At 42.3% G+C, this 288,358-nt stretch overlaps 2 protein-coding genes across 3 annotated transcripts; one reads left to right on the top strand and one right to left on the bottom strand.

The window, feature by feature from the left end:
- The first annotated feature begins 59,671 nt into the window (after positions 1-59,671).
- Positions 59,672-71,388, top strand: odc1 (ornithine decarboxylase 1). Its single transcript, XM_003215423.4, has 11 exons — positions 59,672-59,981; positions 64,032-64,167; positions 64,310-64,483; positions 64,626-64,798; positions 65,042-65,176; positions 65,273-65,354; positions 65,873-65,956; positions 67,341-67,503; positions 68,980-69,092; positions 69,386-69,600; positions 70,912-71,388. The coding sequence occupies exons 2-11, from the start codon at positions 64,066-64,068 to the stop codon at positions 71,051-71,053; spliced, it is 1,383 nt and encodes a 460-aa protein (XP_003215471.1). The 5' UTR covers positions 59,672-59,981; positions 64,032-64,065; the 3' UTR covers positions 71,054-71,388.
- Positions 71,389-108,210: 36,822 nt separating this feature from the next.
- Positions 108,211-241,644, bottom strand: hpcal1 (hippocalcin like 1). 2 transcript variants are annotated; one of them, XM_062983671.1, is made up of 5 exons: positions 241,504-241,644; positions 241,018-241,075; positions 126,646-127,049; positions 125,389-125,494; positions 108,211-109,361 (listed from the first exon to the last, which is right to left on the bottom strand). In XM_062983671.1, the coding sequence occupies exons 3-5, from the start codon at positions 127,021-127,023 to the stop codon at positions 109,264-109,266; spliced, it is 582 nt and encodes a 193-aa protein (XP_062839741.1). In that variant the 5' UTR covers positions 127,024-127,049; positions 241,018-241,075; positions 241,504-241,644; the 3' UTR covers positions 108,211-109,263. The 2 variants fall into 2 exon arrangements, with proteins under 2 accessions (XP_062839741.1, XP_008115747.1); XM_008117540.3 differs by lacking the exon at positions 241,504-241,644 and having other exon boundaries at positions 241,018-241,249.
- Between the last annotated feature and the right edge of the window lie 46,714 nt (positions 241,645-288,358).

The raw sequence follows: 288,358 nt of genomic DNA, 5'->3' as shown, positions 1-288,358 counted from the left end.
AACAACAAAAGTACAGGCCCCCCAACCTCAAAATTTGACAACACAACCCATCATCCACGCCTCAAGGTTGATACAACAAAAAGAAAAGAAAAATAAAGTCCTAATTAGAGAGAGAGGAATAATTTTTTTTATCCAATTGCTGCCAGTTTAGAGGGCTAATCTCTGCCCACTGGGTTGCCTAGCAACCAAGGAACAGCCAGGTTTCAGTTAGGGGACAGGCGGATGTAGGCCTCACTTAGACTTCTTCCACAGATTATCTAATTTGCACTGGATTATATGGCAGTGTAGACTCAAGGCCCTTCCACACAGCTATATAACCCATTTATAATCTTATATCATCTGCTTTGCACTGGATTATCTTGACTCCACACTGCCATATAATCCACTTCAGTGGGCATTTTATACAGCTGTGAAGAAGGGGCCTCATATAATCCAGTTCTGAGCAGATAATATAAGATTATCAATATACAGTAGAGTCTCACTTATCCAACATAAACAGGCCGGCAGGATAAGTGAATATGTTGGATAATAAGAAGGGATTCAGGAAAAGCCGATTAAACATCAAATTAGGTAATCGTTACACAAATTAAGCACCAAACCATCATATTATACAACAAATTTGACAGAAAAAGTAGTTCAATGCGCAGTAATGCTATGTAGTATTTACAGTAGAGTCTCACTTATCCAACACTCGCTTATCCAACGTTCTGGATTATCCAATGCATTTTTGTAGTCAATGCTTTCAATATATCGTGATATTTTGGTGCTAAATTCATAAATACAGTAATTACTATATAGCATTACTGTGTACTGAACTACTTTTTCTGACAAATTTGTTGTCTAACATGATGTTTTGGTGCTTAATTTGTAAAATCATAACTTAATTTGATGTTTAATAGGGTTATCCTTAATTCCTCATCATCCAACATATTCGCTTATCCAATGTTCTGCCGGCCCGTTTATGTTGGATAAGTGAGACTCTACTGTACTGTAGTTACAAATTTACCACTAAAATATCACAATGAATTTAAAACACTGACTACAAAAACATTGATTATGAAAAGGCAGACTGCGTTGGATAATCCAGAACATTGTATAAGCGAATGTTGGATAAGTGAGATTCTTCTTTAATATGAAATAATTACTGGGATAGAATAATGCAGAACAATATAATCTCTAAAACCAGGACAGTAAATAAACAGGGGAATTCCACACAGGAAACAATCAGGGCCAGCTAACACCTCCCAACAAAGTATTCCCATCATCAAAGTCTGGCAAATCCTCTGTTTTCTCAGGGCCACAGACAGTAGAAGCACATAAAATATCGCAAACAACACCACTCTGAAAACAAGGGAATTCCACACAGGAAACAATCAGGGCCAGCTAACACCTCCCAACAAAGTATTCCCATCATCAAAGTCTGGCAAATCCTGTTTTCTCAGGGCCACAGACAGTAGAAGCACATAAAATATCGCAAACAACACCACTCTGAAAACAAGGGAATTCCAGACAGGAAACAATCAGGGCCAGCTAACACCTCCCAACAAAAAATTCACTCAGGGAGGAAACAGCCAGGCTTTAACGCTGCAAGGCCATTGCATCCTAATCATTTTTCCTAATTGCAGCATTCATACTTGCCTCCAACAAACAAAAACAAAAAACCAATCAGAAATATTGTATATTCACAACCTTTAGGAAATAATAACCCCTGATGGCGCAGCGTGTTAAAGTGCTGAGCTGCTGAACTTCTGGACCAAAAGGCCACAGGTTTGAATTGGGGGAGCGGAGAGAGCCCCCACTGTTAGCCCCAGCTTCTGCCAACCCAGAAGTTCGAAAACATGCAAATGTGAGTGGATCAATAGGTACTGCTCCGGCGGGAAGGTAACACCGCTCCATGTAGTCATCCCACATGACCTTGGAGGAGTCTACAGACGACGCCGGCTCTTCGGCTTAGAAATGGAGATGAGCACCAACCTCCAGAGTCAGACACGACTGGACTTAATGTCTGGGGAAAACCTTTACCCTTGACCTTAACTACCACCAATTCCTCAATACTTTATTTCCCATACCACCAGACTTTGCCACAGCAACGCGTGGCCAGGCACAGCTAGTTTTTATATAAAAAGATTCAATTGAAATAATAGATGGTCATAGTAAAACAACAACTTTGTTGATATCTGATTTTATATTAGTAGAGATTGAGTATCTTCTCACTGAAAATACTTGGGACAAGAAGTATTCAGGATTGTGGAGTTTGGGGGATTTTGGAATACCTATATTTGCAAATATATACCTAATGAAATATCTTGGAGATATGATGCAAGTTTTAAAAAGTAAATAATTTATATTTCATATTCACCTTATACACACAGCCTGAAGGTAATTTTATACAATAGGCTTGTGCACGGATTTGGAGTGGTTGGTTCCCTTCGGCCAAACCAACTTGTTCAGCTTGGCTGGATGGCTGTAACAGAAAGGGCCCAGCCATTCAGTTTTTCGTCCATTATGGGACCATGTGGCGGCCAATCGCAGCTCCTCCTCCCCTATTCGGCATCACACAGCATGCAAAGAGGTTACCATGTTCATGGGGTTTCCTTGTGAGCCCTGTCTGTTGGGCCAGTCTGAATAGAAGAACGTGGTAACATGTCTTACACACTGCTTCCTTAAACCCATTGCTCAAACCCAGACTGCCTTGAAAGGAAGAAAGGAAAGGATCCCAGGAATGGAAAGGGGAGCCTTGTAAGCTCCCCATCACCGCCAATTGGCCGGATCTTCCTGGATTTTTTGGCTGCCTGGCCAAAAACAGATATTTCCATTAGCCCATTTTTGGGAGGCTCCCAAAAAATGGTTCTGGGTGCCCAACGAAATTTGGATGCCAAAACCAGATCACTTTCCAGCTGAATTGTACAAGCTTATTGTACAATATTTTTAATAACGTTGTGCATGTCACAAAGTCTGTGAAACAAAGTTTGTGAACGACCAGAAAGCAAAAGTTTCACTATCCCATCCACTCAAGTAGTATTTCAGATTTTTGAATTCTTAGTAAGGGATGCTTAATTTGTATCAGTAGTAACACAACTCCTTTTCCAAGTAGGAAACCAACAAAGTAAAAAGTCATTTAAAACTGCATCAATAATGAGTAACAATCATTTTTTTAAAATGCCTCTGTATCAGTTAGAAATTGTATTTGTGTCTATGTTTGCTGTGCCTGTTGAATGAAACCCTACTCCAGGTAGAGGAGAGAAATTATTTTAAGGATGTCAGTCACTTTAAGGCTAACTAGTGTCCCACTGGCTTCAATTCTGATCTGGGAACTAAACCTTGCCCTGTATTTTCTGAGGATTTAGTAAAATACTACACAGTGTGACCCTGATCTCTCCAAGCTTATCTAATCTGTATGCAAATAGATTTCTCCTTAAGTGGCACAAACAGGCTTACATTGTGCTGGAGTCTGCTCTTTCTAGAAAAGCAAGCTGGATCTGAAGGGACAGAAAGAGGCTGGTCTGCTCACAATAAGGGGGGATTTTCAGGAAGAAGACTCATCACTTGTAGACACACCTAAGGCAAGTTGCAAGAGTGAAGTGATTAAATTGTATTGTCTTTCACAGTGGTATCTCCAAGGAACTTACGCAATGTATTGTTAATAATTTAAGCAGGGAGAAATCTAATTGAGGTCTGCATAAATCCATTTTGGGGTCTTTGCAGAAGTTTAAATTTACTACCAACTTTATGCAATGAGCAAATGCCTTACCTGAACTCACATTTCACATGCTGCAGCTTCTTCAGTATGACCACTTCATCCAGTCTTGCCACCTCATCACACGGGGGGGGGGGGGGGGCTTATTCCTCTTTGCCCATGGATCCTGCTGAATGCCATCATATGATGCAGACCGTGGACCGCCCCATTGATGGCCGAAGTAGCAAGAAAGCGTTGCTAGTCACTTCCTTGCCAACCTGCTGTTTTTGGCCTTTCTCCCCGACTGATGAGGGAAACAGCAATGTGACAACATGCATTGCCACACCTTCCGCTGTCTGATGGGGGAAGGGACAGGGTGAATTGCCTCAATGCCCCCATGGGATGGAGGAAAAAGGGAGGGTGCTCAGGTCACCACAAGGCACCATGTGCACCTTCTCTTTTGCTGGTGATTGCCAGTGAAATGGAACAAGGGGGGCATCAGTATGAGGTCGATGGTTCCTATAGCTGAATACATGGCATTGATATCATTTTCCAGCCTCCAAAGGACCATTAGGGTAAGCAAATTGTGTGTCTCCGACCAGAGCTTTACATGTGTTACATGTACAGTTTGCTCTCCATATCCACTGATTCAATCACTCATGGATTGAAAACATTCCAAAACAATTCCCAGAAGAAAACCTTGATTTTGCCATTTTACATAGAAGACACAGTTTATTATGCTATTGGTTCTAATATCCACATATCTTGGAATTAAAACCCCAACAGATACCAAGAGCCCACTATAATGTAATTAGCATTAACTAGGTATTCTTGACACTTTGAACCCTTGACGAAATATATTGAATTGAATTTCAATTTTTGTGATTGTTTTTAATAGAATTGTTTGTTTTTGTTTTATGATGATGTTTACTATGTTAATTATGTTTAACCTCATTGTACGGTGTCTTTTTGACAATTGAATGTTTTTTGTTTATGTTGGAAACCGCCTTGAGTCTTCTCAAGGAGATGGAGCGGTATATAAATAAAGTTTTATTATTATTGAGAAACAATACAAGGTAGATTTCAAAAGCAAAATAACGGACATGAGTAATGTTATTTTATTACAGTGAGGAGTGGTAATTTTTAACATTACTTTGAAATGGCATTTTTGAAGAATATTTATATGTTTTTTTCAAGTTTATGCTATTCTTTACTTTTTTTGTTTTATAAAAGTAAAGAAAAAGCCATTAGCATGTGCAACAAGGAATGCAACCTACCTGTTCAACATTGTCATGGGTGAAAGCAGTAAATCACTTCTCAAACACTATTAAACAATAGATATTAACTTCTTTAAAAAAAAACAAATTTTCTAAGCTCTTTCTCAGACATTTTTGAATCACAACTTTGATCAGCTGTAGCCGGGCTAGCCAATGATAAATAATGCTGGGAGTTGCAATTTGACAGCAGGTGAGAGCAACGCAATGCCTACCTTTGCTTGGAGGGCTGCAATTTGCAAGGGCTTTGTATATACAGTATCATATAACTGGCACATTTTGGCATTTTAATAGTTCTTAAATAAGTCAGTCCCCTAATCTGTACTGCCCAATTACTCAAATCACAACCCCAATGTGTTACGCAACCTGACATTTAAAACTAGCAATGTGACTTATTTCTCTTCCATTAAACTAGGGTTTCCCCCCCTCTTGTTTAGCTTATCTATGGTTACAATTAAGCTTGAATTCTCAAAGAATTCCAGGCCTATATAACTTGCACTGCAGACTGGAAAAGAAATACTGTATAGGTTGGGTATTCCTTAATAGAGCTCCATGCAGCCACATGACCTAGGAGGTGTCTATGGACGATGCCAGCTTTTTGGCTTAGCAGTGGAAGTGAGAACCAACTCCCAGAGTTGGACACGACTGGACTTAATGTCAGGGGAAAACCTTTACCTTTACCTTTTATTCCTTAACTGAAACCCTTGGTGCTGGAAATGTTTGGATTTCCATTTGGGGGGATTTTGGGATACCTGAATTTGCATAAACATGTACAATGTCATACCTTAGAAATGGGACCCAATGCAATATTTTAAAAATAAGTTTGTGAATGAAGCTATGCAAATAGAACCATCCGAAAACAAAGGTGTCACTATCTTGGCCACCCATGCGGACAATGTTGAAGTAGGTTGGATTTTGAAATTTCAGATATGGAATGCTCACCCCTATACATCAGTGATTCCCAAAGTGGGTGCTACCGCCCCCTGGTGGGCACTGCAACAATCCAGGGGGGTGGTGATGGCACCTGTTAGGACATGGGGGAGGGGCGTGGCTTCTTCCCAAGAGCCCGATACAGGGCTGAGAATCTATACCTCTCCTAAGGCACTTGTTGGGACACAGAGGGCGGAGCTAGGGAAGGGGAAGGGGCCTCCTTCCAGAAGCCTGAGACAGGCCTGAGCCTCTATACCTCTCCTGAGAGGCCTTTTAGGACTAAAGGGCAGGGCCTCTTCCCAAGAGTGCGAGACAGGGCTGAGCCTCTGTATACCTCCCCTGAGGCATTTCTTAGAACACGCGGGCGGGGTATAGAGGTTCAGCCCTGTCAGGCACTTGGGAAGAGGCCCCGCCTCCTCCTCTAGCCCCATCCCCTCATCTAGCCCCACCCGCTGTGTCCTGGCAGGCGCTGCAGGGCAGAGATAGATGCTCCACTCATCCTAGTCCTGGCCGCACATTTGTGGCCCTGCCCACCTCCCCCTCCCCCTCCCCCTCCCCCTCCCTGCATCTTGGACTAGGGGAGAGGCTCAGCCCCATCCTCTTGAGCAGGAGCCACGCCCACCCCTCTAAGCTACGCCCCCTTTCCAGGGGGCAATAAGTAATATTTTTTCTGGAAAGGGGACGTTTGGGAACGACTGCTTTACATGAATAAGCAAGAAGAAGCAAAGGAGCAGGGAGACATGTAACAAGGATCCTTGCTTATATTTTGCCATACTTCTGACTTTTTTCCCCTCTTTCCTATTTCCTACCTACCTTATCACCTGCAGTAAAAACACAGGTAAGATGACAATTTTTTAAACAAGAGTTTTCACAAATTTTAAAAAATGCCACCCCCAGAGCAGTGCAAGGAGAAAGCAATACTTTCCATAAAGTGTGATTTAGTCCATCAGATTATCAGTGCTGATCATTAGTTTAAAATGGCCTCTTGATTTTTCCATCAAGTGTCTCCCAGTCTAAAGAAAGGGATAGGCAGGCACTGTGTTAGGGAATCTGGAAAAACTCATTAGACACTTAGTGTCAGTTTAATTGAGTGAGTCATTTATTGTGTCTCCTTCTCTAAACAAATCAGGTTGCACCATATCTTTACAAGGCCGAAGACTGATTCATTGTACAATTGCAAGTGGCAAACTATAAAATATTTAAATGTAAGTATTATTACGATTACCATCTAATTATAAAGGTGAGTCAGGTTAGTTTCCTATCTAGGCTTGTCCTCCTCATTTAAGCAAGAACTCAAATACATCATGATCATGCTTTGTATTGTAATCAAAATACAATCATATATTTCTATGGGCCCAGGGGCCACAAATTTGCAGGCAATAAAATGTTATGGTCGATAGTATTATCTCTGTCTATTTTCATTATGAGCCACATTTTTAAATTAGTGGACACCATGTAACGATAGTGAGAGTTATCTAGAGTGACTGTTGAAAAACGTTGGTGGGCGTGCACCATTAAGAGCCTGCTGCTAAGTATGTGAGTCCTTTCTTATTCCAGCATTGAATTGTTTTATAGTTTTAGCATTTATATTCCTATTGCTTAAAGTCTATTGTTTTATTGTATAAGGCTTACAGTCAACAATCTATAACTTAAGTTAGCTGATATGTGTGCCTGCAACAACTTCACAACTATGGCCTCTTCTACACCGCCATATGAAATTCAGATTCTCTGCATTGAACTGGAGTATATGGCCGATAATTCAGCTCAAAGCAGATAATGTGGATTATCTGCCTTGATAGTCTGTATTATATGGCAGTGTAGAAGGGGCCTAGGTCTCTAAGAAGGAAGAGACCAATTTCCCCCCAAATGATGAACCTACGTCACTCTAAACAGCCCAAACTAGATGACTTTATTGTGCAGCAGCCCCTCCTTGCAGTGAAAATATGGAACCTACAACTTTAATCAGGTAGGGATCATCTACGGGGGAAGGAGAGCTTGCAGTTGAGGGCAGGAAGCCCTCCTCTAGAGTTGCCAGTAATTTCCCAGCCTCCATCCTTACGGGAACTATATCAGTAGAAAAGTTGAACTATTTTAATAAAACAAATAGTTTTAGTTGAACTATTATCTGAACATGGCTTGTTAATTGCACGTACCTTGCAGCTGATTAGCTCTAAAATAGACATGCTATTGAATTGCTTATCTAAATTGGAGCCCCAGACCTCACAGAAGCCTTCTGATCAACTGCTATTTTCCCCTGGAGCTACTCCAAGTGGATCATTTTCTGCAGACAACACAAATCCTATCATCCATCTCAATTCAGTGGTGCCTGAGAAAAAAGCCTCTGGTCTGACTTTGCAACCATTCAAAACTGTGATGGTTGTTTACCCTCTGAATGGTCAAATTCTCTATTGGGGATCAATACCAAGAGTCAACCTGAACCTCAAACAGCTACTCCCCTGTGGCCTCTGTGAAACTTCTCCTGTTTTGGTTATAAACGGTTTAAACTATGTTTCACCAGCCCAAGCACCCCCAACTTGATAATGAAGGGGAAAAAAATCTGCAAGCTTATGGGGTCTTTCCATTCCAGGTTTTTTAAGACCCTTGAATCAGACTATTAATTCCAATAAGGAGTCTTACAGTTCCTTTTGCCCAGCTGCCGAACCACACCACGGGAAAACCAGTATTACTAAGCCCAAGCCCAATTTACCAATAGCAGAAAAGGCTTCAGCAGTAGCACATTTGCATGAGAGTTCCTCCAAGCTGTTTTCACCAACTCAAAACGGCCAGCTGGTGAGATCTCATCTGCTCCAGCAAAAATCTTTTGAGCTGTGTAATTCTAAATCTAAACCCGCGCCAATACTTGAAATCCATGATCCTTGGCTGAACCTACATCACACCCACAGTCATTCTAAGGATGATAGGTCAAACTACACCCCAGAATCATCAGACCTAATCACCTTTGATCATGACATCCAAGGGATACTCTTCAAGTTTCTAATTATGGCTGATGTCCATAGCATGAACAATGCAAAATCTGACATGATAACGTTGTCCTTACCTGTGATTAGAATGGTAAATCCTAAAAATGGCTGTATCCAGCAAAACCTAACTGACATTGTGCCCATAGGTGAGGACAAGTAATAAAAATAATAATAACTTTATTTTTATATGCCGCCACTCCCCACGGGGACAAGCCCGATCAAATCACATTACATCATAAGATCAACAGTTAAAAACAATAAGCATCATACTAAAAACAAGTTCAACAAACCATAATATAAAATAACATAATTTTAAAAGCACAAAATATTAACAATCATCTACAAGCCTTTAAAAGGTCCAATATAGGACATGAGTGGGCAATTATAAATCAAAGTAGAACATACATGAAATAGGCAACACAGGTAGGGAAGATGATCTTGGGATGGAAACCAACTGTAAAGTGGCAGGGCAGATTTCAATGTAAGAAAGGACTTGCCTAATGGAATGCATGACAGAACATGCCTGTTTTTAACTGCTTACGGAAGACAGCGGGAGTCGGTGCTAACTTAATCTCCCTGGGGAGGGAATTCCAGAGCCGGGGAGCCACCACAGAGAAGGCTCTCTCCCGCGTCCCCACCTAACGTATCTGCGAAGGAGGAGGAAGCGAGAGAAGAGCCTCCCCAAAAGATCTTAGAGATCACACAGGTTCGTAGGGAAAGATGTGGTCACGAAGACAGGCCAGTCCCCAACCGTTTAGGGCTTTATAGGTAAGAACCTATACCTTGAATTGGGGCCGGAAACTTAATGGCAGCCAGTGGAGCTGTTTAAACAGGGGGGTAGATTTCTCCCTGTAACTAGCTCCAGTTAACAATCTAGCTGCTGATCTTTGAACTAGTTGTAGTTTCCGAGCCGTCTTCAAAGGCAGTCCCACGTAGAGTGCATTGTAGTAATCCATTCTAGAGGTAACTAGGGCGTGGACCACCTTGGCCAAGTCAGACTTCTCGAGATACGGTCGCAGCTGGCGCACAAGCTTTAATTGTGCAAAGGCCCTCCCAGCCATCGCCGACACCTGAGCATCAAGCGTCAGCGCTGATTCCAGGAGGACCCCCAGACTGCGGACCTGTGCCTTCAGGGGGAGTGTGACCCCATCAAGCACAGGTTGCCACCCTATACCCCGATCAGTTGAGCAACTGACCAAGAGGACCTCTGTCTTGTCAGGATTAAGTTTCAGCCTATTAGCCCTCATCCAGTCAATTACAGCGGCCAGGCACTAGTCCAGGACCCAAGGGGCTTCCTTGGAGTTTGGTGGAAAAGAGTAGTAGAGTTGGGTGTCATCTGTGTAGAGATGGCACTGCACTCCTAAACTCCGGATGACCTTGCCCAGAGTTTTCATCTAGATGTTGAATAGCATAGGAGATAAAATAGAACCTTGAGGGACCCCACAGGTCAAAGGCCAGGGATCCGAGCAGGTATCTCCCAGCTTCACCAACTGGATCCAACCCTCCAGGAAGGAGCGGAGCCACTGCAAAGCAATGCCCCAAATACCCATTCTACAGAGTCGACCCAGAAGGATACCATGGTCGATGGTATCGAAAGCCGCTGAGATGTCCAAGAGAACCAACAGGGTCACACTCCCCCTGTCAAGTTCTCTGCGGAGGTCATCCACCAAGGTGATGAAAGCCGTCTTGGTACTGTGACCAGGCCTGAAACTGGGCTGCGATTGATCCAGGTAGTTGGTTTCGTCAAGGAAACCCTGGAGCTGCGTGGCAACCACCCACTCTAGAACCTTGCCCAGGAAAGGGAGATTGGAGATCAGGTGGTAGTTGTTTAAAACCATAGGATCAAGAGACATCTTCTTCAGGCAAGGCCGTACTATTGCCTGTTTAAGGCTTGATGGCATATGTCCCTGATCAAATGAAGCATTTATGATTCTTACAAACCAAGCTACCAGTCCCGCAGTGGCAAGTTTAATAAGCCAGGAAGGGCAAGGGCCCAGAGCGCAAGTGGTCACCCCAAGGTCGACATCCTCAGGCTGAAACGGCTGAAACAAATCCATGAAAACTAGACAAGCAGATGCCTCGGTTACCTCTTCTGGTATTGCAGGCAACCTAGCTTCTAAGTCGGAGCATATCTGAGCGACTTTGTCTGCAAAATGATGTGCGAAATTGCAACATCGAGTTTCTGGGTGGTCAAGGACTATCTCCCCCTCATGAGGATGGAGAAGCTCCCCGACCACCCAAAACAACTCAGCAGGCCTATTTGTTGCAGACGCGATGCACGCAGTCAAGAAAGCTTTTCTGGCTGTCTTCAACATCGCGAAGTAGGCCTTAAGTGAGGCTCTAGCCCGTGTTCGGTCAGGTACGCCATAAGTGATTTAAAAACACTCATGGTCATAGAATCATAGAATAGTAGAGTTGGAAGAGACCTCATGGGCCATCCAGTCCAACCCCCTGCCAAGAAGCAGGAAATCGCATTCAAAGCACCCCCGACAGATGGCCATCCAGCCTCTGCTTAAAAGCCTCCAAAGAAGGAGCCTCCACCACAGCCCGGGGGAGAAAGTTCCACTGTCGAACAGCTCTCACAGTGAGGAAGTTCTTCCTGATGTTCAGGTGGAATCTCCTTTCCTGTAGTTTGAAGCCATTGTTCCGTGTCCTAGTCTGCAGGGCAGCAGAAAACAAGCTTGCTCCCTCCTCCCTATGACTTCCCTTCACGTATTTGTACATGGCTATCATATCTCTTCTCAGCCTTCTCTTCTGCAGGCTAAACATGCCAAGCTCTTTAAGCCGCTCCTCATAGGGCTTGTTCTCCAGACCCTTAATCATTTTAGTCGCCCTCCTCTGGACGCTTTCCAGCTTGTCAACATCTCCCTTCAACTGCGGTGCCCAGAATTGGACGCAGTATTCCAGGTGTGGTCTGACCAAGGCAGAATAGAGGGGGAGCATGACTTCCCTGGATCTAGACGCTATTCCCCTATTGATGCAGGCCAGAATCCCATTGGCTTTTTTAGCTGCTGCATCACATTGTTGGCTCATGTTTAACTTGTTGTCCACGAGGACTCTAAGGTCTTTTTCGCACACACTGCTGTCAAGCCAGGAGTCCCCCATTCTGTATCTTTGATTTCCATTTTTTCTGCCGAAATGAAGTATCTTGCATTTGTCCCTGTTGAACTTCATTTTGTTAGTTTCGGCCCATCTCTCTAGTCTGTCAAGATCGTTTTGAATTCTGCTCCTGTCTTCTGGAGTGTTGGCTATCCCTCCCAGTTTTGTGTTGTCTGCAAACTTGATGATCGTGCCTTCTAACCCTTCGTCTAAGTCGTTAATAAAGATGTTGAACAGAACCGGGCCCAGGACGGAGCCCTGCGGCACTCCACTTGTCACTTCTTTCCATGATGAAGATGACGCATTGGTGAGCACCCTTTGGGTTCGTTCGCTTAGCCAATTGCAGATCCACCTAACCGTAGTTTTGTCTAGCCCACATTTTACTAGTTTATTTGCCAGAAGGTCGTGGGGGACTTTGTCGAAGGCCTTACTGAAATCCAGGTACGCTACATCCACAGCATTCCCTGTATCGACCCAACTCGTAACTCTATCAAAAAAAGAGATCAGATTAGTCTGGCATGACTTGTTTTTGGTAAATCCGTGTTGACTATTAGCAATGACCGCATTTGTTTCTAAGTGTTCGCAGACCACTTCCTTGATGATCTTTTCCAGAATCTTGCCTGGAATCGATGTGAGGCTGACCGGACGGTAATTGTTTGGGTCGTTCTTTTTTCCCTTCTTGAAGATAGGGACCACATTCGCCCTCCTCCAATCTGCTGGGACTTCTCCCGTTCTCCAAGAACTCTCGAAGATAATTGCCAGTGGTTCTGAAATAACTTCCGCTAGTTCCTTCAGTACTCTTGGGTGTAGCTGATCTGGCCCTGGGGACTTGAATTCGTTTAGAGAGTCCAGGTATTCCTGGACAGCTTGTTTCCCTATTTGGGGTTGGATTTCCGCCAATCCTTCGTCCATTCCATGTTGCTGAGGTTGAAGATGGCTTTCTTTTTGTGAGAAGACCGAGGCAAAGAAGGCATTGAGCAGTTCTGCCTTTTCCCTGTCCCCTGTCGCCATCACCCCATCTTCTCCTTGCAGAGGCCCTATTGCCTCCTTTTTCTTCCTTTTTCTACCAACGTAAGCAAAAAAGCCTTTTTTGTTGTTTTTTATGTCCCTGGCAAGCCTGAGCTCATTTTGTGCTTTAGCCTTGTGAACCTTTTCCCTACAGGTGTTGGCTATACGTTTGAATTCTTCTTTGGTGATTTCTCCCCTTTTCCACTTCTTGTGCATGTCACTTTTGAGCTTTAGCTCAGTTAGAAGTTCTTTGGACATCCATTCTGGCTTCTTTGCACTTGTCTTATTTTTCTTCTTTGTTGGCACTGTTTGCATTTGCGCCTTGAGTATTTCACTTTTGAAAAACTCCCATCCATCCTTAACTCCCTTGTCTTTTAATACTGGCGTCCATGGAATGCCGCTCAGTAATTCCTTCATTTTTTGGAAGTCAGCTCTCTTAAAGTCGAGAATGCGTGTTTGACTTGTCTTAGTTTCAGCATTCCTTTGTATTGCAAACTCCAGGAGCACATGGTCACTTGCCCCTAAGGATCCAACCACTTCAACTGTGTTGATCAGGTCTTCCACATTTGTTAAGATTAGATCAAGAGTTGCTGATCCTCTTGTTGCCACTTCTACCTTCTGGACCATAAAATTGTCTGCAAGGCAAGTGAGGAATTTGTTGGACTTTGCACTCTTGGCTGAGTTTGTTTTCCAGCAGATATCGGAATAATTGAAATCGCCCATGACTACTATATCTCTTCTTTGTGCCTGTTTGGTCAGCTGTTGACAGAAGGCTTCATCAAGTCCTTCATCCTGACTCGGAGGTCTGTAGTAGACACCCACGACAAGATCTTTTTGAGTCCCGGTTCCCTTGATTCTTATCCAGATGCTTTCAAGCTGGTTTCCCGGATTACAGTCTTGCATTTCTTCTGCAACGTAACTGTTTTTGACATATAAAGCTACTCCCCCTCCTCTCTCTTTTGTTCTATTTCTGTGAAAGAGGTTATAGCCCTCAATGGCTACATTCCAGTGATGGGAGTCATCCCACCAGGTTTCAGTGATGCCTATGACATCGTATGTGTGGTGCTGTGCTAAGAGTTGGAGTTCGTCTTGCTTATTTCCCATGCTCTGAGCGTTGGTGTAAAGACATGTAAGCCCCTGTGACCTCCCCTTGAGCTGTTTATTTGGGATTATTGTGCTCTCTGTGCTTCTGGTATCAGAATCCTTTCTTGGAATGTTGCTGGATGGAGCAGAAGGAAAACCAAGTCTGGATTTATTTCTTATCTGAGGAATTTTGACATCATCTTACTATAGGAAACATGTGTATCTGTTTCCTATACATCTTAATGACAATGAGAGTGAGTGTGGCAGTATATGCAATTGTTTTGGGTCACTACAGCCACTAGTTTTTATTGGAGCCATCTAGAAGTATCTGTAAGTATCAAGCCTTCCAGAAGTTGTTGAACTACAACTTTCATTTTTCTCACTTCTGGCCATGATGGCTGAGGCTGCTGGGATTTGCAGTCAATCAACATTTGGACTCATGATTGTCAACCCTGATCTATGCTAAAGCCATAGGCTCTGATGCTGATCCTCTGGCAAAACCTGAATAAAATCACAAATAAGAAGTTACTTGTAATTAAATTCTTCTTTCGGGAACTAGGCTGCAATGAGTCATAATAAAATTATAGTATAATGAAGGATAATGCCATTCTTTTTCTGATGTAATTTTAACACCTACAATTATTTTTTATACTTTTGTGGGTGCTTGACCTCCTGGCTTAAATGTGTTGCGAATGCGTAGCACAGCCTAGTAACTAAAGACTATTTCAGATACTTTTGAACACAGAAAAAAAAATATTGTTGTTTTTCTAAAACTGTAACCATAGTGGCTATTAACACTGTTTAAAGCAGTGGTTCCCAATCTGTGGTGCGTGGACCACCAGTGGTCCCCAAGAACTAAAATACGGTCCGCAGCTTCACCATTACTACACTGTTGCAATGAGAGTGACTTGTCTTGTGAAATCCTGTTATAATGCTGGGCCAACAGGGGATATCAGGAGGGGAAAAACTGACTACCCATGAAAGGCACAACAACAAGCCCCCTGACTGCTGCTTCTCCTCCTCCTCCCTCCCCTTGAGCGGAGCTATTCCATGTGGCATCTGGAAGCTGAGGCATCTTGGTGTCTTCGTTTTAGGCCTGCTCCTGGGGTTATTTGGGGAGCTGATTCGGAAAATTGCACTGGATAGACCACATCAGATCTAGATTATTAAATATGGCTTTTGTGGACGAACAGATGGCGACTACTGGATGGCTTATTTTCTATATCAGACACTAGAACTGATGTGGTCTATCCAATGCAATTTTCTAAATCAGCACCCCAAATAACCAACCCAAAACTAAAGTTGATCAAAAACTGATTTGTAACCCTTTTGGTACTAATGTTGGAGAGTGGTCCCTGGCCAAGTGCTTCCTGGTCAAAAAAAGGTTGGGAACCACTGGTTTAAAGCAACCTTCTTGGAATTTTTCCAACGGTTAGACTGACTGGAGGATTCTGGAAGTTGCAGTCCTCAAGAGTAACTTCTGTCTTAAAAGCTTTACTGTGCTAAGTCTCATTAAGTGGAAAAAAACTTAATCCAATTTAAATTTCTCTCAATTGCATCCATCCCTTTTAATGTGGCATCTATTTCTCTCTCATCTTTTTTTGCTTGACAATAAATGACCTGATCCTGAACATAATGAATAATGTTATCATATTGGCAATGTTTTTTCAGTATCTTATTACTGTTGTATCTTAGCATTCAAGAGTTCCTGAATAGCCAGTTGCTAATGCCAGTTATAAGGCAGCAAAAATATGGCTCCCACACATACAAACATGTTTTTTGTTATTCAAAATGTGAAAATGTTGACCAAAGAGGCTGGCAGGTAAACTAGGAGGGAGTGACAGCTTTTTGTTCTGTTTAATTCTGTTGTTATAATGATCTCCTTGCCCAAAATCAAATGACATTGTGTTTTATACTTTTAAATTTACTCTGAAACATGCTCTGCACAACATGTGAAACTAAACATTTCTTTTTGGCAGTTTGGGAAATGGTAAGAATTTGTCCTTAATTCTTGGAACCTTAGCCTAGGCTCCATAACACCCATTCTGAACAAAGAAACCAGACAATTAATTTATAGGAGAGAGGCAGATCGTGATATACAAATGGCAAAGTGCCCATTTGTGCAAGGCATGAACTTTTCCACCCCACCTGGTGGGAAAAATAGTTTTTTCAAAAAGGTAAATTTCCATTCCCATGAATGGAATTTTCCTATAAAACAAGGCACGGGGCCATGTTTTAAAGTAGGGATGGGAAGAATGTGTCCCTCCAGATTTTGTTGTACTACAATTCCTTTTAGCCCCGGGGAGAATACTGAATAGGGTTCAATGCTGGTAGAAGCAGTCCAACAATATTTCCAGGGCTGCATGATTCTCAACTCTGATCAAGTATGAATGTGAGACCTCTTGCAAGTATATGTCTGGTTTGGGGAGCAAATGAAACAACTACATTTTTAAAGGGGTACAGACCACAGCAAATTTCAGCAGGAGAGGAATTAGTCCCTAGACCAGGCCTGTATAATATTTTTTAAAATAGTTTTTTATTGAGTCTTTTATGAACATCGTATTTTCTGTATTTTTTCTCGTATATCCTTCCAATATTTTTAGCGTGTTTACAATTCCACCACATGTGGTGGAATGTTCCCACTTGTTCTCCTCATTTTCAGCTCCTCCCACAATTTCCCCTCCCACAAATTGGGGAAACAATTTATTTTAAACCTGGGAGCAACAAATGCCATCACATTAGAGAACTGGCAATTCATCCGGATCATTCCCCCAAATTCCACTTCCCCACCCCCTCCTGAAATGTTTTAAAAGAATGTTGGCGCCCATGCTTAAAATACACAAATAATGCTCTATCCTACATTTGAAGCCAAACTAATGTGATGGGAACAGTGGCTTCCTGGATTTTAAGTGTAGCACTCAGTGGAATTTAGTAAATGTGATGAATTTAGTTTAAATCTTAAAGAAGCTATCCAAGGTGAAGAACTGAAGCTGGGGTAGATTCAGCATATCCTGTAAAGTTTCATTTAAAACATGGAGTGGATACCCTGGCCCACTGGTGGCACCAGCTGGTTTCTCAGCAGCTGGACTACGGTTTCATAAATGAAAGTCCATTATTATAGCTTAGAGCTCATTGTGGCTTCAGAATGAATATGCTGGGTGCTTTTCCTGGGCTAATAGCACAAAGATTTGAAAACAGGTAACCGCTGGGATAATGGGTGGATAGGTCTGCATCATTAGATTGAGGGACAAGCAGCATCCATGGGAGAATCAGCTCTGTACTAAATGACTTTGGGCATTTTCTTAGTGTGCATCTTGCTGTTATCAACAAATGTCTAAGTCAAGGGTTAAAAGCCCTTCATTGCCCAGCTGATGTGGCTGTTTCATGTACCTTGGTGGCACTTGTGCTGAATAGACATTATCTAACAGCCCTAACAGCCGAGTACAATCTTTCAGGGAGTTATGTAATGTGTGATGGTTAAGAGTGAGTCACTGTCAAAAGAATGGAGACACTGCTGTTGATTACCAGGAGTTTAAAAGTAGGTCGCAGCAATGATTCACTTCCTTTCACCCTTTGAAAGAAAGAGAGAGAGAAAGAGTGAGAGACAACTGTACATAATTGCTAGTATATTCTCAATGTATATTCTTTTTTCCATCAAACAGAGCAGTCAAAGCAAATCAAATCCCTTCCCATGTCTAATGCTCTACCCACACTGCAGAAGTATAGCAGTTTGATCACTTTTACTGCTATGGCACAGTGTCATGAAATTCTGGATTTTGTTTTGTCAGAGAGCTCTGGTGCCACAACAAGCTACACGTCTCATGATTTTATGGGATGATATTACAGCAATTAAAGTAGTGTCAAAGTGTACAATTCTGCAGTGTGCATTGCTTTTTGCCCAAACCAAAACTATTTTCTTGTTTGATTTAGTAGCAGTGAAAAGAACAGGTGGCAGCTAGTGGTTCATTTTTGTTTTGCTCGTGTTAAAAATTTCTGTCTTGATTTGAGGCTCAAGATGATGCTCGTATAAGAAAGAACACAAAAAAGCAACAACCAGGGTGGTGCAACTGACAAGCAGCAGAAGTAAAGCCAATCCAAAATTACATTAACACAACAAAGAACAAAATGCAGGAAAAAAGATTTAATGATTAGTTAACTGTGGGTATGTCTACACTGAAGACATAATGCTGTTTGACATCGCTTTGACTCCTTAGTTTTTTGTGTGTGTATTAGGAGCGACTTGAAAAACTGCAAGTCACTTCTGGTGTGAGATAATTGTCCGTCTGCAAAGACATTGCTCACGTGGCGCCTGGATGTTTTACCATCCTGTGGGAGGCTTCTCTTTTGTCCCTGCATGGGAAGCTGGAGGTGACAGACAGGAGCTCACCCCGTTCCTTGGATTCGAATCACCAACAAGGGTGTAACCCATTGCGTCACCAGTGGCTCCTTAACTTCTTGGTAGAGAAGGCTAAAGACCTTGTGAAATTACAATTCCCATGATAGTAATAAATGTGGTGTCAAACTGCATCCATTCTACCTGTGAATGTACCCGTTAATGGATTTTTATTAAGACCATTATTGACCTCCTTCCCAGTTAAACTGTTCAAACATTTTCAGTTAACTTCCTAACTAAAGCTTGGGAAATTTTGTCTGGGTGTTTCCATTTGTTGGTTTGTTTTAATATACCCCCCACCCCACCCCAGAATCCACTTTATCAACATGAATACTAGCCTGGCTGGCAGAGGATTTTGCGACTTGGAGTCTAAAAAGGTTACCTTTCCCAGTTTTGGAGTCATGCAAATTACTCCTTCCATGCACCCTGAAATTAGAATGCAACATACTCCTTTGTACATAGGCTAATTCCACGCAGCGTGGAGACAAGGGAAAAACTAATGCTTTGAGCCCAGGTTCAGATTTCACCAGGATTTCAGTCCTTCTATTATTTATGAGTTCATTTGGATTTAATGACAGGCCTTTCATTTTTATACGGTCTTTTATTTTATGACTATTTGCTAGAATGAATTAATAGCCTATTAATGTCTTATATTTTCAAAGGTTATTTGCTCCATTAAAGAAGTTAATAAACTGGATTGGATAATCCTAGGATGTGTCATTCAGCCTTGGGTGTGTTAAGTTCCAGACACATGAACGCTGGAGGGCATTTTTGCTGACAAGATGTATTTTTTTTCCTTCTTGTGCCAGGTGAGGTCCTTTTGGAACAGTGTTTCTCAACCTTCCTAATTGCCATGACCCCTTAATACAATTCTTCATGTTGTAGTGACTCCCAGCCTTAAAATTATTTTCGTTGCAACTTCATAACTGCAATTTTGCTACTGTTATGAATCGTAATGTAATCTGATATGCAAGATGTATTTTCATTTGGCACAAATACCCAATACTCCCAAATTTGAATACCGGTGAGGTTGGGGGGGGGGATTGATTTTGCCATTTGGGAGTTGTAGTTGCTGGGATTTATAGTTCACTTACAATCAAAGAGCATTCTGAACTCCACCAACGATGGAATTGAACCAAACTTGGCACACAGAACTCCCATGACCAACAGAAAATACTGGAAGAGTTTGGTGGGAATTGACCTTGAGTTTCGAAGTTGTAGTTCACCTACATCCAGAGATCACTGTGGACTCAAACAATGATGGATTTGGACCAAACTTGACACGCGTACGGAATATGCTCAAATGTGAACACTGGTGGAGTTTGGGTAAAATAGACCTTGACATTTGGGAGTTGTAGTTGCTGGGATTTATAGTTCACCTACAATCAAAGAGCACTCTGAACCCAGTCCAAACATGACACTTTCATGCCCTTAAACATATGGACAACAGCCTTGGACTTCCTCATTTTCTTCCATGTTAAGTGCAGCTCTAGGTACTGAAAACAAACAAGTGTACAGCTTAAGCATGAGACATACCTGTGCAGGGGAAATGAGAAAAGGCACCTAAAGAGAAGCTAATTGTAAATATCTTTATAAATTAAAGTCATATATATGTACCTGTGTATCTATGTATGTATTTTTGAGAATGGCTACCACATCCAATGAGCTGTATCATGGCCACTGATGATGGGTCTGGACCAAAATTGGCACACAAACCCATCATGACCAGGCTGGATCTACACTGCCATATAATGCAGTTTCAGAATGCAGATTAACTTCATTTAACCGGATTATATGAGTCTACACCAAGCATAGGCAAACTTCGGCCCTCCGGGCATTTTGGACTTCAACTCCCACAATTCCTAACAGCCAGTAGGCTGTAAGGATTTGTGGGAGTTGAAGTCCAAAACACCCGGAGGGCCGAAGTTTGACCATGCCTGGTGTACATTAATCTGGTGCAGTTAATCTGCATTTTGAAACTGCATTATATGGCAGAGTAGCTCCAGCCTTAAACTAGTAGCAGAATTCACGTGGATGGGGGGAGGAAATTGACCTGGGATGTTGGGAATTATAGTTCACTTACAACCAGAGAGCTCTGTGACTATGGCCACCAATCATTGATCTGGACCAAACCCAGCACACACATCTAACATGATCAACTTTGAATGCTGGTGATGTTTGGTGGGGGATTGACCCACAATGTTGGTAGTTATAGTTCACCCACATTGTTATGTATTTTCACATGGGAGCATTCATAAAAAACAAAAGCAAACAATTTTGCCATTTAATAAAACAGACACCATTTTACTACACCATTGTATATAATGGGACATGAGTATTCGTGGATGTTGGTATTCACGGGAGTTCTTGGAATCAAACCCTGGCAAATATCAATGGTTCACTATGCTAAGGTCATTCATGTTATAATGTTTCAAGGGCATAAAGAAATTTTATAGGTCTGCCATATTGTTCGTATATGCATTCAAGTTTCCTGGAAATTCATAGCAACTCCATGAACTTCTTATGTTTTTCTTAGGTAAGGAATATTGAGAAATGGTTTGTAGGCATGTGCAATCAGTTACAAATGGTTCAAAAGTACTTACAAAACTCGGGGTGCTGGCGCTTCATTTCTAAAGTGTTTCTAATGTGTGCCTAGAGAAAATTTTGTTACTATAACTAGACTAACAAAATTTCATTAATAGTAATTGTGCATGCACATTCATGAAATAATTACTATCATTTGGGGAACTTCAGGGGTTTCTCTCTCCCTCATTTTTAGAGTTATCATGATGAAACTTGCTAGTGGTAGAACACATTCACCACTCTTAGCCCACCAAATTTCAGAACATTTTGCTTATCTACTGAATTTTAGGGAATTTTCAGTTTTTATAAATAACTTTAAAAAATACAAAAGTGATCTCCTTGAATTTTCTGTACAATGACACAAGGTAACGGGATAATTCACTCCAACTTTCAGAAATATTCATACATCTACTGATTTATGAGAATTTTTTTAAAAAGTTTTGACTTTGAGACCAGCTAATCTGCAATATTGTTAACAATAGTCAAAAACTTTTTGGTTTGTCAATGGCTTGCTTGATTTTGAGACCAGCTAATCTGCAATATTATTATTTATAATAATGAATAACTTTTTGGTTTGTCAATGGCTTGTTTGAACTTTGAAACTGGCTAATCTGCAAGAGTATTATTAACAACAGTCAAGAATTCTTTGGTTTGTCAATGACTTGCTTGAACTTTGAGACTAGCCAATTTGCAATATATTATTAACAATAATCAATAACTTCTTGGTTTGGCCATGGCTTTCTTGACTTTGAGACCAGCTAATCTGCAATATAATTATTTATAATAATCAAAAACATTTTGGCTTGGCTTGCTGCTGGAATACTGAGTTCAAGATTCAACAAATTAAATTCAAATTTAAAATAATTTCAAAGTGCTGGTAGCCCCTTTTCGCTAGAGCCAGCCACAGCCAACCAACAGCCAGAACTCAAACCCCAGCCAACCAGCACATGTCACACTGCCTCCTGAGCTCAGTGCACAGATCAATCAATCAATCAATCAATCAATCAATCAGCAATTGTCTTTCTTTGTCCTTCTTCCAAGCCTAGTGACTGCCTTCTTTCTTTCTCCCTTCCTTTGATGTCTGTCTTATAATGTCTTCTTCTGTCTGCCTGCCTTCCTGCCCGAGCTCACAACCCTCCACCTTCGATCCCTTCCCTTCCAGAGTGTGAGCGTGAATGGCGTCTTTGGCGTGTGCTCTGCAATTGAAAGGCAACATGGTGGCCACTCCACGTCTTCCTCCCTCCACCGTCAGATCTGATTGGCTGAGAGGCATGGCAACAGGTTTGATTTCGCCTCTCAGAAGGGCTTGGTTGCCCTGTAAATTTTAACTGCGCCACAGGGACTTCTGAAAGAATCAAGAATCGAAGACATCAAAAGCTTCAATGTTTTAATGTTTAATGCACACTGTGCAGGCACGTCGGAATACGCATCGTATATACAAATCATACAAAAAGTATCCAAGTTACGATGACTTCTGATTATTTATTTTTTTGCACACCTCTAATGGTTTGCTATTGCTTTCTTTCAAAATTCAGCCTGCATCACCTGTTAGGCAAAGTCTTGGGAAACCTATTATTTTCTGAGAGATTTGCAGATTCCTTCTTCTTCCAGGAGATGTAAATAATTATATTGTCCAGGATTCTTTATTTTTGTTTTCAGTATTTATTTCAACATCCATTTCAGTGGTATATGCCTCTTATACACTCACTTTGGAGAGGAACAATACCAATATCATATATTTCTATAGGTATAGTTTTAGCATACGTGTAAGGGATTATTTAGACTACACAGTAATTTATGGAGGAAATAATCACAGCAGACATTTATTGTTTAGGCAGTCCCTAAGTAAGAACCATATAGGTTCTGTAGGTTTGTTCTTAAGTCAAATTTCCATGTACGTCAAAACAGGTAAATTTTTAAAGTCTAACTCCAATAAAAAAGTTTGTTTAGCTTTGGATAACATAGGGAAGGGGTAAAACCCCTGTGGTGTTTGTTTTGCTGCCCCTGTTCAGAAGATTTCACTTCATTTCCTATGATCATTGGATTTTGAAAAAATTGGCTTGTTGTGGAAAGAAGGATTGGTGAGAAAGCTTTAGTGGAGATGCCTTTTTCCTCATGATAACTCTTCCAGGAGTGAATTTTTTCCTACATAGGGTAGATTTCCCTCACTTCCTGACTGTTATCTCACCCCTGTTCTTAACAGGAGTCATTTGTCAAATGTTTGTTACTTGGGGACTGCCTGTACATTGTTGACATGCAGCTCTATCTATCTATCTATCTATCTATCTATCTATCTATCTATCTATCTATCTATCTATCTATCATCTATCTAGGTATGTGTTGAGGAACACTACATCCTTAATCAGGCATTCATGGAGAAAATTTACATTTTAATACATTGCCATCTAAGCGCAAACAACGCAAATAGCATGTGGTTTCTCAACTTTTCAGCATCCTGTCTTTAATTTGATTGCAAGGACCAGCCACTTACTTTGATAACTTCATATATAGATCTTACCTCCTAGTTGTTTATACTTTTCAGCCAATGGGATTACTGCCAAGGTACCTAGAGACCTGAGATGACCACTGATCTAATAAAATGTCAACTGGTTGCCTGTGCTCAGCCGATTAGAAAAGACTTACAATAGTCTGTTAAAAGCCATGAATCACTCAATTGGAAATGGGATTTTACTCATGCGACATGCCACCAATCAAAAACACATCTTTAATTAACCCTGTCATTCTATCTAACTTCTCAGCTGACTGAATTATATATGACTCACCTAAATTAAGGATTACTATATCAATTGATCACACCTTTTTGTTTTTTTCCAGTTCTTTTCTTATCTCTCAGCTAGAATGACTTATACGGTATGTATGTTACTTTGTCGTCATCATTATTGTCATTGTCGTCATATTATTATTATTACTATTATCATCATTGTCATTATTATTATTATTATTATTATTATTATTGTCTTACAATCTAAGGATGTCAGAGAGGATTTAGTCATGCTTTCATTCGCTTCTGCCATGGCATGATGATGTTATATTTATGCTTAGGCTGGCTGAATGCCCAGAACTGGCTTCATTATATGCTGTTAACTCTACGGTGAAGTTTGCCAGAGAGTATACTTATTGTCATACTTCCTTCTGACATGCAGATTTTAAGGTCTTACATTTTTGGAAATACACAAATAAAATCACATAAAACTTATAACTAAGTTATCTAGCCCAGCACACTTTTTCTCTCGCCTTAGTTATTTTTTAAGTTTCTTAAGGAAATATTGCATGGATAGAAATGTTGCTGTTTTTAGTAACTCCATATTTCAAGGCTAGTCACTTCGGCCCTACCTACACTGCCATATACTGTAGCTTCGGAGTGCAATTTAACTGCATTGAACTGCATTAAATGGCAGTGTAGATGGAACCCCAATGGAAAATAGAAGATGAGATCTGGAGTCAGACAGGAAATAAAAATGTGTTCTTAAAGGAAGGAAATAAAAATGTATTGGTTAAGAAATTGTTAGATAGATTTGAGAGGAAAAATGAAAAGAAAAAAGATTGTTCAATGGGTTTCTTACTTTCAATGGCCTTGTGTTTGCACACCATGCCTACAAACAAGAAACTGCCATGCAGTTTTGTATTCCCTCTGAGTAGAAGCATTCAGCGATGAGATAGCAAACTTTTAGCAACTAAAGGAGAAGGGGGATTATTCACCACGACACCCACAGCAAGCTGTTATCAAACAAATGAATGAAAATCAAAACATAGGTTAAAAACTCAGAACATTCTGTTGCACAATCTCCATCTATCCATCTGTCTGAATGCTAAAACTACCACTGTCACATGAGGAACAAAAGTAGTGTAGTGGATATATTTAAAAAGGTAAAGGTCTAGTCATGTCCGATTCTGGGGGGTGGTGCTCATCTCCATTTCTAAGCCGAAGAGTTGGCGTTTTTCATAGATAACTCCAAGGTTGTGTGACTGGCATGACTGAATGGAGAGCTGTTACCTTCCCGCCGAAAAGGTACCTATTGATCTACTCACATTTGCATGTTTTCGAACTGCTAGGTTGGCAGAAGCTGGAGTAACAGCGGGAGCTCATCCCACTTCTTGGTCAGCAAGTTCAGCATCTCAGCAGTTTAACCTGCTGCGCCAACGGGGGCTCCAGGATATATAGACAAATAACTTGTCCCCATGTGAATCGCTCTGAGTCCCCTCGGGAAGATGGAAGCAGGTTATAAATAAATTATTATTATTATTATTATTATTATTATTATTATTATTATTATTATTATTATTATTACCATCATTGTGATATTCAGAGAATACAAAATAAAAATACTTTGGGATGATCCGCTTAAATTAGTTTGTTACCTGTGGGCAAGATGGCTAGGACTTCTTGGAGTTAATGTCTAAAACATTGAAGTTTCCCCTCCCCAGACTTAAAGCTAGAGTTACTATAAATTTATGGAAGCCTGAATAGCTCTTTTGCATTGGCTACATTTCAAACTCAGAGTTTGTGTGAAAGGTGGATTTCTGTTCTTGTGGCTCAATTCCTTCCAAAAAAACAAGTTCTATTGAAAATAAGGATATTTGCTGTAACAAAAAGGGCCCTATTTGAGCAGTGTCACTTGTGCAGACAAAATAATACCATGTGCTAATTTGCTGCTTTCCCTTTACTTTTCACCTCAGTTGCTCCATGACTGAACCGCTGACCTGCTTTTTAAAGGAAGGTAATTTGATGTGTCAGCACTGGGAAATATGGTAAGGAAATTAGGAAGAAATATTTGGTGTGCACACGTGTATGGGCATGTGACACCTGCAGGAAAGGGCTTATGGATAAAAATTTTATAGATGTACCCAAAAGAACTTCAGAAGCCAATTCAAGCTTTTATTTGGTATATTTTATAGTAAGACAGGAAATAGAGTGAAGACATACATACTGCATGCCCTCTAATGTTTCACAAGGAAACATTTTCAATGACTGCTTGAATAAAAGCCAAGACATTAATAGTTCTTTCCCAACCATGTCAAGAAAATTTTGCTTCATATGTGTTGCGAATTGTATAAAATTCTAGCACTTTAAGTCAGAATATGAAGATTCAAAACAAAATCTAGTTCCTAATTGTTGTGCTCACAATTAAAATTCCCTTCCAGATTGAGACACATATCTCTTTAGAGCAGTGTTCCTCAAATTTCTCCTCCAAGTGTTTCGGACTACAACTCCCAGAAATCTCAGCCAGTTTACCAGCTGTTAGGAATTGTAGGATCTGAAGTCAAACACATCTGGAAGAGCACAGTTTGGGGAACACTGCTTTAGAGGGCTTCTGAATAAAAATGTACACAATATATCCCGATAATGCTTTTCAGCATAAAGGAAAGAAACAGTGAACTTCCAGATGAGGCATTTATTGTGCAATTGCTTTGCTCACACCACCAAATATTTACAGATATTTTAATCTTCCTTGTCATCTCCTTGTATTTCTCCACTGCTTTTTGTATCTTTTTCTTTTCTTTTTATAACCAAATCTGCAAAAGAAAAAAAAAACAGAATAGCTGTTGCTAGAAACAGCTGAGATGCAAAAATACTTGTGATTCATTAAGAAAGAAAGAAAAACAAAAACTATGCTGGTCTATTGGGGTGGGGTGGCAGGAATCCTAAGACATATTTATTTATTTGGCATATTTATACCCAGTCCTTCTCACCCCGAAGGGGACTCAGAGTGCAATATAGCTACAGAATAGCTTAATAATAATACAGCTACGCAATAGCTTTATTAAGACCAACCAAAAGACTAAAATGTATGCAAGTTTTGCAGAACTCTTTATCAATTTAGTGTAGGTACAGTAAAACCCCGCTCGTTCGAGCCCCGCTCGTCCGAGCCTCCGTGCAATCCGAGCAGGTGAACGGGGAGGGCCGCTTTTGCCGTTCACCCACCTACCGAACTAAGGGGCTTTCTCTCTTTGGCTCTCCAAGCCTCCGCCAAAGGGAGGGAGAGCCCCTTCGTTCCGCGGGTGCTCCCAACCGCGATCTAGCCTTCGTCCCCACGGAGAGGCCTCCCCGCGGTTGGGACGAGGGCTGGATCGGGAGGTGCTTGCAGCTCCTCCCGATCCAGCCTGCGTCCCAACGGAGAAGAAGCCTGGAAATCCGAGTTATCCGGTTGACCGAGTTGAGGTCCGCCGGTTTAACTCAGACTACCGGGGTTCTACTGTATTAATATACAGGGAGCCACCGGTGGCACAGTGTGTTAAACTGCTGAGCTGCTGAACTTGCTAACCGAATGGTCGGCAGTTCGAATTCAGGGAGCAGTGTGAGCTCCTGCTGTCAGCACCAGCTTCTGCCAACCTAGCAGATTGAAAATATGCAAATGTGAGTAGATCAATAGGTACTACTCCGGTGGGAAAGTAACTCCATGCAGTCATGCCAGCCACATGACCTTGGAGGTGTCTATGTACAACGCTGGTTCTTCGGTTTAGAAATTGAGATGAGCACCACCCCCCAGAATCGGACACGACTAGACTTAATGTCAGGGGAAAACTTTTATCTATACCTATTAATGAACAGGTAGTCCCTGAGCTACAAGTATCCGACTTACAATATATAAGTATTTATTTTTGGCTGGAGAAACACTTAAAAATGTACCTATTCCAACTTCAACTTACTTACTTACTTACTTACTTTTGTTTTTATTTTTCTTGGAAGATGCCTGTGCGTGATTTTTTTTAATGTGTGGAGGTCGGTGCATGGCCGGTCAACACACAGTCTTCACAGAGTGAGGTCCCAGCAGTGGTGTGGTTAACACAACAAGGGTGGCTTCTCAGTCTGTTGCAGCCTTCTTCTGCCTTCACAGCCGTTGTGACATGTACCATGTTATCCTCCGCCTGCTCCGCCGTTGAGGTCTTTGGGTCTTCGGATTGTGCTTGGTCTGGAACCTCCCCTGTGGCCACACCTGGGAGTGCGTGACTCCAGTGGTTGTGCCCACAGGTTCATTGGAACACGCAAGCCCCCTCACCGCGACAAGGTGACAATCCATCGAGGGGGACTTCAACTTAATACAAATTCAACTTAATACAAATTCAACTTAAGAACAAACCTACAGAACCTATCTTGTTCGTAACTTAGGGACTGCCTGTATATGTCAACGTCACGTAAATCCAGTCTTCTCTCTGTTTTAACATGCTGGCAATACCTATTCCCACAAAAAGCCACCAGGAGTGGCCATGTGTCATGGGATGGCCTCTGTGAGACTCTGTTTTACCAAGTAGGATGAAGTCATAAGTTTTCTCTTGTCCAAACTAAACAACTCCCTAAGTCGTTCCTCATAAAGCTTTGTTTCCAGACCATTAATCATTTCAGTTGTCCTTTCCTGGAAACATGTGGTGTGTAAGTGGCCATCCTACCCCAGTGGGCATTGCAGACCCCCCAAAATTGGCTTCCCATGGGCTAGGTGACAAAACTGTACAGTGTGATGGAGGAACAGAAATATTCACAAATATAGTTTCTGCCAGAGCCTGATCCCAGAAGGGCAGTTGGTTCTCGCAGAAGCAGAGGCAGCAGGACGACATTTTTGCTCCCTGGCTTCAGGTAGGATTTGGCTAAGATTTTAAACTGAGTGTGGGCTTGGCTCCTGTGGTCAAAGTCTAACTGTTGTGTGACTGTGTGACTGTTGTGTTGAAAGAGAGCCAGGTACTTAAGTTGATTGACAGCAGGCATTGTCCCCTGTTAATTGAGTTTCTGGGAAAGCTTTATTTGCCAGTGTCGCGCGCGCCTGACGGCGTGCACAAAAAAGGCACCTTTACTAACTATCCTTAGCAGTACATACAGGAAACAAAGCAACATAAACAAATACACAAAGAGGTGGTTTGTTGCAGTTTGCACATAAAGTGCGTGCATATTACTTAACTGTACAAAGATCCCACTTGGCCACCACGCTCACCAAGAGATGCAACAAAAGCAAAACATTCCCATCACATGCACCAGCTGTGGCATGTTCCGCTTTTTCACACAAAAACTAGACAACTACATCTGCTCCAAATGCAAACAGATGACTCTGATGGAGCAGAGGATCCAACAGCTCGAGCACCGTATTAAGACCCTTAAGGACATTCAGGCACTCGAGCTCTTCTTGGACACTGCACAACACACTGCTGTAGATCAGCAGCCTGCATCACACCAACACCACCAAGACCATGATCAGGAACCTTATGGGGAGATCAACTCAAAGGTAGACAACCCTCAGGCTTGGAAGGAGGTCACCCATAGAAGGAGACGCAGGACCAGGCAGCCTCCGCAGAACTCCTCTGCTCAGCTGCATTTACACAACAGATTTGAAATTCTTACATCATTAACATACAATCAGGAAACACATCTTGTGGAGGACCACAGTTTCTTAGATACCACTCAGTGGACCACCCTGGATCAATGCGCAGGGGATAGCCCTGACGGGGACAGTGCATCACCACAGTCACACTTATGTAATCATGCAAATGCTCCATCCCCAATCATAGACCAGGAGCAACAGGAACATCCTTGGGAGAGTAATGGGCTCTCGGATGTATCTCAATGGATTGTCATTGATGAATGCACTGGGGATGTTGAGGAGGAGGACAACACTTTACACCTACATGATTCACTTCAACAGGAACACTCTTCAGGGGACATACACACTGTCTTGCACAAAAGGGACCCTGTCAATCCTCAAAGGAAACAGGTCTTGGTAGTAGGTGACTCCCTCCTTAGAGGAACGGATGGGATGGCTCGAGAAACATGCTGCCTCCCGGGGGCAAAAATACACCATATCACTCAGAGGCTCAGCAGGCTCCTAAAGCCCCATCACCCTCCCCACCTTATGTTGATTCATGTAGGTACCAATGACACCGCTAGGCATACTTTTCAAAAGATCACAAATGATTTTCGAGCTCTGGGAACAAAGCTAAAACTGTATAATGTACATGTGATCTTTTCATCCCTCCTCCCTGTTGTGGGACACGGCTCTACAAGGGCCGGAAAAATAGTACAGGTCAATAACTGGCTCAGAAAATGGTGTCAAGAGGAGCATTTTGGCTTCCTTGACCATGGTCTACTCTTCCAAGAGGATGGACTACTGGCAAGCGATGGGGTGCATCTCACACAAGTAGGAAAACATCTTTTTGCACACAGACTCACAAACCTCATCAGGCGCACTTTAAACTAGATCCACTGGGGGAGGGGAACAACAGCCTGGCGAACACTATATTACCCACGACCACAGGGAACCGCCGAAAGGCTAAATGGAGGGCTGCACAAACACAGCAAGGACCAAGTACAGAGAGCACAATAATCCCAAATAAACAGTTCGAGGGGAGGTCACAGGGGCTTACATGTCTTTACACTAATGCTCAGAGCATGGGAAATAAGCAAGACGAACTCCAACTCCTAGCACAGCACCACACATACGATGTCATAGCATCACTCAAACCTGGTGGGATGACTCCCATCACTGGAATTTAACCATTGAGGGCTATAACCTCTTTCACAGAAATAGAACAAAGGGGAGAGGAGGGGGAGTAGCTTTATATGTCAAAAACAGTTACGTTGCAGAAGAAATGCAAGACTGTAATCCGGGAAACCAGCTTGAAAGCATCTGGATAAGAATCAAGGGATCTTGTCGTGGGTGTCTACTACAGACCTCCAAGTCAGGATGAAGGACTTGATAAAGCCTTCTGTCAACAGCTGACCAAACAGGCACAAAGAAGAGATATAGTAGTCATGGGCGATTTCAATTATCCCGATATCTGCTGGAAAACAAACTCAGCCAAGAGTACAAAGTCCAACAAATTCCTCACTTGCCTTGCAGATAATTTTATGGTCCAGAAGGTAGAAGAGGCAACAAGGGGATCAGCAACTCTTGATCTAATCTTAACAAATGTAGAAGACCTGATCAATACAGTTGAAGTGGTTGGATCCTTAGGGGCAAGTGACCATGTGCTCCTGCAGTTTGCAATACAAAGGAATGCTGAAACTAACACAAGTCAAACACGCATTCTGGACTTTAAGAGAGCTGACTTCCAAAAAATGAAGGAATTACTGAGCGGCATTCCATGGACGCCGATATTAAAAAACAAGGGAGTTAAGGATGGATGGGAGTTTTTCAAAAGTGAAATACTCAAGGCGCAAATGCAAACAGTGCCAACAAAGAAGAAAAATAAGACAAGTGCAAAGAAGCCAGAATGGATGTCCAAAGAACTTCTAACTGAGCTAAAGCTCAAAAGTGACATGCACAAGAAGTGGAAAAGGGGAGAAATCACCAAAGAAGAATTCAAACGTATAGCCAACACCTGTAGGGAAAAGGTTTGCAAGGCTAAAGCGCAAAATGAGCTCAGGCTTGCCAGGGACATAAAAAACAACAAAAAAGGCTTTTTTGCTTACGTTGGTAGAAAAAGGAAGAAAAAGGAGGCGATAGGGCCATTGCAAGGAGAAGATGGGGTGATGGCGACAGGGGACAGGGAAAAGGCAGAACTACTTAATGCCTTCTTTGCCTCGGTCTTCTCAGAAAAAGAAAGCCATCTTCAACCTCAGCAACACGGAATGGACGAAGGATTGGGGGAAATCCAACCCCAAATAGGGAAACAAGTTGTCCAGGAACACTTGGCCTCTCTAAACGAATTCAAGTCCCCAGGGCCAGATCAGCTACACCCAAGAGTACTGAAGGAACTAGCGGAAGTTATTTCAGAACCACTGGCAATTATCTTCGAGAGTTCTTGGAGAACGGGAGAAGTCCCAGCAGATTGGAGGAGGGCGAATGTGGTCCCTATCTTCAAGAAGGGAAAAAAGAACGACCCAAACAATTACCGTCCGGTCAGCCTCACATCAATACCAGGCAAAATTCTGGAAAAGATCATTAAGGAAGTGGTCTGCGAACACTTAGAAACAAATGTGGTCATTGCTAATAGTCAACACGGATTTACCAAAAACAAGTCATGCCAGACTAATCTGATCTCTTTTTTCGATAGAGTTACGAGTTGGGTCGATACAGGGAATGCTGTGGATGTAGCGTACCTGGATTTCAGTAAGGCCTTCGACAAAGTCCCCCACGACCTTCTGGCAAACAAACTAGTAAAATGTGGGCTAGACAAAACTACGGTTAGGTGGATCTGTAATTGGCTAAGCGAACGAACCCAAAGGGTGCTCACCAATGCGTCGTCTTCATCATGGAAAGAAGTGACAAGTGGAGTGCCGCAGGGCTCCGTCCTGGGCCCGGTTCTGTTCAACATCTTTATTAACGACTTAGACGAAGGGTTAGAAGGCACGATCATCAAGTTTGCAGACGACACAAAACTGGGAGGGATAGCTAACACTCCAGAAGACAGGAGCAGAATTCAAAACGATCTTGACAGACTAGAGAGATGGGCCGAAACTAACAAAATGAAGTTCAACAGGGACAAATGCAAGATACTTCACTTCGGCAGAAAAAATGGAAATCAAAGATACAGAATGGGGGACGCCTGGCTTGACAGCAGTGTGTGCGAAAAAGACCTTGGAGTCCTCGTGGACAACAAGTTAAACATGAGCCAACAATGTGATGCGGCTGCTAAAAAAGCCAATGGGATTCTGGCCTGCATCAATAGGGGAATAGTGTCTAGATCCAGGGAAGTTATGCTCCCCCTCTATTCTGCCTTGGCCAGACCACACCTGGAATACTGTGTCCAATTTTGGGCACCACAGTTGAAGGGAGATGTTGACAAGCTGGAAAGCGTCCAGAGGAGGGCGACTAAAATGATTAAGGGTCTGGAGAACAAGCCCTATGAGGAGCGGCTTAAAGAGCTGGGCATGTTTAGCCTGCAGAAGAGAAGGCTGAGAGGAGACATGATCACCATGTACAAATATGTGAGGGGAAGTCATAGGGAGGAGGGAGCAAGCTTGTTTTCTGCTGCCCTGCAGACTAGGACACGGAACAATGGCTTCAAACTACAGGAAAGGAGATTCCACTTGAACATCAGGAAGAACTTCCTCACTGTGAGAGCTGTTCGACAGTGGAACTCTCTCCCCGGGGCCGTGGTGGAGGCTCCTTCCTTGGAGGCTTTTAAGCAGAGGCTGGATGGCCATCTGTCGGGGGTGCTTTGAATGTGATTTCCTGCTTCTTAGCAGGGGGTTGGACTAGATGGCCCATGTGGTCTCTTCCAACTCTACTATTCTATGATTCTATAGATGCGCTGTCATTTAAAAAGAGCTTGGGTGTTACATTCAGCCCTCGAGGTTTTGATTGACTCGTTCTCATCAGTTTTGATGAAAGAGAAATTCTATAAGAGATACAGTTGCATCATTTGGCATAGCAGTTGCCATAGCAAAAGCTTTGTGCCATGACATGCCCTTTGGGATTACGGGAAATGATGTCAGCAGCAGGCCAGCTCAGAGCCTCTTCATCGTCTGTGGGTGGGTGGGAGGCCATTTGCCTATTTGGTTAAGCTGAAAGCAAACTAACTCTTTTGACTTGGCTTTCATGTTAGACTTTGTTTTAACATTAATTGGAAGATTCTACTTTTCGATAGGATGATATCTGAAATCCGAAGAGCTGAATAAATCTTGGCAAACAATAGACATGGAAAAGCGAAGAAAGGGAGCTTCAAGCGTCACTCTGCAATAGTACATCTGTTCTTTCTTTTTTGGTAATAGTAGAGGTGTGGGGGAGTTTAATCAATCAGGTGTACCATCTAACCTGAAAAAGTGGGACAACAAAGTAATGCTATCATATGATGAAATGTCTCTTTATCTTCCCGGGTGACACATAAATCTGAATGAGAACAGAAGCTTTTTCAGAAAAGCTAGTTCAAGATAAAAGTGCAGCCTCAGCTGCTGCTGCTGCAGTCTCCTAAGTAGAGGTTTCACTTACCTTCAGTTATTTGATCTCTAGCAGGCTTCCAGTCAGCCACTGACAGCTCTTCCGTTTTACTCTCAGGCAGGCACCCAAAATGGTTTCACAGTGAATTTTTCACAGTGAAAAAAATAGTTGTCAAGAATAGATATTGGTATATAGAAAGCAAATAATGATAATGGAAGATATGAGTATTTTAAAAACTGACAATCCTGTCCAGAAGCAAGTCCCACTATTTTGGGTGGGACCTGCATCACAGTCAATGTGTTAGGACTGTAGTCCAATTTTTTTCATTACAATGGAAAGATTCAAGTATTCAGTAGAGAAATACTCTACCAAAAATTAAAAAGGTAGTCACGAGAAACAGGGCATTGTTCAAAGCAATTTTATATGTTGTTCCAGTAATCCCCATGATAATTCTGTAAAGAATAGTCTAAGGATGTAGAGCAAAGATGGTCTACTCCAAACCAATAGAACTGTTCAGCCAAATTCAAGTTTAGTGAAATTCTCAGGGTTTGCATTCCAATGGTGGGTGAAGCCAAAGATTGAAATACAAGTTTATTTTAGCTTATTTAGCTTATTTAGTTTATTTAAGTAGGTATTATTGGTAAGATAAAGGTAAAGGATTTCCCCTGACATTAAATCGAGTCGTGTCCAACTCTGGGGGTTGGTGCTCATCTCAATTTCTAAGCCGAAGAGCTGACATTGTCTGTAGACACCTCCAAGGTCATGTGGCTGGCATGACTGCATGGAGTGCTGTTACCTTCCCACCTGAGTGGTACTTATTGATCTACTCACATTTGCATGTTTTCGAGCTGCTAGGTTGGCAGAAGCTGGGGCTAACAGCGGGAGCTCACCCTGCTCCCTGAATTCGAACCGCCAACCTTTCAGTCTGCAATTTCAGCAGCTCAGCAGTTAACCCTTTATTATTGGTAGCTATATTATAAGAGAGGCATTTTTGCCTTTTACAATTGAGGGGAAAAACAAAAAAAAACAGAATTGCCAATCAATGATGTCATGGAAAAGGGGAAATGGTCCCCTGGGAAGATCCAGAGCAGGGCTGGCCCTAGGTAATTTTCAAGTGTAAGAGGACAGAATTTTGGCACCCCCCCCCCAAAACCAATCACTGAAAAATAAAAGCATTTGATAAGCGAAATGTTGGATAATAAAGAGGGATTAAGGAAAAGCTTATTAAACATCAAATTACATTATGATTTTACAAATTAAGCACCAAAACATCATGTTTTACAACAAATCAACAGAAAAAGCAGTTCAATACATGGTAATGTTATGTAAGAATTACTATATTTGCGAATTTAGCACCAAACATTGAACTGGGATATAGGGCAGTGTGGACTCAGATAACCCAGTTCAAAGCAGATATTGTGGGTTATTCTGCTTTGATATTCGGGGGGTATATGGCTGTGTGGAAGAGCCCTGAGGGTCCTTCCACACAGCCATATAACCCAAAATATCAAGGCAGATAATCCACATTATCTGCTTTGAAATGGAATATATTGAAGTGTGGACTCAGATAACCCAGATCAAGGCAAATATTGTGGGTTATTCTGCTTTGATATGCCCAGATGTGTTACCATCCTGCTGGGAGGCTTTTCTTATGTCCCCACATGGGAAGCTGGGGCTGACAGATGGGAGCTCACCTTCAACCTTCAGGTCAACAGTTCAGCAAGCACAAAGGTTTAACCCATTGCACCACCATGGCTGCATCCATTATTGTGTAGTACAAAAACAGTAATACTTCAATACACATTTCCTATACTAAGGTACACCTAACCATTCCATTTGAGTGGTGTCTTCCTTAAATGCTTCACTCTTAACAGAAGGACTGAAATGGGGAGATTCCTTTGTCATGTTACTCCCCATATAAAGGCTAAGGGTGGGACTCCATTGGTGACAATACAGCATCATGCCATTTTTAATCCTTACATTAAGAGTGAATGTAGGAAGGGACATGACTTAGGGGGAGAAGCTAAAATCTCTTCTAAATGTTGTTTTCAATCTGAGTCAGGTCCCCGTAAACATACCATGGAGTAAAGATGTCCTGAACTTAAGCAACTCTTGCACCCAAATGTCTGTGTATAGGCAGGGCTGGCCCTAGGTAATTTTCTACTGTAAGCAAGCAGTATTTTTGGCGCCCCCCCCCCCAAACCGATCACTGAAAAATAAATGGTAGGTCTCCCAGTCAAAACAAAAGCCTCCATGTAGTAATAATAATAATTTTAAAGCCTCCCCAACACATTCTGATTCCAGCCTCACTGCTATACTTCACTTCTGTACCTTAGATTTCCAGCGTTCAAGGCCGCGGATAGCTGCTCCTCCTCTCTTGGCCCTCTCCTGGCTTTGGAAAGGCCGTGGGAGGGGGGGGGGGGGAGCTGAAGATGCTCTTTAGGTTTCTTGTTTGGCCAAGTCCCTCAAAGAGAGAGAGAGAGAGACAGAGAGAAGAGGCTCGTCGTCATTGTCTTCCGTCAGCGGTGGGAAACCACTCACTGTCTCTGAGTGATGCAAGAGAGAAAGGAGAAGGCCTCACTCCTCTCCCGCCCACCTGCCTTGGAGGCAGGGCATTCCACAAACTCTGTCCTGCTTCCTCTCCCTCCCTCCCTCCCTCTCATCCCATCTCCTGCTCCATGTCAGCCTCGCCTCCCGTCCCTCCGCAGCCGCTTCTGTTGTTTCCCCATGCTGTGGCCTTGCAGCGCAGGGATGATTGCTCCTTTGCTCTTCCCCCTCTCCTGGCTTTGGAAGGGTGGTGAGGAGATGAGAAGGCGAGAAGGGGCTCCCCGGGGGTCAGCGCCTGCATCCATCATCCTGCTGCTGTGAAAGGATGGGAGGTGAGGTCGACATGGAGCAGGAGATGGGCCAAGACTGAGGGAGGAGAGGGAGGGAGGGAGGGAGGGAGGGAGGGAGAGGAGGTGGGAAAGAGCTTGCGGAAGGGCCCAGCCTCCAAAGCAGGCAGGCAGGAGAGGAGCGAGGCCTTCTCCTTTTTCTCTTACGTTGCTCAGAGACAGTGAGTGGTTTCCCGTCACTTATGGAAGACAACAATGGCAAGCCTCCTCTTGCTCTCCCTCTCGCTCTCACTCTCTCTGAGGGAAGCTTCACAGAGACGCTTCTGCAGCATCGCCCACCCGCGCTGTGATTGGCCGCGCACATCTGTCACTCTCGCAGCAGAAAGCCCCTCCAAAGGGGCTTTGGAGGGGCTTTCTGCTGCGAGAGTGACAGATGCGCGCGGCCAATCACAGCACGGGTGGGCGGTGCTGCAGAAGCGTCCCCACGCGAGCAAACCTGGGAGGAGGAGGTGGAGGGTGCGCGCGGGAGCTCCGCAACGGCGCCCTAAAAAAAGAAAATGGCGCCACAGGCAACTGCGTGGTTTGCCTTATGGGTGAATCGCCCATGTGTATAGGCCTTTTAATAGAGAGGGGCACGCTTCACTGAGGAAGCAACTTTGGCAAACAAAATCAAACAAATGGATGGAGATACTTCATTGATACTATGGAGCAGCCCTGAGAGGGGTGAAATGAAGTCTTCCAAGGCCCCTGCTGGGCCACTGTAAGGGCCTTGCGGCCTGGCGCTGCACACTCCCAGCTGCTCCCACCCCTTCCTCCTCCTCCTCATGCTGGCCACGTCCCTACCTTGCCATTGTCCACACTCAAGGCCTCGAAGTTGATGGTCTTGTTCTTGTTCTGTCTTGTTCCTCCTCCGAGCACGCCTCCCTCCTCACCTGCCTGCCTTCGGCTGTGAGTCTGGGAGGAGGAATCGGGGGTGCGCGCATGCGTGCGCGTGGGAAGGTGAGGAGTGCCCCCTCCCAGCGGGGAGGGGAAAAGAAGAAAAAAATGACAAAAAAGAAGCTGCTCATTAGTCTTAGGGCACTTGGAGGTGCCTCAACTGTGCCCCTCAGAGGATGGCATCTTCAACAACCACGTAGTTTGCCTACCGGTTGAACCGCCCCTGATCCAGAGTGCCATAATATGATCCTAGATTGGCTGGATTCAGCATCCAGAATTTGTCCCAAAATTCTCCATCTCTGCTATAGACATCATTTTTTAGAATAATTGTGATGACTCATGGGCCATGTAGTCCCGTTCCTGGCACTGTTGCGACAGATGAAGAGGAAAACTTAGGTTTCCCACCGTTTCAGCCTGAATTGGAGCTTTTCCAGCCAGAATTGGAGCCCTTGCACCTGCAGGAGATTTGCCTTCCAGAAGTCTGCCAAACAAGCCTTGAGCCGAAATCTCCCCCATTTTCTCGCCGTGATTATTATAAACAACAGAAAGGCGCTCAAGAGGCGTCTCGCAGGAGCGCTAGAATTGCTGCCAGGCATTCAGCTGATTAAGCCTGCTTCCCATGGGAAACTTTAGGGAGTCATGCATCTGGACACAGAGAATGGCTTTCGGTTCTGGTTCCCCAGAGAATTGTTCTTTGGCGGGAAAACGAGACCCTATTTAGGTGTTTTGCCCACGTAGGAATCTTGCGGAGTCAATTCGTCAGCTTCGGGAGTAGGTTGTGTGTGGACTACGCTACTCCCACGTCCAAGCCCTTTGTTCCCGTTTCCAGCCTTGCCTTGCTTCCCAGGACCTTGTCTTGCTCCACGGACCTTGCCTTGCTTCCCGGACCTCGCCACGAATTTACCACGGATCCTGTTCTTGCTCCTCGTTTCTTGTTGCCTTGAATTAAGCCTAGTGTTCCAAGAATCAAGTTTACTTCCTAGCCTTGCTTAAGTTTCATGGACTAAAGGACCTTGTCATCTCCCCTCACTTTGCTTGGCAAAGTGAGTGTTTCAGTTACTGGATTACAACTTTGGACCTTAATATTTCATATTGGACATTGTTTCTTTGGACTAATTTTGACCTTTCCTGAAAGGTCTACTTCTGGACTATTTTCTACACTTGTTTTTATTAACTTTATATACTCCTACAATAAAGATATTAGATAGATTCTGGCCTCTGTGTATGGTTATTGGTGCTCTGCAGCCTGGGTCCTGACAGTTTGACTCCGCCGCCTTAAGCACCAATCAACCTAGGCCAGAATGTCTACCGGAGCCGGACCGGGAGATCAGCCACTCAGCTACACCATCGCCAAGGATGAAGTGGACAGAATCCGTGATATGATCCATGCGCAGGAGGGAGAAATACGGGGCTTGAAGGAACGCGGAATCCGTCTCCCTGCCCTGGCATTGCCAACCAAGTTTTCTGGAGAAGCTTCCAAGGTTCACGTTTTCCGTCGTCAATGCCAGGCATACCTAGAAGCCCGTCATGCCGAGTTTCCCCAAGAAGACATTAAGGTGGCATGGATTTACAGTCTCCTGGACGGCCCCGGGGCCAATTGGGCCACGGCGCTGTACGATGAAGCCTCTCCACACCTAAGTTCCGCGCAGAACTTCCTAAACCACCTTAAGGCGACTTGGGGGATCGAGGACAATTTAGAGGCGGCCGGCCACAAACTCCGGCGCCTTTCTCAAGGGGACAGGCCCTTGTCCCAGTACATAGCCGAGTTCCGAGTGCTGGCTCAAAGCACCGGTTGGAATGACATAGCTGTGATGAGTCATGGGCCATGTAGTCCCGTTCATGGCACTGTAGTCCCAGATGAAGAGGAGAACTTGGGTTTTTCACCGTCTCAGTCAGAATTGGAACCTTCCCAGCCAGATTTGGGAACCTTGCACCTGCAAGAGATTTGTCTTCCAGAAATCTGTCAAACAAGCCCTGAGTCTAAATCTCCTGTGTTTTCTCGCCACGAGTTTTGTAAACAACAGAGAGGAGTTCAAGCGGCCTCTCGTAGGAGTGCTAGGATAGCTGCTAAGAATTCAGCTGATTAAGCCTGCTTTCCATGGGAAACCTTAAGGAGTCATGCATCTGGACTCAGAGATTAGCTTTCGTTTCTGGTTCCCCAGAGAACTGCTCTTTGGTGGGAAAACTAGACCCTATTTAGGTGTTTTACCCACAAAGGGATTTTGCGGAGTCAATTCGTCAGCTACTGGAGTAAGTTGTGTGTGGACAACGCGCTCCGTTTCCAAGCCTCGTTCCTGTTTCAAGCCTTGTTCCTGATTCCAAGCCTTCGCTCCGTTTCCAAGCCTTCGTTCCCGTTTCCAGCCTTGTTTACCTCCACGGACCTTGCCTTGTTTTCCGGATTTTGCCAAGTAATTCCACGGATCTTGTTCTCGCTCCTCGTTCCTTGTTGCCTTGTATTAAGCCTTGTTTCAAGTTATTTCCTAGCCTTGCTCAAGTTCATGGACTAAAGGACCTTGTCATCTCCCCTCACTTTGCCTGGCAAAGTGAGTGTTTCGGTTATTGGATTACAACTTTGGACCTTAATATTTTATATTGGACATTGTTTCTTTGGACTAATTTTGACCTTTCCTGAAAGGTCTACTTCTGAACTATTTCATACACTTGCTTTTATTAACTTTATATATTTCCTTAATAAAGATATTAGATAGATTCTGGCCTTTGTGTATGGTTATTGGTGCTCTGCAGCCTGGGTCGTGACAGTTTGACTCCGCCACCCTAAGCACCAATTAACCTAGGCCAGAATGTCTACCGGAGCCGGACCGGGAGGCCAGCCGCTCAGCTACACCATCGACAAGGAGGAAGTGGACCGCATCCGTGATAAGCTCAATGCGCAGGAGGGAGAAATAAAGGGATTGAAGGAACGCGGAATCCGACTCCCGGCCCTGGCATTGCCAACCAAGTTTTCTGGAGAAGCTTCTAAGGTTCATGTTTTCCGTCGCCAATGCCAAGCTTATCTAGAGGCCCGCAATGCCGAGTTTCCCCAAGAAGACATCAAAGTGGCGTGGATCTACAGCCTTTTAGACGGGCCAGCGGCCAACTGGGCGACGGCACTGTTCGACCAAGTTTCCCCACACCTAAGATCAGCGCAACACTTCTTGGATCACATTAAGGCAACTTGGGGGATCGAAGACAATTTGGAGGCAGCCGGCCATAAACTCCGGCGCCTCTCTCAGGGGGACAGACCCTTGTCCCAGTACATAGCCGAGTTCCGAGTGCTGGCCCACAGCACCGGATGGAATGATATAGCCCTCAGAGGACAATTTCGGGAGGGTCTCAACATCGAGATGTTGGAAGAAATCTCCAAAGTGGATCCCCCCCACTCTCTTGAAGCACTCATTGATCAATGTTTACGAGCTGAAGTCATGCTTGCCAACAGAAAACAATGGGTCCGAGGCCAGAGCGGTAGAGCTGGGGTGAAACCTCCCGCTCCCACCAGCGTCCAGCCGCGTCCAGTATGGAGACCCCCGCCACCAGCCCCATACCCCAGGGGGAGCGAGGAGGTGCCGATGCAGTTGGGCAATGTGCGTCCCAGGTTAGATGCCGCCGAGAAGGCCCGCCGCCAACGCCTAAATCTCTGTTGGTACTGCGGAAACGGGGGCCACTTCGCCAGAGAGTGCCCAGCCAAAGGGAAGCCCCCCGCCCGTCTGGCGGCGGCGTCCTCCACGGAGACGAAGACGTCTGAGGCGGCTGGCGCACAGCCGGCGGGGGAAGCCAGCGACCGGGCGTAGAGAGGCTCGCCAACCCGGTCAAAAAACCCACTCAAGAGCCGCCAACCGGGGTCCTATTTCTTCTAGTGGTCACCTTGTGGTCAGCAAAAAAGGGGCCAGTCATGGTCCATGCCATGATAGACTCAGGAGCTACAAACAATTTCATTGATAGAGAGTATGCCGACTCTCTGGGATTACAATACCATGACTTCAAGAATGCCCGTGTGGTGCAAGCCATCGATGGCCGCCCCCTCAAGACGGGTCCCGTAAGCCAGTGGTCGGAACCCACCAGAATGTGGATAAGGGAACATATGGAAGAGATTTCCTTCTTTGTTACCGAGGTTCCCCATTTCCCTGTGATTTTGGGAATTCCATGGCTGACACTTCACGACCCAAGCATCTCCTGGTCCAACAGAGAACTGCAGTTTGCTTCAAAATATTGCCAAAACCATTGCCTTGTAGCCAAGGTCTGCCATGCCACAGACACTGAACCCATTATCACCTTGCCCAAGAAGTACTCAGAATATTGGGATGTATTCAATGAAAAAGAAGCTGAGAGATTACCCCCACATAGACCTTATGACTGTGCCATTGACTTGGTGGAGGGGGCCCCGATCCCGCGAGGACATCTCTACTCCCTGACTGAACCGGAGCAAGAAGCTCTCAGGGAGTTCATAGAGTCAAACCTTCGCAAGGGATTCATCAGACCCTCTCAATCCCCAGCCGCTTCCCCAGTGATGTTTGTGAAAAAGAAATCAGGGGACTTACGCTTGGTGGTGGACTATAGAGCATTGAACAATATCACTAAGCGGAACAGCTATCCCCTGCCCTTGATCTCGGACCTACTAGACCGACTTCGAGGAGCCAAGGTCTACACCAAGCTGGATCTTCGGGGGGCTTATAATCTAGTTCGCATCAGGGAAGGGGACGAGTGGAAGACCGCCTTCCAGACTAAATTCGGATTATTCGAGTCCCGAGTTATGAATTATGGATTATGTGGAGCTCCCGCAACGTTCCAGCATTTTGTCAATGACATCTTTCAGGATTATCTAGATCGGTTCTTGATCATCTACCTGGACGATTTTTTGGTGTTTTCTAGATCACAATCAGAGCATGAGAACCACGTCAGAATGGTGTTACAACGATTGCGGGATCATGGACTTTATGCCAAGCTGGAAAAATGCGCTTTTGATCTACAAGAGGTAGATTTCCTGGGGTACCGCGTCTCACCACTAGGGCTCTCCATGGACCCGGCTAAGGTTTCAGCAGTATTGGAATGGCGGGCGCCAACCAACAAGAAAGAGGTGCAACGATTCTTGGGGTTCGCGAACTACTACCGCAAGTTCATTCCAGACTTTGCCCGCTGGTCTGACCCAATCACCAGCTGCATCCGTGGGAAACAGCCTTTCCGCTGGACAGATCAAGCAGAGAAAGGGTTCCAGCAACTAAAGAAATTATTCACGTCCCAGCCATTCCTTCAGCATCCAGATCCTGAAACCCCTTTTGTTGTGCAGGCGGACGCCTCCGATGTGGCAGTTGGGGCTGTACTCCTACAACCAGTGGGAGACCATCTTCATCCTTGTGCCTTTTATTCCCGTCAATTGACCGCGCCAGAGAGAAATTACACCATTTGGGAAAAGGAACTATTGGCCATAAAGGCAGCCTTTGAAACTTGGAGACATTGGCTAGAAGGGGCCAAATTTCCCATTGAAGTCCATACTGATCATCGAAATCTAGAGCATCTAAGAACTGCCCGCAAGCTAAATCAAAGGCAACAACGCTGGGCTTTATTCTTTGAACGTTTTAACTTTCAAATTCATTATGTAACCCCAGCCCAGACCAAGCAAGCAGATGCTCTGTCACGGAAACCGGAATACGCTGCAGGGCGCAAGGAGACCTTTGAGTCCCAGCTGCTACAACCCGAGAACTTTGCCACGCTCACAGTGGGAAACACCAAATCCACTCCCATTGAATCAACTTCCCCTACTCCAGGACCCCTTTGTGCTCAGGAAATCAGGGCTAGTCAGCAAGCAGACGCCTGGGCACAGGACCAACTTCGCCAAGGACTACGTTTTCCCTTTTCGCTTAAGGATGGGCTACTTTGCTATAGAAATCATGTTTACATCCCCCCAGGACCGGGCAGGGAAAAAACACTTCGTCTGTGTCATGACTGCAAGCCAGCAGGGCATTTCGGGCTATTTAAAACCATGCATTTGATCCTAAGAGATTTCTGGTGGCCCAAGATCTGCAAGGATGTGGAAAAATATGTCAACACCTGCCCAGTATGCCAGCGCTCCAAGACAAGAAGAGAAAAGCCCTCAGGGCTTCTGCATCCCCTCCCTACCCCATCCCGCCCATGGGAAATAATCTCTGCGGATTTTATCACTGATCTACCACCTTCCTGTGGATTCACCACGATCCTAGTGGTGGTGGACCTTTTCACCAAGTTAGCCCATTTCATTCCCTGTGATGGCCTTCCCACGGCCAAAGAAACTGCAGATCTATTCCTCCAACATGTTTTCAGATTGCATGGATTGCCCAAGAGTTTGGTCACAGACCGTGGGTCCCAATTCACCTCTCGTTTCTGGAAAGCACTACAAAAACTATTGGGCATAGACTCTCGTTTATCTTCGGCTCATCATCCCCAAACAGATGGGCAAACTGAGCGCACCAATGCCACTTTGGAACAATACCTTCGCTGTTATGTGAACTACCAGCAAGACAATTGGGCTTCCCTGTTATCGCTGTCAGAGTTTGCCTACAACAATGGGGTCCAGGCTTCTACTAAAGAAACGCCGTTCTTTGCAAACTACGGCTTCCATCCACGTTTCTTTCCCCCTGTCATTGAAACCTCAAAAGTTCCCGCAGCAGAGGACTGGCAGCAGGAACTCACAGCAGTGCAACAACTCTTGCTCCAGCAATTAAACCAAGCCAAGGAGGACTATAAACGTCACGCGGACAAACATCGCCAGCCGGGCCCCGAAATCAAGGTAGGAGACCGAGTTCTTCTGTCCACTCGCTTTTTGCCCTCCCATCGCCCTTGCCGGAAGTTAGATGCCCGTTTCATTGGCCCCTATCCAGTGGTGGCGCAACTTAACCCCGTGACTTTCAAACTCCAACTTCCGCGTTCAATGCGCATTCATCCAGTGTTCCACCGCTCCCTGCTCCTTCCGGCGGATGGTGTGCGCCCTGATACAGACCGACCGGCCCCCCCTCCTGTTTTGATGAATGGGGAGGAGGAGTTCGAGGTTGAGGACATTTTGGATTCTCGCTTTCACCGCCGCCGCCTACAATATCTCATTGACTGGGTGGGTTTTGGCCCCGAGGAACGCTCTTGGGAAGACGCTTCCACAGTCCATGCTCCTGATCTAACCCGCCGCTTCCATCAGACCTATCCCGCCAAGCCGCGGCCTCGCGCCTCGGGGAGAGAGTCCCGGTTTGAGAGGGGGCTTGAGGAGGGGGATAGTGTGATGAGTCATGGGCCATGTAGTCCCGTTCATGGCACTGTAGTCCCAGATGAAGAGGAGAACTTGGGTTTTTCACCGTCTCAGTCAGAATTGGAACCTTCCCAGCCAGATTTGGGAACCTTGCACCTGCAAGAGATTTGTCTTCCAGAAATCTGTCAAACAAGCCCTGAGTCTAAATCTCCTGTGTTTTCTCGCCACGAGTTTTGTAAACGACAGAGAGGAGTTCAAGCGGCCTCTCATAGGAGTGCTAGGATAGCTGCTAAGAATTCAGCTGATTAAGCCTGCTTTCCATGGGAAACCTTAAGGAGTCATGCATCTGGACTCAGAGATTAGCTTTCGTTTCTGGTTCCCCAGAGAACTGCTCTTTGGTGGGAAAACTAGACCCTATTTAGGTGTTTTACCCACAAAGGGATTTTGCGGAGTCAATTCGTCAGCTACTGGAGTAAGTTGTGTGTGGACAACGCGCTCCGTTTCCAAGCCTCGTTCCTGTTTCAAGCCTTGTTCCTGATTCCAAGCCTTCGCTCCGTTTCCAAGCCTTCGTTCCCGTTTCCAGCCTTGTTTACCTCCACGGACCTTGCCTTGTTTTCCGGATTTTGCCAAGTAATTCCACGGATCTTGTTCTCGCTCCTCGTTCCTTGTTGCCTTGTATTAAGCCTTGTTTCAAGTTATTTCCTAGCCTTGCTCAAGTTCATGGACTAAAGGACCTTGTCATCTCCCCTCACTTTGCCTGGCAAAGTGAGTGTTTCGGTTATTGGATTACAACTTTGGACCTTAATATTTTATATTGGACATTGTTTCTTTGGACTAATTTTGACCTTTCCTGAAAGGTCTACTTCTGAACTATTTCATACACTTGCTTTTATTAACTTTATATATTTCCTTAATAAAGATATTAGATAGATTCTGGCCTCTGTGTATGGTTATTGGTGCTCTGCAGCCTGGGTCGTGACAATAGCCCTCAGAGGACAGTTTCGGGAGGGTCTCAATATCGAGATGTTGGAAGAAATCTCCAAGGTGGATCCTCCGAACTCTCTTGAAAGACTTATTGACCAATGTTTACGAGCCGAAGTCATGCTTGCCAACAGGAAACAATGGCTCTGAGGCCAGAGTGGGAGAGCTGGGGCAAAACCTCCCGCTCCCGCCGGCGTTCAACCACGTCCAGTGTGGAGACCCCCGCCACCAGCCCCATACCCCAGAGAAAGCGGGGAGGTGCCAATGCAATTGGGCAATGTGCGCCCCAGGTTAGACGTTGCCGAGAAGGCCCGCCGCCAACATTTAAACCTCTGTTGGTACTGCGGAGACGGGGGCCACTTTGCCAGAGAGTGCCCAGCCAAAAGAAAGCCCGCCGCTCGTTTGGCGGCGGCGTCCTCCGTGGAGTCGGAGACGGCCGGGGCGGCTGGCGCGAAGCCGGCGGGGGAAGCCAACGACTGGGCGTAGAGAGGCTCGCCAACCCGGTCAAAAACCCCACTCAAGAGCCGCCAACCGGGATCCTATTTCTCCTAGTGGTCACCTTGTGGTCAGCGAAAAAAGGACCCGTCATGATCCATGCCATGATAGACTCAGGAGCAACAAACAATTTCATTGATAGAGAGTATGCCGACTCTCTGGGATTACAATATCACGATTTCAAGAACGCCCGGGTGGTGCAAGCCATAGATGGCCGCCCCCTAAAGACAGGTCCAGTAAGCCAATGGTCTGAACCCACCAGAATGTGGATAAGGGAACATATGGAAGAGATTTCCTTCTTTGTTACCGAGGTTCCTCATTTCCCTGTGATTCTAGGGATCCCATGGCTGACACTCCACGATCCCAGCATCTCTTGGACCAACAGAGAACTGCAGTTTGCTTCTAAATATTGCCAAAACCATTGTCTTGTAGCCAAGGTCTGCCATGCCACAGACGCTGAATCCATCATCACCTTGCCCAAGAAATACTCAGACTTTTGGGATGTTTTCAATGAGAAGGAAGCCGAGAAACTGCCCCTGCATAGATCTTATGATTGTGCCATCGACTTGGTGGAGGGGGCCCCGATCTCGCGAGGACACCTCTACTCCCTGACTGAACCAGAGCAAGAAGCTCTCAGGGAGTTCATAGAGTCAAACGTCCGCAAGGGGTTCATCAGACCCTCTCAATCCCCAGCCGCTTCCCCAGTGATGTTTGTGAAAAAGAAGTCGGGGGACCTACGCTTGGTGGTGGACTATAGAGCATTGAACAATATCACGAAGCGGAACCGCTACCCCCTGCCTTTGATCTCGGACCTATTAGACTGGCTTCGAGGGGCCAAGGTTTACACCAAGCTGGATCTTCGGGGGGCTTATAATCTAGTTCGCATCAGGGAGGGGGACGAGTGGAAAACCGCCTTCCAGACTAAATTTGGATTATTCGAGTCCCTGGTCATGAATTTCGGTTTATGTGGAGCTCCCGCAACGTTTCAGCATTTTGTCAATGATATCTTTCAGGATTATCTAGATCGGTTCTTGATAATCTACTTGGACGATTTTTTGGTGTTTTCTAGATCACAATCAGAACATGAGAACCACGTCAGAATGGTGTTACAACGATTGCGGGATCATGGACTTTATGCCAAGCTGGAAAAATGCGCTTTTGATCTACAAGAGGTAGATTTCCTGGGATACCGTGTCTCGTCACTAGGGCTCTCCATGGACCCGGCAAAGGTTTCAGTAGTATTGGAATGGCGGGCGCCAACCAACAAGAAAGAGGTGCAGCGTTTCTTGGAGTTCGCGAACTATTACCGCAAGTTCATTCCAGACTTTGCCCGCTGGTCTGATCCAATCACCAGCTGCATCCGTGGGAAACAGCCTTTCCGCTGGACGGAGCAAGCAGAGAAAGGGTTCCAGCAACTAAAGAAATTATTCACGTCCCAGCCAATCCTTCAGCACCCAGATCCTAAAACCCCTTTTGTTGTGCAGGCTGACGCCTCTGATGTGGCAATTGGGGCTGTACTCTTGCAACCAGTGGGAGATCACCTTCACCCTTGTGCCTTTTACTCCCGTCAACTAACAGCCCCAGAGAGAAATTACACCATTTGGGAAAAAGAACTTTTGGCCATAAAGGCAGCCTTTGAAACTTGGAGACATTGGTTAGAAGGGGCCAAATTTCCCATTGAGGTCCATACTGATCATCGGAATCTAGAACATCTAAGAACTGCCCGCAAGTTAAATCAGAGGCAGCAGCGCTGGGCTTTATTCTTTGAGCGTTTTGACTTCCAGATCCATTATGTAACCCCAGCTCAGACCAAGCAAGCAGATGCTCTATCACGGAAACCAGAATATGCTGCAGGGCGCAGAGAGACCTTTGAATCCCAATTGCTGCAGCCCGAGAACTTTGCCACGCTCACAGTGGGGAACACCAAATCCACTCCAATTGAATCTACTTCCTCTACTCCAGGGCCCCTTTGTGCTCAGGAAATCAGGGCCAGTCAACAGGCGGATGCCTGGGCTCAGGACCAACTTCGCCAAGGACTACATTTTCCCTTCTCGCTTAAGGATGGGTTGCTTTGCTATAGAAATCACGTCTACATCCCTCCAGGACCGGGCAGGGAAAAGGCACTTCGTCTGTGTCATGACTGCAAGCCAGCAGGGCATTTCGGATTATTTAAAACCATGCATTTGATCCTAAGAGATTTCTGGTGGCCCAAGATCCGCAAGGATGTGGAAAAATATGTCAATACCTGCCCGGTATGCCAGCGTTCCAAGACAAGAAGGGAGAAGCCCTCAGGGCTACTGCATCCCCTTCCTACTCCATCTCGTCCATGGGAAATAATTTCTGCGGATTTTATCACTGACCTACCACCTTCCCTTGGATTCACCACGATCCTAGTGGTGGTGGACCTTTTTACCAAGTTAGCCCATTTCATTCCCTGCGATGGCCTCCCCACGGCCAAAGAGACTGCAGATTTATTCCTTCAGCATGTTTTCAGATTACATGGGTTGCCCAAGAGTTTGGTCACAGACCGTGGGTCTCAATTCACCTCTCGTTTCTGGAGAGCACTACAAAAACTATTGGGCATAGACTCTCGTTTATCTTCGGCTCACCATCCCCAAACGGATGGGCAAACTGAGCGCACCAATGCCACTTTGGAACAATACCTTCGCTGTTATGTAAACTATCAGCAGGACAATTGGGCTCCCCTGTTGCCGCTGTCGGAGTTTGCCTACAACAATGGTGTCCAGGCTTCAACTAAAGAAACCCCGTTCTTTGCAAACTACGGCTTCCATCCACGTTTCTTTCCTTCTGTCATTGAAACCTCAGAAGTTCCCGCATCAGAGGACTGGCTGCAAGAACTCACAGCGGTGCAACAACTTTTGCTCCAGCAACTAGACCAAGCCAAGGAGGACTATAAACGCCACGCTGACAAACATCGCCAGCCGGGCCCCGAAATCAAGGTAGGAGACCAGGTTCTTCTGTCCACTCGCTTTTTGCCCTCCCACCGCCCTTGCCGGAAGCTAGATGCCCGTTTCATTGGTCCCTATCCAGTGGTGGCGCAACTTAACCCCGTGACTTTCAAACTCCAACTTCCGCGCTCTATGCGCATTCATCCAGTGTTTCATCGCTCCCTGCTCCTTCCGGCGGATGGTGTGCGCCCTGATGCAGACCGACCGGCCCCCACTCCTGTTTTGGTGGATGGGGAGGAGGAATTCGAGGTTCAGGACATTTTGGATTCTCGCTTTAATCGCCGCCGCCTTCAGTATCTCATTGACTGGGTATGTTTTGGCCCCGAAGAACGCTCTTGGGAAGACGCTTCCACAGTCCATGCCCCCGATTTAGCCCGCCGCTTCCACCAGGCCTACCCCGCCAAGCCGCGGCCCCGCACCTCGTGAAGAGAGCCCATTTTTGAGGGGGGCCTTGAGGAGGGGGATAGTGTGATGACTCATGGGCCATGTAGTCCCGTTCCTGGCACTGTTGCGACAGATGAAGAGGAAAACTTAGGTTTCCCACCGTTTCAGCCTGAATTGGAGCTTTTCCAGCCAGAATTGGAGCCCTTGCACCTGCAGGAGATTTGCCTTCCAGAAGTCTGCCAAACAAGCCTTGAGCCGAAATCTCCCCCATTTTCTCGCCGTGATTATTATAAACAACAGAAAGGCGCTCAAGAGGCGTCTCGCAGGAGCGCTAGAATTGCTGCCAGGCATTCAGCTGATTAAGCCTGCTTCCCATGGGAAACTTTAGGGAGTCATGTATCTGGACACAGAGAATGGCTTTCGGTTCTGGTTCCCCAGAGAATTGTTCTTTGGCGGGAAAACGAGACCCTATTTAGGTGTTTTGCCCACGTAGGAATCTTGCGGAGTCAATTCGTCAGCTTCGGGAGTAGGTTGTGTGTGGACTACGCTACTCCCGCGTCCAAGCCCTTTGTTCCCGTTTCCAGCCTTGCCTTGCTTCCCAGGACCTTGTCTTGCTCCACGGACCTTGCCTTGCTTCCCGGACCTCGCCACGAATTTACCACGGATCCTGTTCTTGCTCCTCGTTTCTTGTTGCCTTGAATTAAGCCTAGTGTTCCAAGAATCAAGTTTACTTCCTAGCCTTGCTTAAGTTTCATGGACTAAAGGACCTTGTCATCTCCCCTCACTTTGCTTGGCAAAGTGAGTGTTTCGGTTACTGGATTACAACTTTGGACCTTAATATTTCATATTGGACATTGTTTCTTTGGACTAATTTTGACCTTTCCTGAAAGGTCTACTTCTGGACTATTTTCTACACTTGTTTTTATTAACTTTATATACTCCTACAATAAAGATATTAGATAGATTCTGGCCTCTGTGTATGGTTATTGGTGCTCTGCAGCCTGGGTCCTGACAATAATTGTTCAGAATCTTTGGGCTTCCAGAGGCTTTGTACAACACTTCTCATAACTCTTTACTATGGGATTGCTTCCTGAGATTGATGGGAAAGGCAAAATGTTTCCCCAGCATGCTGGGTATGAATGTTTAACTTCTGCTGCCACTTCACCTGACATCTTGGTGAAGACAGAGAAGGCTGGCAAAAGAGCTCCAACTATGTTTGACTGGAAGGCAGGACTTCCAATCGTACAGAAGTATGCAACTCTGTTCAGCCAAAAGTGCTTTCCATTCTTTTGCCAGACTTTCTCTATCAACTCAGTCCAGAGTAGAAGAGTTAGCACTGAGGCACAGGTCCCTGCCTCCTCCTACATACTCAGGAACTGAAGTATTGCTGATCTTGGGAAGGAATCAAGTTAAGAAACATTTCCTTAGGACACTGACGGTGCATCTACAATGCAGAATTAATGCAGTTTGATACCTCTCTAATTGCCATGGTTCAATATTATAGAATCATGGAAGTCATAGGACTCTGGCAGAGAAAGATAAACACCTTGCAAAACTACAGCTCCCACAATTCCATGACGTCAAGCCATGTCAGTTAAAGTGATGTCAAATTGCATTAATTTTACAGTGTACCCCAGATATACTTCTATTAACAAGGTAAAGTAAATGCTCAATTAAAGCCTCATGTCTAGAATCAATAAGCCTTAACCTCCCATTAGTTGTGGGGTGGATGCAAGAAGAATGATTTGTCCCATAGTTTTCTGAAAAAGAAGGATAGGATAAACATGGAATAAATGACTAAAATGGCAAGAATGTGATATGAAATGATCTTTAGGCCTACTGAATTGTTTTTCTGATGTGGAGACATTTGACACAGTTCTCTGCTGAGAATCGGCTCAGTTATAATATGTCACCTTGCCTCCCGCGTTATCTCTCTTCTGACAAAGAGGCAGTCTGTGCGCTGAAGCACCTGAACAGTGAAGGGAGGATCAGATAGCAGTGGAAAGGCAGACAAAGGGCAAGTGAGAGCCAGGGCTCTGCGTACACTGAACCGCCCTCCCTGTTCCCATTGAATTCTCCGTCAGGGAAATCCACATACTCCAAAAGGCATAATAGTATGGAAATGCAGCATGTTGTAGTGCATCTATGTGTTTTTAAATTATGGAGTCTACTAAGGAGAGCCAGGAATTGAAAATAAAAGACAATGCCAGAGTAAGCAGGACGAGAAGGCTGAGCCCTGCCTTCCCTTGCTATGCTCTTAATTCTGGAGCATGGACTGATAGGAAAGATTGTGGTAGCTTCTCACTTGTGTCTTCTACACTCTACTGTGCCCCCCTTACCTATTGCTCAATTTATAAGAAATTGGTGGCAAACCTAGTTGTGTAAATAGGTTTGTGGCCATCTAGAATATTTTCATATATATTCATGTATAAATTGACCTCAAGTATAACTCAAGGAGAGATTTGGGGCCAAAATTATGGGTTTTGATATGACCTGTGGATTAAGAACTAGTTTAGGTACCCAGCAATGCCCAGTTTAGGTACTTTGAAGTCATTGCTTTCCACTCTACACCAGTATTTTAATATGATCATGATGGGTATGTGTGTCAAGTTTAGTAAAGATCCATCATCGGTGGGGTTCACAATGTTCCCTGGATTTGGATAAACTACAACTCCCATCATCCTCTGCCATCATTCTGGATCAATACACCAGCATTTAAAGTTGGTCATGATGAGTATGTATGCCATGTTTGGTCCAGAACCATTGTCAATGGGGTTCACAGAGCTCTCTGGGTGTGAATTACAACCCCCATCATCCTGGATCAATTCCCACTAAGCCCCACCAGTATCTGAAGATGGTCAGGATGGGTATGTGTGCCAAGTCCAGTACAGATCAAACGCCGGTGGGGCTGATATGGCTTTCTGGATGTGGACGTCAACCTGGAAAACAGATAGATAGCTAGATACATGCATACATACACATTTTGACTTTTATGATATAGATAAAAGCACAGTGCTTACATTGAACCATGGATAGGTTGGCCCAGGTTTTGAGGGCTAATTTATGACTAAAATTTATAGATTTGTATGTGAGCATATACAGTAATTTGAAACATAAGGCACTGAGGGTGACTCACAACTGACAAAACAACCACTTAAAAATATTAACATAGTTGATGGCGGACTGGTTCCCAGTTGGGTACCTACAACGTGGAATAATAGTTTTAGTTCCTTGCTAGTTGCAGTTGCATAACCTTCACGCAGCTATGCTATTTGCAGCTTAATTGGTCCACCCTTTTGCTACTGAGAAGTATCCAGCTCCAGAGTGTGATGAAGCCAAACCTATTGACAACATATGATACCATGCCTCACCTCTATTGCCTGAAGAATGAAGAAAGTAGTTCAGAGCTGCAGTTTACTGGCGTTTTGGGAATTGAAATGAACATGGGAAGCCCTTAGCACTATTCACAGTTTAAACCTCTCTCCTATAGTTTGCAGAATGACTAACTTCTTCCCTGTGTCCCTTAAAGTAGGCGATGGTGAATCACAATTGTGGCAATACTGTCCAAATCATGGTTGAGTAGCGATTGTCAATACAAAGCGGTGACCTTAACACAGAAATGTATTGAACAACCCAATCAGTTAAAACAGTACATATAGGCTACATTTGATAAAATGTCACATAGATGCTTTATTAGGCTCCAAAGGATTTAATAAAAAAAGTATCTCTTGGCCAGTGCTGAAAAGAGCAATGTTGGCATCACTTAAGGTTTCAAGGGGAGAGAGTATTTTATACAAGAAGACCCTCCCACATGTCCCCCCCCCCCCATTTGCTCTCTCCACTCACCTGCAGAGGTGCGTGTACACTGTAGAATGAATGCAGTGTGACACCACTTAAATTACCATGGCTCCATTCTATGGAATCCTGGAGTTTGCCAGCAAAGGCTAAAGACTTTATAAAACTGCAACTTTTAGGATTCCACAGCACTGAGCCATGGCAGTCAAAGTGGTGTCAAACTGCATTACTTCCACAGTGTAGATAATGATGCACCCTGAGTGTACAATGATCAGCGCTTCCAGTCTTCCAGCGGGCATATATAGTGTGATACTTCTAGGGAAAGGCATTTTCTTTTGCGTAAAATTTCAAGCAACAGTTGGATCTTGTTCTGCCGGTTAGAAAAAATGAAAAAATCGAAGTGCCTGGTAGATGTTTTACATTTCTGCCCCTGGAGTCATAAGAAATCTTCCCTGCCCTTGGGGTGCACTAAGCATAACCTTGATCATTTTGTACAACCAAAACTCTTGTACTGAAGCCTAACACATTTATTATACTGGGAACTTTAACTATACCCATGAAAAATCAGGATATAGTATGCTTTTAAGGATCACAAAGCTTTTTGTTATTGTTACTGCTAACTTTTCTTTTTGGAAGAGTATATAAACTAATTTGCTGTCCGTAGAGTGAATCTACACCATAGAATTAATGCCGTTTGACACCTCCTTTAACTGCTATGGCTCAATGCTATGGGATCCTGGGATTTGTCATTTGGTGAGGCAACAGCAGAGAAGGCTAAATGTATTGTAAAACTACAAGTCCCATGATTCAGTAGCATTTAACCTGAGCAGTAGTGTTAAACTGTATTATTTCTACAGTGCTGATGAACCCTAGGTGTATAAAGCTTCAGAATTTGCACCTTCTGCTTTTGATATGTACCCATTGAAAACTGTGATTTCCCCCATTGCAGGGTGAAGCAATGCAGTCACACATGTGATCTTCTGAAGCATTTAAATGGGTTTTTAAAGGAGGCCCAGAGAGAAACCCCTGTGCCATTGATTCCAAAAGGAAAACAACAAAAGGAAGTGCTGGTTTTGACCTATAAAGCCCTAAACGGTTCTGGCCCAATCTACTTGTCCGAACGCATTTCCTCCTATGAGCCAGCCTCCTATGAGCCTCATCTGGTGAGGCCCTGCTCTCGGTCCCGCCTGCCTCACAAGCGCGGCTGGTGGGAACGAGGGACAGGACCTTCTCGGTGGTGGCTCCCCGGCTATGGAACACCCTCCCCAGAGATATACGGCAAGCCCCAACCCTTTTGAGTTTTAGAAAAGCCTTAAAAACATGGCTATGTACCCAGGCTTTTAACGAATAAATGATAAAGACGACCCAGACTGTTATATGGATAAAGTAGGAGGATATTGGATGAACGGATTTTAAGCATATGTTTTATGTTTTATATTTTATACAGTATTTAACTGGTTGTAATACATTTTTATATGTTGTTGTTTTAATGATGTGTCGGCATCGAATTGTTGCCAATTGTACGCCGCCCTGAGTCCCTTTGGGTGAGAAGGGCGGGATAGAAATATTGGAAATAAATAAATAAATAAACTCCAAGGGTTAAAAAAACCCCTGTATTGAACACTCTGCACCTAAAAGCCCTACATCAGTTGGCACAGTGTTTATTTCTAAAATGAGATACAGTGACATTATCAAATCTATCTCCCATCTTTACCTACCAACTCCTTTGGCAGCAAGCTGTGTTTTGAGATATCATTTAATGTTGCCTTAAGAGCTTTTAGTTTTGCCCCGAGTCGAAGGAAGCATTAGCGGGAAGCCATTGCCAGTGGGAAAGTGCAAGACAGTTAAGATGGTTGGCAAGCCCCTGCTTCAGAAACAAAAAGTGTCTGGTTATGTAGGCAAGACAGCCCTAAGCCATATAACTGATTTAGCCGCACCAAAATGAGTGTCCCATGATGATCAAGCAAGAGGCATAAACAACTCCAGCCCCATATTTACATGCCCTCAAAGCATTCTCTCTTGACTGAATTAACTTAGAAGTCCACTATATGGAGGCAATTTTCACCCACAATTAAGGAGTGCATCTACACTGTAGAATTAATGCAGTTTGACACCACTTGAACTGCCATGGTTCAATGCTATAGAATAATGGGAGCTGGAGTGTGGTGAGGTGCCAGCCGTCTTCGGTAGAGAAAGATAAAGAATGTGTAAAACTACAACTCCCATGACTCCCATAGTATCAGGCTTTGCCAGTTAATTCTGCATTCATTCTACAGCATAGATACACGCAAGATTCTTTCTCTGCTTTCTTTTGTTTGCTTTAAGATTGGCATCTTTCCTGAAGAAGTTGCTCCATTCATCTCTCCTTTGTTCAAAAACGTCTTCACAGCCTCAGGGGCTAGGATGTTATTACTATTTTGCATTGTTGTTTGCGGACTTCTTTGCTTAAACACCCACGCAGTTTGCCAAGGACCTAGCCATAGTACACATCTAGCCATTGTACACATTGGCCACACCTCATGGAGAATGTAAACGTAATACGTCCATGAGATTAAGTCAATTTTCCATAGTAAGAGATTATGCCCTGGCTGGGAAAAGGGCACCATTTCCTCCTCGTAGACAGATTCACTATGTAACACATTTTTTTTTGTTCCTGGGTTATAAATGTCAGTTCTATCATAAATTAGTAATTAGTTCTATCATAAAAAATGGAAAAAATTTATTAAACTGAAAAAACTTTTTTTTTGTGGAACATCCTGCAGCACTTTTTGCCATAGTTTTTCAATGAATATCTCATCAATCAACTAATTCAACGTAGTTTGTGGCAGCCACAAAAACAAACTTTCTGGAGTAGAACAACTACTTTCAAAGTAGGTACCACACAATTAAAAAGGAAATGACACTTTCAAACCAGGAAGGAAAAAAGTTTTCAAATTGAATTACATAGTGTTATATGTACATTGCCCATGAACCCTATTGAATGTACACAATGACTAGTTGCTGTGCACATTAACCAAACAACTGGCCATCCCCCTGATATGTATAAGGCAACATCCAGAGAGCCTTAGGATTTGGATGGAGAAATCCCTATGTGTAGTTACGAAAATTGTGGATCCATCTGCTACAGTGGTTCTCATCCTGTGGGTCCCCAGATGTTTTGGCCTTCAACTCCCAGAAATCCTAACAGCTGGTAAACTGGCTGGGATTTCTGGGAGTTGTGCCTTTGGATGCATCTACACTGTAGAATTGATTGATTTTCTTAGTTTTAATGAGATTTAAACTAAACTGTTTTAAGAACTGTAACATTTAACTCTATTTTAATATTTCTACTGGGTAGGTTTTTAAACGTCTAGAGTTTAAGGTAGTCAGTTGCTTTGGATCTTCGTCCTGAGAGAAAAGCAGGACACAAGTCAATATATCGGTACATTTCTTAAATGTAACTCCAACCATATATATATATATATATATATATATATATATATATATAGAGAGAGAGAGAGAGAGAGAGAGAGAGAGAGAGTTTGGAATAGCATAGGGAAGGGTTAACACCCTTGTGGGGTTTGTTTTGCTGTCTGTGCCCCTGTTCAGAAGATTTCACCTCACTTTCTGTCCATGTGATAATTGGATTTTGAAAAAAACTGACTTGTTGTGGAAACAGGGATTGGTGAGAAAGCTTTGGTGGAGACTACTTTTCCCCATGATAACTTTCAGGAGTGAATTTCCCTTCTGAGGGGTAATTTCTCTAACTTCCTGTTGTTTCACCCACGATCTTAACTAGGAGTTGTTTGCAAAGTCGGATGTTTATAACTCGAGGTCTGCCTGCATAATAATAGAATCAATGCACTTTAACTGCTATGGCTCAATGCTATAGGATCATGGGAGTTGTAGCTTTCTCTGCCACAGAGTATTGATGCCTTGCTGAACCGCATTTCCATTTATTCTATGGCATTGAGTTAAAGTGATGTGAAATGGCATTGATCCTACAGTGTTTTTCTTTCTTATCTGAACGAAGTGTTCATTGGACTTTCTCCGCAGCCTTGTTGGGCGTGATGGCAAAATTTCCTTTTCACGCAGAAAGCTTTGGCGTGGACCCAATGGGCGGAAAACACTACTGTGGCTGGAAAGTTTACAAAGCAATGCAGAACACAAGGGGCAGGTGTTTTGCAAAATGCTTGGGATTCCTCTCTTCTTCTTACTCAAAGCACAGCCTTAGGCTAAGGCTGTGTAAACAATTTTCTGAAAGTGAACAAGCGAATTCTTCAAGGCTGAGGCCTGGTTTGTGCCACCTTCAGCTGGGTTAATATTTTGGAAAAAAGGGTCCTGTTTTTGATCTCACAGAATGACTCCCACATTGCAGAATCACATCCGTTTGACACCCGCTTGGACTGCCACGGCTCGATGATAGGGAATCCTGGGATTTGTAGTTTCACAAGACACTGGCAATATTTGGCAGAGAAGACTAAAGGCCTTGTATCATCACTATCATTGAGCCCCCGGTGGCGCAATGGGTTAAACACTGACTGCTGACCGACATTCGAATTTGGGGAGAGCGGGTGAGCTCCGTCTGTCAGCTCCAGCTTCTCATGCAGGGACATGAGGGAAGCCTCCCAAAGGATAGTAAAACATGAAACATCCGGGCGTCCCCTGGGCAATGTCCTTGTAGACGGCCAAGTCTCTCACACCAGAAGCGACTTGCAGTTTCTCAAGTCCCTTCTGACATGAAAAAAAAACCACTACAACTCCTGTGATCCTATAGCATTGGTAGTTGAGGTGGTGCCAACATCTGTTGTGCAATTATGTAAAGGTGCATCTATACTGTAGAATTATTGCAGTTTCACACCACTTTAACTGGTATAACTCAATGCAATGGAATTCTGGGAGTGTTGTTCTACAAGATTAGCCTTCTCTGCCAAAACGTGCCTGGGCCTCACTAAACTACAAATCCCAGGATCTCATAACATTGAGCCACAGCAGTTAAAATGGGATCAAACTGCATTAATTCTATGGCGTAGATGTACCCATAGACAGGCTTTTCTATCCATATGTTCACATTTTTCGTGGCAGCTACCAAGGGCCCACTGTCAAAACTACACTGAATTATTATTATTATTATTATTATTATTATTATTATTATTATTATTATTATTAAGCTTAAACTCCTCTTTCCATAGTCTACTTTCACTCTGGGAAGAGACAGGGGAAAGTCCAGCAATTTGAAACACTACAACAGAACGGGTTGCTGTGAGTTTTCTGGGCTGTATGGCCATGTTCCAGAAGCATTCTCTCCCGACGCTTCACCACATCTATGGCAGGCATCCTCAGAGGTTGTGAGGGCTGTTGGAAACTAGTCAAGTGAGGTTTATATATCTGTGGAATGTCCAGGGTGGGAAAAAGAACTCTTGTCTGTTTGAGGCAAGTGTGAATGTTGCAACTGGCCACCTTGATTAGCACTGAATAGCCTTGCAGCTTCAAAGCCTGTCTGCTTCCTGTCTGGAGGAATCCTTTGTTCGGAGGTGTTAACTGGTTTTGATTGTTTCTTGTCTGGAATTCCCCTGTTTTTGAGTGTTGTTCTTTATTTACTGTCCTGATTTTAGAGTTTTTAAAAATACTGGCAGCCAGATTGTGTTCATTTTCATGGTTTCCTCCTTTTGATGCCGAACGACATCACTTTCTGTTGAAATGGTCCACATATTCGTGGACTTCAATGGCTTCCCTGTGTAGTCTGAGATGGTGGTTGTTAGAGTGGTCAAGCATTTCTGTGTTCTCCAATAATACGCTGTGTCCAGGTTGGTTCACCAAGTGCTCTGCTATGGCTGGGTGGGAGTATCAATGGGAGTTTAGCAAGCCAAAGAGGCACAGTCACAGCTTTTCTATGGCGATTTCCGGTTCTCTATTGCAGCGGAGCAGCCTCCATTTGCGGGGCGAAGGTGGTAGGAATGAATGAGACTGAACCAGGCAGGCTCCCGGCTTCCCTTTTGGCTGCGAGTCCAGTCAAACCTTTTGGATCCCTGCCTTCGGTTTCCATAAGAAGCGGGATGCTGACTAGTATAGGCGAGGTTTCCAAAGCCTTGCTCCCACTGGGAAGGGCTTTCGTAAGCGAACCGGAAAGCGAGGGCTGCCAGCAGGGCGCCTCGCTGCCTTCTTCCTCTTCAAAGCCTGGGCCACCTCAGCCCTGACGTCATAATAGCGGTTGGCGAAGGGAGGCTGCGGCCCGGTCGCAGCCGATCAGGGCTGGTTCGAGCTGGTGCGTTGCCATGGCGACGCGGGCGGGCCTATAAATACGGCCTCCCCGGCGCCGGCAAGGCATTGTCGGCGCGGACGCTGGAGGAGCCACAGCAGCAGCAGCTGCCATTCACCTGCGCGGCGGCGGCAGCGGCGGCAGAGGGCGGTTCACCACCGGCTCTTTTCCCGGTTGTAGCCGAGGCCTTCGCCCCGTCCGCCCTTTTCTTTTCATCCAGCTGCCGCGCAGGGTAGAAGGGGCTGCTGCTGCTGTCGAAGAAGGAGAAGCCGAAGCCGAGGCCACGCCGCCAAGGTAAGGCCACGTGGATCCGAGGGAGAAGGAAGTGGGCGAGGGAGAAGGAAGGGGAAACCTCGGAGAGCCCTCTAGACCAGGCTTGGGCAAGGTTGAGCCCTCCAAGTGTTTTGGACTTCAACTCCCACCATTCCTCACAGCTTCAGGCCCCTTCCTTTCCCCCCTCAGCTGCTTACTTTGCCCAGGCCTGCTCTTTAGCCTTCTCTGCTCTCCGGCAGGCAACTCCAATGGAAATCTTTGGCAGCGAAGGCCCAATGTTAGGGGATCCTGGGAGTTGTCCTTTGCTGATGAATATTTCCTTCCACACAGCCATATAACTCAAGGCAGGAAATTCCACAATATCTGCTTTGAACTGGGTTATGTGAGTCCACACTGCCATATGTTCCATTTCAAAGCAGATATTGTGGGATTTCCCGCCTTGATATTCTGGGTTATAGGGCTGTTTGGAAGGGCCCCCAGGCCCCTTCCACACAGCTGAACAAAATCCCACATCTGCTTTGAACTGGGATATATGGCAGTGTGGACTCAGACGTCCCAGTTCAAAGCACATATTTGTGGGATTTTCAGCTTTGATATTCTGGGTGATCTGGCTGTATGGAAGGGCCCCCAAGAAAGCCAAAGGTCCTGTAAAACCACAGCCTGGATGGCTTCCTAGCCTTGATGGCTTCCTAGCTTTGAGCCATGGCAGTGAAAGTGGAGCCAAATGGGCGTTGATTGCGCAGTGTTGCAGTCAAAGTGCATCTCCCATTTTGAAATTCACTTCATTTTGTTGCTGTTCCACAGCTGGCCCTCTGTATCCACAGTTTTCAGCATCAAACATTTTCAAAGTCCCGAAAGCAAACTTTGGTTTTTGACATTTTAGATGTGGGACAATATTTAGAATTATAGAATTGGAAGGGACCTCGTGGGCCATCCAGTCCAACCCTCACCCAAGAAGCAGGAAAATCGCATTCCTAGCACCCCCAACAGATGGCCATCCGGGGCCCTTCCACACAGCACTATATCCCAGACTATCAAGGCAGAAAATCCCACAATGGCTACTTTGAACTGAGTTATCTGAGTCCACACTGCCATATATCCCAGTTCAAAGCAGATAATGTGGGATTTTATTCAGCCGTGTGGAAGGGCTACTGCTACAGATACTTCCCGGCAGGAAAACCAAGGGTGGGAGGGCAGATGAGTTGATATTCTTATAGTAACAATTATGGTAGGTTATTCTTATTCAATAATAAAAATGACATTTTGGGGTCATCTATCCCTTGCTTTTATTGACTGACAGCATTTGCAGCAGTAAAAACCAAAGGCGGGTGGCAAGATAAGGTGTCCCACAAATTACTATTCTTATTACAGTAATAATAATTAACCACCATGAAGGGACATCTGGCAGTCAGGTGAGTCAGAGAGAGAGAATGACATGTCAGCTAATTAAGGATCAAATTTTATTTTTGCTTTGAAGAATGACTTACCAAGACCCTGAGGTGGCCTGCCCATTTCTCTGCTTCTCTTTTGCATCCTTTATTTTCAGCAGATGCTTCTCCATTCTTGATCTGTCAGCCCCACCCCTTCTCTCTGTTGGAGATGAGGTGCTATAGCCCAGCACAGCGCTCTGTGTCATTGTAGGGAGGAAGGGGTAGCAATGGGTGGCGGTGGGTGATTTGCAAAAGAAAGGACACTTGAGCTTCTTCAGTAGCCTTTACTTGTTTGATCTGCTAAATGGTCATGCATAAGACAGGGAAGAGTAAGAGATTCCATGATGGGATGCAGCCAGTACTCTTTATTTGCTTCTGCTTGAAGAAGGAGATGGCTGCTGTGCCTGATATTTAGTAGTAAGTGCCATTTATTTGTGTGTAAGTGGCCTAAATGGATAATGCTGACACTTCCTAGTAACTATCAATTGATTTACTATGCAGGAGCTGCTATTGCTTTAGAAAAAATGGTTTTGATTATTTTAAGGAATGTTTCTTACCGCAAGTATTTGCTTGGAATAGTTTAAGGGAGTTGGTTTTATCAGTACTTGGAGAAACCAGGTGTACAATAATATTGGTTAGTGTAGTATCTGTGGCAGACATACATAAATTAAGAGATAGATTTATATATAAGAACTTAGGATTCTACAATAAATAATGGTGTGCATAGTTTGCTTTGGGTTTTCCTGCACAGATATATAGCACTGTGACAGTCGATAGCGGTAAAGAGAATGATAAGGACTTCTAAATATCAAAGCCATTATGCTCTTTGTGCTCCTTAAAATATAAAGAAGCCTCAAATTGCTGCTTTAGGAGAGGTTCATCCTGTTGATACAAATGTAATGGCAAAAATGGAGTCAGCACACAATTACAACAGCACAGACACAACCTCTCCCTGAACCTTAAAGCAGGCTTTATTTTGCTTTGGGTTTTCCCATACTGTAATTTTATCTGACTGCAGCACTGTATCTGAAACATTGCTGATAGTAGAGAACACGCTTTCAAGTAGTAGGGATTGCACCCTTATTAGCAGAGCTTAAGAATAAGACTCTGAAGAAGCTTTGCCATTAATGCAAAGACAGCTTTGGGGGGGGGGGGGGGGAGATTAGGCCAATGATTTGTCCTACTTCCCTTTTTCTTGGCAAAATTACTGCTTTTTGTCATTCTTTGGTTGCAAGAAATTGTTTTCAAAATATTATTATTATTATTATTATTATTAAACTTTATTTGTACCCTGCTAGCATCTCCCGAAGGACTCGATGTGGCTTACAAAGGCCAAGGCCTCAACACAATATAACAATACAAAACAAAAGGCAAATTAAAACAATTAAAACAGTATAAACAACAAGCAATAAACAATACGCTAAAACACAATAAAACTGGGCCGGGCCAGAGTAATGGGTACAAGATTAAAAGTGCTGAAGTGAAAATATGGAGCAAACATTGGGAAAGCCATGTGCATTTCAGAATTTTAGTACTTCACTGTGGTCCAAAGGAGACAGAAAATGAGATCTAAAATCCTTTGCAGCTGTTGACAGAGTTATTCATGCCAGATTGTGGTACTTCTCATCTCCTTCTCAGACATTCTCTCATCTCTTCCACTCATATTCTGGTAATGATTTCAGATGTTGAATTCTTGAGCTGAGAAGTAAGCTGAACAACATGAAAATCCTCATAAACACAATCCTCATTTAATAACAACCAGTTTAGTATTCTTTGATAATCAATAAAAATTTAAGATATTTTATTTTGGGGGTGTATTCTTGCCAGACTCTTTGAAATCTTTTTCTTGTATTTATTTGCTGTCACCATAATTCATGTGGTAGGTTTTTTATAACTTGCTTTTTAGTCCATTTTGAATTGCATAGAGTTGCAGGAGTGTACTCAGGGCTAATGCTGGCGTACAAATGAAGACTGTGTTTTTACCTTGCATTTATTTCTTTGTCCTCATCTGAGGTGTGCATTTCAATAGCATCTCTATAGCATCTTGTACATAGGAAAATCCTTTCCCACTAAGTTGATCTATCAGACATTTTGCTTTTTATTAATAACCTGTTTGAATATGTGTGGTGCTATTCACATAAAATAACAATGGGCTTGGCATATTGTGCAGTTTACTTGTAGGCAGTAATTGGTTATGTGCCCTCAAATCACCTGTCAACTCTGTACTTACTAAAAGATTAATCCCACAATGGGTCTTAGTCTAAGAATATATCAGATTGTAGTGTCTGGTGATCTGTCACCTCTAGTGGTGCGCAAATGTAGCACATATGGTCTCTGCTTTCTGAGTTGGTCAGTCTGTGTAATCGCTAACAGTACCTGTTCTTCCAGACAGTGTTTTCCCATCTCGGGTATGTTTCAACTTTTTTGGAGTGATCATATTAGCAAACTAGGTAGTTGGCAATTGTATTCCCAGAGTTTTAACTATACTTAAGATTTTTTTTCTGTTTTAACGTTTTGTTAAGTCAAACCATATTTTAATTAAACTGTTAGTGATGCTCTGTTATGCATCTGCATTTTCCATTTTGGTTTCCTGTCATAATGGAAAGAAGAACTACAATCTTTTTTTGCTATGTTCCCACAGTTTGTTACATCTGAGAAACATCACACCAAGCAAGATGAACGGCTTCAGTGGTGAAGAATTCAGCTTTACTTTCCTCGATGAAGGCTTTACTGCAAAGGATATAGTAGACCAAAAAATAAATGAAGTTTCTTCCTCGGTACGTTATTGATTATTGCAAAGGCTGTTACTACCATAACAAAAACAAATTCAACCCACACTTTATAAAAAATATAGTGCTGTTGTGAATTAGAACAGCAGGCAACTTTGTATTGGCTGATGAATGTTTTGTTTGTCCTCAGGATGATAAAGATGCCTTCTATGTTGCTGACCTTGGAGATGTTCTAAAGAAACACTTGCGGTGGTACAAAGCCCTCCCCAGAGTTTCTCCTTTCTATGCTGTCAAATGCAATGACAGCATAGCTGTAGTGAAGATCCTTGCTGCTCTTGGGGCCGGATTTGACTGTGCTAGTAAAGTAAGTGACTTCCTGTGAATGCTTTGGTTAAACACTGCTTTATAAATCAGTGTTGTATTTTTCATCCCAAGTGTGGTGTTCTGAATATAAGGAATCGCTAGTGAATAGAACAAAGTAATACATTGATGGCTTTTTTCCACAGACTGAAATACAGTTGGTCCAGAGTGTTGGTGTGCCTCCAGAGCGTATAATATATGCGAACCCTTGCAAGCAAGTTTCTCAAATTAAACATGCTGCAAATAATGGAGTGCAGATGATGACTTTTGATAGCGAAGTTGAACTGATGAAAGTTGCAAGAGCTCATCCGAAGGCAAAGTAAGTAACTTCTGTAATGAAACAGTTGTGTTTCTATTTCTGTGTGCATGGGGATAAAAATGCTTGTTTAGGAAATAAGTTAAAATTCCTACAGGCTTCTTGCATTTTTTTTACTTTGTAATTTATGCAGCTTGATGAGAGGAAAAAATCTATTTGGCTTAGAGCAAGATTAGAATATTTTTCAAGTAACAAAAGTTTTCTGAAAAGCAACCATTCTCAAGATAGATTTGAAATGTTTTCCAGGTTGGTCTTGCGCATTGCAACAGATGATTCAAAGGCAGTTTGTCGCTTGAGCGTTAAATTTGGAGCCACACTGAAAACTAGCAGGTTGCTGCTTGAGAGAGCAAAAGAACTTGATCTGGATATTATTGGAGTCAGGTAAGTTGCAAAACTATATAAAATAGTGTGTTTTTTCTACGTATCAATTTGCCAAAGGTTGAGAAAAACATGTACTAAATTAGACATCTTTTTCAGTTTTCATGTTGGAAGTGGCTGTACAGACCCTGAGACGTTTGTGCAAGCAATTTCTGATGCCCGTTGTGTCTTTGATATGGGAGTAAGTACATTTTAAGCCTTTTTTCTGCAGTGCTAGTGCTTCATAGAATGAGATTGATAAACTGTTCCTTTTTGTAATAAGAATTTAGAGTACAGAATGGAGGACACAGTCATCTTTGGACTAGGATACTAATACTGTTTAATCAAAAGCATTATTTTTTTCTAGAGCCTTGGGGGTGGGGAAAATAATTAGTGTATTTCAATTAGGGGTCCCCAAATTTTCAAAGAGGAGTCCCAATTCAAGGTCCGTTATGCTGTTGAGGACCCTGGACTTTGTGTGTGTGTGTACACCCTCTGTATGCACTTGCTGCCACCACTGCATACATGTGTCAGCTGTGTGTGCATGTGTGGAGGTAGCAGTGGGGGCTAGGAAAAAGATTGTGGCTGACCGGATTTGGCCCATGGGCCTTAGTTTGGGGACCTCTGACTTTAATCTTCATAGCCCCCACTGCATTGAAAAGGAAAATTATTTGGTGTTACCAATAAAAGGATTAATGTATCAATATTTGTGTGTTTTAGGCAGAGCTTGGTTTTAGTATGTATTTACTGGACATTGGTGGTGGTTTTCCTGGCTCTGAAGATGTGAAGCTGAAGTTTGAAGAGGTAAGGATCGGAATGTATTCATCTAAACTCTGTTGTCTGCACATGATCCTTCTGGACTTTCAGTTGGCATGAAAAGGCTTCCACAGTTTTGTTAGCATGCCTTCAAATATGCCTTTGGATAAGTTGACACGTGATTAGTGAGATCATAAATGCAATGAATTCTTGCATGCCTTGTGTAGAAGGTTTGAAAGGAATGATAGTTTAATTTTTATTATGGATGAAAAGTTAACTTTGTTTTTTTGATGTACTTAAAAAACAAACATACCACATAATCTTCAGATTGAAAGAATTACCTTATAATAAACACAGTACTGTGCACTTCTGTAGAATACAGTCAACAGCATGATATATATTATACTGATTATATTGTATTACAGTAGAGTCTCATTTATACAATATAACGGGCTGGCAGAACATTGGATAAGTGAATATCTTGGATAATAAGGAGAGATTAAGGAGAAGCCTATTAAACATCAAATTAGGTTATGATTTTACAAATTAAGCACCAAAACATCATGTTATACAACAAATTTGACAGAAAAAGTAGTCCAATATGCAGTAATGCTTCATAGTAATTACTGTATTTACAAATTTAGCACCAAAATATCACGATGTATTGAAAACATTGACTATAAAAATGCGTTGGATAACCCAGAACATTGAATACGTGAATGTTGGATAAGTGAGACTCTACTGCATATTGTATTGCATCTTGAAGAAGGTTTAGAAATGCTTGAACTGATGTTTGTTTTCCCGCACACTTTTGAGTGTCATGTTACATAGGCCCTTTCCACACAGCTGTACAAAATTCCACATTATCTGCTTTGAACTGGGTTGTATGACAGTGTGAAATCAGATAACCCAGTTCAAAGCAGATATTGTGGATTATCTGCTTTGATATTCTGGGTGTTTTATGGCTGTATGGAAGGGACCATAGTAAGTGAAAGGTTATCTTGGACAAATCTCATTAAAGAAATGTGGATAGCGCTACCCAAACAAAAATGATTTCTTGGTTTTTAGGTGTGTTTCTAGGGTTATTTGAAGTGCTGCTTTAGAAAATTACATTAGATTAGTGCAGTGGTTCTCAACTTGTGGATCCCCAGGTGTTTTGGCCTAAAACTCCTAGCTAGCTTACCAGCTATTAGGCTTTCTGGGAGTTGAAGGCCAAAACATCTAGGGATCTGAAGATTGAGAACCACTGGATTAGTGGATTAGAGCTGATAGGAGAAAACTGGTGCCTTTTTTTAATCAACAGGGCTGATGTTTGAGACTCCAAAATCTGTGTGGCCAGTGTTAATTGAATGTTTTTGATAGGTTGGATTAAGTTAGTAGTTCGTAGTGTATGTTTCTTTTAATGGCAACCTATCTCCTTTTTATTTAAAAGATAACAAATGTAATCAATCCTGCCTTGGACAAGTATTTTCCATCCGATTCTGGAGTGAAAATTATTGCAGAGCCTGGCAGATACTATGTTGCATCAGCGTTCACACTAGCTGTTAACATAATTGCAAAGAAAGTTGTAATAAAGGAGCAAACTGGATCTGATGGTATGTATCCTAGAGTTCTTTATGTTAATAGCAACATGGTTTTTATGTATGTATTTATGTATATGGAAATGCAGTGACATACTCACATGCAGGTCTCATATTGATGTAAAAGTTAGAGAACAGATAGCACTTTGCGCTTTCTCCACTACAATGTGAACAGTTGTTACCCTTTTGTATAAATTATACATACTCAAGTAATCATAGTTTCCAGAAATACCAATTATAAGGAATCATACCTATTATTGCAGAATCCCCACAAAATAATGCTAATACCTATCTCTGAAAGTATTATCTGGACTTGTGGCTTAAGGATGGATGTGAAAATGAGAGAACCAGCCCATGTTTTAATTTGGATATACTTTGTGTGAAAAATGTATTTTAATACCAATGAGACCACAGTGTTCAACTAAGGCCCGCCCTGTCTACATTGTTATTGCAGTGCAATTTGAATTGCATTATATGGTCATATAATCCAGTTCAATGCAGTTGAACTGCATTATACGAATCCACACTGATCATATAATGTTTGTCAATCTGAATTATAATGGCAGTTTAAATGGGGTCTCAGTTTTCTTTCAGGCTGAGGTAGAAATCTTAGAAGTACCACCATGTCGACTACATTACAGCAGTGCTGTGTTTTGCAGCTGCCTTTCAGCACAGCTTTCCTAACCTGTATTAAGAATATAACAAGGAGGGACATCATCTAGTTGTTTTATTCTATTAATCTCTCAGACAGAAATCTAAAATTTTATTATTGCCCAGAGACAAGCTTATGTTGCATGGTTTTTCTAAGTCACCATTTCTTCCAGTCACATCTCCTTCCAACTGGCAGTTTGGCATTTGATTTTGGAATTTGCCTTAACAAGGCTATTAAATGATTCGTATTGTATAAGAACATATTAGAAAGGACCAGGAACCTCTGGCTACAACTTCTGCGTGTGCTGGGGAAGAAGGGTGAACATACTGAGTATCTAGTCTTTGATTTCACAATTGATTGTTGAGGACAGATAGCCATTTTCATTTATGGAGAAATGTTATTTCAATGTGACTACATTCAACTATCCACACAATGGCTCTTAGTCTTTACAGCTATACTGATCTTCAGACTATGAGGGTTTCCCCCCTTTGATTTGGTATCATTAGATTTTTTAATATAGATTCTTCAGTATTTTATGGAACTTAAGATTGCTGCTGATAAAATGTATCAGACATAGACAAACTTGGGCCCTCCAGGTGTTTTGGACTTCAACTCCCAGAAATCTCAGGCATCTTACCAGCTATTAGGAATTGTGGGAGTTGAAGTCCAAAACACCTGGAGGGCCCAAGTTTGCCCATGCCTGCTCTAGATGGTGTTATTTTTGTTTGAATATAATGACAAAAAAAATCCTACTTCTTACTGTATTAAAATCAGTTAAGACTGTTGCTCCCAATTTAGAAATCAATCAGCGTTAACTGTTTTTCCGCTTTTTCAAACAGATGAAGAAGAACAGAATGACAAAACACTTATGTATTATGTAAATGATGGAGTATATGGATCTTTTAACTGCATCCTGTATGATCATGCGCATGTGAAGCCAGTTCTGCAAAAGGTACACTCATCTTTGTCCGCATATGTGTTTTATATAATGTATTTTATTTTATTATGTAAAAACACAGGTTGAAACTCAATCCCATTTTTGCCATGAGTTCCTAGTCACTTTTCAGTACAAGCACTCACTCACTAAAAGAAATTGGTGAGTGAATTGTGCATTGTTTATTTTGCTAGTTCTAAAACTGATTTCAGTAACTGAAGAAAGTCCAGAACCACCTCATGTGCAGTTGGATTAATACTAGATATGTGGATCCTCGCACTAATTGTGTGTATACTTTGAACGGTTTTCAGAGGCCTAAGCCCGATGAGAGATACTATTCCTGCAGCATATGGGGGCCGACCTGTGATGGCCTGGATCGCATCGTGGAGCTTTGTGCCATGCCAGAGTTGCAGGTCGGAGATTGGATGCTGTTTGAAAACATGGGGGCCTACACTGTGGCTGCGGCATCGACCTTCAATGGATTCCAGAGGCCAACAATCTACTATGTGATGTCAAGGCCAGCATGGTTAGTTGCTCTTCATTTTCTGTGTATTTTAATGGTCAAGGTCAAGGAGGGCTTGGGAAAAATGGTTCTCATTCATTGTGGGGGGTTTTTTTTTCCTATGAAAAACAAAAGTATGTTGTAAGAGGATAGTCAGATTTCAGCTCCTAACAGTACAACTGGTAATCTGGTTCTTGCACAATTTTTTTCTTGGGATTCTTTGATGCACGTTTTTGTAAACTGGCGTTTTCTTTAAGTTCAAAAAGATAGTGCTATGGTCTCCAAAAGGAAGTACGTTCTCCCCAGGACTCTGTCACATGTCAGTTCAAATAGAGAAATGCACAGTGTGTCGAGCAGTGGTTCTCAACCCGTGGGTCTCCAGATATTTTGGCTTTAAATTCCCAGAAATCCTAACAGCTGGTAAACTGGCTGGGATTTCTGGAAGCTGAGAACCACGGGTGTAGAGGATGCAATCAAGTTTCTTACAACAAATTTGACAGAAAAAGCAGTTCAGTACACAGCAATGTTCTGTAGTAATTACTGTATTTACGAATTTAGCACCCAAACATCACAATGCATTGAAACAATTGACTACTAAAAGGCAGACCTTCATTGGATAATCTAGAACACTGGATAAGCGAATGTTGGATAAATGAGACTCTACTGTATTTCATATACCTGGATTCACATAAGAATTTGGAGCTAGAAGGGGTTGCAAATTGAAAAAGTTTAAGAACCCCTGATTTAGAAGGTATCCTATGGTGATGTTGCAGATCAGAAAATTAGAAAATAAAATTTCTAGTAACTGAAGAGCCTTCCACTCTACTGTCTCATACCTAAGAAGGGTGATTTCTGCAGATTGAGGCTGGATTTATATAGATTACAATGCAGAGTCTCTAGAGATATTACAGTAGAGTCTCACTTATCCAAGCCTCTGGATAATCCAAGCCATTTTTGTAGTCAATGTTTTCAATATATCGTGATATTTTGGTACTAAATTCGTAAATACAGTAATTACAACATAACATTACTGCGTATTGAACTACTTTTTCTGTCAAATTTGTTGTATAACATGAAGTTTTGGTGCTTAATTTGTAAAATCATAACCTAATTTGATGTTTAATAGGCTTTTCCTTAATCCCTCATTATCCAAGTTATTCACTTATCCAAGCTTCTGCCGGCCCGTTTAGCTTGGATAAGTGAGACTCTACTGTAGTAGAAGAATACACCCAACCTTGTTCCATAACCATTCCAAATACGAAGCTGGTGTATATACTGCAAGATGACTGACTGCCTTTGGAATACTACTTACTCATTTGTTTTTCCCCTTACCAGGCAATTGATGGAGCAGATAAAGGAGCAGGGCTTTCAAGCCGAAGTGGAAGAGCAGGAAGTCACTTTGCCGCTGTCTTGTGCCTGGGAAAGTGGGATTGAACACTATCCAGCAGCTTGTGCTTCGGCTAGCATTAATGTATAGATATGGGTTTAGCTAACCTGTAAGTGTAGGAATGGATTTTTTTAGGGCTTTTGGGACCATTAACTTAATTCTTGCTAGAGTTTTTAAACGTTTTGGAAAAACTAGGGTGTGTGTAAATGTAACAGGATAGGCGACTAGATGGGGAGGTCACATTTATCTGTGTTCCTATGGAAACTTTGAATATTGTTTTATATGGATTTTTATTCACTTTTCAAGTATGCTACTAAAACTGATCCTTGACTGTCAAGCAAGCGTTTGTAGCTTGTATATTTGGCAGAATGGGCTGGATGTAGTATTGTGACCTGACTGTTTTACAATAAAGTATGTTAAAATAATTGGTTAGCAGTTCTGTTATATGTCGGCCAAAACTGGGATGGCAAGATCTGATTTGTCACTTCTTTTGGATATTTATAGACATTTGCTATTTCTACATACTACAGATTCTTGCAGGTTGAATTCATTTTTCTCATGCTGGGTTTTTCCTTAAATATTTATAAGGGATTCTATGAGATAAGAAAAGTAAGGACATCTCACAGTAAGGTTTGCATGTTGTAGTAATAAAATAACACATGTCATCCTTCTTCAAATAAACCTGATGTGTTCTTTGCTTTCTAAACTGAATCCAATACAAGTTTACTTCACTCAAATTTTACAGAAATGTCAGTGAATGATGCCACAGAACTTGATGTACATGGTTCAGGGATATAATCTTGTATGAATGAGTTTGGTTTTGCTTGTTAAACAATAAAAAATGATCTCTGCAAAGCCTTTGTGTGGAGAAGTGGCCAGTATGTAACATTTAGATAATCTAATAATTATTTTTTAATATGCTGAGCTGCTTTTTTTCAGGGTTGCCAAAAATACAAGATCATAGATTACATCTTTGAATTCAATTGCATTGTTTCTTTTTGAATTTAAATACACGTTTAATTGCCTTTCAGTTTACAACAGTCTTTGTGGCAATGCATAAAAGAACAGCCAAAAACATTCATTTAAAAAAAAAAAACGCACAACAAAAACAATTTCTCACTCAGCTTTGATTTTGTGATCAAATGCCATATAAAATAATGCAGTCTTGGCTAATCGCTAGAAATACAAACGAGTTAAGGCAGCCTTCTTTTGGAAGAAGATCTTGGCTTCCTGTGGCTTTTCTCAAATACCATTCATTGAAAATGTCACACAAGGATTTAACTAGGCTGCACTGTAAAGCTCATTTCAATCTCATCTCAGGCTGGATCTACACTACCATATAATCCAGTTTCGGAATGCAGATTAACCACATTGAACTGGATTATAGGAGTCTACACTGCCATACAATCCAGTTCAATGCAGTTAATCTGCATTCTGAAATTGGATTATATGGCAGTATATATCCAGCCTCTATGTTAACCAATTTACTTTATTGGTCCTTCAGTTTGATACTGGAACTGTGTTTACTTTCAGCAAGTATAATCACAGTTATGTGGAAACCATCAATATACCTTTCTGAACAGCAGTTCGAACCATGTTTAAGTAGGTATTGCCACTTGATAAACTTTTGCAGATACCTCACCACCTCTTAGGATGCCTGCCATAGATTTGGGCGAAATGTCAGGAGAGAATACTTTTGGAACATGGCCATACAGCCCAGAAAACACACAGCAACCCTATTGATACATCCATTCAATTAACAAACTTTTGCTGTGCAAGTATTATCTTGATATACATTATTCCAGAAGTCACTTTACCTTATATGATGCTTTATACATTCCTTAGATGTGTGCTTCCCATTACCCATACCCTTCCCCCCATTTCCCCCCTCCCTCCTGGAACAGCAATTCCAAATTATGTCATTGCATCAATTTAACCGTGTGGAAAGCCTGATTCAAAGTACTAATAGATGGAGATGATAGATATATAGCACTTTGAAGTTTTGCAGAATTACATTCCATTATATATATAGGAATCCTGCATGGATGTAGTGGTTTAAGGGTTGGACTAAGATCTGGAAGAGTAAAGTTTAAGTCCCCATTTGGATATAGCAACCTATTGAAAAACTTTAGCCTTGTCACACTCGCCTGCGAAGAAGGCAATGACAACAAACCTTGTCCAAGCAAATCTTGTAATAGGTTCACTTTAGGACTTGGCGGGAAGTTGGAAATGACTTGAAGGCACACAATAAATAAGCATTGATGGAGAAAATCAAAACATCTTATATCTATAGTTAGCCCTTAATACACGCTCTTCACAGTTGAAAGTTAACTTAGAAGCATAGGAATGTGAAGCCCTTTAAAGAAAGGGATTTACATGTTCAATTACTTTTTTAAGTCTGTAAAAAAACAATAATTCACCTTTTTATTAGGATAGATATGCCGCTCTTTCTCTTTTATCTCATTTCTCTTTTATCTCAAGCTCTGTATAAGCTTGAGTGAATACACTTTTTTATATGAAGATTACTATCACATGAGCCAAATCCTAAAAAAAAATTCCTAGGAGTGGCCCAGTCTTTCAGGCTATTTTCAATAATCAAAATGCAAAATCCAGAGGAAGTAAGGGCAGCAAAAAATAGTCTATTAACATACCTGGCAATAAATAAAAAAAATTACCTGGCAGACTTGGGTCTTGCATAACATTTAAGGAAATGTTTTTGCCTCGGATCTCATTTCCAGAAAAGCTTTGTAGTATGGGCCAACTTTAGCCATGTTTGATTCATAATTTTGTTTCACCTTCAGTAGTCTGGGTAATTTAATGACATACTATTATTTTAGTGTAAGACACTAACTATGATTAATTTAAAATGAATCAGACGTAAGGATACTTCCTGGGTTTGTAGTCTACTGAGAGCTTATTTGCAACTGAGCATAAACTGAAGACTTAGTTTTGCTTTGGTTACAGTTTCTGTGGCTGTAGAATCTGGCTTTTCTTGTATATCTTTCGCCACAGGAAATGGGAAAAGCCATAATGTTCCTGAGTTGCCAACAAGAGGAGGAAAATCTTGATAGGAGAATTTAATCCATGTGCGTCAGGAACCTTAAAGGCACAAGTCATGGAATTAAGTCTTAAAACTCACCATTGTTTCGGGTGCCGGATAATGTTCATGTTGTATGAAAGTTCTGAAAGTGAAATTACAAAATTTGTTACAACTAGTGATGTTGTTTCATTTAGAATTAAAAGGCCTGAACTGGTACACAACTACACATCTATGCCAGGAACGTAAATGACTGAAGGGTAGCAGGCACAGTAACCCTTTTTGAGATCTTGGAGAGTCACATTGCACCCACTTTTGAAAATAAAAATTGTACTCCATATTGCTGCGAAACACCCTGGTCCCTTCTACACTCCCATATAAAATCCAGATTATCCACTATGAACTGGATTACATGGCAGCTTAGGCTCATATAATACAGTTCAAAGCAGATAATGTGGACTATCTGCTTTGATAATATGGCAGTGTAGAAGGGGGGCCCTTTCACACTCCTAGGTTGTTTGAAAAATCAAAACAGATTTAAGAGATTAAACTATGCTGAAAACCCTGTGCATAGCATTTGAAGTAATTCAGTGAAGCCCAACTGTGTTGATAAATAAACATGATTTTTTTTGTTTATTTGTTCAGTTGCTTCCTTCTCTTCGTGACCTCATGGACAGAGCTCCCTGTGGGTCCCTCTTGCCACCCTCAGCTCCTTCAAGGTCAAACCAGTCACTTTAAGAATACCACCCATCCTTCTTGCCCTTGGTCAGCTCCTCTTCTTTTTTCCTTCCATTTCCCCCAACATCATTATCTTCTCAAAACATGATTTTACTTGGCACCAAAATGAAACCAGAATCGGTGCCAACTGAGCCTCCAAGGGGAAGACACCCACAAATGGGGTGCCAGAGCCAAGAAAGCCTGCTCTCTCATCATGACCGTATATAGACCTTATATATACCCTAGGAAGGTCACCAGAAAACCACAGTCCTCAAGTAGGAACTAACATAAGGAGAGGCATTATTGATGGATCTATATACTTCCTTATATCCCAGGATCTGATTCCAGATTATCTGCTTTAAACTGGATTATATGAGTCTACACTGCCAGATAATCTGGGATAAGAAAATAATATGGGATCAGATTCTGGGATATAAGGCAGTGTGGAAGGAGCCTATACCTATATGTTCTAATATTCAGGTATTCTTGGTTATTTCCTTGGGCAGGGTTCCCCAAACTAAGGCCTGTGGGCCAGATACAGCCTGCCAAGACTATTTCCCAGGCCGCTGCCCTAAACACTACATTTAGGGTTGCCCTAAAGCTATATCTACACTGCCCTATAATCCAGATTATCAAAGTATTATTTCCAATATTTCTACCCTGCCCTTCTCCCCGAGGGGACTCAGGGTGGCTTACACAACTGGCAGGATCACTACCAGTATATCATAATACAATAAAATATACAAAGTAGGTAATACACATTAACTGCTTTGATCTGGATTATCTGAATCTACACTGCGATGTAATCCAGTTCAAAAAAGATAATCCTGATTTTATATGGCAGTATAGAAGGGGCCTTAGTCTGAAACGACTTGAAGACACACAATAACCACAATCCTGATTAACTTGATTCTCTCATCAGCCCATTGCAGGTAAATTTATGCTGGTTAAAATTGTTCTTCATTTTAAATATTGTATTGTTCTTTCATTTTTTTATTTTTGCACTACAAATGTCAGGACCCTGGCTGCAGAGCACCAATAACCTTACACAGAGGCCAGTCTCTATCTAATATCTTTATTAAAGAAATATATAAAATCAATAAAAACAAGTGAAGAATATAGTTCAGAAGCAGACCTTTCAGATGAGGTCAAATATAGTCCAGAAATGTATTGTCCAATATAAGATATTAGAGTTCAAAGTTTTAATCCACTTGACCGAAACACACACTTTGCCAAGCAATAGTGTGGGGAAATAACAGAGTCTTAGAGTCCAATGAAGCTTGACAACAAGGCTGGAAATAAACTTGATTCTTGACTAGATCCGTGACTGGAGGCAAGACGAACATGAAGCATGAACAGAGTCCGTGGTAAAACCGTGAGACAGGGCAAGGCTTGAAGCTTGATCCGGGAAGCAAGGAACTGGGATTACGAAGTCCACACACGATCTCTCTCCTCAAGCTGATCAATTGACTCCGCAAAGAATCCCTCGCGCCAAACACCTATATTGGGTCTCGTTTTCCCGCCAACAGAACTCTTTCCCTAGAGAACGAGAAGCGAAACCCAACTCTGTCCAGATGCATGACTCCTTAGAATTTCCCAAGGGAAGCAGACCTAATCAGCCATTTGTTTGGCAGCGATTCTCAGGCTTCTCCGATTAGCCTCCCTGACTCCCCTATCTTTAGAATAATTTTCTCTCCTGGAAAACGGAGGGGAGTTCTGCCCAAGGCCTGTTTGGCTGAATTCTTGAGGGCAAACATCAACATCCTGCAGGTGAAGAGACTCCGGCTCTTGCTGAACCGGCGAAAACCCCATGTTTTCCTCTTCGTCTGCCACAATAGTACTAGGAACAGGACTACAAGGCCCATGAGTCATCACAACAAATAAGATGTGCATAGGGATTCATTCGTTGTTGTTTTTCCCAAGCTATAGTCCACCCCCCTCCACCCTCCAACAGTCTGAGGGACCCTGAACTGGCCCTCGGTTTATAAAGTTTGAGGATCCCTGCCTTAGGGCTTGTTGTGTGCCTTCAACTCATTCCCAATTGATGGTGATTTTAAGGCAAAGTTTTGAGTTTTTGCTCTTTTGGAGTCACAAGGCGGAGGGCAGAGTTTGCAGATGGTATGTGCAGTGTACATAAATCACTGAGCTGTGGATCTTGCTGATTGAAAGGTTGGCGGTTCGAATCCACAGACCGGGGTGAGCTCCAGTCATTAGCCCCAGCTTCTTCCAAACTTGCAGTTCGAAAACGTGGAAAAATGAGTACCACTCTGGCAGGCCACATGACCTAGGAGGCGTCTATGGACAACGCCAGCTCTTCATCTTAGAAATGGAGATGAGCGCCATCCCCCAAAGTTGGACTCGACTAGACTTAATGTCAAGGGGGAAACCTTTATCTTTTATGTGCCGTGTGCTTGTCACCCAGATCAGCGTGCTCAATATCCTCAGAAACTTGAATGCCTAAAAGGGACTTCTATGTCTCTTCACACTTTAAATTACCAGAGCTAATTATACAGAATGGAACTGACACAGCCCAAAAGGTTGTGTTGCAGCTAGGAGGCATTTTGAGCTTTAGATAGGCCCTTCACAGGTGAGGAATCTGTTTAGTTTACACGCACCTTGGCTTGACTTTCAAACTGCTAAGTGATCTCTGATGTGAGAGCAGAAGCCTGCTGTTGCCCCCTCCACGGTTTTCTTTAAATAGGTCCCTCAATATTCTCTCCAAGCTGTCCTTACTTTCTAAAATCTATGACTCTGCCTTTTTCTGTTTCTCCCAGTGATTCTCCCCAGAAGCTCTTCCAAAGAATCCTTAGAAAGAAAATTGTGCCAGTTCCTAGTGGCCTAATAACAGGCACTAAAGAACAACTGTGAATACAAAACAGTTGCAGAGGAGTTACTGGCAGTGACGGATGAGTGTTTTTTTGACTGTTCATACTTAATACTGTTAACATTTAATTCTATTTTAATGTTTGTATATTTTTAGGTTTCACATTGTGTTGTATGGGTTTTACTGTAAGCCATTTTGAGTCTTTTTAGAGAGAAAGAGTGTGATGATGATGATGATGATGATGATGATAATAATAATAATAATAATAATAATAATAATAATAATAATAATAAATCTAGGTGACACTCCCACACCAGAAAACCAAAGCTGTGCCCTCATCTATTTTGGTGCTATAGAAACACAATGCACAACCCTTTTAATTGCGAAAGTGCTTATTTGATGGGTTGCTGTGAGTTTTCAGGGCTGTGTGGCCATGTTCCAGAAGCATTTTCTTGTGATGTTTCACCCACATCTATGGCAGGCATCCTCAGAGGTTGTGAGGTTTGTTGGAAACTATGCCAGTGGGGTTTATATATCTGTGGAAGGTCCAGGGTGGGAGAAAGAACTCTTGTCTGTTTGAGGCCAGTATGAAAGTTGCAATTGGCCACCTCCCAACAAAGGATTCCCCCAGGCAGGAAGCAGCCAAGCTTTGAAGCTGCAAGGCTATTCAGTTCTAATCAAACTGGCCAAACGCCTGGTGAGCTATTGAAGCCAATGAAGATTTCCCTTTTCCCAAATAAATCTCACCAGGATGAAGCAAGGCCACCAAAGTTTATTTCTGTTCCAGCTGGAAAGGATGACGGCTGCAGTAATACCCAGATACAACAAAACATGTCTTATATACAGTTTTCTCATTTGAAATTCCCGCACCCGCCTCCCTGAGCCAGCTTTGCTGTGATTGGTCAGGGGAATCCCTGACGTCAGCGAGCTGGGAGGAGCAGCTGGGGGCTGGTGCATCTCAGCCAATGAGGGCTCGAGCCTCACTTCTGACGCAGCCTCCCTCCCAGCCAATGGTAACAGTGGAGGTGCGGCAATGGTACAAACAAAGAAAATATTTGTCTAAATGATAGGATTATGACTGGCCCTTCCTGGGCCTTATTGACAAACACATCTGGGTGATAACTGGGAGCCATCCAGCCTGTCCTGATGATCGAAGTGAAGACTTGAAATAACAAATTCCTTTGAGCAGGTCTGGCAAGTCAGTGCCAGTTCCATTGTCCTAAAAGCAATATTTGTATCTTGATCCTATTTCCTGGGAAGGGGGAAATGTCATTGTTCAGGAAGGCTGCAACATTCCCTTCTCTCTGCAGAGAGGAAATCTCCTTGGTGAGAAGTCATTAGCATGACCAAAGGTTTCCCGATTCTCAAGTGGCTTAAGGGGGTGAAGAGGGGTTTCGGGGTCCCAGTCGGCTCCTTGCAGGCAAGGAGATTGGGGAATCCCTGACACTAGAGGAAAGAGGCGAAAGGGTATTTGGGGTTCATGCAGGGTGGGGAAAGGGAGTCCCTGTCACCTGAAAATTCATAAGAGGTAACACAGGGTTCAGAAAGGCACCAATAAGTCAATTATAGTACAGGAGTCAAAGGAGACACATTGTTGCAAGCAGAAAGATAGGAAGGGGATACATTCTTATTAAGGGATCCTGTTACAAGGTGGCAAGGGGGGGGGGAAGAGTTTCTGCTGGGGCTGCAGCTGGTGCAAGTGCCTTTTGCAGAGATTCTGAGCAGATATCTGCAAGTGCCTTTTGCAGAGATTCTGTACGCAGATGATGTCCAGCTCTGTCACTCCTTCCCACCTGTCACTAAGGAGGCTGTCCAGGTCCTGAACCGGTGCTTGGCCGCTGTGTCGGACTGGATGAGGGCCAACAAATTGAAATTGAATCCAGACAAGACAGAGGTCCTCCTGGTCAGTCAGAAGGCCGAACAGGGTACTGGGTTACAGCCTGTGCTGGATGGGGTCACACTCCCCCTGAAGGCGCAGGTGCGCAGTCTGGGGGTGATCCTGGACTCATCGTTGAGCCTGGAGCCCCAGGTCTCAGCGGTGGCTAGGGGAGCCTTCGCACAATTAAAACTTGTGCGCCAGCTGCGACCGTACCTTGGGAAGCCGGACTTGGCCACGGTGGTACACGCCCTTGTTACATCTCGTTTAGACTACTGCAACGCACTCTACGTGGGGCTGCCTTTGAAGACTGTTCGGAAGCTTCAATTAGTCCAACGGGAGGCTGCCAGGTTAATAACTGGGGCGGCGTACAGGGAGCGTACTACTCCTCTGTTACGCCAGCTCCACTGGCTGCCAATTAGCTACCGAGCACAATTCAAGGTGCTGGCTTTAGCCTATAAAGCTCTAAACGGTTCCGGCCCAGCTTATCTGTCCGAACGTGTCTCCCGCTACGACCCACCTCGAAGCTTAAGATCGTCAGATGAGGCCCTGCTCGCGGTCCCGTCAGCCTCACAGGTGCGGCTGGCGGGGACGAGAGACAGGGCCTTTTCAGTGGTGGCTCCCCGCCTATGGAACGCCCTCCCCATTGAAGTCAGGCAGGCTCCCTCCCTCCTGTCTTTCCGAAAGAGGACAAAAACGTGGTTATGGGACCAGGCATTTGAGCATGAGTAGCAGCAAAAATGAGATAAGAATATATGACCTACTGACAGACCCCACATGAACATGGAAAGCGCCTTAAATGTATATTTAAATGAATAATTATGTATATTTTAATGGATATTCTTAATTTTATTGTAATTTTTAATCTTGATGGATTTTTAAATTTGATGACAACTGTTTTTAATGTGTATGGTTATACTGTAAGCCGCCCTGAGTCCCCTGATGGGTGAGAAGGGTGGGGTAGAAGTGATGTAATAAATAAACAAATAAATAAATAAATATCATGTTGTTGCTGACTCCTGTGCCTTTAGAAGCAGGGGTTCTGTGTACATACATACACGCACCAATATTTAATCTGCAGCATTTTATGTTTTTCCCATTTTCCTGTAAGGATTTGATGGAACAGTACCTATTGATCTACTCACATTTGCATGTTTTCGAAATGCTAGGTTGGCAGAATATGGGGCTGACAGCAGGAGCTCACTAAGCTCTGCAGATTCGAACTGCCGACCTTTTGGTCAAGTTCAAGTAGCTCAGCGGTTCAACCAATGCCTGAAGTTAAAGCAATTCACACGATTAAGGGAGCTGTTCCCCGTTTTGCCACTAGATGGCAGCAATGCCACAAACAAATTTCTTGTTCCCTTCGAAACTAGCAGCAAAGTATCTGAGGCTCGCTCATTCGCCCTGTATAGAGTTATAGTGCTATCATTCCACTTTAACTGCCATGGACGCATCTTATGGAATGGTGGGAATTTTAGTGCAGGGAGTGGCATATACAATTCTCAGCCAGAGAGCTCCTTTTAGTATTTCTGACCAAACTACACATTCTAGGATTCCTTAGGATGCAGCCATGGCAGTTCAAGTGGAATAGTTAATGCCCTGGTTGTGTGGTATAAATGCCCCCTTCCCTCGGTTGATAATTGGGACAAAAATGATGGTTTATTGGTAATTGAGATGATCACTGTTGACAAAATTTAGCTTTTCATTTTGTCATTCCTAACAGGGCTGATGTGTCCTTTGTGGATGTAATCCCCTCTGCATGGAAATGTGAAGATTGTCATTTGTCATGCTCACTTAATGGGCTGAGCTGTAATACACTTTACATGAGATTTCTAATCTGTCAGTAATTTTGTATCACAATCTTAAGAATAGCATTTGATATGAGAGTCAGTGAAGTATCTCCAGGTGTATGTTTTGTTATTATTTTTATTTTTGTGGTATAGATATACCACTCCTATGTTGCTGCCCAGTATTACAGGTCATCTGGGACCAACTGTAATGGAGCCAATATGCTATTATTAATTATACAGCTATTATTGTTGTTGTTATCTGTGGTGGCACAGTGTGTTAAAGTGCTGAGCTGCTGAACTTGCGGACCAAAAGGTCGGCGGTTCAAATCCCAGGAGCAGAATGAGTGCCCGCTGTTAGCCCCAACTCCTGCCAACCTAGCAGTTCGAAAACATGCCAATGTGAGTAGATCTATAGGTACCACTCTGGCGGGAAGGTAATGGTGCTCCATGCAGTTATGCTGGCCACATGACCTTGGAGGTGTCTATGGACAATGCCGGCTCTTCGGCTTAGAAATGGGGAGGAGTACCAAACCCCCAGAGTCGGTCAAGACTGGACTTAACATCAGGGGAAAACCTTTACCTTACCTATCTGTGTATATCTTGCACTTTTTCATTATTGGGATTTAGGGCAGTTTGCAGAATATTAAAGCCAGAGCCAATAAAGAACACACAAAATCACCAGTAAACATATATACAGTAGAGTCTCGCTAATCCAACCTTTGCTTATCCAATGTTTTGCATTATCCAACGTAGTCTGCCTTTTGGTAGTCAGTGTTTTTGCAGTCAATGTTTTCAATACATTGTGATGTTTTAGTGCTAAACCCCTTAAATAATTACTACATAATGTTACAGTGTATTGAACTGCTCTTTCTGTCGATTTGTTGTAAAACATGATTTTTGGTGCATAATTTGTAAAATCATAATGTAATTTGACATTTAATAGGTTTTTCCTCAATCCCTCCTTATTATCGAACATTTTTGCTTATCCAACATTCTGCCGGCTCGTTTATGTTGGATAAGCAATACTCTATTAGTAATTAAAAAAAAACATTTAAGCAATCCATGAAGTTTATTTATTTATCATGTCAGCAGCAAACTGAGGGGACAGTTGTAATGTATTTAAAAACAAAAAAAGAGTTAAAAAACTTGGCAAATGTCCTTTGACCAGTAGCTGGCCACTTGGTGTTGCTATAAGAAGATTGTCCATTGTGCATGTGGCAGGGCTCAGTCTGCATTGTAGTAGGTGGTCTGTGGTTTGCTCTTCTCCAGACTCGCATGTCATGGACTCCACTATGTGGCCCCATTTCTTAAGGTTAGCTCTGCATCTCATGGTGCCAGAGCGCAGTTGGTTCAGCACCTTCCAAGTTGCCAGTCTTCTGTGTGTCCAGGAGGGAGCCTCTCATTTGGTATCAGCCATGGCTTGAGGTTCCGGGTTTTAGCCTGCCACTATTGGACTCCAGCTTGCTGAGGTGTTTCCTGTAAAAGCATTTAAAATTCTTTAGAGGCAGAGCATTAAAAATACAATATTAAACGCCCATTGAGGCCACTTTTATAAAGCATGTTGAAATTGCATTACTTTTCACTTTTCCAATGGAAAGATCTTCTTGTGGAGAGAAAAAGCAGAGTATAAATACTACTACTACTACTATTACTAATAATAATAATAATAATAGCAGAAGGGAGGGAACTGTCCTAGTTTTTTTAAAGAAAGGAGTTCCAAAATTTGGGAACAAACACCGAGAAAGCTCTCTCCCTTGTTCCCCCAACTCTGGATGCATCAACAATGTAGAATTGATACAGTTTGACACCACTTTGTAACAGCCATGGCTCAATGCTATGGAACCCTGGGATTTGTAGCTTGATGAAGTACTAGCTCTCTGGCAGAGAAGGCTAAAGATTGGGTTGCTGTGAGCTTTCCCGGCTGTACAGCCATGTTCCAGAAGCATTCTCTCCTGATGTTTTGCCCACATTTATGGCAGGCATCTTTAGAGGTTGTGTGGTCTGTTGGTAACTAGGCAAGTGAGGTTTATATATCTGTGGAAAGTCCAGGGTTGGAGAAAGAAATCTTGTCTGTTTGAGGCAAGTGTGAATGTTGCAATCGGCCACCTTGATCAGCCTGGATTTCCATACCTGCCCCACCGACCTTTTCCTGGTCTTCTTCTCCCGGTTCTGCTCTGGAGGAAGACAGGCTCGGTGAGGGGTGACCAGGCCATGGAATCCAAATGGTGACTCTGGCCCTGATGGGGTTTGCTTCGTGCTGAGCTGCAGCTGGGCAAGATGGTGCCGGTCCGGGGGGGGGGGGGGATCTCTTCTCTTGTAAGAAGGGAGGCCGGCAAGACAGGTATCTTGGACCCGGAGGCAGGGCCAGGGTGGAGGGAACCAGGGATGGAGGCCGCAAGGAGAAGAGCCAAGCCCCGGGCACGGATGGCTTTCAGGAGAGCCAAGCGCCGAGCACAGGAGATTTACGTTTTAGAACATTAACAGATATATGTAGTATAGCATGTGTTGCTTGGACGTCCAACAGATGGTGCTGCTTGTGAAGCAAAGCATGTTTTTGCCTGTCAAAGGTGTGACAGCTGTATAATAGTAGGTATGTTTGAATGCTGTGTTGTGTCAAAATTTTTGAAGCAATCAGTGAAATAGTTTGGGAGATATGAGCTCATGAACAAACGGACATTTACATTTTTATTTATATAGATGAGAGACTATGCCCCCCCCCAAACTTCTTCTCAAATTTGTTTTGGAAAAATATAAAAAATAGTTAAGGTCATGCGTTTTAAGAAATCAAGTCGCACAATTGGAATAACACATAAATTATACTTATAGTATAGCAGGGAAAGCTGATTAGCTAAAGGACACACAGGTCTGGCTCTAATGGAGAAACAGAGTCAGCTATAAAAAGGACTTTCAAAGAGGAATAACAGAGAAAACTTTCTTATAGTAAGTCAACTAATTTATTGACAGTGCTTCAAAGTTGTATTCTTGTCTGGCAAAGGGGTTGGACTGCATGGCCCTCACAGTCTCTTCCAGCTCTATGATTCTTACAACTGTAAGTGATGTACCTTGGACATGTAGCCCTCAAAGCACATACCCTACTGGTAAGGTCAAGTTTTTCCCTAAATTACAGTGAAACATATATTTTACGAACATATATAGACATATCAGTGTTACTTTCCAACCTATGCCTGGATATTTAGACTGGTACTACATCCAGCTGTAGAAATAATGCACTTCAATTGCCTTGGCTCAATGGTATGGGTGGAATCATGGGAGCTGCAGTCTTACATGGTCTTTAGCCTTCTCTGCCAAAGAGTGCTGCTGCCTCATCAAACTATAACTCCTATGATTCCATAGCATTGAGCCATGGCAGTAAAAGTGGGGTCAACCTGCATTAATTGTACAATGTAGATATGCCCTTAAAATAGTTCTACTTTATAGTGTTCTTAAAGGCATTGTCCACAGAATTTAGGAATGAAAGTAAATCAAAAATCCAGTTTAACTCCTAAGCCAGGAACTGCATGGAGCAACAGAGGACACAAACACATTTTAGGGCACAAACAAATCTCTGATTTAGATAAACTCAATGGGCCATATTTCTTTAAAACAACACCAGATCATTAAAATCCCCCGATAATCTGTAGAATGAATGCAGCCTCTATTTAGGGTGCAGCTGTTTAATCTGGAAACCAAATATTAAGCAAAATTGTTGTCAGTTCGGAGCGAGAGATTGGCTCTAAAACTCTTCAAGCCAGTGATTCAAATCTAACCCCCAATTCTGATGGCTTATTAAATATGTTGTGACAAATGGCTTCAAACCCCTGCATGGGATGAAGGTTATATACGGAAACTCGAAGATTGCTGCTTAGATCTAGTGCATGGAAAATTATGCATGTTTTGTTTGCCAACTGCTTGTCTAGGGATTACTTCATCCATCTGTATAAGTGTGATTTTGGGGGAAAGAAAGAAAATCAGATTCATGAAGAACCCACTAGACCCCCAACCATAAAATTATTTTAGTTGCTACTTCATAACTGATTTTGCGACTGTTACGAATTGTAGTGTAAATATCTGAAATGCAGGATGTATTTTTATTCACTAGACCAAATTTGGCACAAATACCTGATATGCCCTGATTTGAATACTGGTGGGGTTGTGGGGGAATTATTTTGCCATTTGGGAGTTGTAGTTGCTGGGATTTATAGTTCACCTACAATCAAAGAGCATTCTGTACTCCACCAACAATGGAATTGAACCAAACTTGCCACACAGAACTCCCATGACCAACAGAAAATACTGGAAGGGTTTGGTGAGCATTGACCTTGAGTTTGGGAGTTGTAGTTCACCTACATCCAGAGAGCACTATGGACTCAAACAATGATGGATCTGGACAAAACTTGGCATGAATACTCAAATGTGAACGCTGGTGGAGTTTGGGGAAAATTGACTTTGACATTTGGGAGTTGTAGTTGCTGGGATTTATAGTTCACCTACAATCAAAGAGTCCCTTGAACTCCACCAATGATAGAATTCTGTTCTGGATTTTATGAATTAGTCTCCTGTTTTAATAATGTATGTTTTTTGTATGCTTCTTGTCAGGGGATGATGGTGTGCAGAGTGGATTCCAAAAATCATCATCTCATCTCACCTCCTTCTCCAGACTGTATTCCCATGCTGAGAAACAGCACTGGTCAAACAAACACTCCAGCAGACGAAGTCCAACTGTTGATTAACTTTATTTACATGTCTATTTACAGTTTGCATTTCTCGGCTTCAGAGCATAGCATTCATAGTCCATCTTCAGCGAAAGCTCAAGCCGAACACCACAGATAAGATAAAACAACATTCCTCAGTCCGGAGGAAGTTCTAACCCTCAAAGGCAGGAAAATCAAGCCTGATAGGCATAGCAATCACAACAGGCTGTCAGTCAAAACTAGCCTGCTGTTAACTATTTCATTACTGAAAAATACACACTCTTGCTCATCAGCAGTAAACACTTGATTTACATTTCATACAAATACAACCATACTCCATCACTTCTTGCTGATTTTAATGATTGTTTTATTGCTATTGATGTTTTACTGGTATAATTGTTTTATAGTCGTGTTACTGATATTGATTGTTTTATCGGGCTAGGCCCCATGTAAGCCGCCCCGAGTCCCTTCGGGGAGATGGGGCGGGGTATAAAAAATAAAGTTGTTATTATTATTATTATTATTATTATTATTATTATTATTATTATTATTATTATTATAGAATTGAGCCAAAGGACAGGCAGAGACATAATCAGCCTTCAGAATATGTGTGTTTTCTAATGGTCTTCGATGACACCCCTGGCACTCCCTTGTGACCCCCCCAGGGGTCCCGACCCCCAGGTTGAGAAATGCTTATCCAGATTATCTGCTTTGAACTGGATTATATGAGTCTACCCTGCCATATAATCCAGTTCAAAGCAGACGGTCTGGATTTTATATGACAGTGTAGAAAGTCTACAAGAAATAGGCATTTGAACATCATGGGATGTGCCTCTTGTTTGTTGGTTTGTTTGGTGGAATCCATTTAATGCTCCACATTTTTCTAGTCAACCAGGGGCCCATGCTGCTATGTATGTATGTATGTTTACATGCACTGACCTTTTGTGCATTTAAAACTCTGACCCAGCACTATACAGGTCACTCATAGGCAGAGGCGGTCCAACCATAAGGCGAAATAGGCATTTGCCTGTGGCGCCATCGTCCCGGGGGCACCATCGTCCTGGGAGGAGGGCACCACTCTCCACCTCCTTCTCTTTCGGGCCTTCCAGCTGGGCCTTCCGGCCGGCGCAGACCCACCTTTGCACCACGCAAGCCCACCTTTGGGGCCTTCAGAGATTGTGAGGTCTGTAGGAACTTGGAAGCTAGGTATGTGGGGTTTATATATCTGTAGAAGGTCCAGGGTGGGAGAAAGAACTTTTCTTTGAAGCAGGTGTGAATGTTGTAATTAATCACCTTGATTAGCATTTAATGGCCCTGTGGCTTCAAGGCCTGGCTTCTTCTTGCCTGGGAGAATCTTTTTTTGGGAGGAGTTAGCTGTCCCTGATTGTTTACTGTCTGGATTTCTTCTGTTTTCAGAGTGTTGTTCTTTATTTATTGTCCTGATTTTAGAGGTTTTTTTTTAATACTGAGGGCTATCTGGGTTATCTAAGTCCACACTGCCCTATATCCCTGTTCAATGTTTAGTGCTAAATTTGCAAATATAGTAATTCCTACATAACATTACCATGTATTGAACTGCTTTTTCTATTGATTTGTTGTAAAACATGATGTTTTGGTGCTTAATTTTTAAAATCATAATGTAATTTGATGTTTTATAGGCTTTTCCTTTATACTTCCTTATTATCCAACATTTTCGCTTATCCAACGCTTTTATTTTTCAGTGATTGGTTTGGGGGGGGCGCCAAAATTCTGTTCGCCTACACTTGAAAAATACCTAGGGCCGGCTCTGCTCATAGGTGAAATGCAATCAGCACTGCAGTGAAAAGCATTCATTATTTAACATTGTCTGATAACACTATGCAGTTGTATTGCAACAAGGAATTAAGATTACCTTCTCAAGTATTTGAGTAGGACATTTGAAAGAAGTACAGTAGAGTCTCACTTATCCAACACTCGCTTATCCAATGTTCTGATTATCCAACGCATTTTTGTAGTCAATGTTTACAATATATCATGATATTTTGGTGCTAAATTCATAAATACAGTAATTACTACATAGCATTACTGCGTATAGAACTACTTTTTCTGCCAAATTTGTTGTCTAACATGATGTTTTGGTGCTTCATTTGTAAAATCACAACCTGATTTGATGTTTGATAGGCTTTTCCTTAATGCCTCCTTATTATCCAACATATTCACTTATCCAACATTCTGCTGGCCCGTTTATGTTAAGTGAGACTCTACTGTATATGTAAAAAATCCACAGTTCAACCAAATGGAGTATATCTTATCCATTTAAAATAGTAGTTGGCTATTTTGCCTTATAGTTCACTAGCATGCTGGCCCACCTCAGTTGGAAACATATATTACCCTAGATGCCCAGTACAACAGAGCTCTTTTTATGTTCTGAAAAAAATTGCAAAGCTATAGTGGACTCAGTGTGTGTTACGTTTTTTCTGTCTCACTTGTATCTGGCCTCAAGCCAAAGATCCGCTGTAGATAATAAAGCAAAATGACCACTTAACAACCTTCTGGCTTGGAAGGATCCAGAGAAACTATCTAAATGATATATTATGCATTGTTTATTTTATAGGTGTGTCATGAATATTTTAAACTTCATATTTCTCCGATGTGTGGGAACGGATTAAAGGACATGAGGCTCCACTGATGAATCATTCCTGCAGCTCTTGGCATCTGTGACCTATAAGCTACCCTTGTGCTCTGGTTTGCAATGCCGCCTGCACACTTCACCACCCCACTGATGGGCAAAAGAACGTGGTTGGGGTTTTCAGCTACAGGGCTCTTAAAGGCACAAGATCTGGTATCTACTCCAATTAAATATTATTTTGTTCTAAAGATTTTCCAAACAGGATGCGGAACTGAAACAATTTGGTGGAATTGCCAAATTTCTGGTTTTCATGTGTCGTCCTTAGGTGGGAGACAAGGGAGTTTTGGTGGATTTAGTTTTGGTGGATTCCACTCCCAGTAGGAGGAAAGGGCCCCTGTGCATATCTCCAGCTCAGCTAGTAGAGCAGAAGTTTGCTACAGTTTACAAGACTTGATTTCTTGATGATCAGTAGAAATGAGATTAAGAGAATAAATGGAATAATGTGGTTCAACAGTGGGTTAAACCGCCAGCTACTGAAAATCTTGTTGACTGGAAGGTCTGCAGTTTGGGGTGAACTCCTGCTATAAGCCCTGGCTTCTGTGTACCTAGCAGTTTGAAAACAGCAATATAAGTAGATAAATAGGTACCGCTTTGGCGGGGAGGTAAAAGGTGCCCCTGAAAAACATGCCAGCTAATTCAATCAGCAAGGTGTTCATGGACATCAGCTTTCTCGGCATGGAAAATGGAACAACAGCACCTCCCCATGGCCGAGTTGAACACAGCCTCCAGATGGTGGAGATGAAAAAGCAGGAAGCCTTGTCTCTATGTATTGTCTGTCTGTGTTATTAATTCTGATGGCATTGAATGTTTGTCTTGTATGCATTCTGTAATCCGCTCTGGGTCCCCTTGGGGAGATAGAGCTGAATATAAATAATAGATTGAGGGAAATCATTGTTCCATTCTACTCTACTTTATCTGGAATGATGCTGTGTTCAGTTCTGGGCATCACAATTCAAGAAGGGCATCAAAAAGCTGAAATGTATTCAAGGGAGGGAAACCAACATGGTAAAAGATACAAAAGCCAGGCCATATGAGGAGCAGCTTGGGTTGCTGCATATTTAGCTTGGAGAAGAGAAGGCTGAGAGGGGACATGATAGTCATGTTTAAATATTTGAAAGGATGTCACAAATTTTGGGGCAAATGTATTTCTCCTGCTCTAGTGATTAGGACATGGAGTGATTGTTTGAAACTGCAGGAAAAGAATCTCCACCTAAAGTGTTTGACATCAGAATATGTTGCCTTTGTGGGAACATGTAAGAAATCAGTTAAAGTGTGTGTGTCAACTATAAAATAAAATGCATGAAGCTGATTGGCTGGGCCATGGCCAGGGAGTTGAATGATCCTGGGACTTTTTGGATACTGTTAAATATTTCAGGCCCAAGCTATGTAGGTGGTTATAGAGAAAAGAAGAAAGGAGGAGAATGAGAGAGAGGGGGGGAGAGAGAGAGGGAGATGGAGAGGGAGAGAGAGAAGTGTGCTCTTGCTTCATGAGCTGCTGGAGGGAGATTCTCCACATGGACAGAGAAAGACCATTTGAAATCTCTCAGAAAAAGGACATTGAGTGAGTCGATGCCTGTTCCGTCCCCCAGGACGATGGTTTGCCTTACCTATTGGTCGTTTGTTTGTTTTCCCTCCTTTACATTTTGTTTGAGCCTCTGGCTGCAAAAGCCTAGGAAAAATGGCTTGGAATCTGCAAGAGCTGGCTGCAGTTTTCTTTGCAGTGATTGGTCAAAGAATGCAACATCTTAGGACCGCCCTTTTTACCAGGGTCTAGTCTCCATTTTGGAGCTTCATTCTGGCTATAGTCTTCCAACGTGCTGGAGCTGTGCAAGGCTAACTGGGACAAATCATCCTCAAAACCAGGCCAATCTAAGCCTATCCAAATTAGATAAGTATTGAATTATACTGATCTGGAATAGGAAATCTAGTTAGAGGAGCAGGTTTATTCCATCGCTTCTAGAACTAATCTTTGCTGTAAAGATAGGGAAGGAAAGAGTTTCTCCTTCTAATATAGACAGCGTGATTAGGGTATAGTGGTTTTATAATCACCTTTGCCTTCTGGAACCAGGGATAATTCTGCAACTAAAACCTATGGAAATTTGTTTCATTTTCTGCAACTTTAAGATCTGTGCCAGGTTTACAACCTTGTATGAATAAACATCCTTTTTTGAAGTTCTCCAGACTCAGTCGTTCAATATTTTAGGACAGCTTATAGGGATTTGCAGTTCGCCCGGATAAAGGACGGCACGTTTCAGCTTTATAGTTTTTTTTATTGTCTGGCGGACGGCACAGTTTTGAGGTAGATCAGCGGTTTTTCCGCTTGAGCTAGCTTGCACGGCTTATAGTTTTTTATAGTTTAGGAAGTTTAGTTTAGGCCGCGGCTTTTCCGCCTGAGCTCAGTCTGCATACCTAAAGACTCTACCAGCGTCTGAGGCAGTGGAGCCCGCTCTCAGACCTGAAGGAGTCAAATAGTGGGGCTCTATTTCCTTGCTATTTGGCTCGCGTGTGCGCACGTGGCCCAGTGGCTTTCTGGGTTTGCACAGGCTGTGCAGTTCCCAGCAACGTCCAGGGCTCCCTCGGCGGTAGACCTCGAGCCACGGAGCACCAGCGACAGTTCTTTGGCTGGCTCTGAGGCGTGAAGCCCACCAGAACCAGGCTAGAACCTGGACAGGCCTGGCAACGCTGCTGCGAGTTCGGCCGGAGCACTCGGCCGGCTTCGACCTACCTCATCGTCCTGCGGTGGTGACCTGCCTCATCGTCCTGCGGTGGTGACCTGCCTCATCGCCTGGCGGTGGTGACCTGCCTCATCGTCCTGCGGTGGTGACCTGCCTCATCATCCTGCGGTGGTGACCTGCCTCATCGTCCTGCGGTGGTGACCTGCTTCATCGTCCTGCGGTGGTGACCTCCCTTCACAGCGGGGAGGAGGCGTCTTTTCTCTCCTCCTTTCCAAAGCCAGCCTCGGTGCTCCTTCGGCGGCAGGCCTCGAGCCGCAGAGCACGAGGTGCTTGAAAATTTGGCGAAGTCGCCATTTTGGCAGTTTACGTCACTCGGGCAAGGGAGGTATCAAGTGGCAAGTTGCTGTCAGTTGGCATTTTGCAGCTTGCCCACTAAAATCTGGCGCCAAAGGTCACAATCTTTGTAAAGTATAGTTACTTAGTGATATATATTGCTATGGTTAAGTGTTGTGCATTGTATTATATATTGCATTTGCTTTTATTGTAAATTTACTTGCTGGTATGTTGTATTTGCTTTTGTTGTAAATTTACTTGCTATTAAGAATACATAATGTCTATGCAATTTCAAGATGATACAGATGGTATACCTCCTTCTGAGGCTGAAAGTAGGAATGAAAGGCCCCAAAGGATAAAGCACCCTTCAGCCAAGATGCTAGCCCATCTAATAGGTGAAAAGGAGCTCCTCCATGTGAGGTTAGGTTCGGCATGGGAGCGAATTGTAACATTGATGGACAGAATTGAGAGCTTGGGTATTACAAGGGTGCCATCCATATTACAGACCGACCTTGAAGAGACCTTCGGTCTCTGGAGGGGTTTGGTGTCTAAGATAGTCCAGGTCCTCGAGCGCATTAACGCCAAGGATTCAGAGTTAGAAATAGTGAGTGTCTTAGCTGACACTAATGAGAAAGAAAATAAGGTGAGGGCAATTCTAGATGCCTTGGAATTTAGTTCTCCACCTGTTAATCTAAGGTCTGAGCCAAAAGGAAATCAGTCTTCCTTATGCAGCCATGAGACCAATCTTTTAAAATCACCTGCTGTGGCACTTAGTCTTAAGTCCAACCGCTCTAGCCAGGTATCTAAGCTAAGGGAGTGTGCATCATCTAAACATAGCCACTCTAGCAAGTCTTCTGCTGCTGGGAGTGCCATCTCTTCCCTAGCTGCCTTGCACATTAAGGAGGCTGCACGTCTAGAGCTAAAGAGCAAGGTAGCGGGGGCGGAGGCTGATGCTAAGGCAGCTGATCTCACCCTTCCCTTTAAAGAAGAAGAGCAACGACTGCAAATAGAACAGGCCCGTAGACAAAGCGAAATGCAAATAGAACAGGCCCAAAGGCAAGGTGAAATAGAAATGCTTAGAATAAGGATGGATGCTACTGCCAAAAAGGTAAGGGCTGAGACTTTGGCCAAGGCCCTAATTGAGCCACTCACAGAAGAAAATGTAAGTCAGTTGCCGAAGCAGGACCCTTCTTCCAAGGTGCTTGTGCATCTTAATAGCTTAAACAGCCAGTTTTCGGATGAGGAACAGGAAGACTTCTCTCCTTACCCAGAGCAGGGCCCCAAAGTCACTTTTGAGTTTCCTGCAGAGCAGAGCGTCATAGCGGGGAGCTCACCCTTGCCCGAGCTACCTGTGCCTCCTGCTAAATCCCTAGGTCAGTCAATCAGGGCCTCAAGGCCAAGTGCTAGTTGGCCCTTACAGACAGCTGCACAGGGAGCCACCGATTCGTCAGTGGTCGATGTCATCCCTCCAAGAGGCCAAAGGTTGACGCAAGGTGCACGGTGGGAGTCCACTCCACAACAGCAAACTCCTCAATTGTTCCCTTCGGCGCCAGAGTCCCAGCTTGTCTCCATCATCGGAAGCCCCAGAAGAGATCTTAAGGACAAGGGTGTCGAAAAGTTTTCGGACAAGCCTGAGGAATTTCTTCTCTGGAAGGCCACCTTCCAGAGAGCAATCAGAGACTTAAAGTTATTGCCTGAGGAAGAACTGACTCTTCTGGCTGCATGGTTGGGCCCAGCCTCATCCTCACAAGTTAAGAAGATCTACGCAGCCCACGTAGCTGATCCCGACAAAGCCCTGGAAAAGGCCTGGGCCAGGTTGCAGCAGAGGTATGGGGCCAGCACAGAGATTGAAGCATCTCTTATGGACAAGCTCCAAAGGTTCCCAGCTTTGAAACTCAAAGACTTCAAACTCTTGTGGGACCTCAGCGATCTCCTTACGGAATTAGAGTCGGCCAAGGAGAATCCAGAACTGCCCGGTTTGAAGTGCCTCGATCAGCACCTGTCCCAGAGGCAGATCTTGACCAAGCTGCCCTTCACTTTGCAAGAACGCTGGGGACAGGAGGTCTTCAACTACAAGGAGGCCCACTCCCAGGCATACCCTCCATTTTCTCATTTGGTCCAGTTCATCACCAGGGCGGCCAGAGAAAGGAATGATCCGCAGACGGGCCTCCCCACCTTATACCAAGGGACCCAGCCAGAGAAGGCACCTAAAGTGGAGAAAAAACCATCCAGAGAGGCCAAAAGACCGGTTAGTGTTAAGGCTGTTGAAACTCAGCACAGGGCCAACGAATCCAAGTCAGAGGTGAAGGAGGTGCTCTGCCCCATTCACCAAAAGCCTCACAGTTTGGCCAACTGCCGGGAATTTGGCAAGAAGCCTTATAAAGAAAGACAACAGATTGTACAGAAGCTGGGCATATGTTTTAGGTGCTGTGGAGCAACTCCTCACTTTGCATCCAACTGCAAAGAGGACGTCAAATGCGCAAGGTGTAACAGCCTTAAGCATTGCACCGCGATGCACAACTCTGACGCTGTCTCCCGCGCCAAAGGGGACACGTCTTCCAAAGAAGGGTCATCTACTGAAGCCACCAACATGCAGACCGCGTCACGGATGCAGGAGGATGCTCCATCGGTCGCCTGTACTGAACTATGCTCTGACGTGCACCAGTTCAGAGTCTGCCATCCCATCTGCCTAGCAGATGTATATCCAGCCAGAAGACCTTGGCTTAAAAAGAGACTTTACGTGGCTTTGGATTCACAAAGCGACGCCTCCCTGGCGACTCCAGAGTTTTTCCAACTGTTTGACATAAAAACCCAGACGGTCGACTACACCATGTCCACCTGTGTAGGGAAGAAGAAGTTGCAGGGTCGCATAGCATCCGGCTTTGTTGTCTCCTCTTGTGACCAGAAGAGACTGTTCGAGTTACCAGACCTCATTGAGTGTTCCTCTATTCCCCGGAACAAAAGGCAGATTGTCACCAGAGAAGTCGTGGAAGCCCATCCTCACTTGCGAAAGCTGAAGAACGCCTTACCTGCTTTCCGTCCAGATGTGGACATTGCCCTTCTGCTTGGTGCGGACTGTCCGAACTTGTTCTATGTGAACGACCAAGTTAAGGGACCTCCAGGGGCGCCCATTGCTCAGCTGCTACCACTAGGCTGGACAGTTACAGGCCCAGTGTGCATAAATAGGATGCACCCTCCATCGTCGGTGGGCACTCGTCAAGCGCACGTGCTTCAAGGCAGTCGCCCCACACTAATGCATAGCTGTTTGAGTCATATCTCGGTCTATTGTCAGGGGATAACACCAGAGTATTCTTCCATCTTTGAAGTCTCCGAAAGGGATGAAACTACAGCGCTTTCCAAAGATGAACAGAGGTTTTTAGAGATCATGAACTCTCAAGTTTCCCGGAGTCCCGAGGGAAATTGGATAGCCCCTCTGCCTTTTAAAGCAGAAAAACCCACTTTGCCAAACAACAGGCATGTGGCAGAAAATAGACTCTGGTCACTGAAGAAGAAGATGCAGAAAGACCCCAAGGTGTATGTGGCTAATAGAATCAACAACATTCTATCCAGTTCTACGCTTAGCCAGTGGCACCACGTCGCCACCAGCAACAACCCAGCTGACATCGCTTCCAGAGGAGCTTCAACTCAACGAGTGTTAAGTTCAAGTTGGCTGACAGGCCCCAGATGCTTGACCGAAGTCAATTTTCCATCAGCCTTTTCTCCCACCGATAATACAGAATTGCCCGAGTCCGTTCCAGAGGTGAAAGTTTGCAAGATGACCACAGAAATCAAGATGGGCCAAAGATCTTGCCTGGAACCACACCGTTTTGAATGTTTTTCGGAGTGGCACAGTCTTCTTAGAGCAGTTGCTAGGCTTATACATCGTTTAGCTTGCAAAGATAGTGAGCCTTTACAGGTCCAGGATATGATAAAGGCTAAGAGCATCATATTCAAGTCAGTGCAGAGATCTGTTTTCAAGCAGGAAATAGCTAGGCTAGAGCAAGGGCTCAACATCCCTAATCAAAGTCTTCTAAATGAGTTAAACCCATTTCTAGACAAGGAGGGTATTTTGAGAGTTGGAGGAAGGTTAGCCAAAGCTAAACTCAAGGCGTGCATAAAAAACCCCATCATCATACCCCCTAATAGTCACACTGCATTGCTGCTCGTTCGGCATCACCATGAAAGGATCCATCATCAGGGTAGAACTCTAACTGAGGCAGCCCTTAGAAATGAAGGTCTGTGGGTAGTTAATGCCAAAAGGTTGGTCAACAGTTGTATTTTCAAATGTGTTAAATGCAGGCGCCTTAGGCGAAACTGTCAAAGTCAGTTGATGGCAGAACTACCTCAGGATAGGACTTTGACAGACCCACCCTTTTCCCATGTGGGAATCGATGTGTTTGGTCCTTGGGAGGTTGTCACTAGGAAAACCAGGGGTGGTGTTGTAAATAACAAGAGGTGGGCAGTTTTGTTTACTTGTTTAGTAATACGAGCTGTCCATATAGAAGTCATAGAAGGGATGGACACTTCCTCATTCCTAAATGCCTTGAAAAGGTTCATAGCCCTCAGAGGGCCAATTAAGTCAATTTGGTCGGACTGTGGCACCAATTTTGCATGTGCAGACCTTAGCCAACCACTTCTGGAAGAGGTGGAAGGCCGAATACTTAAGCCAGCTTCCAACCAGAAGACTCTGGCAAACCCCAAAGGACAATGTCAAGGTGGAAAGCTGAGTACTTAAGCCAGCTTCAAGCTAGAAGAATCTGGCAAAGCCCACAGGACAACATTGAGGTTAACAACGTTGTGTTGTTAAAGGACAAAGACTTGCCCCGCCATGCATGGCCCATGGGCATTGTATTAAAGACCTTTCCTTGCCCGGATGGTAAGGTCAGGAAAGTTCAATTAAAGACTTGCAACAGAGACAAAGTGTCCATTTTGGACAGACCAATTAGTGACCTCGTGTTGCTTATTGGAGATGTTTAAAGTTCTAGTGTTTGTATTGTTGTGTATACAAAGGTGTTTGTATGTTTTTGATTGGTAAATTCCCATATCCTGGGAATTTAGCGGGGAGTGTTCCGTCCCCCAGGACGATGGTTTGCCTTACCTATTGGTCGTTTGTTTGTTTTCCCTCCTTTACATTTTGTTTGAGCCTCTGGCTGCAAAAGCCTAGGAAAAATGGCTTGGAATCTGCAAGAGCTGGCTGCAGTTTTCTTTGCAGTGATTGGTCAAAGAATGCAACATCTTAGGACCGCCCTTTTTACCAGGGTCTAGTCTCCATTTTGGAGCTTCATTCTGGCTATAGTCTTCCAACGTGCTGGAGCTGTGCAAGGCTAACTGGGACAAATCATCCTCAAAACCAGGCCAATCTAAGCCTATCCAAATTAGATAAGTATTGAATTATACTGATCTGGAATAGGAAATCTAGTTAGAGGAGCAGGTTTATTCCATCGCTTCTAGAACTAATCTTTGCTGTAAAGATAGGGAAGGAAAGAGTTTCTCCTTCTAATATAGACAGCGTGATTAGGGTATAGTGGTTTTATAATCACCTTTGCCTTCTGGAACCAGGGATAATTCTGCAACTAAAACCTATGGAAATTTGTTTCATTTTCTGCAACTTTAAGATCTGTGCCAGGTTTACAACCTTGTATGAATAAACATCCTTTTTTGAAGTTCTCCAGACTCAGTCGTTCAATATTTTAGGACAGCTTATAGGGATTTGCAGTTCGCCCGGATAAAGGACGGCACGTTTCAGCTTTATAGTTTTTTTTATTGTCTGGCGGACGGCACAATGCCACTGACCACATGATTGTAAATATGTTGTTCTGAACTACGAAGAGTAAACTACTTGTTCTTTATTGTTCATTTGCGTGGAATATTTTCTTTCTCTGCTAAGGCAGCGTGTGGGCTGATCAAATGTGGATTACACATGATTTTTCATTTCATCACAGTCTTGGAGTGTGGTGAAGTCTCCTCTAGAGGTTTTAAAACAGTGGTTGGATGGCTAATTGGTAATCTGTCAGCAGGGGTGGCCCTAGGTAATTTCACCTTGTAAGTGAACCTAGTGGCCACACCGCACCCCGAAATTGCGCCCCCCACCCCCAAAGCCTTAAACATACCTCCTTCGGCGGGGGCAGGGACGGCGGGGAGGACCATCACCTCCCTCCCAGGCAAAGGCCTCAACTGAGGCCGAGCTATTCTCACAAGGCCTTCCGCCTTGCAAGAAAAGCTGGGCCTCAGATGAGGCCTTCCGCGTTCGCCGAGGAGGGAGGCGGCGGCAGGGACCATCGCCTCTCTCCTCGGCAAAGGCCTCATCTGAGGCCTAGCTCTTCTCACAAGGTCTTCCGCCTTCGCCGAGGAGGGAGGCGATGGTCCCTGCCGCCGCCTCTGCCCTCGGCGAATGTGGAAGGCCTATCTGAGGCCTAGCTTTTCTCGTGAGGCCTCGCGAGTCCTCGCGAGATCTCGCGAGAAGAGCTAGGCCTCAGATAGGTCTTCTGCATTCGCCGAGGGCGGAGGCGGTGGTGGGGACCATTGCCTCTCTCCTCAGCGAAAGTTGAGGCCTTCGCTGAGGAGGGAGGCGATGGTCCCCACGCTGCCGCCACATTCACCAATGGCCTAGTTCTTCTCGCGAGGACTCACGAGGTCTCGCAAGGACTCACGAGACCTCGCAAGAAAAGCTGGGTCTCGGATGAGGCCTTCTGCATTCGCCGAGGAGGGAGGTGGAGGCGGCGGCAGGGACCATTGCCTCCCTCCTCAGCAAAGGCCTCATCAGAGCCCTAGCTCTTCGCCGAGGAGGGAGGTGATGGTCCCCGCCGCCGCCTCCCTCTTCGGTAAATTCACACGGGGGCCTATCTTGGCCTCGACAGCGCCCCCCCTTGACATGCGCCCAACGCGGCCGCTTCAACGGCCTCCACATTGGACCGGGCCTGTCTGTCAGGAATGCTTTGATTATAAATCAGTTGTAATTCAGATTTTTCAAACCTAGAGCTACCTTGAATTCATCTCATTTAACACCATATTGCATTTCTCCATAACATACTGTGCTGAAATGGCTCTGGCAGGCTCTGGTGACAGTGCTGTACTTGTCTCCTCTACCTCCAGGATGACTGGCTGGCACTTAGGCTGTACTAGAACTGCTGATGCTCCTGTTCCCACTGTCATGGGATGAGCCTGCCACTGCCAGCCTCCAGCAGCCATGGCCATTCTCACTTGGGAGAGGAGGACAGAGTGGCTGTGGCTGTAGCCAGGTCAGTGGCTTAAGCAGGATCTAGACTAGTGGTTCTCAACCCGGGGTCCCTAGATGTTTTGGTCTTCAACTCTCAGAAATCCTAACCGCTGGTAAACTGGCTTGGATTTCTGGGAGTTGTAGGCCCAAAACATCTGGGGACCCCTGTTTGAGAACCACTGGTCTAGACAAAGAGAGGAGGAGGAAGAAGGATCCTCCCTCCGTTTTCTCATGAGTAAACCATTCCTTCCCTGTCCTGAGCAGATTGTGGTATCCACAAAAATCAAAAGAGATCTGTAGTCCTGGACATAAAAACAAAAATGGAGAAGTTTGCCATCCCAGCAATCTGTCCCATCCCTTTCCCCAAAGCCACCGTGATTTAGATTGTACAAACGGATCAAAACACTGCAACAGACTGGATTTTCCTGGGATATTTGGCACCTCACATTGAAGACTAAAATAAGTGTTTTCACTGCTAAAGGGGTCGTGTGAATCAAGATCAAGGCAGCTACAAGGTGGGTACGATTTATTTGCTCATATAGACAGGCCTTTAGTGAGTCTGCAAGACCTTTCCCATGCCTACACTCAGTGGTGTCAAACCTGTGGCCCTCTAGATATTCTGGACTTCAGCTCCCAGAATTCCTGGCCATTGCAAAAGCTAGTTAGGGCTTCTGGGAGTTGGAGGCACAAACATCTGGAGAGTCACAAGTTTGACACCTCTGCTTTAAGGTGAAATGGGTATCGCCCTTTCTGCTTTGTGGGTCCCTCCTGCCTATTCTTCTGAGTTGGTCCCTGGATTCCTGCTTCCAAATTCTGGTTTGAGAGGCATTCAATCCATTCATTGCTGCAAAGTCAGGTTGTGTCATCAGAAAAGACGTTGCAGATGTTCTCCTTTGCCATTTCCAGCCCAATTGTCCCAAGTGAATTCATGCTTGTGCAAACACATCAAGCAAGAGAGTGCAAGGTTGTCAGCGGATTTTATTAGAAGAGGCCAGGGGTGGCTGCAGGCGAACACTATTTTAATTGGCAAAGCGTTGTCAGTTTTAATTGCCCTCTTCCCTTATGAAATTGAGACCCTCTGTGCTAAAAGCCAGTGCATTGGTGGCAATCCATGGCATTGTACAGGCTGTCCTAATTACTTAGTAGGTTCTGGTTGTTCTCAAACATAATGTGCCTTCTGGACTATTTATTATATAGCAGGCTTATCTATTTATCTGTGTCTGTGGCTTGACTTACACTTGATGCCTCACAGCTGTGCAACCCGATTCAGTCGCAAAGGGAAATGAAGGTTCTATTTATTTATTATTTATTTACAGTATTTATATTCTGCCCTTCTCACCCTGAAGGGGACTTAGGGTGGATCACAATGTACATATATATGACAAACATTTAATGGCATTAGACAAACAACACACAGATAGACAGACACAGAGGCTATTTAACTTCCCAGCTTCTGGCTTCATGAAGATATGCTCGATTCTGGCCACAGGAGGAGCTGCTGCTTCATCATCCACTGTGAAGACGAGTCCTTTTTTGGGAGTACTTCCTCATCCGGTGTTTTAAATTAGCCTCCCTGCATAAGCAGTCCCTAAATTTTCCTACTTGACAGATGCAACTGTCTTTCGGGTTGCTTAGGTCAACAATGAGCAGGGCTAATTTTTATTTTAATTGTCAGGTGCTCACTCCGACATGGGATGGCCTCGAACCCATGACCTCTTGGTCATAGTGATTTATTGCAGCTAGCTACTAACCAGCCTGCGCTACATGTAATGTTTGCTCCAGGTTGGTTCACTGATACATACAGGGCACCACAATGATGCGGTCATTGAGAGCATACATGGGGGAAAAGCTAGGCTCTGTAGAAGGTGGCCCATTGGAGTCTACCGTTTTTCAGATGCTTTTCAAACTTTGATTCTATGTAGTTTAGTATTAAGAGAAAATTCAGATATTCACAGTGTGGTCATAACTGGGCATCAGGAAGGGTGGGTTGGGGTGGGGGAACCCATTGTTGTTAAAGTATACCTATATTTATTTATTGTTTATTTATGTAATTTCTATTCCGCCTTTCTCACCCGGAGGGACTCAAGGCGGCTTACAGATCTGACAAAAATTCAATGCCAATAAAAACAATAATACAATAAAAACATAAATCAGTTAAGAAACAATTTAAATTAAGCATTAATATACATGGAACAATATATAAAACTTTGGTGCACTATATTCACTTTAGTTTGCAAGGAAAATAATGAAATACAGAAGACTTCCAGGCTCCTTCTGCACAGCCAAATAATGCAGGTTATCAAAACAGAAAATCCATATTATCTTATTTGATCTGTATTATATTAGTCCACACTGCCATACAACTCAGTTCAAAACAGATAATCTGGATTCTATGGCAGTGTAGATGTGGCCTCAGTTAACCAGCACCCATGGGTAGATGCCAGATAAATGTAGTTTATGATTGCTTACAATTAAAATTAAGCCTAATTAATGCTCTACCCCATACCATACCATATGTGCATCCTTTTTATGTTCAGCCTTGAGACAGGGAGTGCTTATATTTTAATCTTGTAGGATGTGCTTGAGCTGTAAAAGCAAGTAAAAGCAAGCTGGTTCTTGTTTAAAGAAGAAACTTTTTAGAGTTTTTTTCAAGTTCAAATGTTTTTTGTGACAATATGTAAATACAATTCTAATTCAGGGCAGTAGGCTAGATCTACTACAATGGCTCCTGAAGATAGAAGGATGACTCCTCTTTGCAGAATGTTTTCCTTGTTTCCCTACATGCATACTTTCCCCCCAAATTATATATTTTTCCAGTACGCCATAATTTTTCAGACTTGTCCAAAGTAAGATAGCCTCAGTTTAATCATTTTGGATTCTATTGAGCGTACATGTTTGATCTGTTCTAAGACCCATTCTTCTGTATTTTAGGGTAGTCCATGGTATCTGCAAAAATATGGACTCTGCAAAAATTCCTCCAACTCATCGTTTGGATAAGTTAATTCCACCAACCTTGATCAGCCTTCTTCACTGTCTGGCTTCAACATCCATGCAAAGAAAGTGGAAATAGTAAGTAAGTAAGTAAGTAAAAGTTTATTTGTATACCGCCCTCTCTCCCAAAAGGGACTCAGGGCGGTTTCCAATATAAAATCAGCATAAAACATTGTACAATAAAACACTGAAAACACTATAAAACGCTATAAGAATTAAAACACTGAAAACACTATAAAACGCTATAAGAACAAAAACAAAACATAACAATTGACTAAAACAATCAATCACATAAGCAGAAGGAATATAATCACTCAAATAACATGAATCCGCAAAGAAAGAGGGAAAAAAAGACCACTGGGATGGAGGAGAGGATGGCCTGGAGGGACCACTAGAACTAAAATGCAATGTGATATTCTAAGATGCTTTGGGGCAGAGGAATAAAGTGCAGTGTTTCAAGTCAGAGAGATGGCCTGTGCAACTACTATAGCTATGGGCTCGGTTATCCAAAGGCGCAGCGGAAGAGCCAGGTTTTAAGCAGCTTTTTAAAGGAAGCCAGGGTGGGTGCTTGCCGGATCTCCTCCGGAAGGGAATTCCAGATCCGGGGAGCAACAATAGAAAAGGCCTGCTCCCTCGTCCCCGCCAACCGAGCCTGGGATGGTGGCGGGAGCGAAAGAAGTGCCCTACCGGATGAACGAAGAGGACGAGTGGGTTCATAGCGGGAGATGCGGTCACAAAGGTAGGCGGGTCCCAAACCGTTTAGGGTTTTATAGGTAAGAACCTGCACCTTGAATTGGGACCGGAAAATAATCGGTAGCCAGTGGAGCTCCTTGAACAGGGGAGTAGATCTCTCCCTGTAGTTTGCTCCAGTTAACAACCTGGCAGCCGCACGTTGGACTAACTGAAGTTTCCGGGCCGTCTTCAGGGGCAACCCCACGTAGAGTGCATTGCAATAATCCAGTCTAGAGGTGACTAAGGCGTGGACCACCGTGGCCAAGTCAGACTTCACGAGGTATGGTCGCAGCTGGCGCACAAGCTTTAATTGTGCAAAGGCCCTCCCGGCCACCGCCGACACCTGAGCCTCAAGTGTCAGTGATGAGTCCAGGAGGACCCCCAAGCTGCGGACCTGCGCCTTCAGGGGGAGTGCGACCCCATCGAGCACAGGTTGCCACCCAATACCCCGATCAGACTTGCGACTGACCTCGAGGACCTCTGTCTTGTCAGGATTGAGCTTCAGCTTGTTCGCCCTCATCCAGGCCATTACAGCGACCAGGCACTGGTTCAGTATCTGAGGAGCTTCCTTGGAATTAGGTGGAAATGAGTAGTAGAGTTGAGTGTCATCTGCGTAGAGATGGCACCCAACTCCAAAACTCCGGATGACCTCGCCCAGCGGTTTCATGTAGATGTTAAAGAGCATGGGGGATAAAATGGAACCTTGCGGGACCCCACAGGTCAAAGGCCAGGGGTCCGAGCAGGTATCACCCAGCTTCACCAACTGGGAACGGCCCTCCAGGAAGGACTGGAGCCACTGGAGCGCAGTACCCCCAAGGCCCATCCCAGCGAGCCGTCCCAGAAGGATACCATGGTCGATGGTATCGAAAGCCGCTGAGATGTCCAGGAGAACCAGAAGGGACACACTCCCCCTGTCTAGCTCTCTGCGGAGGTCATCCACCAAGGCGACCAAAGCCGTCTCAGTACTGTGACCAGGCCTGAAGCCGGACTGTGAATGGTCCAGAAAATCAGTGTCGTCTAAGAATCCCTGGAGCTGAGAAGCAACCACCCTCTCCAGTACCTTGCCCAAGAAAGGGAGATTGGAAATTGGTCTATAGTTGTTAAGAGTAGACGGATCCAGGGATGCCTTTTTTAGAAAAGGCCTAATTACTGCCTGTTTTAGGCTAGATGGAAAAACCCCTTGTTCCAGAGATGAGTTGATAATTTTCTCAAGCCAAATTAACAAATCTCCCCTGGTCAGTTTGATTAACCAGGAGGGGCAAGGATCTAGGGAACAAGTGGTCGCTCTCGTAGCTCCAAGGAACTTGTCCACGTCATCAGGGCGAACAAGCCGAAATGAATCCATCAAGATCGGACAGACAGATGCCTCAGGCACCTCACCTGGCATTGCACTAACCCCAGTGTCTAACTCAGAGCGTATCCGAGCGACTTTATCTGCAAAAAAGTGCGCGAAATCGCTGCACTGGGTTGCTGGGTTGTCAGGGGTCTCCTCCCCCTGGGGAGGATGGAGGAGCTCCTCAACAACCCGAAACAACTCCGTTGGTCTATTGATTGCAGATGCTATGCGGGCAGCCGAGAAAGCCTTTCTGGCTGCCCGCAAGGCCGCAGAATAGGCCCTAATAGCGGCTCTAGCCCGTGTTCGGTCGGATACCCTACGAGTTCTCCGCCAGGAGCACTCTAGACCCCTTCTCGACCGCTTCATCACGGCCAGCTCCCTTGTGAACCAGGGAGCCCTGGTGCGTCGGCGGGTTGAGAGGGGACGTTCAGGGGCAATCGTGTCTATCGCCCTGGCCATCTCGCTGTTGTAGCGATCGACCAAGACATCAACAGGATCGTCAGCCTCAATGACAGGAAGATCCCCAAGAGACCTCAAGAAGCCGTCTGGATCCATTAGTCTCCTGGGGCGGACCATCTTAATGGGTCCACCACCCCTGCAGAGGTTAGTGGTCACGGTAAGTCTTAAAGTGACCAGGTGATGGTCGGACCATGACAATGGAAGAATAGTTTGCTCTTCCACTCCAACCAATCCACTGTCGGCAATAAATACTAGGTCAAGGGTGTGTCCTGCCTGATGGGTGGGTCCAGAGATGACCTGGGACAGTCCCATGGTTGTCATGGCAGCCATGAAGTCCTGAGCTGCACCAGTTAAAGGGGCCTCCGCGTGAATGTTGAAGTCACCCAGCACCACCAGGCGCTGGGAGGCCAGCACCACGCCAGAGACCACTTCTGCAAGCTCAGGGAGGGAGACTGCTGTGTCGCGGGGTGGACGGTACACCAGCAGAATCCCCAAACTGTCCCGGACACCTACCCTCAGGTGGACACACTCAAAACCTGAGGCTTGCGGAACAGCGCACCTGGCCACGGCGATGGATTGCCGAAAGACCACCGCAACCCCTCCTCCCCGCCCCCCGAGCCTGGCCTGCTGATGCACCCCGAAACCAGGAGGACACAACTGAGTGAGGTTAACCCCACCCAGCTCATCCAACCAGGTCTCGGTGATGCAGGCCAGGTCTGCCCTCTCATCCAGGAGTAAATCCTGGATGACGGAGGTCTTACCATTAACAGACCTGGCATTCAACAGCAGGACTTTAAGCCCGAAGGGACTGTCATGAGGACTACCACGCCTTTCCTTCTCCAGGGTCGCAAGTGTTCTATTGCGCTTCTCCCTGGGATTTTGGTGACCGCTTCTCCTCCTCCCCCACATGACCTCAATCTTTCCCCCCTGGGGACCACCTGCCCCCTCAGTAGGGTTAGGCAAGATGAAACTGCCTTTTAACGGGCCTAGTCAGCTCTCTAGAGCAGGAGAGCCATGTTGGGACCTATCGTGCGTAGTGGCTAGAGATGTATCTTGTGAGAACAGTAGAAGAGAGTCCTCTAGGGTGTTAGGTGGACTAATAGATGGACTATAACAAGGAAGCGTTTGTAGGGGGAGTTGAGAACATGTATGGGCAGAGAGATGGGGAACTAGGGGGGTCCGTGGACACATGGCTGAGATAGGGGGGGTCCAGTATAAAGGATTTGGGAGAGTATGGTTACTAATAGATGTTAGCTCTAGGGGATGAGATTGTAGGTCAGGGATCAGGGGGCGAATCCAGGGGTCGAAGAAGACCCTCCTAATGCGGATGCCCCATGCTTCAAGACGATCTCTAGAGCTTAGTAACTCCTTAATGATGGACATGTCTTTAAGTGTAATTAAAAGATGCGTAGAGCGGTTGAGAGATTGAAAGTCTCTATGCAGCCAATTGAGAGATTGAATGTTAATATCTACAGGGTTCATAAATAGGATTTGGGCAAGAGACCTTAAAACCGCTATCCTTGATCCCCATTTACCCCTATTCTGCATCGAGTCTGCTACTTCAAACGCCAGTTGGTTTGGAGATAACAGGCGGTGTGTGGTGGTAGGTGGTAAAGATGGTGCAGACTCGGATGGTATCAATGGATGGACCTTTGATTGACCTAGAACCTTATTTTCATGCCCAGGCTTCACTAGTCCTTGTACTTCTCTAGACAACTCTTCTTCTCTATTGTTCTCCCTAATTTCTAATGGGGTCACTATAGGGAGTAACTTTAGTTTCTCCTCTTCCTCGCCATCTATATCTAATGTGCACGCCTCTGCAGTGTGGTTAGAAGACCCAGTGGATTCTTTCTCAAGGGGTGCATAATGTGTTGGATGTTTCAGACTAAGAGATATTCCTTTAAAAACAAGGTCCATCTTCTCATTGAGTGTTTTCAGTTGTGATAGCACCAGATTGAAAGATTTCTCCAATAATTTGCACAGCTGTAGGAGGTCATTTACATTTTCATTTTTCCCGTGGGTGTCCATCAAACCCCTCATTGTCCGGCCTATAAGAATCTATTTATTTGTACCACACTGATCCTTCTGCAACCCTACAGGCCCAGACTGTATCAATATCTCTCAATTTTACAGCCTCAGTACAATCTTTACTATAGAGATTAATATTCTTTAGATCATATAGGCAATCCACGTGAAACTATAGCAGCTGCACTTACTAAAACCAAATTATTCAATCTTTAACCAGAAACAAAAGAGAGGAGAACCTGGCCTTCTCCACCAATACTCAGTTGGATGTCATTTTGCCCTGGAGATGGCTAGAAATACTATGGAATAAGGTATCTTGATTGATATTCAATGATCCCAAGTCTCTCATCAACTGCTACATGTTTTGCCTTAAGAGACTATGGGTTGTTGTGCATTTTCCGGGCTGTATGGCCATGTTTCAAAAGCATTCTCTCCTGACATTTCACCCACATCTATGGTAGGTATCTTCAGAGGTTGTGAGATATATTGGAAAATTAAGCAAGAGACCCACTAAGAAAATCCAACAAATGCTACATTCAGTGAAAGACAAGAGGGATCCTTTTACCTCTGCAGGACACCATGCAGCTGTGGACAAGTCTACAGAGAGACCACCAAACTCAACATTGCCTAAATATGAATTAAGGAACATGAAGGGCACTGGAGAGTAACTCAACTAGAAAAGTCAGCCATAGCAGAGTACTTGATGAACCAACCGGACACAGCATATTATTTGAGAACACAGAAATGCTGGACCACTCTAACAACCACCATGCCAGGCTACACAGAGAAGCCATTGAATCCACAAGCATGTGGACAATTTCAACAGAAAGGAGGAAACCATGAAAATGAACACAGTCTGGCTATCAGTATTAAAAAAACTCTAAAATCAGGATAGTAAATAAAGAACAACATGCAGAAAACAGGAATTTCAGACATAAATCAATCGGGGCCAGCTAACATCTCCCAACAAAGGATCCCCCCAGGTAGGAGGAAGCCAGACCTTGAAGCTGCAAGGCATTCAATGCTAATCAAGGTGGCCAGGTGCAACATTCACACTTGCCTCAAACAGACAAGAGTTATTTCTCCCATTCTGGACTTTCCAGATATATAAGCCCCATTTGCCTCGTTTCCAACAGACCTCACAACTTAAAATGGACAATTTCAAGAGAAAGGAGGAAACCATGAAAATGAACAAAATCTGGCTACCAGTATTAAAAAGCTCTAAAATCAGAACAGTAAATAAAGAACAACACTCTGAAAACATGGGAATTCCAGACATGAATCAATCAGCGGTAGCCAACACTTCTGAACAAAATATTCCCCCAGGCAGGAATGAAGCTTGCAAGGCCATTAATGCTAATCAGGGTGATTAATTACAACATTCACACCGGCCTCCAACAGACAAGAGTCCTTTCTCTCTCCCTGGACATTCCACAGATATATAAACCTCCCTTGCTTAGTTTCTCTATATACCTCACAACCTCTGAGGATGCCTGCCATAGATGTGGGTGAAACGTCAGGAGAGAATGCTTCTGGAACATGGCCATATGGCCTGGAAAATGCACAGTAACCCAGTCATTACGGCCATGAAAGCCTTCGATAACACATTAAGAGACTATCATTACAAGTACCCTCCCTGGTGTATGTAGCAACAACTATACCTTGAATTCCTTTTCCCCCGTTCATTCCCTGCCCTGTGTGTTTCAGGCATATCAGTCAGTGCCAGCATAAAGAAAGAGGAAAACCTTGGTTCACTCACTTGCCATTCAGCAATCCTGTTTAGATAAGATTCATTGAGCATATAAATCTCTTTTACTGCTTGTTGGAGAGCAAATGTGTGATGGGCAAGAATCAGGTGATGAAAATATGAGACCGAGTGACAAGAAAATGAGTCTTTATTTCAATTGACGTTTCTTGGCATTAGGCAGTTATTAAATAACACTGGAATGCACAGGACTATTAACAGAGATGGACAGCAACAAAGTAGAAGGGCCATAGCAAGGGCATGTCAAATCACCTCACCTCACTCAAAAGCCAAGTCAAATGCTGCCACCACAAGGCGTGGCACTTCGCCGAGAAGCACAGAAGTACGATTTTATTCCTTTTTCATTAACACAATAAAAGGACTCAATCAATTGACAGTAAAAACGAACAAAGTGTTGCCATTGGTAATTAAAACAGTGTTATATTCACAAACAGCTGGTCATGCAATGCCTTGATGGCAAGTTTGCTATGCTTACATATGTTCATTCTTTCTTTCTCTTTTAAAAAAGATCTAAATACCGGTAATCACCGACAACTACAAGAAATAAAGCATGAGTTTAATATACTTGATATATTAAATACGACCTAAATATTAAAATTTTACTTCACCATATATATATAGTTTATGTATATAATATATATATTTATATATTTAATAGAATGGAAAGACCATTACATAAGTGCAAGCAATCTTCCTCTCAGAAAGGAATCTGGTCTCATGCTTTTAAAAAATTCTACTAAATTTATTCCACATTTCATAGTCATTTTCTGGGAGGCAAATGAGTTTGCCTTTCATTTGCCATTTCTGTCTTGGGCACAATACGTCTTCTAGGGGAACAGAAGAAAGTCATTCATTCATATTAATCAAGTGATGTGCAATAACTCCCCTTTAACCTGCATGTAAACATACCTTTCAGTTATGTTAGATGTGTGAGGAAATAATAACATTATGGACATAAATCAGAAAAATGATGGAACTGTGGAAGATGGAGGAGGATTTTCATCAGTGTGTTGAGAGGAGTGAGACCGGCTTTCACTTGGACTCACAGACAATCTGGCAACGGAGTCTCATCCGCTAACCACCGAGGAATGGTTAAGAAGGCATCCATTTACGAGCAAAGCTTGAACAAGCCAGTAATTTTCTTTGCAAACTGTCCAGAGTTTAATTAGAACTGACTTGCGCTGCTTGGATCGCATTGTAACAACCGCACGATAGAAGGATCACTCTTGGCACCTTTAATAAACTCTTCGAGAGATAGTTTACCTTGAAGGGAAATGGAGAAAGGGACAATTAAAAACATTCACTTTGCCAAAAACTGGCAGCTAAATGTAACTCATAAAAAGAAAATAAATCCCAATGACTTGGTTTTTTTTTTAACTATTCTCTTGCCAGACAACTTTTATGACAGTTCCAACATCTCCCAGATCAGGGAGAGTTTGGATAAAAGTTAAAGAAATCTGCACTCCAAACTAAATACAATGGTACTAATAATATCTTCAGCTGCTCTCAATAATCCGAAGAAGTTGGCAGACAGTTTTTGGGAAGGGTTGTACAAGGAAATCTCGATTAATCCAGACTTCAAAACAACAATCAGAGTGAGACCCCGACAAGATATATTCTGTTACAAATCTGAACTGTTCAAGATAAATAAAAAAACATTTCAAAGGACTGCCATCAAAAACATACTGCACTGATCCACTGCTTCCTTGAACTGACAGTTAGCTGAGGTGTGAAGCTGCACAAACCCAGACATGTGAATCCCAGGCAAATTTACTTTTGAAACAAATACAGATTTTAAAATATTTGAAGCTAAGAGCTCATCCACACTGACTGAAAATTCCCAGATTTTGTTCCTCTTCTTTCCGATTGTATATTGATTTTATAACTGATTGGGGAGCTGGTATATAAAGCTTCAAATCGCGTCTGTGGACAGGAACTGGCCGAAAACAGTGTGGAATACACAAAAAGTGTTTGTGTCAACAAAATAAAATAGGAAAGAACAAGAATAGAATTAGGGATTCTCTTGTCTTTTAAATAAGATGTATGTTAAATCCAACTATTCTTCAAAATGGGTTTCTGGACTTCAGTGTCTGAATCAATGCAAAGACATCTGGATAGAATATATTGTATAGTCATGTTTATTACTTTCAAACAAAGATAGGTTTACCCATTATGAGGAATATAATGGACTTGTTATTGACAGTTGCATCCTTGCGTTCTCCCCAATCCTCTTCATCAATTCCTAGAAAAAGGGTTGTAAAGATTTTCCTGGATACAAAATTGCTGTGTTGAGACTTTTTCTGACCTAATTTTGAAATCACATGTTACTCCTGTTTGGCAAGTGGGCAGCCTGCTGGGTTTTTGTAGTATCTGCTGAAATTTTTCATCAGATAGTCCTCTTCCCTGTAGATAAAGTGGCAGGCTTTGGCCTTAGGAGGAAGGACATGGAAGACTGGGATGGAAGTAGAAGTGAAGCTGAGGAGCCTATCTTTGCTTACTTTGTTCCAGTCAAGAGCAATTTCAGGCTGGGATGCTTGCAGATTTGAGTGACCCAGTTCCAAGTTTTAAACCCTTCCATGGGTGCAACTATTGAGAGGCAATGGTTACTTACTGCATTAGGTAGTGTTCTGCTCTTCTAATATAAAATATAGAGTCCCATGGCTTCAAAATATTTTTAAAAATCCTAAAAAGCAAACGTTGATTTTGCCACTTTGTATAAGAAACACTATTTTACTACACAACTGTATATAATGGCACCTGAACATCCCTAGGGATCTTGAAACCAAAGCCCAGCAGATGCCAAGGGCCTGCAATATTAAAGAAGCATAGAAAAAGAAAATCCCATTTGAAACACCAATACCCTTTTGAATTTGGTTCTGTTAAGAGATTCAATTTCAAAACATTTGAAAAATGAGTATGACACATTCCAAGACAATACTTAACCCAGTTTCAATTCCTATTATGGAAAAACCTCCATCATATTAATTTTGCTAAAGGGAAGGTTTTCACTTTATAGAATTGTAGTACTTTACATCTTATAAAAGCCTGAAGAGGTAAAACAATTAGCACTTTGAGAATGTCATTATTCTGAGCAAAGAAGCCAAACACTTATGAAATGGGGATGTTTTGATAGGACTACCTCTGGTGGGGAGATTTTCCTTAAGTATAATCACAGCTGTTGTGTTATGTTCTTCCTGCCTTCTTTCCCATTCCTTCCTTCCTCCCCATTTCAACAATTACATTTGTGTGTGTTCTCTCATGTTGTTCAAGGCTTCACTCCAAAGTCCTATTTGCCAGTTGACTAGGGGCCTACTTTGTGCTCAGTCAGCAACTACAGTAGCTAGCTAACAAGAATTCAGATCTCGAGCAGGGACGGTTCACCCTTAAGGCAATCTAGGCATTTGCCTGGAGCGCCATCAGTTGGGAGGCGCACTTGACCTCTTGAGGCGCCTCCAAGTGCCCTAAAGCCAACTTTTTGTTCGCTTCACCTGGCGGCAGTTAGTAATAACTGTCTCTCCTCTAACTTCCACAAAGGCTTTTTAAAAAGAGGATCGTGGACTTCTCTGTTCGGCGCGCCAGAGGCCAACGCGCCCTTCCCGACCTGTCAGTTAGAAGGTGCACGAGCCCGGGTTCGTGCTTCTCTCGTGCTTCCACCCCATTCGTTCCTTGGTCCTCTCAGGCCTGTCAATCAACGGCTCATAAGCACACAGTGAGGTTGAACAGAAGCCCTTAACCCTGCCTCCTTTTTTTTCTCTTCAGCCTGTCAACAAGAGAGCATGTGCAGGCTTTGAAAAAAATGACAGTTGGTTGTCACCTCCCCACGCGTCCCTCGCGTCTCCTTGGTCCCGCCCCTTTCCTCCTCCCCTCTGCATTGTGGCCTCGCGCCTGCCGCGTTTTCAAGGCGAGGGCCTGGCTCGCGCCTCCTTGGCCCCGCCCCCTCCTCCCTTTTCCTTCCTCAGTGGGTGTCAGCCTAGGCCTTGCAAGGCCCCTCCTCCTCGCCCTCCTCCATCCCGCCCTCTCCTTCCCTTCTTCCAGCTGTCAATCAAACAGGCGGCAGCGGATGGCGAGAGGGCGAGCGACGCCACAGCCCAGCAGCAGCCATTCGTGGAAAGAAAACAGGCCGACCCCGCTTTTCCTCCTTCTCCTCCCAGCTCTGGCCTTCTCCCCCACCCCGCCCTTGGTCCCTCCCCTCACTGCGCTTCTCCTCCTCCTCAGGTCACGCTTCGGCGGGCATTGATGCGGGATGAGCGGTAGGTAGTCACCTCCTTGGGCCCGGGGCCCCTCCCTGCCAGCCCCCCCCTCCGCCCCTCCTCTTCCCTCCCTCTTCTGTTCCCCCTTTTTCTTCTCAGGCCCTCCCTCCTGCGTGCACCCTCCAATTCCTTCCATCTCCATGGCAACAGCGCGGAGCGGCCTACCCAGGCGGGAGCACGGGTCCCGCCTGGGTAGGCCACTCCGCACTGTTGCCGTGGAGACAGAAGGCCCGCCATTCCCGCACCATCCCGGCCACCAGCGCCAGCACGGTTTTGTTCTGGCAAAAACGGTGCTGGTGCTGGCGGCCAGGGTGGTGGGGGAATGGTGGGCCTTCCGTCTCCATGGCAACGGTGTGGAGCGGCCTACCTAGGCAGTAACACGGGTCTCTCCTGGGCAGGTTGCCCTGCCCCATTGCTGTGGAGACGGAAGGCCCACCATTCCCGTACCACCCCGGGCACCGCCGCCAGCACTGTTTTGTTCCAGTGGCTCCACTCTTCCTCCCGCTGCTGCCGCCATCGTGAACTGTTGCAAACTAGGCAAGAGGTCTGTTGGAAACTAGGTAAGTGGGGTTTGTATATCTATGGAATGTAAAGGTTGGGAGAAAGAACTCAAAGAACTTTTGTCTGTCTGAGGCAAGCGTGGATGTTGCAGTTGGCCACCTTGATTAGCTTTGAATGGCCTTGCACCTTCAAAGCCTGGCTGCTTCCTGCCTGGGGTGATCCTTTGCTGGGAGGTGTTGGCTGGCCCTGATTGTTTCATGTCTGGAATTCCCCTGTTTTTGAGTGTTCTTTTTTTACTGTCCTGATTTTATTTATTTATTTATTTCCCATACTTGTGTACCGCCCTTCTCACCCCGAAGAGGACTCAGGGTGGTCTTGCAACTGGCAACAATTTGATGCCCGATTGGTTTGGGGTGTGTGTGTGTGCCAAAATTCTGTTCGCCTACACTTGAAAATTTCCCTGGGCCGGCCCTGATCTCGAGACATGGTCAACTATTCTAAGTGCTGATTTCAAGGAGAGCAGTGACATGCCCACTTTCACTACTGTCCTCTTCCTTAAATAGAGAAAGGAAAGGATCAGGAACGACAAAGGTGTGCACACATTCAAGTGGCCATTCGGACCTCAGTAGGTCACATTTTTTCTAACACTAGGGAGACTGATTACTAGGCTTGATCGATCCATGAAAAATTTGATTCTAAACTCGTTTCAAAACTAGAGGGGGCAGTTTTTCGTTTTTGTTGCTAATAACGAATTTTGTCCCCAAAATTTTTCGAAATTAACGAAAATTCGTTATTTTCGAAATTAATTCGTTAATGGCGGACGCGCATGCGCGGTCGCCCCAAAACAGCCCCGGGGGGGGGGTCGGGGGCTCTCCTGCTCTCATTTTTTCAGCTATACTGATCAAATTTGGTAAAGTGGGAGAACACAATCCACCCTGCTTGTTTGCTAAATTGCAGAGCGTTTGCCCTTTCCTAAGATTTATTGCACAATTTTATAGTTTACTGTGCCCGGCCACGCGTTGCTGTGGTGTATGGGAATTCTTTGTTAGGTAGGTGGAATAACAGTGAATAATAGCTTTGTAGCCTGAAAGCCTGGCCATTTTCTTATGGGAATCCTTGTTTGGTGAGGTGGAATAGAAAGGAATAGGCTTGCTGCTTGGAAGGTTAGGTACTTGCCTTTTAGGGGGGTAGAATTGTAATGAATAGCCTCGGTGGTTCAAAGCCTGGGTGCTTGCTATCTAGGGGAATTCTTTGGTTGGTCAGATTCAGAGTAGTATCACTGTTTCAAAGCCTGGTCGCCTTTTTCGAAGGTTAATCTTTTATTGGTCTGGTTGAATTGCACTGAATATCCTTGCAGCTCAAAAGTCTGGCTGTATTTATTATTTTGTATTATATATATTAAATATAGAAAGCACGGCACATTGCCTGTTGTGGGTTTTGGCCTTTTTTTGGTGTTGTGATGTGTGATTGTGTTGTAACATACTGGAGGCAAGAAAAGAAAAGAAAGAAAAAGCCACAGCCGGCAAGGCCCATACCTTGAAATATTGCCCAGGGGTGCCGGCCACCGTTGGCCGGCATGCTTCCCGAAAAGGAAGAAAGAGTGGCCGCCCCCAAGGAGGCTTCCGTGCCAAATCGCACAAAGGGGTAAGAACGACAGCCGAGAGAGAAGAGAGATGCGGTGCATTGCGGGAAACACGACCACGTAGGCCGTGAGGCAGCAAAAACAAAACGAAAGAAAGATACACCACAGGCGGCGAGGCCTGCACCTTAAAATACTGCCCAGGGGGGCCGGCCACCGTTGGCCGGCACGCTTCCCGAAAAGGAAGAAAGAGTGGCCGCCCCCAAGGAGGCTTCTGTGCCAAATCGCACAAAGGGTTAAAGAACGACAGCCGAGAGAGAAGAGAGATGCGGTGCACCGCGGGAAACACGACCACGTTGGCCGTGAGGCAGCAAAAACAAAACAAAAGAAAGATACACCCACAGGCGGCAAGGCCCGCACCTTAAAATACTGCCCAGGGGGGCCGGCCACCGTTGACTGGCACGCTTCCCGAAAAGGAAGAAAGAGTGGCCCACAACTTAAAATACTAGGCCGGCCACCTTTGGCCGGCACGCTTCCCACAGAGGGAAAAAGAGTGGCCCACAACTTAAAATACTAGGCCGGCCACCTTTGGCTGGCACGCTTTCCACTGAGGGAAAAAGAGTGGCCCACAACTTAAAATACTAGGCCGGCCACCTTTGGCCGGCACGCTTCCCAGAGGGAAAAAGAGTGGACCACACATTGAAATACTGTCCACTGAGGGCCGGCCACCGTTGGCCGGCACGCTTCCCAGAGGGAAAAAGAGTGGCCCACAACTTAAAATACTGTCCACTGAGGGCCGGCCACCTTTGGCCGGCACGCTTCCCACAGAGGGAAAAAGAGTGGCCCACAACTTAAAATACTAGGCCGGCAACCTTTGGCCGGCACGCTTTCCACTGAGGGAAAAAGAGTGGCCCACACATTTAAATACTGCGCACTGAGGGCCGGCCGGCCACCGTTGGCCGGCACGCTTCCCGAAAAGGAAGAAAGAGTGGCCGCCCCCAAGGAGGCTTCCGTGCCAAATCGCACAAAGGGGTATAGAACGACAGCCGAGAGAGAAGAGAGATGCGGTGCACCGCGGGAAACACGACCACGTTGGCCGTGAGGCAGCAAAAACAAAACAAAAGAAAGATACACCCACAGGCGGCGAGGCCCGCACATTAAAATACTGCACAGGGGGGCCGGCCACCGTTGGCCGGCACGCTTCCCGAAAAGGAAGAAAGAGTGGCCGCCCCCAAGGAGGCTTCCGTGCCAAATCGCACAAAGGGGTATAGAACGACAGCCGAGAGAGAAGAGAGATGCGGTGCACCGCGGGAAACACGACCACGTTGGCCGTGAGGCAGCAAAAACAAAACAAAAGAAAGATACACCCACAGGCGGCGAGGCCCGCACCTTGAAACTGCCCAGGGGGGCCGGCCACCGTTGGCCGGCACGCTTCCCGAAAAGGAAGAAAGAGAGGCCGCCCCCAAGGAGGCTTCCGTGCCAAATCGCACAAAGGGGTATAGAACGACAGCCGAGAGAGAAGAGAGATGCGGTGCACCGCGGGAAACACGACCACGTAGGCCGTGAGGCAGCAAAAACAAAACAAAAGAAAGATACACCCACAGGCGGCAAGGCCCGCACGTTGAAATATTGCCCAGGGGGGCCGGCCACCGTTGGCCGGCACGCTTCCCGAAAAGGAAGAGAGGCCGCCCCCAAGGAGGCTTCCGTGCCAAATCGTACAAAGGGTTAAAGAACGACAGCCGAGAGAGAAGAGAGATGCGGTGCACCGCGGGAAACACGACCACGTTGGCCGTGAGGCAGCAAAAACAAAACAAAAGAAAGATACACCCACAGGCGGCGAGGCCCGCACCTTGAAATACTGCCCAGGGGGGCCGGCCACCGTTGGCCGGCACGCTTCCCAGAGACAGAGAGAGAAGTAAAATACCTGGAAATGTGGGCGCAAGCCCCTCAGACGTGTCTTCTGAACGTCTGCTAGTGAACTGTGGGCCCAAGCCCCACTGACCAGGGGGGCCGGCCACCGTTGGCCGGCCCCATGCCCACCACTGAACCCACATGGGGAAAGGCGTGTATTCTTCACGTCTGATAGTGAACTGTGGGCCCAAGCCCCACTGACCAGGGGGGCCGGCCACTGTTGGCCGGCCACACGCCCACCACTGAACCCACATGGGGAAGGGCGTGTATTCTTCACGTCTGATAGTGAACTGTGGGCCCAAGCCCCACTGACCAGGGGGGCCGGCCACCGTTGGCCGGCCCCACGCCCACCACTGAACCCACATGGGGAAGGGCGTGTATTCTTCACGTCTGATAGTGAACTGTGGGCCCAAGCCCCACTGACCAGGGGGGCCGGCCACCGTTGGCCGGCCCCACGCCCACCACTGAATCCACATGGGGAAGGGCGTGTATTCTTCACGTCTGATAGTGAACTGTGGGCCCAAGCCCCACTGACTAATGTGTCAACCAGACCATAGCAACACAGTCTGTAGCCGACACAAAGGCACACTCCATGACAGCAAACCGTCAGCGGCCCTGGCCGCACCCTTCCCGGGAGGACACAAGCTAGCTGGCATTCCACAGGGAAATCGTGGACATCATGACATCAATAATGATTGTTCTAATACCACAGTAAGATCTTAATTTTTATTACCCGGGCCATCTTCCCGGAGAGACTCTGAGCAGCTTCCATGGGGCGTGGCCGTCAGCAATACAATGTGATCAATTAAACCCCAAAATTTTATATTTGTTAAAGGAAATGTTGCTTCAATAACACATAAAATAAGAAAGCTGTCACAGCATTATCTGCTTAAAAAACAGAGGTGTAAAAACAGGGCTCTGTGGCCGAGGGCTGAATAATTGCACATAGATGAGGTAGTTTGAGAGTTAAAAATCAATAAAGTGCGAAATACTCTTTGCCTGGAAACCAATTCTTCATCTGCCAGCGATCCACCCCACAGTCCTCGAAGGCTTTTCGGAACTGGAATGTTTTACGGCTCTGATGTCAGGTTAATGTTTCTATGGCGTTGAACTAGAGGGAAGACTTGTGTGTGTGTCTGGTGTTATTAAAGGTAAATGACCAAAGCTGGGTTGAGAAGGAAGCCAAAGGGAACCACAGAGATGTGTAACTGTCAACAGCATGGATTGGATGAGGAGGGTTTGACAGACCTTTACTTTATTCTTGCAACATCTCACTGTAGGTGTGGACTGTGGTCTGCAAGTTAGTAGAGGTTTTGCAGAGCTGTGTCCACACTACACAAAAAAAGAAAAGAGACTTCATGCAAAAATTGGAGGACCGCATACTGGCATTGTCATTGCAATGCCGTAGTCCAGAAACCTGCAGATGTCAGAGCTTGACCGTTAGGAAGGCAGAGCGTGGGAAAAAATGGCACTTTTAAAAAGAATTCCTTTTTGAAAAACAAGACAGTGCCTGGGAGTGTTAGAAGATCCAACTGGTCCATCCTCCATGTTTTATTGCCCGTCCGATTCAAGGAGGTAGTGATCTTACAGGCATAGCATCAGGATGGCATGGACTTGAAGGAAGTGACGCCGTTGATGTCCAACAGGAATTTCTTTTCTGAATCTGTCCGAGAGTTCTCCATAGATAGTTGAAGACTACAAGTCTTACTTCTGAGTGTAAGACTTTCTGCGGTGAGATTCCACCCTCTTCTATCGTCCTACCAACAAACAGAACCAGCGCCCAAGGGTCACTAGCAGCCGCAAAGGAACACGCCCTGACAGGCAAAGGGCACCGTCCTCGGGCGCGGACAGAGGGCGAGGGGAACCTTAGGCGTCTGTCCCTCGGCAACAGCGTCGACAACCGCCTCTCAAGGTGATGGGACAGTGGAAGAAGAAAATTTAGAAAAGTGGTGGACAAGGCCGAGGTGTCCCGCTTTCAGCGGTGCGGTGATTCCACCCTCTTCTATCGTCGCTGCCAACAAGGCAGCAAGAAGCACTTCCGTAGCCAGAGGACATGCGCCCAGAGGTCACTATCAGCCGCAAAGGCACACGCCCTGACAGGCAAAGGGCACCGTCCTCGGGCGCGGACAGAGGGCGAGGGGAACCTTAGGCGTCTGTCCCTCGGCAACAGCGTCGACAACCGCCTCTCAAGGTGATGGGACAGTGGAAGAAGAAAATTTAGAAAAGTGGTGGACAAGGCCGAGGTGTCCCGCTTTCAGCGGTGCGGTGATTCCACCCTCTTCTATCGTCGCTGCCAACAAGGCAGCAAGAAGCACTTCCGTAGCCAGAGGACATGCGCCCAGAGGTCACTATCAGCCGCAAAGGCACACGCCCTGACGGGCAAACGCCACCGCCCGCGTGCGCGGCAAGATAGCGGGGGGAACAAAAGGCGGCCGTCCCGCGGCCACAGCGTCGAGTACCACTGCCTTTAAAGGCGTTTGGAAAGTGGAAGAAGAAAATGTTAAAAAGAGGTGGACAAGGCCGAGGTGTCCTGCTGCGGTGCGGTGATTCCACCCTCTTCTATTGTCCCTGCCAACAAGCCAGCAAACTGAAGTTCCCACGCCACAGAACCTGCACCCAGAGGTCACTATCAGCCGCAAAGGCACACGCCCTGACGGGCAAACGCCACCGCCCGCGTGCGCGGCAGGAGGGAAAGGGGGACCAAAGGCGGCCGTTCCGCAGTAACAGCGTCAATCACAGCCTTTCAGGGTGATGGGACCCAAGGTTTACCTTTTCAGAAATTAGTCCAAATTTGATGGTGTTCCACTGTCTTTGACGATTCGACCCTCTGAGTTATACCAACAAGCCAGCAAGATGTGGTTCGCACTCGACGGAACCTGCACCCAGAGGTCACTATCAGCCGCAAAGGCACACGCCCTGACGGGCAAACGCCACCGCCCGTGTGCGCGGCAGGAGGGAAAGGGGGACCAAAGGCGGCCGTTCCGCGGCCACTGCGTCGACCCTAACTGCTCAAGCCGATGGGACAGTGAAAGATGAAACTTTAGAGAAGTGCTGGCCAGTGGCCAAAGTCTAGGTGTTGTATTAATCCCCGTGGCAAAACGCGTCCTCAAACGTTCAGATGGACAGATATATCAAAAAAAATGACCCTGGCGTATTCCTTCACCTTAAATGAATATCCGAAGTATCCTCATCAAATATATCACTGCTCTTTCTGTACAGGTACTCTTAGGATCTGGAGAAGTCCAATAATTCCTGGCTCATGAGGGAAGTAATGTTTGAACCCAAAAAAATAAAAAATGGAATTGAACGAAATCCGTAATGAACCCAAAGAGGATGCATATCCTACCTAGGATTTCATGGAGTAATTTCTTACCAAAAATCCTTCTACCTCTAGAGCGTCACTATTGAGGGAGAGAAAAAACTTTGTGACTTCAGACTACAGAGATGGACCAAAAGTAACTTTATTAAGTTCTACAGGGACATATGAAAGAAACTTCACTTTGTTAAACATAATGTAAATCCAAGCGACATTTCTTTGGACGCCTACCTTCACAGCAGTGTGTGAGAAAACTGTCTGTGAGTCCTCGTGGACAACAACATAACAATGAGCCTACTATGGTTTGTGGCAGAGCAAATATCCAATGGGCTTTAGGCATCCATAAACTGGGGAATATCGTCGTCTAGATCCAAGGCAGTCCTGTTCCCACTCTACTCTGCCGTGGTCAGACCGCACCTGGAATAATATGTCCAACTTTGCGCTACGCAGATAAATGGAGATGCATTCAAGCTTGAAAGTGTATAGAGGATTCCGACTACAATGAAAAAGGGTCTGATCAAGCAGTATGAGTACAGGCTTTATTAGCTGGTAATCATTGTTTGGCCTGCAGAAGAGAAGGCTGAGAGGAGAAATGTTAGCAATGTACAAATATGTGAGGGGTAGTCATAGGGAGGAGGAAGCAAGCTTATTTTCTGCTGACCAGAAGACAACAGGACGGAGCAGTGTGTTCCAACAAGTGGAATGGTGATTCCACCGGAACATCAGGAAGAACTTCCTGACTGTGAAGAGTGTTCTGGAGTGGAACTGTCTCCCCCGGACTGTGTTGGGGCCTCCTTCTTTTGAAGCTTTTTAGCATAGGCTCGATGGCCATCTGTCGGGAATGCTTTGAATGAAACTTCCTGCGTGTCTGTTGGGGGAGAACTCGATGGCCCATGAGTTCTATTCCAACTCTACTTTTCTATGGTTCCATGATTCAATGATTCGGGAAACGGCGCCTTGTGATTGATGAACCCGAAAACAACAGTGGGCAACGGTGAGTGATGATAAAGACGAGAAAGGAAGGAAAAAGAGAGAGGAAAGCATTGTAGGTTAGAGGAGAGAGTTGTTTGACAGAGTCCAAAGGGGCAACCCCACCCCTGGCCACCCACCAAATTAGCCAAAGTTACTCTGAAGCAGAGCTGATTAAAGGAGAACTATTGTTCTAAGAGCCGTCGGTGTCAAAATCCAAATCTGGGAAATTCAACACGGGAAGGTTGGCCTTCAGGAAAACCAGTTTCTCAACTGTTTGCGGGTCCAGCAAGCTGCGGTGGGGCGTGACTACATCTCCCGCTAGGCTGAAGACCCTTTCGCTCTGCACGCTCGTGGGAGGACAGCTGAGGAACTGGCGGGCTACGTGTGACAGGTCCGGCCACATGTGTTCGCGTGAAGCCCAATAGGCCAATGGATCACAAGAGATTATCTCAGGAGGCTCCTCAAAGTACCTGTTGACCGAGCATTCGGCCGAGTCTACCTTTTGAGCAGAAGCCAGCAAAGAGGATTCTTCAGAGCAGGCTATTATGGCCACCGTCTCTACAAAAAATACGTTTCCTGGTCGCTGCTGGAGATCCGTATCCCTTCGGCAAACACCTCCCGGCTCCGCGGGACTTTCTGTCTCGCCACTAGCGCTAGTGCTGGGGGTTACAGGCATTTCCGGAAGAGGGGCCGCTGTGGCCGTTTCCTCCACCCTGGCAGCAAAGACCTCCCTTACAAGGTTAACTAGTTGGGCCTTCCACACGGTAAAGTCTTTTGGGCAGACGTTGTACTTTAGCCGGGGATCACACAAGGCCGCCAGCATATGGACTTTGCTGGAAAGAAGTGGCTCTAGGCGTTTCCGTACAGCAAAGGACAACCTCCTCACCACCTCCTGGGCCGGCGGTGTCAGCGGTCCAGCCAGGGAGTCCATTGTTCGACCGGCCCCAAGCCTTTCTAGGTGCTTCCTTAGCCTCAAGACCATGGGCACTGCCTGGCTAAGAAGGGCTTTAGAGTCCGAAAGGGTGTCAGTGGCATGTTTGAATGGCTTGAGTATGTCTACTAGCTGGGAGATGGTGTCCCACTCTTGCTTATTTGGAACAAGTTTGCTAACTGGCGCAACCAAAGTGAGCGAGATGCCGTGTACCGCCTTCTGCTGCTCGACCATGCGTTCAAGCATTTTAAAGGTTGAATTCCACCGAGTTGAGACGTCCTGGAGCAGCTTGTGCTGCGGGAGGCCTTCAAGGCTCTGCCTCTCTCTCAGCTGCCGGGCTGCCTTGATGCTCCTGTGGAAGTAGCCCGCAATCTTTCTACAGCGCTCGATCAGCAGGGAGATGTTTGCGTTGCTGGCTGGCTGCTCTTCTGGGCTCTTTAAACCTTCCTTGACGGTATTGTGAAGCATGTGGGCCATGCAGGACACATTCTGAAACCCGGCACTTTCAACCGCTTTGATCATATTTTTCCCAGCGTCAGTCACCATAAAGCCCCTCCTCATTTCTTCTGGCCTATACTGCATCCACTCCCCCATAATGTTTTCCAGAGAGCTGCAGATGGTCTCTGCCTTGTGATCTCGATCAACAACCTCCAACGCGAGGAGTGCCCAACGATGGGATGTATCCATACTGCCTTCCTTCTCCCACCAATGTGCCTTGAGAGAGAGGTAGGAATGGCCTCCTCCCAAGCTTGACCAAATGTCAGAGGTAAAATGGATGTGTCCTCCCATGGCGCTACGCAACATCTGTGAAATGCGTTCCTTACAGCCCTCGTACAAGCCGGGAATTACTTTTCTGGAAAAGGTGTGACGGGAGGGGATTTTGTATCGGGGGCACAGTCGTTTCATAAGGCGTACGAAGCCTTCTTGTTCTACCAGGCGGAAGGGATGGTGATCAAGGGCAATCATCTCTCCCACAGTTTGGGTTATCTGCTGGGGTGTGAGTAATGTTTCCCCCGTTTTCTTTCTGGGTAATGGAATGGCCCAATCCTCCAAGGTGGACTGTGTCTGCCTTCCACCATCTTCACCAGGAGAACTATGTGTGCTAATGCTGCCACTGGAAGGGCTTGCAGTTCCCCCTCGTACCGATACGGAGGGATGGTGTCGCTTCAAGTGAGAACTCAACCCCGAGGTTGAAAGATGTCTCAGGTCTCTGCCTCTGCTGATATTTGTCCCACAGTGTCTACAAACAGCCAAGGTAGCACTCTGAGAGTGCACATGGAAATGGTCCCAAATATAAGACCTAGGCCTCCCCACAGCCACTGTGGGGACGCCCACTGAGATAGGAGTCGTGGGCACCCTTTCGTCAGCTTGAGAAAGTTTTTCTTTGGATAGTACAACCTCCTCTACCTCCTCCTCACTGTCAGTAGCGGGTGGAGGGGTGGGGTTATCTATATCCTCACTATCCACCACCTGTAGTTCCAGGACGGCTAAACCTGTATGTTCCATTGATCGTCCTGTGGTCTCAGCTCTATAAGACAACTGGCTCGGTGTGGTGGGCTGTGTACTTTCTGCATGCGAACAGCCGGCTTCTTCATCAAGTCCACCCACTCCCATAGTTCGGCTTTCCAGACGGATTGGACCCACCCTTACTTTTTTGGCCCCCCACAGTGTCCTGGCTGTGCCTTTACCACTATCAGGACTTGCTCCCCCAGACCCGCGTACAGCTGAACGTTTCATGACAGCAGGAGTGTTTTCAGGAGACAGATGGGGAGATGGAAATGTGTCGTGGAAGTGTTGAAAAATATTTCTTCTTTCTTGATTGGCAACGTGTTATGTTATTAAGGGTTAACTGCCGCAAAACCGTCTATGTATTTTTTAGCTAATTTTATTTTTTTACAAGGGGATACCAGTACTTTCTAGTTCTGCCAAGGACTAATGGGAGCTGCAGTTGTTTTTGGCAAAGTTGGCTTTTGAAACACACAGAAAGCGACCCTTTCACGGAGAGACCGCCCTATTTGAGCAATGAGAGGCCAAAAGTGGGTCCCTTTTCCCCCAAAAAGGATTTTTGGAGTTCTACCAAGGAATAATGGGAGCTGCAGTTGTTTTTGGCAAAGTTGGCTTTTGAAACACACAGAAAGCGACCCTTTCACGGAGAGACCGCCCTATTTGAGCAATGAGAGGCCAAAAGTGGGTCCCTTTTCCCCCAAAAAGGAGTTTTAGAGTTCTACCAAGGAGTAATGGGAGCTGCAGTTGTTTTTGGCAAAGTTGGCTTTTGAAACACACAGAAAGCGACCCTTTCACAGAGAGACCGCCCTATTTGAGCAATGAGAGGCCAAAAGTGGGTCCCTTTTTCCCCAAAAAGGAGTTTTAGAGTTCTACCAAGGAGTAATGGGAGCTGCAGTTGTTTTTGGCAAAGTTGGCTTTTGAAACACACAGAAAGCGACCCTTTCACGGAGAGACCGCCCTATTTGAGCAATGAGAGGCCAAAAGTGGGTCCCTTTTCCCCCAAAAAGGATTTTTGGAGTTCTACCAAGGACTAATGGGAGCTGCAGTTGTTTTTGGCAAAGTTGGCTTTTGAAACACACAGAAAGCGACCCTTTCACGGAGAGACCGCCCTATTTGAGCAATGAGAGGCCAAAAGTGGGTCCCTTTTTCCCCAAAAAGGATTTTTGGAGTTCTACCAAGGAATAATGGGAGCTGCAGTTGTTTTTGGCAAAGTTGGCTTTTGAAACACACAGAAAGCGACCCTTTCACGGAGAGACCGCCCTATTTGAGCAATGAGAGGCCAAAAGTGGGTCCCTTTTTCCCCAAAAAGGAGTTTTAGAGTTCTACCAAGGAGTAATGGGAGCTGCAGTTGTTTTTGGCAAAGTTGGCTTTTGAAACACACAGAAAGCGACCCTTTCACGGAGAGACCGCCCTATTTGAGCAATGAGAGGCCAAAAGTGGGTCCCTTTTTTCCCAAAAAGGAGTTTTTGAGTTCTACCAAGCACTAATGGGAGCTGCAGTTGTTTTTGGCAAAGTTGGCTTTTTATTCAGAGACCCTGGCACGGAGAAAAACAGCCCTGCATGAGGCAAGGGCCAAATCACCATTGCTGGCCGTGTGGGAAAATTGCAAAGGCCAATCTCGTGAGGAAAAAAACACCCACAGGCCCTTTGCAAAAAATTATAAAACCAACACCCAACACCCAACAGTTTACCCACACCTCCAAAACTCACCCACCCAAAATTTTCTCCCGGTCTTCAGCCTAGCTCAGCTCTAGAAAAACAGCCAAGGAGGCTGTGACGCAGCAAAGTTTATCCCTGCCTGCCTGCTGCTACCCAAACTCCCTTCCACCCTCTTCAGAAGCCCGGTGCGAATGAGCCACGAGGCTGAGTGCAGCCTCTTTTCATTCAGGACGTCCTACCAGCCCCTCCCCCTGGTTTAACGTGCTCTCTGATTGGCCACAAGGTGCCAACAACACGCTAGGTTGCCCCAGTGCCATTAAACAAGTTTGGGTGATTTGCAAAAGCATTTTTTAAAAACGAAAAAAAAGGCGCCATAACGGAAAACGGCCAATCGCGGTTCGAAACCGCGATATCCAGGCGTCTGGACAACCAAGGTTCAATATAGCTTCAAAACAAACGAAAATAACGAATCAATAACGGTAAACGGGGAAAACGAATTATTTGAGCAAGCCTACTGATTACTATTTAGAGTAAAAATAAAACATGAAATTTTTTTTAAAATTGTGGCCATGAAAATGTTGTAACCCTAGATGAAGAAGCCACGTATACATGTGCATCAAAGTCTCAGGCAAATCTTTCATGGAGACTTGCTGGAGAAATCATACCATCATTGTTTGTGTCCATCTGTCTGAATATTTTGTCTGTTCGTTTCTCTGGAGTAGATTCATCCTCTGGCATTTTCATTACTGAAGACACCATTTTGTAGATTGCCTACAGATGGAGAGCAAAAACAAACAAAAAGAAGAGTAAATGGATTTCACTGGGGCTATAGACCAAACATCAGACAGATCTTTAGAATTTTTCAATGGCTATGGAAAATAAAGGCTATGCAAACTATTTGCTCACTGAGGTAGTTGATATACAAGTTCACATAAACAGAACAAACCTACGTTTAGGTATATGTATGATACCCACATGATTTTGACTATGTGTACATGTGAACAGACAGAGCTTTGAAAACATGAAGTCCGTGTGATGGATCATTTGTCCCAGTTTTAGGCATATTTCAGTGTGCGTGCTTATGTACATGTTGGGCCAGTTGAAATCTTGTGAGATGTTAGATTTTCCTGTGCTCATTATATACATATTCTCCCTTGCCTCCACAAAAGAAAAAGAAAAAGAAAGAAAGAGACCAGAGAAAGGAAAACGCTGTGCACCTGGAGACTTTGTTGTGAGTAGGGCTAAGGATGTTCTGCGTGTATATGTGAGCAAAATCGTACGCATATTATGAGCGCACTTGCAATCCTGTACGGTAGTAGAGCATAATGGGTTGAGCCATATATCACCCCCACCTGACTATTGATTTGCCCTTCATGGTCTCTCCCTGTTCTGTGGGTAGTAGTCAGGATAGTAGACACATATGGCTATGTCTCTAAAGCCAGGTGCAAAAGGATTACAGAGAACTTAAGTAACTGGAGGACACTCTGAATGTAACCATGACAGATTGGGCTATGTGGAGATGACAGTTATCTACTCCCCATGAAGAAGGGAATGGCCAGTAAGAGGCTGGCCAGTAAGCTGAGAGGGGTGCCCCCAAAAGGACACACACACACACACACACATGAGAAACTTAAGCATATGTATGCCCCTAACAACAAGAGGAACCCTCTCCCATATATGAAAGGCAAATCTTACAACCAACTCTACATACAAAATAAATGACATATATTCAATTTTTGTTGTTTTTAGTTGTTTGGTAGTTAGATGGCAAGCATTTTTTCTGCAATCTGCTTCAGGTCCACAGCATATAAATCAGGAGAACATACTTTGCATATATGTTAAATTGCCATTTAGGTGCTGGTTCTAGTGAAGGAACTGGAATAGATGGTTTCAGTGTAGGCTTCTGCAACTGATTTACCCACCTGCACTATCTCAAGCATTTCTGCACGGCTGATATAACCATTGCCATCAAGGTCATACATGCTAAACGCCCATTTCAGCTTCTGTTCCAGCTTTCCTCGGGAAGTGACACTCAGCGCAATGATAAATTCCCGGAAGTCAATCGTCCCATCGCCGTTGGTATCGAAGGTACGGAACACGTGCTCTGCAAACTTCGAGGCATCGCCATAGGGGAAGAAGTTAGCATATATCTTTTTGAATTCGTCAACAGTCAAATGGCCAGTTGGGCAATCTTTTAAGAAGCCTTTATACCACTCTTGAAGCTCATGGTCTGTGAATTCAGTATTCTCTCGGAGATCCTGGAGAACTTCAGGTCTCAATTTACTGTTCTGTTTCCCCATTTCTGTTCTAGATTAAAGTCCAAGGTCTGCAAACAACAACAAAAAATAGGTCAGTCTTTAAGCCACTTCTGACATTAGAAATATGATCAATATAGATTGAAAGAAGGAGTGGTGTATACATACGGAGCAATCCCAAAAAAAAGTAAGGCATTTGTTAAATAATTTATTGAGGAGAAATTACCAGCACTTTCGTCCATGTTTACAGCTATTAAGAAGATCAATGTAGGGTATGAAAAGAAAGGCAATGTGGATCACTGGACCAATAATTGTATCCCTTTCATTTGCATGGAACACTTTATTGTATTTATTAAGGGTATCCAATGCTGGCCTTTTAGAAAGACAGAGCATGCTATGGCAGCCACATTTCTATGTTAGAGAACTTATTCTCCCTACTACCTCCTTCCTCAATACGTGTGTATGAAGTCTTGGTGATCCATAATCCTTCTAAACTCTAATTCTTTAGAATCATAGTATCATAGAATCCTAGAGTTGGAAGAGACCTCATGGGCCATCCAGTCCAACCCCCTGCCAAGAAGCAGGAAAATGACATTCTTAACTATAGTCTTCATTTCCTCTTCTAACTGCATCATCTATGCAAGTCAAAAGTACAAATAAAATGGGCTGCAATCGTAAATTACAACTAGAGTAGACATACTCAATCAATGGATTTTACTGATGTATTGAATTAGTTAGGATTAAACAATAGGATTCAGGCCCATCGGTCTAAAACAATCTGAGCCCTATTGTTGTAATTGCTTTTAATATTCTTTCCCAGTATTATACAGACTGAGCATCCCTTCTCCGGAACTGCAAAATATTTCAAAATTCAAAACTGCCCACTTGGGGGGGCTGAAATAATGACATTTTGGCTTCATGACGGTCTAATGTAAATAAACATTGTTCAGTGCACAAAATTATTTATAAACAGTGTGAATAAAAATCCTGAGGCTATATGTAGAAGGTATATACAAAACATAAATGAATTTTGTGTTTAGACTTGGCTCTCATTGCCAAGATATCTCATTATGTATGTATATGGAAATACAGGCAGTCCCCAAGTGACTAACACCTGACTTACAAATGACTCATAGTTAGGAACAGGGATGAGAAAACAGGAAGTGAGAGGAAATCTATCCATGAAAAGAGAAAATCATTCCTGAAAGAGGGAAAAGGTGTCTCAGCTGAAACTTTAGCACCAATCCTTGTTTTAAGCATTTTGCTGGCAATTGCTGTCCATGTATCACAGGGACAGGAGTCTTCGGTAGTGCAATCGGTCAAACCCTTGTACTGGCAAGAATGCTGACCAAAAGGTCAGCGGTTCGAATCCGGGGAGCGGGATGAGCCCCTGTCTGTCAGCTCCAGCTTCCCATGCGGGGACACAAGAGAAACCTCCCACAGGATGGTAAAATATCCCAGCATCCCCTGGGTAACGTCCTTGCAGATGGCCAATTCTCTCACACCAGAAGGGACTTGCAGTTTCTCAGGTCACTCCTGACACAAAGAAAAAAAAATCACCAGGACGAAAGTGTGGTGAAATCTTCTGAACAGGGACACAGACAGCAAAACAAACACCACAGGGTTGTTAACCTTTCCCTATGCTATCCAAACCATATATTTATGTATGGCTGGAGTTACACTGAAAAAATGTACCTGTTCTGACTTACAAGCAAATTCAATTTAAGAATTACCCTACAGAACTTATTCTGCTTGTAACTTGGGGACACCCTGTACAGGTATTCCAAAATCTGGGGGAAAAAATCCAAAATACAAAGGACTTCTGGTCTCAACCATTTTAGATATGGGCTACTCAAATGGTATTTCAAAAATGCTTATTCCAGTTAATTCAGCAAGATCTCTAAACAGTTTCCCTTGAGTTGTCAGGTTCATAGATGTATACACACTCATCTCCAAACATTAGATTTTTATAGGAATGTTTTTCTTAGTTGTACAACTTGACTGTATCATCCCACTATCAAAAGGGGCAAACTGCTCTTTAGTTATATTTCAAATGTTAACACTCCGGATTTCCCAAATGTTCCTTGCTTTATAAAGATTATGTGATGCTTTGATTTTTCTTCTCAATATAAACAGTTGCATAGAGAAAGATTTTTAAAATGCTTTGGAAATTGACTCAGGAATTCTATGCCAAATAAGCAGGATGCAAGTGTAGCAGGAAGTACAGATGCAAACATGAAATATTGTTGAGGAGGGAGGGGACCTTTCCTCTTTCATTTACTAATACATACTAGCAGTACAGCTGATTTAGTGTGCCTCTTAAAAGAAAAAGAAACACTATGCAATTAGGAATGAACAGAGAGCAAAAATGTAGTTTGCAAAGACCATAGTCTGAATGGAGAAGCAACTGTCAAGACCCAGGCTGCAGAGCACCAATAACCATACACAGAGGCCAGAATCTATCTAATATCTTTATTGAAGGAATATATAAAGTTAATAAAAACAAGTGTAGAAAATTGTCCAGAATTAGACCTTTCAGGAAAGGTCAGAATTAGTCCAAAAAAGCAATGTCCAATAAGAAATATTAAGGTCCAAAGTTGTAATCCAATAACCGAAACACTCACTTTGCCAAGCAAAGTGAGGGGAGATGACAAGGTCCTTTAGTCCATGAAACTTGAGCGAGGCTAGGAAATAACTTGATACTTGAAACAAGGCTTGAACGTGGAACAAGGTAACTAAGAACAAGAACAAGGTCCGTGGAATAACTTGATAAAATCCGCGGAACAAGGCAAGGATTGATCCTGGGAAACAAGGCAAAGTCCGTGGATAAACAAAGGCTGGGAAGCAAGGCGAAGGCTGGATAGCAAGGCAAGGCTTGAGCAGGAGCGAGGCTTGAATCGGAGCGCGCTGTCCAGACACAACTCGCTCCGTAGGCTGACGAATTGACTCCGCGAAGTTACTACGCGGGTAAAACCCCTAAATAGAGTCTAACTTTCCCGCCGAAGCAGTTCTCTGGGAATCAGAACCGAAAGCTAAACTCTGAGACCAGATGTGAGACTCCCCAAAGATTCTCACGAGAAGCAGTCTTAATTGGCCACATTCTTAGCTGCAATCCTCGCACTCCTGCGCGAAGCTGATTCCAAACTTCTCTGTTGTTTACAAAACTCCCGGCGCAAGAACACGGGAGAAGTAGGCTCTGGGCTTGTTTGACATACTTCTGGGAGACAACTTTCTTGCAGGTGCAAGGTTCCCAGATCTGCCTGGGAAAGATCTGGCTGAGAAGAATCCAGTTCAGACTGGGAAGGTAAAAAACCCAAGTTTTCATCTTCATCAGGAATTACAATGTCCTGAGCAGGACTACAAGGCCCATGGGTCATCACACTATCCCCCTCCTCAAGGCCCCTCCCAAACTGGGGCCCTCTCCCCGAGGCGCGAGGTCGCGGTTTGGTGGGATAGGTCTGATGAAAGCGACGGGTTAGAACAGGAGCATGGACTGTGGAGGCGTCTTCCCAAGAGCGTTCCTCAGGGCCAAAACCCACCCAGTCAATGAGATATTGTAGGCGGCGGCGGTGAAAGCGAGAATCCAAAATGTCCTCAACCTCGAACTCCTCCTCCCCATTCATCAAAACAGGAGGGGGGGCTGGTTGGTCTGTATCAGGTCGCACACCATCCGCCGGAAGGAGCAGGGAACGGTGAAACACTGGGTGAATGCGCATTGAACGCGGAAGTTGGAGTTTGAAAGTCACGGGGTTTAATTGCGCCACCACTGGATAGGGGCCAATGAAACGGGCATCTAACTTCCGGCAAGGGCGGTGGGAGGGCAGGAAGCGAGTGGACAGAAAAACCCGATCTCCTACCTTGATTTCGGGGCCCGGCTGGCGATGTTTGTCAGCGTGGCGTTTATAGTCCTCCTTGGCTTGGTCCAGTTGCTGGAGCAAAAGTTGTTGCACCGCTGTGAGTTCCTGCAGCCAATCCTCTGCTGCGGGAACTTCTGAAGTTTCAATGACAGGGGGGAAGAAACGTGGATGGAAGCCGTAGTTTGCAAAGAACGGCGTTTCTTTTGTAGAAGCTTGAACTCCATTGTTGTAGGCAAACTCAGACAGTGGTAACAGAGAAGCCCAATTGTCCTGTTGGTAGTTTACATAACAGCGAAGATACTGCTCCAAAGTGGCATTGGTGCGCTCCGTTTGCCCATCTGTTTGGGGATGATGAGCTGAAGATAAGCGAGAGTCTATGCCCAATAGTTTTTGTAGTGCCTTCCAAAAACGAGAGGTGAATTGAGATCCACGGTCTGTGACTAAACTCTTGGGCAATCCATGTAGTCTGAAAACATGTTGAAGAAATAGATCCGCAGTTTCTTTGGCCGTGGGGAGGCCTTCACAGGGAATGAAATGGGCTAACTTGGTGAAAAGGTCCACCACCACCAAGATCGTGGTGAATCCACAGGAAGGTGGTAGGTCAGTGATGAAATCCGCGGAAATTATTTCCCATGGGCGAGATGGGGTAGGAAGGGGGTGTAAAAGCCCTGAGGGCTTCTCCCTTCGTATCTTGGAGCGCTGGCATACTGGGCAGGTGTTGACATATTTTTCCACATCCTTGCGGATCTTGGGCCACCAAAAATCCCTTAGGATCAAATGCATAGTTTTAAATAGTCCGAAGTGTCCTGCTGGTTTGCAGTCATGACACAGACGAAGCGCTTTTTCCCTGCCCGGTCCGGGTGGGATATAAACATGATTTCTATAGCAGAGCAGCCCATCTTTAAGCGAAAAGGGAAAGTGCAGACCTTGGCGAAGTTGGTCCTGCGCCCAGGCATCTGCTTGTTGACTAGCCCTGATTTCTTGAGCACAGATGAGTCCTGGAGTAGGGGAAGTTGAACCAATGGGAATGGATTTGGTGTTCCCCACCGTGAGCGTGGCAAAGTTTTCGGGTTGTAGCAGTTGGGATTCAAAGGTCTCTTTGCGTCCTGCAGCGTATTCCGGTTTACGTGACAGGGCGTCTGCTTGCTTGGTTTGGGCTGGGGTCACATAATGGATCTGGAAGTTGAAACGTTCAAAGAATAAAGCCCAACGTTGCTGCCTCTGATTTAGTTTGCGGGCAGTTCTTAGATGTTCTAGATTACGATGATCTGTGTGGACTTCAATGGGAAATTTGGCCCCTTCTAGCCAATGTCTCCAAGTTTCAAAGGCTGCCTTTATGGCCAGTAGTTCTTTTTCCCAAATGGTGTAATTCCTCTCTGGTGTGGTTAGTTGACGAGAATAAAAGGCACAGGGATGGAGGTGATCTCCCACCGGTTGTAAGAGTACAGCCCCAATTGCCACATCAGAGGCGTCCGCTTGCACCACAAAAGGGGTTCCAGGATTTGGGTGCTGTAGAATTGGCTGGGAGGTGAATAGTTTCTTTAGTTGCTGGAACCCTTTCTCTGCTTGATCAGTCCAGCGGAAAGGCTGCTTTCCACGGATGCAGCTAGTGATGGGGTCGGACCAGCGGGCAAAATCTGGAATGAACTTGCGGTAATAGTTCGCGAACCCCAAGAAACGCTGCACCTCTTTCTTGTTAGTTGGCGCCCGCCATTCCAATACTGCTGAAACCTTGGCTGGATCCATGGAAAGCCCTAGAGGCGAGATGCGGTAACCAAGGAAATCTACCTCTTGTAGATCAAAGGCGCATTTTTCCAGCTTGGCATAAAGTCCATGATCCCGCAATCGTTGTAACACCATTTTGACGTGGTTCTCATGTTCTGATTGTGATCTAGAAAACACCAAAAAATCGTCCAGGTAGATTATCAAGAACCTGTCTAGATAGTCCTGAAAAATGTCATTGACAAAATGCTGGAACGTTGCGGGGGCTCCGCATAAACCGAAATTCATAACTCGGGACTCGAATAATCCGAATTTGGTCTGGAAGGCGGTCTTCCACTCGTCCCCTTCCCTGATGCGAACTAAGTTGTAAGCCCCCCGAAGATCCAGCTTGGTGTAAACCTTGGCTCCTCGAAGCCGATCCAGTAGATCCGAGATTAAGGGCAGGGGATAGCTGTTCCGCTTGGTGATATTGTTCAATGCTCTGTAGTCCACCACCAAGCGTAGTTCCCCTGTCTTCTTCTTCACAAACATCACTGGGGAGGCGGCTGGGGATTGAGAGGGTCTGATGAATCCCTTGCGAAGGTTTGTCTCTATGAATTCCCTGAGAGCTTCTTGCTCTGGTTCAGTCAGGGAGTAGAGATGCCCTCGCGGGATCGGGGCCCCCTCCACCAAGTCAATGGCACAGTCATAAGGTCTATGTGGGGGTAATTTTTCGGCTTCTTTCTCATTGAATACATCCCAATACTCGGAGTACTTCTTTGGCAAGGTGATGATGGGCTCGGTGTCTGTGGCGTGGCATACCTTGGCTACGAGGCAATGGTTTTGGCAGTACGGTGAAGCAAACTGCAGTTCTCTGTTGGACCAGGAGATGTTAGGGTCGTGGAGAGTCAGCCATGGAATTCCCAAAATCACAGGGAAATGGGGGACCTCGGTAACAAAGAAGGAAATCTCTTCCATATGTTCCCTTATCCACATCCTGGTGGGTTCCGACCACTGACTTACGGGGCCCGTCTTGAGGGGGCGGCCGTCTATGGCTTGCACCACACGGGCATTCTTGAAATCATGATATTGTAATCCCAGAGAGTCGGCATACTCTCTATCGATGAAATTGTTGGTAGCTCCAGAGTCTATCATGGCGTGGATCATGACGGGTCCCCTTTTTGCTGACCATAATGTGACCACGAGAAGGAACAGGACCCCGGTTGGCGGCTCTTGGATGGATTTTTTGACCGGGTTGGCGAGCCTCTCTACACCCGGTCGTTGGCTTCCCCCGCCGGCTGTGTGCCAGTCGGCTCAGACGTCTTCGTCTCCGTGGAGGACGCCGCCGCAAGACGGGCGGCAGGCTTCCCTTTGGCTGGGCACTCTCTGGCGAAGTGGCCCCCGTTCCCGCAGTACCAGCAGAGGTTTAAGCGTTGACGACGGGCCTTCTCGGCGGCATCTAGTCTGGGACGCACATTGCCCAACTGCATCGGCACCTCCTCGCCTCCTCTGGGGTATGGGGTTGGCGGTGGGGGTCTCCAGACCGGACGTGGCTGAACGCTGGCGGGAGCGGGGGGTTTTGCCCCGGCTCTACCGCCCTGGCCTCGAACCCACTGTTTCCTGTTGGCAATCATGACTTCAGCCCGTAAACATTGATCAATGAGTGCCTCGAGGGTCTGGGGAGGATCCACCTTGGAGATTTCTTCCAGCATTTCAATGTTGAGACCCTCCCGGAATTGTCCCCTGAGGGCTACATCGTTCCAGCCGGTGTTGTGGGCCAGCACTCGGAACTCAGCTATATACTGAGACATAGGTCTGTCTCCTTGGAAAAGGCGACGGAGTTTGTGACCGGCTGCCTCCAAATTGTCCTCGATTCCCCAAGTCTCCTTGAGGTGGTCCAAGAAGCGTTGCGCTGATCTTAGGTGTGGAGAGGCTTGGTCGTACAGTGCCGTCGCCCAGCTGGCCGCTGGCCCGTCTAGAAGACTGTAAACCCATGCCACCTTGATGTCTTCTTGGGGAAACTCGGCAGCACGGGCCTCTAGATAAGCTTGACATTGGCGACGGAAGACATGAACCTTAGAAGCTTCTCCAGTAAACTTGGTTGGCAACGCCATGGCCGGAAGACGAATTCCGCGTTCCTTCAAACCCCTTATTTCTCCATCCTGTGCATTGAGCTTATCACGGATTCGGTCCACCTCATCCTTGTCGATGGTGTAGGTAATCGGCTGGCCGCTCGGCCCAGGTACGACTCCGGTAGACATTCTGGCCGAGGTTAATTGGTGCTTAGGGTGGCGGAGTCAAACTGTCAAGACCCAGGCTGCAGAGCACCAATAACCATACACAGAGGCCAGAATCTATCTAATATCTTTATTGAAGGAATATATAAAGTTAATAAAAACAAGTGTAGAAAATTGTCCAGAATTAGACCTTTCAGGAAAGGTCAGAATTAGTCCAAAAAAGCAATGTCCAATAAGAAATATTAAGGTCCAAAGTTGTAATCCAATAACCGAAACACTCACTTTGCCAAGCAAAGTGAGGGGAGATGACAAGGTCCTTTAGTCCATGAAACTTGAGCGAGGCTAGGAAATAACTTGATACTTGAAACAAGGCTTGAACGTGGAACAAGGTAACTAAGAACAAGAACAAGGTCCGTGGAATAACTTGATAAAATCCGCGGAACAAGGCAAGGATTGATCCTGGGAAACAAGGCAAAGTCCGTGGATAAACAAAGGCTGGGAAGCAAGGCGAAGGCTGGATAGCAAGGCAAGGCTTGAGCAGGAGCGAGGCTTGAATCGGAGCGCGCTGTCCAGACACAACTCGCTCCGTAGGCTGACGAATTGACTCCGCGAAGTTACTACGCGGGTAAAACCCCTAAATAGAGTCTAACTTTCCCGCCGAAGCAGTTCTCTGGGAATCAGAACCGAAAGCTAAACTCTGAGACCAGATGTGAGACTCCCCAAAGATTCTCACGAGAAGCAGTCTTAATTGGCCACATTCTTAGCTGCAATCCTCGCACTCCTGCGCGAAGCTGATTCCAAACTTCTCTGTTGTTTACAAAACTCCCGGCGCAAGAACACGGGAGAAGTAGGCTCTGGGCTTGTTTGACATACTTCTGGGAGACAACTTTCTTGCAGGTGCAAGGTTCCCAGATCTGCCTGGGAAAGATCTGGCTGAGAAGAATCCAGTTCAGACTGGGAAGGTAAAAAACCCAAGTTTTCATCTTCATCAGGAATTACAATGTCCTGAGCAGGACTACAAGGCCCATGGGTCATCACAGCAACAGATAAATTTAGATCCACAAAGTCTGGTTTTGTGGTCTCAATATAAGAATATGCAAAGAAGAATTATGGTATGTCTGATACTGTAATTGGCTTGGTCTTTGTGCACCGTAACTTCATGGAAACTTTTCAAAAATAGTTGCCCACTCTCTCTGGAATCTAATTGGGGTTTTTTTTAGCAGAAAGGCCAAAAGGGCAATGACAATTGACCAAATTTTTCCTAACTGGTCTTTAAAAAATTACCCAGTTCATACACAATCACTCCGATTTAGAAATCCTGCAAAAGCAAGAGTAGAGTGCAAGACTATGATGGTGTTTTTCTATCTCACATAAAACAAGAGTGAATGACTATCCCAGTACTTTGGCACAAATGCCATGACTATGTTTGGTTAAGACCAATAGCAGTTTTAAGCCAAAAATATTAGGCTGCAGTGGTTCAAGTCATGCAGGATAAAGCGTCTGTGTCAGATATATGAATTTGTCACATTATCCTCAAAGTCTTTCTTAGTTTTCTCAGCTTCAAGAATTATCCTACAGTACAAATATACAGCATATGACCCTCCAATGCGGTTCAACTGCGCTTCCCCCCAGTCCTAACTGAACAAATCGGGCCAAGAAAACTCAATGACGGGCTTGTGTTAGGGTCACCATAACTTAGAAACAACTTGAAGGCACACAAGTCAGACACTTCTTCCATTAAACCACATTGACTCTGATCATTCTGAAACAAGCAAATAACATTTGTACATCATTTGCAAAATACCACTTCTAGCATGCAAAGGTCAATATTTTGGGAAATCTAAGAACATTAACCCAAAAAGAAAGCACACACATGTAATTTTTTTTTAAAGTTTGAGCATTTTAAGTTGTTTTATGTGTTTTCTTCGGATTAAAAAAAGATTGGACTAATTTTTCTTTTAGCAATAATGAAAAATATTCCAGTTACAGAGTAATGCTACACTGCAATACCTCTAATCAATTTTATTCTTCTTATGATCTTCAATGCCCAGAACATTTGCTGTATCCAAACTCTGTTGGATCTACACAGTCCATATCTTCCTCTCTAGCATTTAAAAAGAGTAACGGGTAGAGCAGCGGTTCTCAAAGTGTGCTCTGTGGAGCCCTTGGGGCTCTGCGAAGCATACTGAAGGGCTCTGTGGTTCCTTCCTCCTCCAAGTTTTCCATTCTCTTTCCTGCTTCACCCCTGTCTCCCTTACCACCAAAAGCCTTTCCCCCCTCCTCCCGTGATGCCGAAAGCCTTTCCCCCTCGCCTTCCTTACTGCCAAAAGCCTTTTTTCTTTACCTTCCTTGCTTCAAAAACACCATTTCCCTTCCACCACTCAGGGAGTGCTTTGATTGTGCTTTCCCTGAATGGCAGAAGGGATCTGGACTGGATGGCCCCTGGGGTTGCTCTTCCTCCTCCTCCTCCTCTTCCTCGTCTTCTTCTTACTACTACTACTACTACTACTACTACTACTACTACTACAAAGGCTGAATTGCCATCTGTTGGGGGTGCTTTGATAGTGCTTTTCCTGCATGGAAGAAGGGGGTTGGACTGGATGGTCCCTGGGGCCTCCCAATGAAATACTGTCAAATTTATGTTGCCCATGCCTGATATATATACATTATATATAATGCATAAACATTCACTGGGGCTCCATGAGGAACTTTAGCTTCAAAAAATTTATCCAGGAAATATATCCTGGATATATTTCCCTACAATATATCCAGGAGAACAGTGCTAATATTACATTAGCATATGGAATGATTAAATCACCGACAGTAATATAACTATCAGCTGATCAAATAGATAACATTTTCTTTCTTTCTTTAAGTCTTAGGATAAAAATTAGTAACCTGAGATTCAATAATAAACATTGCAAAGGCTACTAGATTGGGTGCCTATCAGCCTTCTTTCTGTCCATCATCATCATCATCATCAGTTTCAATCCAATCCTCTTAGCATAACATAAACATTTTTGGGGGGACATGCACCATGTGTCAATAACTGGGTACCATTGCGCAATGCCCAATATACAACAGCACTACAAGGTATAGGATGTACATCCACAATGCACAGGGCACAGCTGAGCATGCTGTCTATGCAACTCCACTTCTGCCACTATCAGTACAGTACATCCATTGCACAATGGTAACTTTACAGCCCTGCATGTATAATGTGAGTTACATACACACATGTCCCTAAGTGCCTTCTAACCCTAACACCAAACTCTGCTACTCCATAAGGACTACTAAAGAGCATGTCTGTACCTGCTTAAACTAGAGAAAACATCTATCTTGATTCTGATGCTAGGAAATGACTGACTGATTCAGAGCAATTTTCTGTGTGTGTCCTCTGCAGATGGGAAGCTGAGTTGAAGGATATGGATGTGAGACTGGCCATTTTTTGAAGCCTACCAGCAGTGCTTACATTAACAAGGGTTCCTTTACCATGACTGGCTAAAAGTTAGTGTCTCAGTGGAGAGATCCTTGGGTAATGCATACATCAGGGCACAAACCTTTCGAGTGCTGTTCTTTGCTCAATCTGGAGTCCCAGGCTGAAGCAAAATGATGCAGACTGCAAGACATGTGCTTCTCTCCAGCCTTGGGCATAGGACAGTGTGCACCTGCGGGTTCCTTTGCTGCCAACATTTGGAGGCAGCTTTTTTGGCAGCACTGTTATGTGCAGCTTTTGGTTTCTCCTGGGATTTGAGGGTGTGTGTCTATAGAATTTTTAGATTTTAATATTTTTAATTAATAACAAAATCACACAACTGTACACCTTTTTCTCCTGCATGTCACAAAGATGTCCCCGGTATATAGAAGCAACCCTGCTAACCCCCTGGCTCCACTTCCTTGATAACACACTCTTGTGTGACAACACCACACACGGACAAAGAGCACAAGCCATTCCAAGGCAGACATGCAAGTTATTTCCCAATTACGGTAGGTATCATATCATCAGTATAGCCTGCAATGAAGAATGCTGTGATCTCACAACCTCTGGAAAGCTGCATGATTCCCTCTCTGATCTATGCTTTGGGAGCAATGTCATGCTGAGAAGATATAGCTACTTAACTGAGAGATGCCTTACAGAAATGGCACTTGCCTGTACTCCTTTTTCACTCTGTTGACTTTCTCTCCAGGCGTAACACTATGAAATCCTTGTCATGCTCAAAGGAAAGGGTGAAAAAAACTGAGCAACCAGCTGCTAATTAATAAAACACATCAGTTTAAACAGAAACCTATGTTTATATCATTAGCTACTTCTGTGCTGGAGGAAAACTGTAAACATTCCCTGCCTCCTAGCTTTATTTCTATTCACTGTTTGCTCTAATGGAGCCCTGCTTGGTTCCAAATGTTGAGACGAGGCTCCCAGCTGGCAGAGCCATACGCCACAGAAAGGGCGCAGGGGAATGTGCCAGATAATGACACACACTGACAGCAAGGAAAATAACCTGCTCCCTATATTTTCCTTCAAAAATAGGACTCAAAATATTAGCTTGCACAAAGGAGCAGAGCGGGGGGGGGGGGAGAAATTATACCAAGTCACTTTATTCTTATGGGCCATTAAACAATACAAGCAAGCTTTGAATGAACAGAAGAGTCACAGAATAGTTTTAGAAGTCGCATAATGTTTACTTCTTATGTTTGGTTTGTTGTTTTTTTAGTCTTCAAAGAAGGTGGAAAATTTTGGCCCTCCAGAATGATTTATGAAGTTGAAATCCAAAAGGTCTGGAGGGCCAAAGAGACCACGCATTTGTTCTGAGGAAAGATGCTGTTTTCGCTTGTGCTTTGTTGCATAGCATAAATCTCTGTAACAATGAGGCTGACCTCTGGAGGAACCCTATTAACAATTGGGGAACAAGGGACAGCCAGCAAACCCTCCCAAGTATTCAGTCAGAAAGATCTACTACGGTATTATTATTGACTACCACTCTGCATCCTATACCTATGGCAGCCTTTCAGATATGTGAAGATGGCTGTGATATTGTTGTCAAACAACTGTAACTCCCTACCCCTGAAGAAGTTGTAGTCCACAAAGAGAAAACAAATATATGATTTCCCCTTTTTAAACTAAAAACCTTTCATGGAGGTCCAGAGTTGCGCAAGTTCAAGCCTTTAGATTGGGAATGAACCCAGCAGCATCTGTACCCCCAATAACTATATTGTACCCAACAGTTTAATAAATTGTATCAATTTAATGATTTCCGTGTGACTCGTATCTTTCAAACTGTGTACTGTATATATTTCTTACATGAAATGTATATAAACCGCTTCTTAGAAATGTATCAAAAGGTAGCCTAGGGACAGCCACCCCTCTGTGATCCTATTAAAATAATCTTCTGGGAATGGAAAAAGTTGGGCAAATCCTCTGGATATTTCCCAAGCCAGACAGGTGATTTCCTTTTCACACTAGAGGAGCTCAAAGTGTTTGTACAATTCACATGAAGCTGAGAGTCTGCAGCTCCTTCAGGGAAATAGAAGCTTAGAGTATGTGCATTCATTTACTCTTTTATTGACAGCCAAGGCCTTGATTACACAAGATCAGCACCTTTGTCCCTTGTGTCTTGCACCCTTGTCTCTTGAACTCCATATCTTTGTTTGGCATGGAATTGGACATTTGAGCTAATCAAAGGCTCATCAGCATATCTGTGTCATTGTTTTCCCCAGACTGCACCCTTCCAGGGGGAGTCTGTATGGCTGAGTGGTCCTCTACTCTGACCAATCCCTTGCTGCCATTCTCCCCACCAAGAGACAGTGATGTTAATAGAGCTCTCAGCCAATCCTGGTGTAGATCTTGACCAGCCTCCTTTCCAGCCAATCAGAGGAGGGAGCAGGAGGTTTGAATGGCTGTCAGAAATGTATAAGACATCTTGACTTTCTCTGTATTTTTATACTTGTATATTTTGAAGCAAATTGCTGTATTTGCATCCTTTTTGGCTGAATTATATTAAAATATCTGTGGCTTATCTTCAACCTGGTGAGTTGGTTTCTCTGTCGTAGCCTATCTGGTTTAGCATATGCTTGCCAGGCACAGACTCTCTATCCGCGGTTCTAGCTAAATCACTACAATATCATCCCTCCGTTTTCTCTTCTCCAATTAAACACACCCCAAAATCTCAACCATTCTTCTTAGGTTTTGGTTCCTAGGCCCTCTAATATCTTGCTCACTCTCTGGATGTATTTCAGTTTATGTCACTTACTTTTTCCTATATTCACCTAAATTCATTCCAGTTTGGATGGCTGAATGGTCCTTCCTAGATTATACAAATGGATAATGTTTGCCATTCCTTCCCCCATTATTTTCACTCCTTGCAACAGATACTGTACAGTGATTCTTTGTTATATCCAAAGAACAATATTCCACTAAATATAAGAGTATTGTGTTATAATGGTGCAATATTATCTATGCATATCTAAATGTCTTATTTTTTCCCAAGGGAGAAATCATATTCCCACAAAGACAAACTTAAAATTTAATCTCCAGCAATAGCTCTAAGACCATACATTACAGCAGTCCATGGAATGAATATGTTTTGGACCATTTCAGCAATTCACAACAGAGGTAGGAACGAGTAGATAAATCCAAAACATTTTTGATTTACCCAGATACTAAAACAGCCACAGCAACAAAAATCTCCATTGTAATATTAGCTGGTTTCAGGTACTTGTAATGATAATGTACCTACTCCTCTCCAATCCACAATATTCATAAACCTTTATAAACCATTTATAAAGCGCTAAACAGGGTCAGCTTTGGTTATAACTAAGATGGGAGGCTACCAACAGACATATGGTGTTGTACTATTCCAGAGGAAAACTGGCAAAACTACTTCTAAATATTCCTTGCTTAGGAAAACTCTGTGCAGTTCATGGAGTCAACCTAGGTTGACAGGTGACATGAAGGCACATACAAATGCCAGACACAGTGATACCTATTAGTTCAATACCGGAAACTATACTTTCCTACTGAAAGGGAGCGAGACAGTGTTTTCCCCTCCAAGCTGTCAAATTATGCTTTTGCATTCTAAAAAACCAGAAAAAACACACTAGTTCTATTTTTTTCTATTTAGATAGGTTTTTTTTAAACACTCTGAAATACTGATTTTTGTTCAGTTTCCTATGAGGAGGCATTTTGTTTCTTTATAAAAAAAATTAGATGTCTCAGTGTGTTGGGCTTCAGTATATATTCTGTGTAATCAATTTATAGTAACTGACATTTTCATTAATTTATTAAGGCATATCTAATATGATAGACTTTAGACAAGACTCGTGCTTCAGTTATTTTCACAAAATTAAACAGCCAAGTATCTCATTAATCATGGCGAAGAAAAGATGTCTTGCTGATGGCAATTTGGGTAACATTTCAATCTCTCTTTTGTTAAATTGCTTTCATACTTTAACCACTGACTTTGCCATGGAAGAGCACATTTACCTTTCCTTACCCCCAAATCTAACTTATTCAAGGATCTGGTAGACATCAGTGCGTGCTGCCAAGGTAAGCTACATACACTTTGCATGCACTGCATTTAATCAAGAAAAGGAATAGTTCCCTACATTAGATTTATGAGATATCTGGTATTCTCAATAAAAAAGTAACAACTGATTGGGCAGGACTGGAAGACAGGCCAAATACAATGAATAGACTTTGAAGGAAACAAAAACAGCAAAAGGCACATTGAGAAAACACAAGGAAAGAAAGGCGGAATCAAGCTATTTTTCAAGTTTTCATTAGAAATTATTGTGCAATTCTTAGTATTGAAAACATCCTCCCAAATTCCTCTGGTTGTGAGAATAGAACAACATGGTTTCAAAATTAAGGGTTTAGATATGTAAAAACCACAATATCTATTTCTCCAAGGGGCAAATCCATAGAAATAAATATCATATTTTCATATTCTATCTATCATTTCTTGAATGGGAGCCCCTAAGACTGCAATAAAGTTTTCTCAACCCTCAACAGTCATGTAACATGGACTAACTGAATCCTTCTTTAAGCATCAAGCTGATCTCACGAATACTATTTGAAGATTAGTTTCAAAATATAAAATTGAGAAAATAGTCATACGATATGAATCCTTCCCCCTTACCCAATATCTATGATTTGTGGGAGAGCCTTTCTGTTCTACTATATTCTCAAAAGGTTTGATTGGAACAATGAAGAAGGCTTTCTCTGTGGTTAATGGGGAACTTCCTCCATAAAGAGACTTTTTAATACTTGGGGCTCAAAGCGGAGATGAGAAGATATTAATCAGTGGTTTCAGATCTTGTCTGCTTTCAGATCACCAAAGTTGTAAATTGATGAGGCATAATACTCTTTGGCAGAAAAAGGTAAAGGGCTTGTAAAACTACAGCCCTCATGATTCTATAGCATTGAGCCATAACAGTTAAAGTGCTGTCAAGTTGCATTAATTCTACAGTATAGACGGACCTATAGTCACAAATGTCCTTTTCAAGAGATCATGGACAAACCTAGAGGTTGGTATCATGTACATGCATCCCTCCAGTTGTTGTTGAACCTTAACTCCTAGCATTTCCCACCAATGGCTATGCTAAATGTAGTTGATGGAAGATGTAGTTTAAAACATCTGAAAGATCACAACATTCTCACTTCTGGCCTAAACCCAATTACTACTATCATCTAGGGAACACCAATTGAACCAGTCCCTGAAAGATTAGTCAATACTTAAATGTAATCTCACTGATTTGATGCTTCTACTCCAAAGGGACTAGTAAAATGTATTTAGGCCCATATGTACGGAAAATACACGTAAGCCTAAAATCTCTCTCCCCTTGGTCTGTTTCAGAGACACCAATTAGGCAAATGGTAAATCAAAATGCACAAGTGTAGTAGACGAAAGAGAAACTGCAGAGACACAGCAAATGCTGTGCCAATGTGATAGTGGCTCCTTTATTCTTCCATGGAGTAAGGTTTGTAAAATGTAGTCTGTAAAATGTCAACTCCTATTTCTAGCAAAGAAGCTGTACGGATCATTTGCTATTAATCAGGAGCATCACAATGCAAAAAACAAACAGAAGAAGCTACCATACGCAGAGTGTTTGCGTGTTATGTCAGTCGAGAGAATGAACACAAATCATACAGAAGAACCTCTGTGGAGGTGACCCAATTGAAATGGCACTCTCATTTCCCATCATTCGGTCTGTGCAGGAAATATGCCAAGTGCATCACATGCTCTACAAACAGTTTGTGTGGAACCCACATTCAGAAATGGAAGAATCAGTGAGGTCACAGACATACATTCTTTTTTCTTTTTAAAACAGATTTTGAACTTTAAGTACATTCCTGGCTGGCATCCTGTATTGAAGTTATGGATTTGAATCCTACTGTTTCAGGGCCACACTTACTCTGTATTCAGTAACACTACATATCTATTGCTGTTCAGTTATTGCCACGATCATAAATGACCCCCAAGCCTACTTTTGCAAAAGCCATCAAATGATGGATGTCTGTTCAACCGATTGAGGTGGAGGATGAAGTTTCCAGTCCTTTCCTGCCATTGAGTGAGGCCGGAATGGTTTGTGCAAATACTTTTCTCAATTTCTTCTCCCTTTACTGGTTGTAGGGGACTGCAGAGGTCATCCTACTATGCCATGATCACCAAAAACACAAACATTCATTGCTCAATGTGCTATTAAAGTAGCTTTGTGGATCTGGCCAAAAGAGATCTTACACAGAAACTAAACAGATGATGTAGGGTAACAATTATTATTTGAAAAGTTGAAAAGTCAATACATAAAGCTTCATAACAACAGAAAATTTGAAGTATGAACATGACACCAGAAAGTCCACTCCTCAGAAAGACTCAATATATATTCCTCATTTAAACCAGCAACATGTAATTTATGCCCCTCCAGATCTTTCTGGACTGTAATATTCATCAGCCCCCCCCCACCCCCCCCCCCCCCCCATGTAGTCTAATGTGAACTACAGTCTCATAATCCCAGGAGGGCCTACGTGTTGCCTATCCCTGAATTACATTGTGGTAGCAGTCATACCCTTTTCATACTGAATCTCCTTTAAATATCAGCATCAAAGCATCTTTAGGGCTTAGCATTCTTTGTGTCCAGTTAGTGAAAGAATCCTGCTGATCATGTATATACAGCAATTGCCAGCAAAACACACAAAAATGCATTGTGCATTAGAAAGTGATTTTTGTAGACTGCTGCACCAGCTAGCATTTTGGAATATAAAGGGAGCCCAGATACATTCCCTTTTCTCCCATGCTTTGTTCTAAGAGATGTGTCTTATTGTTCAAAACTTCCAAGTGTGTTCAGTTATGATAAAGCAATGAAAGCGCTTCAATCTCTAGTTCCACGCCTATGGTGTATTACCACCAGATCTCAGTATTAACAAATTCTCTGTCTTTTACAGAATGGAGTCAGTCTAAAGAAGCTCCACAGATAAGAGAAAAGGACTGGATTCTGTTCTGATTTGCACTTCTAACCTGAGAAGTACACCTTGACCACATCTGAGAAGCACAGGAAAAACAACATATAGATCCTATAGGACCTTACAGACTAAAAATATCCCTTGTTTCTGCTGCCACAGATGAACATCAGGGTCATGCTTGTAGTACATCCATAAATAACAGAATGAATAATCTTGCAACTATGCTTTTGAAAGTTAAAACACACATTTAAACACTGCACCAAAAAAAAGCACTTGTTTAGCAAGACTAATGTGTCAAATGTTGCCATACACAACATAGGAGAGACAGACAAAAGGATGTCGAGGGATGACAGGTCAAAGTCTGGTGGAAGTAGGAGAGGGTGAGGTGTCACTGGGGGCCCTTCTAGACAGGCCCTATATCCCAGGGCCTGATCCCAGGTCTTTTGTTTATCCCAGATTATCTGGCAGTGCAGACTCATATAATCCAGTTTAAAGCAGAAAACCTGGGATCAGATCCTGGGATAAAGGGCCTGCCTGGAAGGGCTCTGAAAAAGGAGAAAGACTTTACTAAAACAACTATGATAAAAAGAACTAGTGCTGGATCTGTTCAGCAGACTTTTAGGCTGGAAAGACATACTGATAAAGCAAAACCAAAAATCCTGAAAGCTGGAATCAATGTGAAGCCAACAAACCCCACAGATGTGGGTATATAAATAAATTAGAACCTCAGAAAGACAGAAGCAGAGTTGAAATGAGAGGGTGAACAGCAAAACTAACCTATATGCTGCTCCAGATATAAAGAAATCTGGGACAGAGTAAAGAACAGCTGTCCAAAGACATACCATCTGTTAGTGGCTTTGTGGTGGTGTTGGCATGCCTCCAGGTCCTTTCTGAATTATTGAGACACAAATGTGCGTTTATCACAGTTTTCTTGGCAAGATTTGCTTGGGGTCAATATTGTCTTCTTCTGAGGCAGAAAGAGCGTGATTTGCCCAAAGTCACCCAGTAGGTGTCCATGGCTAAATTGGGATCGGAACCCTGGTTTCTTGTAGTCCTAGAGCAACACTACTATACCAAGGTAGCTGCCGTTATTTGGGATATAGTAAAACACGTCTCAACCCCAACTTGTGTTATGCACTGCTTCAAAATCTCCTTCCTTTGTGTGTGTTCCCTCCTTCACTCACACAAGAGTTACAGGTCTAAAGAAATAAAATAAATACTTAATGATCAATAGATTTTCATGAAGACTGTCTAGGCACTCGAACAATGGCGTGAAAAGAACAAAAGCTCGGGTTAGTGCTTAACGGGAGTGAGAGAATGGTTTTTCAGGTGCTCTGGTCCTAAGCCAGTGGTTCTCAACCTGTGGATCCCCAGATGTTTTGGCTTTAAACTCCCAGAAATTCCAACAGCTGGTAAACTGGCTGGGATTTCTGGGAGTTGTAGGCCAAAACACCTGTCCTAAGCAATGAAAGGACCAGAGCACTTATCTGTCAAACTGTCTTGAATTGGGTCTGGAAACAGACTAGAGGCCAATGAAGATGGCAAAATACTGCCAGGATATTCTCAAAACAATGAGTCCCAGTTTATGATATTCTAAAGCAAATGGTGTGTCCAGACTGTTTTTGAACAGCAGCCATAGATACACACCACACCCTGCACTACAGCACGCAAATTACATCTTCTTGGGAGTGGTCTAGAAAAAACAAAACCCTCAATTTTCTCCCTTTCAAATGAAAGAACCATGAGGTGGAACATACAGAAGTTAGAGTCTATTTAAAGACAAAGGGTTTGACTGTAGACTGTAACAGTACAAGTAGCATCAAAAGAGATAATTTAGTCTGGATCTTTAGATTCAAATATTAATTGAGCAGACTTTCATTCTAAGATATAGATCAGGTATAGGCAAACTTTGGCTCTCCAGGTGTTTTGAACTTCAACTTTCACAATTCCTAACAGCCTACTGGCTGTTAGATATTGTGGGAATTGTAGTCCGTAACACCTAGAGGGCCAGAGTTTGCCCATGCCTGATACAGATGAAAACTGAGAATCCTGAGAGACGAGATTTCTTTAAGTTCATATGCAGTGAATTCAGTTGTTTTAGTTCCATTTTTGGATACATGAGAAAAATTTAGTAGCTCTTCCTTTAAAACTTCTTTCTACATTTATAAAGATCTCTGTGTGAAAACCTGTTTTCCTACTACACTTCCTGTGGAAATACTAACAAAGACAGATATCTACAGTATATATTTTAAAATGAAAATTGCAAACTGATCTTAACCCCTGTTGCCTCCCCAAGAAGATCACATGAGAGCAATTCTCAAATTAAAATGTCCGTATCAAAAACACAAACTTGAACCGAAAAACATCTCACAATGAGCTCAGAAAATATTAATTTCTAGACAAGGTGAAATCCAGAATGAAAACATCACTAGTTAACATTACTCACTATTTCAACGTGAAATGGACACCACTGTTATTTTACAGAAACACAAAGAAAACAAAAAGCTAGAAATAATGATTCTGTGGAAGCTGAACATTTCCTTTTAAGAATGGCACCACTCCAATGCACACAAACTAATGATGCAGGGAAATTCCAAACAAGTAACACTCCTTAATTTGGAAAGCTGAGCGGGGATTGGGGCAGAGGGTGGGCGGATGAGACAGTTCCAAATAGCTCCGTCAATGGGCAAAAGGCATTTTGTAAGCCTTATGTTTCAGACATGCATCTTTGGAGAAGGCACTGACACAGTGAAACCACAGGACTTCCTTAGGCAGCAGAGTTTGGACAACATCCAGTAGGAATGGAGAAGGCTGGGCAACAGAGAAAAACATCAATGGAGTTCAAGCAGAATATTTACTGGGAGGAAATGATCCTTGTGACTTTCAACAGAAAATCTTTTGTCTTCAATACGTGTGACAAACACACCGGTTTGGCTGAACAACGGACCTGCATTACTATTCTCCCCTATATTTCTGCCAAGAAAAATGCAAGATGAACAAGTTGATTCTTAGCATTACTAGCCTCATTCAACTGACAGCAGAAAGTCTTTATATATAAATCAAAGGCTTATAATTTTTTGCTTTTCTTTTCCCAGAAAGCTCTATCTCATTTTCACAATACACCTAATGGGTACATTCAGTTTGAAGAGGTTTCCTACTGGAAAAACCAGAAGTGTATATTTACACAGAAAGACAAACAAATAATAATATACTACACAGGGAGGCAGAACAAAACATCTTAATATAGTAAGATTTTAAAAACCTTTTTGTACACCATATATGTGAATAACCACCAGACTTAAATTCCTCACCTTTCTATACCCTATTGGGACACATGAATCCATTGGAAGAATAATTTTGTTCAGGCCCATTTCCAAGTCAGTAGATATCCACAAAATGTTGTGCTTTCCAATTTCAATTTCAATTCATTAAGAATTGCACTTTTCATGTATAACTGTGGGATTATTGTGGCTGAGGTGTACCCTTCCACAAAAATGTTAGAATCAGATAACAGTAAGTGTATTCATAGGAAGCAACAAAAAAAATCATAGGAATATTTATTGAAAACATGGTGGATTTGGAATGACCACAACTGGTTTTTTTAAAAATAGTATTTAAATCTAACAGAATAAAATAATTTCCTTATATCTCCACACAGATGTGGCTATGTCAGACAAATCACCTTGATTTCAATTCTTCATAATTCTAACATTTGATTTAGTCCAAGGTTCAAGCATTTCCCATTAATCTCTTCTCTTATAGTAGCAGAAGCACCATACTTTCATACCTTATTGGTCACAGGCAAAGAGATACAACTGCCACATTCCATCAAATGTCTTCCTCTTATGATGATCCTACGAATGGAATACCTCCAGAAGATCCTATTATTGGCAGCCCAGCACAAGGTTTGCAAACTCATCCATGACTTATTTTGCTGAGTCACATTCCTTTCATTCAAAGGATATAGTGATCTAATCTGTACTACTTAAGGTTTTGAATCACGTAGAAATCTTTCTAATTTAAGATGTTTAAGGTAAAATGAACAGATAGGCACATTGGGATTATAATCAGCTCATCCTGTCAAATGCAGCATTTGTTTAGTCCTGAAGATAGAAAGAGGGAAACACTGCATGACATTTCAGAAAGCAGTAGATCTCCACAGATTTCCTTTGGCCATGAACAGATAATTTAAGGAATGCTTCACTTAAATATAGGTCTCTTGAAAAAAGATGCTGAAAAAGACATTTTGCTCTCAAATATACACAGTAATTTTGTTAATATTCTAAATATACTCCCAACACAAGTGACTTCCTCCATCCTGTTACTAGAATGAGAGTGCTAAAGACAGCCAAAAAGTCTAATACAGTAGAGTCTCACTTATCCAACATAAATGGGCCGGCAGAACGTTGGATAAGTGAAAATGTTGGATAATAAGGAGGGATTAAGGAAAAGCCTATTAAACGTCAAATTATGTTATGATTTTGCAAATTAAGCATCAAAATATCATGTTTTACAACAAATGGACAGAAAAAGCAGTTCAATACACGATAACATTATGTAATAATTACTGTCTACGAATTTAGCACCAAAACTTCTCAATGTATTGAAAAACTGACTACAAAAACATTGACTACTAAAAGGCAAACTGCGTTGGATAATACAGAATGTTGGATAAGCGAAGGTTGGATAAGTGAGACTCTACTGTACACGCTAAAACAAAGCATTTTGTTAATTAGTCATCATTTCTTTGACCTGGATAAGCAAACTAAGTGTATCCTTTCTGTAATATTTTCTAACCCAGTTCTGCAGAGACAGGACCAAAGCCATGCTGACACCATGAAAATATAGCAGAAACACAAAACAAAGACAACTGATTTATAGCAGGTAGATTTTTTTTTCCTGCTGGGAACCAACAACAATCCTCCATGGAACAGATCAAAAAATCAGGAATGATGTCAATCCCAGACCTGTATCACTTTCATCACAGTTCTGTCCTTCACCACCATCACTAACACAATTAATTTGATTATAGACACATTTAGCATGCTGTGATCTTACTAAAGGTTAGGTACTCTACTAATCAGAGATTAGTGAATAGTTTAGACTGTACTTCACTGAAACAAGTGGCAGAGACAAGACGGGAACACTAGATTTGGATTCAGAACCGCTTCCTTTCCCATTGTTGCTGCTGTTTTGTGCCTTCAAGTCATTTCCAACTTACGGCAACTATTATGGGGTTTCTTACCAAAATTTGTTCAGATGGGGTTCCCCATGATCTTCCTTTAAGGATGACAGTGTCACAAAACTGTCAACCAGTGGGTAACCCAGGAACCCCCAGTGGTGTAATGGCTTAAATCTTGTGCTGGCTGGACTGCTGACTGACAGGTTGGCAATTCGAATCCGGGGAGAGTGGATGAGCTCCCTCTGTCAGCTCCAGCTCCCCCATGCAGGGAATGAGAGAAGCCTCCCACAAAGATGGTAAAACATCAAACACCCAGGCGTCCCCTGGGCAACGTCCTTGCAGACAGACAATTCTCTCACACCAGAAGTGACTTGCAGTTTCTCAAGTCGCTCCTGATATGAAAAAAAACCCAGTGGGTTTCTGTGACTGGTCTCCAGAGTCCAATGCTGAAACCACTGTAACATGCTGGCTTGATTCTTTCTATGTTTTATTCTCTCTAGAATGAGCTAAGTGTGTTCCATACTGAATATCCCCCATTCTTTCTATATAAAAGACATTACACTGATAGTAGTGGTTATCTACGAAGATATGCACCATGTTTGTGAATAAGATAGTATCTACAACCACTGATTATGTTCATTCCCAGGTAAAGTTATTTCATTTCATTGTCTTAGGCTCGAAGCATATTCACATAAGTACAATCTTCTTATCTGTGTAGGATACATTCTTAGGCTTACTGTGGTTAACAAAAATCATGGATAACAGCAAACCCTATTGAACAAATGAGTTCTGGTGGGAGCATACCATGAAGCTGTCTATAGCATACCATAGAAAATGTCTATGTTCTTTATGTTAGGTATTTCAGCTCAAATGTACGATCAACCTCTGTGGTAGCAAGCCATAGAATTCCTTTGGAGGACTTAGAAAACGTCTACAAAGGGCATCTTATGTCAAATGCCAGTAAACTGTGCATACTGGTCATGTAAATATGGGGATATCATACTGGATATCTTTAATCTATTTCCACATTAACACTGGCAATAAGACCCTGACATCTGAACCACCACTTGCTTTACCCAGCCTTTCCAAAAGGGAAGAAATAACTAACCATTTCCTTAATCATTGATGGCAGTACTGGGAAATTTTTGAGGGTTTCACTAATTCAAAGGCTCCCAAAACTGATTATATACATGAATCCACCCCAAGGAATTGCTAACCTTTTTTCACTCTGTACACCTTCTCAAACAAAGCAAAAGCAGACAAGATTTGGGGGTTATTTCTGATGGCAAGGATTGCTGCTTGTCAATCAGTAGCTTAAAAATCCACAGAGTGCCCCGGATTTCTTGCTTTTAAAACACAGAGATTAAAGATTTCTGAAAAATGGCTGAGATTTGAAGCAATACAAAGTCTGTTGTGCAGCATCACAACTGCATGGGTACACTTGATCCGAAGGAAAGAGGCAGACTCTTAGCTATTCTCCCTCACTTCTTCAACCAAGTATCTGGCAATAATTTGCAGTCATCCAAAACCTAACTCCGAGTAGATAGAGCCAGCAGGAATAACACACCATGTAATAAATTCATAGGAGCACAGCCTGAACCACAAAGTCAGTGGAGTTTAATATGTACAAATCCTCCTGAAGATCAGATGTGTTTACATATTTCTTACAACACACTGAGATGGAGGCTTGTGTACTGATAGTTAAGTCATTCTTCTGCCTTGCTGATGAAAAAAAGGGAGAGGAGAGTAAGAACAGAAGATGTTTGTAGTATTAAAGTAGAAGCATCAATAATAAATAGGTTTTTTAAAAAGACAACCATCTGGCAGCTATTTTTATAGAAAAAACTTCCAAAAAGAGGGGGTTATTATGCTATGAAAATATGCTATTAAATGCTATTAAAATATGGAGGAACTTAGATATATCTATGTAGACTACATAGGTCCAGATCCAGTTATACACCACAGTGGCAGTGATTTGAGGAAAGCCCTCTGGGGCAGATTAAACTGAATGCCTTTTTATTTGACAACCTTTACAGGTCATACCAACCTGGAATACAACTGTGAGACAACATCCTAGAATGCTTTCAACTAAACAGAGAGAATCACCAATGGAAAATTTGGAATGGAAGCAGCTGGAAATCACAGGGAAACTGTAAATATACACAAAGATTTGGATTCAGACTTAAAAAGATTCCTTGGCAAAGCCTAAGAAGAAATGGAACTGCAGAATTAATTTATTTCCAGAAAACTAGGATAAAGGCTCAGAGCCCCGGTGACACAGCGGGTTAAACTGCTGAGCTGCTGAACTTGCTGACGAAAAGGTCAGTGGTTCAAATCCGGAGAGCAGGGTGAGCTCCCACTGTTAGCCCCAGCTTCTGCCAGCCTAGCAGTTAGAAAATGTGTAAATGTGAGTAGATCAAAAGGTACCACTCTGGCGGGAAGGTAACGGCACCCCATGCAGTCATGCCAGCCACATGACCTTGGAGGTGTCTATGGACCACGCCGGCTCTTTGGCTTAGAAATGGAGATGAGCACCAACTCCCAGAGTTGGACATGTCTAGGCTTAATATCAGGGGAAAACCTTTACCTTTAACTTTAGGATAAAGGACAAACGGGTTAGTCCACACATGTATGGATTAGGGACCAAGGAATCCAGTGAAAGTGGAAAAGATGTGAATATCAACAAGAATATCATATTTTATTGTGGGAGGAGGTCTCCCTTCCTCCCGTAACAAGCCTACTACAGACTCCTTTCCCACCAAAAGCCCTGGTTTCTCACTCTCTTCCCCACTACAACTCTGTAGCCAGATTTCAAACTCCTTTCCCAGCAATCCACCCGAATTGCTGGGAATGGAGTTTAAAATGAGTCTGTGTCTGGATCTACACTGCCATATAATCAAGTTCAAAGCAGATAATCTGGATTCAGAAACTGGATTATATGACAGTGTAGACAGGATCTGAGTCTTCATAGTGAGAAGTTACTAAATGGAGTGAAGAAATTTCACTTTTGGCAGGACATGGAAAGACAGGCAGAGGGACAGCAAAAAGAGTAGGGTGAGCAGATCGGGATAGTTAAGCAGATAGTTAAGTGACAGCTACAATCCCACAAATGATCCAATCAATGAAGGAAAAACCCACTAATGTAGGGGCTAACCATAAATGCTAATTCACCTAAATACACTCTGAATTTTATAAATACAAATCCAGAAACCAGCTACGTGGCATTTGATTTTATACTGTTATTGTTATTGTTTTTGCTTCTATTTTAACTTGTTTATACCTTGTTTTCTTTTGGGCCTGGCCCCATGTTAGCCACCCCAAGTCCCTTCGGGGAGATGGTAGCGGGATACAATAATAAAGTATTATTATTATTATTATTATTATTATTAATTAATTGCATCTGAAATTATAATAATAACTTCTAAGACAATACAAAGAGCGCAAAAGTAATTATTTCTAGGGATATGTTACTGTTTGTGATTTTATTTTATGCCTTTTAATTTTATTTGTGTGTTTTTGTATTTGATACCACTGTATGCTTGTTTTATATCTGTAAGCCGCCCCGAGTCCCTCTGGGGAGATGGTGGCGGGGTATAAAAATAAAATTATTATTATTATTATTATTACTTCTGGACAAAATGTCCCAAAATTAATGAGGCATCCAAAGAATTCCAACTATTGTAGTAATAAATGATTTTAAGTAAGATTGATTGGGAAAAATGTTCTGGTATTAACAAGGTAAACAATTCAGATATCCTTAATAAATGTACTTGAAAAGAAGTGGTCATGATAGTTAATCCTGGGTCCTAAAATGTGTCACCTAAGCTCTAGTAAGACACTGAACCAACAGAATTCAGCGATCACAGAATTAACAAATTTAATTTTATGAAAAAGGAAAAATGCCACACAACACTCATATGTTTTATTTTTTAAAAGAGGAAACTTCTTTAAACAAGTGAAAGGGGAGGTGAAAGAAAAACTAAAAAATGATCAAACTTCCCCAAAATCTCCAAAAACCACAATGAAGAGGCTCACCTCAAACGTGTATCAGAAGTTAGCAAAAGGAAGGAGGAAATCTAAGAGGTCACCAGACGTTTAATAAGAAATGTCAAAAAAGCTATTAGAGAAGAAAGAACCTCCTTAGGGAACAAGAAGTCTTGTGGAAACAAGAAGAAAAAGGAAAACAGGCACATACAAAGGCAAGGAAACCAAACAGCAAGGGAGACAAAAATAAGGGAGGGGATGTTTTGCTATCAGCATCAAGATCAAGACATTAACATTTATTGGTCGATTGTTCAATCTATCTATCTGGCACAGAGACAGAGTTGGAAAGATATTTCTAGAGGAGATTGTAGAAGAATTAAAATGATTAAAAAGAAGCTAAATGAGTTTTCACTTTATTTCACCATAATGTAGACCATATATACCTGTTTGAACTGATATTTTCAGGAAGGAAATCTGAGGGTACACTTGAGAAAAGCTTTAATAATTTATTAACTGTGAACAAATAACAGGGCCTAGTTGTTAATCTTATGAGAGTTCTCATACAACTCAAATATGACCCTTCCCTGCAATCAGCCTCCTGAAAAGGAAAATGGACAGTGGCCGATGCAACACTGTCTCTTTGAAGATGAAACACTGTTATTAAAGATAAAACAATCAAGTCTGTAGAAAGACAAGCCCTGCTTGTGAGGAATGTAGTTTTCCCAAAGTATGCTTTATTTCACTAACCTTTAAGGGTTCTTTCAAAATGCTAAGCATATGGGTGGGACAATTCAATAAAAACTTGGATTTAGAAGTCTTTTGTCAGAATAGCTCATCAAAAGCTCAAAAAAATAGGAGTCATGGGATTAGAAGACAAGCCCCCTTATATTATGTAAGGAATGGAGAAAGGACCTAAATACCCTAAAAGCTTATCTGATGTAGGATGGAAGACAGACAACAAATACTAAGTGCAGCAGGTTATATTTCAGAGGAAGGAACTGGCAAAGTCTGTTCCTCTGAATATTCTTTGCCTTTAAAAAAACCCCAAGACATTTATGGGGTTATCATATGTTTAAATGGCTTGAAAGCACGTGCATGAAGTAGCCAAAGTGTACAGGGAGACACTGAAACCTGTGCCTCAAAGGCTGAAGAGTGAAGGCAAAACTCCTCAGAACCAGTCCATTGGACAGTCTCCTGGGGTCTCGGTAGTGAACCCCCACAATATATATAATAAATGACTGTTTGTACCTCAACAAACCAGCTGTAATACTGGAACTACAAATTTTGTTGCTACATTTAGAGAAGAGAGTCTGCTCCTACATCTTACTCCAGGTCCAGCGCCAGCCCCTCCTGGCTTCATCCATAGACCCTGAATAGTAGGAAGTTCAAAATAAATAAAAGTAAGCTCTCTTTTCACAGTACACAGTTCAACTGTTGTCACGACCCAGGCTACAGAGCACCAAAAACCATACACAGAGGCCAGAATCTATCTAATATCTTTATTAAGGAAATATATATAGTTAATAAAAGCAAGTGTATGAAATAGTCCAGAAGTAGACCTTTCAGGAAAGGTCAAAATTAGTCCCAAGAAACAATGTCCAATATGAAATATTAAGGTCCAAAGTTGTAATCCAATAACCGAAACACTCACTTGCCAAGCAAGTGAGGGGAGATGACAAGGTCCTTTAGTCCATGAACTTGAGCAAGGCTAGGAAATAACTTGATACTTGGAACACAAGGCTTGATTCAAGGCAACAAGGTAACGAGGAGCAAGAACAAGATCCGTGGAATTACTTGGCAAAATCCGGGAAAACAAAGCAAGGCTGAGCCCTGGAAAACAAGGCAAGGTCCGCGGAGGTAAACAAGGCTGGAAACAGGAGCGAAGGCTTGGAATCAGGGACAAGGCTTGAAACAGGAACGAGGCTTGGAAACGGAGCGCGCTGTCCACACACAACTTACTCCAGTAGCTGACGAATTGACTCCGCAAGATCCCTTTGTGGGTAAAACACCTAAATAGGGTCTAGTTTTCCCACCAAAGAGCAGTTCTCTGGGGAACCAGAAACGAAAGCTAATCTCTGAGTCCAGATGCATGACTCCTTAAGGTTTCCCATGGAAAGCAGGCTTAATCAGCTGAATTCTTAGCAGCTATCCTAGCACTCCTACGAGAGGCCGCTTGAACTCCTCTCTGATGTTTACAAAACTCGTGGGGAGAAAACACAGGAGATTTAGACTCAGGGCTTGTTTGACAGATTTCTGGAAGACAAATCTCTTGCAGGTGCAAGGTTCCCAAATCTGGCTGGGAAGGTTCCAATTCTGACTGAGACGGTGAAAAACCCAAGTTCTCCTCTTCATCTGGGACTACAGTGCCATGAACGGGACTACATGGCCCATGACTCATCACAACTGTGGAAATTCACAAAAAGTAGTAAGACCTGTCTGGATGTCTTTTAAAGAGAATGGAAGAAAATACTACCTTGACAGCTATAGATAAACTCAGACAGGTTGTGTTTATATGACATTTACTGGGGAGCCCAACTGGTGCTTTGCAGTTTAGCTGGAGTATAAGATGTTAAGAGGGACATTTTCAGAAGAGATGTAACGTTTAGGGCAGTGGCTCTCAACCTGGGGTCCCCAGATGTTTTTGGCCTTCAAGTCCCAGAAATTCTAACAGCTGGTAAACTGGCTGGGATTTCTAGTTGTAGGCCAAAAATATCTGGGGACCCCAGGTTGAGAACCACTGGTTTAGGGAAAGGGTTACATATTTCTCCGATCTGGTGATTCTCCCCTGTGAATCCCATTCCTTTGTAATAATGCCCTTAGCAGAACTTCAGTACCAAAATTTGCAGGCACTTCACTTAATAAACTCTAGTAACACCACCACGTTTATACAACATTCAAGTGCTCAACAGATTTCTACAAAGATTTACAGAATGAGGGATTAACAAATTCAGAAACAGCTGAAGCAAAAATGTACTCAAAACAAGTAATGCATTAATACTTCCAGTTAAGATACCAGAAACAAAAGCAGTGCATTGAATCCCATCTTATTTTAAGAGGCAATCTTTCCAATTGAAAATAATGGGAGTACTTGACAAAGTAGGGCTTCTAGAAAATGTAGACAACAAAAGATATGGATAGACTTGAACCCTGCAATTGCCTTCTTTGTAAGCAGGGAAGGATTCTGCTTACAGAAGGTACCTGTGCTGACCTGTATGATCTTTCCTAATTGCAGCTCCTTCCAATGAACAGAGTGCCCTGAATTTCAGCTCATCCCAATTTACAGAATCCCTTGAATGTCTGTACAGCAGTTACAGGTGGTTGGAAAGGCTATTGTAGGAAAGAGAGGGGGGAATGTGCTTCTGCCAACTCAGTTTTAGAAATATGTAATTCAAACTCTCTAATAATTTTTAACGAAGAAATACAACTTCCCTCTCTCTACACAACGATACACAATGTGGGGACAAGTCACAATAAACTGAGTGCATAATTCTGCACAAATTTATTTTGAAGAAAATCACCCAGGACTCAAATGAGAAAGAATCTCCAAGTAATCATACCTGGAACTACAGCCTGAATTTCATTCCCATAAAAAAAGGAGAGACTTGTGGCAATTAAGTGACTGTAGATTTGCTGTGGAACTATGAATGTCTTTAAGCAAGATCCAAAATGGCAAAACCCTATTCTAGATGGAAATCTGTAAGGTGTACCAAATCCTAACTTTTTTTTTTGGTCACAAGACATTTACAACACTTTTCTTTTATCCTTATTGTTTTTAAGTGCACCACCAAACAGTAGTCCACAATGGTTCTCTTTTTAGAGTCATAGTCCCCTTTTGGAGTCTGTTGAAGGCTTTGAGCACTTTCAACTGAACAAAATTTTCCAAGTCACCGGAGGGGGGGGGGGGAGGGAATCCTTTTTTTTGGTCAATTCTCAGCCATAGAAGCCAATCCACAGACTGCCCCCCCAGAAGGGGTCCATAGACCACCGATTAAAAAGTGCTGACATAGAACAATATTTTAACTGCATTCAGGAACAATACAAAATCAATGACAATGATGAAAATAAAGATACTGCATAGTGTCTCTGGGTGATGCAATGCACTGGATAAGTCACTTACGTAAGGCAAGAGCTGTAGGGCAAAAGGGCAGGAGAACCCCGCTCAGTCAGTGCATATCTGAGCAGCAACACCAGCAGCAGCAGCAGCTAAAGTGTGAGCTCTGAAAAGCTCATAAAGAGCTTTTACAGGAACCAGTGGAGTCTTGCAAGAATAAGCCTGAAAACGAAGCCACGCTCATGGTGTGTCTGGTGGATAGGATCTTGTAATCATGCACAGCAAGCAGGAAGATCAGGTTGCCAGCAAATGGAGGAAGAGAACATTAATGTCTTAAATAATGAAGCATCTAAAGGAGGCTGTGACTTTGCTTATCATACAGACAGTGCTGCTTAGGGCCATCAGCAACACCAGTTCTGTGTTCTTTCCCACCGCTCAGTTCCCAGGTATGCATGGTATAGGAATATTCCATGTACAGTACTTTGGATCAGCTGTTACTTGTTACTTTGCTGCACCGTTATTTTTATGGGGAAAAGTTTACAGTGCTGAAAATGATTAAATATTTATAGCAGCACTTTGTGAAAGGCATCCTTTGTACTGTACACCTGCAAGGGCACTCAACTTGGAAAAGGAATATGATTCTGTACTTCTCACACATCTGCATTAGGACCAAACAGAGACAGCTATTTCCCTAAAGGATCCCAAATGTATATACCAAGCAAAACCTACACATATTCACAGTCATAAAGTGTCTAAATATGCTTTCTTCCAAAGAAGCCATGGTCTGGTCATGAATCCACTCCTTTAATTTCCCTCAAGGAGGTGAGTGGAGGATAGGAAGGTATTGTGCTTGGTAATAATTTTAACAGCCAGAATGAGAAAGAAATGTCTTTGCAGAAGAAACCAGGAGAAGCAAGAAAGTAAATCCATTTAGGTTGTGCAAGGACTGCCAGCGAAGAATGCTGACGCTCTCCTTTGTCTCTTCCCTTACTTCACTCCTCCCCTCCCTTTTGACTCATCCTTACAGGGCCAGTCAAGGTAAACTACCATTTTGCATATGGTGCATATGCAAGGAGAAGGCAGACAAAAATCTGAAAGTGCATTATCTATTTCTCCAGCAATACACAAACTCAGTTAAGATATGTGGCTTCACAAGGAGAACCAGGGAGCCTGACAACCAAGGATAATCTAAATTTACTCACTGCTATCTTTCCCCTACACTCTCTTGTTATACATTGATCTCTTTTTCCTTTTATTTCTTCTGTTCAAATCAAAGTTTGATTTGATTTTGTGTATTTCTGTACACAAAACCACCAAGCCAAATGAGAATACTAATCCCATGTCATAATAGTAATGTGCCTATTTTAGTAAGATTAAACATTAAGTAAATTCATTGATAAAGGAAGTCTGTTAGGCATGACCACTGATTTAGAAATTACATTCTGTACAGTTCGGAAATACATTCGATTAAGATTCCTTTGCTTATCAAAGCGGCTTTATTGAAGGCATAAACTGTTTCATGACAATAAACACTAATAGCATGATTCAGTGGACCTGAATACAGCAGTGAACAATTAAAAGTGTATGTACTGTGTATGAGGTCTAATATTATTGTTTAAACAGTTAAGCAGGAATTCAACTGTAAAAGGGGCGAGAGTAGTCCATGAAATGGTCTTATATCTATGGAGCGGAGAGAACTTTGCTCCCAAGCTTAATTATAAAGCTTCCCTTTAGTAATCTGGCCAAATCCACATAAAATATTCTTGATCATGTGAGTAAGTAAAAATAACTCCTGGATGAACTTTAACAACTAATTAGAGAAAGATTCCTTTTGCTAGTACTGGAGCCACACTGTAATTGAGGTTATGGCTTATGAACTTTATTTCATATTTGAGCCAATTAAAAATCTTTGCAGCACATTTATTCAGAGGTCGTTACGCTCCCTAAGAAACAAGTAAGCTAATTTTAAATACCCCCAATTCCAGTATTTTTGAGGCAGGAGAGAAAATTAAAATAATAAGTAAGCCACTTACCTCAGTGCTTTCGACATTGTAACCAGAGATACAGAATGACAAGTTATTTATTATTTATTGTGATATATTTGTTTATTCTTAACATATCACCTTACTATCTTGATCCAAGAATGTTTTTGTGGTGTAATTCATTGCATAGAGGCCAAGTGGTCACATACTGGTTTTGGTCCTACTTTGTACTCCTCAACCATACTGGAAGTCAAGCATTTCCCACACCTCTGAAATGTTAACCCCCCCCCCCCCCAGCAGTTATTATGAAAGCAGCATAGCATTCACTTTTTAACTCAGGTTAGAGGTGTCACAGAGACCTTCAGAGACTCACAAGCCAAAGTCTTACACAGCTACAGTATATACAAATCAGAAATATCAGACAACGTATCATGGGGAGTTGTGGAGGAGATTCCCACTTCTCAACAGTGTAACATCAAAAAGGTTGAATGCAGTTTCAGAAAATTCTATTGAAAGACTCTGACCTAGACTAGAAATCAGGCAAACTATGAACCTAGAAGCCCCTGGTTAGAAAGAAAATTAACATATACATCCCAAAGCTGTACAATGTCTAGACCTTTTATCCCTTCACTGAACTTGCTTCATCATAAGCAAAGATGGGGAATTTGCAGAAGTGACCTTTAGATTTATGGTCTTCTGGACAGCTGAATTGTATTCCATTAGGCCTGCTTCACTATGTACACATAAACTGGTTCACAATGTACATACATTATCCTTCCCTTGTGGTGATCAGTGCAAAGAAGTTGATAGGTTGTCCTCATGTTGCCACCACTGTTCCTTGCTAGCCATGCAATTCCCTGCGAGAGCCTGGCCATCGCAGTTGCCCCTGTGATATCGTAGCAGGGTGCCCCTCCTTACTGACTACATGGGTCCCCCTGTATGACTTCAGCAGATGCAACTGCAATGGTCAGACCCTCACAGAGAGCTCTGTGGCTGCTGAGGAGCAGTGGAGGTGACACAAGGACAGGGGGTTGGGCAGTGGGGTTGATGTGGTCACAGCCCATCTTTACCATGTGGATACTTGGATGGCTTTGCAGAGAATTCAGCCAAGTGCATAGGGCCACCATCATGGTCAACCCAGGACATGTCCAGGACTGCTCCATGCAGTCATGCTTGCCACATGACCTAGAAGGTGTCTATGGACAACGTCGGCTCTTCGGCTTAGAGATGAGCACCAATCCTCAGAGTCGGACATGACTGGACTTAATGTCAGGGGAAACCTTTACCTTTACATTTTACAGATTAATTCACAAGTGTCGACATAGCCATTGAAACATTGCCAGCAAGCTCAGATGAAAGCCACTACCCTCAGTGCCAGTTTACTGGTTACACAATAGAAATAATGCTACTGTTCTATCACATAGTATTGTTGTAAAGATAAATGTATTATGCTATTGTGCCTGGAAATACAGAGATTCTTTCAAGAGAAAATTTTGCTGAGAAGCAAATAAAGGCTGCTGTTGTCATTCTGTTCATTGGGTTATTAACAATGTGGATTAAATTTAAATCTGATGCTGAAAAGGTATACTGTGGCAAAGGCGCACAATTAAAACAAAGCGCACCCACTCACACAACTCCCTTCTGGTTGAACAGATTTTCCTAATCTTCTACAACTTCTTACTTTGGACTAATACTGGAAAAGGTTCTGGGCTCTGCAGGCCAAATCACTTCTTTGTAAGAAAAATCCCAGGCAGGGTTTTTTTTACTGTGTGATTGCATTGCCTGCACTGATGGATATCTGTGGGAAGGCCAGATAATGGTGACTTCAATTTTAATTTGTCTGAGTTTCACATTGCTTCTTTTTTTCTTACCAGAAAGGAACAAAGAAGACTAAATAGCTGCAACAATGCCTTTTAATTGTAGGTGGTTGGTCAGTCCTTTGCCTTGAAGCATAAAGGCAGGATTGGTAAACTATAACTCTCCAGCTGTGAAAGTACTTTAACTCTTATCAAGCTAGCCAGAATGGAGAACTTTATGGGAGTGGTAGTCCTTTTGCCTTTAGGTGAGTACCTAAAGGTAAAAGGACTACCACTCCCATAAAGTTCTCCATTCTGGCTAGCTTGATAAGAGTTAAAGTACTTTAAAGTACTCCACAGGTACTTTAACCCTATGAGGAAATCTCAGTGTTACAATCCCCTTCACAGTCAACAGATAGAAAGAGAGCCAGAGAAGCAGGCTGAATATTAGGGCACTGTGGTAGAAACCCCAAAGATGCTTGCTCCATTACTTTGTTCACTTTCACCATTTTGTCACGACCCAGGCTACAGAGCACCAAAAACCATACACAGAGGCCAGAATCTATCTAATATCTTTATTAAGGAAATATATATAGTTAATAAAAGCAAGTGTATGAAATAGTCCAGAAGTAGACCTTTCAGGAAAGGTCAAAATTAGTCCCAAGAAACAATGTCCAATATGAAATATTAAGGTCCAAAGTTGTAATCCAATAACCGAAACACTCACTTGCCAAGCAAGTGAGGGGAGATGACAAGGTCCTTTAGTCCATGAACTTGAGCAAGGCTAGGAAATAACTTGATACTTGGAACACAAGGCTTGATTCAAGGCAACAAGGTAACGAGGAGCAAGAACAAGATCCGTGGAATTACTTGGCAAAATCCGGGAAAACAAGCAAGGCTGAGCCCTGGAAAACAAGGCAAGGTCCGCGGAGGTAAACAAGGCTGGAAACAGGAGCGAAGGCTTGGAATCAGGGACAAGGCTTGAAACAGGAACGAGGCTTGGAAACGGAGCGCGCTGTCCACACACAACTTACTCCAGTAGCTGACGAATTGACTCCGCAAGATCCCTTTGTGGGTAAAACACCTAAATAGGGTCTAGTTTTCCCACCAAAGAGCAGTTCTCTGGGGAACCAGAAACGAAAGCTAATCTCTGAGTCCAGATGCATGACTCCTTAAGGTTTCCCATGGAAAGCAGGCTTAATCAGCTGAATTCTTAGCAGCTATCCTAGCACTCCTACGAGAGGCCGCTTGAACTCCTCTCTGATGTTTACAAAACTCGTGGCGAGAAAACACAGGAGATTTAGACTCAGGGCTTGTTTGACAGATTTCTGGAAGACAAATCTCTTGCAGGTGCAAGGTTCCCAAATCTGGCTGGAAAGGTTCCAATTCTGACTGAGACGGTGAAAAACCCAAGTTCTCCTCTTCATCTGGGACTACAGTGCCATGAACGGGACTACATGGCCCATGACTCATCACACTATCCCCCTCCTCAAGCCCCCTCTCAAACCGGGACTCTCTCCCCGAGGCGCGAGGCCGCAGCTTGGCGGGATAGGTCTGATGGAAGCGGCGGGTTAGATCAGGAGCATGGACTGTGGAAGCGTCTTCCCAAGAGCGTTCCTCGGGGCCAAAACCCACCCAGTCAATGAGATATTGTAGGCGGCGGCGGTGAAAGCGAGAATCCAAAATGTCCTCAACCTCGAACTCCTCCTCCCCATTCATCAAAACAGGAGGGGGGGCCGGCCGGTCTGTATCAGGGCGCACACCATCCGCCGGAAGGAGCAGGGAGCGGTGGAACACTGGATGAATGCGCATTGAACGCGGAAGTTGGAGTTTGAAAGTCACGGGGTTAAGTTGCGCCACCACTGGATAGGGGCCAATGAAACGGGCATCTAACTTCCGGCAAGGGCGATGGGAGGGCAAAAAGCGAGTGGACAGAAGAACCCGGTCTCCTACCTTGATTTCGGGGCCCGGCTGGCGATGTTTGTCCGCGTGACGTTTATAGTCCTCCTTGGCTTGGTTTAATTGCTGGAGCAAGAGTTGTTGCACCGCTGTGAGTTCCTGCAGCCAGTCCTCTGCTGCGGGAACTTCTGAGGTTTCAATGACAGGGGGAAAGAAACGTGGATGGAAGCCATAGTTTGCAAAGAACGGCGTTTCTTTAGTAGAAGCCTGGACCCCATTGTTGTAGGCAAACTCTGACAGCGATAACAGGGAAGCCCAATTGTCTTGCTGGTAGTTCACATAACAGCGAAGGTATTGTTCCAAAGTGGCATTGGTGCGCTCAGTTTGCCCATCTGTTTGGGGATGATGAGCCGAAGATAAACGAGAGTCTATGCCCAATAGTTTTTGTAGTGCTTTCCAGAAACGAGAGGTGAATTGGGACCCACGGTCTGTGACCAAACTCTTGGGCAATCCATGCAATCTGAAAACATGTTGGAGGAATAGATCTGCAGTTTCTTTGGCCGTGGGAAGGCCATCACAGGGAATGAAATGGGCTAACTTGGTGAAAAGGTCCACCACCACTAGGATCGTGGTGAATCCACAGGAAGGTGGTAGATCAGTGATAAAATCCGCAGAGATTATTTCCCATGGGCGGGATGGGGTAGGGAGGGGATGCAGAAGCCCTGAGGGCTTTTCTCTTCTTGTCTTGGAGCGCTGGCATACTGGGCAGGTGTTGACATATTTTTCCACATCCTTGCGGATCTTGGGCCACCAGAAATCTCTTAGGATCAAATGCATGGTTTTAAATAGCCCGAAATGCCCTGCTGGCTTGCAGTCATGACACAGACGAAGTGTTTTTTCCCTGCCCGGTCCTGGGGGGATGTAAACATGATTTCTATAGCAAAGTAGTCCATCCTTAAGCGAAAAGGGAAAACGTAGTCCTTGGCGAAGTTGGTCCTGTGCCCAGGCGTCTGCTTGCTGACTAGCCCTGATTTCCTGAGCACAAAGGGGTCCTGGAGTAGGGGAAGTTGATTCAATGGGAGTGGATTTGGTGTTTCCCACTGTGAGCGTGGCAAAGTTCTCGGGTTGTAGCAGCTGGGACTCAAAGGTCTCCTTGCGCCCTGCAGCGTATTCCGGTTTCCGTGACAGAGCATCTGCTTGCTTGGTCTGGGCTGGGGTTACATAATGAATTTGAAAGTTAAAACGTTCAAAGAATAAAGCCCAGCGTTGTTGCCTTTGATTTAGCTTGCGGGCAGTTCTTAGATGCTCTAGATTTCGATGATCAGTATGGACTTCAATGGGAAATTTGGCCCCTTCTAGCCAATGTCTCCAAGTTTCAAAGGCTGCCTTTATGGCCAATAGTTCCTTTTCCCAAATGGTGTAATTTCTCTCTGGCGCGGTCAATTGACGGGAATAAAAGGCACAAGGATGAAGATGGTCTCCCACTGGTTGTAGGAGTACAGCCCCAATTGCCACATCGGAGGCGTCCGCCTGCACAACAAAAGGGGTTTCAGGATCTGGATGCTGAAGGATTGGCTGGGACGTGAATAATTTCTTTAGTTGCTGGAACCCTTTCTCTGCTTGATCTGTCCAGCGGAAAGGCTGTTTCCCACGGATGCAGCTGGTGATTGGGTCAGACCAGCGGGCAAGGTCTGGAATGAACTTGCGGTAGTAGTTCGCGAACCCCAAGAATCGTTGCACCTCTTTCTTGTTGGTTGGCGCCCGCCATTCCAATACTGCTGAAACCTTAGCCGGGTCCATGGAGAGCCCTAGTGGTGAGACGCGGTACCCCAGGAAATCTACCTCTTGTAGATCAAAAGCGCATTTTTCCAGCTTGGCATAAAGTCCATGATCCCGCAATCGTTGTAACACCATTCTGACGTGGTTCTCATGCTCTGATTGTGATCTAGAAAACACCAAAAAATCGTCCAGGTAGATGATCAAGAACCGATCTAGATAATCCTGAAAGATGTCATTGACAAAATGCTGGAACGTTGCGGGAGCTCCACATAATCCATAATTCATAACTCGGGACTCGAATAATCCGAATTTAGTCTGGAAGGCGGTCTTCCACTCGTCCCCTTCTCTGATGCGAACTAGATTATAAGCCCCCCAAAGATCCAGCTTGGTGTAGACCTTGGCTCCCCGAAGTCGGTCTAGTAGGTCCGAGATCAAGGGCAGGGGATAGCTGTTCCGCTTAGTGATATTGTTCAATGCTCTATAGTCCACCACCAAGCGTAAGTCCCCTGATTTCTTTTTCACAAACATCACTGGGGAAGCGGCTGGGGATTGAGAGGGTCTGATGAATCCCTTGCGAAGGTTTGACTCTATGAACTCCCTGAGAGCTTCTTGCTCCGGTTCAGTCAGGGAGTAGAGATGTCCTCGCGGGATCGGGGCCCCCTCCACCAAGTCAATGGCACAGTCATAAGGTCTATGTGGGGGTAATCTCTCGGCTTCTTTTTCATTGAATACATCCCAATATTCTGAGTACTTCTTGGGCAAGGTGATAATGGGTTCAGTGTCTGTGGCATGGCAGACCTTGGCTACAAGGCAATGGTTTTGGCAATATTTTGAAGCAAACTGCAGTTCTCTGTTGGACCAGGAGATGCTTGGGTCGTGAAGTGTCAGCCATGGAATTCCCAAAATTACAGGGAAATGGGGAACCTCGGTAACAAAGAAGGAAAACTCTTCCATATGTTCCCTTATCCACATTCTGGTGGGTTCCGACCACTGGCTTACGGGACCCGTCTTGAGGGGGCGGCCATCGATGGCTTGCACCACACGGGCATTCTTGAAGTCATGGTATTGTAATCCCAGAGAGTCGGCATACTCTCTATCAATGAAATTGTTTGTAGCTCCTGAGTCTATCATGGCATGGACCATGACTGGCCCCTTTTTTGCTGACCACAAGGTGACCACTAGAAGAAATAGGACCCCGGTTGGCGGCTCTTGAGTGGGTTTTTTGACCGGGTTGGCGAGCCTCTCTACGCCCGGTCGCTGGCTTCCCCCGCCGGCTGTGCGCCAGCCGCCTCAGACGTCTTCGTCTCCGTGGAGGACGCCGCCGCCAGACGGGCGGGGGGCTTCCCTTTGGCTGGGCACTCTCTGGCGAAGTGGCCCCCGTTTCCGCAGTACCAACAGAGATTTAGGCGTTGGCGGCGGGCCTTCTCGGCGGCATCTAACCTGGGACGCACATTGCCCAACTGCATCGGCACCTCCTCGCTCCCCCTGGGGTATGGGGCTGGTGGCGGGGGTCTCCATACTGGACGCGGCTGGACGCTGGTGGGAGCGGGAGGTTTCACCCCAGCTCTACCACTCTGGCCTCGGACCCATTGTTTTCTGTTGGCAAGCATGACTTCAGCTCGTAAACATTGATCAATGAGTGCTTCAAGAGAGTGGGGGGGATCCACTTTGGAAATTTCTTCCAACATCTCGATGTTGAGACCCTCCCGAAATTGTCCTCTGAGGGCTATATCATTCCATCCGGTGCTGTGGGCCAGCACTCGGAACTCGGCTATGTACTGGGACAAGGGTCTGTCCCCCTGAGAGAGGCGCCGGAGTTTATGGCCGGCTGCCTCCAAATTGTCTTCGATCCCCCACGTCGCCTTAATGTGATCCAAGAAGTGTTGCGCTGATCTTAGGTGTGGGGAAACTTGGTCGAACAGTGCCGTCGCCCAGTTGGCCGCTGGCCCGTCTAAAAGGCTGTAGATCCACGCCACTTTGATGTCTTCTTGGGGAAACTCGGCATTGCGGGCCTCTAGATAAGCTTGGCATTGGCGACGGAAAACATGAACCTTAGAAGCTTCTCCAGAAAACTTGGTTGGCAATGCCAGGGCCGGGAGTCGGATTCCGCGTTCCTTCAATCCCTTTATTTCTCCCTCCTGCGCATTGAGCATATCACGGATGCGGTCCACTTCCTCCTTGTCGATGGTGTAGCTGAGCGGCTGGCCTCCCGGTCCGGCTCCGGTAGACATTCTGGCCTAGGTTAATTGGTGCTTAGGGTGGCGGAGTCAAACTGTCACGACCCAGGCTACAGAGCACCAAAAACCATACACAGAGGCCAGAATCTATCTAATATCTTTATTAAGGAAATATATATAGTTAATAAAAGCAAGTGTATGAAATAGTCCAGAAGTAGACCTTTCAGGAAAGGTCAAAATTAGTCCCAAGAAACAATGTCCAATATGAAATATTAAGGTCCAAAGTTGTAATCCAATAACCGAAACACTCACTTGCCAAGCAAGTGAGGGGAGATGACAAGGTCCTTTAGTCCATGAACTTGAGCAAGGCTAGGAAATAACTTGATACTTGGAACACAAGGCTTGATTCAAGGCAACAAGGTAACGAGGAGCAAGAACAAGATCCGTGGAATTACTTGGCAAAATCCGGGAAAACAAAGCAAGGCTGAGCCCTGGAAAACAAGGCAAGGTCCGCGGAGGTAAACAAGGCTGGAAACAGGAGCGAAGGCTTGGAATCAGGGACAAGGCTTGAAACAGGAACGAGGCTTGGAAACGGAGCGCGCTGTCCACACACAACTTACTCCAGTAGCTGACGAATTGACTCCGCAAGATCCCTTTGTGGGTAAAACACCTAAATAGGGTCTAGTTTTCCCACCAAAGAGCAGTTCTCTGGGGAACCAGAAACGAAAGCTAATCTCTGAGTCCAGATGCATGACTCCTTAAGGTTTCCCATGGAAAGCAGGCTTAATCAGCTGAATTCTTAGCAGCTATCCTAGCACTCCTACGAGAGGCCGCTTGAACTCCTCTCTGATGTTTACAAAACTCGTGGCGAGAAAACACAGGAGATTCAGACTCAGGGCTTGTTTGACAGATTTCTGGAAGACAAATCTCTTGCAGGTGCAAGGTTCCCAAATCTGGCTGGAAAGGTTCCAATTCTGACTGAGACGGTGAAAAACCCAAGTTCTCCTCTTCATCTGGGACTACAGTGCCATGAACGGGACTACATGGCCCATGACTCATCACACATTTATAGGGTGAATGTTAGCCTTAAAAACAGCAAATCATTCTGTCTACTGCTTTCCCAGGTCTTTTAAAGAGGGAGGACAAGAACCAATAAAAGCTTTATGGAAAAGTAAAAGAAATTAAACATCTTTTCCAGATACTGATTTGTGCATGCTCATGATTCATTTTAATAAGAGCCAGCAGATATACAACCACTTCAAAAGGTTTTGGACAAAATCCTAATTCTGAATAGGTATTTGTGTTGCGGTGGATGATAAAAGCTGGAAAATGTTAAATTACCTCTGTGTCTCTGTCTAATGGCATTGAATGTTTGCCATGTATATGTACATTGTGGTCTGCCCTGAGTCCCCTTTGGGGTGAGAAGGGCAGAATATAAGTAGTGCAAATAAATAAATAAATAAATAAATAAATAATAAAAGAAATGTCTTCAGGAAAGAATAAAGTCCACAAAAGTACATGCCTAATCTCATTTGGAGGGCACACTAACTATAGGATAAGAAATTATACATTAACAATCCTATCCTGCATAATATGAATGCTCTGGGACTTTATTTCATTACGTCAGCACATTTCCCCTGCCTCTTGCCTCAAATGAACAGGCTTTCAGTACAGCAAGCAGAAATTTCAATCCTTCTACCACAGTAAATAAGCCAAGTAATATATCATTCCTAATATGCATTTAAACACTTGTGCCCTACACCACTGTTATATTTTTCATGCTTTAATTGACACAAATATTCAACAGTGTTGGAAAAACAAGAAAATCAGCACTGAAAGACAGAAGCTTGAAAGCCACATAGATGACACTACCGTGTTTCCCCGAAAATAAGACAGTGTCTTATATTAATTTTTGCTCCCAAAGATGCTCTAGGTCTTATTTTCAGGGGATGTCTTATTTTTCTATGAAGAAGAATTCACATTTATTGTAGAACAACAAAATGAACATTTATTATATACTGTACAGTAGTTGTCATCATAAACCAGCATAGCCAGACAAACTGTGACTCCTATCAAGAATTTCTTGTTACTACCAATATTTCCATGTACAACACTCTATGGTACTTACATTTACCGATCCTGCATGCTCTGGTGTTCTGTTCGTTGGGCATGCTTCCAAACAAAAACTTTGCTAGGTCTTACTTTCAAGGGAGGCCTTATATTTAGCAATTCAGCAAAACCTCTACTAGGTCTTACTTTCTGGGGATGTCTTATTTTAGGGGAAACAGGGTATGTAACACAATTTTTGTTCCTGGGTTATAAATGTCATGCTCTAATTGGTTCTATAATAAAAAATATAGAAAAGGTTATTTTAAACTGCGAAAACTTTTTTCATGGGACATCCTGCAGCTATAGGTTTTCAATGAATATCTCATTGAGTCTCAATTATTTCAACATAGTTTGTGGCAGTCACAAAAACAAAGTTTCTGGAGTATAACAACTACTTTCAAAGTAAGTACCACACAATTAAACAGGACTAACACTTTCGAACCAGGAACAGATTTTATTTTTCAAATGTTGTTACATAGTGTTATTCAAAACAGTCATCAGGACCTTAACATAGTATCTTTTCAGTATCCCTGAGGAAATGAATACTGGAGCAACTGAGTTGTCACTTTCTATAGATATCACCTGGTTCCCACCTACTAAAAGTATGCAATACTGCTGAGAAATGCAGTTCTCATGACCTCTCACAGCTGAACAATTTGCCCTCTTAGTAGTGTCTGAAACACCTTTAAGCCTAAAAAATAAAGAAAAAAAGGAAGATATAAGGGACAGATATGCAGGAGAGATACAGGAGAGAGAAGTGAGCCTGCAGGTTTACACTTCTTTTGTACTTCTGATAGGGTGGGATGTTTTGGAAGTGGCATCCAGTGCCTGCTAGAAATAATGGCTTCCTTTAACAAAGAAGTCACTTCAGCAAAAATGAAGCTTGGCTGTTAACAGATTGTGACACTAATCTGAACAACTGCTGTGAAGGGCTATGAGTAGATACTCCAGTCCTCACAGCAGCCGTGTCAGGCTGCAGTTTACTCCCAGCAGAAGATGGCCATGGAGGCACCCCGGGAGGCCTAGAGATCTCTAGAGAGGTGTTCTCTCAAGTTTGAAAAAAGTTTCCCCCCCACTTCTGCGGGGTCTATTGCCCTTAAGCCCAGTTAATGTAATTGGTCAACAATATTCCACAGGCTTTTAGTAATGCACATATTAAACGCTGTTGTCCAAAACATGTGAATAAGTCCTGAGAAACAACAACTTTTAGAACATGGCCATACAGCCCAGAAAACATACAACAACCCTGTGATTCTGGTCATGAAAGCCTTCGACAACACATTGAACAACTGGAATGTTGGTAAGATTTTTGATAACTATATGCTTGTGACTGGCAAAAGTGCATATGTACACATACATACACATCTAGTAAAAGTTGAGACAGTTAATTCTTTCTCTTTCAAGGAAGAAGGGCTGTGATTCAGCAACTGGGCATGTATTTTGCAAACGCTACATTCAATTTGTGGCATCTCCTGGCATGGTTAATTGCGTCTGAAACTTTTGAGAAACAGAATTAGTTAAGTGCCGGGACATCCCTTTTCAGACAAATAAGAATTCAGTATAGGATTTCAGTTGCACCAACTGTACAAAGTAATTTATCAGATTCATCCGCCTCACCCGATATTCAAAACTTGGAAAAGGTATTTGTTTGTACTAAAGCACAGCAACTAGAACATTTCAGACAGTATGACTAGTGTAGTCCAAGAAATTATTTTGCCAAGCTATGTCTAAATTATTCACAGGATTTATGAAGCTGTCAGTTTTATTATCAACCCCTGTTTTAATAATTCCCAGTGTGGCTTTTGCCTTCTCTCTCTCTTTTTCACTGTCAGTAAATATCAAGTGCCAGTGCACTACCCATTACAGGCTTCTTCTCCTGGATAGTGACAAAAAGATGGATATGTCTAGTCTGCCTGGGGTGAAACCATAGCTATAACTCTAGAGTGAATGAGATATAGATTTTAAAAAATCACAACCAGTGGCAATGTCATGTCAGAGAAGCAAGGATGATGGAATCTGAGAATGTGCTGCTGGGGGGGGGGGGAGAGAGAGAGAGAGAGAGAGAGAGAGAGAGAGAGAGAGAGAGAGAGAGAGAGAGAGAGAGAGAGAGAGAGAGAGAGCGAGCCATGAGCCAAGCCAACTAATGGGAAAAATCATTCTTTAAAAAGTTTGAAATCTGGCACAATCTGAAACTGAAAAGATATTCACCAGACTTTTGAAATCTGATTTAATCTAATCGTATAACCTGTAAGCAGCTAATAGCAGCTGCAAAGATTGTTTGAAGGTTAAATAAACACATCTATATTGAAGAATAAATGTTATAATAATGATTTCAGCAAGCTTCCAAATTCCATCTTAAATTAAAGTTTTATCTAAGACGTTTAAATAGTTGTTCCCACACAGCAATGCACACCTTGTATCCTTGAAGCACATAATTGCAAATCTCTTGTAATTTTGCAATACTTTTCTACTATTGGAATCTTTAATCCTGCAAAGGGTGTATACATTTTTGAAAAAGAATTGTGCTGTCTCCCTCTCCCCCCCTCCATATATTCAAAGCCAGAATTTTAAAGTGTTAAGGATGCGTTCATTTTGGGACACCCAGGATAGAGATAATAATAATAATAATAATAATAATAATAATAATAATAATAATAATAATAATAATAATAATAATAATATATTTATAACCCACCCAACCTGTCTGAGATGGGGTGGTGTCTCTGTGGCCTCTATCTTCAACAGTACTAACCAGAAAAAAACAAAGATCAAGGAAGACAGGAGCCGCAGAAATGTCAAGAATCAACAATATCTGGATAGCAACATGATTCCTAGCTCTTAGTTTGATACAGAAGAGTTACTTAATTAGTCAATGAGGTGACTAGGAGCATGTTCAGTTTCCAGTTGCTGGTTCTTAACATTTCTGGATTGCTGTTCAGTCTTAGAAAGAGACATTAATTCTCTCAATCGAGGCAAAAGTAGTGTCTATTAGGAGTGTGCAAAATGGCAGAAATCTGTTGTGTTTTCGTTTTGAATTTCGGGTGCGCCCATCTGTTTTTGGGAAGATTCCAGAAGATTAGGAAGGGGGAAGTTTGGGTTTGTAATTTGAGATCCGGAGTTCTGATTTGTTTGGGGAAAAATCTTTCCAAAAACACAACAGGGGGTGGCACCTGAAATGTGAAATGAAAACAGAATGGATTTCTGCCATTTCACACACCCCTAGTTTCTATTTGCAACCTACCTTAGCATTATATTTAATTTTTGTTCGTGTCAGGAGCAACCTGAGTTGCTTCTGGTGTGAGAGAATTGGCCATCTGCAAGGACGTTGCCCAGGGGACGCCCAGATGTTTTTGATGTTTTTACCATCCTTGTGGGATGCTTCTCTCATGTCCCCGCATGGAGCTGGAGCTGATAGAGGGAGCTCATCTGTGCTCTCCCCGGGTGGGATTTGAACCTGGCAGCCTTCAGGTCAGCAACCCAACCTTCAAGTCACAAGGCTTTAATCCACTAGGCCACCGGAGGCTCCTGCCATATTTAATTCACATGATGTACTTTGTGTATTGCTGCGCTCAACAAGAGGGAAGAAACTAAACTACATTACCTGAAGACAATGTATTCCTACTTTTATACATTATGAAATATTATCAGCAATCATGCATATTACTAAAAAAAAAGATGTCTTACAATAACAACCCCTTCTGATTAATGTTGAAAACTACTTAATATATTTGCAATGTTTCTAAGATGATTTGTTACTGCTTGGCTTCACAGCACATAAACTTCTAAAGAACACAAACTACACTCTGGAACAAAATGATATGTGCTCAACATAACTCTATGCAATCTGAAGTTCTGATCTGTTTCATTGGTTTTTAGCAAGAAATCCTGAGTCTGAATAAATAATGTATTTGGATTATTTTCCTCCCCAAAGTGTTTCAACATGGGCAGAAATATACCAACATACATAAAATTATAGAACAATAGAGTTGGAAGAGATCCCAAGAGTCATCCAGTCCTGCATTCCTACAATGCAGGAATACACAATGAAAGCACTCCCAACCAATGGCCATCCAGCCTCTGTTTGAAAACCTTCAGATAAGGAGGCCCCACTGGATGCCAGGATAGTATATCCTGCATGTATTCACACTGTGAATAATACTAAACTAGTTAGGAAGAGTGCAAAAGAACCAGCTTTCTGAATGTGTGGCGTTCTGAACTTTGATAACTAAAATCTAGTAGAGAACATTCAGTTCACATGCAGCCCATGGGATCTCCCTATCTGATCTGATATGTTTTTTTCTCCTTGGTGCCCAGTTCTTTGCACTCACTGCTCATATGAGCAGTGTATGTGAGGGAGGTACCCAAACTACACTGCTGCTCAGGCCAGAGACTATTTGTGCTATATGTGAAAGTGCGAGAGAGATATTTATAGATGTATATTTATTCAGATCATTTTTACCCTGTTCTCCAGCCATGAAGGCACTCAAGGAGGCGTACAACATGTTAATTTGCCCAATGGTTTATAATGGAATGATGTGTATAGTCTGCCCTTGGTATCTACTGGTGTTTAGTTTCAGACACCTGCATAGATCCCAGGCACCCTGTAGATATTTCCCAACTATGGATGGTTAAATCCATCCAAGGTCCCAGTGAAAGGAAGGGAGGATGGATAGAAGTGGATATGAGAGAGATGGTTTCAGTAGAGAAAGTAAAGGAAATAGTGTAATGAAGAGATAAAAGGAAATGGGGGCATTCCTGCCCATTTTTAATTTGGTACAATATACTATTGATATGCAGCCTTGCACCAATTCCCCCAGAAGGAATGTCAATCTCAGGGAGATTAAAAAATTGCCTCTTGCATTAAAATCATAAACCTTGCTTCAAAATGGCGAGATACAGAAACATTTGGGTATTTCTCCATTATGTCATCCAAGCTAAATTTTTATATTTAGTAAAATACAGACACAGATACACACATGTATATCTCAACACCAAGTAAAAGGTAGCTTTTGATTTTAAGGAGTGAAATGCAATAAGCAGTAATAAGAAGAACCTATGATAACTAACAAAGGTACCAAAACTGATTCCATAGAAGGATGTTTCTTTTGAAACCACTTTTCCTGGTTGAATACTGGCCCATAGCATACCAGTACATAGTACATTTGAAACAGACATGATTAGAAAGGGCTACATTTTGAAATTTGCAACTACATTTGACTTTTCTTACACACAAGTGAAGACTGAGCTCATGTGTCTATATTTCATGTGGGTGTGGGAAGATGCATCTCATGCCAAATGATATGCGGCAGCTAACTAAGTTTCTGTCTGGATTCAAAACTATTTCCAAGTGGCAGGGTGTGTGTATATATCAAATTGTAACACTTAACTATATATAAACTGCATTTAAATCAACTCTTCAAATAACTGTTTTGCTTTGTATGTACATTTTTATCTATCTGAGAACATCATTGCCCCAGAGGCAAACTTGGTAACAGCAGGAGTTTGTTATCTAGAGGTTGTAATGAACAAACAGAGCAGGATAAAATGCTATTTAAGTGGGAATCGTTGGTTCTGCACCACAATCCTTTGCTATTTCTGGTTTGTTATTGTTATTATCATTATTTTTGATATAGTGCCATGCAGACAAATACAGACAAACAGATCAATATGGCATTTTGTTTACACACCAATTCTATCTTCAGAATTGATATTTGGGGATGTTGCAAGTTTTTGTTTCTTGTTGCATTTCATGTTCTTTTTGATTTTGCAGGTTTATGTACTATTTGGCAATTTAAATTATGTTTATGTTTGTTTTTTTAAGCAGCCCCAGACAACTTTATGTACCTGGAAGGCATGCACATCTCATAAAGGAATAAACAACTAAATCACTGATTCCCAAAGTGGGCGCTACCGCCACCCGGTGGGCGCTGGAGTGATCCAGGGGGGCAATGATGGCAACGATTAGAACACGGGTGCGGGGCCAGAGGAGGGGCGGGGCCTTTTCCCAAATGCCGGAGACAAGGCTGAGCACCTGAGGCACCTGTTAGGACACACAGGGGGTGGAGCTAGAGGAGTAGCCGTGGCTTCTTCCCAAGAGCCCGAGACAGGGCTGAGAATCTATACCTCTCCTGAGGTGCTCATTGCTGACCTAGGATAGCAAAGAAGGCCCAGGTTTACATGAATCTCAGATGCTGCCAAGAAGGTGGTAACTGTGTTTCTATGAACACAAAGTACAATGAGACTTACTGGTAAATCCTTCAATAGAGTCCATTGTAGGATAGAGCAGAGAGCTGGCACTAGAAAGATAATACTGTTATTCAGCAAGAAGAGAAGGTCTAGTACAAGAATGTCACATAAGAGAAAAGCACTTTAGATGAAAAGGAAGGATGAGGAGTCATATGAATACTCAGTGGAGACCAAAGATAATCTGCCATCTCCCACTCCATGTGGGTTTCTCCCCAGAGAAGATCTGAAATACTTGACAAGGGTGTCACATTATTCTGGCAAAGTCTTAACATAATCATTAGAATGATTTACTAGGTAGTCCCTTTGTAGATCTCCAGGCAACAAGAGCTCTCTAGCTGTTTGTAGATGTTCCATGAGAGAAACTCTCTATCTGTGTTTCGTATCAAACAGAAAAAAACCCACAACAGGTTGTACAAATTGAGTATCCCTTATCTGAAATGCCTGAGATCAGAAGTGTTTTGAGTTTTGGATTTAGGTATTTTAGTATTTTAGAAATGCACATAATGAGATATCTTGGAAATGCGGCCAAGTCTACACATGGAATTCATTTTATTTTCATATATCTATTATACATATAGGTTGAAGGCCATGGTATGCAAAACACTTTTAATAATGTTGTCCATGAAACAAAGTGTATGTACATTAATCCATCAGAAAGCATAGTTATCACCATTGCAGCTATTTGTGTGAACAAATTTTGATTTTGGAGCATTTGAGATTTCTGGATAAGAAATATTCAGTATGTATGTAGTAGCTCTGTTTGCCAGATGCCACTTAGAAAATTGCTTGAAAAAAATTGAAGTTCTATTTAGACTTCTGAAAAGTTATTTATTCTGACTACAGCTCCCAGAATCCTCCAATCAACATGACCATCCCCATGCTGACTGGGGAATTATAGGAACTAGTCTTCAATGAAGGCATGTTTTCTATGTTGCTCAAAGATGTTGCGGTGTGGAGAGGAAGATTCATTTCTGTTGCAGAAACCCACTTAATTCGTATCAGAAATCACCAAAGCAATTATTTTAAAAACTTTTTATATAAAAAAGAACTGCTTCCAAACCTGTCCATCTATATGTTTGCTGTTTAACTATATAACTTGCTATCTGGTTCAATGCTCTGTGCATGCTTTTGAAAATACGTGAGTAATCTCTACACAAACTTTAGAAATTAAAGCAGTAATTAAAAACATTACAGAATATTCTGTTTTCCAACTTCCTTATAAATCCAAGAGCTTTGAAATTTATTTTCCTCTTATATTTTAGAAAGTCCAAAATTAATACAAATATATTCCCACTTTTTGGCACAGAACACCCACAGACTTCATTACAATTCAGAAATTACTCCAGACATGTCTGAACATCTGAACTTTTAAAAGGACAATACTCTCAATCCCTTTGGTCTAGGTGTATGTAAGGGAAGTAATGTATCTTGAATACTGTTAGAACAGATTTAAAAATAGACTCATTTGAACTAAATTTTTATACATGTTGTATTACAGCAGTGGTTCTCAACCTGTGGGTCCTCAAGTGTTTTGGCCTACAACTCTCAGAAATCCCGGCCAGTTTACCAGCTGTTAAGATTTCTGGGAGCTGGAGGCCAAAACATCTGGGGACCCACAGGTTGAGAACCACTGGATTACAGACATTTCAGAGCTAATAGAATTTGCTATGTAGGCCGAACTAGCTACAATAGATTTCAGACTGGTCTCTCTTAACATGAAGAATACACAAGACCAAGGAATGGTATGCCATTTATATGTTTTTCAACTTAGTACCTTTTGCACCTAAGGTAAAAGTTATGAGAATTTGGTCCTATGAAATGGCAAGCCAACAACTGGTGAAAATAAAGCAAAGGATGTTTGGTATCTCATACAACCACATGAGTGTATAAGAAACCAAACTCACACAATAAATTATAGCATGCAATAGGAATAACTTATCTGCTGTTAGGAAACAATAAGGTTTTTCATTCCTGCAAGTAAAAAAACCCACAAAAACTTCTTTGAACTTATATGTATTCCCTCCTCCTCTGCATCATGGGGCACCAGGATCCAGGGGGCTTTGGCCTGTCACTGAATTATGATGATTTAACAGCGTAATGAACACCTCCCTTACATATTAGGGACATGTTTATATGGGCCTTATCATTCTACATATGGAATTAGATTCAGAATTCCTTTCCACAGAAAGAAAAGCTATAATCATTTATGGGAGACTTCAGATCTAGGAAAAGATTCCTGCAGGCAGAATGGGGGTGATTATCCTTACCAATTATCCCATGATCTCCCCCATAAACTTAAGTCTTTGAGATCACTACTTCCAAGTAAAATTATTTTATTTGGACTACAATCAGCAACTTTTATGTGTACAGCACCAACAATGTTTTTCAGATGCAGCAGTACAGAAACTTCTTTTTGAGAAAGTAATTCCAGAATTTCAGATACATTTATCGTTAAAATATAATTTTCATGTTATTTATTTGAAAGATGTCATTCAATACTTGGTCTGTACTTCTCCTTTTAAGTGGACTCTCTCCTAACCTAAGTCATTAATATAAGAGGGAAAGTATAATCTAAACACCAGTAAATATTACCATGACACACCATTCTTTCAAAGATGCCAAGAGTTCTGTGTACTCTTGTAACCTACCTTCAAACTAAAAGTATACATATTGCAAGTAGGAATAAGATTTAGCGTTTTCCTTTCAGTGGAAAATAATTGCTTTGTAGATCCAGCTGTCTCAACTTGTTCTTCCCGCCCTGGCAAATGCTGAAACAACATTTCATACAATAAAGGTCATCTCTTGGATGGAGAGCAGTTCCCAACTGCTAGTGAGTCTGATTCTATCTGAATTCACTCTAAACTTAAAGGGCTGCATTGGCCTTTTATCTGTAATGTACTCTTAAAGCATTAGTCAGCAACGAGGCTAAGAAACATAATCTCAACTGTCCTCACTTGGTAACCATGTCTATTTTTTAAAATTGCATTTTCCATTCCTTATGGTTTGCATTTAACCATTGAGTAAACATAGCTTTCACTTCAATGCAAATGTCTTGCTGACGTCTTAGGTATGATTTTCCTTCCATAAATCTCAATGGCTGAACTATGGCCATAAATCTCTCTGCTGTTGTTATGTGCTTTCAAGTCAACATCGACTACACAGATTTTCTAGGCAATATTTATTCAGAAGAGATTTGCCAACCCTCTTGTAACTTTCCTGAAATTCCTGTTTTGGTCTAGTGCTTGTGCACAACTGGAAAAAAAAAAACACCTCTTCCCATAAAAGTGTGAATGTAGCTAGCTGGCATGGATTTTGGAACAGGAGGTATAATTCTCCTTGAGCATCTAGAAAATAATGCTTGTGTGTGGCTGGCTCCATTAGTCACAGAGCCCCTTTCCAGTACTTGCAATTCACTCAGCAGCAAATAGAGCTTGTATTCAAGTGCCCAGTACTCCTTTCTAATCCAATACGGACAATCACCAGCTTCTCTAAGAGCCTGGAAATACAAACATCTACAGAATCATTTATTAAACCAAAACCAAACATAGCTAAATCTCCATTTGGCTTATTTGCTTTGCATTCAACTTCCGCCAATGAGCAACTTCAGATTTATCTGAAATGAAAACAATCTCAATGTGTCAGATCATAATTATATATTTTGTGCCACTATGCTGGCATAACAGTTTCATGCCCTGCTTTTCCCTCTTTCCAAACACTTGATAATTGCTGAAACAATGTTTGTGGCTTTAGAAGGATTTGGGTGAACATCCTACAACTGTATGTCCAGGCTAACTTAGTATCATGAATGGAGGGAGTTTACTATCACAGTTCAATATCACAGATAAAAGCAATTATTCCATTAACACATCTTTATATTTACTAGAAACAGTATCTCTGTAGTTTTAAGTATGTTCACTGAGATTATGGTTGGACATTAATGTTGAACAAACAATCAAGCATCAGTAGAGTTTGGATAATTTCAAGCTATCACTTTCTTTCTCTGTCACTCTGGAACAGATGTAATTAGAAATTAAATAAAATGGTTGTTGTATCTTTAATCACTTTTTAAAATCTTCTGTTTTCTTACCAAATGCTGTCCGGTAATGTAATCTATAGACAGCTCCTGTACACAATGGAACAGTTGACTGCCTTAGCAAACCTGATGTTACAAGATAGCTATTTAAATAGTTGTGCATTAACTTACTTCTTGGCTGACTAAGTGTGTAAACAAATTAGTATTGTCTTCGTTGCACATTATGAACAGATATAATGTGTACAATATTTAAGGTAATGTATTAAGTGTACCATAAGGAAGGCTGAGCGAAGGAAGATAGATGTTTTTGAACTTTGGTGCTGGAGGAAAATCCTGAGAGTGCCTTGGACCACAAGAAGATCCAGTCAGTCCATCCTCCAGGAAATAATGCCCAGCTACTCACTGGAAGGAAGGGTATTAGAGGCAAAGATGAAATATTTTGGCCACATCATAAGAAGACAGGAAAGCTTGGAAAAGATCATGATGCTGGGGAAAATGGAAGGAAAAAGGAAGAGAGGCCGACCAAGGGCGAGATGGATGGATGGTATCCTTGAAGTGACTGGCTTGACCTTGAAGGAACTGGGGGCAGCGATGGCAGACAGGGAGCTCTGGTGTGGACTGGTCCATGAGGTCACGAAGAGTAGGAAACGACTGAACAAATGAAGAAGATTAAGTGCCTCTAACAACACTACGGCTGGGCCTTGGAACTTGAACCTGATAACTGTATGATTAATTCCTGCAACTCTGGAAATTGCAGATTCTGCATTATATATATGTAAATTTCTTTCACGGCCTAGAATTACAGGAAGTTCCTTCCTTCTACACCTGACAGTAGTTGCTCTTTCTGTTCAGCCTGTTTGAATGCAATGGATCAAACTCATTGCCAATACCTCCAGAAAATCTTCAATACAAAATCCCCATATTGTGCAAGATGATTCATGTGCTCTACATTTTAAAAGAGAGAAGCACCACTTTTTTAGAGAGTAAGAGGTCCTTGACATCAGGAGGTAAATTCAACATGCACAATTTTATTCTGCTTCTTCTTATTATGGGAAGAGAAAGGGAATAATGTAGGGCATGCCATCATTTAAGATCTGATGTTCTTAAGGCAGGTACCGGTAATTGGTTTTGTGGGCTTGGGAAGAGAATTTTGTTGGGTTTTTTCATTTTCACACATGGGGAGTTGTACACAATTGCGGTGTTTTATAGGAAAAATGAAGAAAAATAATTAAAATGGGGGTTTCAGAATCACATGCATCCTCAGTTTATTCTGAGTTCTTCGTTATCACCTAAAAGGAGGTAGCTAGAACTCATCAAGACTTTTTAAAATTTCTTGCATGACAACAGAAGAGACTACATACATCGATGGGTACAATCCTACAAATTCTATTATGTAAATTCCTCCTTTCACTCTCTCTCTCTCTCTCTTTCTCTCTCTCTCTCCCTCTCTCTCTCTCTCTCTCTCTCTCTCTCTCTCTCTCTCTCTCTCTCTCTCTCACACACACACACACACACACACACACACATTGAGATATATGTCTCATTTGGGTCTAAACCCAACCAACTGCCTTCCCTCAAATACAGATAAATTGGACTAGACTTTAAAAAGTTGTGTTCACAGAACATATAAATCTGATATTTGTAGATGTTGACATGGTCAAAGCTTGTGTTTTATTTCACCTGTTCAAATAGGATGACTAGTGGAATTATACTGTAATGTATGTTTACTTGGTATGGTAATTGCAATACAAGAAGGGTTCATAAATCTACTAGTGTTTTGAGCTAGCAAGGGTGGGATTTATCCGTAGTCCTACTCCTTTTGCTAAAACCACTTGTTTTAGACCAGTGGTTCCCAACTTTTGGGCCTCTAGGTATTTTGGACTTCAACTTCCAGAAATCCCAGTCAGCTTACCAGCTGTTAGGAACTTTATCTTGTATCAAAATAATTGCATAATTTAGTATAAAACTGATAAAAATAGAAGGAGCACAAGTGGCTAAATATCTTTTGCCCAAAAACTGGCAACAGCGATCGTATCCTCTGTAGCCTCAAAAAATTCTTCCTCTGTACATGAGGCAGGACATTGCGAACAGGCATACAGGTGTGGAGTTGTCTGTTCTGCTCCACAGTCGCACAAGGTGGAAGATTCTTTTAGGTAGTGCCATTTTGCCAGGTTGTCTTTTGATCTGCTCACTCCACTCCTGAGTCTGTTTGGGGACTTCCAAGTTGCCCATTCTTGGTTTGCCCCTGGACGCAGACCCTCGTGGGGGAACTGTGGGAGCTGAAGTCCAAAACACCTGGAAGCCCAAGGTTGGGAACCATTGTTTTATACCAAAGGGTTCCTCTCATTCTTTGAGTAATTACGAATAAATTATACCATGCAACATGATTTTCACTGTACCAGGTTGAATGTATTACCATAGATGCTTGGTCTGAAGACTTTTGTGAGGCATATTGTAGATATTACAGTAGAGTCTCACTTATCCAACACTCGCTTATCCAATGTTCTGGATTATCCAATGCATTTTTGTAGTCAATGTTTTCAATAAATCGTGATATTTTGGTGCTAAATTCGTAAATACAGTAATTACTACATAGCATTACTGCGTATTGAACTACTTTTTCTGTCAAATTTGTTGTATAACATGATGTTTTGGTGCATAATTTGTAAAACCATAACCTAATTTGATGTGTAATAGGCTTTTCCATAATCCCTCCTTATTATCCAACATATTCACTTATCCAACGTTCTGCCGGTCCGTTTATGTTGGGTAAGTGAGAATCTATCTCCATTTCCAATGTTTTATCCATCTATCTAAACAGAGCCATGAATAAAATATATGAGATTTTTTTTTTACTGAAGATAGCTTCACAAAGTTAAGCAGATTTTTTTTCCAGGCAAAATTTGGATGGCAATACAGGCATCTAGAAAAAGGCTCTCAAAAAGAGCAGGATGTTTGCTGTAAATGAGATTGATGCCCAGTCTTCTCCACCCCTCCACACATGCTAAATTTAAACTACAGTTTATCACAAAAGATCAACCTCAACCATCTGTTGAAACATTCCTATGACAGTTATTTTTTTCCTGCAGTGAAATGAATATGCAGCAGTTACTCATTCATGTAGTCATATAAACAGCTTTATCTAACGGTACCTATTCTTGTTCTCACAGTACAGGTTGAATCTCCCTTATCTGAAAATCCAAAATACTTCAAAAAAGTGACATTTCCCCCCACTACCCCAACCCACTCCTGCCTGGGGGGAAAGGAAACTGGTCACATGTCCAGTACCCACTGAGCTTTCCTAAAAAGAGTCCTGTTGGGTGCAGCATAAGCCTTCTCCCTTCCCCCCTCCCTTTCCCTGAGCCCTATCAGGGCTCCTTTAGGAAAAGCTCAGTGGGTGCTGGGTTTATGGCTAACCTCCTTCCTCCCATTCAATTTTTGCTATGTATATGCCAATAAAGGTATTCAAGCCCATAACATGTTGCAGATCTGGTACCTCCTCATATTCCTGTGTGTTGAATGTTCCAGTTCCCACAGTATCTATTCTCTTTTCTTGGGCAAAAGAACCATTTGTGGCATATAAATGAGTTAGGCAAACAGGGCAAGAGAAGTGGTACACAAGGCTGGTGATCTTCCTGCATGCCACAAGTGTTTCGTTTCACCTGGGAAAAGGGAAACACAAACGTGTGGCAGGCCCACTTCCATAGGGCTGCCATGTGAATATTCACACAGCAGCCCCAACTTTGGAAGCCAAGGGCTTGTGACAGTAGCTTACGAATAAGACCTCAAATGTGAACCCTACAAAAGGGAAGGGATGACTGTAGTTATTCTAGCTTCTAAAGAGAGTTCAAGCTTGATTTGCTCTGGGATCCATTTATTTGTCTTTTTAGCAGTCCGCAATATCTATCGACATCTTTTCCAGCACCACATTTCAAATAGTTGATTTTCTTCCTTTCAGCTGTCTTCATTGTTCAGCTTTCACAATCATACATTGAAAAGTGAATGTGAATTGTGCTATCAGTACGAGACGGATGGTACTGCCAGCCTGACTAAAAAGAGTTGTTTTTGAAGAATCTGGAGCACTTAGAGAGCTCTAATACAGCATGCTAAAAGCCTTTCCCACAGCTATATGCATTCTGCCCTGTACCACACATACATGAAGTTTGACAATGAGCAGATGCTAAATTTTCTCAGCCTTCATGGCTGCAAAGCCAGGCATAGAGACATATGCTCAAGCTGAAAACAAGCAGGATATCTACAGTTGGTGAGAGTGGACTAAAGTAGAAGCAGAATTACCGTATTTCTTCAATTGTAAGACACCATTGCTTGTAAGACACAACCTAATTTCAGTACCACCACCACCATCACCACCTGCAATACACCTGCAATGAGATGTTTATATAGCAATATGTATGTCATAACAAAGGAAAAGTTTTCCCCTGACATTAAGTCCAGTCATGTCTGACTCTGGGGGTTGGTGCTCATCTCCATTTCTAAGCCGAACAGCCGGCGTTGTCCGTAGACACCTCCAAGGTCATGTGGCTGGCATGACTGCATGGAGCGCCGTTACCTTCCTGCCGGAGCGGTACCTATTGATCTACTCACATTGGCATGTTTTCGAACTGCTAGGTTGGCAGAAGCTGGAGCTAACAGTGAGCGCTCACTCCGCTCCCCGGGTTTGAACCTAGGACCTCTTGGTCTGCAAGTTCAGCAGCTCAGTGCTTTAACACATTGAGCCACCGGAGGCTGTATGTCGTAGAATTGAAAAAATACAGTATACTTAATAGTGTCTAATACACAGAAGCACAACTATGTTTAAAATATGTATAATAAATTAGACAAAGCAAACAAATTAAGGTCCTGAATGTTTTTAATATGCTGAATTTATACAAGAACTCAACTTTTTTTTTGATGCAGAATAGTAAACATGGCACAACATTTTCTCTTTTCAAAGTAGCACAGCATAACATATATCCTGGTCTTTTCAAAAAAAATTATTTGAAAGGCATAGAACTACGTTCAAAGGGGTAAAATAAATAAATAAATATCCATGTAAAGAAGTGGGAGGAATGTTGTGTAATTTATCACCACCTTAACTATTCAGGGATTTTAGGAAATGATCAAAAGTTGCTATGAAAACTGAATAACAAGAGAGGGTATAAAAAGCTTTGAAGTACACCAGAGATGGGAGTTGTGTGGCCCTCGAGATGTTATTACAGTGCAACTTCCAGAATTCCTCACTATGACCTATGCAAGCTGAGCTGATGGGAAATACAGTTCAACAACATCTGGAGAGCTGCACAGTTCCCATCTGTGAATTACATACTCAAGATCTCAGATCAAAAAACTTTAAATGCTTCAAAGCTAGAGCTTAAAGTTCAGGCACTCCAAATCTCTTCAGGTTCCAACTCCTCGCAGGTTCCTGCAGAACTCAGATTTACAAAGAGAAGAATGAAGAACCATATTCACGAATGGAAGTACTTCAAATCCTGTTTCTTCTTGGTTAATAGATGAAGAATATCACCTCAGGTTTCGTGTGCAGCATCAGACTCATCTAAACGCAGATTGAAAGAGTGGACCTTTGTGGCCAGTAAGACATCTCCTATAATTTAGAAAAAGGTCAAGTTATCTTTACGCGTGGGTGAATTCTGTCTCAAAGGTTCTATATGCCTTCTTCTTGTACTCACTCTTCAGCAGCAGAAAGATGAATATTAAAAAACCACTTACTATTTATATACTGAATAAATACCCTTTGAAACAAAAGCTCTGAAACAAAAGAAGAGAGTTACTCTATCTCTGGACCTCAATTCCCAGAAGATCATGCCAGCAGGACAGGACTCCTGGAAGCTGAAGCGAAACATCTGGAGAGCCAAGCCAGATGTAAATCCCTGGTTTACAGGGCTATTTGTTCAAGGAACATTCGTGAGATGATGATGATGATAATTACATCATTTATATTACAGTCTTGGACAGCAATGGCTCCCAAAGTAACCCAAAGTAACAGAATTTGGTGGATAGGAAGAGAGATTTAAAAATGGGCTTAAAGCTGTGGGTCCCCAGGTGTTTTGGCTACAACTCCCAAAAATCCCAGCCAGTTTACCGGCTGTTGGGATTTCTGTCTGGGAGTTGAAGGCCAAAACATCTGGGGACCCACAGTGGTTGAGAACCACTGACATAGGGCTAAGTGAAAAGGATAAACTTTCAGATTGTATTATATAACCTCATCCCCCCATAGCTTTGAGAAAAATGTCACAAGTATAGCACCATTTTGTACCCTTTTGTTGTTTTGCTCAAGTATATTTTTCTTCTGTTAGGTTCTGCCCAGGAGCAATGAGACTAGATGGTATGGAACAGTGTTTCTCAAACTGTGCTCCTCCGGATGTTTTGGATTTCAGCTCCCACAATTCCTAACAGCTGGTAAGCTAGCTGGGATTTCTGGGAGTTGAAGTCCAAAACACCTGGAGGAGCACCATTTGAGAAACACTTGTATAGAATCATCCCACTGTTCCTCACTGGGATCTTCAAGTCACCTCTGACTTTCTTTCAGCAGCAACTATTTCCTTAGCCATGTTCTAAAAACATTTTAAAAAAATAACACATCTGGGCAATGCGTTTTTCTGTTATTCATCAACGGCATAATATTTACTATTTTTATTTTATACACATACCAGTCAATGGGAGGTGGGTATATATAGAAACAGAGTTGGAAGAGACCCCATGGTCTCATCTAGTCCAACCCCCTGCCATGTGGAAAAAGCAGAATCAGAGCACTCCTGACAGATGGCCATCCAGCCTGTTTAAAAGCCTCCAAGGAAGAAGCTGTCAGAGTATTTTGCAGCACAGCAGTAGTTGGATGGAATCAGTGGAACGCAGAACAAAGAGACATCGGAGACAATGGTAAAACTATATACAAGTTTTACTGAAAGCAGTAATAAAGACAAACAAACTTGTAGACGAACACAGGACTTGACTCTCACACTAGGCAGACAGAACTCAACTCAACTCAGAACTAAACTGATGCAAATTGAAATGCATACACACTTGTGTCTGGACACTCCCCAGCTCCAGCCACACATCAAGGTCATCACAGCTTCTCAGTAATTAACTCTTTCCAGACTATAGTACACTCTGGATGATGCAATCAGTATGCAATACAGACAAGACACAAATTGCATTTAAACACTACCAATACACAAATCCCACATTAACAGAAGCTTTCACTATACTCTGAGGCAGAGAGTTCCACTGTTAAACAGCTCGAAGTTCTTCCTAATATTCATGTGGAATCTCCTTTCCTGTAATTTGAACCCACTGCTCCATGTCCTAGTCTCCAGGGCAGCAGACTTTGATATAGAAGTCAAAGCAGCTTAAGATATAGTTGGCACTATTGTTCACTCTTTTGACATAATGAATTTGCAGGTGCGCAGGAAAGCGGTTTGGCAGAGCTCAGTGTAGCTGGCAAAGAATGTACAAGTATCTTTTGAACTCTTCTGAAGCACTCCTTTCATTTAGCCTTGATCAATGTTGTTTAATGAACTAAAACCTGTTGAAATCTCTCCAGCCTGTTATAAAGCCTCTCAAACCAATGGCTCCTTGGATAGCACTTATGGGGTAGAGGAGAGATTGATATACTGGCACAACAATGCTTCTCTGGGAAGTAGATGTTAGACCTCATGCACTATATTTCAGTTATGGAAATGAGGTAAGAACACTGCCAAACTGCAGTAACATTTTTCCTCCTTTACTTCCAAGTGTTGCATAATTGTAACTTGAAGACATCTGTGTTAAGACTCCTGTATCAATCCAAGAATGCAGGGAAAAATAGAAAAATCCAGTATGAAATGTATTTTAAACTGTAGCTAAACGTAGACTTCATACAACCAGAATGCAATTATTAGCAATATATGACAAATACTTTGATCTCTGTTAGACATGTGAACATAAGAACACAGCCTGGAAATAACAGGTAAATGGAGTATTGTGCTTTCATGAGGCTTGAGCTTCAATTGGAAGGTTTCTGTTTGAGGGATGGCGATATGGTCTGTGAAAACCTGTCCCTTCTGCTCTTTAGCATCAACAGCTTCTTCTATTTAGCCCCTTCTTTATTTAAAAAGAACTTCAGTTAGGAATCATATATGTTAAGCTGCCTACCTGTAACTGTAGTTCTTCAAATTGTCATCGAAGTCATAACACACATGGGTCTGAGATTTGATACGGATTAGTTTACTGTGTAGTTTTTGGCAGTAATGCTGCTCCTTTGGACATTAGCATGAATAGCACCAAGACTGCTTTCAAGTCTAGCAAAAGGAAAGGTGGACATTCAAGAGAAGAGAGGAAGAATAATAGAATTATAGAGTTGGCAGTCCAACTCCTTGCCAAGAAGTAGGAAAATCGCATTCAAAGCACTCCTGACAGATGGTCATCCAGCCTCTGCTTAAAGGCCTCCAAAGAAGGAGCCTCCACCACACTCTGGGGCAGAGAATTCCACTGCTGAACAGTTCTTACAGTGAGGAAGTTCTTCCTAATGTACAGGTAGAACTTGAATGTTCAGATGCATACTTGAGAAATATCAATGGAAAATTGCTCAAAAAATTCAAAGTAAAAGTAAGTAAGTAAAAGTTTACTTGTATACTGCCCTCTCTCCCAAAAGGGACGCAGGGCAGTTTCCAATATAAAATCAGCACAAAACATTGTACAATAAAACACTGAAACACTATAAAATGCAAAGGAAAATAAAGGTCAAAAATTCAACCAAAGATTACCAGTCTTCTGCCAGGTAGAAAACCCTGGATGAACCCTTGTGCCTAAATTTAACATCATATATTTGCACCTGCAAACATCGACATACCCCTGCTATGTACTCCATGCAGTGTTAGTTATCCATGATGTATTCCACAGTTGTAGGTATTACTCAGATGTGTAAGGCATATCTACTGAGAGACAAGCCCAGCTGAACTAAATAGAACTTACTCCCACATTGAGAACACACATAGCTTTTGCCAGAATATCTTTTAAAGAAACAGAAACCAAGGCCTACATTCAACTGCAGCTGCTGAACAGAAATAAAACCTTATAAAATCTAATTGCTTCAATAGGTCTACTCTAGTTGGGACCACCAATTTGATTCTGGCCTACAAGACTGGGCTTTCACTTGCCTAAATTGGTTAAAAACACTGTACCAGCAGCTGAGATGTTGACAAGATGGAATGTGTCCAGAGGAGGGTGACTAAAATAATTAAAGGTCTGGAGAACAAACCCTATGAGGAGTGGCTTAAAGAGCTAGGTATGTTTAGCCTGTAGAAGAGAAAGCTGAGAGGAGAGGGTATAAATATGTGAGGGAAGTCATAGGGAGAAGGGAGCAAGCTTGTTTTCTGCTGCTCTGGAGATTAGGACGCGGAACAACGGCTTCAAACTACAGGAAAGGAAGGAGATTCCACTTGAACATTAGGAAGAACGCCCTCACTGTGAGAGCTGTTCAGCAGTGGAACTCTCTGCCCCAGACTGTGGTGGAGGCTCCTTCTTTGGAGGCTTTAAAACAGAGGCTGGATGGCCATCTGTCGGTGGTGATTTGAATGCGATTTTCCTGCTTCTTGGCAGGGGTTGGACTTGATTGGCCCACGAGGTCTCCTCCAAGTCTATGATTCTATGAATGGATATTATATCAATTTTCTTTGAAATTTCAATCTTTTCTTAAGACAAAATTGCTGCATTTACAAATATCTTTGAGGAATTATTTGCAGAAAAGATATACCATTGTTAGACTGAAGTGTCTTAATAAAGTATTTTAATGGATTTCATTTGTTTAATCATGTTAAAGTTTATTGAGCCCCAATTTTGGGAGAAAGGCTCGATGAAGAAGATGCTACTATTACAAATACAATCACCAATAATAATGTTTTTAAAAATAAGGATGCTTTGACAATGATCATCAATATTTAATCATAAAGATTTTTTTAAAAATCAACTGTTTTAATCATCAAGGAAAAGGGGAAATAATCAGTTGGTAGTGACAGGATTTATTCACCCATGTTGATTTTTACAAAAATAGCAAATCGCATTACCACTACACCGCAGGATGAAAGATGCACAATGATACCGTAATACAGATTAAATAAAAATAGTACCACCTGAGTCAGTCTGAAGATGATAATGCTATGTAATCCCATGCCATTAAAGGATGAGCACTGGAATAGCAATGAAACAGTGGCGATGGCATTGCAGGAGGATACTCCTTTCTTCTTTCTCATCTGAACCATTTTGAAAGAAAATTGCCAAAGAGCAATTTAGAGTATAGATATTCAGCATGGGGTAAAATGAAATCTATTTTATCTCAGTCCCCCAGAACTCAGAGGACAGGCAACAAATCCAACCATATGTTAAATACATACTGTAGCAGTCTCTTCTTTTTAATGAAACCCTATCAAGAATAATTTACAATGATTTTATAGAAACATATTTTGATCACCTTGTTAAAATAAAAACTAAACAAATCTATCCCCCAAACACCAAATTGCCCACTTCACTGCTCAGTTTTTTGTGCACCGTATATTGTGACACTGAGGCAAAATGTAAGATTTCCTAGAAAGTGTTTGAGCTATGAAAAAATAAATAAACAGAAGGAAATTATAAATGCTGGGGGAAGTGGCAAAATCTCACAGAACAACTTTATAGTTGCAGTAGTTGTTCTGTTTATTTATGAACAGCCATGTAATAGCAAATTTCCAAATAACCAAATGAGTTCTGTGCCTCCAAAAGGACTTTGGATTCCTCCTCTGAAACCACAGATCCTCTTGTGGTATGACAGACATACTGCTTTTAAAACAGACTTTTCAAAACTATCTGCAGAGCAAAAGAAAATAAATGCCTATTGTTCAAACAATAAACCTCATTTAACATGCCCAAGATACTTGGGTTTATCTAAGGTAACTCTTTATATCATGCCCATCTAATTAAAGCAGTATGGAATAAAGGTAGTCAGACTTTGTCACTAACTTTTCAATAGCATATCATTATACAAAATATGGTGCAACAAAAAAAAACCCATACTTTCCAGGATCCACATGCATTCATTTGCTTTCATTTATCTTGCATATAGTAAATATATCCCAGAAAATAATATTACTTTATGCATCAGATAAAGAAGGCTATAATTCACAAAAGCTTATGTCACATAATTTGTTTTCCATTAGAGGTGACAAAGGTCTATTTGTCGCTTCTGTTGCAACCAGTTTAACACAGCTTCCTCGGTTTTATTTTCCATTTGGAAATGATACTGGAAAGCTCCAAAGCTTCTGAATTTTCACTTTGGGCTCTGGAGCTTTCCATTTCAGTAAATGGAAAGTTGCAGTCTCCCAACTATCTCATTTATTCATGTGAATTTTCAACCAAAGAACAAATTAAAAGAAGCAGAGCTGGTTTTACTTGAGGTAAGTGGCAGAATCTGAGGAATATAAACAGTATACGCTAGAGAAGCCAGAGGTCCTTCCGGTACACAGAGGCCTTGCCCTTATATTGCAGACGCAGAATCCTTGGCAGATTTCCAGACGACATTCTTGGAATGATTTTGTACATTTGAAAACATCCAAAAATATTTTCCAGCAACAAGTCCCAAATGCATTACATGTTTAGCAGTCCAAAAAAAGTAGTAATGCTTTAGATGCTATCATCAGTACCATCATCTTTATTGACAATAATGTCAGGCCCTTCTATCTTTCACTGAAAATGTAAAGTACTTTGAATGGCCAATAACTGCTTTAAAATGCGTCACATCTACATTTTATAACAGTTGTGTTTCCTTCCATTTAATCCAAAATTTCCTTTGCAAGCCTTTAATTTCTAGTCTATTTGCTATGGAACTAGCTTATTAATTCTTCAGTTGTGTAATGCAAGTTTTTGCAACTTTATTTCTCATAAAATATCAATATATATATTTATTTATAGAGTGTTAGACAAGTGGTTTTAAATTCCCATTTTTGAAAATAAGCAAATTGTCTCTTGACAACATATCAGAAATCTTAATAGGGCAATGAAAGGTTATAGAACCAGCAGTACTGAGCAAAATTATATTACACAATAAATACAGAGAGCAGAAAAGTTATAGTAAAATAAAACAAGCTGTGTAAATATGGAACTGCTAATACAAAGAAAAAATGAAAACATACAAGTAACTCTCTATAGCTTTTATTATATTACATTCTTTTACATTTCACATTTTCAAAAGTTATGACAAGCTATGACTGAAGCAATTGCAACAAGGATATTAGAATTATATCAATGCATTTGAAACCAAATTGATTCTAATTACAGGTTATCAGACAGAATGTTAGACCAAACCACCGAACAAAATGCTGGTTCTGATTTACAAGCATTTTAAATAGCTTAGAATATATATTTCTAAGAGACTGATATCTTGCCTGTAGCTTGCTCACATTTCCTTGACCTATGACACATGTGTCAAATGTCAGGCCTGCGGGCTGAATGTGGCCCAGCATGTCATTTTATGTGGCCCATGAAGCTATCAATGCCAGGGCAACATGGTTACATTTATACATTCTTACAACTACAAATGGCCTTTTGAAGGCAACAATAAGGCTTGCTGAAAATGGGTTTGACAAACTTCTTAATATCTATGTACTTAAAACTGTGGTTATGGAACCTATTCCACATAGAGATAACTAAACACAAGCATTTTTGGAAAGGAGACTAGTTGTCACCAACTATGGTTAATCAAAAGCATATTTCCAGAATTTTTGTGTTTATCCATCTAATTTATACAGAACTGTTTCAAGAAGTAGTCAACATTCCTGACACAAAAACAAGACATAAGAATACCACTAAAACTTTACAGAAATGATTGACAAACTAAAGTGCAGTGAAAAAGAATTGACAGAAGAGTAACATCTGAAGCACATTGGAAATTTAGTCATAATGAGTCACCTTTAGAACTCTAATTCACTGTTCCCATGTCACCAATAATGTGCTGGGCGAAATCCAAGAAACAGAACAGCGACAGTAGCTGGACACAGGATTTGTTGAATTTACTTAATTTTGAAGATTATCAAGTTTCAGTGATGGACCAGGGAGAAATCTAATGACCAGCCAGGGCAATAATACCTCAGTGTAGCTTTATTAACAATCCATCTTGAAGAACAGCATGACTCAACCTGACCATTAGTGAGTTAAAGGCAATTTCAGAAATTCAGAAAAAGGAACTAGAAAAAGCACCTCTGAATATTCCTTGCTTAAGAAACCCCTATGAAATCAATGGAGTCACCATAATTCGATAGGCAACTTGAACACACATCCACATACAGTACACACAAAGAGAATGTAAAAGTTCCTGAAGGTATCATAATATCTTTATTATTTCCATCTTTCCTCTATCAATCTGGTTCAGAAAAAGTGATTAATGAACAATAATAATAGCTGGGTTTCTTTTTCCCCAAAATATTTCCTGACATTTACAGCCAACCAATAAAGAAGCAGAAGAGAAATATCTAATGATACAGAATTTAAAACATGAATGAATCAATTAAATAAGATTGAAAGAGTTTAATTGTTTGAGTCGATTCCATAAGCTATCTAGTTAGGTGAAATTATTATCCTCTGCAGCATGAGAAAAAACAATGAATATCAGCCTTCAGGATGCTTTGGGGTGGTCATGTGATAGAAAGAATATAAAACTGTAGTCTCGTCTGTTAAACTTTGAGATAGGGCCAGTCAAATAAAGACATAGGAATGATGAGAGCTGAGAGTGCAGAAAGCGTTCAAACAAATCAGTAATAGTGGGTCTGTATCCACAAGTATTTGATTCCAGGACATGCTGTGTATACAAAAAATGCAGATTATCATGTTACATCTTATCACATGGCAGGCAATGTGAATGTGCATGCTTCAGCATGTCCATGTGTATAGCATCATCATTACAAAAATGGAGAAGGAAAATCCATGGTTGCAAGAAATGCTGCTATGAGTCTCACATATCTGGAAAGCTCACCAAACTTCATTTTAATGGAAGAATTATAGTCAATTGCCTGTGGAGCCAGCACAATGCTATACGTTTTAACTTGTATTTTACTGTATTTTATTGATTATCTCTGCACCTAAATGCATTTTATTTCTGATTTATTTAAAAGTTCAAGGCAGAATCCTGTTTGTGGCCCCTATTTATATATGTATTTCAGTGCTTTGCTCTTAGGTTTTCTAGCAACCAAGGCTAAAACACCAATTGGTCGAGAAAGTGAAATATTTCCTTCTAGCAATATACAGATCTGTTCTAAGGGTGATCTGTTTGCCAGAGGGTAGAGACTATAAGCAATGAATTCATGTCTTGGGGAACTATAGATGCTGAAGGAGCAGGCTAAATGCACCTAAAGGCGGGTGTCCATGACAAAACAGTCATTCTCTAGGTGTACCGCCCACTATTTGCTCATTTGTTAAACCTATGCTGAAGTTCTGCAAAACAGATGGCACTAGAAGATGTTCCACCCTGTTAATTGATTTGTTCTTTTGTACTGAGTGAAGATGTTTATTCTACATATCATTCTGTAGTCACCATAAATACAGATTTGACTCACTGGCCACCGTGTGTTTGTACTAGCCTAACAACACCATCTTCCCACATATCCTCTGGTGTGCACAGTGCAGAGATAATTTCTCTCATTTATGCTGGTGTATATATAAATAAAATGAGGAATAGCACAACTTTGTTTACTGTTCCTTGGATATACACAGCTTTTTCTTTTTAAAAAGTACTCCAAAACATATTTTTTGTCCTGTTTTGTCCTCACAGTTTCTAATGCAAGAACATAGGCAACTAATCTTTTTCACCCATCTCAGTCTCTAGTGTAGGGATTTGGACAACTTATCCATTGTATGAGAACAGAAAATTCCAAGGTTTTAAAAAACAAACAAACTTAACACTAGAAACAGCACACATTTGCGGCCACTTCCTGCAAATTCTACAATTGTTTTACTATCTATTCTACTATCACTATTGTTTGCTGTTTCAGAAGGTAGGATCAAGTCTAATAGTTTGAAGTTACAGGAGGGCAGATTTCAACAATAATAATAATAATAATAATAATAATAATAATAATAATAATAATAATAATAATAATAATAATAATAATAGGGTGCCATGCCAAAAGATCTCAGACGGCATTTGGAAACAATAAAAGGTAAAGGTTTCCCCTGACGTTATGTCCAGTCGTGACTGACTCTGGGGGTTGGTGCTCATCTCCATTTCTAAGCTGAAGAGCCAGCATTGTCCATAGACACCTCCAAGGTCATGTGGCTGGCATGACTGCATGGAGCGCCGTTACCTTCCCATTCACAGTGGCATGTTTTCGAACTCCTAGGTTGGCAAGAGCTGGGGCTAACAAGCGGGCGCTCATTCCGCTCCCGGGATTTGAACCTGGGACCTTTTGGTCTGCAAGTTCAGCAGCTCAGCACTTTAACACACTGCAAAAGGCCACCCTACTGGGATCTGCACGCATCATCCGAAAATACATCACACAGTCCTAAACACTTGGGAAGTGTTCGACTTGTGATTTTGTGATATGAAATCCAGCATATCTATCTTGTTTGCTGTGTCATACAATGTCGTTGTGTCAATAATAATATAACAATTTTATTTTTTATCCTGCCCCATCTCCCCGAAGAGACTCGGGGCAGCTCACATGGGGACCAAGCCCAAATACAGAATAAAATACAATATCAAAATGTATTAAAACATGTAAACATATAAAAACAATTGAACATTAGAAGGAACATCTTGACAATAAGAGCAGTTCAGCAATTGCCTAAAGAGGTGGTCTTTGGATGTCTCCAAAAAGAGGCTAGACAGCTACCTGATTTAGCTCGGTGGTTCTCAACCTGTGGGTCCCCAGATGTTTTGGCCTTCAACTCCCAGACATCCTAACAGCTGGTAACTGGTTGGGATTTCTGGGAGTTGTAGGCCAAAACACCTGGAGACCCACAGGTTGAGATCCATTGCTTTAGCTGAAGATACTGCATTGAGCATTGGATTGGACTTTCATGGTCGATGAAGCCCCTTCCAACTCTTTGGTTCTATGATTCCATGTTTCAGTCCAGATTGTCATGTTTGTTCACATCTTATTGCCAAATTTTCAAGATTCTTCTTGCATTTCAAGATCCTTAACTAATTTTCATTCCCATCATGCTTGTCATCCCACACTTCCATCCAGCTCCTGATACTCAGATAAACTATTTCAACAGCTGAACATCAAGATACTTAGCAGCTTAAACAGGACAAAATCAATTTTGTTTATTTCACAGCTAAATGACAACTGAATTAAGTAGGCTGTGTTAACAGATATAGTTTTAACCATTCTGTTATATATCTTTTTTTTTTGCTACTTCTCCCCGTCCTAATCTATTCACAACATTTCATATTTTCTGGCTGCCGTGACTGCACATTATTATGTGTTACCTGTATAAATGACACTACAAAATGCCTCACTGGAAAAACACACCTTCTCAGAAGGCAGACTCTAATTTCACTTCACAGTCATCTACAAAGAAAATGCATAGAGAAAATGGGGTATGTCTTCTATGACAAAACAGCCTCAAATGTTCAATGAGGTGTTGTTTTTCAAATTTACAAGACCAGCAGTTTGTTAGGAGCAACGATGTGAAACACAAATAGTTCAAACAAGATGTCATTAATCTTGTTAAAATTCCCCAAGGTTTGCTCATGTTATCTTACTGTCAATGTAACATCATGGTTAACAATCTCATTCTGCCCTTGCCTCCATCCACCCATGACTCTTACAGAAAATTTATCCTACAAACATTCTTTATTGCCTGGAAATTGAATAAATGCTGGAGTATTTAACCCAGCGGCATTGATAAAAACATAAATGAATCAAATGCAGTGTCAATTTGAATGTTTCATTACACATTACATACAGGATCTTTGGGTATATTTCAGGACGCAGATGGAGCCTGCATGCTCAGATTTCAGTGGTGACCAGGAGGGTGTTTACAATCCAGTATATCTATTTCTTCAGGTGTCAGACACACCTACAATGATACATGCATTCATTACATCTCATTTGGATTACTGTGGGCCCTTCCAGACAGGCCCTATATCCCAGGATCTGATCCCAGGTTTTCTGTTTATCCCAGATTATCTGGCAGTGGGGACTCACATAATCCAGTTTAATGCAGAAAACCTGGGATCAGATCCTGGGCTATAGGGCCTGTCTGGAAGAGTCCTGTAATACAAGGCTGCCTTTGGAAATTGCTTGGAAACTTCATTAGGTCTTAAATGGCTGGAAAAGAACACAGGAAGCATATACTGACAGCCCTCTGTATTTCCTAGGGTTAGGGACTCAGAATCACCACAAAAGAGAAAAACTGCAAACCCCCTCTCACACATTTTTTTTTACTACAGATAACCTCTCTTTAGAAATCTCTAGGTCCTCCAGTGAAACTCTATGAATAACTTCTGGCAGAGGGTGTCAGGACCCAGGCTGCAGAGCACCAATAACCATGCACAGAGACCAGAATCTATCTAATATCTTTATTAAAGGAATATATAAAGTCAATAAAAACAAGTGAAGAATATAGTTCAGAAGTAGACCTTTCAGGAAAGGTCAAATATAGTCCAGGAAAACAATGTCCAATATGTGATATTAGAGTCCAAAGTTATAATCCAATAACCGAAACACACACTTTGCCAGGCAAAGTGTGGGGAAATGACAGGGTCCTTTAGTCCAATGAAGCTTGACAACAAGGCTGGAAGCAAACTAGATTCTTGGCAACAAGGCTTGATACGTGGCTACAAAAGACAATAAGCAAGAACAGGGTCCGTGGCGAGGTCCGTGGAACAAGGAAAGCTTGATGCTAGAACAAGGTCCGTGAAACAAGGCTTGGAGCTTGGTCCTGGAGGCAAGGGACTGGAGTAGCTAGTCCACACACGATCTCACTCCACAAGGTGACGAATTGACTCCGCAAGGATTTCTTTGCGGGCAAACACCTATATAGGATCTTGTTTTCCCGCCAAGGAACACTTTCCCTGGGGAACAAGAAACGAAACCCATACTGTGTCCAGATGCATGACTCCTTAAAGTTTCCCAAGGGAAACAGACTTAATCAGCTAATTGTCTGGCAGCTATCCTGGCGCTCCTGCGAGTTGCCTCCCGAGCGCCTCTATCTCGATTATAATAATCCTGGCGAGAAAATGGGGGAGATTTCTGCTCAAGGCTTGTTTGGCTGACTTCTGGTGGGCAAACATCTTGCAGGTGCAAGGGCTCCAATTCTGGCTGAAACGGTGGGAAACCCAAGTTTTCCTCTTCATCTGCCACAATAGTACTGGGAACGGGACTACATGGCCCATGAGTCATCACAGAGGGTGACCACTGAATCACACTGGGGCACCTACAAATGCCTAATGAAGTGCTATTTCTGGGAACCTCTAGGCCCTTCAGTACAATTCTATCATGTCAGTTGACCACAGAGATATACAGGAGGTCATAGAGATTCCTAGAAACAACATCATAATGAAACCCACAAATAATCAAATCCACAAAAGTGAGACCTATAGATGTGAAGAGCCAACTGTAACTTCCTTACTAGAATAGCTCCACTGATAGCTGATCAGTCTGGGCTGAAGTTGAGAGTGCTGATTATAATCTTTAAAGACCATATCTCCCCGTACAAGTCCACTCGAGTTCTAAGATCTTCGGTAGAGAGCTTTAACTTGGTTCCATCACTTTCACAGGCACATCTGGTGAACGTAGCATCCCACTCATACCTGCTATTGATTCCTACTACCTTCAGCTAAGATTCCCATCCAAAATACTTTACAACAGCTTGTTACCACAGAAATATTTAAGGGGTGAATTGGATCAACCAGTCCACAATCTCTTGATCTGGAGGATTCCAAATAACAGTAGAGTCTCATCCAACATAAACTGGCCGGCAGAACACTGGATAAGCAAAAATGTTGGATAATAAGAAGGGATTAAGAAAAAAACCTATTAAACATCAAATTATATTATGATGTTACAAATTAAGTAACGAAACATCATGTTTTACAACAAATTGACAGAAAAAGCAGTTCAATACACGGTAACGTTATGTAGTAATTACTGTATTTATGAATTTAGCACCAAAACATCACAATGTATAGAAAACATTGACTATAAAAACATTGGCTACTAACAAATTGACTACAAATAAAAATAGAATTGCATAAAATGAACTTACATTAATAACATTGTCGGAAGTTAAATCCATAAAAAGTTTAGTCCTTGCTGTCTACAGAAACAGTTGTGGATCCGGGTGGGAGGCAGACTGCGTTGGATAATCCAGAACATTGGATAAGCAAAGGTTGGATACACGAGATTATACTGCAACCATATCATCTATGGAACTATCTTATATAGGATTGATGCAGCGATTTGTCAATTATCTTGTTGCCACCACTTGAAGATGTGATGGCAGTTTGAGACTCATTGTATTTAGTTTATCTACTGTCTTTCTGTTCACAGTTGAAGTCATTTCTGTTTCAGCAGGCTTTTGAGGACTGACTGTTATTATTATTGAGCTGTTGTGGTTTTTATGATTTATTGCTTTTAGTCGTTCTTTAAAAATATGGTTAAACCACTTGATAACTTTTGTATTTTGTGAATGCTTAATTATTTTAAATTTAAGTTTTATAGAGTCCTGACCTGGGAAAACGGTGGAATCGTTATCATATCTAAAACCTATAACATATAATTTCCTTTCTAAATCATAATATAGGAAATATTTTATGTGGCTGAGGAGACATAGTCAACACGGATTTACCAAAAACAAGTCATGCCAGACTAATCTGATCTCTTTTTTCGATAGAGTTACGAGTTGGGTCGATACAAGGAATGCTGTGGATGTAGCCTACCTGGATTTCAGTAAGGCCTTCGACAAAGTCCCCCACGACCTTCTGGCAAATAAACTAGTAAAATGTGGGCTAGACAAAACTACGGTTAGGTGGATCTGCAATTGGCTAAGCGAACGAACCCAAAGGGTGCTCACCAATGCGTCATCTTCATCATGGAAAGAAGTGACAAGTGGAGTGCCGCAGGGCTCCGTCCTGGGCCCGGTTCTGTTCAACATCTTTATTAACGACTTAGACGAAGGGTTAGAAGGCACGATCATCAAGTTTGCAGACGACACAAAACTGGGAGGGATAGCTAACACTCCAGAAGACAGGAGCAGAATTCAAAACGATCTTGACAGACTAGAGAGATGGGCCAAAACTAACAAAGTGAAGTTCAACAGGGACAAATGCAAGATACTTCATTTCGGCAAAAAAAATGGAAATCAAAGATACAGAATGGGGGACGCCTGGCTTGACAGCAGTGTGTGCGAAAAAGACCTTGGAGTCCTTGTGGACAGCAAGTTAAACATGAGCCAACAATGTGATGCAGCAGCTAAAAAAGCCAACGGGATTCTGGCCTGCATCAATAGGGGTATAGCGTCTAGATCCAGAGAAGTCATGCTCCCCCTCTATTCTGCCTTGGTCAGACCACACCTGGAATACTGCGTCCAATTCTGGGCACCACAGTTGAAGGGAGATGTTGACAAGCTGGAAAGTGTCCAGAGGAGGGCGACTAAAATGATTAAGGGTCTGGAGAACAAGCCCTATGAGGAGCGGCTTAAAGAGCTGGGCATGTTTAGCCTGCAGAAGAGAAGGCTGAGAGGAGACATGATAGCCATGTACAAATACGTGAGGGGAAGTCATAGGGAGGAGGGAGCAAGCTTGTTTTCTGCTGCCCTGCAGACTAGGACACGGAACAATGGCTTCAAACTACAGGAAAGGAGATTCCACCTGAAAATCAGGAAGAACTTCCTCACTGTGAGGGCTGTTCGACAGTGGAACTCTCTCCCCCAGACTGTGGTGGAGGCTCCTTCCTTGGAGGTTTTTAAGCAGAGGCTGGATGGCCATCTGTTGGGGGTGCTCTGAATGCCTTTTCCTGCTTCTTGGCAGGGGGTTGGACTGTTCCAACTCAACTATTCTATGATTCTATGATTCTATGAGACATAGTTAATTTGAAACACAGTATTTTGAACAAATCATATTAGTTATTTAATATACATAACATGCCCCATAAAAGAAAAGAAAAAACTCTAATAGGATGTGAGTGTTAATCCTAGGCAGGTCCATAGATAAGCAAAGCTCTACAAAATCTTAAATATTTCTCATAATCATCACTTCATTCCTACTTCAGACTTTAAATCTCAGCTGGATATATCCAAAATGATGGCTGAGCTTATTTATAGCCTGTAAAAGCAAATGCTTGTTAACTATGATGGCATTCAACAGCAATCTGAGCTGCAAGCAGCTTACCATTCAGCAGCATCAACAACACTGACAAATGAGAATATCAAATTGTTTTTCAGTCCCAGAGAATATTCCCATGCAACATTTCTGTCAGAAAAACAATGTTCCGGGTCTATTGGTAATGGCAATCTTCTCTCTATTGTGGGCTAAGTATTCTGTGCTAGCACAATATTCAGAAAGAAGATACCACAGATAAGGACACTTCCTGAATAGGGATGTGCAAATTATAGGTTTTGAATAACTGAAAGTGTTACAATGAGGTGTTCCTGCAGATACAGCTTATAGAGTAATGTAATGAATCACTGTTTTCTAGTGGTCTGAAGTTAAACAATATGGTAATGTATTTACAGGTAGGAAGAAAGAACCATGACCGTATTAAAACACAGTTTTTATAGACTAAAAAGTCAAACTGCCATGGAATACAAATGCAAACACGCAGTGTAAGAACTGATTATTCTGAATATTGTGATATACATGGTGTTTCAAAAAGATGGATCTGTGGGCCCTTCCACACAGCCATATAACCCAGAATATCAAGGCAGAAAATCCCACAATATCTGCTTTGAACTGGGTTATCTGAGCCCACATTGCCACATATTCCAGTTCAAATCAGATAATGTGGGATTTGATTCAGTTGTGTGGAAGGGGCCTGATTTGCAACCACTTTACCTCTGCAACCATGAGCAGTCTATGAATGAATCTCTTATCCCCTGAAAGGGTGGGGCACACAGTTTCAAATGATGACTGCTAGATGTGTCTCCCAATGCACAAACAACCCCTGGCTTCAGTCATTTGCAAGATGGCAACCCTGCAACATAAGGCCAAGTGAGATAGTCCCCATTTGCAGGATTATTTTTCAGAGTTGTTTCTGGCTCGAGATGATTATTAAAGCCTGATAAACTGTTCATAACTTTTTTGTGTTAATTGTAACGTTGCCAACATTAAATATACTACTTTGACATCAGGCCCATCATTTTGAAACAACCTGTATTTTAACATTCACCTTCTGTAAAAACACTCAAAGAAACTCCACATTCAGCATTTCTTATCTTTAGCAGAGAAAACTTCAAATGCAACTTGGCCTATCTTTAGAGCAGGGGAAAAACTGACCCCACAATAGGCTTTATAACAATTATTGAAGCAACTTCAGATATGCCAACATCTTACCGCCACCCACTTTTTGTGAAAAAGCAGTATTTCACTCAATACAGGTAGACCTCACTAACTTCAAAATGTAATTCCATTTTGTGATTGAATATTAACTGGAATGCTTTTCTCACCAGACTCAAAAGGAGGTGGACATTACAATATCACTAACTCAAACTCAACCTTTCCTGAGGAAAATATGAGCAAAAATGGGATCAGGATCGCAGCTGTATTTTTTTTGGCATTTCCAAAATAGCCAATTCAAAATTTGAAAACCCTAAGCTCATCCTCTAAATCCAAGTAGCACTAAAACACCACATCACCTGTGGTGGTGGGGAAACAGTTGAGTAACCACACAAAAATACTCTAAAACAAGTTTGTCCATGGAAGAGAAATGAGGATTCTTCTGCATCACACACAATAAAAGGCATTCCACATTAAAGGTCCACTACTAAGCAGACCCCACCACTAAAATTGACACTTGAACTGAATATCTATAAAAATAATATGAACTGGCTATATATTGGTTTGGGAGCCCCCGGGTAGTGCAGCAGATTAAAAGAAAGGTCAGTGGTTTGAATATGGGGAGCAGGGTGAGCTCCTGTGGTTAGCCCCAGCTTCTGTCAACCTAGCAGTTCAAAAAAATGCAAATGTGAGTAGATCAATAGGTACAATTTTGGCGGGAAGGTAACAGCGCTCCATGCAGTCATGCTGGTCACATGATCTTGGAAGTGTCTATGGACAATGCCAGCTTTTCGGTTTAGAAATGGAAGTGAGCACCAACCCCCAGAGTTGGACATGACTGGACTTAATGTTAGGGGAAAACCTTTACCTTTAACTTTATAGATTGGTTCACTGATCCCAAATCTGAAATTGTGCAAGTTAGGGAGCTCTTTTTAAACAGCAGTATCAAAACGCAACACAGGATTATCTACCCCAATAGACTATATGTACATGGAATCCTTTTCATCATGATTCTGGTGCCAAGGGAATCTACCTATCAACAATATAGGGTGTAAATTGAAGAATATATGCATTCCATCAGTCCCTTAAGGCAGAATTGAGTTTAAACCATTCCCAAATCATATCACATACTCCTACATGCTGATTACATAATCCTGTAAAATCACAATAAAATCATTTCACATCAAAAGATGCCTTTCAAGATTAGTTGTCTTTCACAATTGAATTCATAGCTATATCAATGGATTCCTTTTTATGCAAAGTCGCACGAAAGATATAATTACCTTAGCAGTGCCAACAAACTGTGAAGCAAATATTTTTAAATCAGTCTATCCCTATGCTCCAGACAAGGTCCTTCACAAATAGAGATGTGAAGGCCAGAAGAAAAAGAAAATGAAAAATTCAGGGAGGGAAATTCCTTCCTTTCCCTGAAGTCTTGATTTGCCTTTTGTTTTGAGGACACTTGTGTCTGCTTGGCATAATGGAGAGCTAAAATGGACAAAATGTTTATCTCTATTTTGCAAATGTTGGTGATTTTATCTGTTTTTTTTATTGAGGGCCCTTACAGTTCAAGACCTTGCTGCTCCACTGAAACAAAAACAATTTTAAAATATCTATTCATAGTCATTGTTTAAATAAACCTATTCTAATATGCCAAACATAATAGTATGCTTAGAAACACAATTATACATAATGCACTTTATCTTCCAAAAGTAACAAAATGAATCTGTCTGTAAAGAGTTCTGTATTATCCAAGGCAGTCTGCCTTTTAGTAGTCATTGTTTTTGTAGTAAATGTTGCAATGTTTTGGTGCTAAATTCGTAATTTGGTGCTAAATTCTGTTTCAATTTTAAAAAAAAATTCTCTTGAAGAAAAACTGGGGAATAAAACAGTTGTACATGACTTAATTATTACTCTATCTGCATGTGCCGGTCTGAAAATATCCCATGAAATCTGGAATTTTAGAGAAACTCAGTTTAAATTCCAAAATTTATTTTGAATTCTCACTTTTTAATCACACATTGAACAAGGGTACCTTCAATACTAGACTGTTTGGTCTCCGAAACCAGTTCAGATTTAGTCTATGGGTAAAATACATAGTGAACGAGGATGGGTGAAAGACGACTAGTGAGATGTCCAGCCCCCACTGGGTTTTAACTCAAGAAGCCCTCAAAAACCAAAGTGAAGTGGCGGGAGGTAGGAGGGACTCCACTAAATCAAGGCCTCTGTACAAAGCAGACACTCCAGATCAGGGGTCCTCAAACTTTTAAAGCAGAGGGCCAGTCCACAATCCTTCAGACTATTGAGGGGTCAAATTATCATTTGAAAAAAAATTACAAATTCCTATGCACACTGCATATTTGTCTTATTTGTAGTGCAAAACAACAACAACAACAACAAAAGAACAATACAATATTTTAAAATGAAAACAATCTTAACCAACATAAACCTATCAGGATTTCAATGGAAAGTGTGGGTCTGCTTCTGGCCAATGAGATAGTCAAGGTAATTGGGATTGTTGCTTTTGTGTGCCTTCAAGTCATTTCAGAGTTTGGCCCAGCCTGAGTCTAAAATTAATTATTTATTTACTACATTTATATCCCACCCTCCTCACCCTGAAGGGGATTCAGAGCAGCTGTATGTACATACAATATATATTATTAGTATAGCACAATATTAGCATTATATATTACTATAATGAACTATACCACTATACTGTAATATTATGTGTAATATATAACATATAATTAATATTATTATATTGTATTATTATTAGTATTCTATATAACATTGGAATATTTTTATCAATATTATATGTATATACAATACAGTAGAGTCTCACTTATCCAAACTTCACTTATCCAAGGTTCTGTATTATCCAAGGCAGTCTGCCTTTTAGTAGTCATTGTTTTTGTAGTAAATGTTGCAATGTTTTGGTGCTAAATTCGTAAATACAGTAATTACTACATAACATTACTGTCTATTCAACTGCTTTTTCTGTCAATTTGTTGTAAAACATGATGTTTTGGTGCTTAATTTGTAAAATCATAATGTAATTTTATGTTTAATAGGCTTTATTCTTAATCCCTCCTTATTATCCAGGATTTTCGCTTATTTAAGGTTCTGTCGGCCCGTTTATCTTGGATAAGTGAGACTCTACTGTATATTATATTATTAAAACTGATATAAAAATATTACATTATAAAACTGACCTTGGAGGGCCGCATCCGGCCCCCGGGCCTTAGTTTGGGGACCCCTGCTCCAGATGCTTCCCTGGCTTTCAGCACACTTTCTGCTTTGTTCATTCCCTCACAGTTGGATATAGGTACTGGACAGTGATGTCACTCTGGACTTGTTCTCATAACCTGTTTCCAAGGTGTCCACTACATCATGGGTACTGGATATTTTACTAGCCCCCTTTCTTTAAAGACTGAAGTGGGTAGCTGATGGCAAAAGGTTTCAGTTTTTGGATTTTAGGGTTTCAGATTTCCCAATATGGGAGACTCAACCTATATTCCAACGTGCATGACCTTTTCTATTAAAAAAGATAACTCTGCCATGTATAAAAAAGGCATTTGAACTAGCACCACAATATGCTGCAGCAGTTTCTTGTTCCCTTACCAATGTCACTGAATGATCAAAGGCAACTAGATGCTTCATTAAATATGGAGTCTACAGCAAAGTCTTGCTTTTGTTTCTACTTGAAAGAAAGTATTAAAGGGCCCATTTCAGAACAAAGATTGGAAATATTTAAACCTCCCTTCTGTAGCCACTTCTTCTCTAGATGTGCCCCTACTCTGCAGCAACTCCATTTAGGTGGCTGAAGCTAAACAGATGATCAAACACTGTACTTGTCCTATTCAACCATTTAAACCTCTATTGAAGAGCTGCAAAATACAAAAAGTGTGTAATCTAGTGAATAAACAACTTTTTCTATTGTTTCTAGGCCTCTCTTCCAAAAAGACTATTGCAGCATTGTTTGGATTTGCTAAGGAAAGAACCAATGCCTGGCATCAAACATTTATGGTCTCACCAGAAAAGAAGATGGTACTTTTCTGGAACATTTTTCACCATTGTATTTTTTGGTGGAAGCTTCCTCTTTTCTAAAAATGCATTCTTCTAACAAACTAATCAACAATATTAACACAGAGATGCGGTGGTGTGAAGTCCTGTGCCGGCAGGACTGCTGACTTGAACGTTGGGTTGCTGACCTAAAGGTTGCTGGTTCGAATTCAGGGAGAGCGTGGATGAGCTCCCTCTGTCAGCTCCAGCTCCATGCAGGGATATAAGAGAAGCCTCCCACAAGGATGGTAAAAACATCAAAACATCCAGGCGTCCCCTGGGCAACATTCTTGCAGACGGCCAATTCTCTCACACCAGAAGCGACTTACAGTTTCTCAAGTCGCTCCTGACATGAAAAAACCCCCCAATATTAACAATGGACACAATACAGCTTAGAGTGAGTTGAAATTTTTGTTTACAAAGTCACTATCCCCATGAGGCATTTTTAAATTTTATATAATAACTCCCATCTACAGAATAGTTTTTCTGTTCATTCAAAAGAGAAAATGTGTACAAAACTGGAGTACACATAATCCACGATATCTAAATCAGAAATAACTATTGATTTAGGGCCTCAGATTTCCCTCCAGAAAACCCACATCACTAGTTGAGCCATATATCCTCAAACATAACAACATACATTTTAGGAACTTTCTTGTTTGCCTGACTCTTTTTTTTCAGATGAGTTTATTTACAGACCAACCGAGCAATAATATCACTGGATGCAGTTCCTCCTCTTATGCCTTCAAGTTACCTGAGAACTAACAGTGACTCCAATAATTTCACATGATTTTCTTAGATAGGATAGGATTTCATCAACTTTTCATAGGTAAGAAATAAAGATGAGTTGCCATTTGCACTATTCTGAAACATAACCAACAGCAGCTGGTTTTCCTGGCTGCTCCCCCATCTAAGTACCAATCAGGCCTGACCTTAATAGTTTCCAAAATCAGATGGGAACTAGTACCTTCAAGATTCAAATGAAAACAAAAAGATCTTTTTGCAAAGAAAAGGAAAAAAGAGGAGGAAGAAATCTGTGGGCTTTCCGACATTTAACAACTCAGTCTTCAGATTTAAAGTTCAAAGATTTGTGTTTCCTTCTCTTTGTTCCTCCTACTCACCACCCCACCCCTGGCAATGGAAAGCTGGATGCTGCAAGGATTACTTGGTCCTGGAAACAAGTCATGTCAGTTCTTCCTTCCGATAAATCTAAACAAATGAATCTACAGCTGACAGGATGAAATGTTGTGCATAGACAAAGGAATGAAGCATCCACTTTCCCAGCTGCAGTTTTGGTAACAATTCCTTCCAGTTTGTATTTGTTCTGCTTAAACTAAGAGGAATGAAAACTGCATGCCTTAATGAACACTAAAATAAGATGGTTCATAGGGTATTAAAATATTTCCAAAATGCATGGTATACTATATTATAGCCCATGTGGTTTACTTTAACTCTTAGGGCTTTTGATATTTCCCACTAAAACCACAGCTTCTGGAAATTGAACTCTCTGGACATTCATCTCTCTGCCCCAGAAAACTGCATGATAGGTTTGCCTTACAGTGTCTTCATAACTCAGAAATGACTTGAAGGTATACAATAACAATTCTGTGTCCAGGACTTAAATATTTTGATCCTATCTGATCTTGGAAGTTGAGCAGTGTCCGCCTGATTTATCCTTGTTCTCATGGGCACATGTATTTGGGCCCCATGATCAAAGAGCAAACAGGTGCCATCAAGTCATGGAAAAGCTAATCAAAACTTGTATCGAAAGGAAGTAATTCTCATTCTGCCTCTTTTGGCACACATATTATACACATACAGACCAGAGACTGAGAAACAAGGAAGGGTTAGTTATACATCAGAAATGAAGATTTTTATATCCAAAGCCTCGCCGCAAACAGCTGCCACCATAAAGATCAAAACTCAGGACCTCCTAATTTTGAGTGGACCACTCCTGAGTGGAACTGTTATTTCAAAGAGGTCCTTTAAGGAGTCTGTCTTCTGACATTCACTGCCCTAGAGATTCAAAACACCTAGAGAATTTGCAGGCTAATCCTAAAAATTACAATGATGAGTGAAACTTTACAACAAATTAACTTCAAGATGCACACCCTTGGATATCTATGCTGTGTTTCATGGTCTCAAATTATGGTGCAGATTTGTGTTCACATGAATACACACATACATTCTTATGGACTTTTATTATTATCCATGACTATAAGAGTGAATATTTAAGATTCCTGTTATCAGGGGAAAAACTGCATACATGAAATTCTTTCCCTTGCTTTTTAAAACAGAACACAACATGACTAAAAATATCTATACTTCAAAAAGTTCATAAATATGAGTTACCTCTCGGGAAAATATCTAAAAATATACACATTAATGAAAAAAAAGCACACACACATATATTTCTGTGTCGGAAGAAAAATAATTCTGTAATTGAGAGTGGAACTTAAACATTATGAAAATATTGATGGGATTCTAGAAATACAATAAAACAAAATGAACATATTTTTTCCTATTTTTAAAAGAACCAATCTTTTTTTTAAAAAAACCCTATATTATTTTTTTCCTGCTGAAAAAAGTACATCATTAAATACATTTATTTGGAAGCCTCCCCCATACTTTCAATAGGAGCATTCTTTGAAATACATGCATAGGTTTACCAGTACAATAATAAATTATACTAAAAGTAAAATAATAAAAGAAGTAGTAGCATTTCTTTGGAGCCCCGAGTGGCGCAGTGTGTTAAAGCACTGAGCTGCTGAACTTGCAGACTGAAAGGTTGCAGGTTCGAATCCGGGGAGCAGAGTGAGTGCCCGATGTTAGCTCCAGCTTCTGCCAACCTAGCAGTTCGAAAACATGCAAATGTGAATAGATTAATAGGTAATAGGTACCGCTCCAACTGGAAGGTAACGGTGCTCCATGCAGACATGCTGGCCACATGACCTTGGAAGTGTCTATGGACAATGCCGGCTCTTCAGCTTAGAAATGGAGATGAGCACCAACCCCCAGAGTCAGGCACTACTGGACTTAACGTCATGGGAAACCTTTACCATTGCCTTAGCATTTCTTTCCAAAGAACAATGTGGATAAATAAAAACTACTTCAATCCGAGATATGACTGTGAGACAAAAAGTAAAAAACAGAAGCATTTTAAATGGGCATGCCAGGATAGTAACTCTGAGATTTTGACCTTTTTTACCTTGACAATGTAGGCTAGTCTGCATGCTAACATGAAGCTGATGTACCCAATAAGTATTAATATCTTATGCTGTTCTGTCAATCTAAACTGGATTGACAAAATATTTCAACCTGAACTTGCTGCTACCTCTCTTCCTTCCTTCAGAACCACAGTTCCTTTTGGTGCACCTACACTGCAGAATAAATGCAGTTTGGTCCCACTTTAACTACCATGGCTCAGTGCTAAGGAATGATGGAATTTGTAGGCCCCAACATTCTTTGTCAGAGAAGGCTAAAAGTCTTGTAAACTACCACTCCCACAGCACTGAGCCAGTTAATGTAGAGTAAAACTGCATTCATTCTATATGCAGATGCATCCTAAGCCTCCTTGAGTCCCCTCCGGGATTGAGAAAGCCTGAGTAAAAGTGCCGTAAATAAATAAATAAATAAATACATAAATAAATAATCCTCTTCACCTCTATGCCCTATTCAACAGTATACAAGCATTAAGTACCTTAACAGAATCTATTAACTTTATCTCCTTCCAATCCTTGTCAGGTCTTCCCTCCCTCTTTTCCTGCTGGTTTCCTAATTGTCTGCCTGTTAGCACCTTGAGAGTGAAACCCTTTCAGTGTTACTCTGACCAGCCACAACTCTAAATAACATAGTACAGTAGAGTCTCACTTATCCAAGCCTCGCTTATCCAAGCCTCTGGATTATCCAAGCCATTTTCGTGGTCAATGTTTTCAATATATCGTGATATTTTGGTGCTAAATTCGTAAATACAGTAATTACAACATAACATTACTGCATATTGAACTACTTTTTCTGTCAAATTTGTTGTATAACATGATGTTTTGGTGCTTAATTTGTAAAATCATAACCTAATTTGATGTTTAATAGGCTTTTCCTTAATCCCTCCTTATTATCCAAGATATTCGCTTATCCAAGCTTCTGCCGGCCTGTTTAGCTTGGATATGTGAGACTCTACTGTATTTAAAAATAGCAATCAATTGTAACAATTAGCAGTTTCAGTGGAATGTGTTATAGTGGAGCTTTGTAAAGCTACATAATACATTCCAATAGCTAAAATTGCTAAACATTATGTACTGCATAATGTGATTCTATTACAGTAGAGTCTCACTTATCCAACATTAGCTTATCCAATGTTCTGGATTATCCAACACATTTTTGTAGTTAATGTTTTCAATACATCGTGATATTTTGGTGCTAAACATGTAAATACAGTAATTACTACATAGCATTACTACGTATTGAACTACTTTTTCTGTCAAATTTGTTGTATAACATGATGTTTGGGTGCTTAATTTGTAAAATCATAACCTAATTTGATGTTTAATAGGCTTTTCCTTAATCCCTCCTTATTATCCAACATATTCGCTTATCCAACATTCTGCCAGCCCATTTATGTTGGATCATAGAATCATAGAATCATAGAATAGTAGAGTTGGAAGAGACCTCAAGGGCCATCTAGTCCAACCCCCCGCTAAGAAGCAGGAAATCGCATTCAAAGCACCCCCGACAGATGGCCATCCAGCCTCTGCTTAAAAGCCTCCAAAGAAGGAGCCTCCACCACGGCCCGGGGGAGAGAGTTCCACTGCCGAACAGCCCTCACAGTGAGGAAGTTCTTCCTGATGTTCAGGTGGAATCTCCTTTCCTGTAGTTTGAAGCCATTGTTCCGTGTCCTAGTCTGCAGGGCAGCAGAAAATAAGCTTGCTCCCTCCTCCCTATGACTTCCCCTCACATATTTGTACATGGCTATCATGTCTCCTCTCAGCCTTCTCTTCTGCAGGCTAAACATGCCCAGCTCTTTAAGCCTCTCCTCATAGGGCTTGTTCTCCAGACCCTTAATCATTTTAGTTGCCCTCCTCTGGACGCTTTCCAGCTTGTCAGCATCTCCCTTCATCTGCGGTGCCCAAAACTGGACACAGTATTCCAGGTGTGGTCTGACCAAGGCAGAATAGAGGATAAGTGTATTATGATTCTATGATTCTATTATTACTCTAATTATTAATGTTGCCTAGTGTTTATGATGTGCCATGTAGCATTCAGAGTAACACAGACAAGTCTTCCTCCTTTAAGTGCATATAATCTAAAAGAATCATAATTTGCAAAAACGCTTTGTGCTCATTGCAGAATTTGCTTTATTGTTCTGCTTTTGCAGTATCAGAACAAAAAAAATGTTGGGAGTGAACATGCAAAAGTTGTTTTAGCTTCCTAGGTACCCACCTCAAATGGGTACAACTGGGATTCGAGGTGGTTGAAATTCTCTCTTTTCTTGAATCCTCTGGGCCATGAGTTTGGTGACACTGCACTTATGTCCCATGGATAAAATGCCAGCTTTAGCCATGCCCCCAACCCACATTTCTCAAGAAACTAATACAGTTGGCTTTTAGTATTGTGGTTTGGTCCCAGGACTTCCCGTGGATACCAAAATTCATGGATGCTCAAGTCACATTATATACAACACTGCAGCATGCTTCTCTTACATTAAATAGCAAAAACAAGGTTAGCTTTTTGGATTTTTAAAAATCTTTGCAAGCCATGGACAGGGGAATTTATGAGTGCAGAATCTGTTGATATGAAGGGTCAGCTGTATGAAGAAAGACTTTTCTATGTAGTACCTCAAATACAGAAGACTCACTGGATCAAATACCTAATTTGTATAAATCCCATAGATTCAACTGATCTGCTTAAAGTGGTACTACCAAATGAATATAAGCCTTAAAGAGCTGTAATATCCATGCTGGGAATAGGGATAAGCTACTTGGTGTGGCTGGGTGTCGGCTTCATATATTCCGTAACAACCACCAAACATTATTCACAGCTTTCTGGTCACTCCTTTATTCCTTACATAAAATAATCAGAAACTGAAACTTCCCATATTAATTTTCTTTAGACGCAGGCCTTCTCAATGTTGTCAGGACCCAGGCTGCAGAGCACCAATAACCATACACAGAGGCCAGAATCTATCTAATATCTTTATTGAGGAAATATATAAAGTTAATAAAAGCAAGTGTAGAAAATAGTTCAGAAGTAGACCTTTCAGGAAAGATCAAAATTAGTCCAAGAAAACAATGTCCAATATGAAATATTAAGGTCCAAAGTTGTAATCCAATAACCGATACACTCACTTTGCCAAGCAAAGTGAGGGGAGATGACAAGGTCCTTTAGTCCATGGAGCTTAATGCAAGGCTAGGAAGCAAACTAGATTCTTGGCAAACAAGGCTTGATTCAAGGCAACAAGAAGCGAGGAGCAAGAACAGGGTCCGTGGCAAAATCCGTGGCGAGGTCCGGGGAACAAGGCAGGGCTGGAACGAGAGCAAGGTCCTGGAAACTGGAGTAGCGTAGTCCACACACAATCTACTCCCGAAGCTGACGAATTGACTCCGCAAGGAATCCTTGTGGCCAAGCATCTATATAGGATCTTGTTTTCCCGCCAAAGCAGACTTTCTCTGGGGAACAAGAACCGAAACCTAAACTGTCCAGATGCAGGACTCCTTAAACTTTCCCAAGGGAATCAGACTTAATCATCTAATTGTCTGGCAGCTATCCGGGCGCTTCGGCGAGTCGCCTCCCGCGCGTGTCTATCTTGATTATAATAAAGGCGGCGAGAAAATGGGGGAGATTTCTCCTCAAGGCTTGTTTGTGTGACTTCTTGTGGGCAAACATCCTGCAGCTGCAAGGGCTCCAAATCTGGCAAAAACGGTGGGAAACCCAAGTTTTCCTCTTCATCTGTCACAACAGTACTAGGAACGGGACTACATGGCCCATAAGTCATCACAAATGTCAAGAAAAGAACACTTCAGAGGAAGTGTTGTAACACTGCAATATTTCTCCTTTAGTTAAGTGTTGCAACTTTTGAAGGGTTAAAAGATATTTTCCCCCTTCTTCCGCCAGCAGGATTACAATATCTTTGCCAGTAGCAATTGTTGCCTACAACATATTGTGATTTGCCATGCCCACCAAGGAAGAATGAAAGTAATGAGTATACAGATAGAACAGGACAGACTTTTGCCCATTACTTGAGTTAATTTCCTCTTTAATGCTAAACTGTTTCCATTAAGCTTAACACAATTATAGTTATACATGTCAATTGCTCAGGAAGTTTATAATTTCCCACAGACTGCACTTCCCAATAGTCCAGGAAGCTAGTTGCTATAGTGAGTTTTTCTGTACCGAAAATGTAATAACAGGTTCATGGGGACTGAAGAAGGGAGGGAGCAGGAAAGCTGGAGAAGGAGGAAGTTAATCTTCTCCTGCAATTTTTTTCTAAGTAGGATCTCAATTGTAAACAAGATTTGCTATATTAGATTGGAACATATACATTAATCTCCATTGACAAAAGTAGGGAAGTCATAAAAGTAAGTAATTGTATAGCCTCAAACATCTGGAGAGAGGGAAGATTAAAAAATTACCAAAGAAAATATTTTAATGAGAATTGCTGAACAGAAACAGGTTTTAAGAAAATAACCACACAACATATGTGTACTTATGAATTAATTTTACGCTGTTTCTCAGTGCTACTATCCTAATTTTCAAGTGTCACTGTATTTTACCATCTTGATTTTATCTTAATTTTGTCTTCTCTACAAAGAACATGGCAAACATGTATCACCATAATACAAATATAGATGTTCACAGAATCATTTTGAAATGTGAATGATTTTCAACTACAGTAGTCTACTAATTTCTTCAAATTTTTTGTTACTGTGTGCCTTCAGGTAGTTTCTTGTTTACTGTTATGAGCCTAAAATGAACTATCATTGGGTTTCTTGGCAACCTTTGTCTGGAGGTGTTTTGCCTTTGCCCTCCTCTAAGGTGGAGAGAGTGTGACTTCCCCAAAGTCACCCAGTGAGTTTCCATGGCCGGAAAGGGATTTGAGCCTTGGTTTCCAGAGTTGCAGTCCAACGCCCAAATGATACTGGCCTGGCTTTCTTGGAGCAATAAAGTTCAGATTATAAACCTAATTCTGATTACCATGCTATCTCCTCAGGAACTGTGCCCATGATATACTTTGATTAAATACCTGTTACTCCCTATGTTGACTACATAGCACTAGTGCTATATAAATCAGTCTAACGCTTTGGTGTATACTGTACATCGCAATTCAAGCCACCTCACATTTTCTCAGCTAACCAAAAATAGAATAGTCTGTGGTTTGTTGTTGTTCAAGTCGATTCCATGTTATTGGGATTCTTTGGCAACAACAACTTTTCCAAAAAGGAAAATGAAACTGATCAATACAAACTCTTCTCTCTCCATTTGGCTGTGATTGCCTACCCTGTTTCCCCAAAAATAAGACATCCCCGAAAAATAAGACCTAGTAGAAGTTTTGCTGAATTGCTAAATATAAGGCCTCCCCCGAAAGTAAGACCTAGCAAAGTTTTTGTTTGGAAGCATGCCCAGCACCTGCCAAACAGAACACCAGAGCATTCAGGATTGGTAAATGTACATACCAGTTGTATATGAAAATAATTGTAGTAACAAGAAATTCTTGATAGGATTCACAGTTTTTCTGGTTATGCTGGTTTGTGATGACAACTACTGTACAGTATATAATAAATATTCATTTTTTTTGTTCAACAATAAATGGAAAAATAAAACAAACTCAACTGAGACCAAGACGGGAGGGAGGCCGTGTGCTCCCATTCCACAACTCCATGTATTCCCCTACTACCACCTTCCCAAGGAGGCTCCACCTTTTCTTTACTCTAGCTCTAGTGTGGCAAAGAATTTTGTCAAAATAGTTGGACTACATATTTACCTTCCCTCATAAATTCAATTCTGGTGTTATATTCTTTGTGAATTTGGCAGGCAAGAATCTGAAAAGACAAAGTGACTAAAGATCATATTCCACTTTTCTTCTTGGTTATTCGTAATTCCTGAGTAATGTATTGTGTCTGATAGAAAAAGAATACAAACAGTGCATCTACAACACCACCGAATTACTGCAGCTTGACAGCACTTTAACTGCCATGATTCAGTGCTATGGAAGCCTGGGAGTTGTAGTTTGGTGAGGCGCCAGCACTTTCTGGCAGAAAAAGTTAAAGATTTTGTAAAAATTAAACTCCTGTGATGCCATAGCATTGAGCCATGGCCATTAAAGTGGTGTCAAACTACAGTAATTCTACAGTCTAGATGCCCCATGGTCTGACTGTATCCCTCACCAGCCAAGGATGCACATGATGATTGAGAGGGTTAAGAACAAAATACCAATCCTGGCAATGGGTGGCAGGATGTCAAAGATACTGACCTAGATATTTGAAGTTTTGTGGGGGGATTTGGTTCCCCATTCTCCATTCTCTCCCTTCCTATCAACAAGAACTGGATGGGACACTGAACACAATGGTTCACAGTGTTTCTGTAGATGCCAGTAGCTGGAAACGTTTGCTCAGATCAGAAAGGTAAAGCAGTGCCTGGTAGACTGACATTCCCATCTCAGGCATCTGATTCTGAGTATGATAAAAACTCAGAAAATTGTTAGCTATTTTTGCTTCCAGCCAAAGCCACTTCAATTGTCTGCCTCCAGTGCCAAAATAATTTAGGCAGCCTTAGGTATTATGTTGCATAAGAATAGGAAGTCACTGATTGTTCTGCCTCAAGCATTAAAATGTCTTGGACCAACCTTATTTTAAGAAAACACAGAGCAACAGACTTATGATAGGAGAACATAAAAAACTCCTCAATATACAGGAGGCTGGATGGCTCTGCTGAGCCTGCCTGTCCCTTGGCAACGATGAAGATGGGTTCTCTCTTTTTCTTTGTAGGAGTTAGATCATACAAAGAAAATAAGGAAATGGAAAAGTGCAGTCTCTGTCAAAGGAGAGTTCCAAAGTTTTGCATGTTCTACCTTGCAATTTTATGTATTTTATGGTGATGTATTTTAATTTTTGTTCCACTGGGCTTGGTCCCCATGTAAGCCGCCCCAAGTTTCTTTGGGGAGATGGGGCGGGGTGTAAGAATAAAGTTGTATTATTATTATTATTATTATTATTATTATTATTATTATTATACTTGACCTTTTCAGAGCATTCCCATTCTCACACTGTACTTCCCTTCTAGCCCAGTATGGACACAAGAGACAAAACCCATCATATCATTTCCTTAGATGATTAATTGAGCTGCCTTGCTATGGCTCCAGTCTATAAGGTCAAACCATATTAGAGCCATTTGTTTCAAAAATCTCAACACAGAGAACAATTTAAAGGCACAGCCTTTCTTGTATCTTTGCCTTCTGAGATACTGTGAACATCTTTTAAAACAGTTTGCCCATGCACTCATGACCAAAAGTGAACTAGGAGCCCTAGTCTCAAACTGACCTTTTCCCTCATGAATCTGAACTCACAGAGTTGCAACAGTTTGGCTTAAACTGATTCGAGTGCCTTGGTCTCAACATATCTCCACATGCTGTTGAGAACCACTGTCAACAGCAGGGTTTCCTATTTTATACTTGTGTTTCCATCTGTGTAGAGAAGTCTTGGATGGAGCAGGGAAAAAAAACCATTCTATTCACCCACCACCACACAATAATTTCACATTTTGATGATTAAGTCAACTATTGATGTTGGGTTAATTTATTTTATTTACAGTATTTATATTCCGCCCTTCTCACCCTGAAGGGGACTCAGGGCGGATCACATTATGTACATATAGGGCAAACATTCAATGCCCATAAACACATCGAACCGAGACAGAGACAACAGACAGACAGACGCAGAGGCAATTTTAACCTTCTCCTGAGGGGATGTTCGATTCTGGCCACAGGGGGGAGCAGCTGCTTCATCATCCACTCTGATGGCACTTCCTCACTTCCTCATTCCAACCTTGTAAATTAGTTAAACTTGCCTCCCCACTTTTATAAGTGGTACCTTATTTCCTACTTGATAGATGCAACTATCTTTCGGGTTGCTAGGTCAGCAACGAGCAGGGGCCAAATTTTATTTTTTAATTGACAGGTGCTCACCCCGCCACGGGCTGGCCTCGAACTCATGACCTCATGGTCAGAGTGATTTATTGCAGCAGCTGTTTACCAGCCTGCGCCACAGCCCGGCCCCAGTTGCTAGAGATGCTATGTAATATATATTTATATGCTGCTTTTTATGGCCAGTCCTCTGCGAGGTATCTTCCAACATACATAACAATCCTCATATCTTTGGGTTTACATTCTTAGACTTCATGTGGATATGTGAAACCATGGATAATAGAGAAACCTACTGAAATGAAATTCTGGTGCAATAATGCCAAGGGAGCAATCCTACAAAATCTGGGTCTACTGCCACTAATATTCTATCCCTTGCATCTGAAATTTAGTTGATATGGCCAGCAGTTAAAGGCCCACAAACAGGGCAATGTGATTTGGGATACCAAGAAATATTTCATGCCAACACCCAAGATGCTGCCATCAACAATAAGGCTAACAATCTTTCTTTAAATAAAACTGAGCTTTGTAGCAAACATTTGCACTAAACTCAGCATTATTTTAATTTTCAAGCTATTTACATACATTGTACTTACTGCATAATTACTTCTCAAGAGAGAAAATAACTGCTTTAACCCAATCCAAGCACAGCCAAAACAGAAATGATTAGGCACAGGAAGGATCACTATAGAATATAATCAATTTTACTCTCTTTAATAAAATTTTGGGAGATGAGTTAGTCATGCATGCAATTTCAAATGCAGATTACAACAAAATATTTCAAACATTTGTTTAAGATCAACTGCATCAAAATGTTTGCTCAGACCATGAAGCATTCCAGTTATACGGTATGAAGCATCAGAGCAACAAAATGCAAATAACTCCCACTGCAGATAATTATGCACAACACAAACAACACAGTTGCTTCTGGCAACTACAAAACTCTGAAACAAGGTCCAATAAGGAATTTGTGTTTTTGCAAATTTCACCCTGAAACCACAAGTTACATACACTTGTATTTAGCCTTAAGGCTAACAGATAACAGCACTAAAATATTATAAAACTTCAAGATTACACTTTTGTCACCAATCCACCATGAATATAACTTAGGTGAAAAGCATATAAAAAAGGGTGGAGGTGGTAAAATGTCTACTGAAAGAAAGAAGCAAACCTTTCCAATCATACCTCCCAATTTAATTGTTAATGGAGCTAAAATTCCCTGCAGGTTTTGGCAGTGTTTTCAGAATTTAGGTCAGGTTGATAAAGGGCTTTGGGCCACTTTCACAAAGTCTGCTGTTCATGTTGTTACCCTCCCCCCCCCCCCCCCCACACACACACACTTACCACAGGTTACATCAGGTGTAAGAAATGTCTAGCCTTCTAGATACTGTTACACTGCAACTTCCATCATCTGCCTAAGGTTAATGGCAGTTCAAGTCCAACATCTGGGAACCACATGTTTCCCGCCCTGCCTTACACAGACAAGTCCACCCTCCAGTCATTAGACACCCAGGAAAGGCTTTTAAAAAAAGCAAATTGGAAGTGGCTTCCTGTTTTGAAAAAAGGCTTAAAAAGCATGGGCTGGGGGCTAAAAACATGGCTGTTAGGAATTGTGGGAGTTGAAGTCCAAAACACCTGGAGGGCCAAAGTTTGCCCATGCCTGCTATATGGGGTCAGGACCCACAATTTAACACGACATGAGGATACATCTGGGGGCAAACAACCTCCATGCCAATGGCCACTGCTCTGGTTTTGGAGAGAGAGAAGAAGAGACGGCATGTACTGAAATGAATCCCTTTGAACATTGCCACCCACCCCCTTTTCATTTTATGGGATACTAACTGTGCCCGGCCACGCATTGCTGTGGCGTTGTCTGGTGGTGTCTGTATTTATAGGCAGTGTGGAAGAGGCCTAAGTGAGGCCTAACTCTGCCTGTCCCCTGGGCTGAGTGAGTTGCTAGGAGACCAAGTGGGCAGAGCTTAGCCTTCTAACTGGCAGCAATTGGATAAAAACAATTATTCCTCTCCCTCTAATTAGGACTTTATTTTTCTTTTCTTTCTGTTGCATCAACCTAGAGGCATGGATGAGGGGTTGTGCTGTCAATTTTCAAGGTTGTGGGGTGTTTAGTTTTGTTGTTTTGTCAGTCGCCAGGATTCCATCACTCTTTTATATATATAGATCTAAATTAAATTGTAAATCTAAGAGGGCTAGCTAGGTTTTTTATAGGGCTATATGAAGAAATTATAAAAGCAACTATTTTGTTTTGCAACGAGGTAAAGAGTACAGGTTTCCCATGTCTCCTAGGGAGTTAAGTAAAGAAGCAGGCCTGTTACACAATTTAGCGGGTTCATTTCTTTATTAAAAAGGCTCAGAAAAAATCACTTCAACTTAGAAGGAGGTGGGGGGTGATCAGGCCTATTATAAGATACAAATACACTAAATTATCTCATGTTAGTACAATTTTCTTACTCTATGGCAGCCAAAACCCCAAGCTTTTTGAGTTCTGGCAGCACAGATGGAATACATGAACACACTTTTGAAACCAGAAAAAATGACTCTGCCTCTCTTTTTTTGCGTAAAAGCTGCCATATGCCTTCCTAATCCATATTCCATTTCTCTGTAGCATTTGTGCTAAGGCTATAATCCAGAGCTGGCTTTCTGGCTCAAGAAATTCCCATATTATATAAAGCCTTCTTCCAAACATGGGCTCAGACAACGAGATTCTGCAACTTCAAAAGCTTTCCCAAAACAGCCATGAATTGGTTTGTTTTCCAACTTTTCTCATGCTGAAATATTTACATATCACTTCCCTTGCTATGCTCGGCTATAGCAAAAATGTTCCAGGCCAACAAGAAAGTTTCAGCGCATAGTTTTTTCCCACTGATTTACCCTTTAATTCAAACTGGAGGAAGACAATTCAATTGCTTTCAGTTTAACCAGTAAGAGCCTATTACAACCTATTTCCACTGCAAGACATTGTCTTAAGCCTTCTTTCCTTGTTTAAAAAGTCTTTTCTCATCTTATAATATAATTAAAGCAAATCTGAAACTTTGATTTTGATACTGGCCTTTTTCTAGGGGAAATACTGGGAAAGTAATGGGAATGGGCAAAGTTTGTGCCTTGTTTCTTGAGCCACTGTCCTTCCTCTAGGAGATATCAGACCTCCCTTAGGAGAGATGAGACCTGCAACTGGCTCAGTCTCCCAGATTGATGTTTCCTGCCACTGAACATGAATGAACAAGTATTTGCATGCAAATGTTTCCCTTCAAAATGTTAAATGTAATAAAGGAAGGTATTTTTTCTGTACTATAGATAAAATCACACAAAACGGGGAAGGGATAATAGAACAAGCAGTCCCCAAGTTATAAACAAGATAGGTTCTGTAGGTTTGTTTTTAAGTTTAATTTGTAAGTCAGAACAGAATTATTTTTAAGTGTAACTCTAACCATACACACACACACACACACACAAGCTTTGGATGCCTAGGCAAGGGCTAACACTTATGCGATGTTGCTTTTGCAGTCTGTTCCCATGTTCAGAAGATTTCATCTCACTTTCAGTCCCTGTGAGAATTGAATTTTGAAAAAAAATGGCTTGCTGTGGAAACAAGAATTGGCGACAAAGCTTCAGTGGACACATCTTCTCCCCATGATAACTCTTTCAGGAGTGACTTTTCCTTCCTAGAGGTAGATTTCTCTCACTTCCCATTGTCTCACCCCAGTTCTTAACTATGAGTCATTTGTAAGTCGGATGTTTGTAACCTGGGGACTGCCTGTACAGGAACTGATGAAAAACAAGGAGAATTAGGAGACAAAGGATCTTGTTCAAGCAGAAACAGATAAAAAGTAGTCTGTGGGCTTCATCACACTAGGGTTTAGATCCCCTTTAAATCCACTTTAGGGAGACGCCTTTAGACAGCTCAGCCAGACAGGTCCTGAGCCTCACCAAACTACACATCCCAGAATTCAGTTGGAGGCAGGAACCAGATGTAAAGTTGATAAATGCTCAAGTGTGATGAAGCCCATTGTGTTGAGCAAAGGTGTATATATGCCTTTCAATCTGGGGAATCTGTTGCAAGTGAGGGGCATGAAAACCCAAGTGACTTAGGTTCTCAATTATGTTATTGCTGTTGGCTTTGGAAAACTGTGGCTGTAGTCGAACAACATTTGCCAGAAGCAGTTTCATCAGTAGAGGCAACCATCAAAACCTTATTCTATGTAACATTTGGGGCACCTCCAACCATTATGGTTTGGGACCATTTTCCTCAGAAAATATTATTTCACGAAGCAAGCAATCTAATTTAGAGATTGACAAGACTTTACATGTTTACACATTTTAGTGTTAGCATATAAACATAATATTGTGAGTGAGGAGTTATGCTGATCAACTTGAAGTATTCAAACAGTTCTCAAATTGCTCATTTTCAAAAGGACAAAAATAGTTTTACTACTGGTTGTTTGTCATCCTCTCTTACTCATGGAAGATGTTTCCTATCTGATTGCTGATTGGGCAGGAGGAGAAAAGAGGGGAAAGGTTTAAATTGAAGGGGAATTACTTAAAACTAAAACGGAATTATTTTTATATTCATTTCACATGCATCTATATTCTGCATGGACTGCAAATAAAAAATCCCAGTTTTTTTTAATGTGCCTGTTTAATAAGTATACACAGTTATGATAAACTCTGGAAAGAACTAAAATGAATATGCAAAACGCTTTTGCTTCTTATTTAAAGCTGTTGTTAAAGCTGTTATCTTATGCATACTGCTCTAGAGAAAGGCCATACTAAATGCAATATGACAAATTACTGAGTAAATACAAACGGAAACATTCTCAACACTATGTGGTACTATGTGGTAATTGCAATCCACTCCCTCCTCCTTGACACTCCCACAAACAAGTCTCTTCATATTCCTCCTATTCTGCATTCCCATGTGCCAACGTTTCTCAATGCTAAGGAATTATAAATGAAAACCTAATTTGCATTATTATATTTACTTCAGCTTTCTCACATGTGTATACCACACCATCTTTAGACTAATTTTGTATGATTTCTGCCATGCATTTGCAATACATCGTGTACTCCCAAGAACCGCATACATGAAACTTGGGAGAGACCTATATAGGTGGGATGAGCAGCCATATATAGCACAAAAAAGACAGGCACAAATAATAGATGAAAAACCAAAGAAAGACCAGTCTCAAATATATGTGGTATTTTCTTAAGTCCAATATGCTTTTGAAAATATCTACAAATATTTTCTATTATCCACACAAATCTATGAAGACAACTAAATCACAGATTTCTTGGGCGAACTGCTTCATATTTTGAATCATGCTGGGTTTAAAAAAGCCATCACAGGCGCTTCTTTGGTTTCAATTCAGCCACAATGGAACCACAGCAACATGCCAGAAAAGACTGCCTTTGATTAATACAGAACACAGCAGAGTGACTATCTATCATACATGAACAAGCTGGTGGACTGAACCTCCCAAAAGAGGGCAGGGCAAAACAAAAGAAGAAAAATGAATCCCCTGGGTACCGTTACATTATCTGGGCAGAGGCCACTAGGGGGCACTAGAGAGGGAAGGATATTCCATTTTACAGGGAGAAAGGGGGTTGGAGGAGTTAAACCATTTCCTGCTGTTTTCCTGTTATCCCCCCCACCCATGTTGCCATAGTGGAAACAACAATAGCTTATGATAAAGGAAGGGGGGGGATAACCAGGGAAAATTGTTTTCCTCCTTCAACCCCCTCTTTCCCCCATGAAATGGATTTTCCTTCTCTGTCTAGGCATCTTTTTGGAGTCCATCCGGATAATGGAACAGTACAATCTCTTGCCCTAGTCTGCCAATACAAAATACACAGTTACCAAGAATCTGAAGATGTTCATTTGAGAAGCTTTACTGGAAAGCTACTTACAGAACAGAAAGTAAGTAATGAACAGCTAGGCAAAAATTAACACCAATTGTAGATATCAGAGGTGTTGGAAACTATCCAGGTTGATTCCCACATGTACCTGGGACTTCCACCAAATGTAGAGGCAATCTATGTGGCAAACCTTTGCAAAGTCAGGGTGAGTAAGCACAGAACTGTAACGTATCTAGAACCAAAGCAGAATATTCACCCCTGAAGTGAACTAACATAAAAGCTATCTGAAGGACAGCTTGCATTACACCCACACACATACCTGACTTTTGGCTCAAGGAGACATTTTCCTCCTGTTCTCTCCACTCCTCTCCACTGCTTACTAAAAAAAATCCCCATTTAAGTTAACACAGTGTACGGGCCAAAGTTCTAAGTTATTAAGTAGAATGCATTTCTTTATCCCAGTCACTCCATTACTCTTTGTTTATATTGGCAGGTTTTTTAAAGGATTTTTTTAAAGAATTGTAGCTGTGTATGTAGAACTCAAAAAAATGTAAACATGTATGGATTTCTTTTTATTAGTAGCAGTTGATGCAAACTACTTTCTCATCTGACAAGACTTCCCGATATGTAGATTTTATGCATTTAGCTGCATCTTCAAGTCCATATAACAGCACAGAAGAAATGCAAGGATAGCTCACGGGGCCAAAATGAAAAATGTTGCATAATACCTAAACACGTGCACACAAAACATTTTCTCTTTTTTTTAGTCCACAATTCATTAGCTACTTCTAAAAGATTTCATGAAATTGTCAATTGTTTTTTGTGTTGACCAACCATTTGAATATACTAATTTATAATGCACCTCATTCAGGAAAACTGTCATATGTTGAAGTTCCCTTCACAATGGAGATCGATAAAAATTGGAAGGTTTTTTTTAGAGGGGGGAGGAGTATTTCCAAAACGATAAAAAATATTTTTCAATATTACAGGCAAATGGGCAGCTGTCAGATGTATGTATGCATGTTGCAAAAGGTTTTTGGGGTGTGCGATAATTCGCACTGAAATACATGTGATTTTTCTGTATAAAAACATTTTTGCATAGAAAACATTATTTCTTCAGCGAAAGCAACACTCTTTACATAGCAAACACTAGATCCTATATGAAGTCTTTTGAGCAATAAAGATGGCTTTTGGGGGGGGGGGGGGTGATGACTTTCCGTGTAACCACCATTCCAAAAAAATTTACGGTATGTCAATGATAATCAGGAACTACACAGAAATTTTCAAGATTTGGTGTGGTGGGGAGGAAAATATAGAAATGATTTCTTCTACATGTTATGATGGCAATGGGAATATGTGATTTCTGTAGCACATGTGGAGCCAATAAGCTCTGCTTCTGAAGGCTACAATAGCACTCTATAAGACTGAACATACAAACAGCATGACAGTTTGGGCACAGACCATTGCATAGGTCTTTCCAAACCGGTTTTCCTGCTCATCTCTTGCTGTGGGGAGAATGATGGCAAAGAGAAAGACACACGTAGTGTCCTTAACCTTGGCGATGACGTTTCACTATTCATGGATGGGGTTAGGTTTGAAGACTTCACTTGCAGCACATCTTCCTGCCAACATTCATGCAAAAAATATACAGTCCATCACAAACAGGAAGACTTTTAAACAAGTAATTGTGAGTGGATGTGCCCTCAATGGGATGCAAGACAACAACAGTTAAAAGAGGCCCTGTAATCTCCTTACATCATGAAGCTACTGTCCTCCAGATGCTGGTTTCCCAATTCTCATCATCCCCATCCATCATGGCTAATAGTTGATGATATGAATTGTAATTCAAAATCTAGAAATCCATGTGCTTCCCTTGCTATATTGCACAGATTGTGTGTACAGTTCTTGCCTAGGCAAACATCACTTTTCTCAGCCACTAGCTGAAAACATGTCCAAACCTTTTTAACCAAAGAATTTTCTCTTTAAAATTATGAGCTTGGGTAATTACGCTGCTAATGTGTTTGCTGTGTCTTTCAGACTTTCAACAGCATGAAGAAAAATTGCAGATACAAGGCTGTATTACATAGTACTTTTAAACAAAGCATTTACTAGCTGTTTTAATCTCTTTGTTTCCCTAAACAAACAATGTTTATAAACTTCAACACATGCAAAATCTTGCATGTCATTTTAGAGTTGGGTTGCTGTGAGTATTCTGGGTTGTATGGCCATGTTCCAGAAATATTATCTCCTGACGTTTCGCCCACATCTATGGCAGGCATCCTCAGAGGTTGTGAGGTTTGTTAGAAACTAGGCAAGTGAGGTTTAAATATCTGTGGAAACTCCAGTTTGCGAAAAAGAACTCTTGTCTGTTTGAGGGAAGTGTGAATGTTGCAAATGGCCAGCTTGATGAGCATTTAATACCCTTTAATGACGTTCAAAGTCTGGCAACTTCCTGTCTGGGAGAATCCTTTGTTGGGAGGTGTTATCTGGCTCTGATGGTTTCATGTCTGGAATTCTCCTGTTTTCCTGAGTGTTGTTCTTTATTTACTGTCTTGATTTTAGAGTTTCTTTTAATACTGGTAGCCAGAATTTTTTCATTTTCATTGTTTCCTCCTTTCTGTTGAAATTGTCCACATACTTGTGGATTTCAATGGCTTCTCTGTGTAGTCTGAACATGGGGGTTGTTAGGGTGGTCCAGCATTTCTGCGTTCTCAGATAATATGCTGTGTCCAGGTTGGCTCATCAAGAGCTCTGCTATGGTTGCCTTCTCTGGTTGAATTAGTCTGCAGTGCTTTTCATGTTCCTTGATTCGTGTTTGGGTGCTGCGTTTGGTAGTCCCTATGTATTTTAGAGTTATCGAAGTATTTTTGATATAGCACAGAAGAAAACTGTTACTGATAAAATCATAGAGTTGGAAGAAACCACAAGGATCATCCAGTCCAACCTCATTCTGCCATGTAGGAACACCTAATCAAAGCACTCCCAACAGATGGCCAACCTCTGCTTTAAAACCTCCAGGGAAAGAGACTCCACTACACTCGGAGGCAGTATATTCCACAGCCGAGCAGTTTGCAAACCCACAGAATGATTAAGGAATGCAAGCACTAAAGATTCATCTACATGATCCACTTAAACTGAATCTGGTCCAGATAGTAATACTCCAGACTGGCTTGAGCTGCTCAGTTAGAGTCCAAACCATACAATCCAGCCAGGATGCAACCAGTTCTTTTCCACTGAACAGTCACCTTCCCTTGGATGTTCCCTTGGATGTTTCTGGACAGCTCTAGGCCATTGCCATGTGGTTTTGCTGACATCAACAAAGGTATCTGTGCTACTGAAGGGGGATGGCAATCCAATTTCAGGGAGTCACTGGCCTGATCCATCCCCTTTGTCTTGCTCCACGGAGAAAAGGGGAAGGCAGTACCTGGCTGTGTTGACAGTCGACTGCTTTGAATCTGAGTTAACTCCAGAGTGCAGAGCTGTTTCAGAGTTTTGCCAAAATGTGACTTCTAGTAAGGTAAAGGTAAAGGTTTACCCTTGACATTAAGTCTAGTCGTGTCCTACTCTAGGGGTCGGTGCTTGTCTCCATTTCTAAGCCGAAGAGCTAGCTTTGTCCGTAGACACCTCCTACGTCATGTGGCCAGCATGACTGCATGGAGTGCTGTTACCTTCCCGCCAGAATGGTACCTATTGATCTACTCACATTTGCATGTTTCTGAACTGCTAGGCTGGCAGAAGCTGGGGCTAACAGCGGGAGCTCACCTCATTCCCCAACTGCCAACCTTTCAGTCAGCAAGTTCAGCAGCTCAGCAGTTTTACCCGCTGTGTCACCAGGGACGAGTTGGGTAAAACCAAGATGTCTTGTAGACATCCAGGAGTGATTTCTGGCCCAACGTGAGCATAGAGCCAGTGGTAATAAGTCTGATTAATTTGTGTCTGTATAGGTTTACAAGCTCTCATGTGACGTTCTATAACTGATAAGGTTCTTGATGACCTAGAATTGTTTCCAGTAATGTTTTGAAAGCTGTTTGTGGCTAATAATAATAATGACGACATTTTTCTCAGTATAATTGCTATGAAAGAAAATTTCAAATGGAAACAAAAATATATCAAATTTCAAATGAATACCCATTGTTCTTAGAGTAAGCCCTTTCAAATAAATTGGATTCTATACTGAGCAGCTATATAAAGGACTAGCTTTGTCCGGCCACGCGTTGCTGTGGCTTATGGGAATCATTTGTTGGCCAGGTGGAGTAGCCTTGCAGCCTCAAAGCCTGGCTGTTTTCTGGAGTAGCTGGAGTAGCACCCTCAATCAAAGAGCCGCTTTGAAGCCTGGCTACTTCCTTTGTAGGGGAATCATTGTTTGGCCAGCTTGAATTGCACTGAGTAGTCTTGCAGTTTAAAAGCCTGGCTGCTTTCTACATAGGGCATCCTTGCTAGGCCAGGTTGAATGGGACGGAGTAGCCGCGTGGGTTTAAAGCCTGGGGGCTTTTCACCGAGGGGAAATTTTGGTTGGCCAGGTTGAAGAGCACTGACTAGCCTTGCTGCTTGCAAACCTGGCTGCTTTCTACCTTGCGGAATCCTTGGTTGGACAGTTTGAATAGCAATTAATAGTCTCGTTGTGGCAGGTGTGAATGCTGCAATTAGGCACCTTGATTAGCATTTAATGGCCTTGCAGCTTCAAAGCCTGTCTGCTTCCTGCCTGGGGGAATCCTTTGTTGGGAAGTGTTAGCTGGCCCTGATTGTTTCCTTTCTGGAATTCCCAATTTCCCTGCTTTCAAAGTGTTGCTCTTTATTTACTGTCCTGGTTTTAGAGATTATATTGTTCTGTATTATTATACCACAGTAATTATTTCATATTATATTTATAATCTTATATTATCTGCATAGAAGTGGATTATATGAGGCCCCTTCTACACAGCTGTATAAAATCCACACTGAAGTGGATTATATGGCAGTGTGGACTCAAGATAATCCAGTTCAAAGCAGATAATATAAGATTATAAATGGATAATATAGCTGTGTGGAAGGACCTTGAGTCTACACTGCCATACAATCCAGTTCAAATCAGATAATCTGTATTTTATAGGCAGTGTGGATCAGGCCTAAGTGCATTCTGCCTCTGCCCTGGGCGCCATTTTGGCTGAGGGAGTTGCTAGGATACGAAAGGGGTGGGGCCTAAACGAAGTGGGGGACGGGGGCTAAAGGCAGCAGAGCCTACCTTTCTAACTGGCAGTTAGGGGGAGAAAGGCTCTTCCTCATCCTCTGTAATTTGGACTATTTTTCTAGGTTTTTTATTGAAAGACATATTTTGGATGACTATGTCTTTTGTGGCCAAATTTGGTGTGATTTGGTTCAATGGTTTTGTTGTTTACTCCATAATAAAACAAACATTACATTTCTATATATATAATTACTCGATATAAGTAACTGAATGCTGAATGTTATTAAATGCTGAATGTTATTAAATACTTAGATAACTCATAGTACAATAATTTTATATATCTAGCCCTGTGCATTTTTCCTCAAGATATTTCATTCAAACAGATCACTCAATCCTCTCTGTTATACAGCTTCCATATTACTGTAGGAGAGAAAACAAGCTTCTCTTCAAAAGAATAGCTGTTGATATAAGTAAGTGACACTTCAATAAGCTAAATGCAATCACCCAGGCAACTTTTACTGTTGCAAAAATACTAACATATTTTTTCCTCAGCCTTTCTCAAACCGCATCCATTTTATAGACCACAGTTACTAACAGGTACTGACTAGAACATGGAATTCATTCAAAATGAATGGACTGAGCACGAGTGTGTTCACTTTTGTCTAAACAGTGATGTGTTGTGTTAAGAGTCACAGGCTGGATGGTGCAGTCAAATATTCAGTTGCTTGTATAACTTGTAAGTTTCACTAGTATTCAAATCATGACTTATCCATATCTTAGGAACTACAGGCCCTACATTTTTCACTTTATGGAAATTAATGTATTTCTATTACTTTTAAAAAAGTTAAGCTTCTAATGAATTTGGATATTACGAATAAAAAGAAAAATTAGTGGATGCCTGACTCTAAGATCCCATGACCGATCACAACATACAGGACATGAAATTTTATCACTTCCCAAACACTTTTAATTCCTGCTTATGAATGGTGGTGAGATGGATATTTCATAGCATTAACTTTTTTCTGTATTTTTCTTGTTTTTCTCTCTCTCTGCAGGTACCGTAACAACTGGCAAATAGCCACTGGAGCATCCATGGAAATCAACATTAGCGTCCACTTTTCTCTAATAATAAACTGTTAGAATAATTCACATCTGGTTGGTTCAGAAAAGCAAAATACCAAGGTTGCTAAATTTATTCAAATTGTTTAATGCTTATCAAACCTTTTTTTTAAAAGGTTGCTTGTATTCAGAAACCCACACAGAAATAAACAAGCAGACTAAGCAGTGACCTGCACGCAGGGGCTCATCAGTTAACTCAAGGAATTTATAGCACAGACACAGGGCACCCAGTGTTACCTTACTAATACGGTCAACCTGAGCAAGAGCTAAATGATTCCTTGCCAGCAGAAATTAACTCCGCTGCAAGTTAAGCTCTCTCGCTTCTCGTTGCCTCATGTGCTCTAAAACAGTCTAAGCATGTATTATAAACAAAATATCATATTTGAAATGAAGTGTTCTAATAAATTGTGTAAATTAAAAGTTTTACTACCTAACAGCAAAGCAAAATAACAATTACTCTTTCTCAACTTCATCTACTGCAAAACCAATTACAGACAGTCCCCAAGGTTTGCTGTCTGTGCCCCCCCCTGTTCAGATGATTTCACCTCACCTTCTGTCCCTGTGAGAATTGGATTTTGAAAAAATGGGTTGTTGAATAAACAAGGATTGGTGATAAAGCTTCAGTGGAGATACCTTTTCCTCATGATAACTCTTTCAGGAGTTGATTTCCATTCTGAGAGGTAGATTTCTCTCAGTTCCTGTTGTCTCACCTCCTGTTCTTAACTATCAATTGCTTATAAATTGGATGTTTGTATATTGGGACTGCCTTTACTACCAGAAAGAGTTAACACACTTTAAAAAAATCCATACAGGCAGTCCCTGAGTGAAACATCCAAGTTACATATGACCTGTAGTTACAAACAGAGGTGAGTCAAAAAGAAATTCATCTGAATCGGGGGGCACAGACAGCAAAACAAACGCCACAGGGGTGTTGACCCTTCCCTATGCTATCCAAAGAAAATATATCTATATTTTTGGCTGGAGTTACACTTAAGAAATGTATGTGTTCCAACTTACAAGCAAATTTAACTTAAGAACAAGTCCAAGGAACTTATCTTGTCCGTAACCCTGGGACTGCCTGTAATCCATGAATAGATATCTATTCTAAAACCTAGTCTACAAACTAGGTTTTAGAAAGAATTCCATTTTTACCTACAAAACTTATTTGTTTTTGTGGGAATAAATACCACAAAGGCATCAGATCCTGTCTGCATTTGGAAGATAAGTAGGGTCAGCCCTGGTTAGTACTTGGATGGGAGACTGCTGATGAATGCTAGGTGCAGTAGGCTATATTTCAGAGGAAAAAATTGGTAAACTCTTGAGTAATATTTTCTTGACTAAGGGGAAAATGAAATTCATGAAGTCATCATAAATTAAATGTGAAAGCAACTTGAAGGTACATGCACACTTAAGTGTGTAGAGGGCAATGCAGGCTTCGTCGTTTAGAGACTTTGGAAAATTGAAAAATCTGGCACATGAAAAGCTTATTAAAAATAAAACACCATGTAAAATCAAATAATACTGTAGTATTTTGAAGCCTGACAAATTCATTGTAGCATAGACTTTCATGGACCTAAATCCTATGAAGGCCTATTCAAAAGTAAATCCCATTGAGTTTAATAAGGTTATACACAACTAAATGTATAAATGAAAAAGGAGGGGGGGGGGAAGAAATGTAGAAGCACTCCTTAACTAGTCTGCATTTTGATGAGCATTCATGCATATAAACCAACTTCTTCAGATGCAATGACATTAAAGACAAGTAAAATATTATTGGTTCAACAAAATGTAATAGGATCCCGAAAGATTCAAATGGTAAGATTTACATGTCACTTTCTTGGTTTGTTTACATTAATTCCCACCCCCATAACTGTATAAATATGCTATATAACCTGACACTTTAAAATTACTCTGTACTGATTCTAAAAAATTGGGTTTTTGTTCATGAAAGCTCATGCTAAAATAAACTAGCTAATCTTAAAGATTCTGCTTCATTTCTTTCTCTCCTTTTAAGAGAGATCTCCCTTTCTCCTTTTAAGCTAAAAGAGGCAAACATGGCTACTTCTTTGAATATTACTAAGTATAATTTACAGTCCAAGATGGGTTTGCAATGTATCCTATATCTAGTTAATCTCAAATGAAGTCAATAAAAAGATGAAAATGGCAAAGCAACCACACACACACACACACAAACTGTTCTTTGTTTTACTATAATCAGCAAATGTTTCCCCTGGTAAACATAGCCAATAGCTTACTTTCTCTCTCTTTTAATGACTAAAGTCTTTGTTTTAAATTGCTTAAGCTGAAAATAATATTTCATGTCAGCAAATTACAAGTCCATGAGTAATGTTTAGTATCTTCTTTTTCATTCGGTCCCAAGGGTTTTTGTCACATTAACTAAGTAAAAATATTGCAAAACACCACATTAATTTATCACAGCCCACAAATATTCCTCCCAGCATATATCATTCAATCCTATGAAAAATAAGAACTAGTTTCAACTTCTTAATCCAAAATAGGCCAGCGTCCTCATTATTTTTTTTCTTGCTATTTCTTTTAAATATTTATTCAACACCAATCCTGGGGGGGGGGGGGGGACTTTGTTTACAGAAACTATGAGTTTTGTGGCTCCTTGAACACTATGAAAAATTATTATGTCATAAGCTTTTATGATCTATAACTACAATCTTAACTGTGGCTATCAACAAAAAATTGTGAAGTGGTAACACATCCTTCCAGCTTCCACACAAAACATACCCAAACTTGGGGATTATGGGGGCATTTGCCCAAGACCTCTGGGAGGCGTTATGTTAACGAGTTCTGAATCAGTGCGATTTTCTTGGTATTTTATTTCTACTGCCACATTCTACAATATACTGCATCTCTTCAGACTTGTAAGATATTTAAATCAGGGTTTCCTCTGGCAATAACTAGATTGATACCCAGAAATAATCTACTTCTATTATTATTACTTCAGAACAATCCCAGAAAAGAAAACTATGTAAAACTCCTGGATAAAACCTCTCTGACTTATCTCCAGCCCATAGTGGATTGCCAGTGTTCCTTACTCTATGACAGTTCCCAACTTTTTTTGACCAGGGACCACTCTCCAACATTAGCACCAAAAGAGTTACAAATAAGTTTTTGATCAACTTTAGATTCAGTTTGGCTATTTGAGTGCTGATTCAGAAAATTGCATTGGATAGACCACATCAGCTCTTGTTTCTGATACAGAACATACGCCATCCAGTAGTCACCATCTGCTCACCCACAGAAAACCACATTTGATAATCTAGAACTGATGTGGTCTATCCAGTGCAATTTTCTGAATCAGCACTCCAAATAACCACAGGAACAGGCCTAAAAGCCAAGACACTAAGGCACCCCCACTTCCAGGCACCACATGGAATGGCTCTGCTCAGGGGGAGTGAGGGAGGAGGAGAGGCAGCAGTCAGGAGGCTTGTTCTCATGCCTTATGTGGGTAGTCAGCTTCTCCCCTCCTGACATCCCCATTGCCTTAGCACTATAAGAAGGCTTTGAGAGTTGCTCTTATTGCAACGGTGTATTAACAGTGAGGCCGCAGATCATATTTTAGTTCTTGGAGACCACTGGTGGTCCACAGACCACAGATTAGGAACAACTGCTCTAAGAAATGTCTCTTATTTAAAGTCTGGAAAGGGTATCTCTTACCAGACTGTTAGTTGTCCATAATTATAGGAGATGGGGCCATTTGAAAGTTGGAAATGTTTTCTTTATGTGAAGACTGAACAAGACACAAAAATTTACATAATCCTTTTTTAACTGTGTGGGTTCTTCATAAAAAGAGAAATATGTTCATCATGAAATTTGTGGGTGTAGATAATATGTTGACTTTATAGAGAAACACATGACTAGGTGAATTGAAATCAATACTTTAGTTTGGTATTTTTATTACTTTCATTAAGGCAGTGGGCATCCACAGTGTAGAATGAATGCAGTTTGACCCCACTTTAAGTGCCACGACCCAATGCTATGGAATGCTGGGGTTTGTTGTTTGGTGAGGCATCAAAACTCTTTGGAAAAGAAGGCTAAAGACCACAACTCCCACAATTCAATTCATTCAAACTTCAGATGTTAAAGTAACATCAAACTGCATTAACTCAACAGTGCAGATGCAACCTCAGTCACATAGCAATAGAGTTTGCAACAGTACTAGAGGTGAAGGAATCATAACCTATGACTGAGCCATAAGACAACTCCATCCCCATGTCTATTCCATAACAAAAGGACATTGTCTGCATCATCAGTGGTTCATACGCATAAGCATTCTATATTACATGAACTATGCTAACATTTACCAGCAATGTCTCACTGCTTTCTAAATAACTGCATTGGATAGACTACAGAAAGCTCTATACCACAAGTGAGCAAAGCACTGCTTGTGAGCCACCTGCAGCTCCAAGTCCTTTTCTGTCCCTCATCTATCAACATTCCCCCAAATTTTTATTTTTAAATAAAACAAAACACAGTTTGCCAGAAAACTGTTAAATACACTGAGGAACAGAATAAACTGTAAAAAAAAGCCAATGAGAAAGTAAATGTCAAATTCAAAGTCAAATTACTTCCATTTGGTTGCAGTTTCTCAAGTCGCTCCTGACACGAAAAAAAAGTTCAGAACCAATAATCAGTATCTTACTTCACATACTAAATGAAGTCAATTTCAGTATCTTTAAGGTTAATGTATTTGTAATTAATCAAGGAGACTGATTTTTTTCATAAGATGAGAAGGAATTTTAATTAAAAATACTTATTGAACAATTCATTTCAGCTACTTTTGAATCCTTATATGTTGATAATTGTTATCATTTTTAATTTTTAAAAACTCTAGATTAATGCACACAAAAGGTTAGCTCTTGAGCATGCGGTCAAACTGAAAAGTAGCCAGGCTTCACATTCCTCATCCTATTTATATACAAAAGAATAAATAGGGGGAAAATCTGCCAACTTAAATGGCAGTTGTATGGAAACAGTCTCTCATTACACTCTTCCTCTGACCACAAAGTGTTCATCCTTGAACAAAACATCAATAAAGACAAATTCTAACAGGAAAAGGCTGAAAAAGGAAGATTCCAACAGGAAACAGCTGAAGAAGAATTCACCAGGAAGCTCATCTCTATCTCTTGTGGCCACCTCGATCGAATGAGTTAGTTCAGATCAACAGTGGAAGGAACAGAGAAGTTTTGATGGCTCCCCAAATACGTTTAAAGCTAGTTGTCACAGGTTATTTTATTTTCAGGATTTTAGTTTCAACCACCAACCACCAATTCCCTTTCCATAGATAGTATCATCTTCCAACCAAGACAACACTTCATGCAAGTCAGCTGTAGCCCATAGAAATGTATATGCTAATGCAAATATTTTAGTTTAAGGTGCCATAAAACCCATTGATGTTTAAGCAGCAATGATACCATACAGAAGTTATATGCCTTCCTAAAAGCCATTACAATCTCTACTAGCCCTTGATGATGAAACCTGACAGAGAGGTAGGGTGCATTTACACTATAGAATGAATGCTCAATGCTATGGAATCATGAAAGTTGTAGTTTTATAAGCTTTTTAGCTTTCTTTGCCAAAAACTACAAATCCCAGAATTCCATAGCACTGAGCCATGGCAATTAATGTGGTGTCAAAACTCATTAATTCTACAGTGCAGGTGCACTCTGAGGCAGAAGAGGAACAAGGGAAGCATCATGACAAGTGAGCAGTAGGCAGACGTAGCCTTCTAGGAGCTGAAGGTGGCGTTTCTTGGGCAAGAAGGAAGTTACTTTTTTGCCAATTGACATTTACTTAGTCAGTTTGTAAAAGAACAAAAAAAAGCATAGGCCAGTCATCATATAAGACAACATTTACTGGGGGGAGCAGCTCTCGGAGACCACTGAGAAAGCCACTTCAAAGTCAGAGCAGATTATCAGTTGTCACAGCTTGTCTCTTCAACAACAGCAGGAAGCACCGAGAAGACATTGGCAGGAATCAACACAAGGCAAGCTTCCTTGCAATTATAGTTGGCAGAAAATCCTCTGTACTTTCACTATAGTTTGATATACTATATATGGGGTTTCCATTCACCTAAACCTAAAGAATGTGTTAGCCGTGAAGCAGGAGCAATATATCTTTCTCCAGTCCTCATTATTTCAAGAAGCAATGATCATAAACGTTGTTGTTCCATTTCTTCAAGTCATTTCTGACTGATGGATACCCTTAGGCAAACTTATCAAGGAGTTTTCTTGATATGAATTGTTTAAAGAGGAGGGAATGGAATTTGCATTCCTCTGAGTGTACATTTTCTTTTATTTTCTTTGGCTAACGAATCTCAATCTAATCATTCAGTAGTCCTACTGTCTATCCATCCTTATTTGGGAGCAAATCCCATTTGGCCAAAGCACAAACACATTCCAGGACTGTGATCCTAAATGAAATTATGCAAATATACATTCTGCTGGAGTCAGTATAGCATAACGTTATCACTCTGGAGACCAGGGTTCAAATCCCTGCTTTGTCATGGAAACCTGCTGGATAACATTGGACAAGTTACACTCCCTCAGCCTCAGAGGAAGGCATGGGCAAACCCACTCTGAAAAAATCTTGCCAAGAAAACCCCATGATAGGGTCTCCTTAGAGTCACATAAGTCAGAATTGGATAGATAGCACACAACAACAAACAATGCTGTTTGCATTTAATAAATGTTGCCAAGGTAAAGGTGAAAGATGTCTAAACTAGTCATGAAAAACAGATATGAAAATATTGAGCTGTAATGCAATCAGGACAGGATAGCTCCTACCATTACCACAGAAAATCCAATGTGCAGTTATTCTGTTTTTCTGCCTTAGCAGGTTTTCTGTGATTTTTAAAAGAAAATCAAAATTGGCAGTGGGAAACCACTAGGGAGTTACAAATGTGTTGGTTGCACACAACATCTGGAGCCCGTTTAAAACTGTGTGAAGGAAGCCAAGTGTTTGAACAACAAACACTCTGTCTGGAAGGACCGATTTGTGTTATATCAAATGCTGACAGGTTCGTTTTGCTGCTTATTCTGTAGTTAATTCTGTTTGTATAGCAAGGCATTTGAAAAGGACAAGTGGATTATCTTACATTTCATTGTTAAAAAACTCCTAATGTCAGAGATTCTTGAAGAAACTTGAGTACAGTATGAAGAAACTATCTAGCAAAATTCTCCAACAATTTGTATATATCTATGAGTTTTTCCCTTTTCTATATCTAGATCAGGGTTTCTTAAACTTTTCCCACTCGTGACCCCTTTCCGCCCAATACATTTTTTTCTGACCCTGGATATATAGGTATATAAAATAAATATCCAAACCAAACTTCTGATTTGATAACAAATCACCACTTGCAAGACTTGCTAAACAGGCTAATTTTATTTTTATGAAGTACAGCTGAAGCATTTTCTAGACTGTAAAAACTATTACTACTAACAGAAGTGTGTAAATCTCTAAGTGATGTTTTACTGTTGCCAATTTTTTGTGTGACCCCAACATTGAGCTAAGAAGACCACATTTGGGATCAGTACCCATACACAATTTAAGAAGTAGTGATCTTTTCCCTTAAGAGAAATGAAGGAGCTAAAAAAAGTTTTGACAGGGCACTTTGGCAAAATGCCATTGGGTGCTTCCCTTTTCAAGATGGGAACAGCTTAATATTTATGTAGTTGTACATCTGGCATGTCAAATATTAACTAACCTTAATAGCAGCCTTGCAGGCTCTGAGGAACTTCCACCTTAACGCTTTGCATTGCAGTGGATTATCTCCACAAAACAGCGAAAGGCCGGGTCGTTGTAGTAGTAGTGAGAGGTTTGTTTTAATATAACCCAAGGCAAAGAAAAGTCCTCTTTCTTATATGAGGTATGGGGTGGAACAGACAAATTTAATTGGAGAAGGCATCTCAGGAAGGTATGCTTGCTGCTAACAACACAAATCTCTCTAACATGGGTGTAAGCTACAGCTAGATTGTAGCAACAACAAGCGACAAAGCTGTATCTGAACTCAGCTTGCATCAAAACAGCATTGTTGTAAACTGAATTGAAAAAGTTTTCAGATGTTCTTGTTTTTAAATAAGAAGATGCTGATAGCATACCTCTCAAAAGTAGGCTGAAGCATCTCAATCCTTCCCTATCTAAATCTGCTACATGAGTACATCAAAAGAGGGTAGCGAGGTTTGCAAAACCTTTATACACTACGCTATTTAGTGGACATTGCCTCTTGACACCCTAGTGAACAACTTTTTAAAAGCAATATGGGAAAATCTACCTAATACATACACATATATGCACGTATATGTGCAATGTCTCTCCAAAATGTATATAATAATAATAATAATAATAATAAATAATCTTTATTTATCTCCCCTTTTCTCCCTAAATGGGACTCAAAGCAGCTCACAACATTTTAAAAACAGTACAAATACAAACACATAACAATAAAACCATCGGTAAGAAAGACATAAATAAACATTATAGAATCATAGAATATTAGAGTTGGAAGAGACCTCACGGGCCATCAAGTCTAAACCCTTGCCATGAAGCAGGAAAATTGCATTCAAAGCACCCCCGACAGATAGCCACCCAGTCTCTATTTAAAAGCCTCCAAAGAAAGAGCCTTCACCACACTCCGGGGCAGAGAGTTCCACTATAAAATCATACATGCCCTTAACAGCATGTGGCCCTAGAATTTTTTCCAAAAAAAAGTGTACACACCCTTAGAACAAGATTAGACATGCTAATAACAGAAAAGTATTACAAAATCCAAGAGAAACATTCAAGTGAGGTTATTCAACAACACAAGCAATGCACTGGTGCACAGAGACTCCCAACTTGAACACCTTACACACAATTATGATTTAAGGTGGAATAAGTAATTCCTATTACTATAATATTTATTCTTCAGTGTAAATGCATTTACCTGGATTTCATACATGAATAATATTAGCTGTTAAAGGGTGTATGCATTTCGAGCATCTTGTGTGTGTATGTATATGTGTGAGTGTGTCTGTGTATACATACATACACATATATGTTTTAATGCTTCAGCCCCCTTGACAGTCTGGCAAAAATCTGACTTTGTTGTTGTTCTGTACCTTCAGGCCATTTCCAATCTTAGGCAAAGCTATCACAGAGTTTTCTAACTTGAAATAATCACCATAGGTAATATTAGCTGTTTAGGGGTATTTACACTTTTGGAACACCTGTGTAAGTGTGTGTGTGTGTGCAGGTGTGTGTCTAGATAGATAGATAACTTTTCCAGTGCATCGGCCCCATTAGATAGTTGGAAAAAAAATATTTTTGTTGTTGTGGTTGTTGTGTGCCTTCTTTTCTGTCCTGAGGGGAACCTATCACAGTGTTTTCTTTATCTTAGACTTCTAATAATCAGTCACCATAGGTAATATTAGCTGTTTAGAAGTGTATAGGCTTTTGAGGCACCCTGAGTGAGAACGTGTGCGCATGTATGTTTGTGTGTGTGTACTTCATCTCCAGACCTCTTGACATTTTGGCAAAAAAACAAAAAAAAAACCAAACAAGCCTGACTTTGTTGTTGTTGTGTGCCTTCAAGTCCTTTCCCAGCCTAAGGCAGAGCCATCCCTTGCTTTTCTAGGGCGGATTTGGACAGAAGCAGGTTGCCACTGCCTCCCTCTGAGGGCCCTTCCACACAGCCATATAACCCAGAATATCAAGGCAGATAATCTGCAATATCGGCTTTGAACTGGATTATTTGAGTTCACACTGCCATATATTCCAGTGCAAAGCAGATAAAGTGGGATTTTCTGCCCTGATATTCTGGGATATAGGGCTGTGTGGAAGGACCCCTGTAATATCAAGGCAGATTTTTTTTCGTGCCAGGGGCGACTTGAGAAACAGCAAGTCACTTCTGGTGTGAGAGAATTGGCCGTCTGCAAGGATGTTGCCCAGATGTTTTCACCATCCTTGTGGGAGGCTTCTCTCATGTCCCTGCATGGAGCTGAAGCTGACAGGGGGAGCTCATCCATGCTTGCCCTGGGTTGGATTCGAAATGGCAGCCTTGGGTCAGCAACCCAACCTTCAAGTCATCAGTCATGCCGGCACAAGGGTTTAACCCATTGTGCCACTGGGTTATCTGAGTCCACACCTCCATATAACCCAGTTCAGAGCAGATAATGTGGGTTTTATGCAGTTACGTGGAAGGGGCCTGAGGCTGAGAGAGTGTGCCTCGCCCCAGACCAGCTTTCCCTGCCCGGGGGGGGGGGGATTTGAACCCTGCTCTGCAGTCACAACTCAACAATGAAACCAATCCATACACCAAACCGAGTCCTTGTCAAGTCGCAGCCGGACAGGATCTAAGACATTTCACAACTCCCTCATCAAAAGAAAGCAAGGAGAGGAAAAACATGGGGAAGGAGAAGCGTGGAAATCGCAACATCCTCCTTCCCCTCAAACACAGAGATATCGCCTGCATCCACATTGTGGAACGAATGCCGTGCCAGGGCTCAGTGCGATGGGATCCTAGGATGTGTAGTTTGGCGAGGCACCGGCACTCCTTGGAAGAGAGAGAAGGCGAAAGGCGATGTCCGGTGACAAAAGTCTGTCAAAGAAGGCGGGCTCCGCACCAAACTAGGAGACTATATTTCCTGCGGGATTGCCACAGCCTTGAGCCAGGGCAATGCAAAGCGTCGAGGCGCAAATGAGAGCGAGAGCGAGAAAGGGGTCCCCTTCTTACCCGACTTTCCTGCCTCCTTCCTGAGTGGCGTCGCCGGGATTCCAAGGGGCTTCCAAGGCTGGAGAGAGAAAGAGAGCGAAGGAAAGGAGGGAAGGTAGGCGTGAGGCAGAGAGAGAAAGAGACACACAGAGAGACAGAGAGGGAGAAGTTCCCATCCGTCCGCGGCGGAGGCGGCTCCCTTCAGTGTCCCATCGCGCCTCCAGGAAGCGGCGCGCGCAACGCCACGGAGCCGGCAGCCGCGCAAAAGCGGGGGGGGGGGGGGATTTGCCAAGGGGCGGGGCCAGCGCCAAGTTGGGGCGGCTTTCCTGGTTGCTCTTTGGGGGGTGTGTTGGCCTCTGGGAGGCTCGTCTTGCGGCCAAAAAGGAAGGGAAGGGGCCTCGGGCGGGGCGGGACTCGGCGCCCCCCTCCCCTACGGACAGGGCGCTCTTGGTATCGCCCCCTCCCTTAGAGAGAGAGTGTGAGAGACTTGGAGACACACATACTCACTCTCGCGCCAGCAGGAAGTTGCCAGGAAGTCCTAAGCACCCGCTTGGCCGGCGCTTCGGCAGGAGGAGGCAGCAACGAGAGAGATACACTGTGTTGGGCAGGGAAGGAAGCTCAGTGGCTTCCACCAAGGGCGGACTTGGGGCGCCGGGAGAGTCGTCCCAGCAGTACCATCTTGCCAGGCTGCTCTGTTGAATGGAGCCAATAAGCTTATAAGCTCCTGCTGAAGAATTTCACTAGCACTAAAAACACTGGGCTGCCTCTCACAAGCGGCCGCCTCTCCAGCCAGAGAAATGCTATCACAGTGCTATCCAAAACACAATTGTGTTTCTCCTTCTCACAAACTGAATATATCTATATCTATATAAATATATAGGTCTCCCCGATGGGGCAGCGGGTTAAACCGCTGAGCTGCTGAACTTGCTGACCGAAAGGTCGGGGGTTCGAATCCAGGGAGCAGGGGTGAGCTTCTGCTCTTAACCCCAGCTTCTGCCAACCTAATAGTTCAAAAACATGCAAATGTGTGCAGTTCAATAAGTACCGCTCTGACGGGAAGGTAAGGGCACTCCATGAAGTCATGCTGGCCACATGACCTTGGAGGTGTCTAAGGACAACAATATATATATATATATGGAGCCCCTGATGGTGCAGCAGATTAAACCGGTGAGCTGCTGAACTTGCTGACCAAAATGTCTGTGGAGCAGTGTGATCTCTCGCTGTTAGCCCCAACTTCCGCCAACCTAGCAGTTTGAAAACATGTAAGTATGAATAGCTCAATAGGTACTGCTCCGATGGGAAGGTAACGGCACTCCATGCAGTCATGCTGGCCACATGACTTGGAGGTGTCTATGGACAACACCTGCACTTCAGCTTAGAAATGGAGATGAGCACCAACCCCAGTGTCAGCAACAACTAGACTTAATGTCAGGGGAAAACATTTACGCACACGCACACACACACACGTATACATATATAGCTCAAACTTTTGTACAATGGTACCTATTTCCCATGCAACAATCTTTCCCCCCTTCTATTATTAGTTGTATTCCAAAGTAATCCTTCAATAAATATGCACCACATTTATATCTGACTCCTTGTATCCTCTATTGCCTCCTGTCCACCTCGCCCCCCCCCCCCCCGCCTCTGGCAGCCAGCCCCAGTAACCACGTGGCCCCACAGACCCCATGGCCCTGGAGCAGGGTTTCCCCCCTTCCTTCCCTCCTAATACCCCATCCGTACAGCCCAACTAACCTCTAGCCAACCCTCACCCCTGTGCATACCCAGGCTTCCATACTCTGGGTCCTCCTACTCGGCATGTGTATGTTTAATGTGTTATATTTTATGTCTTAATATAAAAGTCCTTTGGAGGATCAAGCCACCGATCCAACCTTTCACCTGCACCCCTTGACCTCGAAGTCCCCTCCAACGCTTCCTGGTCATCAGCACAATGGATACAAGCACTGATCATATCCCAGGCCAATCCATCTGTATTGGCCCCATAACTCCAGTTGTGCCTAGGAAAACAGGATCTTGATTCCAAGCTGCCTCTCCTTTGCACAGCTACTTGGACATGATAAAATACATTTATCACCTGGCATTTTCTTCCCTGATACCTGCTTTCCACCATGACTTTTCCCTTTCACTCAGGGCTGGATCTGTTAATCCTATCACATTGGACAATGCCCTGTATGGACTATAATGGACATGGGTGCCTGACCTTCCTTGATGAGTCACTCACCAACAGAAAGGAACATTCAGTAGAACACATGGGGCCTAATGGACCCTCTTTGTTTTGTCCCTAGGCTGGGACAACGGTAATCCACTCAGAACACGTTAAATTCCTTTTTCTTCTGGGCCATCTTGCCCCCCCCCCCCCGCCCCGTCAGCCATTGGAGAGCAGAAATCTGCACCGAAAGCAGGGAATGCTCTCTGATTGGCTGGTGGGCACCATAGTCCTGCCTCTCCAAGGGAATCCTCCCCAGCTGGCCATGACATCAGTAGAATTCTGTGAATCAGCACGGAGCTAGTGAGCAGATCAGTAGTTACCGCTGGGGCATGAGCGGGAAATACAAAGGATTATTGTGTATAAAAAATCTGGTTTTACTATGTGAAGTATCTCAGCTTCCTTTAGCGGCTAACCGAAAGCTGTCATCCCTTCCAGCAGGATTGCAATTAAATACTTCAGTGGCTTCTTCTTCAACTGGTGATTTCTTGATTGTGAAACATTGGGTTTAGCTTCTTCATCTTGCCAGGTGCACAGATTCACGGCCAGCCTGCTGCCGGTACCAGCCATCCACTTAATGGGACTCGGTATCTGCACTCTGGGTTTCGTTATCTGCAGTCTGGATCTGACTATCCACGGTTGCTTTAAATTGCTCTATATCACTGTGATGGGTTTTCTTGTCAGTAATAATGTCGTTGCTTTTAACAATAGCAAATGATAATGTCAACATTCCCTGATGCTTTCTAAAGATGCCTTCAGCAACAGATGCCATCGGATCTAGCCAACATGACCAGTGGTTGAGAAAGGTTGCTTTACACCATGGTAATCTGCCCTGTTGATGACCATAAGCAGAATTCAGATCTGGCATCAGCACCAGGCCTAAGGCTAGATGGTTCATGAAAGCTTCCAATTCTTTTTAGGCAGGCCAGTTTCCCTCGACCACAGAGGGAGTTTTCTGTACTTCTGGCTTAATGCTTTAAAGCACACTGAGAAGAGAGGAAAGCATAAAAACTGGGATTTAGATTCCTGAGTTCGTATTTCTACAAGAAGATATCTAAACGCACACACATGCACACACACAACTAAAACCACATTATAGAAATATGTATAGAATATGGTCACAATAAAAGAAAAATACGCAAGAATTTCTGTGGTATGGCCGGGAAGAAATCTCACAATTTGATTCAGAACCAAAGTAGAACAAGGATTTTGCTGGGATTCTGAGGAGTGCAAAAAGAATGAATTGGATAGATTTTTATTCTCCAGAGAAAAGCACATGATGAAACAGCTGTCACAAACCATGGAAATTGAGATGGAGGGAGTTGTTTCCATTTATTACATTAAACCAAGCAGTATTTCTACAGGTCTTTGTTCAGAAAGGGATGCTTGGATTAAGGAATATACACACAACCCATTGGGAGCCTACCACAGACTCAAAAGACCCCAGAGCAGGAGAGTAAGGTGGGAGGACTCGGCCCTCTTGGAAATGTTCTGGCAAAAATGGATCACTGAGGCTCCCTTGCAGTTGAGCCTCTTCTGGAATGATCAATCAAATGTGTATTAATGACCAAGCACTAAGAAATACTAAAACAGTCATTGTTGTGGAGCTTCGATGACAAATAACCTCAATATGCAAGTAGCTAAAGAAAGTCATAGAATCAATGCAATGTTGAAATGTTTTAATGCTTAATGTTTTAATGTTTTATTGTTATGCTGAAGGTTTATATAGTTTTTAATGATTTAATTTATGGGTGTTTTAATATGTTTATATGGACGTGAGGCATTGAATCTTTGCCATGTATAATGCTGTACACTGCTTTGAGTCCCCCTAGGGGTGAGAAAAGCTATCTATAAATGAATTAAATAAATACATAATTTCCAAGGAACAACAACGGTTACAATGGTTACTACATGGTTACTTGGAAACTAGTTACTATTTGCTTCTAAGTGTCTTCATTTTTAACACTGGGTGCATCTACACCAAAGAATCAATGCAGTTTGATCCTACTTTAACTGACATGGCTCAATGCTATGTTATCCTGGGAACTGTAGTTTGGTGAGGGCCCAGCACTACTTGGCAGAGAAGGTTTAAGAGATTCTAAAACTACACCTCCCAGGATGCTATAACATTGATCAATGGCCGTGAAATGGGCTCAAGCTGCATTAATTCTACAGTGTAGATAAGGTCTGCACAACATGCAACTGAGGACTGGATGAGGTCCTCACAAGGATTTGGTGCTGCGCTCAGAGATTCTGAGACTAAGCCTTAGCGAAGGAGGTCACACACAGCACTACAGCAGAGTAGCGATCAGCTACCAAACTAACCTGTGGCAAAGGGAGTACTGCCAATGGATCTGGTCAGGACTCTGGAAGTGCTGATCTCAGTTGGAGACACAGCCTGGGAAGGTTATTGGGCTCAGGTTGGAGTAGTGGGGAGCAGGAATGAAATGTTAAGGTGTATTGGACCTTTTTTCGGGGTGGGGGGTGAAATCTTGGGTTCCAGGTCATGTTAAAATTTAACATTAGATTGGCTATTTTAGAGGGAGAGGGAGGTGATAAAGAAGAAGTGTCTCGGTTCTCGCTTCTGTTGCAGGGGGAGGAGTGACTTCATGGTGAAGCTATGCTTCTCCTTCAGAAGCGAGGGAAATGAACAGTGCAGAGTTGGCAGTTTTCCTCTCTGGAGGAGAAAAAGATGACAGAGTCAACCCGGGGCAAAGAGAAAAGAAGAGTGGTAGAAACAAGAACTGAGACACTTCTCAGCTTCTTGCTCTGAGAGGAAGGCATTCTCTTGTAAACCCTGAATAAGGTACTAAAAACTGTGGTCCAAAGAGGTTCAGCCTATTTTAATTTCAGCTCCTTACTACTGCCAAGTAGTGCAGGTCTGGTGTAGATGCACCCATTGTTTCAATGATAATGCACAGAGAAAATAACTTGACCCTGTCCTCTTCAGGTAAGCAAAATAATAACTAGAAAGGAGGATTCCCCTCTAAAAATTGTTGTAGAGGCTCTGAACATACTTTTTTTTTTAAATGGCTTTGGAGAGCTATCTATCCAATTAACTGACAGATAAATGCAACCCTTATGTTTAAAGAACTGGTACTCAGTGAAGGCATTTACACTATTCCTCATTTTCTGAAAATGAAAGGAATGATCTAAGCAAGTTATAAGGCTAGCATTCTCTGTGCTAATATTTTATTTGGCATATTCATCTGTGCTGAAGCTGAATGGGAGATGTTAAGACCAAAATTTGGAAATGTTTTTAAATTATCAGGAAACCAAGAAAGGGAAGAGCAACTGGAGACCATGAAGCACATCTTATTATGATGAGTTTAATAGATTCTTTAAAATTAGAAAAATGTGTGGTTGATTATATTAGAGGAAAAATAGTCCACAATTCTATGGGTATATACTTGAACACTAAACATATTGAACATGGAAGCATACACTCAATTTCAGGTGAAAAATATTAAACTACAGTCTTTCAAAGGAAGGATATTATTACTTAATAAATGACCACTTTCTGTACCCAGGAAGCCACTCAAAGGATTTTAATGAACAATTTGAGTAGGGATGGGTCCATTGAATCTGCTCAGCTTATTGGGTTTTTAAAAAATGATATTGTTATATTAAACATGTGGCATTTAATTATGTTAATAGGGTGTTTCCATAATAGCTTGTAACAAAATAAATAGAATGAACCTGTTATTATCCCCAGTAATACTGGAGCAGATATGATACAGAGCATGCTGCATGCTGATATTATATTGGACTGGATCCAAAGTAATAATTTAGGGAGCCAGCGGTGGCGATTCCTCTTTCCATCTGCAGCCCCCTGCAATGGGTCTTAGCAATCCATAGCTTAGTGCAAAAACATGCTTTGTATATAAAAATCCCAGCCTAAGTTCATGTCATCATCCATTAAAATATTTGTTCTTACTGATACCACCCAGAAGCTTGAAAAACTACTTTCAACAACCCCAATTGGATGGGCAAGTAGTTGAGATAGTGCATGTTAGGCTAGTCTTCTTGCTTTTTGTTATGTATAGCCATGCTCATATCTATGCTTCTGAGGTGGCCATATCTCCAGTTTTCATGGTTGCTCTTCTATTTAGGGAGATGAGATAAGGGACATTTCATCTAACTTACTTGCTTCTAGCAACACAAATTCTTCACTTTTAATGAACTCTGCTCCAAAAAGGAGGAAAGGGCTATGTGTAAACCTCAAGTTTCACTAGCAGAGTACTGCAGCAGCTTTCTACAAATGGTAACAATTTATTTTTTGCTGCTACTTGCCAAGACTCCAAAAAGTGGTCTACATATTTACTTAGACTTTATTGCATGAAGGTGACAACCTGGCATTGAAGCAAGAGCAGCACCTCTGGTGATGGTCCACATCCCACAACACAATGCAAACCCTTTGCAGGTCTGCCACTTTCCCATGATAAATTGGCCCCCTCATTGATGGGAAAACCTCTCAATAGCCCCAAATCACACAACCGTGCCATCACTTACAATAGCCCCAAATCACACAACCGTGCGATGAGCCTTATCTACCTCTGTGCTGGCATGCCACCATTGAAGTGATGTCAAGATATAAGATTTTCCTCCTCTCTCCTCATGATAATTTTGGGATTTTTTCTATTTGTTGTTTACTTAACCTTTTCTGGAATCGTTGTGATCGAGGTGACCACCCTCCCCAGGACTTTGTAAAAGATAGTTCAAAAATCAAGACTTTATGTTCTATATTCCATATATTTATAGTAGAAGGTGATTGAGACTTTTTACTGGAGTTTACTGTGACTCTCTGCACAAAAGGTGTTTGACCTTTTAGCCTGAGGCAAGAGATAACAACTTCATGAATTGTAAAATCATGCTGCTAAAACTCCACTTTTATGGATTTCCATGCTGGGTTCTCCAGATATTATGAACTTTGTTCTTATCAAATATTTTCAATTGTTTATATCATTTATGATTCCCCTTTATGCAATGTAACTCACTTTTATGGATTCTCCCTTATTTCCATGAAATCTATCTATCTGCCTATATGTATTTGTACTCTTTGGGATCCCCGGAAAATATGTATTTTTCCCAGCATGGTTTATATTCCAACTTTATTTTATTTTTCATTTTATTTCATATAATTGTCAAGTCATGAAATCAAATAGGAAATATTTTAAACTCAACCTGAACCCCAGAACTTATCCCATTTCCTATGACCCAGGCTTCCCTTCCCAAAAACAAAAGGATAATCTGCCACCGCTAAACCCAATCAAATTCAAATTGCATGGACAATATAGGGCTTGAGTCGCCGAATTCGGAGTGTTGACCTAAAGGTGATTCGCCCCAAGGCAAACATTGTCATATCTCACCCAAAGGAAAATCCAGGACACCTCAGGAAGGCGCCCTGCAGAGCCTGTCAATATGGCTCATCACCACCCATCTTTGCTTCCACCTCTGACACCCCAAGGCATATCTAAAATCTGTATACGTGACAGAAACCCGGACACCCTTGATTGCTGCCATTAATAAATTAAGCACCCTTTTAGAAATCGGTCTAGCAGGACTTAATCCGACAGTTCCTGCCCTGTCACCTCATTGTTTCAATAACTCCCGCCTTCTCTTTCCTGATTGGCCCGAGTAGAGACAAAAGGCAGCTTCCTATTGGGCCAACGGAGCAAGGCGGGAAACGAAAGCCCGCCTCGCTCAACCTTCTAGCCTATCAATGATCAGATGGGCGGGGGAGCAGGGCAGGAAATTCAAAGGGCTGTCAGACTGAAATTTTGTATAAATATGGCTTTATTTTGATTGTATGGTACCCTAGTAGACCGAATGATCGCTACTAGAGTCCTCTTCAGCTGAATTGCTCAATAAAGACTCCTTGGCGGATTTTCCTTCAACTTTGGCGGACCTTCTTCATTTCGGCTTCAGGTTGTATTGCGGCTCATAATTCTCCTTTTGGCTTCGCCAAGGTCCGTTCTCTCAGGACCAGATCGGGTCTCTCCTTAAGGGCCCGATCCCCTAAAACGCGGTCGACAACATCGTGAAGTTGCTTTTACAATTTTTTAAAAAATTCAGAGCATTGAAACTGCAGGAGAGTGGAGTTACACCGCTAACTAGAAATATGGCCACAGAAGCATGACAAATTGAGAGGTGTGACAGAGAAGGTTACCATCATGGCAATTTGCTACTCTTTCTGATCATGCAAATGCTGCGAGATAACAGCTTTGTGCAATAAAGTCCTTATTCAGCTTCCTTCTTCTCTCCTCACTGTGATTCAGGGCTCACCTTCTGCTCTATGGCCACCTACTGTTTACTCAGAATGAACTCCCAATGAGAGTACAGGCAGTCCCTGAGTTACAAACATCCGACTTAAAAATGGGCCTCCCCCTTCCTCCCTGCCTGAAATTTTAGCGCTCAGCCAAAGTGTGTCTGTATCTCTCCACTCCCCTTTTCTTTTTCTTCCTATCCATAGCACTTTAAACCTCTTTTCCTTTTTCCTCCTATTGATAGCTCTCCAACCACCGTTTACATTTTCTTCCTATCGATCTCTCCAAATTCCTTTTCCCTTTTCTTCCTGTCCATATCTCTCTAAACCCCTTTTTCTTCCTATTGATCTCTCCACCTGCTTTTCTTTTTCTTCCTATCAATATCTCTTTCAGTCTCCCTGTATCTCTCCACATGCCTTCCTTTCCTTCATGTCTGACACCAATTTTAATTGCTCAATGCTTTTTTGTGTGTGTCAGGAGCAACTTGAAAACTGCAAGTCGCTTCTGGTGTGAAAGAATTGGCCGTCTGCAAGGATGTTGCCCAGGGGACACCCAGATGTTTTGATGTTTTTACCATCCTTGTGGGAGGCTTCTCTCATGTCTCCACATGAGTAACTGGAGATTATAGAGGGAGCTCATCCATGCTCTCCCCAGGTTGGATTTGACCCGGCAACCTTCTGGTCAGCAACCCAACCTTCAATTAACCAGTCCTGCCAGCACAAGGGTTTAACCCACTGCGCCACGGGGGGCTCCAAAACTCAATGCTATGCAATGCTGGGATTTGTAGTTTGGTGAGGCAGCAGCATTCTTTGGCAGAGAAAGCTAAAGATCTTGTAAAACTACAGCTCCCAGGATCCCATAGCAATGAACCAGGGCAGTTAAAGTGGTGTCAAACATTCTATAGCATAACTACATCCCAAGGAAGCTGGGGCAGGATAAACAGTAGAGGCTTTTGGAGGGAAGGGTTATCTATTTCTGTGGTTTTCTTTTCAATTGCTTAGAACCTTTTTTAAAAGGGATTCTAATAACACAGGAACTATAGTGTGCACCCTTTTTGGCCAAATGACAAAGAGTGCACTTTTTTGCTGGACCTGTTCCGACTTAGAAACAAATTTAACTTAAGGACAAATCTACAGATCCTATCTTGTTTGGAACTTGGGGCCTGCCTGTAAACTATTCACACCAAATTTTCTGGTCATTTGTTTGAAGTGCAGGTATATTTATATATACTTGCAGTGTGAAAGATCTTTTTCTTGTAAGTTAATTCTGCTATAAACCTGAGAATCTGCAGGTAACTTGAAAGAGGAACAGAAGACATACAGTAGTCATCCATTTCAGTTAGATCCATTATGAACTGTTAATAATAGATGCAGCTATTAATGTTAAGCCCCCTAGATAATGACTACTATAGCACTAGCTTTAGCCTCACCATTTACCCTTTGGGAACTTTCTCTGCAGTGACTTTTAAATTGTTAATTGTTGTTTTGGTCTCTGCTATATGTTCTTTTCTCTTTTCTAATTGCAAGGTTTAAGTAGACCTGATGAAAAAAATCTGTTTGGCACTACATTTTTCCAATCCACATTGGTCCTGCAGTGACCCCATTAAAACATCGCACACATTGTGCATGTGTGAATAACCATCTTTTCTTTTAAGCAAAGGTGTGCTAATGCTGATATACCAATCTGCGGAAGAACATGCAAGTCAAGAATAGGTCTCCACAGCCACCTACGCATCCACCGCCAAGACACTATTATTTATTTATTTGTTTATTTATTTTATATATCGCTCTTCTCTCCCAGGGGGACCCAGAGCGGTTTTACACAATGGCAGAATTAAATGCCACATATAATACAACATGTAGTAAAACCAAACATAAAACACAATTAAAAGCCGGTATCCAAATCAAATTAAAACAATTAAAACCATGTGACCATTACAACAGGGGCAGTTTTGAGCCAAAGTCAGAGCCAGTCCATGTTCGACTGAATATTAATTCACAGAATCCATCAGGTCATATCGACTCATATCTTAGGATGGGCCAAAAGCTTGATCCCGCAGCCAGGTCTTCAGCTGCTTCCGAAAAGACATGAGTGAGGGGGCTTCCCTAATCTCCCTTGGCAAGGAGTTCCACAGCCATGGAGCCACCACCGAAAAAGCCTTGTCTCTTGTCCCTGCCATCTGCACCTGTGACGACGGCGGGACCAAGAGCAGGGCTTCACTCAAAGATCTTAATCTGTGGGATAGCCCGTAGGGGGAGATACGTTCTGAGAGGTAAGCGTTTAAGGCTTTATAGGCCAAAGCCAGCACGTTGAATTGTGCCAGGAATCTAACAGGCAGCCAGTAAAGCACAGGAGTTGTATGCTCCCTGAATGGCGCTCCAGTTAGTAACCTGGCTGCGGAACATTGGACTAGTTCCAGCTTCCGAACAGTCTTCAAAGGCAACCCCACATAGAGTGTGTTGCAATAGTCCTACATTTGGAGGGCCATCATCCTTGGGCTACGAGGGACTACCTAAGTAAGTAAGTAAGTAAGTAAGTAAGTAAGTACCAATATGCAAGTATTTGCACATGTGCACATTCTTTAAAAAAAACAACAACACTGATTAAAGCCCAAAGAACCATATTGGAAGCAAATAATCAAGAACATTATGTATTAGACTCACAGCACCTACATGGGGTGTTTGTGGACACTAAGAAGAAAACAGCTGGCACTCTTGCCTTACTTTCTTCAAAGTCCTGCAATTCTTCTTGTTCCAGAGAGAGGTGAGTACGGTGAAGCTGGAGTTGCTTGCAGTTCAAGACATGATTTGATAAATTAGCCAGCAAGGGATCTCTTTTAAGAATGTCTGTTTGCCCCGAAGTTTTCCAAGACCTATATCAGTGCAAGCCTTTTCTTGCATAAATAATGGAGGTAGGATTTAGTCACTAAAGGCTTATGCCTGCTGGCAAAAAAAAATCTACTCTCCTTGCTGGTTCTTGCTTTTGTTAGTGATCAAAAAAGCATAGCTTTGGGGGGTTTCTTTTCTTAATTGAACCATTCAAACCTGCACTTACTTTATCAAAGAGAAGTTTGTTTAGTTTTTTTTTAAAAAAATAGAAATGGACAGGCAGAGCTTGCTACTTTGTTGTTTTTAAGAGCATTGCTTCAGTCACCGTTCTTTCTATTTAATTGTTGTTTAAAAGTGGGATATAGGAGCCCACAATGGCACAGTAGGTTAAACCGCTGAGCTGATGAACTAGCTGACCGCAAGGTCAGAGGTTCGAATCCAAGGAGCGGAGTGAGCTCCTGCTGTTAGCCCCAGTAGATCAATAGGTACCGCTCCGGTGGCAAGGTAACGGAGCTTCATGAAGTCATGTCAGCCACATGACCTTGGAGGTGTCTATGGACAACGCTGGCTCTTCAGCTTAGAAATGGAGATGAGCAGCAATCCCCAGAGTCAGACATGACTAGACATGACGAGACCTCTTAATATGTGGGGCCTGAGTTCTACCTTGAAAGCAATCTTTTGGGAATAACAGTCACCAACCTGTTGTACATATATACATTTTACATTAGAAGTCATTACAGTGTTGTTTTAAATTATATTGATACTCACTCAGTTCTTAGAATTAATGTAGCTGAGATGCCTTCAATACTTGGAAAGTATCACTTTAAGGCTCTGAGAAGAAAACACCCAAGGTTGCCACATGGTTTGTCTATTGAAAGCAGGGTGCTCCTAGGTGTTATGGGTACTTCCAGGCTTTAGTTCCTGGCAGTATCAATCCTAAAACATTGGACAGTTATTCTGTCTTTCCATTCTTGACAGGTTTCCTATGGTTAGGGGAAAAAAAGATGTTAAAAGAGGCACAGAAGCATTACAAATGGAAAATGACCCCCATGTAGAAAATTCCATGAATGACACCAGTATAGAGAACAATAGGATTATTTTGTGTAAGCATCTCAGGCTGTATCTACATTGCCCCTATATTCCAGGATCGGATCCCAGATTATCTGTTTATCCCAGATTATCTGGCAGTGGAGATTTATATCCAGTTCAAAGTAGATAATCTGGGATCAGATAATCTGGGATCAGATAGGGCAGTGTAGATCCAGCCTCATACAGGGAAGCATGGAGTTGCTAAGGGCCTTGTCTGAATAACATGCCAAATGCATATATAATATTTTCCTATAATAGCTGTATGCATGAAAGAAAATAGGATGTTCCCACATATCTACAAACTTCATACTCTAAAACATCGTAGACACTTGTTTAGGATTATGTCTCATTGTAGACAGTGAAATTTACTGTATATATCCTTAACATGCATGGTATTGTTTTGATAGTGTTCACAGAGAGATGCTCAGACATGGGGAACAGAAGAATAAGAGCCCAGATCTATTTAAACACTACCAAATGACATCACTACTGTTGGGCAAAACACTGGTATAATGTGTATGGGGAAATAAAATCAGATGCCCAGGAATAAATAAAGAATGGGCCAGAGAAAGAGTGCCTTTGCCTTCCTCTGAGGCTGAGAAGGAGTGTAAATTGCCCAAGGTGGGTTTCCATGGTTGAGTGGGGATTCAAACCCTAATCAAACAACTATGCCATGCTGGTGTTAACTTCCAAATAAATACGTAAAGGATCTGTTGGCAGAATACATATGTTTGTGTATTTTTACCTTTCACCCAAAGATCTGCTGATTCTTGTGGAATATTACATTTATATAATATTGAATTAGTTAATAACATAGTTTTGTTGTGGTTATGTGCCTTCAAGTCATTTCTGACTCTTCAGTGAACCTACCATGTGGTTTTCTGGAGCTGCTAACATATGACTCATTTAACACCCAATGGATTTCCATTGATGAATTGGAAATCAAACCCTGGATATAGTCTGATACTCAAACCACTACTACGTAGCTTCTAGGTTTTGTCGGAAACACAACTCAAATTTACAATTGAAAGATTTTTCTGTGAATCTCAAGTTGTTAACAAATCAATACTAACAGCTATGATTCCCAGAGAGATCTTTCTGTTAATCTCTAGCTATTAAGTTCTTCTAGGTTTTTATTAAGTAACCAATTAATTATCTTCCAGTTATCCATAGTGTATTTATATATATCACATCAACAGCATATAATAGGATAGGGTTGTTTTCCTGGGCTTTAAAATGTCTTCCTCACTGCCTCATATCCTCCCAGGGTTTGCAGAGCCAACACAGTTTCATGCATTTTCAGTAAGACAAGGTACAGACCTGCTTGAGGAAGAAAATAGATTGCATTTCAGTCCTGACTTTTGCGTGAGAGTGATAGTAGCACTGCAGTGACATTGTCACGCAGATGTATGTATGTGTAGCTCACAAATCAGACCTAGGGAGATGCTCACACAATAGATGTGTGCTTTTTAAGCTGGTGAAGGGTACTATGAAATTATCTAACAAGAAAGCAGGTCTGTCCCCAGGGCTTTTGGTAGGACAACATCACAAAGGCATTCTGATAAAACCATCAGTATTAAGTAATGTGATGTAGCTGTCCCAGTTCACTCCACAGCAGCAGTGAGCAATGTAAATGTGAGATTCCTAAGCTGCTCCACTTCAATGTCCCCATTCATAGGTGACAAACTTGGATGGCCATTTTGTTGAACATAATGGCTTTATTTAACATTTTACACAACTTAAAGTAGATATAACACAAGACAGTTTACAAATAGCCTGTTAATTAGGTTTCTTGTTTCTTCGTGTCATTGTGGAGATTGCTCTGTAGAAAGTCTATTGGAAATATTGATTATGCTTGAGAAATTAAATCATTCCAAAATTGCTTATATTGTGGTGGAGGGAGAACATTGCATTTGTTCTTGCTCATAAAGTTAATTAAATTATAATATTTTTCAATACATCTGATAATGTCTTATCTGTTGGAAGCTTTAAAATCTGCAAACATAGGATCTTCTATTTTATTTTATTTTAAAAAAATAGAATACTGTATTTCTAATTATCACAGATATGCCATTTTTTTTTAAAAAAAAAGATAGTATCCTTCCAAAATGCAGCAACCTCTCTTAGAATAATAGAATAATAGAGTTGGGAGAGACCATCTAATGGGCCATCTAATCCAACCCTCGGCCATGCAGGAAAAGCACAATCAAAGTACCAGCTGAAATCCTCATAGGGAAACCTAGAACAGCTGTAGCAACTGACAGGTATATTCACAGATGATTTGCCACACTATACATAATGCAAATACAGATTGTGCATTTTTATCCAGAATACCAAAATCCGAAATACTCCAAAATCCATGACTGTCCACATGGATGGCTGGGAAACCTTTGCTTTCTGATGTTTCATACACAAAATTATTTTTAATATTGTGTATACATTTCCTTTCAAGCTATGTGTATATGGAGTATATGAAATACCATGTTCAGAATTGGCTCCTATCTCAAAGATATGCCATTGCATACATATAAGCAAATGCAGGTATTCCAAAATCTGAAAGCCTCCAAAATATTTCTCGTCTAAAGCATTTCAGATAAGCCATACTCAACCTGTATTAAAAACATCAACACATTTCAGAGCAGCTTCTTATTGTTGAAATGTAAATCAGCTGATAGATCCCATCATGTTAAGAGTGATGCTATCATATCATCTTTTACATCAAATAATATTCAAACACACACACACACTTTTCTCTAGTACAGTACGTTATTATCTCTCCTGATGCAGAACTAAGCTCCTTTGGGATACCTACTATGAATCCTTCTCTGTTTGTGTTGCCTGACAGGGAATGATAAAGGAATAATAAAAAGTGACTGAGATTACTATCTTCCAAATCCTCAGATGTATTGCTTTTTCATATCAAGTGCTGGGTGACTCTTGTTCTGCAGCCGTTTAATGAACTTTAGTTCTCTTTGAACATTATGCCAAAACCCCTAAATAGAATGGAAGGGCTTCTTATCTTCCCATTGCAAGAACGTGAATCTGCTGGCATTTGGCAGGGAATCAACCAAAACAAGAGGCAAAAACCAACTATACAAAATATATTTTATTTAAAATAAAAAATAAACCATGTTTGCAAGAAATGGATACAGTTTTAATTTGACTTTCCATTCAAAACTATCAGCTCTCTTGACCATGGTGCAGTAAAACTAGGGCCCTTCCACACAGCTGAATACAATCCCATAATTTCTGCTTTGAACTGGAATGTATGGCAGTGTGGATTCAGATAACCCAGTTCAAAGCAGATATTGTGGGATTTTCTGCCTTGAGATTCTGGGTTATATGGCTGTGTGGAAGCTCCCCTCTGTCAGCTCCAGCTCCAGCTCCAGCTCCAGCTCCATGCAGGGACATGAGGGAAGCCTCCCACAAGGATGATAAAACATCAAACATCCAGGCATCCCCGGGCAATGTCCTTGCAGATGGCCAATTCTCTCACACTAGAAGCGACTTGCAGTTTCTCAAGTTGCTTCTGACACGAAAAAGTAGGTTGAACAAAAAAAGCGATGCTCAAAAATTAATACATCTGGAAAGGGCAGAAGAAAAAAAGGGATGTCATTTTCCACTATTTACTGGTAGTAAAGCAATGCAAACACAAACCTCAATTTAAAATTAGCTGAAGTGTTAATTAGTATGCCATTAAATTAAAGTAGAATTGAATTAGATTCATTATTTTTTTGCATATCACCAATTAATGTTGTGTGTTAACTCTTGTCTACTAACATTTCAGTCCCTGCAGCAGAGAATTTTTTGAATATTTTTTTTTTGTGCTTTAGTCCAGAACTTTGAAAATGTTTTTTGGGTGAGTGATCAGTAAGAATCTAACTCCCAGAATTTTTCATTTAGTTTGATACTAGTCCTAAAAAGAACTTTCCCAGCTTGTGGCAAAACTTCCTGAATGGAAACCTATATTTTCATTACTGTTTAGGTTTTATGTGAGTTTCTTCTTTAGTCATAACTGTAACTATTATTATAGTATTCTCCGTAATATTTTGAATGATCAGATTTCATTAAGTTTTGTAAGTCAGTGTTGTGTACAATCAACTCCTAGTTGCCATAGAGGTCTGGTTGACTGAAACTCCTTTCCTGATAGCAAGATTAATTTCCTCTTTATTGTCAAGTCTCTCTCTTTCTCTCTCACACACACAATCAAAAAAGATAAGAATCCATGAAGCAAAACATTTGGTAGGAGGAAGATATTTGCTTGTTTCCAAACACAGTCTCTCGGTGGTGTTACATTCTGGTGTTACAACATTTTAATAAGAGTGAAACACAGTCATTTATATCTTAACTTTGCAAATGGGACAAAATTCTTCAATAGCTGAGAAGGAAGGAAGAAAAAAAGAGAAAGAGAGATTAATAATCCACTAGTTTTTTAAAATCATATCAGAAGCAACTTGAGAACATACTGCAAGTCACTTCTGTTGTTGCTGGCCCTCGTGGCAGAATGTAAGCCGCTCTGAGTCCCCTCGGGGAGAAGGGCGGGGTATAAATGCATGTAATAAATAAATAAATAAATTCTGGTGTGAGAGAATTGGCCGTCTACAGAGATGTTGCCCAGGGGATGCCGGATGTGTTAGCTGGGAAGTTTCTCTCATGTCCCCACAAGCTAGAGCTGACAGATGGGAGCTCACCCCATCTCAGATTCAAACCGGCAATCTTCAGGTCATCAACCCAGCCTTCAGGTCAACACTCCAGCCGGCACAAGGGTTTAACCATTGCGCCACCACAGCTCTCTTAATCCAGTAGTTACACAAAATATATACCGTATACTGCACACATTCTCCCTAGCTCAACATTCCTCACTTGCTCAGGAGGGCAGCATTACTTTCATTCTAAAATTGATCCCATCATGTTCAAAATAGCCTTAAATCTACTGTAGCTTTGCTCCTGTCATACATTTTCCAACAAGGGTGCCTCCACACTTTAGAATAAATGCAAGTTGACGCCATTTTAACTGCCATAGATCTATGCTATGGAATTATTGAAGTTGTTGTTTTACAAGTTCTTTAGCCTTCTCTGCCCAAGAGTACTGGTGCCACAGCAAACTACAACTCCCTTTATTCTATAGTATTAAACTGTGGCAGTTACAATGGTACCAAACTGAATTAATTTGACAGTGGAAATGCATCCTATATAGGCATTATTTGAGTTTCTTGCATCTCGGCTGTTTTGGTTTGGTTTTTCTTATATTCCTTTCTTTTGGCTCCAGTCAGATACTTTACCAGTCAGATACTTTACCCCTCTGAAATTCTCAGGGTGGTCCGCGAGAAGGCCTTATATTTATTATTTAAACTGTTATGTTTATTCATTTCATGATCTGATCACCATGCTCAATATATCCCATATGCATGGGGGTCTTGGGATAATGATACAAAAGGTTTGCTAGGGTAGATCCTCTCTCACCCAGACTCAGCCCCCCCCTCCCCGAATCAAAATCCTGGCTACGGGCCTACCTCTGACATCAGACTTTTACTATTTTCTGCATAGCTGGGGATGTTAGACATTTAGAGAATTCCCAAGAGCATTAAAGTTATAGTTTTACGTAAAGTAGTCCACACCATTTTTCCAGCTTGTGGTGTGCCTAAACAACACTCAAAGAATGCCCACAAACTTTGGTTTGTTTGATGCTGACAAACCTGTATCGAACATCACAGTCTGAAGCTATTTTTTAATTATTATTGCTTGTGTGATGGGTTGCTTTTATCTGAATTAAGGGTACACTGATATATTGCCCTGAGTCCCCTCGGGTGAGAAGGGCGGGGTATAAATGTTGTAAACAAACAAACAAATAAATAAATATTCAGGATTATCTTGTCCAGATTACATTTCAATTTGTTCAACCTCATCCAGTCCACAAATGGCAGCAGACACATTTTTAGTACATAAACCAATTTTCCTGGAACTAATGGAAAAGAGAGATGGACTTTTGTGTCACCAACATGCTAATGACACTGAGCCCCAAAACTTTGGATGACTTATTCCAGCGGTTTATGTAGATGTTAAACGTCATGGTGGATAGTAGCAAGATTGAGGAACATCGCAGGACAGTGGCCAGGGAGTCAAACAGGTTTTCCCCAGTACCACCTAAAAAAGACTAGAACTACTATTAAAGTGCCAATTCATAACCTTCATTTGCATTGCATATGTAGGTGCAGAAATTTTGTTGCTGGTTATTGGCCATAATCAAGGCAAACAAGAGTTTGCAAGATGCCCAAGCCTTGTTTCTATGCAGTGGGTGCTCTACACTGAAGCAGTCATATCTGAATCCCCAAAACATTCAAAATACAGCGGTGAGTTAATATTTGTGCATGGCACTGAAACAATGACTTTTTTTCAAGGTTTTTTTTCAGAGACAAGCAAAATTAGCTTTGTACTAAGCTTTGCATATGGCATTGGCACTCATCATAGTGGAGGTGGCACCCAGCATGTACCATCCCAGGTTACATATGAATACTGACTGCTTCAACAGTTGTGATGGGTTGTGGAAATGAGCCAAGTAAAGAGCAGAACAAACCCTACAATGGCTTTGCATTTCCTCTTGTGGGGAGCTTTTTTGTTTTTTAGTGAGCAAAACAGGTTATGCTATCACAATGGCCACATTCTGTATCTTGGAGGGGACAGATGTCATTCTATAGTCCAGGTAGTGATGGTGAGAGGTTGCCATACATTTTATATGATATATCTATAGTCAGTCTTTCATTGTGAAACTCAAGATAAGATGAAAGGGGGAGAAGTCCTGGAGGAGGGGGGCACAAAGTCATCCCTTCATATATGAACACAGATAGAATAATAAACAATAATATTGAACACAAAAATACTAGGTTGTTGTGAGTTTTCTGGGGTATATGGCCATGTTCCAGAAGCATTCTCTCCTAATGTTTCACCTACATAGATATGGGTGAAACGTCAGGAGAGAATGTTTCTGGAACATGGCGATATAGCCCGGAAAACTCACAACAAACCAGTGATTCTGGTCATGAAAGCCATCAACAACACAAAAATACTAATGCATATTAAGGGATTATTTATTATATTTACATCATTTTAAGATGACATTTAAAATTAAATGATAGCATAGGTAGAGCATCACTGATATGTAATTCTGAAATCCAAGACACTCCAAGATCTGAAATTGTCCACATACAGAAATTATCTGTATGTAGCATGCTAGTATTCAAGTAACAGAAATGGGGATAACTTTTCTTCTTAAGATCTATATCTACTACACGATGAATATTAAATCTACATTCATTAATATTAAACCCAGCCAGTTTACCAGCTGTTAGGATTTCTGGGAGTTGAAAACATCTGGGGACCCACAGGCTGAGAACCACAGAGCACATTTCCTTAATTTGTAAATACATCTAAGATTTGATTAAAGAACAAATGATTAAAGAACAAGTTTTCTACATTATCTTTCACATTGAGGAAGACTTTTTTTTGCCCTCTTTCCTTTACAGGCATTTCAAATTTGCAAAATTTAGCTGATTGTTCTTGAATGACTGCTCTTGCATATTCTTTCTGAGGTCTGCCAAGAGTATATTAGAACAAAGAACCTATTTTCTTCAGTCTGTGTGGTAAAAAAATAATGAAAAATATCAATCTGAATGTCGTTCTGCTTGTGAAAAGCTCAGCTGATGAGGCATGAAGCCAAAGGGAAATTAACTTGTTTTCTAGAGAAAAGAGCTCCAGTGATGAAAACAGTTTGACTTGATGAACCCAAATTTCTATAGGATAGACACCTACTGTCTTCAACAGAGGAACATGAAAGGTTCACTCAATGGAAAATGATTCTAAGATTTCAAAATTCTATCAGTAAGTTTCCATTCATATGAGAGAAAGGATTTCTACAGAAAGCAAATATCTTATTTCTCATATTTATTATGAGTACAACAATATCAATATCAGCTTGCTTCATTTTCTCCTCTCATCCTCTTCTATATTTTATATGGTTTTAATCTGTTAATTGATATGTGTTTTAATAGCTTATACGTTTAGATTGTTTACATTTTGATGATATGTGTTTTATTGTTTACGTGTGTGGCAATGAATTTTTGCTGGATTTGTAAGCCGCCTTGAGTCCCCTCCGAAGTCGAGAAAGGCAGGTTAAAAATGAAGTAAATAAATAAATGAATAAATTCCATATGTATTGCTTTGTTAATTACTACTACGTGGGGAAATTTGAGAGCTGTAGACAACAGCAACAACCACAACCATTTAATGGCCTTGCAGCTTCAAAGCCTGGATACTTCCTGCCTGGGGGAATCCTTTGTTAGGAGGTGTTAGCTGGCCCTGGTTTTTTCCTCTCTGGAATTTTTTTTCCAGAGTGTTGTTCTTTATTTATTGTCCTGATTTTAGAGATTATATTGTTCTGTATTATTATACCACAGTAATTATTATATATTGTATTTATAATTTTCTATTATCTGCTTAGAACTGGATTATATGAGGCCCCTTCTACACAGCTGTATAAAATCCACACTGAACTGGGTTATATGGCCGTGTGGACTCAAGATAATCCAGTTCAAAGCAGATACTCTGGATTATGTGCCTTGGCATTCTGGGTTATATAGCTGTGTGGGAGGGACTTGAGTCTACACTGTGATATAATTCAGTTCAAATCCGATAATCTGTATGTTATAGGCAGTGTGGATGAGGCCTAAGTACACTCTGCCTGTGCCCTGGGTGCCATTTTGGCTGAGGGAGTTGCTAGGATACGAAGTGGGTGGGGCCTAAAGGGGGCGGGGCCTACCTTTCTGAGCCATTTCTAAAGGGGGAAAACAGCTCTTTCTCATCCTGTAATTTGGGCCTTATTTTTCTAGGGTTTTTTTTTTTTTTTGAAAGACATAGACTGGATGACTATGTCTTTTGCGGCTAAATTGGTATGATTTGGTTCAGTGGTTTTGTTGTTTATTTATTACAACACCTTACAATAGATGGAAGTCATTTTATTTCACTTTGTTTATTTTTCATTATTTATTTATTTTTCTTTCTTTCTTTCTTTTCTTTTTTCTTTTTGTATATTCTGTGGATAGCTACATATTCTCCTTCTTTGATTATGTTTCTTGTCTTATGTTTTATGTTTAGCTTTGGGTGTTGGGGAAATGCTTCGTGGGGTACAATACTTAAATGTTTTTGTCTTTTTCTTCCCCCACCCTCAGACCTATGGCCCACATGATGTATCTCCCAAAACCCAACTATTGTTCCTCCGCCCCCCCCCCCCAAAATCCTTTTACTCTCTGTAATTTCGTTTTGTTGTCGTTATTTTTTTCCTCTCGTTTGTTATCTTTAAATGTTTTTCCTTTCACCAAAACTAATAAAAGAAAATTAATATGAAAAATAAAAGCATTGGATAATCGAAAATGTTTGATAATAAGGAGGGATTAAGCCTATTAAACATCAATTTATTTATTTATTTATTTACAGTATTTATATTCCACCCTTCTCACCCCGAAGGGGACTCAGGGCGGATCACATTGCACATATAAGGCAAACATTCAATGCCATAACATAGAACTCATGACCTCTTGGTCAGAGTGATTTGTTGCAGCTTGCTGCTAACCAGCCTGCACCACAGCCCGGCCATTATTACATTATGATTTTACAAATTAAGCACCAAAACATCATGTTTTACAGCAAATCAACAGAAAAAGCAGTTCAATACATGGTAATGTTATGTAGGAATTACTATATTTGCGAATTTAGCACCAAACATTGAACTGGAATATAGGGCAGTGTGGACTCAGATAACCCAGTTCAAATCAGATATTGTGGGTTATTCTGCCTTGATATTCTGGGTTATATGGCTACGTGGAAGAGCCCTGAGGGTCCTTCCGCACAGCCATATAACCCATAATATCAAGGCAGATAACCCACAATTATGTTTCAGTCTATTTGGAAGACACGAAGCGTGTTTAAGAACTGGTCCAAGAGTCCAGAAGAGCCTTGACTCCCCATATGACCATCATCCCACTTTCTTTGCTAGTTAACTTGAACCCAGTATGCTTTATTATGCCAATTGTTTGCCTTAGATCAGGCATGAGGCAAACTTCGGCCCTCCGGGTGTTTTGGATTCCAACTCTCACAATTCCTAACAGCCTACTTCACTGAAACTACACATGGATTATTCTGCAAAGAGGCCTGTATAGGGAAGGAGCCCCTTACTTTCCAGTTCTGTTTCTATGGTGTCCTTAACAGAATGAGTTAGAAACTGTAAAGTGAAAGAAAGATTTACATCTGGTGATGTACAGGATGGACATACAGGATGGAAAGAGACAAAATGCTGCAGCAGCTGAGTGCCAAGCATTAGTTGTAGGAAGCTAAAGGTAGATCAGTTATTCTTCATTGTCTGGAAAATTCAAGTGTGCGCATACATCCACATTAGTTAAAAGCATGGAGATTCGTAAGAGCTAGTAAAAAAAATGCAGAGAGCCTCCATGGCGTGAATAATTTATCTTCAGATCTATTAAAAAAACTATCAGAGAAAAAGTATAAATTCAGGATAATTATAGCAAAAGGCAGAAGAACATTTAAAACTAAAGATGATATATTAGCCATGTGGAGAAAGAAAAATGAAATAGATTTATGGTATATATAAGAAGTTGTTTTCTGGAAACAAACTCAAAGCCTTCTAACTATTTTATTTAATGTAAAGTAGCCATGGGAGTTTGTGAGAGGGAATTGGCTGGAGGAGCAGAGTCGGGTTAACCCTTTCTCTTCCACTCACTCTTTTCCAACTCTTCTCAAGACATTGGAATAACATGTCTATTTTTTGACTTGTGGGAGGACAGATACTGAATCACTTCACAACTCATGTGGTTGAGTAACGCGCTGGGACTATTTCAGATGGGCAATTGGTTCCATGTTGGTTAGGAGTCAGATATGGAACACTCCCCTGCTTCTTATTCATCTCAGCTATCTTAACAAATAGGTGGTGTGCTCATCGCCATCATGGAAGATCTGCATCTGTGCCAAGATAATGCCAGCAGAGCACTTGTTAGAGGCCCTTAGATTTAATGTGTACATACATGCACAAGTGTATATTTACACACTAGGTATGTCTGAGTGGTGCTTCTGGCACATGGGTAATATTGTGGTGTTCTAAGACCCCATGTGGATACTTGAAACAGTGAATAATAGTGAACATTTTATTTGGACTATACTTGGGCCAGAAACATAATATATATTGATACTGGGGGAGCCAAAGAGGACCACAAATACTTCTGGGAGAGGGGGGAAGATATTTTTGGAGTAAGTGACATTTATTTATTTTATTTATTTACAGCATTTATATTCCACCCTTCTCACCCCGAAGGGGACTCAGGGCGAATCACAGAACACATATACGGCAAACATTCAATGGCATTATACAGACAGGAGAGACAACAGATAGAGGTATATATATAGGCATTTTCCCATCTTTGGCGTCCTGGAGGTTGTGCTCGATTCTGGCCATGGGGGGTGTTGTCACTTCATCCTCCATGTTGAAGAGCCCTGATTACAGACTTCCTCCTTTATTTTGGTCGCCAGCATTTTCTAGTATTTCATTTTTATTGTCCCATAAAGTACCTCCCCGCTTGAGTGGTACCTAATTTATCTACTGAGAGCTGTTTTTGAACTGCTTAAGTAGGCAGTGAGCTGGGCTGAAGGTCGGGTGCTCACCCCAACACAGGCTTCGAACTGCCAACCTTTCGATTGGTAAGATTTATTGGAGTTGGTGATTAATCAGGTGTGCTAAAGCCCGATCATATTGAACACATGGATAAGAAAGTCATACTGTATTGTAATGAGATGATTGAGTTAATAACCCAGTGAAATTAAGAGAGTTTCCATGGACACTGAGAAGTGGCTGTCTGTGTTGCTGTGATAGCTTATGTTCTAGATGTTAGTGCTGTGTTCTTAACTATGGCTCTTTCTACACTGCCATATAATCCAGATTATCAAATCAGATAATCCATTCCACATTATCTGCTTTGAACTGGATTATATGAGTCTACACTGCAATATAATTCATTTCAAAGCAAATAATCTGGATTGTATACGGCAATGTAGAAGGGGCCTATGTTAACTGGGAGTTGTACAGGATTGTGACTGCTACAGTATTGATTAAATCAACATTCAGACTACAAAATCCCCCTGCTTAATTGGTAAGAACTACTTCTGCACCAATACCATAATAATAATCAATGCTAATTCAGTAAAATTGATCACTGAATACAGTAAAAAAGACCCATGTCTTTTAAGAAGGCCCTTAAAAACTAACACTTATGAAAGTTCTTTTGTGGAATATACCCTACTTTATCAGATGAATATGTTAGTAAAGGTAAAGGTTTTCCCTTAACATTTAGTCTAGTCATGTCCAACTCCGGGGGTTGGTGCTCATCTCCATTTCTAAACCTAAATGCTGGCGTTGTCCTTAGACACCTCCAAAGTCATGTGGCCAGCATGACTGCATGAAGCGCCATTATCTTCCCACCGAAGTGGTACCTATTGATCTACTCACATCTGCATGTTTTTGAACTGCTAGGTTGGCAAAAGCTGGGGCTAACAGCAGGAGCTCACCTCGCTCCCTGGATTCGAACCGCCAACCTTTCAGTCAGCAAGTTCAGCAGCTCAGAGGTTTAACCCACTGTGCAACTGGGGGCTGAATATATTAGTCCTCCTTTATTCATCCTTCTTCCAGTTTTGTACATACACACTACCAGTGCCATTTTAAAATGTGTACTCCATTTTGGGAGGCAAGTGAACTAGTAAAGCAATAAGTTGAATTGTGCTTTTGTGAGGAAAAAGGCTATACTGATTAACACTTCTGGTAGGGTTTTTCCATGTCAGACAGGCTTTTGCTGTGGAGCCAGATTAAATGTGCCAAACCGCTACCAGGCAACAGTAATAGTGGTGGGTGACATTGACAAAGGATCTCTCAGAGACAAGAGCAGTGGTGGCATTGCTAATGCTTGTTGATACTGTGCAGAAGGGGGCATAGTAAATCTCAATGAATATATTTCACCATGAAGACCTTATGATGAGTGAATCCAAAATAAAACAAGAAATAGCTCCTGAAGATGACATTCTAAGCTCAGTTGGCGCACAATGAATTACTAGGGTACAGCATAGGACAGCATGGTGGCGAATGATGCGACTAGACTCAAACTGAAAGAATGTTCATCTGTTGACATGTCCAAAAGCGAAAGGAAAGTCCAAAGCTGCACAACACATATTACAGAAAAATGTGGTGTGAGAAGCATGAACCAGGGGAAGCCAGACATAGTAAAACAAGAAACGAAACATATTTCAATGTTTATATTGAACAAGGCAGTCTTATGTATTGCTTTTATATGTATATTGGCGGCACTGAATTTTGCCTTGTTGTACACCGCTCTGAGTCCCACTTGGGGTGAGAGAGGCTGTTGATGACAAGGTGACTTGAGGTCCACACAATTATCACCACAAGTTGAAGCCAACTTAACATCAGTTAACTGCAACAACAATAAAGGAATGAAGAAATGCTTCTTCCGCTATGAGGCAAAATGTTATGTTTAATATTACATGAGTAGAGGAAATGTGACTGCTTAAGGCCACAAGTAGAATGAACATAGCAAATTTATGTAGATAGATGTAGTGACAAGTAGAGCCTGGCATTCCTGCTCCAAAACTACTAGCAAACGGAAGTTAACCCCAGTTTATAAAACATCATGTGGCACTCTTGCAAAACTGTACAGTATCAATGAGTGAGAAACAGAAAATACTATTACAGTAATATAATTAACTATCAGGGAGGGAGCACCATTTCCAAATTATACATGCCACACCTGATCCTTATAAGACTCTGGCAGTCTAACTGGTATCAGCAGGACAGAACAGTAGAATCACAGAGTTGGAAGAGACCACATGGGTCATCTAGTCCAACCCTCTGCCATGCAGATGTTTAAGGCTATGGCTCAGAATGCTTTTTACATTTCTGACTTGAGGTTCCTAAGAGTTAACAATATTGTCTACATCTAAGAACACTTTTTCTTAGACATAGTTCTATCTTACTTACACATTTTGCTTTTCCCTTCATGTGGCCATGCTATATGTTAAATCTTAGGAGCTTTTTGTTTTAACACCATTTTGGAGTTCTTTGCAAGTTATGTCTAGGGAACACTTTGCTCACTGCTGAAAGGCAGCCTCTGTTCTTGGTAGACAGTGACCCATCACAACAAATTAGTATGGCTACTGAGAGGAAGGTTGGGTCACATCATTGTATTTGGTGCGGGGAAAGTTACACAAATATAGCCTGTACCAGAAAAGCAAATGGAAAAGGAGTGAGATATAGTGTGATGCAAGAAGCTGGGCTAGTCTGGGTAGAACTAGACAAACACAGATAATGAAATGATGATGGTGGTCATGTGGGGGAAAATATATAACCTAGAGAGTGTTATGGGTCAGCTAGAAATAGAGTTAAGGCTGTTCAGAAGAGTAGACTTGATAAGATTTGAAAAGGATGTGAAGAAGTGTTACTTTATCTAAATCTGATGTAATAATAATAATAATAATAAAACTTTATTTATACCCCGCCACCATCTCCCCAATGGGGACTCGGGGCGGCTTACATGGGGCCACGCCCAAAACAATACAATGTAAACAGCATATAAAAGAACAGCACAACACAATACAATAAACAATACAGTAAATAATATCCATTACAAAATAAAACAAGGAGACAATAAAAAAAGGGCAGACCACATGAACATTAAGTTAAAACTCGGGGTGAGAAAGACATAAAAATAAAAACCACAGCGAACAGGGTCATAAGGGAGTGGGGTATTCTGGAGGATAGATATTAGGGGGAGCAACGGAAAAGAAATATAAAATGGTTACTCTCCAAAAGCGCAGCGAAAGAGCCATGTTTTCAAGTCTTTCTTGAAGGCTGCTAGTGTGGGGGCTTGCCTAATCTCCGCGGGCAGAGAATTCCACAATCGGGGGGCCACAGCAGAAAAGGCCCTCTCCCTTGTTCCCACAAGGCGGGTCTGGGATATCGGGAGTGGGGACAGGAGAACTTCCCCTGATGAGCGAAGGGATCGTGTAGGCTTGTGGTAGGAGATACGGTCACGAAGGTAGGTGGGTCCCAAACCGTTTAGGGCTTTATAGGTGATGGTATAAACCTTGAATTGGGACCGGAAAATAAAAGGCAGCCAGTGGAGCTCCTTGAACAGGGGAGTAGATCTCTCCCTGTAACTCGCCCCCGTAATTAACCTGGCAGCTGAGCGCTGGACCAATTGTAGTTTCCGGGCCGTCTTCAAGGGAAGCCCCACGTAGAGCGCATTACAGTAGTCTAGTTACTAGAGGTAACTAAGGCATGCACCACCGTGGTCAAGTCAGACTTCACGAGGTATGGTCGCAGTTGGCGCACAAGCTTGAGTTGTGCGAAGGCCCTCCCGGCCACCGCCGACACCTGCGCCTCAAGTGTCAGCGCTGAGTCCAGGATGTCCCACAAACTGCGGACCTGTGATTTCAGGGGGAGTGCGACCCCGTCCAGCACAGGTTGCCACCCAATACCCCGATCCGACGCGCGACTGACCAGGAGGGCCTCTGTCTTGTCAGGATTGATCCTCAGCTTGTTCCTCCTCATCCAGTCCGCCACAGCGGCCAGGCACTGGTTCAGCATCCGAGGGGCTTCCTTGGAGTCAGATGGGAACAAGTAGTGGATTTGCGTGTCATCTGCGTAGAGATGGCAACACCCTCCAAAACTCCGGATGACCTCTCCCAGCGGTTTCATGTAGATGTTAAATAGCATGGGGGATAGAATAGACCCTTGCGGGACCCCACAGGTCAATGGCCAGGGGTCCGAGCAGGTGTCCCCCAGCTTCACCATCTGGGAACGACCCTCCAGGAAGGACTGGAGCCACAGCAGAACCGTGCCACCGAGCCCCATCCCAGAGAGCCTCCCCAGAAGGATACCATGGTCGATGGTATCGAAAGCCGCTGAGATGTCCAAGAGAACCAGCAGGGTCACACTCCCCCTGTCGAGTTCCCTGCGGAGGTCATCCACCAAGGCGACCAAAGCCGTCTCAGTACTGTGTCCAGGCCTGAAGCCAGACTGAGAGCGGTCCAGAAAATCAGTGTCATCGAGGAACTCCTGGAGCTGCGTGGCAACCACCCGCTCAAGAACCTTGCCCAAAAATGGGAGGTTGGAAATTGGTCTGTAGTTGTTACATACAGATGGGTCTAAAGAGGTCTTTTTTAGTAATGTTTTTACTACTGCCTGCTTAAAGCAGGATGGAACTGACCCCTGACCCAAGGAGGCATTTATAATAGCCACAAACCAATCCAACAACCCATCTTTGGCCAGCTTAACCAGCCAAGAAGGACAAGGATCCAGAGCGCAAGTGGTCGCCCTCACAGACCCAAGAATCCCCTCCACGTCATCAGGAAGAACAAGCCGGAAAGAATCCCACAAGATCGGACAGACAGGTACCTCGGTTACCTCCGCTGGAACTACAGTTAAGCTGGAGTCCACCTCACGGCGTATCTGAGCAACTTTGCCTGCAAAATGGTGTGCGAAATCGCTGCACCGAGTTGCCAAGTCATCAGGAAGCCCCTGGGTCTCGGGAGGCCGCAGGAGCTCCCCAACAACTCGGAACAACTCCGATGGCCTGTTGGCTGCAGACGCTATGCGGGCAGTCGTGAAAGCTTTCCTGGCTGCTCGCAGAGCCACGGAGTAAGCCTTAATAGTGGCTTTAGCCCGTGCTTGGTCAGACACATCCTGAGATTTCCTCCAGATGCACTCTAGTCCCCTCCTCGCATGCTTCATCACAGCCAGCTCCTCAGTGAACCAAGGAGTCGACGTGACTCTACGCAGCGAGAGGGGACATTCGGGAGCGATCGTGTCAAGTGCCCTTGTCAGCTCACTATTATAGCGATCAGCCAGGACATCGACAGGATCGCCAGTCTCCAGAACAGGAAGATCCCCAAGAGACCTCAGAAGTCCATCCGGATCCATCAGCCTCCTGGGGCGGACCATCTTAGTGGGTCCACCACCCCTGCGGAGGTTAGAAGACACGGCGAAACTTAAACAGATCAGATGATGGTCAGACCATGACAATGGAAGGATATTTTGCTCTTCCACTCTGACTGTCCCACCGTCCACAATAAAGACAAGGTTCAGCGTGTGTCCTGCCTGATGTGTGGGCCCAGATATAACTTGAGTCAGCCCCATGGTCGTCATGGCAACCATGAAATCCTGAGCTGCACCTGTCAATGTGGTCTCGGCATGGATGTTAAAGTCTCCCAAAACTATGAGTTGTTGGGAGACCAGGGCCGAATTGGAGACCACTTCTGCTAGCTCAGACAGAGAGACTGCTGGGTCGCGGGGTGGACGGTACACCAGCAGAATCCCCAAGCTGTCTCGGGCTCCCACCTTCAAGAAGACACACTCGAACCTCGAAGATTGCGGAACGGCGCATCTGATCAGGGCGATGGACTGCTGAAAGATCACCGCGACTCCTCCTCCCCGCCCCCCAGCCCTGGCCTGCTGATGCACCCCGAAACCCGGTGGACACAGCTGGGTGAGATTCACTCCACCCAGCTCGTCCAACCACGTCTCGGTGATGCATGCCAGATCCGCCCCCTCATCCAGGATCAAATCCTGAATGACAGCTGTCTTACCGTTGACGGATCTGGCGTTCAAAAGCAGAACCTTAAGACCGGGGGGTCTGTCCTGGAGACTACCACACCTATTCCTCTCCAGGGTCGCAAGAACTCTGTTGCGCTTCTCCCTGGGCAGCAAGTGACCGATCTTCCTCCTCCCCCACACCACCTCGATGGTGCCCCACCCGTGTGAACCCTCTTCCCCCTGGTGGATTGGCTGATTGAGGTTGCCTTCTGAAGGGATTAGTCAGCTGTCCAAAGATGGAGAGCCTCCAAATGTATTTGTTTGTCTAGGGAAAGAGCCCATCTCCACTGGTAGGAGAGAGAAAGAGTCATCTGACATGGAGTCATCTGACATGGAGAGGGGACTGAACAAGGGTAGCGTTTGTGGGCAGGATTGGGAGTTGAAGCAGGCAGGACTTGAAATTAGGGAGGGAGTCTCGAAATGGAACTCTGAGAGGGGGGCCAACACCGGCGAACATTCAACCCCATTGTTGGAAATTATTGAATCTTGTGTATCAGATTTCAGCCCGGTGACCAAAGGGCGGATCAATGGGTCTACTAATACCCTTCTAAGAGTGATGCCCCACTGTTGTAATTTGGGCCCAAGTGCGAACAAATCCTCCACTAACAATCTGTCTTCCAGTCCAATAAGAAGACACGAGGAGCGGTTCCGGGATTGATAATCTCTATGAAGCCAGTCAATAGTCCTGATCTTCACTTCCGACCAGCTTACAGATAGAATTTGCGATAGAGATATCTGGACCGCTCTCTTAGATGTCCATCTGCCTCTGTTCAGTAGTGAGTCTGAAACTTCCACTGCCACATTGTTTGTTCGTAGCAGATGTTGAAAATAGCAGGGAGTGTCCAGAGATTGTCCAAACAATTCAGATGTTAAAGAGTTGTTTGTCCTCTGCAAGACTCTGCTGGTCTCCTTCCAACCATCCCTCCCCTTTCCCTCTCCCCCAGGCACAAACCCCTCCCCTCCCTTAGTAGCTTCAGATCCTATCCTATTGATTACCTTCTGCCCCTCCAGCCTCTTCCTTCCCTGGCCTTCCAAAGCACTTGTTTCCTCATCAATATTAACAAAACTGGTTGGTACAGTTGTTGAAATGTCTATAGGAGTAAAGTTTTTCACAATTAGGGAAATTCCTTTAAAAAGATGGTCAATTTTCTTGTTCAGTATCTCCATCTGATGCAGAACCGTACTGAACGATTTCCCTAGAAGATCACATAGGTAAGGAAGATCATTATTCCTCTGAGTTTCCTGCATATTCATTTCCTATAACCTTCCAGAAAGCCTTCCTATAGTAAACCACTCTTGACCTTCAAAATTCAAAGTTGACACACCGTTCCTACTGACTATTTCAGTCAAACTTTCAATCAGCAATATATCAACAAACAATACACAAACCATCAATCACATTCCAAAACCATCAGTTCAACAATCAATTAAACTCAAGGTACTCTCAATTCCTATGTGATCACTTCCTATGACCTTTAATACCAGTCTTGCAAACCCACTTCCTATCACAGTCAAATATCTCCTCCCCTGTTAGATTAAATTAAAACTTTCTCATGTATTCCTATGTTTTGTGTGTTGAACCAGCCAAAGTCAATGCCATTGTTTTCAAAGGCTAAATATTTATTTCATTTGCATTATAATCAGTCTTTAATGTTTTTATTTTTTACTTTGTCATGATTATGGTGTTTTATCAGTGGTACAGTCCAGAAATCAAATACCAGAGGTTTGTCAAAACAAACCCAAGGTCAGTGTTCTGAAGTCCCAACAATAACTGATAAGGATAGTCCAAAGCCATAGTCTAGGTTCAATTACCAGAGTCAAAGATGGAGAATTATAGAAGTGGGTCTGGAATAAACAATATCCAAGGCTCAAAAAGCCAAGCATTCAAGAATAGCAGAGTATGGGTTCAGCTAGAAAACAATGGCATTGACTCCCACAACAAGCTTTCAGACTTAGCCTCTTTACCCTAGGATCTCAGCTGCTACTTGTTGAGAGGTAGACTCTCTGCTAATCTTGTGGACCTATGAGTGTCCGTCACTGCTGAAGGCTCCTCTTTCGGGCCTCCATCTCCCCTGCTGACCCTTCCAGCCACTCCTCATCCTGTTAGATCTGATCATGGCATATATGTCTGTTATGATGTTTTCATTTGATAATTAACAAGGAAAAAATATCACACTTTACTACACTAAACCCACTGACCACATAACCTCTTGTCCTCATTTGCAGGTTTCATTTCCGTGGATTTGATTATTCACGGATTTGAATAAAATGGTGAGTGTTAGTATTGTAGTATAATATCTATCATAATATACACATAAGTGAAACAGCTAAATGATGACAATAGGACTGGTGCAATGGTAATATCCTTTATATTTTCTGTTATGATATTTTTCTGTATAGTGTTGTGGTTGTATAGTATTTTAATGATTTTATTTATTTATTTTATTTACAGTATTTATATTCCGCCCTTCTCACCCCGAAGGGGACTCAGGGCGGATTACAATGAACATATATATGGCAAACATTTGATGCCGTCAGACAAACAACATACAGTATAGACACACACAGAGGCAATTTTAACATTTCTAGCTTCATGAGGTTATGCTCAATTCCGGCCACAGGGGAGCTGTTGTTTCATCATCCACGAGTGACACTGAGTGCTGTACTTCCTCATTCCTTTCCACGTGCTGCTGGTAGTTTTATGGTCTTGTAAATTAGTTAAATTAGCCTTCCGCATAAAGCATACCTAAATTTCCTAGTTGACAGATGCAACTGTCTTTTGGGCTGCTTAGGTAAACAGCAAGCCGAGCTATTTAATGGTCGGGGGCTTAACCCAACCTGGCTTTGAACTCATTACCTCTTGGTCAGTAGTGATTTATTGCAGCTGGTTACTAGACAGCTGCACCACAGCCCGGCCCTTTAATTAATTAATATTTATATGTTTAATTAATATTTATATGTTATTGATCTTAGTTAATGTTATCTATTGCTTTTATATGTATGTATACTGGCAGCATTAAATTTTGCCATGTTGTACACCCCTCTGAGTCCCCCTCGGAGTGAGGGAGAGTAGTATAGAATGCAGTAAGTAAATAAATAAATGCTCTCTTTTGAAATCTCTGGGTCCTCCATTGCAAATCTATGGTTAATTTCCAGCTGAGACAAGTGTTTCAGGTTTTAAAAAAGTGAAAGAAGTATAAAAGTCACATTAAGGGCTACTATGTACCACATGTAAGGAGGAAACCTGAGGCTAAAAGGGCATAGTGAGCGATAGTAACCCTAGATTTGGAACTGTATAACTAACTTAGAGTACCTTAACATTGTAGAATTACTACAGTTTGATACCGTTTTAATTGCTATTACTCAGTGCTAAGGAAAGTTGGGAGTTGTAGTTTTAGAAGACCTTTAACCTTTTCTGCCCAAGGGTGCTGGTGTCTCACCATACTACAATTCCCCAGATTCCATAGCATTAAGCCATGGCAGTTAAAGTTGTGCAGAACTGCATTCATTCTACTGTGTATATGTACCCTTGGATAAAGGTTTAATTGCTGATAGGACCATTCATGAGTAACAAATCACTGTTTCCACATCTACTGACTTTTATCGATCTAAACAACAACTGCATCTTCATTCTTGTGTCTAGAATTCGGAATGTCCACGTGTTGCATCACCTTATGTACATTTAATGTACGCTGTAACTTGATAAAAATAGAAGTAGAAAATGCAAGTCTCTGCAATGAAAAAGACCTGCAATGAAATCATATAGAATGGGGTAATGTTTTCCAGGTTCGTCAGCCATGCCCACCTTCCTAGATACTCCCCACCATGATTTTCTGCCTCAGTCCAACAGACATCCATCATTTTGTATGGAGTGAGGAGGAAGGTTAGATCATTTAGCAGCAATGTGTTTTCCGGTGGCCTAGGGGATAAAAGCCTTGTGACTTGAAGGTTGGGTTGCTGACCTGAAGGCTGCCAGGTTCGAATCCCACCCAGGGAGAGCGTGGATGAGCTCCCTCTGTCAGCTCCAGCTCCATGTGGGGACATGAGAGAAGCCTCTCACAAGGATGGTAAAACATCAAAACATCCGGGCGTCCCCTGGGCAACGTCCTTGCAGACAGCCAATTCTCTCACTCCAGAAGCAACTCCGGTTGCTCCTGACACACACACACACACACAAAACCAATTGTACTTAATATCTATGTTTTGCTTCCCAGCAGCTTCAGCTGGGCTATATAGTCAGATTAACCTAGTGTTTGAGTGTGTTGATATAATATGAAGTTTTTTTTAAAAAAACCTAGCAATCATGTGGGTTTAAATAATTGTTCTTGAACAGGTTCAAACCCTGCTCATGGCATCATTGATGTGCACAAGCTAAATAATTATATATTAATAAGCAGAAAAAGCCGCAGCATAGATCTGATCTATGCTATTGCATTTGGATTTGGTATTATTTTTGTTTACAGTTCTACCATCTTCCCAGAGTTTGCACTTTCTCATTATCTAATGCTTTCAAAGAGTCTGTCAAAGTTTTGGTCGCTTATCTTCAATGATAGCTATTGTTTGTGCTAACTCAATTTTCTCCCATACTGATGAGTATCATCAGCATTTCAAATAGCATTCCCTGCCTGCCCCTTATTGTCCAATATTAAATTTCTTAAAATGGTATTTTCTTTTTCATATGAGAATGACAATAAGATCTCATATTGCAGCTTCACTTGTGAATATTAGATACATTTCAAAATATAAAAAATAGAAGCCATTGGGAAGCAGCAAGCTCCCCCTAAAAAAACTATGAAGGGTATCTGCAGAAAAGCTAGCTGTTGAAGAAGCACCTGTAAATTATTCTAGTATTGTCAGTATATTAACATTATAAAATTGAGAGAGATGCACTTATGCAGAGCTCCTCTGCTATGTCTTTTGAGTGTATGTTACTGAAAAGAGAAGGTCTTTTGCTTCATAAGACACCTTACATCTCAATGGAAAATGCTTCTTAATGCCATGTTTCTATATTTGTTAGCTCTCTATACCTATAATGTTGCCTTCATACACACGATAATTACTATAATTATAGCTATAGATATACTCGGGATTTATGTGATGCAGAGCAATTTACAGAAATTTTATTTTTAAATGGGTTGGGCGGGGGAGAAACATCCATATGAATTAAGTAACAGGCACTAAGATGCTGGTCTAGGATCCAAGTAAAAAACAGTCATCTGAGTACTATAGGGTTTTGCATGGTACCTCTGAAGTTTCCAACTTCTCTGGATTTCATGCATCACTGAGCTCTTCTAAGCCAACATCAATGGATATTCAAAATTTTTATTAAAATGTTATTTTCACAGCTTAACACTTCACCTCACCCATTTCAAGTATCCTTTGTAAGCTGTTGAGGTATTGCTTTTCAATGAAAGGAACTGAGAGAGTGTGTCTGTGTGCATGCACCTTCATTTCAGCTCATTATTATGGTAACCTTATCCATTTCATAGGATGCTCTTGGAAAAGGAGTACTTGGAGGTGGTTTTGTCAGTGCTTAGTATTCGTTGGTGGTCTCTTATCCAAGCCTTAACCAGGATGAACTCTGCATAGCTTCTGTGGCTTTTAGGGTACCTTTTGAATCCAGACAGTAGAATCCCTGTATCTGCAAGGACTGGATTTCCAGCTAGACCCTGGTTACCAGAAATAGCCAATAAATCCCTAATTTCCAGTCCCATCATATCATAGAGTCAATCTGGAGGACCTAGAAATTCCTAGAAAGGTATCCTCTCTAGGAATTTTCTATGTCTCCAGAGAGATCCTGTAGTAAGGTCCGTGGGAAGTATATCATAATATTGCCCAGAGGACCTACCAAATTCCTAGGTATAAGTTTTCCCCAGCAGCAGATAAGTGAGCTCTTACTATATTGCATCTTACTACCATTCTTCAGTTTCAAAATTTACTGCAGTTCCAGATCTCCCACAAGATTTGTTTTCAATGCCAAATTCAGACACAAATTACTGCTACACAATAGACTTCATTGATGGTAAATGATGTAGCTGTACAAAGGCATTCCAGCCCCTTTGTTTATGTATCCAGCTCATAGTAGAACTGGGCCCCTAAACTAATTCTATCCAATATATATCTCAGCTGGCAATCGAGTGCTGGATATATGGGGAGCCTAGGCAGGAGAAATTCGCAAGGGTTATATGGTGCAAAAAGAAATTAAGAAAATCAAAATGTAGAACTGTGACCCATTTCCCTTCAAAAACTATGAAAAGCTATGCAAGCAGATTAGCAATAAAAATTCACACCCCAGTCCATTCTAAGCCTTCATACCTTTTCTCAAGTATAATTGTTTGGAAATTTGCTGAAAATTAATTTATTTTGTGATGACATAGAGAATGTATTATTCACACTTTCAACAACTCAAAAACCAGATGAAAAGCCAAAAAAAAAGATAAAAAGAAAACTTAGTCTGTTTGATTTTGAATTTAAGTGGCAGTAGGAGAATTTGGCTAAGGGAGATAGCACACCTCTTGAGACACCTTGTCAGGTTGCAGACCATTGCCTCTGTTTCTCTCAGCAGGAAGTCCCTGATCACCACGACCACCAAATGCCTCCTTTGAGGACTGGCAGGGGACATTTCATCTGTTGAATCTTCTAAGATAACCTGCATGTTCTCCGAGGACTGATGTCATTGCTCTTGTTGTCTATAAAAGGAAGAACTTCAAATCAATTCTGTAGCTCCAAACTCACACAATGGTCCGTGACACTTCTATCTCTGTGTCACATTAGTCCAAATGTCTACCTCCTGTGTTTGGAGACTGACCTACTCAGAGACATCTTCTGTGTGTTCCTCATCTAGAACAGTCTGCTCTGACCCATCTAAGGTGCCCTCGAATATATTGTAGAGTAGATACACAGGCTTAAGTTGCTGGACATTCTCTTCCAAATTGCTTGAGTTTGCTTGCAGATCTAGCTACCCACATCCTCCAGCACATTTGCTTTGCATGCTGTACCAGCATCCCAATCTGGATAGCACACGTTGCATTAAGGAGAATCTTTGCTATGGCAATTGGGAGACAGAGTAATTGGGAGTGGGAGGAGATAAACAGAGTTGATAGAGATGATATGAGCTGGATAAGAACTTCTTTGAATTGGTATGAAACGTCCATGGACCACATTCAGATGACATAGAGAATGTATAAGACCTTCAATACAGTGTTCCTGCACTACTTCGCGGTTTGCTTTTCACGCCCTCGCTGTTTTATGACTTTTAATAAACACTAAAATAATAGTATAAATCAGAAAATAATATTATAAATCCCTCTTTCTACTTCCTTCCTAAGGAGAAGCCGAAGGAAGGAAGGAAGGAAGGAAGGAAGGAAGGAAGGAAGGAAGGAAGGAAGGAAGGAAGAGCCGAAAAGAGAGAAAAGGAGACTGAAGCAGCTTTGTTTTCGCTTCACAAAGCATATGTGTGCTTGAGAGGTGAGGAGGGGACAGAGATGCTACTTGCCAGTGAGATTGTAAACAACACAAATATAGTGTCCCTACTTCACAGATTTTTATTTGTTGCGGGTGGTCCTGGAACGTAACCCCCATGATAAGTGAGGAAACACTGTACCTAATATAGATGACTGCGCTCTCAGCAACATATAAACATACGCATAATGTCTACTAGGAGACCCATTGTTTAGGTTTCCTTGAAATTAAGTGTGAATACTGAGATTATAGCAGGAATAGGCTCAAGCTTAATACGTAAAGCTAAAACATTTTTTTTTGGGGGGGGGGGGGGTCATGCATTCTCTTCTTCAATGAGTTTAAAGCAACTCAGAGAGAGAGATAGTGATTTTGCCCAAGTGAGCTTTCTGCCCAAGGAAGAGATCTTATTACATAAGCCCTTTGGTTCTCACTCCATTATACAATACTGGTTCCAGTATATCGTATTGGTTTTCATCTAATTTCTAGTGTAAATGTCAATTGTTCTCCAGAGTGCTGTTTTATGCATTGAGAGAGAAAATCACAATAAAGCTGTTTTTCTCTAGAGCAAAATACAACTATATGAGAGGGATATACAGCATCTTATAGAAAGCTCTCAATGTAAAAATCTTTGGAGCTATCGAATAACACACTGATCACCTAGGATCCTGTGCCACTACCTCAGCACAATGATAGTACTTTTAACAATCCAGGACTTTATTTATGAAGCTCCTATTCTATGGCAGCTGCACAATCATAGCTCCATACTGGAATAAACATCTTTGATATTGTGCCTTTCTTCTGCTGATTGCATGATTCTTCATTTGTATTTCTACATACCCTCATAATCCTGTCTTCTCATGTTTCTGCTGAACTGCAATGTTTTATTTGGATTTTTACAATTTTAAAGTTTTATCAATAAATAACAGAAAAGGCTAATATAATTGTAACATATAAAATAAACTAAAAACAGACAGCTCGGGAAAAGTGAGGGGATGGAAACAGGAGAAAAGAATCCTCTTGACATCACTTTACTATGGTGTGTTGTCACAGAAGTGGAATGGACCCACTGCACCAAGGTACATAGTGGGAATGTTACAGGATTGTTAACCAGTGACAGGTTTTTCTTGTCAATAGTAGAGAATGGATTAATCATGGGGAGGAGGCAAACTGGCAATAAGATGCACATGGTGTCACGTGATAGCGGTGGCAGTCCAATTTCAATGCTGATTGGCCTGCCTTTTGCAATAAAGTCCCCAAAGGAATCCTGGGGTCTGTAGTTTTGGTCATCGGCACCCGAGTTCTCTGATTGAAAATTCTAAATATCCCTCCTTAAACAACCAATCATAGAATTGAATGGAGGGTTGCCAATGATATCATTCAAAATAATGAACAACCATTTATGTCTAATTTTTGACCCAAATGACCACATGTTAATCAAAGATTTTCAATGGTTGTATGATTAATCATTGGGGAAATATATTTGGATGTATGTTTGCGGTACAGAGGAGGGGAAAATCAGGGCTGGGAACTCACTGGCTGATCCTTCCTCTCTCCCCCTCTCCTTCGCTTTGCCATTCAACCTTACTCTGTCTCCTATCATCTTCTTTACCTACCTGTCATATCCTAACAAGGGTTAAATGTGAAACATGACTGACTAGCCTTTCTCTCTTTCCCTAGTCTTCTCAGCAACACACATTACTGCAGCAGAGCCAGGACTGGATAGGAAATCCTTGCTTTGCTGCTGCTGTTGCCAGAGTAAGTGGCTGGGAATGAATTAAAACATGCACCATTTGGAGAGGGAGGATGTAGGATCATATTTTGTGTTTTCTCCTTGCAACAAGCAGTTTAATGAGCCCAACAAATGTTAACAACCAGTTCACAACTGGTAACAACTGGCTGAATAACACTACTATATGTTGCCATGGCCATTAAAATAGAATCATAGTACTATAACTGTATAGTATGGCAAGTTTCCTGGTTATGTGGCAAGTACATGCTAATGCAGGGAGGTACATGCCAGTGTTGGTCCGGGCCAAAGCAAACAGCGAGTAGGGCCAAGAACTCATTCAAACAGGGCATTCAACAATTAAACCAATCTCAGAAAAACTTCACACCCAAGGAAATGTCTCCCATCCTTTGTAGTAAATGCTTCTGTATTACTTTAATCCAACAAACAGATATGCCCAGCTAACATAATTACCTCCTTTTCAACCACACTCCCCAAACCATTTCATGCGTAAGGTTTTACAAATAGTCTTCTCAAAGAACCAAAAGGGTGCGATTCCCTTACTCTCCCAATTCTTTGTACAATCAAGTATTTGCATTTTAATTGAATCTTTGTCTGTGTGGCCACCCTGTTTAGTTTATCAAAGGAGAAGTGGGAAAGCTAATTTCACAGTACTTGAGAGGGAAAAGACCATCATCTCCTGAACAATTATTAATTTCATTTCCATTTGGAAATCTTAAAAGGGAGAAGGCGGGAAGAAGTCACAGCAGAACTGATTCACATTTCCTCACTGGTAAAAACTTTTCCTTAACACAGCAATGGCTAATTTGCCTTAACTGAAAAATCTGGACCAGTTTAACGTGATAAAAAAACAAAAAGGCTTCAAACTACAGGAAAGGAGATTCCACCTGAACATTAGGAAGAACTTCCTGACTGTGAAAGCTGTCCGGCAGTGAAGCTCTCTGCCCCGGACTGTGGTGGAGGCTCCTTCTTTGGAGGCTTTTAAGCAGAGGCTGGATGGCCATCTGTTGGGGGTGCTTTGAATGTGATTTCCTGCTTCTTGCAGGGGGTTGGACTGGATGGCCTGTGAGGTCTCTTCCAACTCTACTATTCTATGATTCTATGAAAAAGTTAGAATCAGTTTTGATGGATTGTCTTCAACATGCATACCTAGCACACTGAATGGGTGCACTCCGCTGTGTTCTTAAGAGACATTAACATGTTATCCTCCATCCATCAAGGTCGGCAAGAAGTTCTCCAGTCTATGCTGGTTATCAACTCATTTTATGAAATTTTCAAGATTTAGATATAGAAGAATGAAAGCTTGATAAAATGTTGATTAGCCTGCCTGATGTGCTAAAGTCCTTAGTTACATCAGCTGCCCTGACCCTCCAAGTCCACCTTTAGAGCCAGTAACCACTGCCAGGAGATCTTCAGCTGGAAACTGGGGTGCAGGAAGATGACATTTCCATCTTCTCCAGCCAGTGAGTCGGGCTGCAATAAAGACTGTAACAGTGCTTTCGATTGTCACTTTATTTTCTCATGGGAGAAGTGTGGAAATGTTAGTTTCCACCCTGATCAGAAGCTGTATGGAACTTTTTTTATCCTATCTGGTAGATGGCTCTGAAGGTGTGCTGGAATGGCATTTTTATAGGTGACAGTACGATCGCGTAGCCCTACCCATTAGAGATCAGACTTTTGTTACTCTAGATGATGTATTTATCATCTAGAGCAGGGGTCCCCAAACTACGGCCCGCGGGCCACATGCGGCCCGCCGGAGCTATTTATCCGGCCCGCGGGGCAGTAGCTCCCTCCTCCTCCGCCAAGAAAGGTGCTTGTGGCAAGGAGAAAGAGGAAAAGGCCTTTCCCTTCTCCCTCGCCCCGCGTGCACCTTTTCTGCCGCTGCTGCCGAGGAAGGAGCGTGCAGGGCGAACAAGGCAGGGAAGGCGAGTGCCTTTCTCTCCTCGCTCGCCCCGCGCGCTCCTTTCCCGCCGCTGCCGCCGAGGAAGGAGTGCACGGGGCGAGCGAGGAGAGAAAGGCACTTGCCTTCCCCGCCTCCTCGCTCACCCTGCGCGCTCCTTTCCTGTCGCTGCCGCTGAGGAAGGAGCGCGCAGGGCGAACGAGGAGGCAGGGAAGGCGAGTGCCTTTCTCTCCTCGCTCGCCCCGCGCGCTCCTTTCCCGCCGCTGCCGCCGAGGAATCATCCTCCTGCACAATCCATGCCCATTAGGACACTGAAGTCCTCTGGGGGATGTTTACTCCAACCAGTTAAAACCTGACTTAAAATCATGGGGTTTGATTTACACTGCTGCTACATGTTAAATTTGTACTCTGTGTTTGGTTTATGTTCTTTTTTTTATAATGGTGTGTTTTTATCTAGGTATTTTTGGTATGTATTTTATGTTTTGTACCCTACCTCTTGCTGTCAGAAGAGGTGGGTAATAAAACATTTATTATTATTATTGTTGTTGTTGTTGTTGTTGACACAACGACATAGTCTGACACAGCAAACAAGATAGATATGCTGGATTTCGTATCACAAAATCACAAGTCGAACACTTCCCAAGTGTCTAGGACTGTGTGATGTATTTTCGGATGATGTGCGCAGATCCCATTATTATTATTATTATTATTATTATTATTATTATTATTATTATTATTAACATTGAGGCTGTATTTGTTCCCTTTTTGTTTTTTTTGTTTTTTTTTACTTCATAATAAGATATGTGCAGTGTGCATAGGAATTTGTTTATAGTTAAAAAAAACCACTATAGTTCGACCCTCCAACGGTCTGAGGGACCGTGAATTGGCCCCCTGTTTAAAAAGTTTGGGGACCCCTGATCTAGAGTTACAAATGACATCATAACTACAACACTGAATACCAGCCATAACTTTAAAAAGGCGCTGCAAAATCTAAAGTTATGCTAATATATCTATTAGCTGAACATTTCTCTCATTTAGTAAAAAGAGCAGAGCCTATTGAGCTGCCTATTTTGAAAGGAATGAAAAATAATTATAACACGGCCACCATACACAATCTTGATTAGGCTAAAAAGAACTAATTTTAAATAGGACTGAATAAAAGTGGGTATTATGTTGATTTGGATAATATAACCAGTTTAATTTCACTGTCATTCTGGGAAAACTTGTTTGTAGTCTAGATATAAATATATTATGACGTCTTACCTGCTTCTCAGTTAAGGTATCTTTTTGTAATGTATACTAAATTGAACTATCTTATATGATACAGTAATTATACTAAATCAACACTTCTTGTTTTAAAAATAAGTAAGCATAAATATACATATATAAGTAAAGCATTGAGATATCTGTGGGCAAAATTCTAACACATTACAGTGCAATGTGCAATGTATATATTAGGGGTGTGCAAAACTTTGTTTGTAATTCGTTTGTTGTATCTAATTCATAAGATTTGTATATATAAAAAGATATTAAGAAACATGGGGGGCACCCATGCAAAACCTAAGAATCGAACACTCGCCTAATACTTTTTGTTTGCATTCTGTAAACCTCAGAAGCCTCCCAAAGTCAGTTTAATTTTCAGCGCAAGTGAGGCGAAGCCAAAAAGGCTGCAATTCCTCTTTAAAGGAGCTGAGTGAGCTGGGAAAGAGACCGCAAGAACACAGAATCTGGGGGATGTAGTTTGGGAAGGCGAGGACTCCCTATGGCAGAGGATTCAAAAGGCCCTGCCCTAAACTACATTTCCTAGAATTCTGCTCGCATCCCCAATGTCCGTCTGTAGCAGCAGCCAGAGTTCCAATAAATTATTGAATCTGCAAAGAGGACTGACTGATACTAGTAAGTAAATCTGTGCTGGATTGGGAAGAAATCCTTAAATTGAAATTCTGTGGGTTATGTTGTGTTGTGTGTCATATATGATGTGTTGTGTCAAGGAGATAGCTGTTGTGGCTTAAAAAACGTTTTTGACAAAACTTTAAAAAATTATCTAAAAAATCAGTAGATGTGCAAATCTTTCTGACACTTGGGGGGAATGATCCCCCATTATCTTGTGTCATTATATAGAAAATTCAAGGAGATAGCTCTTGTAGTTTTTAAAAAATGTTGTTCATTAAAAAAAAAATTCCCGAAAATCAGCGGATGAGAAATACGTTCTGAAACTTGGGTAGGTAACAGTGGTAAATGTGTTCTACCATAGTAGCAAGTTTCATGCCAATAGCTCTAACAATGAGGGAGAAAAAAGCCCCTGAAGTTTCCCCATTGGCACAATTACTTAATGAAAAAGTAACAAAAAAGTAGTTACCTTGTTATAGTTACCTAGTTATAGGACTCTGTTGAATGTTGGAAATAGTTTAGAAACTATTCCCTCCCCATCCAATGTAAAGATGTCATGATCATTGTGTTTTATTCATGATTGCTATGTTTAGGTTGACTGTTTAAGGTTATATATTTCAGCTATTCTTATACAGAAGTTGGGAGCCTCTAAGGCATGGCCAGGAAAAGGGGTGTGGCTTCACCTTGCTGGTGGAAGCCTTAGAATTCAAATTTAGCAGTTGGAATTGGGCAATTGGAGTTTGACGGTTGACCAGAGCAGTTGGTTCTGTTCAGTGGGAAAGGAGTGAGATCGAGAGAAGGGATTGTGGGAGGAAGTTGAGCAGCTAGAGAGTTTTAGCGGAGAAGGGCTAAAATTAAAGTTGCTGAGCCTTTAGTAGGGATAACTAAAGAGCTGAGGCTACATCCCTAAGTCAAGGAGGACTAGGGTTAACCAGTTAAACTCCCCAGTCCAAGTTTGATCGGGTACAGATCAACTAAGTTCAAGAAGGACAGTATTCCTAACTGAAAGAAACAAGTCATATAAAGCTGATACCATACTAAGCTCAGAGAAACTATTGAGAAATCTTGCAACACTTACTGTGCAGAAGTAACATCGTTCAACTCAAGATATAACATTCTTGTGACCATCAAGCTTTGTGCTATAAATAAACAAGTTACTGTTTCTTCAATTGTTGCTTATTATTTGAGCAAAGCATCTTTCAAAGGTGGTGGCAGCGACAACATTGAAAAGTGGGATACATAGAGGTAGAAGTTGAATCCTTCGCAATTTGGTGGCAGCGGTGGGATCCAAAAAGATTCCATCCCTGTCATCATACTTCTTTACATTTGGTGGCAGCGGTGGGATCCGTGTAACAAAGACTGATTCAGTGCCTAGGATCCGTGTAACAAAGACTGATTCAGTGCCTAGGATCCGTGTAACAAAAACTGATTCAGTGCCTGAAATTCGTTTGGCAAAGGTTAGTTTGGTGCCGGAGATCAGCTTTAGGTAAAAGGGCTGAAGTAAAACTTGTCTGGAAATGGCCACCAGGAAACAGAAAAAGTTGGCAGAGGAGGCGGAAGAGCTTTCCTCCTCAGATTCAGAACAAGTAACCTTGTCTGAAATGTCTCTCAAGTATCAATTAGAGATGAAGAAATTAGAGATTGAGGAGAGAGAGAGAGCCAGGCAGGCTGAATTGGAAATGAAAAAGATGGAGGAAAGAGAGAAGGAGAGAGCCAGACAGGCAGAATTAGAGTTGAAGAGAATGGAAATAGATTTGGAGAAGCAAAGATTGACACACTCTCAACCTCAAGCTGATACCCAAGAAGGGGATTTGAGAGCTGAAGCACCTGATGTAATTTTAAAAAGGTTTCCCAGATATAACAAGGAAGATGATATAGAAAAGTTCCTTATATCCTTTGAAAGGTGCTGTAAAGATTTTGAAGTGAGTGAAGACAAATGGATGTTATATCTGAGGCCACAAATTAGTGGAAAGCTTCTGGAAATATATAGTGATATGGCTGAAGACACTCACAGAGATTATAAGATGTTTAAACTGCAGGTACAACAAAAGTTTCAGTTGACACCTGAATTTTACAGATTAAAGTTCAGAACTTTAAAGAGGGACAGACACCAAAGTTTTGCGCAAGTTGCTTCAAAGCAAGCTCAATACTTTGACAGCTGGGTGAGGACTTCTGAAGTAGATTCCTTTCTGCAACTTAAGGAACTATTGAAGCTGGAACAGCTCTTTCACCTAGTTTCCTCAGAATACAGATGGCTAATTCAAGACCGAAACCCAAAGACAGCCAAAGAAGCTGCAGTTATGATTGACCAGCTAATTACCTTGAAAGAAGGCTTTAGGAAGGAGGAAGAACCAAAAGAGAAAAAAACTCTAAAGCCGACGTTTTACCCTCACTCACGCACACAGATGCAAAGGGGAGGTTCAGGAGAAAACACCGCCTATAGGAAGCATGAGGCAGTTGCAGGCCAAGCCAAGCCTGAGGAAAAGATAAAATGTTACCATTGTGGAAGGCCAGGGCATCTTAGATATCAATGTAACTTAATCAGGAAAGACAGGTCTACTTTCTTTGTAAATAGAGCTCCAATAGAACAAGAAGCGGAACCTGAAGTTAAGTCTAGAAGCCCTGATGCGAGGCCAAAAGAAAAACAATGTTTATTTATCCTTTCAAGAGAAATCTCTGAAGACTATTTAGAATCTATTGTCATAGATGAGATACACACGCAGGGATGGAGAGACACTGGGTCGGATGTCTGTATTATACGTCCTGAAGCGGTCCTACAGAGATACCAACATCCCTCTTCAGAGATAAATTTAAAGGGGATAGGTCCGTCGATACCAACCCCTGTAGTATCCTTACCCATCAAGTACAAAGGCTGGGAAGGATTATGGGACTTCGCGGTCTGCGCGGATATCCCATACAAATGTTTGATTGGGAATGATTTAAATGGAAAAGTTAGGAATTGGCAGAAAGAAGCTGATAAACATGAAAGCAACATGGAGGTCCACACTCCAAAAGCCAAGTGTTTGACCATCCAAGCTGGCTCAGAGCAACTTCCTGAGTCTAGTTCGAACATCACTGAGTTGGTCAGCGGAATAGAGGGAAAACAAGAGATACTGCGAGAGCAGCTAGCAGATGAAACATTACAACCTCTGTTCTTGCAAGCTCAGAGCGCCACAGGAACAGAAGAAAATAAAACTCTTAAGTTCGTACTTAAGGAGGGAGTTTTGTACAGGAAAAGTACAAGCCATAAGACTTTGAATAAACCAGAAACACGTACCCAAATAGTGGTACCTGTAAACTACAGGAAACAACTGTTAGATGTGGCCCATGACAATCCACAAGGAGGGCATTTGGGGGTTAGAAAAACCGCCCAAAGAATCAGCAAGAACTTTTTCTGGCCTGGCATGTATCAACATATCAAGGAGTTTTGCAGGTCGTGCGATACTTGCCAAAGGTTTAGCACGGGAAGAGATAAGACCAAAGCACCTTTAGTTCCCATGCCGGTTGTTGGGGAACCCTTTTTCCGAGTAGGGATTGATCTAGTTGGTCCTTTGTATAAGCCCAGTTGGAGAGGATACAAATATATCCTCACGGTAATAGACTATGCAACCAGGTATCCAGATGCAGTGGCTTTGACCAATATTGAAACTTCCACCATAGCCAATGCGCTGTTATCAATTTGGGGAAGGACTGGATTTCCCAGAGAGCTTGTGTCAGACCTGGGGACTCAGTTCACCTCGCGGCTAATGAAGAAGTTATTAGAGTTGTGTGGAATTAAACACCTAACGTCCACACCTTATCATCCGCAAACGAATGGCCTAGTAGAAAACTTGAACAAAACACTAGTGAAAATGATCAAATCCTATAGCCAGAAGAGACCCCACGACTGGGACACCAAGTTGCAGCAGCTGTTATTCGCATATCGATCAGTCCCACAGGACAGCACTGGTTACTCGCCTTTTGAATTGTTATTCGGAAGGAAGGCTCGTGGACCCCTTGATTTGATCAGAGAGCACTGGGAAGCAAGCCCTACGCCAGATCCTGTTCCTGTCGACAACTACATCAAAGATCTTCAGTCAACATTAAAGATGGCCAGGGACATCGCCCAGGAACATCTTATGACGGCCCAGGAGCAACAAAAGACCCGGTACGACGCAACGTCGAGACCCCGAGACTTCAACGTCGGAGATGAGGTCCTGTTTTTAACACCCATCAAGAACAACAAACTACAGATGGACTGG

Source organism: Anolis carolinensis, chromosome 1 (genome assembly GCF_035594765.1).
Source record: "Anolis carolinensis isolate JA03-04 chromosome 1, rAnoCar3.1.pri, whole genome shotgun sequence".
NCBI lineage: Eukaryota > Metazoa > Chordata > Lepidosauria > Squamata > Dactyloidae > Anolis > Anolis carolinensis.
Note: the sequence above shows the minus strand (reverse complement) of the source record. Positions and strands in the feature narration are given on the sequence as shown.

What these genes read in the sequence shown, in the direction of transcription:
- odc1 (XM_003215423.4), top strand. Translation starts at nt 64,066, where the DNA reads ATGAACGGCTTCAGTGGTGAAGAATTCAGCTTTACTTTCCTCGATGAA. An exon ending in GATTTGACTGTGCTAGTAAA is followed by an intron (nt 64,484 to 64,625) that starts GTAAGTGACTTC and finishes TTTTTTCCACAG; the next exon opens with ACTGAAATACAGTTGGTCCA. An exon ending in GTTGTGTCTTTGATATGGGA is followed by an intron (nt 65,355 to 65,872) that starts GTAAGTACATTT and finishes TGTGTGTTTTAG; the next exon opens with GCAGAGCTTGGTTTTAGTAT.
- hpcal1 (XM_062983671.1), bottom strand. Translation starts at nt 127,023, where the DNA reads ATGGGGAAACAGAACAGTAAATTGAGACCTGAAGTTCTCCAGGATCTC. An exon ending in AAATGCTTGAGATAGTGCAG is followed by an intron (nt 125,495 to 126,645) that starts GTGGGTAAATCA and finishes CTCCATCTGTAG; the next exon opens with GCAATCTACAAAATGGTGTC. An exon ending in GATGGACACAAACAATGATG is followed by an intron (nt 109,362 to 125,388) that starts GTATGATTTCTC and finishes TTTCCCTTCAAG; the next exon opens with GTAAACTATCTCTCGAAGAG.